This window comes from Geotrypetes seraphini, chromosome 10 (genome assembly GCF_902459505.1).
Source record: "Geotrypetes seraphini chromosome 10, aGeoSer1.1, whole genome shotgun sequence".
NCBI classification, from domain to species: domain Eukaryota; kingdom Metazoa; phylum Chordata; class Amphibia; order Gymnophiona; family Dermophiidae; genus Geotrypetes; species Geotrypetes seraphini.
The window spans coordinates 19533073-19808271 of record NC_047093.1 but is presented as its reverse complement, the minus strand read 5'-3'; the positions used below and the strand labels follow the sequence as shown (position 1 = coordinate 19808271).

Genomic DNA, 275199 nt, shown 5'->3' with positions numbered 1-275199 from the left:
ACGAAATATCAATAAAAGACATTGAACACCAGAGTCTTCCTTCGTTGTTTGTTCCTTTGCTTAAAAAATTAGGGCACCCCATGAAATATTCAGTTCTTTCTTAAGAAATGTTCACATATCGATGTCAAATCTTTTTTTTTTTTTTTTTTTTTTTAAATCTCTGGACAAATCTTTTTTTATTTATCTCTGGAAAAGAAAGAGATGTAATTGCAGGTAAACAACAAAAATTTTCCTTGATTTACTCATGAAACAAAAGATATCCACAAAAATGTGTATTCTAAGTGAGGAATAAATTAGGACACCCTACACCCTAATAGCTAGTGTTACCCTCTTTGGCTGAAATAACTGCAGTGAGACGCTTCTTGTAGCCATCTACCAGTCTCTGAGGAAAGTTTGGCCCACTCCTCAATGCAGAATTCTTTCAGCTGTGAGATGTTTGAGGGGTTTCTTGCATGTACAGCCCGTTTCAAATCACCCCACAGCATCTCAATGGGATTAATAATAATAACTTTATTTTTCTATACCGCCATAGTCAAATGACTTCTAGGCGGTTCACATTGAAAGAAGGCTGGACAATCAGCGAATTATAGAATGCATGAAGAGAAATGTTACATAAGAAATTGGAGTTACATGGGGAAGAAATACATGATATATTGGAGTTACCGGAGAGATTACATCATTAAGATCAGGGCTTTGACTCGGCCACTCCAGGACTCTCCATTTCTTAGTATATTTTGGTTTATTGTTGTTTTACAGGGTCCAGTTCTGCTTCAGCTTTAATTTTCTTACAGATGGTCGCACGTGTTCCTTAAGCATCCTCTGATATACGGTAGAATTCATGGTGGATTCTATGATGGTGAGCTGGCCAGGTCCTGCTATAGCAAGTAGTCCCCAAACCATGATACTTCCACCTCCATGCTTCACAGTTGGTATGAAGTTCTTTTCCTGGAATGCTGTATTTGGTATACGCTGAACGTGTCTTCTGGTGTCCAAATAATTCAATTTTAGACTCATCTGTCCATAGAACAGTATTCTAGAAGTCTTGGTATTTATCTACGTTCTCTCTGGCAAACTTCATTCTGGCCTTGATATTTCTCTTAGCAAAGGTTTCCTTCTTGTACACCTCCCATGCAAGTTAAATTTGTGCAGTCTCTTTTCTGATTGTAGAGGCATGCACTTTCACATCAACAGTAGCAAGAGCCTGCTTTAGGTCCCGTGACGACATTTTAGGGTTTATGGACTTCTTTTAGCATCTTGCAGTCTGCTCTGGAGGTCAGCTTGCTTGGACAGCTAGACCCGGGCATGTTGGCAGTTGTTTGGAAAGTCCTCCACTTGTACATTATTTTCCAGACCGTGGAATTTGGATTAAAGATAGTGGGAATTTGCATTTTAAGAATGAAATGTTGGCGAATGTAACTAAAAGATGTAATCTTAGGATTATAAATTTCCCAAAAGTTTTTTTTCTATTTCAGCACAGGATATGTTTAAGCGATATTTGAATGAGATTTTGAAAGTACCAGAGGCTTCATACCCACCCCTCTCTAAAATATATTATTTGCCTGGGAGAATAAAATCTCAAGTTGCTAATCAGCGGGATTTGTCTGCTGATAGTCTTGATTTAACTAATTTCCTAGAGAGATCTGATAATGAAGCCCAAGTTCCAGCTACTCTCTTGGTACAGTTTGCCATTGATTCCGATTGGGAACGGTTACTTAAACTGTTCTTTAAATATAGAGATGTTTCTTTTATGTCATATAAAGTAAGAATGTATCCTGATGTATCTAAACCCACCCAGAAAAGAAGGCGGCCATTTTTTCTTTTGAGACCCCAGCTATTACGGTTAGGAGCAACCTTCGTTTTACGATATCCATGTAAATGTGTAATGGTATATAAAGGTAATAGATATGTATTCTATGAGCCACAGCAATTATCTAAATTTATTTCCACACAGTCTATACCTGCTTCATGAGAGTTGTACTCCAGTTAATCTGCTCAATTGGAATTGCTCGGGGACTATCAAAGTGCCATCTTTATTTTCCTAATGTTGTTTTTTGATGGTAAAAGTTTATTCGGTCATGTTATAGCTCCGTCCCTCTTATGGTGGACTAATTAACTTTGGAATGTATCAATTTACTTGTAATTATTATGCAGGAATGTTTTGATTTTTGCTATCTAGCTTTATTTCTGTTTCCATGGTATTTTTCCTTTTGACATGTTTTATTGTTAATGAAAATACAATAAAGAATTAAAGTGCAAAAAAAAAAAAAGAAAAGCTGGCATTTATAATGGTCTATAGGGGGCTTTATATGGCTTTATATCTCCTGATGAAGCTCTGTTTAGAGCGAAACACAGACACACTGTAGAGCCTGTGACCAATAGCTTATTCGAGATAATATCTTTGCAACCACTCCAATTGGACTAAGGAACATCTAAAGTTAATATAAGCTAAGTATTTTAAATATACATATAGAAAGTTCAATAATAGTACTGATAGCTTACAGGGAGATTTTTGAAACCAGTGATAGCTTGCATTAGGCGGTTCTGACTAAGACTTGTTCTAAAGGTCTAACTACTGCAGGCACTGGAGGTTTCTTTATCCCCTAGGGAATTTCAACATTCATGTATATCATCATGTGTGTTTCTGGTTAACTTTGCATGAGTAGTGCATATAAGGCTATTGTCAAATAATTGAACAACTATGAGAAGAAGAAGAATTTGAGGAGGGAATCATCTGCTTTGAAAATTGATAAAAGAAACAATTAATAGAAAAAATATATCATTTCTCATCCCCATCATTTTTGTGATTAGGGTTATTTATCTCTAGAGATGAGCGACTAAGATGGTTAAGGGGCTGGAGGAGTTGCCGTACAGTGAAAGATTAGAGAAATTGGGTCTTTTCTCCCTCAAACAGAGGAGATTGAGAGGGGACATGATTGAAATATTCAAGATTGTGGGTTTGCAAGAGGTGCATCTAAATATTTTACACAAGGCCTACATCACGCATTGTAAGGGGCAGAAGATGGGGCTCTGGCCGGATGCCTGCTGCCCGGCCCTTCGGGATACATTGGTTCACCATTTTTTGGAATGTTCCCTTGTGGGTCTCTGTGCTTCAGGTACTGGAGAGTATCATTGGGCAGGCCCTAGAATGATTTTATAAGACATTGCTGTTGGGTGTCACGAGTCCCCTGGTGGAGGATGGTATCTCCAAGCCTCAGCGGCATTTTGTAGTAGTGGCTTTGGGAATCACTAAAAAACTCATCCTACAACATCGGGTAGGAGATGCGCGTCCCACAGTCCAACAGCGGCGAGCTCACATGTCTCAGATGGCGAGTTGGGAGCGGCAGCATAGGAAGGAGGCAACCAGTTGGAAATCTGTAGCTTACCTGGATTGCTGGAGTTCTTTTTAGGCTGGGTTGGAGTCCTGGGATGCAGGGGGGGGGGGGAGGTCATTTTCTTTATTCAAAATTGGACTTTGCCTGGGAGATGCTTTTATAGATGTTATGCCTGTTTTTGTTGTCTCTTGTTTTGAGACAGAGTATTATGTTGCTCTCTTTTCTGGTTGACTTTTGTATTTTCTTCTGTGCATTGTTCCTTCAATAAAAAACATAAAAAAAAAGAAACATTCAAGGTACTGAAGGGAATAGACTTAGATAAGAACAGGTTGTTCACCCTCTCCAAGGTAGGGAGAACGAGAGGGCACTCTAAAGTTGAAAGGGGATAGATTCTGTATGAATATAAGGAAGTTCTTCATCACTCAGAGAGTGGTAGAAAACTGGAACACTCTTCCGGAGTCTGTCATGGAGAGAACACCCTCCAGGGATTCAAGACAAAGTTAGACAAGTTCCTGCTGAACCAGAACATACACAGGTAGAGCTAATCTCAGTTAGGGTGCTGGTCTTTAACCAGAAGGCCGCCACGTGAGCGGATTGCTGGGCATGATGGACCACTGGTCTGACCCAGCAGCGGCAATTCTTATGTTCCTGGTAACAGACATATTTGTTTATTGGTTTAAAGAAGAAACAGATAATCCAGGCTAAACTTGTATTTAAAACTGTGGTGGTGAAAGCTATATCCAAATGGAAAGAAGGAAGAGTAGATTGTATGAATTCGCAGACCTGGATACTCCACATGCTCATCGGCTGCCACTTTCTTTGTTGCTGTGGAGTCGTATTTGTTTAGATTGTTCTCAGATTGTCCCAGTAAAAGGTATCTCAACTTGCGACTCAAACTCTTGGTCTCCCTTCCTGAAAGTACTTAGAAGCAGTTCTGTTGTGCTCGTGAAATTGAGGAAGCGGTACCGGAAGTAATGATTCAGTCAGTCATCGTTCAAATAGGACTCTCTCGCGTGGCTCTGGTGACAACGTTTACATTTCCCAGATTTGGCTTAGACTTTTTCCCTCAGTGAAGATGGGCAGTTACGTCAGATTATGGACTAGTTTTGTGACATGAGTAAATGTCTACTGGGCCATACTGGACCCCCCCCCCCCCCCTCCGGGCTTCCTTTCTCTGAAGAGAAAAACTGAGCAGCCGGTTGCAGAAATCTACTACCTTGCACCCTGTCACGTTCACTGGCGACACAAACGTGAGGAGGTTGCGAATATTTTCTTAAGGTAGCCCTGTCCGATATGTTTCTGATTTTATTTGGGGGAAGTGACAGGATTGTGCTTATAATACCAGAGTTTCCCAATGTCCAGAAACACGCAATGAACCCATTATAACAGAACCCAAGGTTTATGACTAGTTTGTCCTGATTTCATTGGGCCTTTTGGCTCCCCTTTATTTTTAGAAAGACCGTTTTCCCACCCTACTGTTTGTGACTATTGCCCTGATAACTCACCTCATAAAGAATTTGATTTTTGCCAAATGTTAAGGAAGTATTGTAGGGTGAATCAGATGGGATTTATTTTAACAATAATGATTCTTCAGTTAGAGCAGGGGTGTCAAAGTCCCTCCTCGAAGGCCGCAATCCAGTCGGGTTTTCAGGATTTCCCCAATGAATATGCATGAGATCTAGTTGCATGCACTGCTTTCATTGTATGCTAATAGAAAAAGTGGCAGTGAAAGACAGAAGGACAGGGAGCCAAACAGACGGGACATTGACAGACTGACAGAAAAGGTGGCAGTGGAAGACACAGAAGGACAGGGAGCCAAACAGACGGGACATTGACAGACTGACAGAAAAGGTGGCAGTGGAAGACACAGAAGGACAGGGAGCCAAACAGACGGGACATTGACAGACTGACAGAAAAGGTGGCAGTGGAAGACACAGAAGGACAGGGAGCCAAACAGACGGGACATTGACAGACTGACAGAAAAGGTGGCAGTGAAAGACACACACAGAAGGACAGGGAGCCAGGGAAAGAGATTGAAAGAAAAAAAAACCCAGACAGCGGACAATGAGAGAGAGACACACAGAAAAAAAGACAGACATACAGCGGCCAAGGAGACAGCAAAAAAAGACATACAGTGGCCAAGGAGACAGATAGCAATAAAAGATAGGCAGACATACAGTGGCCAAGGAGACACAGAAAAAAAGACAGACAGACAGCGGCCAAGGAGACAGATAACACGGTAAGTTTTCAGTAAATTTGTTTAACTGTTAAGTCTGAACATCTATTCTAGCACCCGTTAATCTAATGGGCTTAAACACTAGTTTCTTTAATAAGACATTAACTATTTTTTTCTGAGGCCCTACAAATCCAAAATGTGGCCCTGCAAAGGGTTTGAGTTTGAGACCACTGCCCTATAGGAAGAGGAGATGCAAATATTAAGAGCCTTAGCCAATAGAGAGAGGAGGAGATAGTGGATGCTCTGGATGAGCCATTTGGCCTTTATCTGCCATCATGTTTCTTTAATCAAAGTTCTATGACATCACAATGCAGGTGTAAAGAGCCTTAGCCAATAGGGAGAGGAAATGCAAATGTTAAGAGCCTTAGCCAATAGGGAGAGGAGGAGATAGTGGATGGGCCATTTGGCCTTTATCTGCCATAAAGTTCTATGACCTCACAATGCAGGTGTAAAGGGCCTTAGCCTATAGCAGTGGCCTCATACTCGTAGCCCGCCAGGTCCTATTTTAAAGCCCTCAGTATGTTTATCATAATCACAAAAGTAAAATAAAAGTTTCTTGATCATATGTCTCTTTAACTATAAATTACAATATTATTATTAAGACTTAGCAGGAAAAAAAGATTTATAAAGAGTTTTACCTCTTGCAAAATTGTCATTTCTTTAATAAGACATTCTTTTTTTTTTTTTCTGAGGCCCTCCAAGTACCTACAGATCCAAACTATGGCCCTGCAAAGGGTTTGAGTTTGAGACCACTGGACTAGAAGCTTTAATGAACAAATAAAATCACAATGCCTTGGGCTAGCCCTATTTTGCCTACAAGGAGCAAGAAGAGGGGGATAAAGCAAAGCCTGCTTTCTTCTAGACTAGAGTAACAGAAAAGGGCAAATAGCCAGCAGTTGTGCAGGAAGTTTCTTGCACAGAGCCTAAAATCAACAGGCACTGGAAACAATATAAGAGCATACTAATGATCTGGTGCCAAAGCATTGAGTTCTTGGTTTATGAGTTACTGTTTATCTGAGAAGGGATTTGGGGGTTTTTTTGTCCTGTGGTTTGGAGACAAGAATTACTGGTTTTAATTAAACAGCTTAGAATTTTAGATTATGCTTATATAACTATTTATATCCTGAAAACCTGGGTCGTTGTATGGACCCCAGGACGGGTTTGGGAAGTCCTAATCCAACATCTGGAGCTGGTTGATCCACCCCAAACTTTTCCATAGGAGAAGAAAAGGAAAAAAAAAAAAAAAAGACGACGTGCCTACATTGGAAAAAGATGCAACGATCTCGGGTAAAAAGAAAAAAGCACGGGACAAACACAGAACGAGAGAAAAGTTCTATTTGAAACGAGTTTAGTTTTATGACGCTCAGGTGAGTAGCAGGAGCTCTTGAGAACGAGGAAGTAGATCGGGATGATGACAAGGAGCCAAGTCCCGGGATGTGACCCCCGCCCCCCCCAGCGAAGGAGGAACTTTGCACCGCTGCCACCGTCCGGGGCCCCCGGGCAAGCTGCGATGGCTGGCGCAGAAGATTTAATGTTCGAGGGCTTCTTGAAAAAGAGAAAGGATACAATGGTGAGTTGGAGGCGGGGTTGGTCGATTTCGAACGTTGGCTCAGTCTTGAGCGGAGACTAAACCCTGCGCTCAAACTCTTCTCTTGGAAGCATCTGATTTCTGGCTAATAGCTCCCTTCAGCTTTGAAGCGCTCTGGTCAAAGACTAGGGCGATCTGGCAGTTTTCATATAAGGAGGCTGCAATCCAGAAAGAGTTCCAAAAGCAGCTGAAACGGGATTTTGCGCGGTTCAGGTTCATTGGATGGAACCGATTGAATTGGTGCATCTTTCTAGGCCAGTGGTCTCAAACTCCAACCCTTTGCAGGGCTACATTTTGGATTTGTAGGTACTTGGAGGGCCTCAGGAAAAAAAAAATAGTTAATGTCTTATTAAAGAAATGACAATTTTGCATGAGGTAAAACTATAGTTTATAAAGCTTTCCTTTTGGCTAAGTCGTAATAATAATATTGTCATTTATAGCTAAAGAGACGTATGATCAAGAAACTGTTTTATTTTACTTTTGTGATAATGATAAACAGACCGAGGGCCTCAAAATAGGACCTGGCGGGCTACGAGTTTGAGTCCACTGCTATAGGCTAGGGCTCTTTATACCTGCATTGTGATGTCATAGAAATTTATGGCAGATAAAGGTCAAATGGCCCATCCACTATCTCCTCCTCTCCTTATTGGCTAAGGTTCTTAACATTTGCATCTCCTCTCGCTATTGGCTAAGGCTCTTTACACCTGCATTGTGATGTCATAGAACTTTATGGCAGATAAAGGTCAAATGGCCCATCCACTATCTCCTCCTCTCCCTATTGGCTAAGGCTCTTAACATTTGCATCTCCTCTCCCTATTGGCTAAGGCTCTTTACACCTGCTTTGTGATATCATAGAACTTTATGATTATAGAAACATGATGGTAGATAAAGGCCAAATGGCTCATCCAGAGCATCCACTATCTCCTCCTCTCCCTATTGGCTAAGGCTCTTAACATTTGCATCTCCTCTTCCTATAGGGCAGTGGTCTCAAACTCAAACCCTTTGCAGGGCCACATTTTGGATTTGTCGGTACTTGGAGGGCCTCAGAAAAAAATAGTTAATGTCTTATTAAGAAATGACAATTTTGCATGAGATAAAACTCTAGTTTATAAATCTTTCCTTTTGGCTAAGTCTTAATAATAATATTGTCATTTATAGCTAAAGAGACACATGATCAAGAAACTGTTTTATTTTACTTTTGTGGTTATGATAAACATACCCAGGGCCTCAAAAAAAAGTACCTGGGGGGCGCATGTGACCCCTGGGCCATGAGTTTTAGACTACTGATCTACAACATTCCCAGCCCTGAGGACTACAAAAGAAAATGACCTTAGAGCTCCCCCTCCCCCGAGCATAATTAAGCCATGGGACCTATAAACGAATGATTGTAGACAAAACTAATATAGTGGGGTTCAAAAAAGGTCTGGTCAAGTTTTTAGAAGAAATGTCCATTCAAAAATAATGATGCTAGATAGACTTGGAAAGAGCCCTTGCCAGTAGTTGTGGCCTGGACCGGCTCCTGTTGGAATCAGGATGCTGGGCTCAATGGACCTTAGTGGAACTCAGCAGGGCTTTTCTTAAGTTCTTATCCTGATTATGAAGCCCAAACCTCTTACGAGAGAGCACAGAACAGAACCATTAAAACAAGTATAAACTGACAAAAGCAACCCAAACAGCATATATCGTTTGTAGAGTATTTTCTAATTGAAGCAATAAAAGTCACCAGTATTTATTTTAATATTTAAGTTTTGAGATGAGGATATGCTGTTTATGCACAATTTTTGAACTTAGTCAGCTATTGAGACAGACTTGGGGGAAGCCATTGCTTGCCCTGGATTGGTAGTTTGGAATGTTGCTACTCTTTGGAGTTCCAGAATTTTGCATTCTTTGGGATTCTGTTTGGAATGTTGCTACTGTTTGGGGTTCTATTTTGGAATGTTGCTACTCTTTTGGGTTCTGGAATCTTGCATTCTTTGGGGGTTCTGTTTTGGAATGTTGTTACTATTTGGGCAGTGGCATAGTAAAGATGAGCGGCGTCAGGGGTGGTATCTCCCCCCGCCCTCTTTCCTGTCTCCCCCTTACTTATCCCCCGTACCTTTTTAACTTCTCCAGCATGAGCAGCATGCCCATGTCAGTGTTGGCGCGCCCTTTGACGTCACTTCCTAGGTGCAGGACCCAGAAGTGACATTGGAGAGAGTGCCAATGCTGACGCGGGCATCAACCTCGCACCAGGGAAGTAAAAAAAGGTACGGAGGAACACAAGGGGGGTGGGGCAAGGAAGGGGGGGCAGAGAGGATGAAGAGGGGTTGCCCTTAGCAACATGGTGCTGGGGCGGACCACCCCATGCCCCCTTACTACACCACTGTATTTGGGGTTTTGCCAGGTTCTAGTGACCTGGATTGGCCACCGTGAAGACAGGATACTGGGTTAGATGGACCATTGATCCGACTATTCTTATGGTCACATGTTCTTTTCAGTAAACAGAGACTATCTTTAATGAAGAGAGCATATGAGTAAGATCTACAGTGGTGCCTCGCATAACGGACGCCTTGCACAGCGAACGCTGCGCACAACGAACTTTTTGTCGTGCTCCCCACAACGAACTTCGTTTCACACAACGAAGTCGCCCGAGGGGCCCGGGGGGGGGGGGCGGAACTACTCTCGCCGAAGCCGGGAACAGCAGCACCCATGCAGAGAAGGAGAAGACGGCGTGTAGGGGACTCCAGTAAATGCAGAGCAGCAGCTGTGGCAATCAAAAAAAGAGGAGGTCTGCTGTTAAGGTGGACCAGGGTCCTGGAAAATTCGTGAAATCCTGCAATATTACCAGGATCTCAATACAAGTCCATGAGGATCCTGGAGATCCTGCAAATCCTGGTTTTACCCAGACCCGATTCTCTGGTCCTATCTTACGAGACCTGACCCATTTCCAGCAAGTTAAGCCATGTTTAAGCTAACGAAAAAAAATCCAGAAAACATCAAAAGATTATTTCCTTTTTAACAAATAGTAATACTGTACCATGAAATACTGTTCCATCATCTCCCTCCACCTTACCCTGGATGCCGAGTTCTCCGGCCCTCTTTCTCGGCCAGCCGCACGCTTTCAGGGAGCAGCGCACGCGCGCATGCTCTGTTGCTCAATCTTCTCCTCTGACGCAACCGGAAACCGGAAGTTGCAGGAGAGGAGAACATTGACCAACTCCAGCAGCTGCGCGTGCACAGCTTTCTGGAAGCGTGCGGCTGGGTGAGGGAGAGGGCCGGCAGACTCCGCATACAAGGTGAGGTGGAGGGAGGGAAATGTAGGGCTGCAGAATGAATTATTGTGTTTTAAATGTATTCTTATGGGAAAACGCGTTTCACACAACGAACGTTTCACATAACAAACTTGCTCCTGGAACGGATTAAGTTCGTTGTGTGAGGCACCACTGTACTTTGTTTTAAGCAGGCTGTTTAAATCTCCTGCTTTGCACATGGCTGTCGCATCGCCGCCTCTCTCATGAAGTCAGGTGGCAGAGCATTGGCACCCCCACTTTCTCCCTCCTAAATCTCACAGTCAAAATTCCGAGACGGGGACTGTCTTAACCGAAAGGCCCAAAAGTAAATTCAGCAAAAAGCAACTCATGCACTGCCCAGCCGACATCTGTGGTGGGTGGAGAGTGAAAGAACCAGCTGCTGAGGCTCCTTCACTGACCTCTCGTCTACGAGACAATGACCACGCCACGTGCCGTGTGCTTTAGAATATTTTTGCGGTCTAATACTCTCAGCAAGTGAACAGCATAAAATAATAAAGAAGATTTATTGTTATTTTATTTCTTCCATTTGTGTGTCGCACATACTTATACAAGCTCTAGGCGACATTACAGAGGAAGGGGTTAGAAGAGGGCAGGAAGGAGTGGAGAGGAGAGAAGCATGTCGAATATTTTATACACATTCCTAACTTTTTTTTTTTTGTTTTAATCAATTTTTATTAGAATTTTATAATGAAAATAAACAATACAATCTCCATAAGATTACCAATCAGGGATATTACAATCACTCCACAAAGCATAACAGATAAACACAACATAAGTATATCCCAATCCCACCACCCAACATAAAATAAACCAAGATAGTCAAAAATAACCCCCAACAAAATAGACACCATGAGGAAGTCCCTTCGTTGTTCCTTCAAAAAGACTCCCAAATAACCACCCCTCCCCTCCCCCCCGTCCCACCCTCCCACCCCACAGAAAGAAATAATCAAATGCACTGAAATATTTTGTCCCAAGTCCACCTTTGGAAGTCATAATAACCATAATGCTTAGCAGCTATACATTCCATCTGGGCAAGTTTTCGCAATTTCTCTAACCATTCCTCCTCTGGTGGGGCAGCTAGCTTCTTCCAATACAATGCTATTAAACATTTGGCCGCTGCCAATCCCATTCGGACCAGTTTTGTCTGCCAAGGAGCATCCCTGACATTGTGTACAAATTCCTAACTTTATAGATAGGAGCACCATCTATTGTCTCCTTTTACTAAGCTGCGTTAGGGCTATAACTCGCGGAATAGCGCATGCTAGACCTTAACGCCAGCATTGAGCTGGCGTTAGTTCTAGCCGCGTAGCGTGCGGTAGTATCCTTCGTGCGCTAAAAATGCTAGCGCACCTTAGTAAAAGGAGTCCTATGTAAATGATATCGAAATGAATGAAAGGAACAGAAGGAAAGGAACCGTTAATAGAATTCAGGGAAATTCAATTAATAAAGTAAAAACAATGGAATAAAATTTAAATAATTCATAAACTGGGGAAAAAAACAAATGAAATAAGTCTGACAGAAGTCCAGTTTCCAGAAGCAGCTCTGTCTCCTCAGCATATTTTAAATAATCCCAACGGCAAAAGTCCAGACGGGACAGATATCAGCTCGGGCTGATCTCAGCATATAATCGGACAGCACACAGGAGAGATTTACAACAGATAGAGGCTAGCAAATCTTTCTGTGTAAAAATCGTCTCTCTGACCCGAGTCCCAAACTAGGCACATTTTTAATACTTTCACTGACATCAAGCGCAATCGTCACACCCGGTGGCGTACTGTGGGTGAGAGGCGCCCAGGGCAGTGGTGCCCCGCCCTGTCTCCACTCCTTCCCCCGATACCCCCTGCAGCACGCCCACTCCCTTTCCTGCACCGTACTTCTAGTTGTTCGACGCCACGAGCATCAAGAACTTCAACGTGCTCCTCGCGACCCTGTCATTTCTCCCGCCAATGTCACTGGCACTTGGAATTGACATTGGCGGCAGAGACGACGCGGTCGCAAGGAGCACATTAAAGTTGTTGCTTACGGTGGTGAACATCAATTGGAGGTACGGGGGACGGGAAGGAAGGGTGCGTGCGTGGCGAGGGGAGGAGTGAGAAGAGGAGGGGTGCCGGCACCCCCATCAACATGGCGTTTGGGGTGGACTGCCCCCCCCATTCCCCCCTTTATTATGCCACTGGTCACAAAGGGACAAAGGTTATGTTTTCTGAGCAAAATCATGTCAAGTTTTGAATTCATCAACGGTACCTGCACCTGGATAACTGGAAGAGTTTGACTTTTGTTTTTCACCCAAGGTGAACCTGGTGTAATGTTGAGGTTGAGTAATATGATTCTTAATTATAACTTTTTTTTTTTTTCCAAAAAGATAAAATAATCCACACTTCTCCCTACATATTCGCAGTTTCATCAATCGTGGTTTCGATTATTCACGGTTTTTCACTTGCTGTATCCTCCCCCCCCCAATTATGTCACAGAAATCGCTGATTCACACCGTTTATAGATATAATCGCTGATTTCCAATTGCATAGAGAAAATCGCTGATTCCCAGCATGCATATCGCAAATATGACTTTTTTGTTATTCGCGGTTTCACCATATTCGCTAGGGTTTTTAACAGAAAACCGTGAATAGCATACGAAAAGTTATTTGTGGTTTTTCTGTATCTGCGGTCTTGTAATTCCCCTATCACTGCGAATACAGAGGGAGAAGTGTAATTAGTAAAAATCAGATCATTGTTTTCTCTGCATAGTATTAACCTTTTCCTATCGTAATAAGTTTTACGTTACGCTGGTTCCAATCGTAATTATTTTAGCAAAGTTTTGTATTATTCACCGTTATCATTTACGGCTATTGTAAACAAGTCATAAGTCTGTAAATTCAAATATCTTGTGTACTGTATGTCCCATGCCATGGGAAATACGATGGCAACGACAATTTTGGAATGTCCCGTCAGCCAGGACACACGATTGGAAAAGGTTAAACAAGTAGTTCACCTTGCTGGAAAATCCTGTCTTTTGATTATATTCATTCATTGACTTATTTGTTTATAGAAGTTTGCATGGGCAAAGTACTGGTTCAGGCTCCAGAATACGACATTATTTTTCTACAAGGAGAAAAGCACCGATCCAGTAGGTTTATATTTTATTTCTCATCTTTGCAATTGCTCGTCCTGGGAATGATCCACAGTTCGATGCAGGTGGTAACTGATCTCTCTCACTTTCTTTTCAGTCTTATCTTCGGGGGCAGTATTACATTTACATGGTAAGTGAGAGATACTGCTGCAGCTGGGTAGTACACAGCCGGGGAGAAACCCCTCCCAAACCAGTGAGGTGAATCCTGTGGAAATTGTGCACTATTCATATTGTGACATCTCAACCCAGTGCTCGGGTCACACCCAGCCAGTCAGATTTTCAGGATATCCACAGTGACTATGCATGAGAAATTTGCATGCATTCAGTAGTATAGTAAAGGGAAGGGGGCAGACTGCCACAGGTGCCATGTCGGGGGGGGGGGGGGGAGCCAGAACCTCTCCTCCCCGCCACACCAAGTTCGTGCCATCCCTCCTCCCAACCCATACCTCTGTAGATCTTCACTAGTGCAAGCAGCTTCTCCTGCCAGCCTGGTTCCCCTCTGAATCACTTCCAGGTCAAGAGACCAGGAAGTGACATCAGAGGGAAATCCAAAGCTGGCACGAGGAGCATGCTGGAGAATAGTTACTCGCACTGGCGAAGATTTAGAGCTGCAGGGGCGTGGAGAGAAGGGGGGAGGGGGTGCCACTGCCCCAGGCACCTCCTACCCGTGCTACATCACTGCATGCATTGATTCCATTGTATGCAAAGCTGTCTCATGCATATTGTGGATCACTGAGTAGAGGGTGGCCTCTGACCTTCAGTTGTCCATTCTTCTTGGTATCTGGTCTGCACTAATGTAACTGAGATACTATAAAGCCACTTTAGATCTTTACCAGAAAGGTTTTTTACTATTCAAACAAATATTCATATATAGTTCTAGGAAGTTTTAGTGATTTTTAGTGACTGAAACCAGATACAGTCCATCTAAAGCAGTGGTTCCCAAACCTGTCCTGGGGGACCACCAGCCAGTCAGGTTTTCAAGATATCCCTAATGAATATGCATGAGAGAGATTTGCATATAATGGAAGTGACAGGTATGCAAATCTCTCTCATGCATATTCATTAGGGATATCTTGAAAACCTGACTGGCTGGGGGTCCCCCAGGACAGGTTTGGGAACCACTGAAAAGGAAGGAATCCATTGTTAATACTTAGAAGGGATTAGATCCTGCATAGAATTGCATATAATAATGAGAAACGCAGATTTCAGAAATCCTTTCTCAGGCTCTGCCGAAAACTCCTTTTCACAGGTACAGTCAGTGCGTGAGATGAAAGCCGCTGAAAAAGAATACACTTTTGAGATCACCATGAAGAATGGGAAAAAGAAACTGCTGGTAGGAACGTTTCTGACAGGAGTCAAACATCGCTGGGGAACACCAGGCAGATGAGGAAAAATCCCCCATCAAACAGCTCTTTTACTGTCGACAGTGTTTTGAAATGTAGACCCAATGCAGACTGTGTTTCAGCAAATTCACCTTCCTCAGGAGTCCGTATAACATGATACAATGTATAGATATTGAAAACAAAAAGCTATATGCAGAAACTGGAATTTTCTAGAATGCCAGTTATAATGAATCACATGGATACACCTTCAGTGAAAGCTAACATAGTAACATAGTAGATGACGGCAGATAAAGACCCGAATGGTCCATCCAGTCTGCCCAACCTGATTCAATTTAAAATTTTTTTTTTTTTTTTCTTCTTAGCTATTTCTGGGCGAGAATCCAAAGCTTTACCCGGTACTGTGCTTAGGTTCCAACTGCCGAAATCTCTGTTTGATAAATTTCACCAGACACCATTTATACTGGGGGTTTACTGTGTTCAAATAGGCTGAGATAACCTGCTGACATTTCTTAACAGAAAATGGAGTTTTCTCTCTCTTAGTTTTTACCCCCCCCCCTAAGTATTCCTATTCCCAGTGCTCCAGAAAGAAATGGAAAAGTTGCATGGTTTATTGACAGCACCGTCTTTTCTGGGAGACATCATTCGTGGACTGAATCTTTTTTTTTTTTATTTTGCCAGGCTGCAGAATCTTCCGAATTGCGTGCTGTGTGGATTCAGTTTTTATGGAAATCGATGCAGCTCCCAGGGCCAGGGAGAAAAGATTCGGCCTGTACTTGGTAAAACATTCTTTAAAACAGGGTTGATGCTGTAGCATCCCGAGTTCATTAATTGTGGTGACTTGGAATTAGAGAATGACACGGGGACTAATTTGTCCCCGTCCCCACAGGAACTCAATATTCCTGCCCCATCCCCGTGAGTTTTGTCACTGTCCCTGCCTCTGCCTCATTCCTATAAGCTCTGCCTTAACCGCACAAGCCTCAAACACTTATGATTTTAAAGTGTTTGAGGTTTATACAGATGAGGACGGAGCTTGCAGGAATGGGGCAGGGACAAGAAAAGAACTTGCCAGTAGAGAATGACACGGTGACAAAATTTATCACCATTACCGTCCCCGCGGATAACCGCTGTAAACAATCTTCATGTCATTATTTAAGGAGAGAGGTAAGAATCAGAGTATGAATGGCCACAACCACTGACCTGAAGAATGCTGGTGCAGAAGGACTGAGGCTGAATTAGACACTAAAAAATGACATGGGATTATTTCCTGCGGTTATCCGTGGGGACGGGGAACGGTGATTAATTTTGTCACCGTGTCATTCTCTACTTGCCAGGATGGGACAGGAAAATGAGTTCCTGCGGGGACGGGGAAAAATTTGTCCCCGTGTCATTCTCTATCTGGAATCTTTTGTCTTCAAGCATTTTTGATCTTCCTTTTCCCCACTGGGAAAAAGTGCAAGGTGGATCTCCCCTGTTGACCTCTAACCTAGTTTGTTTTTTTTAAAGAAAATTGCCACCATCTCTGGGTGTTTTCCTGATCCTCTACCATGCCTTGTTCTCTCTTACAATAGCTAAGAGTGCTCCCTGGTAAAATTTGATGACTGGCACAGGAACAGATGGACCTCGGGTCCTGAAGACAGTACCAGGCTCATAGTGAGCTTAGATTGGTCAATTTGCTTTTCTGAAGAATTTTGAAGCGTCTTTGACCATTTCCTATGTATTTTTGGTACTTTTATGACCCCCTTCAGGCACGATATCCCCAGCTTACTGCAAACGGCTCAGGATAGTACCAGCTCTACAGAAACACAACTGGACTTCAGAACATCTGAGGAGTCTACAGAATGTGACTTTCTTACATCTACTAATAATCATTCACGGAAGACCAGGCAGACTGCAAACTCAAAATCATTGGGTAAGATATCTAATCTAATCTAATCCTTAGGTTTGTATACCGCATCATCTCCACGTTCGTAAGGCTCGACGCGGTTTACAGTAGGAGAAATAGGAAGGAACTACAACAGAGGGTTAGAGGTAGAAGTGTGAAGAAAATTTAGAGGACTTGGGATGCCAAGATATAAGAGTTTCTTTGATTCCTAAATTGGAGGGAGACTTACATTTTTTGAGAAAAGCCAGGTTTTCAGATGTTTGCGGAAAACTTGGAGAGAGCTCAAGTTCCGAAGAGGGGAGGTAAGGTTGTTCCAGAGCTCAGTGATTTTGAAGTGGAGGGAGGTCCCTAGCTTTCCTGTGTGGGAAATGCCTTTTAGCGAGGGGAAGGATAGTTTTAATTTCTGGGAGGATCTGGTGGTATTAGGGTTTGAGGAATTCCAAGAAAGAGGGATAAAGGGAGGGAGGATACCATATAGGATTTTGAAAGTTAAACAGGCGCATTTATAGATATCCTGATTTTCTTTTCTTTAAAATTGAATTTGGACTTTTCACTTACTAGGATGCATTAAAGCTGCCTGATCACCACCTTGCCTGCTCCACCCTCTCTTGTCTTGGTCGTTCCTTTTTTCCCCAGTCATGTTATATTTCTTATAAACGTTGGCCGTCCTGCTGAACATGTATCATCAGTGTGAGGACTTCAGGAGTTTTGGATAAAGATCAGCAAAATAGCATCCTCTGAGAGATGCTACGTAAAATACTTCCTCTCCACCCCATCCCAAATATTGCAAATATAAATAAATAAATACCTGTTTTGGAATTAGCCCCTCTTTTTACAGACTCGTGCAAGAGGTTTTTAGTGCTGGCCAGCTGAGGGGAGATATGATTGAAGTCTGCAAAATCCTGAGTGGAGTAGAACGGGACAAGTGGATCGATTTTTCACTCCATCAAAAATTACAAAGACTAGGGGACACTCGATGAAGTTACAGGGAAATACTTTTATAAAACCAATAGGAGGAAATTTTTTTTCACTCAGAGAATAGTTAAGCTCTGGAACGCGTTGCCAGAGGTTGTAGTAAGAGCAGATAGTGTAGCTGGTTTTAAGAAAGGTTTGGACAGGTTCCTGGAGGAAAAGTCTATAGTCTGTTATTGAGAAAGCCATGGGGGAAGTCGCTGCTTGTCCTGGTTCGGTAGCTTGGAATGTTGCTACTCTTTGGGGTTCCGGAATCTTTTGTTACTCTTTGGGGTTCTGGAATCGTTTGTTACTCTTTGGGGTTCCGGAATCGTTTGTTACTCTTTGGGGTTCCGGAATCTCTTGTTACTCTTTGGGATTCCAGAATCTTGCTATTCTGAATGGAATGTTGCTACTTCTTGGGTTTTGGCCAGGTACTCGTGACCTGTCCTGGATTGACCACCATGAGAACGGGCTACTGGGCTTCATGGACTCCAGCCTTCCAGTAGCTAGCATGTCATGAGGCATTGCACCACCAGCTCTACCCTTGTCTCTGCTGTCCAGCTCCATCAACCAACGCCCAGCTGAGAGTCCAGCATCTGAGCATTTCAGTTGAACTGATTGGCCGTGACTCCTGAGATACAGAGTGGTAGGAAAAGGTGCTGGAACATTTCAATCGAGCATGCTCTGCTCAGAAGCTGACATTTCTCACCCTCTGTTCTGAGCGGGGAAAGCAGTGAGAGTGTCCCGAAACCTTCCTGTAAATCATGCACCATTTTCAGTTTCGTTTTCTTACTTCTTTTGGCATGCAGACAAGAGAGGAAGCCAGCAGCTGTGATTTAGACTTAGTCACCTCTTTCAAATCCAGGTTCAGCTTCAAGATGACTTACGTTCAGGTACACGAGCTTCTTTTCCCTGCCCAAGCTGGAATCACAAACTGCGTCGTACCTGAGGCAGTGGAGGGTGAATTGTTTGTACTCAAGATCACAAAGTTTGACACTAATTTGAAAGGGCGGGGATGGGTGCTTGGAGTAGGCCGCAAAAGTCACCCTCCATGTCAAGATCCCGCTGCCTAGAGAGGGGCATTGTTAACGGCAGCATGGCGCACTCTGAACAACCAAAACGATCAACTCGTCCAGGTTTGAATATCAAGACAGCTACAGGAAGAAGGATTAGTTAGTTACACCCTCTTTTACGAATGCATAGCACGGGTTTGAGTGGCGGTAACTGCTCCGACGCTCATGGAATTCCTATGAGCGTCGGTGCAGTTACTGCCACTGCCGGCACTTAAACCCGTGCTAGGTGTTCGTAAAAGAGGGGGTTAGTTAGTTTTGAATCCCATCCTCCCCAGAGAGCTCAGAACGGGTTACAGGCGAACATACATAACTAGTGTTTAAGCCCGTTACATTAACGGGCTTCCCTCACATGTCCCCGATTTTCAGCCCCAGCTCCAAACATGTCATCCTTCCCTCACATGTCCTCTATTTTCAGCCCCAGCTCCAAACCCATTTTTACCCCCCCAGCCCCCTTCTCCCATCTTTTCCCTTTCAGCTTCCAGCCCCAGCCCCCTTTTCTCACCAGCAGCATTTCCCTCCCCCCACAACTTCCCTGTGCAGTGGCAGCATTTACTACCCCTCCATTTCCCTGTGCAGCAGCAGCATTTCCCTCCCCCCGCCCCACTTCCCTGTGCAGCAGCATTTCTGTTTGTTTCTGGCCAGCTCCCTTACAGTCCCTTGCCAAAATTATTTTTGAGTTTAAAGCTGCCGCGGCAATTCCTCTCACAATCCGCGCCTGCGTCGGAAGCCTTCTCTTTGATATGACATCAGAGAGGCTTCCAACGCAGGCGGTTTGTGAAAGGAGCCGCAGCAGCAGCTTTGAACTTAAAAATAACTTCGGCAAGGGACTGTAAGGGAGCCGGCCAGACCGCAGGCCTTGCTATTAGACGGAGTGAGGGTGGGAGGGGGGAATGGCCTCCTTACGTTCCTGCTTAAGGTGCCTCCGCATGCGCAGAAGAAACCACCGCTGACTCCTCCTACTGCGTATGCGAAGCCACGGAGCTACAGAGCACGGATCACGCAGGTAGGAGTGCGCATGCGCGCTTAGGGTTTTATTATTAGTGATATACAGTTAACAGGTTGCAATGTACCACATGCAAACTAGGGATCTAATATCAATATCCATAATATACAGTTAACAGGTTAAATTTGTCAGTTATAGTGCAAGGTTTTTCAATACAAGTTTTTATTCTAACGCAACATACATCGAGGATCTGGTATCAATATACTTTTCTTTGTAATCTATCGGTCATGGGCAGGAGAGTTAGGTGAAGGGGTATGTTTTTATTGCTTTCCTAAAGTATTACTTTGTTTATTTTTTTTTGTCTCTGTTTGATCTATTATGTATGTTCTTTCGTGAGCCACCAAGAACTTTGGATTGTGTGGTAGAGAAATAAATAAAGAGGGCCAGTGGGAGAAGTAAGATATGAATCTGGCCTCCCTGGTTTACAATTAATATCTTTAACCACTAAGCCGCTCCTCTTTTTACCCTACGCGGCTCTAGGAGATGTGCTATGTCACCGAGACTAGGGCTGCCAGATTTTGTCCCCTAAAAAGCTCCGCCCCCAAACAAACCCTCTGAATTCAGGGCCACATCTGGAATTCATCCGCGCATGTGCAGATGTCTTGCCAACCCGTCCGGACGCCTGGACAGGCATCTAAAAAGAGCACATGTCGGAGTAAATCTGAACGTCTGGTACCCCTAACCGAGACCATCCTTATCATAATGGTCAAAACTTGAGACTTTTACAGTTCCCATTTCGGCAGCTCTATGTGCTAAACTCACCTGGAATTCTAGATAAATCTATAGTAAAAGTTCCTGGATTGCTGAAGGGATCGGAGCCCACCATGATATGCCGTCCACACCCCCCCCCAGTCTGATAGAGGCGATGGGAGGGGAGGAGCAGGGCTTTTTTTTGAGGGGGCTCTCGGGTACCGAGTACCTGCAACTTTCCCATTGCTGGATAAAAATGACCATGCGCACCCCAAGTACAGTGCTCCCCCGATATTCGCGGGGGTTCCATTCCAGGAACCCCCGTGAATCCTGAAAAACCGCGAATACGGTTTTTCGTGGGGGGAGACTGGAGAGGGCAGCGGGAGAGGCAGGAGAGAGCAGCCGGAGCGCCGGCGAGTGAAGGAAATCACTCGCTTTATGCTCCGACCGCCTCTTTCCTGCACTACAGTCGGGCCTTACCAATCAGGAGCTGTGTGTCAAAGCAGCTCCTGATTGGTAAGGCCCGGCTTTAGTACAGAAAGAGGCGGTCGGAGCATACAGCGAGTGATTTCCTTCACTCGCCGGCACTCTGGCTGCCCTCTCCTGCCTCTCCAGCTGTCCTCTCCTGGTCGGCGGTTCACGGTCGGAAAATACCGCGAATGACCGGGACCCGCCAACCGCGAATTTGCGGGGGAGCACTGTATTAATAAAAGAGCCCAGGTTCTGCCCACTCAGTGTTGCCATTTCATGGATTCTGTGGGTGGTTTCAGTGGGCTTAGCTACTGTGGGGTGGGTCCCTCAACGATCAGCCCACTCCTGAAGAATGGCCTGGTATTTGCGTTCCTGCACCATTTTTGCTAGACAAAATGCACTGGAGGGGAGGCTTTGCTATGAGCTGCAAATCCGGGAGCGATGGGTGACTTAGGGGGGTAATCAGATATTCTTGGGGGGCAGTGGTGCAGTGGGTGGGGGTGGGAGCGGACTGCCCCGGGCACCGTCTCGATGGATGTGCCGGCACCTCTCTGCCTACTACTCTACGCTTACGCCCTCCCTTCCCTGCCCCCCCCCCCGTACCTCTTTAAAATCTTTGCCAGTGTGAGCAACTACACTAGCCTGTTGCTTGTGCAGGCCTGGCTCCCTTTGAAATCACTTCCGAGTCACGGGGCCAGGAAGTGACGTTGGAGGGAAAGTCAGCGCAAGCAGCAGGCAGAGAAGCTGCTCACGCTGGAGAAGATTTAGAGGTATAGGGGGTGGGAAGGGACGGCACGAGTGTGGCATGTGGGGGGCACAACTGCCCCAGGCTCCTCCCACTCTCGCTATGCCACTGCTTGGGGTGGACATAAAAATGAATATTTTCATCACTTCAGAAATCTGAGAGAGTACCGTATTTTCCTGCATCTAGGCCCCTCTGCATAGGCTGCACCCATGTATAGGCTGCAGAAAAGTGCGGCCTATGTTTAAAAACCGGAAGATAAGCCGCCCCATGGTATTAGCTGCGGCTTATCTTCCGGTACCTCCCCCTGCCTTTTTCATTCATCCCCCACCCCGGTACCTTTTTTTGGAAGCCCCCCTCACTGGCGCGTGGCTCGGGTCTCCATCGGTGCAGGGCAGCCCCACATAACTAGGCCACGCCCCATACACGGGTTTGTAAAACCCAAGTATAGGCTGCGGCCTGTATATGGGGAAATACGGTATATGTGCTGGTCTCTGACTGTTCCTCTTTCACATCTATCAACTATATTTTTCTCTTTTGCTTTGGCATCAAGAGAATCGAAATTCTAGTAAAGAAGACGCCTATGAACAATCGAATGAGTATGATGTTGTCAAACCAAGAGGCGTGATCAGAACAGCCAGCCAGAGTAAAGGTGAGGGAAGGGAATGGGGACTTGTATACCGCCTTTTTGTGGCTTTGGCATTTCGAAGCGGTGGGCACTGGAGGGTCACAAGGAGCAGCACCGGGATTTGATCTCACGACCTCTCAGCCAGTGAGCCACAGCCCTGCCCAGCCCAGAGACTGGGGCATTGAAGGGGCTTCTCCGGCAGGTTGGTCTGGTCTCTCGGGGGCATGTGAGCATTCTCTTATGAGTAGCGAGGTTGAAAGGCGCCTGAGGCGCTGGTGCCCCTCCCCCGCCCTTGTCTCTACCTCCTGCTCCTTACCGCTCCTTCCCTGATTTCCTCCCCCCCCCCCTCCGGGTCACGGGCCAGGACGTGATGTCAGACGGGCGCCGAAGCTGGCGCACGCAGCAAGTGGAAGACGCTGCTCACGCCAGTGAACGTTTCGAGAGATATGTGGGGGCGGGGGGGGTGTGTGCTTAAGCAGTGTGGAAGAGTGGGGGGGGGACAGAGTGCGGCAACGCAGTGCCAACCTCCCACACTACGCTACTGCATAAAGTCTTAAGTGAACATTACATTTATGATTATTAAATGAAGCAGCAGGAGATTATTACCATAGTTCCATCCCTAAAGAACAGGAAAATGTTTAAGGGAGGGAGTGGAAGAAATCGAGGAGATGACACGGCAGTTGCATGGGCAGAAAAAGTGGTTCATAGACAGTAACGCGGAAGACAAAGGCGCGCGCCGACAACTGAGCGCAAGACGGAGGCGTGCGCCGAAGAAAAAGACTGTTTTTAGGGGCTGCGACGGGGGGTTTTGTTGGGGAGACCCCCCCCACTTTACTTAATACATATCGCGGCGGCGTTGTGGGGGGTTTGGGGGGTTGTAACCCCCCACATTTTAGTGAAAACGTAACTTTTTCCCTAAAAACAGGGAAAAAGTTAAGTTTTCAATAAAATGTGGGGGGTTACAACCCCCCACAACGCGGCGCAATCTGTATTAAGTAAAGTGGATGGGGTTTCCCCCCCACACCCCCCGTCCTAGCCCCTAAAAACAGTCTTTTTCTTCGGCGTGCACCTCCACACTGCGCTCAGTTGTCTGCTCGCGCCTTTGTCCCAGCGCGCTTTTGACCTGACACCGAAAAAGTTAGCACAGCCCATACCTGGTTCTGGGACAGGTTTCTCTAATAGGCAGGATGCCAGAAGTATTGTGGTGAGCGTTGCTTCCTCCAGTTCATTTAGGGACAGTTTCTAATTTATTTATTTATTCAGTTTTCTATATTGTTCTCCCAGAGGAGCTCAGAACGGTTTACATGAATTTATTCAGGTACTCAAGCATTTTTCCATCTGTCCTAGTGAGCTCACAATCTATCTAATGTACCTAGAGCAATGAGGGGATTAAGTGACTTGCCCAGGGTCACAAGGAGAAGCGTGGGTTTGGACCCACAACCTCAGGGTGCTGAAGCTGTAGCTTTAACCACTGCACCACTCTAGAAATCAAAACGTAGTAAAAGTGATCCAAGTGTAGGACAATCCAGCCATTGTGACATCACTGATGAGGTTGGCTCTTATTGGTGGAATGAGGCATTATGACATCACAACACCTGCTCTGGTTATCAGAGGCTGTAACTTTTCACACTATTTATTTTTTCAATTTTCTATACCGTTCTCCCAGGGGAGCTCAGAATGGTTTACATGAATTTATTCAGGTACTGAAGCATTTTTCCCTCTCCGTCATGGTGGGCTCACAATCTATCTCATATACCTGGAGCAATGGGGGGATTAAGTGACTTGCCCAGGTCACAAGGAGCAGCGTGGGTTTGAACCCACAAGCTCAGGGTTGAGACTGTAGCTTTAATCACTGCGCCACACTCTCCCTTTAATGCTGTCAATAAGAAAAACCACTGCATATCTTTCAGGGAAGCAAATGCATGGAGCTTCACTGAAGTTTGATGCTTTCCTTGAGAGACAAAGAGAAAACTCATATTGACAGCAGGAGGGGCTGCCAATTCAGCGTTAGTACCTGCAAGATCTGAGGGGGGGGGGAAGTGTTGCCCACCCCCAAATTAATTCTATGGCATTGATACATCAATTTCTCTCTGTAATCTAGATTTACCACTTCAGTGTTTCCCATTGTTAACACTGCGGATTAAAAAAATAACGTGAGAAGTAATGTTTCATTATTGCTTTTCTTTTCCTGTTGGTGTCGTAGATGAAAATCAGAATCGTAATGACAAGGAGGATCAAATTTATGCTGTTCCAAGGAAATATACCACAGAAGTTAAAACTAACAGTCTCCCAGGTGAGTGGTTGGCAAATGAACAGACTTCAAGGCGATCAGGTGCACTAGAGAATGACATGGGGACAAATTTTTCCCTGTCCCCGTGGAAACTCATTTTTGCGTCTCGTTCTTTTCCTGTGCCTGCCCTATTCCTGCAAGCTCTGTCATCTGCACAAGCCTCAAACACGTTAAAATCCTAAGTAGCAACATTTTAGAGCTCAGATTGTGATGTCATAATGCCTCACTTCACAATGACTAAGCTCTGTTGTCCTCATCTGCACAAGCCTCAAACACTTTAAAATCTTAAGTAGCAACATTCTAGAGCTCAGATTATGATGTCATAATGCCTCATTCCACCAATGTCCAAGCTCCGTCCTCATCTGCACAAGCCTCAGACACTTTAAAATCATAAGTGTCCGAGGCTTGTGCGGTTAGGGCAGAGCTTACAGGAATGGGACAGGAACAGCAACAGTGACAAAACTTACGGGGACGGAGAAATTGAGTTCCTGTGAGGAAGGGGATCAGATTTTAGAAAACATTTTCAAAAGGCACATGACAACGGCTCACCCTACATAGTAGCTCAAATACTCCAAGTCAGTGTTTCTCAAGCTGAGATCCCTCTCAATTTCAGAATATCTACAATAAATGTGCATGAGACAGGTTTGCAAGCAGTGGCAGGAGTATATAAAAATCTTGGGGTCATCGTTGAGGATACATTGAAACCCTCAGCTCAGTGGGTGGCGGCAGCAAGAAAGCAAATAGAATGTTAGGAATTATCAAGAAAGAAATGAAAAACAAAGATGAAAATGCCATAATGCCTTTGTATCGCGCTATGGTACGGCCGCAGTTCTGGTCGCCGTATCTCAAAAAACATATGGCGGAATTTGAAAAGGTATAGAGAAGGGTGACAAAAATGATAAAAGGGATGGGGCAACTTCCCTATGAGGAGAGGCTAAAGCAGCTTGGAGAAGAGACGGCTCGGGGTGATATGATAGGGGTCTATAAAATAATGAGTGGAGTGGAAAGGGTAGATGTGAATCACTTGTTCACTCTTTCCAAAAATACTAGGACTAAGGGGTCCAGACGACATGATATATTTTCAGTAGTAGCCCCTCAAGCTTGGAATTCTCTCCCTCAAACTAAAATTCTTGGAGTTGTAATAGATGATAAACTAACCTATCATGAACATGTTTCTTCTATTGTTAAAAACTGTTTTTTCAAATTACGGCAGATAAGATCTATCGCCAAATTTCTTAACCCATCATCTTTAAAGATATTGATTCACTCCTTTATTATAGCAAAAATCGATTACTGCAATGCTTTACTCATAAATATTACTCAAAAAGAAAAAAAGGAGACTTCAAATTATCCAGAACACAGCCATCAAACTGATTTACAATGCAAAAAAATTCGATCACGTATCCCCATTGTTGATAGATGCACATTGGCTACCAATTAGTCATAGGATCTTGTATAAACTTATGCTTCTAATCTTCAAGACCTTATCTTCTAGTGAACCGCAATTTAATCTTTGATTCCTTATAAAACCCAACGATCTCTGCGTTCTTCTGAGCAAAGTTTAGTAACAGTTCCCTCACTAAAAATTATAGGGACACGAAGGGCAGATATGTTCACTGTTGCGGGGCCACAATGGTGGAATACTCTCCCCCAGTATATTAGAACAGAACATGATATGGCAACGTTTAAAAACTTTTTAAAACTTACTTATTTAAGGATGCTTTTAATCTCTAACAGATGCTTAATTAATGTTTACGAAGTGTGCTTTGGTAAAATTTTATACCCCTCCTCTTGTTCTTTCCATTTTATTCATCATACCCAAAAATGTAACTATACCCGCCTTCCTTTCTCTCATGTTAGTCTTAACTGGAAAATATTGTTATTGTATTAAGTTTCTTTATTGTATTTTACTATAACTTGTACATCGCTTAGAAATTGAAATAGGCGATTAATCAAAAACAGAAATAAACTTGAAACTTGAAACTCAATATATAAGAGATGAAAAAGACATTAGCCGTTTTAAAATTAATCTAAAAACCTTCCTGTTTAAAGATGCTTTTACCTCCTGTATGGAATAATCACAGTGCAGCAGTCCTTTATCAAAAATAGAAAGAAAAAAAAAAAAGAATACCCCTCCTAATGTTTTTTCCCCTTTTTGTCTCCCTTTTCTTAAAATGATTAATATTGTATCCTTATCCCCTCATCCCTTCACATCCAGTCATGTCCGTTGGTCTGTAGGTCTAACCCCTTTTTTTGATTTGTTATTATCATTCTTTTGTATTTTAACGTATGTCCAAATTTGTATTTTAATGTAACTCGCTTAGTATTTCATGTATAAGCGATTCATCAAATTTCAAATAAACTTGAAACTTAAACTTGACATGCGATGAAGCTACTAAGTAGCAGATTTAAAACAAACCAGAGAAAATATTTCTTTACTCAATGTGTAATTAAACTCTGGAATTTGCTGGCGGAGAATGTGGTGAAATCTGTTAGCTTAGCAGGGTTTAAATAAAGTTTGGATAATTTCCTAAGAGAGAAGTCCATAGGCCATTATTGAGATGGCTTGGGGAAATCCACTGCCTGTTCCTAGGATAAGCAGCATAAAATCTATTGTACTACTTGGGCTCGAGCTAGGTACTTGGGACCCGGGTTGACCACTGTTGGAAACAGGATCCTGGCGTTGATGGGCCTTCGGTCTTTCCCAGTATGGCAGTTCTATCTCATGCAAATTCACTGTGGATATCCTGAAACCAGGTTGATGACTTGAGAAAAGTCTGGCTTGGAACAACTGAGCTATTGGCGAGTAAAACAAATAATAGCTGGCTTGAAGCGTCAGCGTTGCCTTGAGAATGAATGTGGCTATTGTGCAGACTGGATGGACCACACGGGTCTTTTATTTTTTTTTTTAATTCTTTATTAATTTTATCTCTTACAACAAATGTATAAATAATTGATAAATTGGTTTGTATACATCACTTGAATTTTTTATCATTTTGACATTAATACATAAGATTTAATCCCTTCGCTCCCATCCCTCCCACATTATAACAAATCCCTCCCCCCACCCTTCATCTGCATTAATATTTATAATGGAAAAATGTTATTCATTCATTACAAAATTTTGTCAGTGGCCCCCAGATCTCTTTAAATTTATTATAATATCCTTTTTGTAACGCAATTGTTCTTTCCATTTTATAAATTTGACACAACGAGTTCACCAGAAACAGTAATTGAGTCTATTCCAATTCTTCCAATTAGATGTGATATGTTGTATGGCGACCCCTGTCATAATCAATAAAAGCTTGTTATTTTTTTGATGAAATTTGGCTCCGTGTCCTCATTGACATACCAAATAGAATTGCATCATAAGATAGAGCCACAGGATTCTCCAATAAACAATTTATTTGGCCCCAAATTGATTTCCAAAAGGCTAATATAAAAGGACAGTAGAATAATAAGTGATCTAGAGTCCCTACTTCGAGATTACAATGCCAGCATCTATTAGACTTAGAGCTATTCAATTTTTGTAATCTAACTGGGGTCCAGAAAGCTCTATGTAAAAGAAAAAACCAGGTTTGTCTCATAGATGCGGACACTATAGATCTCATCCTCCAAGACCAAATTTGTGGCCATTGAGACGCTGTAATTTGGTGCTTAATCTCAATGCTCCAAATTTCTCTAAGACCATTTTTAGGCTTCTTTTTAACTAATCCATTTATCAATTTATACCACTGTGCGGCCTGGTGTCCCAGGAAGTCTACCTGAAAGCATAAGAACTCCAAACTATACTGATTATTAAGATTTTTCCATTCAGGGAACCCCGCCTGAATGGCCTGCTTCAGTTGCATCCATCTAAAACTTTGCGATTTATTCAGGCCATATTTATATGGCAACTGTTAAAAATCAAGCAGTTTACCATTTGAAATAACATCTTCCAAAATACGTATCCCTGCAATCATCCAATGCTTCCAGATGACCTTAAATCCGCCAATTTGAATCTTGGAGTTTAACCATATAGTCTGATTTGTTGATAGGTGGTAAGTTACTAACGTATCGTAATGTTTTCCAAGTATCCATTAATATTCTTTTTTCTTTATATAATCTAGCCATTTTAATACTAAGAACATGACATAAATGCAGAGGAAACATGAGTCTCCACACAGTTCTTTATCTGCCATCATTTACTATGTTATTATAATAGATTGCTGGATTAATTGTCCCAAATTACCTTGCAACTTTGTTTTGGGGCAGCAGAGGCTCTAAATTCTTTCTGGGTTTTTTTTTCTTCTGGTTTCTATTAGGAAACATCACCAGAAATGCTGCAGGGAAGGACTTGGATGCTGATTCTTTGCCTTTAGGGGAACTTTACAGCAAAATGTGACCTGCAGTTGCTTCTCATATCAAATGATGATAAGCTTGTGCATTGCACACAAGGAAAGAAAATCTCGAGGGATGCTCTCTCATTGAACGGGTGCCACTGTTTTACTATTTTCCTAGAGACTTAATCCAAAGAATGCTGAAGCCTCCATAAAATCATTCAGAAGCACAACATCTTAGTGATCCATTCAGAAGTAACCCCTGACTTCCCAAAGAGTTCAGCGTTCCGGGATGGCAGAGCTGGAGCTCCTATGGTATGAGTGTTGCCCCAGGCTATTTCACTATGTGAGAAATCGTCCTGCCCTAAAGATGAACCCTGGTAAATTTTAACATCTTTTCATACAGACACTCCCAAAATCTCCACATCAATGCCAGGGAAGTTGTGGTGAGGCTGGCGACCGAGTAGGTACAGAAAAGAAACCGACTAGATCATCTTGGGCTCTTCACCTCTGCTCGTATTCTGCTTCTATGTCAGGGATCTCAAAGTCCCTCCTTGAGGGCTGTAATCCAGTCGGGTTTTCAGGATTTCCCCAATGAATATGCATTGAAAGCAGTGCATGCACATAGATCTCATGCATATTCATTGGGAAAATCCTGAAAATCGACTGGATTGCAGCCCTCAAGGAGGGATTTTGAGACCCCTGTTCTGCGTCATGCATCCTTAAGGATATGCTCCTGAGTCTATAATATCTGATACAATTACGATTAGTTTGGTTAGGAGCGTCTTATCAAGTAGTCTTTACCAGGACAGATTTAACTTTTGGTAGATAGGTAGTTAACCTAATGGCAGCCTCTGGAGAGCCAAACACAAAAACAAGAACTGCAGAAGTGATGTACAAAGCACAGGAACTTAATAAAATGTTGATGTCTAAAAGATGGTTCTCATAGATAAAAAGACAGGACCCGACACGGTCCGTGTTTCGAAAAACACTCCTTCGGGGGTCCGGGATGCTTAAAGTCTCACTTATGGAGAGCCATATAACGTAGAACAATAATCGAGGGAAACACGCATGCGCACATCACCATGTCGAATCCATGCATGCATGAATGCCCCCTCCCAACACAATTTATTTTCAAAACCCGGACGGACGTCTGGTAACCCTACAGCGGTGGCTACTCGCACCTGCAGGGAAGATGGATGACGGCTACTGTTTTCAAATGTCCATGTACTCAGGTAAACGGCAGCTTGATTTAATGGGATTTTTCTCACACCTTTTTCAGTAGTAGCTCAAGTGAGGCAAAGGGAGAGTAAATCACTTACCAAGATTGCAAGGAGCAGCCGTGGGCATTGAACTGGGCACCTCTGGATGTCAAGCCCCAGTGCTCTAATCCAGTGTTTCTCAAGTCGGTACTGGAGTACCCCCTTGCCAGTCAGGTTTTCAGGATAACCACAGTGAATATGCATGAAAGAAATTTGCATATCATGGAGGCAGTGCATGCAAATCAAGCTTATGCATATTCATTGTGGATATCCTGAAATGCTGACTGGCAAGGGGGTACTCCAGGACTGACTTGAGAAATCCTGCTCTAATCACTAGGCTACTCCTCCATGTCATATATGAAGTGAAGTTTAATATTTAAAAGTAGGATATCTGATGGTATATTCGGGAAATGGTGCATTTCGTACAGGTGTAATCATGATTCTTCAATTAGCAAAATCTCAGGGGAGGGAGGCACTAGGAACCTGAATGCATTGGTGAGAGATGCGAAGCTAAAGTTCTTTTGGCGTTCTTAAACACTAACGAGGTGACCCTCGTTGTAACAAATGTTTCTGTATATACAGTACATGCCTTATGCAGTTAGGTGCTTAGATACCTGGGTTTGAAAATTGCCCTGGTCAGAGGGTTTCACAGTGCTTTTGTGCTGAGGTCATGGCTTCTCCTGGGCTATAGCAGACCCCATTCTGGGTAAGATAAATGTATTTGTTTTCTCCATGTCTTTGGAGAGTATTGGCTTGCACTGCACAGCATCCTCTGTTCTGAGACGTCCCTGAGCTGTGGAAATGATTGACTGAAGAATTCCTGCATTTATTCAGTCTGGGACCTGACTTTTTTCTCTTGCAGCAAAAATGGCTTCCAGATTTGCTTGATTAAGATCAGATCCTGACTAGAGATTATCTCAGCTACATGACTTGTAGCTCCACCGAATGAAATGCAAAACCACCTCTCTCAGCAAACCCTCCACCCCCTACGGTGGTCTCCGGATTAGTGTCAAAGTCTGTGGATGAAATATAGAAACATGAAGGCAGATAAGGACCATATGGCCTATCTAGTCTGCCCAGCCATATCATCTGCTCTCTCTTTCATGCCTTAGAGCAGTGTATTGCAAACAGTGTGCCTCCTGAGATTTGAGGTTTGTCACGAGATGCTGGGGAGGAGGAGAGACGCCAGCTAACTACCTACAGGATGTGCCTCTCGTGGTGAGAGGCACATCCTGTAGGCAGTCAGCCAGCGCCAATGCCTCCTCACCGCACGTCTTCCGCGCCGGCACCCTCCACTGGCGGCTCAGATCCCATCTAGAGGACCTTCGTGCAGGAGCTGATGTCAACGTGATGGTCACACAAGCGTGTGAGGTCATCATGCCAGTGTCCGCGCACTTCCGGATGCCTCGAGCCGCAGCGCGACAAAGTTTGCGAGATTCTGTGTGCTTTTCCCAAGCTTTCTTGAATTCAGGCCCAGTTGTCATTACCACTGAGAGGCAGTTCCGTTAATTCACTACCCTTTCCGTGAAGAATTTCCTCGGGTCACTTCTGAGCTTCTCCCTGTTCACCTTCATCTTGTGCCCCCTCATTGAAATGCTTATGTAAGTGATAAATAACAGATTTTCATTTGGCCACTAGAACTAAAATCAGAACCGTCCCTTTGAAGCTAAGGGTCTTTTAACTCAAAGTGGTAGCGATGGTGAGGCTCTTGATATAAGCTCTTCCTCACTTCTGATCTGTGCACTTGCCGCCATCCTGATCTCCAAAAAGGCTAAGAAATGGTTGTCTAAGATCACATCTAGAGCCTGCCTCAGGAGCGTGCTAATGTTTTACACAAGAGTGGGGGAAGGGGAGGAGAGAATTAACACCCTCCTATAATTTGATTGACCACTTATATATCCTTGGCAATCTAAGTGATTTACAGTCAAGGATTTTGCTCATTATCAGAAGTGCTCAAGCACTGGAGTCGGTTCAGAGAATGGCCACCCGGATGGTCTCAGGACTCAAGGATCTCCCGTACGAAGAACGGCTAGACAAATTACAGCTATACTCGCTCGAGGAGCGCAGAGAGAGGGGGGACATGATCGAGACGTTCAAGTATCTCACGGGCCGCATCGAGGCAGAGGAAGATATCTTCTTTTTCAAGGGTCCCACAGCAACAAGGGGGCATCCGTGGAAAATCAGGGGCGGGAAACTGCACGGGGACACCAGGAAATTCTTTTTCACTGAAAGGGTGGTTGATCGCTGGAATCGTCTTCCACTACAGGTGATTGAGGTCAGCAGCGTGCCTGATTTTAAGGCCAAATGGGATCGACACGTGGGATCTATTCACAGGGCAAAGGTAGGGAGGGTCATTAGGGTGGGCAGACTGGATGGGCCGTGGCCCTTATCTGCCGTCTGTTTCTATGTTTCTATGCACCCATAGAGCTGATTCCTACTAGAGAATGACATGGGGACAAATTTTTCCCCGTCCCCATGAGTTTTGTCACTGTCCCTGTCCCATTCTTGTAAGCTCTGTCTTAACCGCACAAGCCTCAAACACATGATTTTAAAGTGTTTGAGGCTTGTGAGGATGAGGACAGAGCTTACAGAAAAAGAATGGGGGACGGTGAAAAAATTTGTACCCATGTCATTCTCTACTTGGGAGAACAGTATAGAAAATTGAATAAATAGTGTGAAAAATTTCAGCCTCTGATAACCAGAGCAGGTACTGTGACGTCATAATGCCTCATTCCACCAATAAGAGCCAACCTCATCAGTGATGTCACAATGGCATGATTGTCCTTTACTTGGCTCACTTTTACTACACTATGATTTCTAGAGTGGTGCAGTGTAGAGAATGACATGGGGACAAATTTTTCCCCGTCCCCGCAGGAACTCAATTTCCCCGTCCCATCCCCTTAAGTTTTGTCACTGTTCCTGTCCTTGCCCCATTTCTGTAAGCTCTACCATGGCTACACAAGCCTCGAACACTTATAATTTTAAAGTGTTTGAGGCTTGTGCAGATGAGGACGGAGCTTAGGCATTGGTGGAATGAGGCATTATGACATCACTATCTGAGCTCTATAATGTTGCTACTTAGGATTTTAAAGTGTCTGAGGCTTGTGCAGATGAGGACGGAGCTTGCAGGAACAGGGCAGGGACAGGAAGAGAACTTGCTGGGAAAAATTTGTCCCTGTGTCATTCTCTAATTCTTACATTTATGAATACAATATAGTATAGACATAGAGAAAAGGAAAAAAAGGGATAGAAAGTTTACAGCATAACATACTGTAGAGTAGAACTGGGAAAGGAAAAAAAAATCCCAAAAGTGGGGGGTGGGGGGGGATCAAATAGTTCTCATTATTGCAGAGAAGAACCAGTTGAGTCAATTGCTATTTTTGTCAGGCTGGTATTTTATTTTGGTTTTATGCTGAATATGATGTATATTTCTTTCTTTTTTTTGTAAGATGCCTGAACTGTTTGCAAAGTATTATTATGTGTGTGTTGTTGAACTGCGCCTTGTAAAAAGCGGATTACAAATAAACCAACCATAAACCGTAATCATAATTTGCTTATCTGCGAAACCCTTTGGACTTTGAACATCCCATTAAAAATGTAAATACAATACACACAAGTATCCTCTATCTATTCTGGCGCATTTCTATGCAATCCTGTATATTCAGCCTGGTATAAGATGACCTCTCTGGTGCAGGGCCATAATCTCAGCAATATTTGAACACTATTTCTGGAAAATGTCAAAGTTTTGGGTTAAAAAAACAAATTTGGTATATATCTGTCAATATCAATATCTAGATACCGTCTTAGACCAAACTAAACTTCACAGTTCTGAGTATCTCCATAGCAACTGCTGAAATGACTGTAACCTCATTTTTAAAATAATAAATCTGTTATTTTTGCCTCACAGTTTAGTAAAAGTGCAATGACTGTTCAGCGTGTTTGAATTAAGAAGACTCTACATAGTCTGAGTGTTATTCACAGTTCAAACATTCATTTCTCCCAAGTTTAGGATCACTTGGCTATTTAAAATTTACCAGGGACCCCACAGCCAGCTGCTGGTTTTTCAGGATATCCACAATGAATGTACGTAAGGTAAATTTGCATATACTGAGTTATCAGTGTATGCTCATTTATCTCGTGTGTATTCATTATGAAGATTTCTGAATCTCCAGCTGGTTATGAAGTCGCCAGGATCAAATTGGGAAGCTTTGTTCAAGGCACTAGCCTACTCCAGAGGTTCTCAAAAATCCTGGCAGGCTACCAGCCAGTTGTTTTTTTAGGATATTCTTAATGGATATACCTGAGAGATTTGTATATAATGGAAGTTGATTAGGCATGAGGGAGATTTACATTAAGGATATTCTGAAAACCCCATAGCCTGGGTCGGAGAACCATTGGAAAATCTGTACTGAATGAAATTTTATCTTTTTGTTTAGTTTATGAATATGTATAATACTTACGAATTAGATATGTAACCTGCACTTTCTACTGTTTAAATGATTATATATTTGTGTATAATTATATTGAATAAGAAACTAAAAATCCATTCACATTGATCTGGATTCTGTTGTAACCGGTTCAGTCACCTTTCTGTTTGCCGGCCACTAGTGGGAGCCATAACCTCTTTTTTTGCCATTAATATAGGAAATGGGTAAAACAAGGATCCCACGGACTTCGTGGATCTAAAGCACAGGGCCTTAAAAGAAAGTGGCCATGGTGTGGGTTCCTCAGGGGATCTATGTTTTAACTCCTCTGGACCTCACGGATCCTAATCGGAGACACATAAGAACATAAGAAGTTGCCTCTGCTGAGGCAGACCAGAGGTCCATCTTGCCCAGCGGTCCGCTCCCGCGGCAGCCCATCAGGCCTATTGCCTGAGCAGTGGTCCCTGACTATCCCTATGACCTACCTCTACTCCTATCTGTACCCCTCAATTCCTTTATCCTCTAGGAACCTATCCAAACCTTCTTTGAAGCCTTGTAACGTGCTCCGGCCTATCACAGCCTCCGGAAGCGCGTTCCATGTATCCACCACCCTCTGGGTGAAAAAGAACTTCCTGGCGCTTGTTCTAAACCTGTCCCCTTTTAATTTCTCCGAATGCTCCCTTGTACTTGTGGTTCCCCATAATCTGAAAAATCTGTCCCTGTCTACCTTTTCTATACCCTTCAGGATCTTGAAGGTTTCTATCAGTGGCTCCTATGGGCATCCTGCGGCTGAACCGGAAGCCTTCTCTTTGACGTTGCAACGTCAGAGGGAAGGCTTCCAGATGAGGCACGGGACGTGCAAGGTGCAATGAGTACTATTATGGGGGCGGGGTCTGGGGTGAAGATTGGGTAGAGATGGGCGGGGTCTGGCCCACGACTTAGCCCAGTGTTCTTCAACTGCCGGTCCACAGAATAATTTTTTTATTTCTGCCGGTCCATAGGTGTAAAAAGGTTGCAAAACACTGTTTTAGAGCACCAGTTTTTCCTTTAACCAATGATTAAAAATTTAAAGATTTTGTTATTGTTGCTTCAGTGTTTAATAAAGTCAGCTCCCTAAACCAGCTTACCTTTCTAAGTTTCATTTGACAGTAGACTGTGCTAAGGGTGACCACCCAGAGGCGGGCCTGGGGGTGACATGGTCTGGTCGTGCCCTCATATTACAGCCTTTTGGACTCAAGTTTTCACTTTTGTCAGCATAATTTGGAAAATGACTGTTCGTTGTTCCCCCACGATATTATTTGGAACTATCCCTCAAATGGAACACCCCCCCCCCCATATGCCACTGGCTATCAATAGAGCCTGGAGTTGTTGAAAATGATACAGACACCATTATGGGAAGGAAACAAATTAGTTAGTTACAATTTAGTTAAAAGGATGCATGTCACTTGGGACATGTTTCTGGCTCTGGACAATCCTGGCGGTGTGAAATCTCTAACACTGGCAAATTTAACTCGTAAACTGTATTAGACCCCTAGTATGTGTTGAGTTAGGATAAAAACTTGAATTGAAAAAAAATTTGCACTGTAAACCTTCAAAACAAAAAACTCTAACCAACCGGCATTCATTGACAAACTACTCATCCCCTACCCATCATCCAGGGCCCAAACTTACTTTCCATACCATCAATACGTGAACTGTTCTACACTACCACTCGCAAATCCATTTGTTCAGTCTCTGCCCCCTCTCTGTGGAATGCCCTTCCATTAGATCTTCGATTAGAGAGCTCTTGAAAAATTTAAAGCCAAACTTAAAACTTTTCTCTTTAAAGGCGCCTAGACTCTTTAGTCTCAGCTCTTGCTTCTAAAGTAGAGAATGACACGGTGACAAATTCATCACCGTTCCTGTCCCCGTGGATAACCGCGGGAAACCATCTTCATGTCATTCTTTAAGGAGAGAGGGAAGAATCAGAGTATGAATAGCCACAACCACTGACCCGCAAGCTTTGCTTTGAAGAATGCTGGTGTTGAAGGACCGAGGTTGAAACAGACACTACAGAATGACAGTCTCTGGTATCCAGAGCAGATATTGTGATGTCATAATGCCTCATTCCACCAGTGCCTAAGAGCCAATCACATCAGTGATGTCACAATGGCTTCATTATCCTTGGTTCACATAAGAATCAGAGTATGAATGGCCACAACCACTGACCCGCAAGCTTTGCTTTGAAGAATGCTGGTGTAGAAGGACCGAGGTTGAAACAGACACTACAGAATGACAGTCTCTGGTATCCAGAGCAGATCTTGTGATGTCATAATGCCTCATTCCACCAGTGCCTAAGAGCCAATCACATCAGTGATGTCACAATGGCTTCATTATCCTTAGCTCACCTAAGAATCAGAGTATGAATAGCCACAACCACTGACCCGCAAGCTTTGCTTTGAAGAATGCTGGTGTACAAGGACTGAGGTTGAAACAGACACTACAGAATGACAGTCTCTGGTATCCAGAGCAGATATTGTGATGTCATAATGCCTCATTCCACCAGTGCCTAAGAGCCAATCACATCAGTGATGTCACAATGGCTTCATTATCCTTGGCTCACATAAGAATCAGAGTATGAATGGCCACAACCACTGACCCTCAAGCTTTGCTTTGAAGAATGCTGGTGTAGAAGGACTGAGGTTGAAATAGATACTAGAAAATGACATGGGATTATTTCCCGTGGTTATCCGCAGGGACGGGAACGGTGATGAATTTTGTCACCGTGTCATTCTCTATTCTAAAGCCCTTAATTCTCGTGAAGTCCTTTGGAAAACAACATACTGAACTGCCCTGAAACGCCAAAAACGCTTCTCTTGAAGCGATCCCCACCCTAATGTATCACCATTCTCCATTTTTTCTTTTTTTTAATGAATTTTACTTCGATGTATTTAAAAACTTCCCCTCCCCTGTTTTCCTTTTGTTCCATGTACGGCAATGTTAACTTATCTAGTATTTTTAATATTTGATAAGATATTGTTTTTAATTCACCTCTTTTATTTCTTTTTTTCACCGTTTAGACACTTGTTTTGATAGACGGTATAACAACAGGTTTCTGAAACATAACTCAAGTGTTACATGACTATGGATAATGAGAGGTGAGGCTGGACTTATTTTAGAGCACTGGTCTTTGACCTGGGGGCCGCCGCGTGAGTGGACTGCTGGGCACGGTAGACTACTGGTCTGACCCAGCAGTGGCAGTTATTATGTAGGTCTCGGAACATCTGCGCTTTCAATCTTTTTTTGTTCAATTTTTAAACTTTTTAAATAACATTAGCAATAAATATGAAAATGCATTTATCTTAAAATTTCATTGTAAAGTGCAATACAGTTTAGCCCGACGGGTCCCGTTTCGCCAGAAAATAATGGCTTCCTCGGGGGGGGTCTTTGAAAATGTTTACAGCTTCTACGCTGACTTCCCAAAAAAATGGCGCCGTAAGAGCTGTAAACATTTTAAAAATGTAAAAATTGAACAAAAAAAAGATATAAAGTTAAGTGAGAGGTTTTTTGGTCGATGAGTGAAAAATCTTACCTGCAGGAGCTATTCAAATGATCGTTCGTTGACGGGCGCAGGAGTTCTGAGACCTTTTCCTCTCATTATCCATAGTCATGTAACACTTGAGTTGTGTTACAGAAACTTGTTGTTTGACTATATGTTCACCTTAATAGGTTTCTTCCATTTGTGTTATAAGTATTGATAGACGGTATGTCAACATAAAGGAACTTGAAACTTGTATGTCAATATTAGAGCCTTAGTCTGTGTCGTCAGGATAAAAACTTGTTCTATAAGTATGACAAATTGTAATCTGATAACTGTATATTATGTATGTTAACCTGTAACCCGTTTCTGAGCTCTTTGGGAAGGATGGAATAGAAAGCGGCATAAATAAATAATCCTGAGCTGATCACACAGCTGCATCAGGGCTAATGACAAAAGCCTTTTCTTCCATTTGTTCTGATATATAAACAATTAGGCCTTAAATATGGAACAGCTTGTTCCTGTAGGTGGAAAGTGGTGGATTGAGGTGTAGTCTACTGGTGATTTAAAATAAGACTTTTGAGAAAGTAAACAGCGAGAATATATACAGTATAATGGTGGCCAGTATGAAAGACGCACCAGAAGCTAGTTTGGATACAGCCGAGGTGAAGCATCTGAAAGATCCTGTCCAACACTCCACCCTGCGTTGTAATGATTCCAAAACACTTAGGCCTGGATTCACTAAAACAGGGGTGTCCAATGTCGGTCCTCGAGGGCCGCAGTCCAGTTGGATTTTCAGGATTTCCCCAATGAATATACATGAGGTCTATTTGCATGCACTGCTTTCATTGTATGCTAATAGATCTCATGCATATTCATTGGGGAAATCCTGAAAACCCGACTGGATTGCGGCCCTCGAGGACTGACATTGGACACCCCTGCACTAAAAGGACCATCCAATTCGGGTCCGGGGGACTGATTCACAACACGTCCTCTGCAAATGGGGACGCTCGGAATCATGCCCCCAACCGACTGCAGGGATCACTAAATAGCGATCCCCACGCATGCGCGAGCCTGTGGTTTTAACCCGCTTTAAACCCGTGGGTTAAAACCACGGGCTCGAAGTGCAGGGAAAGGCAGGAGAGCTGGGGCAGCAGGAGGGTTTCGGGCCGAGAGCAGGGTGGCAGGAGGGATTCGGGGCAGAGAGCAGGACGGCGAGAGCAGAGTCGGGGCAGGAAAACCCAGGCAGAGAGCAGGAGATGCAGTCGGAAAGCAGTGAGCGACTGGTCCCCAGCAGTCGCTTCTTATATTGCTTGGCCAGCCCAGTCGGTGTTCCAGATTTGTGTACTGAATCGCTGCCTGCCTACATTTGAATGCCACTCCCCCCTCATTTGCATGCGCGGATCGGAGGACGATTGGGACACAGGTTAGTGAATCGGGTCGCTAAGTGGTCGGGACTTGATCAGTGGGCTTAGAGATTATAAGGGGCAGATGAACCATCCAGTCCACCCAGTAAGGCAGCTCACAAGAATCCAGCGGAGCGGGGGGAGGGGGAGGGGGTGTACATACGTAATGAAGCTACTAAGTAGTAGCAATATAATAAATGACAGCAGATAAAGACCTGTGTGGTCCATCCAGTCGGCCCAAGAGTCGCATTCATTCTCAAGGCAACAAATCAATAATTACTCATTTTACTTGCTAAGTTTCAGTATAAGATGTCCTCCCTCCCCCCCCCCCCCCCCCCCCGAGATAGGTGCAACCTGTATTCAGATAATTTGAAAAAAATACTTATAATTGCTCTTCATCCTTTTTGCCACATATGGGATGGAGATTTTAGAAATCTGTCCGGCATTGGCTACACTTGTACCATGGCTGGAGTTGCCATAACAGCTCCCTCCAGCCCAATTTGTCTTGCCATATATGGGGGACAGACCGTAGAAGTCTGTCCGGCATCATCTTCTTTCCCACTGCTGGGCTTCCAGTTAAGCACCACTCTTGCCCATCATAAATAAAGATATAGTTTTTGATCTGCTGAGTTTTGGGTCGAAACTCTCCTCTTTCTGTTTAGGGATCCTTTGTGTTTATCCCCTGTATTTTTTAACTCCATCACTGTTTTTGCCTCCACCACCTCCAGAGGGAGGGTATTCAGGGCGTCTACCACCCTCTCCATGAAGAAGTATTTCCTGACATTACTCCTAAGTCTACCACCCCGCAACCTCATATTATGTCCTCTGGTTTTACTGCTTCTCCGTCTCTTAACTAGGTTTGTTTGTAGATTAATATTCTCCAAGTATTTAAACGTCTACATCATATCTCCTCTTATCGCTTTCCTCCCGGAAATACATATTCAGGTAGTCGAGGCCTCTTCTCATATGTCTCTTGGCGCAATCCCAATATCACTTTTGTTGACTTCCTCTGGACCGCTTCAAGTCGTCTTATATCCATAGCAAGGTATGGCCTCCAAAACGGAACGCAGTATTCCAAGTGGGGCCTTGCCAATGACTTGTTCAGGGGCATCATTGCTTCTCTTTTGCTTCTGGCGATTCCTCTCTCTGTGCATCCCAGCATCCTTCTAGCTCTGGAGAAAATATTTCTTCACTCAGTATGTAATTAAATTCTGGAATTCGTTGCTAGAGAATGTGGTGAAAGCAGTTAGCTTGGCAAGGTTTGTAAAAGGTTTGGATAATTCCCTAAAAGAAAGTCCGTAAGCCATTGGGGAAAATCCTAGGATAAGCAGTATAAAATCAGTTTTATTCTTTGGGATCTTGCCAGGTACTTGAGACCTAAGTAGGCCACTATTGGAAACAGAATACTGGACTTGATGGGCCTCGAGTCTGTTCCAGTATGGGCAACTCTTATGTTCTCACCGGTGACAGGGACACTATCCCTTCTTTACAGATGGTCATTCCTTTCCCTATTCTCCCAAACAACCTTCTGGCTTTATCTACCTGTTTGGTTACCAGGCACAATCACCCCTCGATCCCACTCTTTTGCACAAAAGAACTTCACCTCCAATACTGTAACCACTCCCTTGGGGTTTTTGCAATCCAAATGTCAAATCCTGCATGGCTTAGCATTCGATTTTAGCCTCCAAATTTCTTAACGCTCTCCTGGACCAATCCCTTTCCTCGGTGTTCATCTTCCAAGTGCTGTATATTTATTTTGGGATGGTAGCACGGTCGGAGAATTTTGAAACCCTCAGTTATGCAAAGCAAGAACTCTCGCACAATTACAGGGCAAGAGCGAACTTTCTGTTCTTTGTGGATAGCATGTTAGTCCACTTCCTGTAATGCTGGGCACGGGATTGAGGTGTTTGTTTAAAAGAAAGCAGGTAGTTGTGTAGGACAAAAAGTGTAGTTACTTACCTGTAACGTAGGTTCTCCGTGGACAGCAGGATAGTCAGCCACCACCTCCCAATTTGCGGATAAGCTCTCCAATAGCTCAGAGAGATTTTTTTTTTTTCTCTGAGCACGTGCAGTGCCCGGGCCCCACTGGGCATGCCCGAGCCCTACCCATTTCCCCCTGCTTCCCCCTAATCCCCAGGATGTTCCTAGCTGTGGCCGGGTCGGCCGTTTGGGGAGGCGGGTGGGTTGTGTGGCTGACTATCCTGCTGTCCACGGAGAACCTACGTTACAGGTAAGTAACTACACTTTCTCCTAGGACAAGCAGGATGAGTCAGCCACATATGGGTGACTCCCTAGCCGAGGGATGTACCGACTGGACCTGCGCCTTAGCGCTTTGTGCATCCCTCGCCTGGCTGTGGAGGCCGAGCCGGGCAGGGTAATCAGGCAAAGCAGGTAAAGTTGTGGAAACAAGGTTTTAGATAAAGTGCTGTGTTAACTGAGCAATAATACTCACAGAACAATGAACTGGTCAATGACAATCAATGAACAGTGAGAAACCAACTGGTCAACATGACCATTCGTACTTGCATGTGAGAATTCATACTTGCCTATTCCACATTCAGTCTAGACAGGAGTGCTGGAAGACCTACTTAACTCACAGAACAGCGAAAACTGGTCAATGACAATCAATGAACAGTGAGAAAACCAACTGGTCAACGGTGACAATTCATAACTGGTCAATAGTGACAATTCGTACTTGCATATGAGAATTCATACTTGCCTATTCCACCTTCAGACTAGACAGGATTGCTGGAAGACCTACTTAACTCACAGAACAGTGAAATTGGTCAATGACAATCAATGAACAGTGAGAAACCAACTGGTCAACAGTGACAAATCGTACTTGCATGTGAGAATTCATACTTGCCTATTCCACATTCAGTCTAGGAAGGAGTGCTGGAAGACCTACTTAATCAATATCTATAACACCCTACTTGAACAGTGTTTGTCGATATTTATAACACCCTACTTGATCAGTGTTTGTCAAGGCTGTGCTAGTGGTTACTGTCCCTCCCGGGAGGGAAGAGCCACTTCCAAGACTGCTCGGCCGAATGCATTTGGAGCGTGGAATGCTATGTCGAGGCAGTAGTGCTTGGTGAAGGTGTGCATGGAGGACCAAGTGGCTGCATCGCAGATGTCCCCTATTGGTGTGTGGTGCAGATGTGCCGTTGTGTTGGCTATGGTTCTGCGCTGGTGGGCGTTGGCTCCCACCTGCGGTTGATGCTGCACTTTTCTATAGGTGAAGGGGATGCACTCTTATATCCAGCGCGAGCGCCTGCGTTTGGTGGCCGGAAGTTTGGTCGTAGGAGACGAATAATTGAGGCTTGTCTAATCTGCTGCATAGTCAGGGCCCGCACACAGTCCAGGAGGTGTTGCTGAGGTGGCAGTGTGCCTCCCTGTGGGGAGATGTAGAGTGCCGGGAGGCACGCTGAAGCCACCTTCGGCAAGAATCGGGGGTGGGTTCTGGGTACCACCCTGTTCTCATGAGGGAGTGTGTCGGTAGACACGATGGTCAGGGTTTTCCCAGCCAGGAATACGGGATCTGCCTCCCCCAAAGGTTTGAAGGGGTCGAGGTGAGATGATGCGGCACCAAGTTGAGGTCCCATCCAGGCGGTGGTGGTCTGACCGGTGGGTTCAGATTGGACAGTCCCTTCATGAAATTTTGTGATTACTGGATGCGTCGACACTGGTTTGCTGTCTAGGCCAGCGTGGTATGCCGTGATTGCACTTAGGTGGACCTTGATGGAAGTGGGTTTTAGGTCCCCCTGAGATAAGCTCAGTATGTACTGCAGGATGTCCGGTATGGGGCAGTTGTAGGGGTCTCGCTGCGTGTCTGTGCACTGGTAGCGGATTGTCCCAGGTTCAAGATGACAGTGCCAACACCTTTTTGTTCAGGACTTTGCACGGGAAAATGCAAACAGACATAGACAATTTTTAGCAATGAGAACAAAATTACAGGAGCTGGGAGCAAGATCTGGCCTTTATTACCCTGGGTTCATGCGAGATACATACAAAGGTTAAAGTTTTCAATTTGAGGAGCTGGAAAAGCTGAAGGAGTTTTTAGAACAGCAAGAAACATCAGTGAATTGAACTAGCTGTCTTATGAGTTGTGGAATAGAATAAGAGAATATGTCTCATACACAGAATTGGATTTTATGTTTTATTTAGATGAATATATATAAACATGGTTGGATTGGATTTAGTGGACATGAATTTTATTTGAATTAAATAATACTAATAACAGTTACTTTAAACTTCCAACTGCAACGGACAGAATTCCCCGAGGACATCATAATTATCTCAGAAAGCTTTGTGATTGGACAGAATTGACTTCTGACAGAAGATGGAAAGCTGCATAGACCGAGACGTTCATTAGGCAAACATTTGCAACCGATCTAGAGATTATCATGTACTTAGCCCAGCCGAGGGGGCCACTTGGCACCCATAGTTCATGGGATTATTTTACACTCACTTGAAACCTAACGAGGTTATTTCAAGATGATTATTGTTTTTATGTCTTATTTTACTGTTAGGTTCAAACAAATTTTTTTTATTGATGCGTACAACAACAAGACAAGAGCTGGGCACCCCAAAGGGTCGCAGTACAAACAAAGAGGCATCAGATCTAATAATGTAACATTCAAAGACAAAACAAAAGGAACTGCAACCAAACTTCCCCCCCCCCCTCACCCTACGGAAAGCGTGCAGGGGAAGGTGAGCAGTAAGACACTCCGAGGCCCTGGACTCTGATGAGCCCCGAAGAGACCGCATCACTCCCCCCACCCTAAATCCCCCGTGCCCTGTCCTTATCGAGTCCTAGAACCTTTATTTTACTGTTATTAATATTGGATTGTAAACCAACTCGTGCCCAGGATCGTGCAGTCTGGAAAATTGTGGCAATAAATAATTGTACACCACTCAGATCTTTGAAGGGCGATATCAAGTCTGAAATAAATTAAATTAGAAAAGAGACTCAAGTTATTATTAATATCATGTTACCTATAACAAAAGTTCTCAACATGTATCCCAAGGGCTACATGAACTGCTGGTGGGGGGTATGTGGCACTGTGTGGGTCTCCTGCCCCCCCCATTCCTCCTCCAGGTGGAGCCACTGTCATCACCACTAACTCCGCTGGGGATCCCATGTGTTAACTCAGTAGGACTCCTCCTTCCTGCCCTTCAGCCTCACGTCCCCCTTCACGAAGCCACGTGGCTGTTGCTGAAGCTGACCTGGAAGCCTTCCCTCAGATGTCAGAGGGTCAGCCACATGCAGCGTGCAGGAGCCGCTGCCCTGTGAAGAAGTGCGACTGAAGGCAGGAAGAAGGAGGCCTAACTGTACTGCCCTGAAGGGAGCGAGCGTGCGTGTTGGAACAAGTAAGGGAGAGAGGGGATATGAATGTGGTACAAAGGAAGAAAGAAGGGAGGGGAACTTGGGACAAAAGCTGGAGGGAGGGAGCACGAATTTGGGATAGAAGGAAGGAATGGAGCATGAACTTGGGACACAGGAGGGAGGAAATAGAAAGGGAGAATTGAGCATAAGTGTAAGAGAGATGGTGCACATGGGGAAAGAGGAAAATTGTTGGGCATAGGGAGAGGAGTGAGATAGAGATGCATACAGAAGAGAAAGATGATGAGTGGGAGAAATGTTGGACATAGTGGTGGAGGGAATGGAGGGAGAGATGTGGCATGGTGCTAGAGAGGGGTGATAGAAGAAGAAAGGTTGGGCATGGGGCTGGTGGGCAGGGGCATAAGATGCTGCACATGATCTGGGGGGGGGTGAGAGAGAGAGGGAGAAATGTTGGATGTGGCAGTAGAAGGGGGGGAGATGCATCCTGGATCCCTCCCTCTCTCGTTCTCTTCCTCATTCCCTTTGCAGCAAGGGAGGGAATGACAGGAAGAGAGATGGTGGACAGTGAGAGAGAAGAAGACATGATGCATTTGGGGGTGGAGGAGAGAGGAAGACATGTGAAGGAGTGGGGAGGAGAAAAAGAAGGAAAATGTCCAGGATAGCAGGGAGTGAGGATGCTGTACAATGGGATGGAGGGAAGAGAGAAATGCTGGACCATGGTAGGAGGAACCAATGGACAACAATGAAGAAGAATTTGCAGAAGACAGGAGGACGGGAAGGAGGGACGTCACACCAGGGAAGGGGTGAGAAGAGAGAGAGAGGAAAAAAAGTGTGCAAGAGGCGGAACATGTTGGATTCAAAGAGAGAGAGAGGAAGACGTTGAATGGGGAGGGCAGAAAGGAGGGAAGGAGAAATGTCACACTCAGGGGAAGGGGGAGAGAGCAGAAAATTTGGACTCATGGAGGGACAGAGAGAGATGTTGGTTTGGGGGAGGGAATGAGATCTGGAAGAGAGGAAGTGTGCAGGAGAAAGAAATGTTGGACTAGTGGAGGAAAGGATTGAGAAATGTTACACTTTGGTGGGGGGGGGGGGGAGTAGCGATGACTCAAGGAAGGGAGAGATGTTAGATTTGGAGAAGAGGTCATTGCACGCCCAAAGGAAACCCCGCCTCCAGCCTGCTGTTATTCCCCCACCCCCTTCAGCCGAGGCTACGCCCCTACGGGAGGTTTCTGCTAGGTTCGGCTTGCCCACCCCGGACCGGCCCCCAGCAGATCTCCCGACCCGGTTGAGAAACGGTCCGTTCTCGGTTCCGCCAACTCCGGACTGGAAAATGGATCCCCAGCCCTCCGGATCCCCCCGCTGCGCTGCTCCGGCCGGATCTCCGGATGCCGTCTGGAGGTGACGGGATTGCGTCGCAGTCGCTGCAGGCAGAACAGCTGCTCCGGTTCTAGCCCTGAGTCGGACTTCCTGGCGTTCCGGGTTTTGTTTTAAACCCAGATCTTTCATTTTCCGAGCATCGGACGCCGGTGATGCTTTAAGGGTCCCGGTGCCGGATCTGAAGAGCTCGGGAGGGGCTTTTCGGAGGAGGAAGTTTATGTCGTGCACATGTGTGATGCGAAGAAACTCACTAGTGCGCTCACATGGGATTGTGATGTTAGTTGCGACGTGTTTGCGGGTCTGTTTGAGACCCGAGGGCAGACGCGCAGGCAAAAGTTGCACGCGTAAATCTGCCCGCGTAATGCTCGCAAGAACAGCTGATCCGCGGCCTTGGTGTGGACAGCAGGAAACTCTCCTTAGCCCTAGAGAGGCGCCTGAAATTGCTCTCCCAAATCTTCAGCCTGCGAGTCCCTAGACTGCTGGGGCTGGATTTGAACTCCGATCCCCGCTGCTCAGGACCAAACCGAAGTTGGGCTTGGAGCCGAATTTCGGGAGCGCCAGGTGCCCGCTTTGCTGACCTAGAGGGGGGTCCTCGCCTCGGACCCTCCAGACTTGAGATCCGACCCGAGGGGTGGGCCGGCCCGGTGCTCCGATCGCGCTCCCCTCCCCTCCCCCCCACACCCGGGCGGCGAGAGAGCAGAATGTGCGCGCAGTTTCGGCGCCTACTAGACAGCATGCGGCTCGGGGGAGGCTGCGCCGGGGGAAGTTTGCCAAGCGCCGGTTAAGTTTGGGGATTTCTTTCCAAGATCCGGGGTGGCTTCCAAGAATGGGAGACGGGAGGACGGAGCGGCGTGCCAGTTCCTCCCCTGCAGTGGCTGCTAGCGCCCAAGCAGAAGAGATCGAGGTTCTGGAGTCGGTGGATGTGCTGCCCATGGCCCCCGAGGACGTAAGTCTTTACTTGTTGATCTCTTGATTCGTCGACAGATTTATCCCATTATGAGCGAGTCTGATCAGAGGGGAATAATTGAGATAGAGGAGAAGTCAGATCTGAATTACAGGAACTTATTATTGGATCCCAGATAAGCACAAATTTTGTGGAATCTATGCATCCGTTTGGCACTTATGCCCTCATAATGTAAAATAGTGCATACAAGATCCCACCATTGTATAACTTTTCTTATTGTATAATACTATAATATAATAAAAATATTGAACAAAAAAAAGAAAGAAGTTTGTTCAATTACAATTTGTGGAATCTATGCATCCTTTTGGCAGTTATGCCTTCATAGTGTAAAATAGTGCATACAAGATTCCACCGTTGTATAACTTTTCTTATTGTATAATACTATAATATAATAAAAATATTGAACAAAAAAAGAGAGAAGTTTGTTCAATTACAGGAACTTATTATTGGATCCCAGATAAGCACAAAATCTATGCATCCGTTTGGCACTTATGTCCTCATAATGTAAAATAGTGCATACAAAATTCCACCATTGTATAACTTTTCTTATTGTATAATATAATAAAAATATTGAACAAAAAAAAGAAAGAAGTTTGTTCAATTACAATTTGTGGAATCTATGCATCCTTTTGGCAGTTATGCCCTCATAGTGTAAAATAGTGCATACAAGATTCCACCATTGTATAACTTTTCTTATTGTATAATATAATAAAAATATTGAACAAAAAAAAAAGAAAGAAGTTTGTTCAAATACAATTTGTGGAATCTATGAATCCTTTTGGCAGTTATGCCCTCATATTGTAAATACAGTACTCATAATGGTATAGCTTGGAATATTGAAGATAGATTGATGTCGTCCTTGTTGGTTAATATGCCCCTGTGCTATTACTGTTTATTTTTGTCTATGCCAGTCTATAATGTTTAAGATGTTAATCATATTACCAAACGCTCATATATCGGTAACTTGTCATATCTATGTTAAAGTTGTTGTATAACTTTTCTTATTGTTTAATACTATAAAAATATTGAACAACAACAACAAAAAAATTGATAGATTTATAAGTGCAGTTTGTTTGCCATGCAGGGAAAATGTTGATGATTTGCCCGTCTAATTTGCCCAGCTTGTTTTTGGAATGGGCTGATTTGGCCATCAAACACTTTGTCGGGTCCTCTGATCTGGGATTCCTTAGGATCACCCGTAAAATGATTCAGACCAATTCAATATATCGGGATGAAAAGACCTCATCCCCTGATATATTGAAGTGGACTGAATCGTTTTATGGGTGTGTTTGCATGTGAATATACACCTTGAAGTTGCATTTTCTTCATTTATTCCTTAGGATCAAACATGATATTATATGGTAGATGTCTTGCTTCTTGCATTGTATACGGTATTGTCGCTGGAAATGCATCGAGAATTTGTATTAATATTTTGGGGGAAAATTTTGTATGTTTCCCTTTAAATGTGTCATCCCCGTAAGCTTCTATGTAGTGTGTAAGATTGAAAGTGTCTTTTGGGGGACTCAGGGTGACTTTGAATAACTAACTCCCGCGATTGGCTTGCGAGCTCTGCTTACCAGCAAAATCCCGGCTCTTTTCGCCTGGTCTTTTGCAGAAAGATGCAAAGAACCAAAGCCCCCTCGATCCTATCGGGGGGGGGGGGGGGTCTGCTGATTGTCAGAGAGGATACGGAGAGCTATTCAGTGGAGAAAGACTGATCTCTTTCGGGCTAAGTGCGGTTCTTGCAGAAATTCTGCAGTTGAATTGTGCTGGGGCTTTCGATTTTCCTCTCTCTCCGGTGCGGTTCTTTTTTTTTTATACCATCGAGACCCAAGATCCTTTATTTATGGGTGTTTAAAACATCTTCAAAATGAATTGAAAGGGCTTTGAGTAGTGTGAAAAAACTGGGAGAGGAGTCCTTCTGTTTCATTAAGAGTAAATGTGCCTGGGCATTCCGGTTCCTCTTTTCCAGGCTTAGATGCTGGGCGCCTGGTCCTAGTGGTGAAGCCCTAACTTAACCTTTGCTCTTTCCCTAAGTGACACACCTATAGGAATAGTTAGAAATCCTAGTCTGCCAGCAAAGCCCTTAAATTCAGGAGGCAGAAACCACAGGTGTCATCTCTGTGGGTGCTGAGCAGCCCTAATATTGGACAAACTCCTTGATTTGTGATTGAGGAGTGGGGATTTAATTGCATAAGAACATAAGAATTGCCGCTGTCGGGTCAGACCAGTGTTCCATCGTGTCTAGTAGTCCGCTTCCGCTGAGGCCCCTAGGTCCAGGACCTGAGCCCTAACTGAGTCTAGCCTTACCTGCGTACGTTCTGGTCTAGCAGGAACTTGTCTTACTTTGTCTTGAATCCCTGGAGGGTGTTTTCCCCTATGACAGCCTCCAGAAGAGCCTTCCAGTTTTCCACCACTCTCTGGGTGAAGAAGAACTTCCTTACGTTTGTACAGAATCTATCCCCTTTCAACTTTAGAGAGTGCCCTCTCGTCTCCCTACCTTGGAGAGGGTGAACAACCTGTCTTTAGCTACTAAGTCTGTTCCCTTCAGTATCTTAAATGTTTCGATCACGTCCCCTCGCAGTCTCCTCTTTTCAAGGGAGATAAGGCCCAGTTTTTCTAATCTCTCGCTGTACGACAACTCCTCCAGCCCCTTAACCATTTTAGTCGCTCTTCTCTGGACCCTTTCGAGTAGCACCGTATCCTTCTTCAATTAGGCGACCAGTGCTGGATGCAGTATTCCAGGTGGGGTCGCAACATGGCCCGGTACATTGGCATGATAACCTCAATAATTATGAAATGTTGGGACCTATTGCAGAAATGGATACAGAGCAATTTTATAAGCTGGCACTTAGGTGCGTTGAAAGTAGAGAATGACACAAGGACAAATTTGTCCCTATCCCTGCAGGAACTCAATTTCTCTGTCCCTGCCACATTCCTGTAAGCTCTGCCTTAACCGCACAAACCTCGGACACTTATGATTTTAAAGTGTTTGAGGCTTGTGCAGATGAGGACGGAGCTTAGGCATTGGTGGAATGAGGCATTATGACATCACAATCTGAGCTCTAGAATGTTGCCACTTAGGATTTTAAAGTGTCTGAGGCTTGTGCAGATGAGGACGGAGCTTAGGTATTGGTGGAATGAGGCATTATGACATCACAATCTGAGCTCTAGAATGTTGCCACTTAGGATTTTAAAGTGTTTGAGGCTGGTGCAGATGAGGACGGAGCTTGCAGGAATGGTGCAGGCACAGGAAAAGAACTTGCTGGGACTGGAAAATGAGTTCCCGCAGGGATGGGGAAAAATTGGTCCCCATGTTATTCTCTAGTTGAAAGCACCTTTGACAGATGCCCTTTGTACACTCGGCATTATTCTATAAGGTAGCACAGTGGTTCCCAAATCTGTCCCGGGGGGCTTCCCTGCCAGTCAGGTTTTCAGGCTATCCACAAGGCCTCCACTGCATTCAAATCTCTCTCATGAATATTCATTGTGCATAGCCTGAAAACCTGAGTGGCAGGGGAGCCCCCCAGGACAGGTTTGGGAACCTCTGATTGGCAGCACCTAAGTGCCATGACGCTGAACCGTGGGCGGGTCAAGGGTAAGGCTGCCAACTGGATCTAGATTCGCAGGACGGGGTTGATCCAGTCCTGGGATTACCCCAGTGCATGCTGGGACTCGTAGTCTTGGTTTTCTTAGGACATGCAATGGGGGGGGGGGGGGGAGGGAAGTCAGAACTACAAGTCCATGCATGCAACAGAGTATACCCAGGACTAGATCAACTCCCCCCTGTCCTGCAAATCTGGATCTAATTGGCAGCCTTAGCCATGGGGCGGGTTTTCTGATGTCCGGCTTAGTTTATAGAATACCGCAGATTATTGAGCAAAAGTTAGCACTGATGTGCCAACTTGTGCATGCCTTGGACATAGCATAAGAGGATGTCCCTAAACATGGTCACACCAGTGCCGTCATGGAATTTAGCACTAAGCCCCCAAAACTGAACCACTGAGGCACCCATCTATAGAACTGCCCAATAGAATGCTGATCTCTGCCAATAGAAACAGATTTATGTAAACGAACACTCGGTATTCTGTTCAAGCTACTTTACTATATTATTTAATCATTTCTTTTATTATTTATATAGCACTTGTATCCTTAGTGGTTTACATTCAGGTAATTTATCATATTTCCCTATCAGTCCCGGTGGGCTCAAACTCTATCTAGTGTACCTGGGGCAATGAGGGGATTAAGTGACTTGCCCAGGATCACAAGAAGCAGCGAGGGATTCGAACTAGAGAATGACACGGTGGTTGTTACCCGCGGCTAGCCGCGGGTAACCCGCCAAAACAGTGACCAAAAAAAAAAAAGGTCACCGCGAGATCGGGGACAAGGCCATTCACCGCCCTGTGGAGCGGTGAATGGTTAGCACACGCGGTGAGCGAGCGCTCGATCCGGCAGCTCCCTCTCTCCCGCCAGCCATGCATCTCCATTCCTCCCTCCTTTTCCCTTACCTTTTCTTGTTGAAACTGGCGATTTCTATAAGGCTATGAGCTGTATTACAGCCGGAGCCTTGAAGTTGCGTCGCGTTGCCTGCTGGAAAAATCTCCTCTGATGCAACTTCCTGTTTCCGGTTGCATCGGAGGAGACTTTTCTAGCAGGCAACCCGACGCGACTTCAAGGCTTCGGCTGTAATACAGCGCATTGCCTTATATAAATTTCCAGTTTCGCCACAAGAGAAGGTAAGAGGGAGGAAGGGAGAGAAATGTACGGCTGGCCGGCGGGAGGGAGCTGCTGGACCACGTGAAGGGTGCTGGGGGTGGGGGGATGGAGAGGAGAAGACGCTGAAGTCGGGGACGGGGCGGTGAAAGGGAGAGCGGGGACGGCGACGGGGCGGTGAAGGGGACGGCAGAGACTGGGACAGGGCGGTGAAGGGGACGGCAGGGATGGGGCGGTGAAGAAGATGGTGGTCCAGGGACGGGGCAGTGACGGGGACAGAATTTTTCCCCGTGTCATTCTCTTAATTCGAACCCACAGCCTCAGGTTTTCAGGATTTCCCCAATGAATATGCATCAGATCTATTTTCATGCACTGCTTTCAATGCATATTCATTGGGGAAATCCTGAAAACCCGACTGGATTCCGGCCCTCGAGGACTGGAGTTGTCCACCCCTGCTCTAACCCTTGTGCCACACACTCCCCACACTATATTCCGGTGATTCCCAACTCTGGACCTGGAGGCATCCCAGCCGATCAGATTTTCCGGATATCCGCAATGAATATTCCCGAGAGAGATTTGCGCGCGCTAGCTCTCTACTGCAGGGCTGCCCAAGTCCGGTCTTCGAGATCTGGCAGGCCAGGTTTTCAGGATATCCACAATGAACATGCATGAGAGAGATTTGCTTGCACTGCCTTCTTGGTATGCAAATCTCTCTCATGCACGTTCATTGTGAGTATCCTGAAAACCTGGCCTGCCAGTAGATCTTGAGGACCGGACTTGGGCACCCCTGCTCTACTGCATGCCAATCTCTGGACATCCTGAAAACTGGCTGGGGTGCCTTCAGGACCAGATCTGGGAACACCTGCCATAATCTAAATGTGTGCAGACTGTGGTATATATTTCCTAGGAGGTCCTGATTATAATCAGGGCAGGATTAACCAATAGGTCAAGTAGGCACGTGCCTAGGGCCCGAAATGGTCAGGGGAGCCCGATGAAGGAGGGCATCAACATTGTTTTTTCCAAACGGCGAAGGGCCCCTCCAGCATCGATCGGCAACGTGCCCCCCTACCCCCCCCTATCGAAGGAAAGTAAGACAAGCAAGCAACGCGGGTAAGAAAGGCAACGGGAACTGTAATTATGCAAGCGGTGCTGCTTGCCCAAAGCTTCCCTCTGACGCAGCTTCCTGTTTCCGCCTGGGCGCATGATGAGGTGGGGCGGGGCAGGGGACCGACGAATTAATCCTGCCCTAATTATAATGGGGGTGAATCTGATGGTGCTTTAAAAGTTGAAGATTTTCCCTTTCCACTGCAATGGGACACTAGGATCTTCTCCCATTTTCTGTGCTAAAAAAAGAAACCCTTTCTGAATTAGTATGGATGAAAGCAGAGAGCAGTCTGCATCCATTGCTTGGCAATTTCATGCCTTTGATATATTACACGCCAAGGTACAGCTAAAGGGTGTTTTTTTTTTTTTTTTTTCAAGGGAACTTAAGCTCTTAGTAAAACATGGCATGTCTCAAACTGCTACACAATGGGAGTCTTAAAATATTCATCAAACACACCCGTACAATAATTCAAACCACTAGTATAAGAGGATGAAAAGACCTCGGAGGCCTTTAAAAAGCCACAATACTGCTTAAGGTTTAGCAAATGGAGCAGGTCAGGCCTCAGTCACCGGTCAAAACCCCATGTGATTGTCTTAATATATAAAGTGGAAATTGCAGAGTGAATTTTCATTTCAAACTAACTTATTTTGCGCAAAAAGATAGCGCTAAAACTTTAAGAACGCCACTTATCTTGCACAGTAAACGCTACGATGAAACGCCAGCACTGCTCTTCAAGCCCTACGTGGCCTCCGTGTCACCAGGATAACCCAGGCTTCTTCAGCAAAAGTTCTGTAATGCTTTGTATTATTTTTCATTGAGAAAAATGGTGTTTACTGTGCAAGATAAGTGCTGCTATTTAAAGTTTTAGCGCTATCTTTTTTTTGCATAAAAATAACGTATATACTCGAATATAAGTCGATCCAAATATAAGTTGAGACCCCCATTTCCCCCCCAAAGGGAGGAAAAATGGTTGACTTGAATATGTTGGGTGGCTTAATATTCAAGTGCCCTGCCCTGCTAGGCACTGCATTCAGCACCCTTCCCTCCCCTGCCAGGCATTGCACCAAGCCCCCTTCCCTCCCTACCCTGTCAGGCACTGTACCCAGTCCCCTTTCCTCCCTCCCCTGTCAGGCTCTGCACCCAGCCCCCTTCCCTCCCTCCCCTGTCAGGTACTGTACCCTGTCACCTTTCCTCCATTCCTTCCCTCCCTCCCCTATCAGGCTCTGCACCCAGCCCTCCTCCCTCCCCTGCCAGGCATTGCACCAAGCCCCCTTCCCTCCCTCCCCTGTCAGGCACTGTACCCAGTCCCCTTTCCTCCCTCTCCTGTCAGGCTCTGCACCCAGCCCTCTTCCCTCCCTCCCCTGTCAGGCTCTGCACCTAGCCCCCCTCCCTCCCAAGCATTGCTCCCTGTCCCTCCTCCCTGCCCTGTCTGTCGTACCTCCTCTGCTAATCCCTGGTGGTCCAGAGGTGCGGAAAGCAGGACCGAGCTTTCCACGCTCCTGGTCCGCTGCTAACCCGATCGGTTGGTGGCTGCCGCACGTTCCAGTTTCTTCAGCCGATGAGCGGCACCGAGCAGTAGCTCACTTTGGCGCTGCTGCTCGGCGCTGAGCGGCTTCCTGACTGGCTCAGTGCCTCTCTTCAAAGTACATAATCTTTTGTGGTTGTATTTTTTTGCATTTTGATACTTGTCCACTGGCCCAAGTCTGAATGTTGGGCTAAAGGCGAGAGCTCTAAAGATCATAAATGGAAAATTAAACCCAAAGATTTAAACATTTAAGTACATCACGGGCCGTATCGAGTCGGAAGAAGATATCTTCTACCTCATGGGACCCTCGACCACCAGGGGGCATCCGCTAAAAATCAGGGGAGGGAAGTTCCATAGCGACTCCAGAAAATACTTCTTCACTGAAAGAGTGGTGGATCATTGGAACAAACTCCCACTGCAGGTGATTGAGGCCAACAGCGTGTCGGACTTTAAGAGAAGATGGGATATTCACAGGGGATCCCTAGGGGAGTGAAACCAGAGGGCGGGTATTTGGAATGGGCAGACTTGGTGGGCTATAGCCCTTTTCTGCCGTCTTTTTCTATGTTTCCCCCCTCCCCCTAATTTTCATAATATTATGTTCCAGCCACTACTGTAAGCAGGAGCATTCTCACAGGTTTTAAATAACGAGCTGACTTCTTCCAGATGGAATTCATGGAAACGTGATCTGAGCAAATCGCTGAATGGCAGGATGCCAGTTTCCGATGGCGTGACGGTGCCTTCTGATCCTCCTCTTAATTTTGCTCAAAACCGAGTGATAAGCACATTGATTTTCTACTGTCCTGGCAAGGTAGTGCAGTAGATCTCTCACTCTGATAGTCAGAAACATAGATACATGACGGCAGATAAAGGCCAAATGGCCCATCCAGTCTGCCCACCCACAGTAACCATTATCTCTTTCTCTCTCTGAGAGATCCCACGTGCCTATCCCAGGCCCTCTTGAATTCAGACACGGTCTCTGTTTCCACCACCTCTTCCGGGAGACTGTTCCGTGCATCTACCACCCTTTCCGTACAAAAGTATTTCCTCAGATTACTCCGGAGCCTATCACCTCTTAACTTCATCCTATGCCCTCTCATTGCAGAGTTTCCTTTCAAATTAAAGAGACTCGACTCATGCGCATTTACATTATGTAGGTATTTGAACATCTCTTATCATATCTCCCCTCTCCCGCCTTTCCTCCAATGCAGTGGTCTCAAACTCAAACCCTTTGAAGGGCCACATTTTGGGATTTGTAGGTACTTGGAGGGCCTCAGAAAAAAATAGTTAATATGTTATTAAAGAAATGACAGTTTTGCATGAGGTAAAACTCTTTATAGTTTTGGCTAAGTTTTAATAATAATATTGTAATTTATGTAAAGATACATATGATCAAGAAACTGTTTTATTGTACTTTTGTGATTTTGATAAACATATTGAGGGCCTCAAAATAGGACCTGGTGGGCCGTGAGTTTGAGACCACTGAGTTAAGGGGAACGGTTAATCAGCTGGCTGGGTGGGAGGGCAGAGGGGAGAACAGGACAATCAAGCCATTGTCACATCACTGATGAAGCTGGCTCTTATTGGTGGAATGAGGCATTATGACATCACAATCTCAACTCTGCTTCCCAAAGACAAACAGGATGTCATGGTTACAGTTAAGCCAGTGGTCTCAAACTCAAACCCTTTGCAGGGCCACATTTTGGATTTGTCGGTACTTGGAGGGCCTCAGAAAAAAATAGTTAAAGTCTTATTAAAGAAATGACAGTTTTGCATGAGGTAAAACTCTTTATAGTTTATAAATCTTTCCTTTTGGCTAAGTCTTAATAATAATATTGTAATTTATGTAAAGATACATATGATCAAGAAACTGTGATTTTGATAAACATACCGAGGGCCTCAAAATAGTACCTGGCGGGCCGCATGTGGCCCCCAGGCTGCGAGTTTGAGAGCACTGCTCCAAATTATATAGATTGAGATCTTTAAATCTGTCCCCATATGCCTTATGATGAAGACCACAAACCATTTTAATAGCCTTCCTCTGGACTGACTCCATCCTTTTTATATCTTTTTGAAGGTGCGGCCTCCAGAAATGTACACAGTATTCTAAATGAGGTCTCACCAGAGTTTTATACAGGGCATCAATACCTCCTCTTTCCTACTGGCCATACCTCTCCCTATGCACCCTAGCTTCCTTCTAGCTTTCACCATCACCTTTTCAACCTGTTTGGCCACCTTAAGATCATCAAATACAATCAAACCCAAGTCTGAATAGAGAAATACTTTTAAAGCCCCCTTGGAGGCTCCATCTTAAATATGACTGCTTCGGCTGTTGCATTTCTCCTTTTTTTTTTTTTTCACCTTCTCTTTGCATTATGTTGGATAAAGGGGATATTATATGTATACCGGGCAGATATTTGACCTTACTGACACAGTAGAAACAGCAAATGCTGTACACCAGGAGTTCCCAAATAAGAGGCCAATTGAGTTTTAGCTTTGGCCCCAAAACCAGCCTGAAATTGGTGTTCAACCTTGTTTCAGTTTTGGCTGAAAATGCCAGTGTGTTCCCCTCAGAACAGGAGAAGGCTGTGTTCCACTGGACCCCCCCCCCCTTTCCCTTCCTCCCCCTCCCCCAAACAGAGCTATCGCTCTCTTCCCTCTTCACTGGGCCTACCATACAAGCCCTGGAAGTCTAAGGCATGGTTGGGTCAAATTCTCAATATGTTTGGAAGAAAGGCATGAGATACATGAAATACTTGGCGTAATCACTCATGAGTCAAGTCATTTGAATTGAAAGGAAGCTCTGGAATGAAAGGGCATAGGATGAAGGTGAAAGGAATACTCCTTTACAGAAAAGGTAGTAGATGCATGAATCAGGTGGAGATAAAGACCATCTCTGAATGCTTGGGGCAAGCACAAAGATTTCTAAGGGAGAAGAAGAGAAAGCAGAGTTGTATGAATGGGCAGGTTTGTGGCCTTTATCTGCCTTCATCTTCTATTATCAGACAGAAGAACCTGCAAACATTTAAATAGAGGAGAACTGCACAGTTATTGCTCTCAGTTTTGCGGGAAATGTGCGGGTGGGGGGTGGATTGTTTTTGTGGAGGGGCCATAAGAGTACAGGCCTAGCTCCAGCTTCTTTTTTTGTGTGTGTGTTTATTGAGAATCTTTCTTTCCCTGTGCCCATCCGTAATCCTCTAGATCAGTGGTTACCAACCCTGGCCGGTAGGACCACCAGCCAGTCGGGTTTTTGGGATAGCTCTAATGAATATGCATGAGAGAGATTTGCATATAATAGAGGTGACAGGCCCGCAACCCCGACTGGCTGGTGGTCCCTCCAGGACAGGGTTGGGAACCATTGCTCTAGATCAGGGGTCTCAAAGTCCCTCCTCGAGGGCCGGAATCCAGTCAGGTTTTCAGGATTTCCCCAATGAATATTCATGAGATCTATGTGCATGCACTGTTTTCAATGCATATTCATTGGGGAAATCCTGAAAACCCGACTGGATTGCGGCCCTCAAGGAGGGACTTTGAGATCCCTGCTCTAGATTGCTTTTTTGGGGAGTGGGGAGGGGGGGAGCTCTACTTTGTTCTTCAGCAAAATGATTGATGACATCACTGGTTGGTTCTTCACTTACTTTTTTGTCTAGGCTTCATTGTTGGTTCTGACCCATTGTTGCTGAAGTGCAGCTTTCATCAATAAAAAAATTAATTTCAACATAAATGTAGGAGCAGTGCAGATCTGTTCCACTAAATAGAACCAAAGCTTTTCCTGGTCATCTTCCTTAGACCCAACAAATCTCTTTTTCTCTGGGTTTCCAACTCAGTTGAACCTGGTCTTAGCTGTTTACACTGCCCTGGTCTTTCACAGTTAGCTGGGGACTTTTGTCCACTATCTTTATCATCTCCCCTTGTGATCCACTCAGACCTAGATTCTTAAAAAAAAAAAGTGTTAAAAAAATGACGGGCTCCTATCGCAGCCGTTCTCTGGTAGCGAATTAAAAAAAGCGAGTCATTCTTCAAAAAAAATGCTCGTGTAAATGAGGTTGGCGGAGAGTAGTGAGGACTCACTAAATTTGCACGTGCCCATCGCTTCTCAAAATGGCTTTTCTAGCCGTCTCCGACACGGCTATGCCAGTGCTGTCGCTGTACTGGCACCCCTGGACCAGTCGCTGATTTTTGTTGCCAAAAGCCGACGCCCCTCTTGAGGAACGGCTGGGCGATTTTAAAGAATCCACCAGAGTGCTCATTTTAATGTTGAAGGGCCCATTTGCACGTGTCGGATACTGCTAGAAAGACAGAGGTGAGTCGTTTTGATAATCCGCCGCCAAAATGCGTGCAGGTTAAACCGTTGGAAAACAGTTTAGCGACGTCGTTAAACTTTTCAGAATCTGGGCCTTAGTCCAGTCATAGACAGTGACAGACCTTGGCAAACAAGAGTCCTTTATCCAGCCTTTAGACGTCCACCCTGGGGGAACCAAAGATCTCCCCCGAGTGAGCGTTAAATTGAAGGACCGATAGTGAGGAGTCCCGTGCCCTGACGCAGACCATTGGCGAAACGCCCAGTTAGCTATCGTCGGCAGTGGGGGACACAGTACTAAGAATGGGTTCATAGACAACCCCGCGAAAGACAAAGGTGCGCGCCGACAACTGAGCGCAAGACGGAGGCGCGCGCCAAAGAAAATTACAGTTTTTAGGGGATCCAACGGGGGGTTATGTTGGGGAGCCCCCCCAGTTTACTTAATAGAGATCACGCCGGCGTTTTGGGGGGTTGTAACCGTCCACATTTTACTGTAAACTTAACTTTTTCCCTAAAAACAGGGAAAAAGTGAAGTTTTCAGTAAAATGTGGGGGGTTACAACCCCCCAAACCCCCCACAACGCCCCCACAACGCGGCGCGATCTCTATTAAGTAAAGTGGGGGGGTTCCCCCCCATGCCCCCCCCGTCGGAGCCCTAAAAACAGTAATTTTCTGCGGCACGTGCCCCCGCGCTGCGCTCAATTGTCTGGGCGCGCCTTTGTCCCGGCGCGCTTTTGACCTGACACCCTAAGAATGTACAGTACAGTGACTCGAGCAAAGATAAGTGACTGATTCTTTTTTGACCTCTCATAGAGTTTGAAAGTACAGTACACTGAAGCATTGTTTGCATGACGGTGAGGTTTAAAAGTTTTGCTCGAGCAGGAGGCTTTTCAGCCTATGAAGTTATCTCCCTACCTAGTCGGCTTTTTTTCAGCTTTGAGCTTGTGAGCACATAGGGGATCTGAGGCATTTCCTCCTTTGCTAAGGTCAATATAACAAGACAGCAGTAAACGACACACACCGGGAGTACAAATAAGGTATATTTTGTGAATGTTTTACGACACAAGAAAGGTATTTTGGGGGGAACCAAAGATCTACCCTGGGAGTCAAACCCAGACCTTCTCGAGCCACAGATAGCCCAAGCTGGGTCTGTGCTACTTTACAATGAAGAGAAATGTATTCACCAATCTTGTACTGCTGCCAGATGGCTAGAACGTTATGTTCACTTGTTCTTGCGTAGACGCGGGGTGGTTTTTTTTTCCCCTTCTTGTAGGAAAGATATTTGTCACTTAGCAGCAACTCAGCACAGATAAAGATGGTGTTTTTTTCATTAAATTGGTCTGCACGCATGGTCACTGTATGGTACACACACCCACACCTCCCGTACATTCCGTACACACACCCGCACACACCCATACCTCCCATACAGTTCGTACACACACCTACACCTGCCGTACATTCCCTACACGCACCCGCACACACCTACACCTGCCGTACATTCCCTACACACACCTACACCTCCCGTACACACACCTACACCTCCTATACATTCCGTACACACACCTACACCTCCCGTACACACACCTACACACACCTACACCTCCTACACCTCCCGTACACACACCTCCACCTCCCGTACACATATCTACACCTCCCGTACACACACCTACACCTCCCGTACACACACCTACACCTCCTATACATTCCGTACACACACCTACACCTGCCGTACACACACCTACACACACCTACACCTCCTACACCTCCCGTACACACACCTCCACCTCCCGTACACATATCTACACCTCCCGTACACACACCTACACCTCCTATACATTCCGTACACACACCTACACCTGCCGTACACATACCTAAACCTCCCGTACATTCCGTACAAACACCCGCACACCCACACCTCCCATACAGTTCGTACACACACCTACACCTGCCGTACATTCCCTACACGCACCCGCACACACCTACACCTGCCGTACATTCCCTACACACGCCTACACCTCCCGTACACACACCTACACCTCCCGTACACACACCTACACCTCCTATACATTCCGTACACACACCTACACCTGCCGTACACACACCTACACACACCTACACCTCCTACACCTCCCGTACACACACCTCCACCTCCCGTACACATATCTACACCTCCTATACATTCCGTACACACACCTACACCTGCCGTACACATACCTAAACCTCCCGTACATTCCGTACAAACACCCGCACACCCACACCTCCCATACAGTTCGTACACACACCTACACCTGCCGTACATTCCCTACACACGCCTACACCTCCCGTACACACACCTACACCTCCCGTACACACACCTACACCTCCTATACATTCCGTACACACACACACACCTCCCGTACACACACCTACACACACCTACACCTTCTACACCTCCCGTACACACACCTACACCTCCCGTACACATACCTACACCTCCCGTACATTCCGTACAAACACCCGCACACACCTACACCTGCCGTAGATTCCGTACACCTCCCCATCTCCCGTACATTCCGTACACACACCCACACCTCCCGTTCATTCCATGCACACACCTACACCTGCCGTACATTCCGTACACCCCCCCACCTCCCGTACATTCCGTACACACACCCGCACACACCCGCACCTCCTTTACATTCCGTACACACATCCGCACATACCCACACCTCCCGTACATTCCGTGCACATACCTGCACACATGGCACACCGACAAATCTGCGCATGACAATTGCGGCCCGACAATTGCACATACGGAGAAGTGCTCGCCCCGTCAATTACGCCCCGTGACTGAATCTGCCATAAGTGGATATCTGGAAGGCGCCTCGAGGCCCTCCCAAGGGATGGGGCCTGAGGAGTCTGAGCAAATCGGGGCCTTCCAGATATCCAGTTATCTAAAGGGTTCCCATAATCGTATGCAAACCTTATCCTAACACTACACTTCCCCCCTCCGAATCCGCGGTTTCAGCATCCGCAGATTTGGTTATTCGCGATTTTAAGACAAAAATACCATTTTAATTTTTGGGGCTATTTTAAGCCCTGTAAGCCCCCCCTTAAGCCTTACCTGGTGGTCTAGCGGGTTTTCGGGGCAGGAGCGATCTTCCCACGCTCCTGCCCCGTGCAGATCGCTCATAGGAAATGGCTGCCTTGAGCTCCCATCGTATTACCATATACTAATCTTTATACATGAGGTGACAATCTGATTCACTGATGCTCTGAAGCGTCAGCTGTCGTCTTTTACAGATGGTAGGTTATAGAATTGATTGCTTCAGAATGAATGCTGTTCGAACATTCCTTGCGCGTGAGGTGCTTTTGGAAGAGAGCGAGGACCTTCCACACGGGGAGACTGCACACCGGTTGGCAGAGGGACTTATTGGGATCGGCACGGGCTAAAAAGAAATAGAAACTTAGGGGGTTTTGTACGTCCAGACGTGCAAAGGAAAAGTCATTTAATTCCGTTGTTTTAAATCCATGAATGTAAATGAAACATTTTTTTTTTAAACAGGATTAGAATAACATTTGTCTTGTGGTGCATTAACGTGAGCCTAATACCGTCAGTTTTTTGGGGGGTTTCTTCATCTCGGATGATGTGTAAACAGCTCAGGCTCATTTTTCAGACCGTGATATCTGCTGATGTTTTTACTTGCTTTGTGCGTTTGTTTTGTGAGCACTTTTAGACCTAGCCAAGGTGTAGCGTGACGTTTCTGTTCGATGAAGTCACTGCTGCCGCTTAAGCAAATTCTCGAGGGCTTTTGAGAAGCAACCAAACTGTTCCTAATCTCAGGTGAGGTTAATCGAGAAATCCAGCTCACCAGGGACATGTTGAACCTTTTAAACAGCTCAAGCCACAAGTCTGGACTCGCCCCGCTGGTGACCTGGAAGTTGTCTGCTACTAATTCTGTTCAAGTGCAGCTGTATCTGCCTGTATTTAAGTAGACTCGAAAGAGTGGAAGCAAGAGTCCAGTCCAGTTCAAGTTCGCCTGTCTCTGTTTCAAATCCATTTTAGGCTCAGCCCCCTTATACTTGGTTCCCCATTTTATCTTAGATTGTCCATCTAGACCAGGGGGGTCTCAAAGTCCCTCCTTGAGGGCTGCAATCCAGTCGGGTTTTCAGGATTTCCTCAATGAATATGCATGAGATCTATGCATATTCATTGGGGAAATCCTGAAAATCCAACTGGATTGCGGCCCTCAAGGAGGGACTTTGAAATCCCTGATCTAGACCCACATGCAGAACTCACCTGTTTAGCCATCCAACTCTAAAGGCCTGCCGTTACAAAAGATACCTGAATAGAACACTTGCCATCCAAGCAGGGCAACTAAATGACTGACTGGACATTATTATCTTGCGCTCCTCATCCTACCTAAACTTCAGAAAATTATTAAAAACTAACCTATTTAACCGATTTGTAACCTAAGTCCTCTATGCCCGACCCTGTTTCCCAAGTCCTCTAAACTAGAGGTCTGCACGGGAACGGGGATCGCGGGAATCCCGCGGGTCCCGCGGGAATCCCCCTTAACCCACGGGACTCTCACGGGGACCCCCCTCTGGCCCACGGGACTCCCACGGGGATGTATGGCTTTGGAAGCAGGGTTCGTCCATATAATATAATGGACACGCCAGCCTTAGTAAAAGAGGGGGTTTATAAGTTAATTACCTGAACAGAAAACAAAATAAGGGTTCCACCAAAGAGATTCCACAAGGAAAACAGCAGCGCAAACACAAAAGAAACTGTGGAATTGATGATCCTGCCAGAAGTAATTGCTGCTTTTTATGGAGACGGGCGGGGATGGAGGTAATTCTTTGCGGGGATGGGTGGGGACGTAGAGGATCCTGACGGAGATGGGTGGGGATGGAGAGGATCCTGACGGGGACGGGCGGGGATGGGTGGGATTTCTGTCCCCGCGCAACTCTCTACTCTAAACCCTCCCCCTATTTCCCTGTCACCTTTACATATGGCCCCTGTACACTGTACCTGTATCCTGCTTACCTATATAAATTGTATCTTTATTCGCTGTTTGTACCTAGATTCGCTGATTGTCCAGCCCTTCTTTGTTGTAAACCGCCTCGAACTATTACAGCTTTGGCGGTATATAAGAAATAAATAATAATTATTATTATTCATTGATTTGTAACGCCTTACATTTTTTTTTCCTTTTTTTCCTCCTCCCTTTTATGCTGCGTTGTCTCTCAGCACTGGAAAGTTCTGTTTGATCAGGTATGTAAAAAGCAAATTTGTATACAATAATTAACATTTATTTAAAGCTATATTTCTGCAAAGATTAATTATTGAAATACTTGTGCTGCTTTTAATATACTACTGCTTATCACTTTTATATAGCGTTGAAAGGCGCTGTACATTTTGTCATTTATAGATGGTCCCTGCTCGGAAGAGCTTACAATCTAATTTGGACAGACAGACATGACATACAGGGTTGGGGATGCTATACATTTTGACATTTAATAGACGGTCTCTGCTCGGAAGAGCTTACAATCTACTATCAGACAGACATGACATATAGGGTCGGGGATGCAGAACCCAAGGTGAGAGGCATTAAGGAGTCAAAAGCACTCTCGAAGAGGCCCATGGCTAACCAATAAACCAGATCAGAAGAGATCCATGTTCCAAAAATGCTGGGATATCCAAAAACAAAAAGATGGAACAAAGTCTCTGGATGCCTCATGAATTGTTTAATGATGAATATTTATTAACTGGAAGTCTCCATTTAATCTTGTTCACGTTGTACCGGATCTTGATTTATACCTTGGAAGTTTGTTGGCTTTCGGATTTTAACTATGCGTCATAATCTGGCAGTCGCCTGCTCAAAATGTCATACTTGCAATCCCTCTTCCCAGTTCCCCTGCCTTGAATAAACTTCCAGTAAATGTGGCCCGGGCCTTTTCACCTTCTGTGCTGATCCATTCCTCTTTGCCAAATGACATTTGTCAGCTCAGTCTTCCGAGAGAACAGTTGTAATTTGGAGATTTGTTCGTTTTCAACTGGCCTCTCTGTAAATTTTGTTAACAAATAGTAAATTGACAAAGGAAAACAGGACCATGTCACACCCCGAGAGAGTAAGATCATTTACCATATTTTTCAGACCCTAAGATGCACCCATCTGTAGAGGAGGAAAAACCAAGAAGAAAAAAATTTGGTTCAGAATTTTTTTCTTCTTGGATTTTCCTCCTCCACACATAGGTGCTTCTGGCGGTCTGGTGCTGGGAAGCCTGCAGCCGCCCACAGCCCCCCTCCCCCCGGGTACCTTTTTTTAGTGGCGGTGGTCCAGCGCGGTCTCCTGTAACTGACTGCAGCCAATCACAGAGTGGCACGACCAGGCAGGAAGTGTGCGTCACTCTCTTCTAAGACAAAGGCAGCCGTCCAGGAGACCGCGCTGGACCACCACCACTAAAAAAGGTACCGGGGGGAGGGGGCACGCAGTGTATTTGGTCCATAAGACGCACCCCCCTTTTGGGTGGAAAAAGTGCGTCTTATGGTCCAAAAAAATACGGTATTCTAAACAAGGTGAGATCTCATGAGCCTGATGTAAATTTATACTGATGCAACACCCCTGACGTAGCAACAGTGAAGAAAGAACACAGATACCATATGGGAGGGGGAGGGGTAGAGGGCAGACAGTGGATGGAAGAGGCAGACGCTGGATGGAAGAGAGTGAAAAGACGATGAAAGCAGAAACCAGAGACGACAAAAGGTAGAAAAAAATAATTTTATTTCTATCTTGTGATTAGAATATATCAGATTTAAAATATGTATCCTGCTAGAGCTGATGTTAGACATAACTGGGGAGTGCAAAGCCCAGGCAGTGCGTCTTTAGCTTCCAGCTGGCTTAAGTGACTTGCCCGAGGTCACAAGGAGCAATGCAGGATTCGAACCCACAACCTCAGGGTGCTGAGGCTGTAGCTCTAACCACTGCGCCGCATACTCCCTTTGCTGGTTATTGGTCAAAAATCACCATATGTCCTATAAGCAGTGAGCGGCTGCTCTTGGACTGTTGGGCATTCAGATTGATTTTAGAGATCTGGATATAGCAGAGATTGAGGCTTTTTATGCACTAGATCAGTGTTCTTCAACCTTTTTACACCTATGGACTGGCGGAAATAAAATAATTATTTTGTGGACCGGCAAACTAATAAGACTGAAATTTTTAAAAACCCCATTGCCACTCCGACCCCGCGAGCTCAGTCCCATTAACCATCAGATCCCATCCGCACAAGCCTCAAATAGTTATGATTTTATATTGAACATATTTTATTAAAGTATAAAAAGAAACAATATTCTGTACAATTGTCATTTTATAAATATAAATAATACAGGGCAAGGATCAACAAAACCCCTGTCTCCCCTCCCCTTCACATATATCCCCTCTACGATCAAGAAAACTGAATAAGCCAAATTATTACAGAATGCTACACAAATATCATGCTAACAGAATACCGCAGTCACACATGGCAGGAATGGTGTTAGGGGGAGTGCAACTAGGGCAACTGCCTCCTGGTCAGAGAGAGCCCTAAGCCAGCTGGAAGCTAAAGACGCACTGCCTGGGCTTTGCACTCCCCAGTTATGTCTAACATCAGCTCTAGCAGGATACATATTTTAAATCTGATATATTCTAATCACAAGATAGAAATAAAATTATTTTTTTCTACCTTTTGTCGTCTCTGGTTTCTGCTTTCATCGTCTTTTCACTCTCTTCCATCCAGCGTCTGCCTCTTCCATCCACTGTCTGCTCTCTACCCCTCCCCCTCCCATATGGTATCTGCGTTCTTTCTATGCCCCTCTCTCCTACACCAGATCTAGCATCTTTGTCCCTCTTTCCTTATTTTTCATCTGACCCCCCTTCCCAGCATCAATCTCTCTGTACCTTGTCATTCCTCTGTCTCTCCCCTTTCCCTCATCTGATCTCTCCATTCCATCCTGACTCCTTCCCCTCCTCTAATCTCTCTGCCAGCTGTTTCCTTCCAATGTTCCTCCTCCCCTGTCCAGCAGTACCTTCTCCCTTTCTTTCTCCCCTTATCCAACAGTAATTCTCGTCCCTTCCCTTCTCCCCTGTCAGCAGTAGCCCCTTCCCCTCCCTTGTCCAGGAGTACCCCTTCTCCCTTTCCTCCTCCCCTTATCCAACAGTAATTCTCATCCCTTCCCTTCCCCTTTTCCCCTGTCAGCAGTAGCCCTTTCTCCTCCCTTGTCCAGGAGTACCCCTTCTCCCTTCCCTCCTTCCCTTTCCAGCAAATGTTTCCTCTATGTAGGCTAGCGGCAGCTCTGTGTGCTTTTAACTTCGGCACACAGCTGTCCCTAAGCAGTATTTTAGCCGCGGTTTCATGAGGCAGCCTCGGGGCCTTTGGTAGGCTGGCCCGCTTCGATGATGCGATGTGGGCCGGCCTAGCAAAGGTCCCGAGGCTGCCTCATGAAACCGTGCTAAAATACTGCTTAGGGGCAGCTGTGTGCCGAAGTTAAAAGCACACAGAGCTGCCGCTGCTTTTCTGGGGGTATGGAGACATACGCGGCAGGAGTCAGTGGTGGCAGGCAGGAGTGCCGGCATAGCGACGGGGTCCCGAATCCTTCGCAGACTGGCAAGATTTTTTTGCGGACCGCCACCGGTCCGCGGACCGGCGGTTGAAGAACTGTGCACTAGATTGATCAGAAAATAGCTACAGTAGATTGGCCCATAACCTGTGCAAAGACAGCAAAACACTTCATAAAACTTGATCACAGTTGTTCTCTCAGGGTTTCCGCAGCTGGCATTGTGCTTGTTGCAGGTTTCCGGATCTCACTGAGTCTTTGTCAGAGAGAAACCAATCTGAAGTCTGCAGTGTGGCTTTGGAATTAGTGGGTTCACTGACCTGATTGGGAACAGGACAGTCCACCAAATTTCTGACCAACTGACTTTCCCGCCAAAATTCAAATTGGTGGACTGCCCTGTTCTCAATCAAGTCAGTGAACCCACTGTTTCCAAAGCCACAATTGCATGGTGGCTGACATGTCGTTTTTTACCTGACGAGATGCAGTGAGACCCGGAAACCTGCAACAAGCACGAAGCCAGCTGCGGAAACCCTGAGAGAGCATCTAACCCAGCTCCACGGGGAAAACATCTTTAAACCTACCAGAGCCTTTTTCCATTCTATGGACTTTTACAACAAAATTCAAATTTCTGACCTACTGACTTTCCCGCCAAAATTCAAATTGGTGGACAGCCCTGTTCCCAATCAGGTCAGTGAACCCACTATGTCTAGAGTCAAAGGGCAAGATTCACTAAGCAAACCGACCGGTTTGCGAGCCCTTAGCGATCAAATTTCCCTCCTGCAGTATTCACTAACCTGTGTAGCGATCCGCTTCCAGTGCGCGCATGCAAATGAGGGGAACTGCATGCAAAGTAGGCAGAGACGCGATTCACTAAAGTTTGTTTTTTTTTTTCAATCCCACTGGCCTCGCAAAAAGCAACTGCTCAGGACCAGTTGCTGAAGCCCTTTGCGTCTGCCCTGCCTTCTGCCGCCCTGCTTTCTAACCTGTCAGCCCCATCTCCTGCAGCCCAGAACAAGCCTGCCTGCCTGCCCCGACTCTCCAGCTCTCTGCCGCCTTTCCCTGCAGTGCAAGCCCGTAGTTTTAAAGCGGGGCTGCACGCTGCAGTGCAGTGCCAGCTTTAAACCCGTAGGCTCGCACTGAAGGGAAGGAGGGAAGAGGCTGCCGCCACCGCAAAAGTTAAATTTTTTTTTTTTTAAAGTCGCAGCTAGGACGGGTCTGCACATGCACGATTTGTGCAGGCAGATAAGGGCGTTCCTCCAATCACCCCCCATCTGCATATTTTAGGTTAGTGAATTTGTTGCACCTGCCTGAATCGGAAACGGATTGTTCCGATTCGGGCAGGTTAGTGAATCTAGCCCAAACTGCAGACTTCAGAGCATACCCTGAAGAAAGTCACAGCATGGTGGCTGACACGTCGGTTTTTACTTGATCGCATACATGGTAAAGTTGTCTGTTGACCCCCATGTGGGCCAGGGGTCTAGTGCTATAGTCAGATTCACAAGAAAGTCAACCTCAGAGTACACTTACATGTTTGTTGTTAGCTCAGACACTGGTATACCATGCCAGTAAGGCGGCATTTTTCACTCTGCGGTCATACATGTGGACAGTGACATAGTAAGGGGGGTGTGCGGACTGCTCCGGGTACCATCTTGGTAGGGGTATCAACAACTCTCCTCCTCTCTGCCCCCCACTATTTTCCACCCTTCCCCTGCCACGCATGTGGCATTCCGTCTCCCCATACCTCTACCTTGTCACTGTTGCAAGCAGTGGCTCCAACCTGCTGCTTGCGCCAGCCTTGGCTGTTCCTCTGACATCACTTCCTGGTTGCAGGACCAGGAAGTGATGTCGGAGGGAGAGCTGAGGCCGGTGCCGGTGCTATTTAACTTATTTATAAATGATCTGGAAATTGGAATGACGAATGAGGTGATTAAATTTGCAGATGACACTAAACTGTTCAAAGTTGTTAAAACGCATGTGGATTGTGAAAAATTGCAGGCGGACCTTAGGAAATTGGAAGACTGGGCGTCCATATGGCAGATGAAATTTAATGTGGACAAATGCAAAGTGATGCACATTGGGAAGAATAAACTGAATCACAGTTACTGGATGCTAGGGTCCACCCTGGGGGTTAGCGCCCAAGAAAAGGATATGGGTATCATCGTAGACAATACGATGAAACATTCCGGCCAATGTGCGGTGGCAGCCAAAAAAGCAAATAGGATGCTGGGAATTATTGAAAAAGGGATGGTTAACAAGACTAAGAATGTTATAATGCCTCTGTATCGCTCCATGGTGCGACCTCACCTGGAGTGTTGCATTCAATTCTGGTCTCCTTATCTCAAGAAAGATATAGTGGTGCTAGAAAAGGTTCAGAAAAGAGCGACCAAGATGGTAAAGGGGATGGAACTCCTCTCGTATGAGGGAAGACTAAAACGGTTAGGGCTGTTCAGCTTGGAAAAGAGACGGCTGAGGGGAGATAGGATTGAAGACTACAAAAACCTGAGTGGAGTAGAACGGGTACAAGTGGATTGATTTTTCACTCCGTCAAAAATTGCAAAGACAATGGGACACTCGATGAAGTTTCAGGGAAATACTTTTAAAACCAATAGGAGGAAATATTTTTTTCATTCAGAGAATAGTTAAGCTCTAGAACGCATTGCCAGAGGTTGTGATCAGAGTGGATAGCGTAGCTGGTTATAAGAAAAGTTTGGACAATTTCTTGGAGGAAAAGTCCCTAGTCTGTTATTGAGAAAGACATGGGGTACGTCACTGCTTTCCCTGGGATCAGTAGCATGGAATGTTGCTACTCTCTGGGTTCTAGAATCTTGTTACTCGCTGGGATTCTAGAATCTTGTTACTCTCTGGGATTCCGGAATCTTGCTATTCTTTGAGATTCTGTATGGAATGTTGCTACTCTTTGGGATTCTAGAATCTTGTTACTCTGTGGGATTCCGGAATCTTCCTATTCTTTGAGATTCTGTATGGAATGTTGCTACTCTTTGGGATTCTAGAATCTTGTTACTCGCTGGGATTCTAGAATCTTGTTACTCTCTGGGATTCCGGAATCTTCCTATTCTTTGAGATTCTGTATGGAATGTTGCTACTCCTTGGGTTTTGGCCAGGTACTAGTGACCTGGATTGGCCACCGTGAGAACGGGCTACTGGGCTTGATGGACCATTGGTCTGACCCAGTAAGGCTATTCTTATGCTCTTATGTTAAAGAGGTATGGGGGAAGGGAAGGGGGTGTGTGGTGGTGGTGGTGGTGGGGCGAGGAAGGAGGGGGGTGCCTCAACCCTTTGCGCCTCCCAACCCCGCTATGCCACTGCTTGTAGGTAAATTTATAGGGCAGGGGAGAGCAACCTTTGTACACAGAGGGCCATACGAATATCAGTATTATCTCTGGCAGGCTGCAATTCAATATAATGTCCAAACCATATGGATAAAACTCCATAGACCTGTGATCAATTTTTACTTATTTATGTAACAAAAATGGTTGAAACACACTGCTAGAGTGCTAGAATTTATGAAATTCAGTATTTAAAATTGCCAAAACGCTGGCTAATGATATTTTCTGTGCATATTTCCCAAGGTCTTTTGGGCTGTATAAAATTCAATGGCAGGTCACGAGCCACAGGTTGTCCAACCTCGGTATTGAGAAAAAAAAATGAGTTTGAACAGGATTGTCATTTAATGATATTTAAAACAAACGCTAAATTGGTTTTGACATTAAATTGATAATGATAAATCCCATATATATATATATTTTTTTCAAATTACAAGCCTTTTAACATGTGGCAGCATCTGTCTGTGATTTATTTTTTTAATGTACACTAAATATACCCTATCCTGACATCCCAGCCTGAACCTCCACAGAGGGCTATGCGATGGGGATGGCAGTAAGGCCACAGAGCTGGGTTTATTGCAGAGGTCACTTTGAGAGCACCTGGCCCCACCGCAGCCTTTAAGATAGATGACGTTGACAGCTGGGACACCGTGTGACCATGTGTCATCTGCAGAGCTGTGGGGGCCCCTCCGTCCATGGAACACACGATTAATGAGTCGAGCGAGAGTTCGTTGTGAATGACAAAGGCGCAGGGACTCGAGTAGGGCTCGCAGACCTTTCTTCTCTGGCAAACGCCGTCACTTTACATTTTTCAAGTGGTCTTGGAACACACCGAGGGTCTGTCTGCTAGTACAATGCCCTTTTTTAATCCCTTGCACCCCACCTCTGACCTTTGCCACAGAATGTTAACCCTTTCAAGTTGTTCATTTAGGTTTTAAGTTGAAAAATTTGCACTAATTGTCTTGTGTGTGTATGTATTGGCAATAAAACCTATTTTTTTGTCACTTTTTGGGAGGATACACACCTCCTTTTATGTAAGGGTGCATTTTTCTGCCTTGCGGGTCTACATTGCAAGATTGGTGCTAGTTTTGTGTATTTAATTAATTTTTTAGCCCGTTCTCCCCACTAAGGTCAGAATGGGTTACAAGTTAACATACATGATAGTGTAGTTACTTACCTGTAACTTAGGTTCTCCATGGACAGCAGGATATGTTAACGGGTTACAATTTGCCTTAATTACAGTACAAGTCTTGTCAAAACAAGTTTTTATCCTAACGTGACCACATGCCGATGATGCAGTCCAATATACTGTACTGCGCGGGCAACAAGTGACGTTGGACGGCATTCGTGCGTGCGCTGGTGTGACGTGATGATGTTGTTCGCATGCACGCGACGTCACCGCGTTGCGTCCAAGCGAATGCCGTCCCAATGTCGCCCGTTACCAGAAGCTTTTCAAAACCTGCACAAAGTGTCGGGTTTTGAAAAGCTGTCCGGATCCCCGGACATTGTCCTCAAAAGGGGGACATGTCCGTGGAAATCTGGGGGGTCTGGTAACCCTAGGTGAAGAGAGATGTTTTTACACTTCTCCCTCCGTGTTCATAGTAACATAGTAACATAGTAGATGACGGCAGATAAAGACCCGAATGGTCCATCCAGTCTGCCCAACCTGATTCAATTTACATTTTTTTTTTTTTCTTCTTAGCTATTTCTGGGCGAGAATCCAAAGCTTTACCCGGTACTGTGCTTGGGTTCCAACTGCCGAAATCTCTGTTAAGACTTACTCCAGCCCATCTACACCCTCCCAGCCATTGAAGCCCTCCCCTGCCCATCCTCCACCAAACGGCCATACACAGACACAGACCGTGCAAGTCTGCCCAGTAACTGGCCTAGTTCAATATTTAATATTATTTTCTGATTCTAAATCTTCTGTGTTCATCCCACGCTTCTTTGAACTCAGTCACAGTTTTACTCTCCACCACCTCTCTCGGGAGCGCATTCCAGGCATCCACAACCCTCTCCGTAAAGTAGAATTTCCTAACATTGCCCCTGAATCTACCACCCCTCAACCTCAAATTATGTCCTCTGGTTTTACCATTTTCCTTTCTCTGGAAAAGATTTTGTTCTACGTTAATACCCTTTAAGTATTTGAACGTCTGAATCATATCTCCCCTGTCTCTCCTTTCCTCTAGGGTATACATATTCAGGGCTTCCAGTCTCTCCTCATACGTCTTCTGGCGCAAGCCTCCTATCATTTTCGTCGCCCTCCTCTGGACCGCCTCAAGTCTTCTTACGTCTTTCGCCAGATACGGTCTCCAAAACTGAACACAATACTCCAAGTGGGGCCTCACCAATGACCTGTACAGGGGCATCAACACCTTCTTCCTTCTACTGACTACGCCTCTCTTTATACAGCCCAGAATCCTTCTGGCAGTTCACGGTGTTAGGGGATTAACAGACCCGTGAATACAGAAAAACCGTGAATAGCTTTTTCATATGTTTGCTGTTTTCTATTAAAAACCATCGTGAATATGGTGAAACTTCGAATAACATGGTGGAAGACCTGGCCTGTTCCTGAAGGAGAGGCAAAACACGGTGAAGAAAGTGCTGGGAATCGGCGATTTTCTTTGTAAACGCTTGGAATCAGCGATTTTTCTATGCAAGCTGATGTCATTTGAGGAGAGGAGCCAGCAAACTAAAAGCCGTGAATAATCAAAACCGTGAATGCTGAAACCGCGAATACGGAGGGAGAAGTGTATATGTTTGTTCTGGTGCTCTTCAATTGTTCCTGCTAATAACGATGAAGTGAATACACTTCTCCCTCCATATTCGCTGTGATAGGGGATTAACAGAACCGCAAATACAGAAAAACCGCGAATAACTTTTTCATATGTTATTCGCTGTTTTCTATTAAAAACCACTGTGAATATGGTGAAACCGCGAATAACCTGGTGGGAGACCTGGCCTGTTCCTGAAGGAGAGGCAAAACACGGTGAAGAAAGTGCCGGGAATCGGCGATTTTCTCTGTAATCAGTGATTTTTCTATGCAAGCTGATGTAATTTGAAGGGAGGAACCAGCAAGCTGAAAACCGCAAATAATCTAAACCGCGAATACGGAGGGAGATGTGTATTGCTTTCCTAAAGTTCAGGAGTCTTTCAAGGGATCAGATCTGGGGGAGGGGGGGGGCAATTGATTTGTAGTGGTTTGGTATGAAATGGAAGGGGGGGGGCGTCATTTGGAGGTTTGCAGTTGAAGGGCACGACCATCAGGCTTTTTGAGGCGTATTTCATCCTGGGAGCGGAGAGATCTGTTCGGCACATATGGAGGAAGCTTGGCCGTCGTGTGGCCAGGCACCATGTTGTACAATGTTTTGAACGCTAGCATCAGGCTCTTGAAGAGACAATGTTTGGCCGTGGGTAGCCAGTAAGCTGATGCTAGAGCCTGGGAGACAGGGCCGCAGGCATGGAGATTTTTAGAAGACCAATTGCTGCGTTTTGTACACGCTGGCGACGTATGTTCTTCGCTGTGAGTCCGATGAATAGCGTGTTGCAGTAGACAGGAAAATTTTAACAGGCTTAGTTCACAAAGAAGCAATTACACCTTAATGGAGTGGATGTGAGTCAAAATAATATATTTTTCTAAAACTTGTTAGGCCTACATAAAGCCTGTATTTTAAGATAGTTTAGGGTAGGAGTGCCCAAAAGGTCGATCACGATCAACTAGTAGATCGCGAAGGCAATGTGAGTCGATCGCGGAGCCTATCCTGGGTTCCGTGATAGACTCATTTTGCCTTCCGTTCTACCTGCTTCCTAACCCTGTAAAGAGGATGCTGAAGTGCCGGGCCGACCAACGTTCCTCACTTGACGTCAAATCTGACGTCGGAGAGGAAGTTCCGGGCCAGCCAATCGCTGCCTGGCTGGCCTGGAACTTCCTCTCCGACGTTAGAATTGACGTCGGGTGGGGAAGTTTGGTCGGCCCGGTGCTTCAGTGTCCTCTTTACAGTGGCGGCCTGTTCCCCAATGGTGGTGGCAGCCTGCTCCCTGATGGCGGTGGCTTTTGGGAGGGCAGGGAGACAGAAAGAAAGACAGACAGAAAGGGCATGGAAAGAGAAAGACAGACATACAGAAATACAGGGGGGGGGGGGCAGGGAGACAGAAAGAAAGACAGAGAGAAAGAAAGAAAGGGGAGGAGGGCAGGGAGAGAGGAAGAAAAAGTTGGGGAGGGAAAGAGGTCTGGAGGAGATGAAGCATACAGGAGGCTGAAAGAAGGGAAGAAATATTGGATGCACAGTCAGAAGAAGAAAGTGCAACCAGAGACTCATGAAATCACCAGACAACAAAGGTAGGAAAAATGATTTTGTTTTCAATTTAGTGATCAAAATGTGTCCGTTTTGAGAATTTTTATCTGCTGTCTATATTTTGCACTATGGCCCCCTTTTACTAAATCGCAATAGCGTTTTTTAGCGAAGGGACCCTATGAGCATTGAGAGCAGCGCAGCTCCTTGCACTAAAAACTGCTATTGCGGTTTAGTAAAAAGGGAGGGGGTATATTTGTCTATTTTTGTATAGTTGTTACTGAGGTGATATTGCATAAAGTCATCTGCCTTGACCTCTTTGAAAACCTGCGGAATATAAATGATAATTAACATTTTCTCAGTATACAGTGTGCTTTGTGGGTTTTTTTTTTAATTTTATTGTTGGTAGATCATTTTGACTTGGTCATTTTAAAAGTAGCTCACAAGCCCAAAAAGTGTGGGCACCCCTGGTTTAGGGGCATATTTACTAGAGTTACTATGTGGTTCCAGGAAAAAGAGGACAGATTGAGATATCTGGGGTTTATTTCCATTGCTTTCAATAGAAGTAAAACCTGGCTGTCTCAATCCATCCTCCTTCTGCTGGAGCTGGTAACCCTAACATTTACTAAACATTAATGCATTCCAGTGTCCATAAATGTAACATGTACAGAGTGGCGGCCTGTCCTAACATTTAGTAAACCTTAGCCTTAGGCTTTATGACTAACAAAAAGGTCTTGGTTACTTCCTTTCTTTAGTTACCTGCTCACATTGCCCCCTAATGGTGGAACCCATAAGAACTCCCTTAGGTGGATGACTTCTGAAGGGGGTTGGCTGATGAAGCCATGGTGTTGGTGGCCCAGCAGGAGGCACTCTTCCCTCTGAAACCATATTGGACCAATGCTCCAGTACTTTGTTAGATTTTTCATTATCTGCACTGTGCTGGGAATGAAAATCTTTCAGCAAAGACATTAGGACCCTGATTCATTTACTCTATGAATGTGGAAAGAGTCATGGGGGCCCCCCCCCACCCCTCCCTTTTTATGTAGAAGCAGGAATGTTGTTCCTGGTACCATTTTTGTGATCAGACATTCTAAAATTCATTCTACTTGGGAAGTCATCGCCTTCTGCATTCTTGTTTTTGTGAAAGTTTAATTTTTCTTCCAAGTAAAAATACAACTGAGATTTTAGCTTGAAGCTGGCTTTTGCAATGCATTTATAAGTGAAACTGCCACGGTGGGCGGATGTCGGGGAGCCATCTGAAAGTAGAGTTTGTATTGTTTGTGGACTCTTAAGGGCCTCGACCATCTCCATGGCAACAGTACCAGCTGGCTTGCTGGCCAAAAGCCATTCTGAGGTTCCCCATCTAACACTGTCACTTATGCCTGTCATCACCCAGAGGCCTTTGGAGAGATTTGGACAGGGTACATGTTTCCCACTGGTATGATGTCCCCATGTCTCATTAGCTTCCCCTCATCCTCTACAAACCATATGTAACACTTCAGTTGCTTGGCTGGATCATTTCTCCTCTCTCTGGACTTTTCAAAGAGTATTTTATGCTTCTCAGTCACGTTCCCTCCTGAGGCCTCAATGGAGGAGATGATCCAGGCTCCATGCCGGTGTTACTAATGGCTGATGCTGTGTTCTTCCATAAAATTTAGAATGTGGTTCATATATTTTACTGATCACTAATTCTGAGGATAAGTACTGGCAATAACCATAAGAAAATAAGAGCTGCTATACTGGGACAGACCACAAGTCCATCAAGTCCAGTATCCTGTTTCCAACAGTCACCATCCTAGGTCACAAATACCTGGCAATATCCCAAAGAGTAAAGCACATTTTGTACTGCATATCCATCTTAATAATGACTTATGGACTTCTCTTTTGGGAAGTTAGCCAAACCTTTTTTTAAAACCCCGCTAAGCTAATTGCTTTCACCATATTTTCCAGCAATGAATTCCAGAGTTTAATTACATGCTGAGTGAAGAAATATTTTCTCCTGTTTATTTTAAATCTACTTAATTAGCTTCAATAAATGCCCCCTAGTCTTGGTATTTTTGGAATGAGTAAACAAACTATTCGCAACTGCCTGCTCCATTCTACTCAGTATTTTATATATTTCAATTATATCTCCCCTGAGCCGTAGTTTAGTTTGGCCAAACAGCTGGCTAAAGCAAAGCGCATCAGTCTCTCTAATGCTCTTTGATAAATCCAGTGCTCCTCTCTCAGGGTTTCTGTGCCACACGTCTTGGTAAGTGGGTTTTTTTTCTCTTAATGCTCTTAATTTCTCTCTCATGCTCTTAATGTTTCAATTTAACTTTTAAATTATTTCCCAATTTTTGCTATATGAAACATACCTAGGTTGTAGTGCAGTGCAATGTATTCTTCATTTATGCTAAACTAGTATTTTAGCCCGTTATATTAACGGGTGCTAGAATTTATCCCAGGACAAGCAGGCATGATATTCTCACATGTGGGTGACGTCATCTACGGAGCCCCGGCGCGGACAGCTTTTCAAGCAAACTTGCTAGAAGTTTCAAGTTTGCACACTGCACCACGCATGTGCGTGCCTTCTGCCCACTAGAGGGCGCATCCCACCTCGTGGTCCTCAGTTCAAATTTTTCCGCGGAGCAAGAAAGCCCTGTGGATCTGAGCTCCAGTGTTTTTGCCTTCTAGCTGCCGCGTTTAGTTTGTTTATTGATCGGATTAATCGCGGTGCTGCTTTATTTTTCGTCCGTCTTACAAAAAAAAAAAAAAAAAAAAATAATAATTGTTTTTCGTTGGGCTCCGGGGGCTCCCGGAAGCCTGAGCCGGGGAACGTCGGTCGTTCCCGGCCTTCTTCTTTTTCTCGTCGATGTCCCGTCCTGTTACGGGATTCAAGAAATGCAGCCGGTGTGAGAGACTACTCTCCATCACCGACCCTCACCGGTGGTGCATTGTCTGTCTTGGGCCCGAACATCCAACAGCCTCGTGTGATCGCTGTGCTACCTTCCAGAACAGGGCCCTCCGTCGCCGTAAGGCCAGAATGGCGGAATTGTTCGCCGTCGACGCGCCGCCCAAGGCCTCGACGTCGGCCCCGGCTTCGGCCCCGGCCTTGACCTCGGCCTCGGCGTCCTCGGGGGCCTCGGCGTCGCCTCGGCCCTCATCTTCGAAGCCGTCGTCATCGAAGCCAGCTTCGGGTAAGTCCTCTGTTCCATCCCCTTCAGCAAAGAAGCCATCCTCGAGTCAGGCCAAAGCGGGTGGGTCGACCCCGGCCCCGCATCGGACCTCGACTCCGCACACCCCGAGGGAATACTCGAGACCGAGGTCGCCCTCCAGGGAGTGTGCCCCGGACTCGGAACTCCCCACCTTCGTGGGGATTCCGGCCTTCCAGGATCTCCTTCGAGCCTTGATCTCATCGGAGCTGTCGGGAGCCCTGGAAGTGCTGCAGCGTGCTGCGGGCCCGGCGACGTCGACCTCGGCCGGGGCGCCCTCGGCCTCGGAGGCCCCGGTCTCGGCTCCCTCGACCTCGGGAGCCCCGGCCTCGGCGACCTCGGTCTCGGGTATTGCGGCCCCGTCCACCTCGGTCTCGGCCCCGCCCCGGACCTCGACCTCGGGGGAGCCTCCTGAGCGCAGTGTCCGCCCAAAAGAAAAGTTCCGCAGAGTGCGCCGACTTTCCTCCTCGGCTTCGGGATCTTCCCCGGACGCCTCGCCCTCGAGGCGACCTCGGACGAGGCGCCGATCGAGGAAGCCTAAGCGACCCCGGGGCTCGCCTCGGCGCGATCGTTCCTCGTCGTTCGGGGGCGAGGCGCTGCAGGTGTCGGAGTTGCGCCTCGATAACCCGAGGCTCCTCCGCTCACCTCGGGGAAAGTCTTCCCGCGCCGCCTCGCCGAGGAAACGGGAGAGGACCCCACGGACCCCGGGATCCTCCCCCAGGGACTCCCCTAGGAGGATGATTTCACCCTCCCCCTCGAGGGCCGTGGAGAGAGGATCCTGGGATTCAGGATCGGTTAGGAATCCTCAGTATTCCCATGAGGCCTCCCCCCGCTCCTCGGTGGGACGGTCGAGAACCCCGTCCCCCCAGGCTAGGCCGTCCTCCTTCTCATCTTTTGTCCAGGACATGGCCCAAGCCCTGGGGATTGACCTGATGGTAGGTTCCAAATATTCCAAGGAATTTCTAGAGGAACAGGACCTTCCCACTCCCCCTAGAGAGGTACCTAGACTCCCTCTCAACAGTGTCCTCCTGCAGACCTGGCTGAAGAACTTGTCGAGCCCTCTTACAGGCACGTCTGTCCCGTCAAAAATGGAATCAAAGTATAGGACGATTCCCCCGAAAGGGTTTGATAAGGCGCAGCTCTCCCACCAGTCCCTCCTGGTGGAATCTGCCCTTAAAAAATCACAGCCCTCACGGGTTTCTGCGGCGGTTCCACCCGGCAGGGAGGGGCGGACCCTGGACAAGTTTGGCCGTCGCCTCTATTCAAACACTCTGATGGCCACCAGAGTTCTAAATTACTCCTTCACCTTTTCCTCCTACTTGCGTGGGATGGTGAAGGACCTTCCTCAATATCGGAACTCGTTACCGGACTCCAAAAGAGCAGGATTCGATAAGTTTATGTCCAACCTGTCTCAATTGCGGTTGTACCTTTTCCATTCAGTGTACGACACCTTTGAGCTGGTTTCGAGGGTGTCGGCCCTCGCAGTGGCCATGCGCCGCTTGGCCTGGCTTCGCACCCTCGACATGGACCCAAACCTGCAGGAACGTCTTGCAGACCTGCCCTGTGTGGGGTCCGAGTTATTTGACGAGTCTTTGGAGGCGGCGACCAAACGGTTGTCGGAACAGGAACGCTCTTTAGCATCCCTGGTCCGCCCCAAACCTAGGCCCCCGCCACAGAAACCTTTCCGGCCTCCGCCGCGCCGGTACCCCCAGAAGTCGACCCCGTCCTTCTCAAGACCGCCTCCGAGACGTTCGTCTCAACGAGGCAGAGGGGGACAAACCCAAGCCCCGGCGCAGGGCCCTTCTAAGCCCGCGCCTTCCTTTTGACGGGCTGAGCGGACGGGGCGGGTTCCCCTCCGCACCTTCACCAGAACCCCTTCCTATCGGGGGGCGTCTTCGGTCCTTCCGGAAGGCATGGACCGCGATTACCTCAGACGCTTGGGTGCTCCGGATCGTCTCCGAAGGCTACTCGCTCAATTTTGTGTCCTCACCACCGGACAGTCCCCCAAGTTTAGCCTGGTGCAACCGGTCGCAACTACCGACCCTTCTGACCGAAGCCAAAGCTCTCCTGAAGCTTCGGGCGGTCGAGCCGGTCCCCAAGGACCAGTGGGGGACGGGATTTTACTCCCGTTACTTTTTGGTCCCAAAAAAGACCGGGGACATGCGCCCCATACTCGACCTCAGGAAGCTCAACAAATGCCTGGCCAGGGAGAAATTTCGAATGCTATCTCTCCCGGTCTTGTATCCTCTCTTGGAGGAAGGGGACTGGATGTGCTCCCTCGACTTGAAGGAAGCATATACCCATGTCCCGGTGCACCCCACCTGCCGAAAATTCTTACGATTCCAGGTGGGAGACCTACACCTCCAGTACAGAGTCCTGCCCTTCGGCCTGGCCGCGTCCCCACGAGTATTCACGAAGTGCATGGTAGTAGTGGCGGCAGCCCTGAGGTCTCGCGGGCTCCACGTGTTCCCTTACCTGGACGACTGGCTCATCAAAGCCCCGACCAGGGAGGATTCCAAAGTCTCAGTTGAGGCCGGCTCAGTCTCTTCAATTCATAGGTGCGGTGCTGGACACGGTGCGCCTGCGCTCCTACCTTCCGACCCAACGGTTGGAAGTCTTGGTACGGATGAGCCGCCAGGTCTCTCAACTACCAAGGGTGTCGGCCAAGCGCATGATGATGCTGCTCGGCCATATGGCCTCGACGGTACACGTCACGCCATTTGCGAGGCTGCATCTGAGGATCCCTCAGTATACACTCGCATCACAATGGCGCCAGGAGTGCGATCCGGAGTCGCGCCTCATTTCGGTGACTCCGCTTTTGCGGAAATCGCTAAGTTGGTGGACAGACTCTTCAAATCTGTCCACGGGACTAATGTTTCGCACTCCCCCATTTCGCAAGGTTCTGACCACGGACTCCTCGGACTACGCGTGGGGAGCCCACCTCGACGGTCTTCGCACACAGGGCCTGTGGTCGGCGGAGGACCGTCGCTGTCACATCAACGTGCTAGAGCTTCGGGCCATCTTCCTAGCACTTCGAGCCTTCGTTCACGTAGTACAGGACCAGGTGGTCCTCGTCCGCACGGACAACCAAGTAGCAATGTACTATGTGAACAAACAGGGGGGAACGGGGTCGTGGCCCCTCTGCTCCGAGGCCCTTCGCCTCTGGGAGTGGGCGGCCTCCCGGAACATCTTCCTCCGGGCGGTCTACATCCAGGGGGAACTGAATTGTCTGGCGGACAAACTCAGTCGACTCCTGCAACCCCACGAGTGGACTCTACACTCAGCAGTTCTGCACGAGGTCTTCGCTCGCTGGGGAACGCCACAGGTAGATCTGTTCGCCTCTCCGGAGGCACACAAACTACCACTATATTGTTCTCGGATGTACTCGCGGGATCGTCTGGAGGCGGATGCCTTCCTTCTCGATTGGGACGGGAAGTTCCTCTATGCATTCCCTCCTTTCCCTCTGATCATGCGAACGTTGGTACACCTAAGATCGTCCACGGCCACGATGATTCTCATAGCTCCTCGGTGGCCGCGTCAGAACTGGTTCTCCCTACTGCTCCAACTCAGCGCCAGGGAACCCCTTCTTCTGCCTGTCGGTCCTTCTCTGCTATCTCAGAATCAAGGATCCATGTTACATCCCAATCTGCAGTCATTGCACCTGACAGCTTGGTTTCTTGTTCCCTGACCCCTCCGGACCTGTCTCAATCAGTGAGGGAAGTGCTGGAAGCCTCCCGCAAGATCTCGACGAGGCTTTGCTATTCGCAGAAATGGACCAGGTTTTCCACCTGGTGCTCTTCTTTCCTCCTGGACCCGGTATCGGCCCCGGTACCCTCGGTTCTGGACTACTTATTCCATTTGTCGCGCTCTGGCCTGAAAACCACTTCGGTGCGTGTCCATCTTAGTGCGATTTCCGCCTTCCACCAACACCTGGATGGACGCCCTCTGTCTCTCCATCCCTTGGTGACACGCTTCATGAAAGGATTACTCAGGGTTTGTCCCCCGCTCAAACCTCCCCCAGTCGTATGGAATTTGAACGTGGTTTTAGCTCAACTGATGAAACCACCCTTTGAGCCACTCAACAAGTCCCTCTTGAAATTTCTGACTTGGAAGGTGGTGTTTCTGATTGCCCTCACCTCCGCTAGGCGGATTGGGGAACTACAAGCCTTGGTTGCGGACCCACCCTTCACCGTATTCCATCATGACAAGGTGGTCCTCCGCACCCATCCTAAGTTTGTCCCGAAGGTTGTTTCTGATTTCCACCTCAATCAGTCCATTGTCCTTCCTGTGTTCTTCCCTAAGCCCCACTCCCATCCTGGCGAGACGGCGCTTCACACGCTTGACTGTAAGAGGGCGTTGGCATTTTACCTTCAACGCACCAAGTCCCATCGGAAGGTCCCGCAATTATTCTTGTCCTTCGATCCCAATCGATTAGGGCACCCAGTTTCCAAGCGCACTCTGTCTAACTGGTTGGCGGCGTGCATCTCCCTTTGCTATACTCAGGCTGGCCTCCCTCCCCCGGGTCGAGTCACGGGGCACAAGGTCCGAGCAATGGCAGCTTCGATAGCCTTCCTCCGTTCCACCCCGATGGAAGACATATGTAAGGCTGCCACTTGGTCTTCGGTTCATACATTCACCTCTCACTACTGTCTGGACACTCTGTCCAGGAGTGACGGCCGGTTTGGCCAGTCAGTTTTACAAAATCTGTTTTCTTAAAATTGCCATCCTCCCACCTGCCCTTTTTGGTTTGGCTTGGAGGTCACCCACATGTGAGAATATCATGCCTGCTTGTCCTGGGATAAAGCACAGTTACTTACCGTAACAGGTGTTATCCAGGGACAGCAGGCATATATTCTCACAACCCGCCCACCTCCCCGGGGATGGCTTCTAAGCTAGTTATGGAACTGAGGACCACGAGGTGGGATGCGCCCTCTAGTGGGCAGAAGGCACGCACATGCGTGGTGCAGTGTGCAAACTTGAAACTTCTAGCAAGTTTGCTTGAAAAGCTGTCCGCGCCGGGGCTCCGTAGATGACGTCACCCACATGTGAGAATATATGCCTGCTGTCCCTGGATAACACCTGTTACGGTAAGTAACTGTGCTATATGTCTGTCTGGCTTTATTTCCGTCTCTCTCTCTGTCCTGCTGTCTTTCTTTCTGTATTCTTCATTTATGCTAAACTAGTATTTTAGCCCGTTATATTAACGGGTGCTAGAATATATGTCTGTCTGTCTTTATTTCCGTCTCTCTCTCTCTGTCCTGCTGTCTTTCTTTCTGTCTATCTCTCTCCCTGGCCCCCTTCGTCTGTCTGTCTTTCTGTGTCTCTCCCTGTCCCTGTGTCTTTCTTCTTTTCTTTCTGTCTCCCTTCCTCCCGCTGGTGGTAGAATATATGTCTTTCTTTCTTTCTGTCTTTCTTCCTCCCGCTGTCTTTCTTTCTGTCTCTCCCTCCCTGGCCCCCTTTGTCTGTCTGTCTTTCTGTCTCTCTCCCTGCCCCTGTGTCTTTCTTCCTATCTCCTTCCCTACTTCCCTGTCCAGCAGCCGCAGCATTCCCTCTCCCTCCATTTACCGCGAGAGGAGCCTGCACGGACCTAACAGCCTGAGCCCCCAGGAGCGTAACTTCCCGGCGGCTCCTCTCACGATCACCGCCTTCTCCGACGCAGGAACAGCTTGTGAGAGGAGCCGCTGCAGCGTCTTTGAAGTTAAAAAAGAAACTTTGTCCCGGCTCCGTGCTCGGCCGCCGAGGCCTGCAGCCACCGAAAGCCACTGCGGCCTACAGCTGCCGCGGCCTGCAGCGGCCGACAGCCGCAGCGGCCGACATCCGCCTTGAAGAGAGAGAGATTCGCACGCATGCGCACTCCTACCTGCGGTGCCCTACAGCGCACGGAAAATGGAACACGCGGTGGGAGTGCACGTGTGCGGCTTAGGCTTTTATTATATTAGATACCAGGAAGACTCTCCATCCATATTCCAAGTGAATCCATTCAGAAGCTAGTTTCAGGTATGGATGGGGTTACCAGACATCCGGATCTTCCTGGACATGTCCTCCTTTTGAGGACATGTCTGGGGGGTCCGGATGGCTTTTCAAAACCCAGCACTTTTGTCCGGGTTTTGAAAAGCTGTGTCGGGCAGGGAGGAAGTCCGCGCATGTGCACTCGTGTGTGCCGTCATCACATAGCGTTCATGCATGCGTGGACTTCCTCCCTGCCTGATAAGAGCAGGTGCGGGGGGGGCGGGGGTGCTGGCTTGGGGGCGGGACTAGGGCAGGGATGGGCGGAACTAGGTGGCCCTGGAGGCGGGGCTAGAGGGGTCTGGATTTTCCTAAAAAAGAGGGAAAAGTTAAGTTTCCAGTAAATGAAGGGGATTACAACCCCCCAAGCCCCCCACAATGCCGGCGCAATCTCTATTAAGTAAAGTGTGTGGGGGGGTCCCCCACCAACACCCCCTGTCGGTGCCCCTTAAAATACTGTTTTTCTTCAGCGCGCTTCCGCCTTGCGCTCAGTTGTCTGCGCTGGATTGTCGGCGCGCCTTTGTCGTCATGCGCTTTTGTCTATGAACCGTAAAATGGTGCGGTAGCTGTGTTGGTCCACTTTTAAAGGTACCATATTAAAAATTGTAATGGCAACCGCCTCTGTGGGATAACACTGCATCGGTGATTTTATGGTAAGAATAGTAAAAGGAATTTTTAAAGAGAATCCAGGAACGTAAGACCTTTGAAATCAAAATGATAAAACATTTTTGACACCCACCGGAAAGCACTTAACAAAGACCTTGCTTCTCTTTCGCATTACAACCCGTGAATTTATACTGTTTTGTCGTCTTCTTATCACCCATCCGTATCTCTCTGTCTCTCACCCACCCAGTCATTCTAGTCTCTCACCTGGCTCACCCCTTCCTGTGACACTGCCATTGAGAATGCTTATATTTATATCTATCAATACTTGCTTATTTCTTTTTTTTTTAGTTCAATAATTTTATTGAATATTATAAGAATTATAAACAGAAAGCAGCTCAAACACATAGAATCATAATAAAAATCATGTATCAAATATTCGTATCTACAATCGTTTGAATAAAACTAGATTAATGAAAAGGATCCAGAGTATCTGGAACTGCTTAGAAAAGGAACAGAAAAAGACAGAGAAACAGGAGGGATAAGAGAAAGAGAGAGAAAGAAAAAGGAAGAGAGAGAGAAAGAGAAATAGAGAGAGATAGAGAGAGAGAGAGAGAGGCAGAAGTGTCTATAGAGCAGAACGAACATATAAATCTAAGAATGACCAAGGTGATTTGTTTCGTGTCAAGTTTGTAGAGGATCGAGAAAACAATTTCTTTTCATATGCATAAGATTCAAATTTGTGGTACATACTTAAAGAGTTCCACCAGAAGGTGTAATCTAGTAATGAGGATGATTTCCAGTTTTTCAGAATATGCATTAGAGCTGTCACAAACATGGTGTCAATGAGTTTAGGCGGGCAGTTTGATTGTGCAAAACATGGGTGTTGAGAACGAAGAATTATAATGTCTATGGAGATCACTTCTGAACATTTAGTAATAGATTTTATGGTATCCCAAATACGGAGCCAAAAGGAATGAACCATATTGCAGTGGAAAAGCATGTGATCGAGAGTTCCGGGTGCTTTCAGACAGTTCCAACAGGTAGAGTCTTGTTGTAGATTCGCTTTCCACATACGATATGGAGTCCATACTGCATTCCACATAACAAAGTACATTGATTGCGAAACTCTGGATGATAAAAGAGGACGATTTGTGGAAGACCAGAAGAGTTCCCAATCTATTTCAGAAAGCGTGGTTTTCAAAATAGAGTCCCAATGGCTCATAGATTGAGATGAAAAAGTGAAGAAGTGTATACCATAAAAAAGAGATATTGCCTTACCCTTCAGTAAAGCCAGAGTAGACCAATGACGAACAGTATGAATAGAGATCATAAAGTCATGGCGTGTATGTATATTATCATGGCGTGTATGTATATTATACTTGCTTATTTCTGATCTGAAGAAGGGTTACCTTCAAAAGCTAAACAAAAAATGTATTGTTGATCCAATAAAAAAGGTATCGCCTTATTTGCTTTATGTTTTTATTTTACTTATATATATATTACCCTTAAAAACATAACATTTTATCAAGGCATGAACTTTTCAGTGTGTCGGATGTATCGATGAAACACCTAAAATCACATAGGATCAGTAATACTTAAGGTTTGAGGAATTGATGCCACCAGGAAAAGTGGCTGTACCCCATTATTATACCCTCAGTTGTGACTGGTTCCCAATCCATCAGTAATGGCCTCTCCCCCCCCCCCCCTGTTAAGATTTTCCCTTTTTATGGCTGAGGGCAGCAAAACTGATATATGTTTCTAGCAACGGTTGACATCTGCATCCATACTAGCTTGATCTCTTAGGATTGTATGACATTCTAGTTGACGTTAACCTGTTTCACTACAATTGTGTCACAGCTTCGGAGTGTATGGTTAGGGTAAGCCAGAAGTGTGAGAGAGTCAATGGATGTGACTTTATGGGAGTGGTCTTAGGCGCCTGGGCCCATCGAAGCCTTAGGCTCCTCCCTGGTGCAATGACTTGGATCCCGTAATAGCTTTGGTCCTGTGTAGTTGGGACAGGATGGACTCGATGCTTACTTTTAGCATATGGAATTTCATTCAGGCGTCTGGAAATAAATAGGCCTTTGGGTGTTCTGAGATGGCAAGGAATTTGTCAACAACTACCCTTCTGCAGTAGGACCAGCGCTTACAATGGGGCTTCTGAGGCCTCTCTGTGGTGTCCGATTTAGCGCACACTAAATACTAAGATGCCCTTAGGAATATAATGGATGCCTTAGCATTTAGCATGTGCTAAACCGGCTAACACGCCTTAATAAAAGGACCCCTCTAAATTAACTGACATCTGCTTAGTGACTAGCTCTGTCAAGCTGCCTATCGAGGACAAGGTTTGAGATGCGAGAGAACGCTTTTTTCAGTCCTCTGGTTAGTTTAGCATGGGACTCTTTTAAGGACAGAGGGACTGGGCAATAAAAATACCAGACATTGTCACCATGACATCCAAGGCGACTGCATGAAGCCTGCAGTCCCATGGAAACCTCCGAGGAGGCTGCCTGCTCCGGGGGGGCCTGTAATAGGAAAGCCTGAAGTGCTAGGCGAGCAAGAGATCAACTGAAACAGATTCAGTATTGCAGTACTCCCCTATAATTCGCGGGGGTTCTGTTCCAGGAACATCCGCAAATTTTAAAAAACTGCGAATGCGGTTTTCCGACGGGTGCAGTAAATCATTCCAGGTATGCTCCAGGGTGGGGGGGGGGGGGGGAGCGGAGGAGGAATTGGCAGTGCATAAGGCTGATTGGCTGACTGGGGAGGAGAGGAGGAGGAGGAATTGGCTGTGCAGAAGGCTGATTGGCTGACCAGGGGGGGGAGAGGAGTAGGAATCGGCTATGCAGAAGGCTGATTGGCTGACCCGGGGGGGGGGGGGGGAGGGGAGAGGAGAAGGAATCGGTTGTGCAGAAGGCTGATTGGCTGACTGGGGGGGGGGAGAGGAGGAGGAATCAGCTGTGCAGAAGGCTGATTGGCTGACCAGGGAGGGAGAGGAGTAGGAATCGGCTATGCAGAAGGCTGATTGGCTGACCCGGGGGGGGGGGGGGAGAGGAGAGGAGTAGGAATCGGTTGTGCAGAAGGCTGATTGGCTGACTGGGGGGGGGGAGAGGAGGAGGAATCAGCTGTGCAGAAGGCTGATTGGCTGACCAGGGAGGGAGAGGAGTAGGAATCGGCTATGCAGAAGGCTGATTGGCTGACCTGGGGGGGGGGCGAGGAGTTGGAATCGGCTGTGCAGAAGGCTGATTGGCTGACTGGGGGGGGGAGAGGAGGAGGAATCGGCTGTGCAGAAGGCTGATTGGCTGACTAGGGGGAGGGGAGGGGAGAGGAGGAGGAATCGGCTGTGCAGAAGGCTGATTCACGGACTCATTCCCTGTATTTTCTGAAGAGGCAGGCAGAAAATACCGCGAATAACTGAGTCCACAAATCACAAATTTGCGGGGGAACGCTGTATATAACTAATAAACAAGGAAATCATTGATGGGCTCCGGTCCTTCTTTGCTTGGATATACAGTAAGAATAGGGGTTGGAAAAGTTGTTTATGTCAATGCCAAAGGAGATGGAGACTGAAGCACTTCTGATCATTTGAAATTTCTGATCAATTCCTTTTATTCCATGTTTTTGGGGTTGTTTGTTTATTTTTTGTTGTTTTTTTTTCGGAGGGGGGTGTTTAAGGGACATTAGTTGGTTAGTTAAACCAGACTGCTGTTAGAATTCCTTTTCATCCAGGGGACTTCTTCAGTATAGTGGAGCAAAAAGCATGCGGGGGCTGCTGTTTGCCATCAAGTCGCAGAACGTCAAAGACGCTCTCTTGAAATCTTAAGCTGGAATACTTTTCACCTGACTCAGCGGGCAGGGAACAATGGCTGACTTGTGACCTGGGGACAGTGGCCGTGTCACATTAGCAAGTTTGAAGCCAGTTATTATGTGGGAAGGACGGGAGGCAGCTGCGGTGAGGGGAGTGGCGAATCCAGCTGGGCCTCGTATCGCTTGCTGTTGGGCTAATCTACAGAAGGAATCTGCTCTGGTGGAAAGCACTCGGGATAATGGCACTTGCCCGTGTCATATGATGTGGCATAAAGCTGACCCGCAAGGACAACAGATGTTTTGAGGTCTAGAGAGATTTCGGCATCTGTGGTTTTTTTTTTTTTTCTAAACTTGTTTCACAGTTATTGAATAATACCAAGTTTCCAAGTTTTATTTAAAAATTTTCTATCCCGCTCTAGGGAGGATCTTTAGGGTATCTTACAATCTATTCTAACGCATAATAAAAATAACAATTCAATGTACAAAAATAACCCATGCATAATACATAAAATTAGGGCAAAAATACATTAAGAGGTCCTTTTACTAAGGTAATAATAATAATAACTTTATTTTTCTATACCGCCATAGTCAATCGACTTCTAGGCGGTTTACAGTGTAAGAAGGCTGGACAATCAGCGAATAACAAGAGGTCTCAATACAATACAATAAATCAACATACAATACAATACAATACAATACAAAGATTCTGTATACAATACAGTACCATATAGTACGAGTCCTAGTGCACGCTAAATATTAATGCGCTCTAAATGCTCATGCGTCCATTATATCCTATGGATGCGTTGCCATGTGTTAGCATTTAGCAGGTGCTAAGACGCACTAGTGTTCCTTAGTAAAAAGACCCCTTAATTTAGCAAAGCAAGAAAAAAATTAACATTAGGGATATTCTTCTGTTTTCCAAGATGCCAACAGTGCCCCCCGTTAAACCTGAGAATATGCATCGGAGAAAAGGGTGTCGGGTCAAAAGCGCGCCGGGACAAAGGTGCGAGCAGACAATTGAGCGCAGTGCGGAGGCGCACGCCGCAGAAAATTACTGTTTTTAGGGCTCCGACGGGGGTGTGTGTGTGGGGGGGGGAACCCCTCCACTTTACTTAATAGAGATCGCGCCGCGTTGTGGGGGCGTTGTGGGGGGTTTGGGGGGGGTTGTAACCCCCCACATTTTACTGAAAACTTCACTTTTTCCCTGTTTTTAGGGAAAAAGTTAAGTTTACAGTAAAATGTGGAGGGTTACAACCCCCCAAACCCCCCACAACGCCGGCGCGATCTCTATTAAGTAAACTGGGGGGGGGCTCCCCAACAAAACCCCCCGTCGGAGCCCCTAAAAACTGTAATTTTCTTCGGCGCGCGCCTCCGTCTTGCGCTCAGTTGTTGGCGCGCGCTTTTGTCTTTCACGGGGTTGTCTATGAACCGGAGAAAAGAGAGGGTTTTTAAAGTTTTCCTTAAACTTATCAATGGAAGTTATTGATTTTAAGGGCCAATGGTATCGAATTCCAATACTTTGGACCGTTAACGGAGAAAATTGCGTCTCTTCCATGTTCATGTACAATTTCTTGGTACGATGGATAATTATAAGCAATTGCTTATTTGTAGATCTCAAATTTCTGCCCGCTCCATACCCACAGTGTCATAAAATGCTTAATTTCAGAATGCATGATTTGAGTGTTAACCCCTGAAAAACTTAAGGGGGGGGGGCCGCGATGGGTGAGTTGTCAAGTACAGGAAGCACAACTGGTGCTGCATCGCTTTGGTGTAATGCAAGATGCTCCATTTATAAAGGATTTAAAACAATTCGACACTAATTTTAATGACTTGATGATTAAACAATATATGTATACAGAGAGAGAGAGAAGAAGCCATATGATTGCTAAACGCAATCACCGGTGGCAGGTGGTAGCTTTTATATGAAGACAACATCAGTTGCACATTCGTAGAAAATATTTCTTTCCAATCTGCTTGCTAGAATGTTGGCCAAAGATTTCGTTCTCTCGTACTTGATTGACGCAGAGTTTTGGGTACCTTTGTTGGCTCCCGTGTCAGCCTGGTAAAAGGTTTCTGCCTGTTGTAATATCAGCTTTTTCTGGGTTTAGAGACTTTTTTTAAAAAATTAAGTTTAAATCCCACTCATACAATATGGAAAAACATAAAAATGTGAAGCCTGGTTCAACACGTCAAGGGGAAAGCGGATGGGATTTGATATAACCACCTTTCTTTGGTTACAATCAAATGGGATTCCAATGGCTCATTTCCCCTTAGAAGGTCACCTGTGCTGACCTTCTGTCAGCCACCTAATCTGAAACAGAAACTGATAAGAAGCAAACTCCCTACACAGACCCACAAACAAGAGAATGGCACGCGTCCTTGTGGTGTGGCAAACTGTGCGAACACATCTCAAAGGATCCCATGGTCACTCGTATGGGAAAAACATTCAACATAAGGGGATCCTTCACATGCTCATCTTCCAGTGTGGTATATATCACTCGGTTCAAAAAGTGCAAAGAAGGGCAAAACAGGTCAGATGCTAAAGACTAGGATCAACCATATCACAGAGGCATACCATGACTCACACTGGCTTCCAATACAGGCAAGAGTACACTTCAAATTCTACTGCCTACTTTTCAAGGCTGTTAACGGAGAAAGTCCAACCTACTGGAATAACCAACTAACTCAATCCTCTTCAACCAGGCACAGGAGAACCCACTCACTATTCACACACCCATCATCCAAAAATGTCAAACGAAATAAAACTATATGACAACCTAATAGCCTCTAAAGCAGCTAAACTGGACAGACAAATCACCACTCTGTTATCATCGACCACAAACTACAAAACCTTCAAGAAAGATATTAAAACCATACTCTTCAAAAAATACATAAAACCCATCTAGCACGACCAGCCCCCACCCAACCTCCCCCAACCCTCTCTATACCTTTAATACTCTCTAATGTGCTTCTAACTACCCAAAAAAGTCTAAAATGCTTCTAATTTACCCAATACTTATCACCTCAAGATCTCGACTTCTCTTTGGTAATTCTTAAGTAAATATTATGACATCGCTTATGCTGTTCCTGCAAACTTTTAATGATAACTTTGATGTAATCCGCCTTGAACCGCAAGGCATTGGTGGAATAGAAATCACTAATGTAATGTAATGAACTTATACAGATATCATATTAAAAATTATGGTGCCAACCAGGATGTCACCTTTGACGGACAGCACTTTGGAAAAACTGACCATTGCCCCAATGATTTTATGGTGAGAAAACTAAAAGGAAATTTTAAGACAATCCAGGAGCATAAATCTTTTGAAATCAAAATTAAATATTTTGATAACCACCGGACAGGATTCAACAAGGACCTTGGCTTTCTTTCCCACTACAAAGAAATTCAAACTGCTTTGTCACCTCTCCGTCTCCAACTACCACTGAAATGCTTTCATGTTCCCCTTATATATATTGATTTTGCCAACATTTGCTTATTTCTGATCTGAGGAAGAAGGGGTTATCTTTGAAAGCTAATGTTTTGGTTTTATTTCTACATATTACCTTGAAGAGTCAGTGGACTAACACAGCCACCACACCATTTCACCCTTAGAAGAGCTGTACCATCCCTTCACAATAACAGCTGCCCCTGAAGCAGCCTGCCATAGGTGAGACGTGGCCACATTGGGCTGTTTTAATAAACGTTTGTGCCTCATCTGGTCTGATCCGTTGTCATCCGCTTTGTCGAAGGATCAAGCGGGAATTGAGAGGTAGCAAACGTACTGTGTTTGACATCCCAGGGGAATATACAGCTAACACTCAGGAAACCATCTGTCCAAAAATGGAGTCAATGCTTGCAGAGTGTTCCAGGCCTCAAAGGGCGTAAGTGATGACATGGTGGTCCGTCCTTCTGTGTTATGCAAACCGATTCTCCTGGCAATTAAGCACGCTATTACCTTTTTAATTAGTCTAATTCTGTCACACCACTGTTTAATCATTCACTGTGCCCTTGTGCTAAACTGTGTGATATAAAAGTATAATAATTGTATATGTTTTATATCCTTGATTCCCAAATACAGCTCATTTGAGATCTCAAACCTCTGCTCAGGGTTATGATAGCTTCACATTACCTGTTTCACCTCCTGGTTTTCTTTTCTTTTTTTTTTTTTTTTAGGGGTGGGGGGTGGGGGTTGTCTTAGCTTAAGTGAGATATGTTGAATGATATGGGTATATAATAATATCCTTCTGGTGAGCTCTTTGGGGTGCTGTTGTCTGCCTCTGTGAGTTTACTTGTAGAACTGAGAGTGGTTATTGCTCCCAAGCTGCTCTTAAGTCGTAGTAACATCGGCTAATCTAATCTAAGGCTTGGCTTTATATACCGAGACAATCCAAGAAAGCTCGACTCGGTTTACAATAGTTAACTTAACAAATAAAAACCATAAAGAATAAGACTAAGTTTCGGACAGGTAAAACCCAATGTGGTGTAAATTTCACGCTCTTTTGACATGGGAGCCTAAAAGTCTCGAATGTAGCTCAGCACCTGCTCCCCTCTTGGCCACATCTTCCCCTTCTCAAAACTGTCTCAGCCATTTGCCCACAATCCATTAAGCGTTGGCCTCCCAATGTTTCCATGAAGCCCTTATAAATAAAAATTAAAAAAAAAAAAAATGATACCATCTTATCTTTTATTTGTTTCATTTTATTTCTATTTATTATCTTTAGAACTGGACTAACGTAGCTGTCGCGCCAGTTTATCCAAGACTGCAGCCCTGCTGTTATTTTGGCCTGCAGTGACTTCCACGGTTTTTGGAGTCCGAATGTGCTTGAACCAGTGTCGTTTAAATCTATCTCATTATCCCCAAATGGCTCAGAACGGGTTACAAGTTAAACATACACAATATACAGTTAACAGGTTACGATTTGCCATAATTTAAGTACAAACTTACGATACAAGTTTTATCCTAACTTGACACATAGTAGGGGCCTGATATCAATATACACTTCTCCCTCGTTATTCGCGGGGCATACGGGCAGAGCTGGACCGTGAATGGCGAAAAACCGCGAATATAAACCTCTGACCCACCCCCACCTCCCTGACGCCTTCCCGGCCTTACCTGGTGGTCTAGAGGGTTTTCGGGGCAGGAGCGATCTTCCTACGCTCCTGCCCCGTGCAGATCGCCATCAGGAAATGGCTGCTGGGAGTTCCCGTAGTCTCTCGAGACTACGACGGGAACTCCCTACAGCCATTTCCTCATGGCAATCTGCACGGGGCAGGAGCGTAGGAAGATCGCTCCTGCCCTGAAAGCCCCCCCAGACCATCAGGTAAGGCCAGGAAGGCGGCAGGGAGGTAAAAAATATGGGTTTTTTAAATTTTCCCCCTCCCCAGAAAAAAATCGCGATTTTGTGAAATTGCGAGTGCATAAACTGCGAATGGGGAGGGGGAAGTGTACATAATACAGTTTACAGGTTACAATTTGCCATAGTTATCTTTACAACGCAAGATTTTTCAATACAAGTTTTCCTAATGTGACACATGCCGGGATCCAATACCAATATACATTTCATTGTCATTCATTGGTCATGGGCAGGGGAGTTAGGTGAAGAGGTATGTTTTTATCACCTTCCTAAAATTTAAACTAACTAAGCTAAACTAAAACTTGAATTTATAGACCGTGTCATCTTTATTAAAAAAACAAAGCTCGACTTGGTTTACAGTAAGTAACATAAAGGGGGAAATAAGAGGAAAATTTACATTTTGGTGACTAGCCGAGTTTGTAGATGTTTATGGAAGATTTGAAGAGAACCTAGGGCCTCTTCTAGCAAACTGCACTAGCAGTTTGTAGCACGGTGAGCCGCGCTACTCCCGATGCTCATAGAGTTCCTATGAGCGTCGGGAGCAGCGCGGGCCATTCAGCGTGGCTCTCTGCGCTAAACTGCTAGCACAGTTTGATAGGCCACTAGTTCTCTCAGCCATAAAGGGACTTGGGAGTTCTGATCAACAAGTCGATGAAGCCGCCCACGCAATGTGCAGCGGTGGCGAAAAGGGCAAACAGAATGCGTGCACGGTAATTTAGCGCGTTAAGGTCCTAGCCCGCCTTTGTAAAAGGAGCCCTTTGCGTAGCGTATTATGTGGCTATTATGTTGATTTCATTGGTTCTAGTTGACTTTCCAACTGTAACCAAGGAAAGATCTGAGGCATCCGAGAGCCTTGCAGCCTTCCTAGCTGAACTGTCACTGCCCGCATTGATGCGTGCTATAATTTAGGGCTTCTGTTAGAGTCGGAGCAGAAAACTATTACCCAAGTGAGGATTTATAGGCGCTGTAAATGCTTATGAGAGCTGAGCTGCAACTCTTGGGCCTCGCTTGCTTCCAGATGACTTGCTGCCCCGTGGATTCGAGCTGCATTTTGACAGCCTGGGGGTAATAAAACCAGGGAAAAGCTAATTAACTTCTGGGACCATTAAAAAACCAACTATTTCATGCAGATGATGCCTGCAGTTCCAGAACCAAGAATGCACTTATGGGCTAATAAAGTCACATTAACGAGGAAAGGCTGTAGCCACACAAGCATGTTTGTCACTGAATAACGGGAAAGCGTCTCGAAATGAAAGCAGTGGGAAACTAGAAAGGATCTTTAATATCTTACCATTAGGCCTTAATTTACCAATTGGTCTAGTGCATTTTTATATTTTACTGGTTTTTAAAGAGAAAGTACTTTCTGGGGGAAATTCTCTATATATGACATGGAATCGTAGGTGCTACTTTTGTGCCAGACATTTGGTGCATAGAAAGTATTCTAACACAGTGTTCTTCAACCACTGGTTCATGGACTGGATCCGGTCCACAGAAATTTCCTGCCGGTCCACAGGGCCAGCATTTGCATCAGGCCCAAAACAGTGTTGTTCTTCAACCGTCGGTCCACGGTGCAATCAATGCGGCGTTATCTTCAAGCCAGCTCCCTCTTCCTCACTGATTCAGTGCACAAAGCCACGGGCAGTGGCTGCTACGCGTGTCCTGCGCCTGAACAGGAAGCCTTCTCTCTGACGTTGTAACGTCAGAGGGAAGGCTTCCAGATGACGCATGGGACGCACAAGGAGCCGCTGCCCACAGCTTTGTGCACTGCATCAGTGAGGAAGAGGGAGCCGGCCTGAAGATAACATCGGGGGCAGCATAAAATGGCCAAGCGGGAACAGGCCATAAGGTAAGGCATAGCATGGAGGGAGGGAGACAACAAAGGTAGGAGGGAATGATTTTATTTTTTAATTTAGTGATTGAATTATGTCAATTTTGAGAATTTACATCTGCTGTCAGTGTGCTTTGTGTAGTTTAATGTTGTGGTTAACCATTATGTGTTGTTAATAAGATTATATTGTGTATCTGTGAAAAATGAATGGAAAAAATAGTGTTACAATTAGTACTATTATGGGGGCGGGGTCTGGGGTGGAGATTGGGTAGAAATGGGCGGGGTCTGGCCCACGACTTAGCCCAGTGTTCTTCAACTGCCGGTCCATGGACTGATGCCGGTCCACAGAATAATTCTTTTATTTCCTCCGGTCCATAGGTGTAAAAAGGTTGAAAAACACTGTTCTAACAGACGTATGGTGCCACAACAAGAAATGGCAGTTCCCTGTGAAAACACAAGTACCCCTTTATAGAATATCCTATAAGTGTTTTGTACATGTCCGCAAAGGGGCTTGGCCTTGAGAGGGACATGAATGGGCCAGAGGCATTCCCTTAAAATGCACGCAGTGTTATAGAATTCAGGGGATATGCATCCAACTTGTGTGCTGGTCAAATGCACTCTGACAAATGCGCCCCGACAATTTTGTGCACAGACAAGGGCGCGCATGAGAATTGTGGCCCGTCGGGTTTGTCGGTGTAGACCCCATTACATTGTAGCATCATACCTTCAAGTACAAGATAGACAGTTTATTTGCAATTTAGGGGAAAGGGATTGGGCCTTGTATACCGCCTTTTTCTATTTACACAACCACACTCAAAGTGGTTTACATACAGGTGCTTCAAGCATTTTCCTTACCTATCCCGGTGGGCTCACACTCTATCTAATGTACCTGGGGCTGTGGAGGATTAAGTGACTTGCCCAGGGTCACAAGGAGCAGTTTGGGGTTCGAACCCACAACCTCAGGCTGTAGTGGCTGTAGCTCTAATCACTGTGCACACTCTCCTCCAATGCAATATCAGAAGTGAAACAAGTATAGAACAATGAAGCCATTGTGACATCACTGATGAGGTTGGCTCTTATTGGTGGAATGAAGCATTATGACATCAGGTAAAGGGATTGGGCCTTGTATACCGCCTTTTTCTATTTATACAACCACACTCAAAGTGGTTTACATACAGGTGCTTCAAGCATTTTCCTTACCTATCCTGATGGGCTCACACTCTATCTAATGTACCTAGGGCAGTGGAGGATTAAGTGACTTGCCCAGGGTCACAAGGAGCAGCGCAGAGTTTGAACCCAGAGCCTCAGGGTGCTGAGAGGTTGTAGCTCGAACCACTGCGCCACACTCTCCTTTGTGATGGGCATAAAATGACACTTCCTATATACTTGAGTTTGGCAGTGCATAGGGCCAGATTTTTTTTTTCTTTTTTACCTGAAATGTTAGAGTGAAAAGATCAAATGATTTGGGAAGAGTAACTTTATCACTCGGTGCATGCTTAAATGGGCCCTGCATCTTTTTCCCTATGCCGGTCTCGGTGAAATTTCAAAATTAAAATATACGCATGCATCTGCTTTGAAAATTCCCCAAGGAATTTGTGCAGTCGCATTTACCCGCTGCTCTTTGGTGCGGACATATTTCTCTGGCTTAATGTATATTGTAAAGTCTGCAGATAAGTGCCAATTTCCAAACCTGCATGTGAGAATACCGCCACTTGATCTGCGTACATGTCATGTGCACAGAGGCTATGCCTGTGTAAGTTTATCTGCATTTGCTGAGGGCAATTTAATAAAAGCCAGTTTCAGCACTTACCACCCTGTTCATGAAGCCACGTTGCCGGCTGTGGCAGTATTAGTTTCGACGCTCATACCGCCGCGGCCGGCAATAAAAAAGCCTAATGCAGCTTTGTAAAGGGGGGGGGGGGGGGCCTTAAAGCATCACTCTGCTTAAAGAAATGCTTTTTGGAGGTTTTCTTATGACTGAAACGTATAATAAAATTTCTGTACCTTTTTGGAACGAGGAAAAGTTCCATGGAAAAAAAATATTTTAATAAAACTCTTGTAGTGTGAGCACTGCATCCAAATATTGTATTTCCTTTCCAGTTTTAAACTTGTAGATTGTATACTGCCTTGCTCTCTTTACACATAGTAACATAGTAGATGACGACAGATGAAGACCCGAATGGTCCATCCAGTCTGCCCAACCTGATTCAATTTAAATTTTTTTTAATTTTTTCTTCTTAGCTATTTCTGGGCAGTTAACCCTTTCAGGACCAAGGGACATATTTGTCCCATAACTTTAAAATCCTATAAATTTTGATTGGGATAGTCTACAGTTCTAAATTTGATATGTACGGATTCCATATGATACTGCCTTTATGTAAACAAACTGGTTCCGACATTCATTCATTAGCGTCGTTGCCAGTTTGACGAGAAGATTCACTTGCCACACTGTCCATAAGCCAGAAGTGTGATTTTTTAAAAAAAAAATAATGATATTTCACAAAAAAAATCAATTTTTTGGCATCTGCAAGCCCTTTTTACCATAAAAATGTCGTCAAAACCACAAAAATTGGCCTACGATCCTTATGGTCCTGAAAGGGTTAAAGGCAGTATGAAATAAATAAGTAAATAAATTGAGACGTGAGTGAAGTTCCAGAGGGCGTTCTGCGTATGATTTTTGGTCTGAATTAGTTTCTTCTGGTGAAAAGATCTGTTCCAGAGTAGAGCGAACAGACTGACCTGTAGCTTTAAGCCCCTCCCCCTCCCACACACATCGGGCTTAAATCTGGTCTGTATGGTGATAATGTCAAAGCATTTTGTGGGCAAAACAACGGTTTACATGCAAAATGGACTTATATCTAATCTGTCGGTGGTATAGGCACTTAAAAGCATTTACGTACATAAGTTTATTTATTATTTTTTTTTCTTACATTTCACTTATATACCGCCACAACCTCTCAGTTCAGGGCGGTTAACAAAAGAACGGAATACAGAGCCATCACAGGGGTCATTTCACTAAGGTGCGCTAACTGTTTTAGCGTATGCTAAGGTGCCCATAGAATATAATGGATGCCTTAGCATTTAGCGCATGCTAAATCAGCACGCCTTATTAAAAGGACCTTACAGTGAATTACAGACAACTTTTTTTTTTTTTTTTGAAATTGGGATTAAATGGATAAGATTTTGACAGTTTTCTAAAAGATTGATAGGAAGTAGAACTTAACTTAACAGGCTGAAAAAACTTTTTGTCCCATGAACCTGCCTGGGTTTATACAGGCGACCCCTTTTACAGAAGGAAATGCTAAAAGTCTAGAATCACGAGAGAAGCATTTTAAATTTAAAGTGATCTATGAGATAATCGGGTGCGAGACCAGACAAAATCTTATAACAAATACAGCCAAATTTAATTCTCGCCTCTGCCGGCAACCGTTGTAATTTCCGATAGTATTTCATTACCTTAAGAAGGATATGGTGACACTCGAGAGGGTCCAGAGAAGAGCAACAAAAATGATAAAGGGCATTGTTTTATCCACCAAAACCCCCAAGTCTTTTTCTAGGTTGCCTTCCCCCAATATCGTCCCCCACCCGATGTACAACTACACGATTGGGGGGGGGGGGATGATATTGGGGGAAGGCAACCTAGAAAAAGACTTGGGGGTTTTGGTGGATAAAACAATAAAACCAGCGGCACAATGCGCAGCGGCCTCAAAAAAAGGCGAACAGAATGTTGGGCATTATCAAAAAAGGTATGACGACCAGAACCAAGGAGATTATCCTCCCGTTGTATAGGGCAATGGTGCGACCGCATCTGGAGTACTGCGTTCAGTACTGGTCGCCGTACCTTAAGAAGGATATGGTGATACTCGAGAGGGTCCAGAGAAGAGCAACAAAAATGATACAGGGCATGGAGAACCTTCCATATGCTGAGAGGCTGGAGCAGCTGGGGTTCTTTTCCCTGGTAAAGCGGAGACTTAGAGCGGACATGATAGAAACTTACAAGATTAGGAAGGGTATAGAGAAGGTAGAGAGGGACAGATTCTTCAGACTGGCGGGGGCAACAAAAACAAAGAGGGCACTCAAGAAAATAGAAAGGAGACAGATTCAGAACCAATGCTAGGAAGTTCTTCTTCACTCAGAGGGTGGTGGATACCTGGAACTCGCTTCCAGAAGAGATGTTAGAGCAGAGTACGATTTAGGGTTTCAAAATGGGATTGGACGAGTTCTTGAAGGAAAAGGGGATTGAAGGGTATAATTAGAGGGATACGATACAGGCAAAATGTCTTAAATAATAGATAACTTACAGGTCATTGACCTGGGGGGCCGCCGCGGGAGCGGACTGCTGGGCATGATGGACCTGTGGTCTGACTCGGCAGAGGCGATGCTTATGTTCTTATGTACCATTTCAGATTGAAAATTAGCCGGACCGCTGTATTCTGAATGATTTGCATCCTTTTAATATGCTTTTTGAATGATGCTAGATAAATTATATTGTAGTAATCCAGGGAGCTTAAATACAATGATTGTACCAGAAGCCTAAACGATGGAAAGTCAAAATTTAATCTAAATATTCAAAGTTTCCATAACAAAAAATAACTTTTTTTTTTTTTTTAGCTAAGATTTGCATTTGTTTATCTAATGATAGATTTTGATCTAAGTGAATCCCTAGGATTTTAATAGCTGGCAAAATGGGATAGGTAGTCCTGTTCAAATTTAAAATATTCTCTTTGATCTTATTGGATGGTGATGGTGGAAAAAATATTTGTTTTGTCCGGATTGAGTTTTAATTTGAAGTCTGCTGTATGAATTATGGATGATATATGGTTATATCGTCAGCATAGCTGCAAAGTTTAATTGCAAAAGAAGATAAGTCTAAAGAGACTAAATAAAGATTGAAAAGTGTGGGTGACCTGTTGTAGAGTGATTTCTCCCTGGTCATACTGTTGCTTGTTTGGGGGTTAATTCTAAAAAGTATGTGCTAATGTGTACACATGCATTACATGCATATAGGATTCAAATAATGACAAATACATGCACATGCATATTCATTAGGAATATCTTGTAAACCCGACTGACTGGGAGGGGGGTCCCCCAGGACAAGTGTAAGAGCCACCGCTCTGCAATATAGCATATTAACGTGAAATAAGGCACATTTGCGGTGATCATATATTGACCGTAGACGTCTGCAAATATGCTATTTACAAATAAATTATTTTTACATTCCTATTGAAATATTGACGTTTGACTTTACAGGTTGTTAGTAGCGCTTCTGAGAGTTTTGTGGACAGCGATGTTACCGTGGCTCCATGGGATGGCTAAATCCATGTACGCTGAATGCTTTTGCTTAACGTGAAGCCCTGAAAAAGGGCAGAACAGCTGCGTTTGATGGTTCCCCTTCTAACCAGACCCTGATTGCAGGCTATTCTCTCTTAAGATTCCTAATAACAATGCCGGTCTCTCTCCTGTTGATTTCTGTAAGGTGACGGTTCCTGGGCTTCCATTCTGGCTTTTTATGTGAAGAAGCAGCTGGGCTGTGGCCCTTCACTTCTTTCTTTTACAAGTGACAGAGGCAGACAATGCAGACTCTAAAAGCAGTTTTCAAGACATGATTTGTATCGTACATTAGGCCTTTGAACCCAAGAGACTGCTGCTGGCGGGCCTCAAGCTATGCCTTTAAAGCCATTAAGATCAATGGCTTGAAAGGGATGTGGAGCACATGCTGTCTGTTCTGGTGAAGCGTTGTAGTTGTGTTTTTAAGGCATGTTTTGCAAGTTTGACTATTGGTGTGTTCACCTGTTACCTGTGTGTGTGGCTAGAAAGGAACTTGGGAGCAGCAGTTTCGGTTCATAGACAACCCCGCGAAAGACAAAGGCGCGCGCTGACAACTGAGCACAAGACGGAGGCATGCGCCGAAGAAAATTACAGTTTTTAGGGGCTCCGAAGGGGGGTTTTGTTGGGGAGCCCCCCCCCAGTTTACTTAATAGAGATCGTGCCGGTGTTGTGGGGAGTTTGGGGGGTTGTAACCCTCCACATTTTACTGTAAACTTAACTTTTTCCCCTAAAAACAGGGAAAAAGTGAAGTTTTCAGTAAAATGTGCGGGGTTACAACCCCCTAAACCCCCCCCCCACAACGCGGCGCGATCTCTATTAAGTAAAGTGTGGGGGGTTCCCCCCACGCCCCCCCCCCCGTCGGAGCCCTAAAAACAGTAATTTTCTGCGGCGCGCACCTCCGCGCTGCGCTCAATTGTCTGCACGCGCCTTTGTCCCGGCGCGCTTTTGACCTGACACCGCAGTTTCACACACTAGCCTGCTAGGGAAGGAAAAAAAACCTGCTTTGGTTGTACCGCAGAAAGATGGTATATCGAGAATATAGCTACAGTGTGTAGTGGCATGGCCAACTGAAATGCTAGTATTGTTTTTAGCCCTCATTGGCAGACCAGGTGATCCCCTAGCAGCTCAGGCCACTCCTATCCCAGAGTGGCGCAGGAGGGCAGTCCAGGCCCCTTCTATAAGGGTAGCTAGAGCAGAGGCTGGGCCCCATTTGCCATAGCAGAGAACAGGATACGAATGTAGGAGAGGGGTTTGTGAAGGACAGAGAACAGATGGGGAAGGGTAGAAGGGGGAGGGGCGAGGGAAGGGAAAATGTCGCAGAAGAGACTGGATAGAAGTACGAGAAACTGGAAAAGTGGATAGTGAGCGCCTTCGTCTGTCCATTCATTCCCCAACTGTGCATTTATTTACTAAGTTATAAGATGTTCGGATCCTTCCTGTTAATTAGTCAGTTGAGAGCTGAAGATAGCTTGTGTTTTTGGTTCTTATCATGTGTAATTAATGACACGATAAGAACCATTATTCTATTTCCTGACCTCTTGAGAAAGCAGAGGAAGGAATTTCCAGCTATAAAGCCAGTAGGTGTTAACCCTCGACTCTCAATTTTTTATTTTATTTCGATTTCCCTGTAAGTATATTTTGACATTTCAAAATGGTTCAGTAAATGTCTGTTTTGACCCAGCACAGTTATAAGCATTTGTTGATGCCCGAAGGTCTGTAATAGGATAAGTTAATCGTGGTCCGACCATGCAGGATGCTGATCCTGGGTTAGTGATGGTTGTTCCCTTTGTCTATGCTGTGTGGAATTCATTATTACGTATTTACCTCTCCCCTCCTTTTACGACGCCATGTTAGACTTTTTTTCATCACCGGTTGTGGCGGGTACTAGCTACGACACTCATATGAATTCCTATGAGCGATGGAGTTAATACCGCTGTGGCCGTTTTTTTTTTTTTTTTTAAGCCTAATGCGGCTTTATGGAGGGGGTTATCTTTGTAACATTTAAAGTTAGAAAACCCTCTGCTAGCTGCTTGTAAGTTAGACCAGTGTTCTTAAACCACCAGTCCATAGACCAGTGCCGGTCCGCAGAAATTTCCTGCCGGTCCACAGGGCCAGCATGTGCATCAGGCCCAAAACAGTGTTCTTCAACCGCCGGTCCACAGTGCGATCGATGCGGCGTTATCTTCGAGCCAGCTCCCTCTTCCTAACTGATTCAGTGCACAAAGCCACGGGCCGTGGCTCCTGCGGGCATCCTGTGCCTGAACCGGAAGCCTTCTCTCTGACGTTGCAACGTCAGAGGGAAGGCTTCTAGATGAGGCCCGGGACGTGCAAGGTGCAATTAGTACTATTATGGGTGCGGGGTCTGGGGTGGAGATTGGGTAGAGATGGGTGGGGTCTGGCCCATGACTTAGGCCCATGTTCTTCAACCGCCGGTCCACGGACCGATGCCGGTCCACAGAATAATTCTTTTATTTCTACCGGTCCATAGGTGTAAAAAGGTTGAAAAACACTGAGTTAGACCACTTCCTTTTTACGGAATGATTTTTATTTCTCCTTAGTGATCCTTGTAAATCCCAGAAATGGCTGGCTTATATCTTTTTCTAAATCCGGGCTGAATTAAAATATTTGGTTGCTGCCGTGTAGACCTGCTTATAAGGTATTGTATTGTAGTGGTCCCCAACCTGGACCTGGAGGACCACCAGCCAGTCGGGTTTTCACGATAGCCCTAATGAATATGCATGGGGCAGATTTGCATGCCTGACACCTCCATTATATGCAAATCTGTCTCATGCATATTCATTAGGGCCATCCCGAAAATCCGACTGGCTGGTGGTCCTCCAGGACCAGGTTGGAGACCTTTGTTGTATTGTGTTTAACTCCCCGCCGGCTCTTTCTTGGTCCTCGATGTCGTGTCTTCTTGCAGTTATATTTGGTTTTCCTTTTATTCCTCAGCTGAGGGGATTTTTTTTTCCGTGTCTGAATAATATTTCTGGAGTTTTATATCACATTTGAATGCGTGAAATTTAAATGTGAAATTGTATTTAAAAAAAAAAAATCCCTGCAATACTCATGTATCAAGCCTAGTATCATTTTTCCAACAGAGGCCCCTATACACCTCACAGTTACCTGGTAGGATCCCAAAGAGTAGCGAGACTCCATGCTATTTTCCCCTAAGGTTAAGCAGCGGCTTTCCCCAGTCTATAGATTTTTCTTCCAGGAACTTGTCCAACTCTTTTTTTTTTACATAAGAACATAATAATAGCCTTTACTGGGTCAGACCAACGGTCCATCAAACTCAGTAGCCCGTTCTCATGGTGGCAAATCCAGGTCCCTAATACCTGGCCAAAACCCAAAGAGTAGCAACATTCCATACAGAATCTCAAAGAATAACAAGATTCCGGAATCCCAAAGAGTAGCAACATTCCATGCTACTGATCCAGGGCAAGCAGAGGCTTCCCCCATGTCTTAATAACAGACTGTGGACTTTTCCTCCAGGAAATTGTCCAAACCTTTCTTAAAACCAGCTACGCTATCCGCTCTTACCACAACCTCTGGCAATGCGTTCCAGAGCTTAACTATTCTCTGGTTGAAAAAATATTTCCTCCTGTAACTTCGAGTGTCCCCTAGTCTTTGTAATTTTTGACGGAGTGAAAAATCCCGTTCTACTCCACTCAGGATTTTGCAGACTTCAATCATATCTGCCCTCGGCTATGCTAACTGCTTGTACCACATTCTCGTGCAACAAGTTCCAAAGCTTAGTTATGAGTAGGACTTCTACAGGGTGAGGCAAAAAAAAAAGAAGTAGTGCCCTAGAGAAGTTTTTTTGTGGTTTTCTCAGCAACTGCTTGAAATTTCAACATGAAATGTTGTTATCATCTACGTTTTATGTACAGAGTGGGTTGAGATTCTTTAAACATGATGAAGTTACAGACTTTTTAAAAGCATGACCACCCAGCACTGTTTGTGCGTTCAAAAATATTTACGCTGCATCCTATATAATAAAACGCTAGCCGCGCATGCGCACTCAGACCTGCGTGATCTGTAATCCCTGATCGGTAGGTCCGTGGCCAGAGTGCTTATGCGGCGGCTACACAAAGCGGGAGAAACAGACTCAGGATGGGAGGATGCGCCGCAGCAAAGGGCTGCAAAGGTACTGCAGGGGAAGAGACACATAGAAGACACATAGACACATATCGCTTCTACACAAACCTCCCTCCAGCGTTGGCAGTTGCAGCACGTTAAACAAGCTGCTTCGCGACTTTCTCCTGCAGTTGAGTCCCTCTGCCGCATCACTAATGATGTCATCAATGATGCGACAGATAGACTCAACGGCAGAAGAAAGCCGCAAACCAGCCTGTTTAGTGTGCTGCGGCTGCCAACGCTGGAGGGAGGTTTGCTATTAAAGTCATCTCGCTGGGAGGGTCGCAAAGTCAGCGGGGGTTGTGCTGGGAGGGGAGAGAACTGTCTGCCTCGGGTGCTTCAGGCAGCAGCAGCGTTTACAATTCGCTGCTGTTGCGGCTTCAGGCCTTCCTCTCTGGCGGGTCCTGCCTACTTCATGAACACAGGACCCGCCAGAGAGGAATACCTGAAGCCAGCAACAGCAATGAATTGTGAATGCTGATGTTGCCCGATGAAGTAGTTGAAGGAGGAAAGTGAGCACAGGGGAGAGTGGCTTGGAGGGAAGAACAGATGGCAGGGCATGGAGGGAAGGAGGAAGGTATGCCAGACCAAGGGAAAAGGAAAGAGGAGATGGAGAGAGGCCATATGGGACAGAGAGAGAGGGGACGGATACTGGATGGAAAGAGAAGAGAGGGCAGTGAATGGAAGGGGCAACATAGAGGATGAACAGTATTCTAGCACCCATTAATGTAACGGGCTTAATGACTAGTTATTAATAATATAATTAATTGAAAAAATAAAAAAAGGAAGTTCCTTCTTATTGTTAATGGCGTCACAGTGATATAGACTTTTGTCTGTGGAGCAATGTTGGAGGCCTATCACAAGCTTCATCCAAAGCCACAAGCCATCGCCAGACTCAAGGAAGCACTGCTGATGATCTGGGACAGCCTGCCACAGGGACCAGTCGACGAGGCGTTGTGACTGAAGGCCTGTGTTTAAAGTTGGGGGGCAAACGCAAAACAAAAAAATCCCAACAAAACTGCCATAATATGTCAAACGGCCAACAAAGAAGAAAACGGCAGAGATGATCTACAAGATGCCAAGCCTTTAATCAACAAGCAGTTTGTATCCAAAATATATGATCCAATAAGGGTTATAAACTGGGACCTGACATGGTCCGTGTTTCGAAAAACACTCCTTCCTCAGGGGTCCTAAAGATATTAAAACCATATTCTAGAGAACCATATGGTAAACAACTGGATGAAAAGATGTGATTTGGTGGACAGAAAAACGAGTCTGGTAAGGTCCTTCGCATCTTTTTATCCAGTTGTATACCATAGGGCTCTCTACAATGTGGCTTTAATGCCTTTAAGGACAAAATCATGAGAGAAACGTAACAACAAAATGGACGGAGGAATCTAAAACAACCTCAGACACATTTAGAGATCATCTCTCCGAACCATCTGATACTAATGCAAACAAGAAAAAGGGAAGATAAAGAAAGAGGGGAGAAAATAAGGAAGGTTAGAGAGAAAAAGAGAACGAAAGACAGATACAAAGATGAGAGAAGGAGAAACTGAAGAAGGAGATTATCCCCCAGAGGCCAAAGAAAAAATTATATAACGAAATAAAGCTACAGTATAATCTTGTTATAATGGACTTCCAGGGACTTGGAAAAATGGTCCGTTATATCTAGAGTTGTATATTTTAAAAACTTTATTTAGGTCAACTTGAAACAACGTACAATCAATGCACAAACATAACAGCAACATCAAGAACAAAACTCAGCAAAACATTGGTATGGCACGAAATGATTGCAAAACCAGAACCCTAAAAGGTGTTCTGAAGCATTATGTCATAGGGTCCTGGAAAGAAAAATAGTCTTGTCATTTTCTTCTGGGTGGCATTTTGATACTGTATCACCGGCACGCCACGCGCCTTGTAGGCGGAGCCTGCAAATCCATTGTAGCCGAACAAAACTACAACTAAAAGCGACTCTGGGGACCAAATTGGTTGTCCGTTATATGCGAAAGTCCGTTTTATGTGAAAGTCCGCTCTATGTGGTGATTTTATGCATGTTCATAAAGGCACATGGCGTGTCAAAGCAGCTCCTGATTGGTGAGGCCCGACTTTAGTACAGGAAGAGGTGGTCAGAGCATACAGCGAGTGATTTCCTTCACTCGCCGGCGCTCCGGCTGCCCTCTCCTGCCTCTCCAGCTGTCCTCTCCTGGTCGGCGGTTCACGGTTGGAAAATACCGCGAATGACTGGGACCGCGAACCACCCACCGCAAATTCGCGGGGGAGCACTGTATACTTATGAAGGCAATTTTAAAATTCTGGAATCTGTCATGGCACACCTGGAATCTCTTCAGGGCATACGACTGTGTCGTGGCACACAGTTTCCAAGTAATCATTGGGAAAAAATACCCCTTCACCTTATCTCCTGAGATAGAAAACTGCACGTGGTAGAGCAGATTACTTCTACATTTCTTCTTTACGTATGTAGGTGCTTTAGAGATGCACATTTTGTTCCCTGCTCACTCTCGCATGCTTCAGGCCTGCTGAACTCGTGGCAGCTCAGCAGGGATTAGCCATGCCACTGTGGGTCATCCTTTCTGTAGCTTTCATTGCTCATTGGGTTAGATCAGGCTGTTGGGATTTTCCCCTAGTGCAGGGGTAGGCAATTCCAGTCCTCGAGAGCCGGAGCCAGGTCAGGTTTTCAGAATATCCACAATGAATATGTATGAGATGGATTTGCATGCACTGCCTCCTTGAGATGCAAATCTATAAGAACATAAGAATTGCCGCTGCTGGGTCAGACCAGTGGTCCATCGTGCCCAGCAGTCCGCTCACGAGGCAGCCCCCAGGTCAAAGACCAGTGCTCTACATGAGTCCAGCCTCACCTGCGTACGTTCCAGTTTAGCAGGAACTTGTCCAACTTTGTCTTGAATCCCTGGAGGGTGTTTCCCTCTATTTGAATCCCTGGAGGGTGTTTCCCCCTATTTGAAACCCTGGAGGGTGTTTTCCCCTATAACAGACTCCGGAAGAGCGATCCAGTTTTCCACCACTCTCTGGATATCCTGAAAACCTGACCTGGCTCTGGCTCTCGAGGACCGGAATTGCCTACCCCTGCCCTAGTGCATTGTGATAGCGCTGGAACTGTAAGTGCCGAACATTGTTAGATGTTGGCCGTGTGCAGGACACTGTCTGTCACTGCGTCACTTGCTTCTTCCCCATTTTGTGCTCATTGCTGCTCGACTCCGAGCCAGAGATCGTCTCTGTCCTTTCTCCTTGGTGCTGAAACGGTAATTAATTACCGAGCTCACAAAAGAGCCTGCCGGCAGCTGTGGCCGAGCTGTATCTGTATCAATGCAATCGTCACCCTGCCACTCTCCCTGCAGGGTGCACTTTTTTTTGTAGCTGTGCAGTCGTATTCAAGCTGCCCTGTCTGTCCCTGAAAAGGACCGAGCCACACAGATTTGGAGATGAACTGTTCCTGAATCGTCCTTAGGAGAGGGCTTTTGTCAGTCCGCCCTGCCGTTTAGATGCAGCTCATCCAAAACACTGCTGTAAGCCTAATCTTCAACCTGAGAAAATACGACTTGGTCACAGCCTTTGTCAAACAACTGCACTGGCTACCCATCTCCTCACAAATAACATTCAAAATATCGTACACCGCATACTTCATGGAAACTCAGCGGCTCCTCTTTTCTCAATGGCATGGTCCACTTCTCGCAGAATCCTCAACAGAATACACTTCTCCCTCCGAATCCGCGGTTTCAGCATCCGCGGATTCGGTTATTCATGATTTTTAAACAAAAAAAAAAACACTTTAATTTTTGGGGCCATTTTAAGCCTTACCTGGTGGTCTAGCGGGTTTTCGGGGCAGGAACGATCTTCCCATGCTCCTGCCCCATGCAGATCGCTCGTAGGAAACGGCTGCCTTGAGCTCCCGTAGTCTCTCGAGCCATTTCCTGTGAGCGATCTGCACGGGGCAGGAGTGTGGGAAGATCGCTCCTGCCCCGAAAACCCGCTAGACCACCAGGTAAGGCTTAAGGGGGGGGGGCTTTCAGGGCTTAAAATAGCCGGGGGGAAGCGGGGGATAGGGGCAGAACTGGCCCAAATATTATTCGCGGTTTTTAAATATTTGCGGGCCAGCTCTGCCCCGAACCCCCGTGGATACAGAGGGAGAAGTGTACTATCAAATCTCCCATCCACAAAAAATCTTCAGTACAAACGTGCTTTCCACTCCATGCTCGCCTTTCAAGGGGTAAAAACTTGGAATGACATCACAGAAACGACCAGAACGGAACCTAGCTCCAGCATATTCCGGAAGAAACTGAAAACCCATCTTTTCGACACTTAATCTCCTATGATCCCCTCTTTCTCTCCTAATCTCCACTTTCTCCCCTCTTGTCTGTCCTTTTCCCTCTCCTCCCGACCTTCTCCCTCCTTTCCCCCCTCCCTTCTCGCTGTAAGTCACTTTGAGCCTGAACAGGTATGCGCGACGCACAAATAGTATCATGCCTACGGAGACACGTAGGGATTCTTAAACACGCCCAAGGCCATTTCCGGACGGAACCACACCCCCGCCTTGGGCGTGCTTAAGCGTTTGCATCTCCGTAAACGCGCGATACAATGCAGGCGTCCTTCCCCCCCCTTTTTTTTTTTAATGTGTGTCCCGATTGGCTGAGAGTCGGCAATAGGACGCCTACCGCCGTCGATCATCAGGACGTACGTGTGCAGAATCAGACCCAAAAAGTGCCTCTGAATTGAAGAAACCTTGGGATAAGTGTGTTGGATCTCTAAGGGAGAGGAGGAGGATAGTGGATGGCATGGTTAAGCAGACCAGATAGGCCATATGGTCTTTAACTGCCTTCATTTTTCTGTTTAAAAAATAAATGATTTCTAGTAATGACTCATCTTCTGCTGTAATCAACCTGGTCTGTAACTTGCATGCTATTTTTGCTCTCTTTTTAGCTGTTTTTTTGCCTGCTTCACACAGTGTAGGCATCCAGAACTGGTAACGTGCCTCATGTCGTGACTGCCAGTCTGTGCCGGGGTTTTAAGAATATAAGAGCATAAAAATTGCCGTTGCTGGGTCAGACCAGGGGTCCATCGTGCCCAGCGGTCTGCTCACGCGGTGGCCCCAGGTCAAAGACCAGTGCTCTAAATGAGTTCATCCTCACCTCCAACTTTGTCTTGAATCCCTGGAGGGTGTTTTCCCCTATAACAGACTCCGGAAGAGCGTTCCAGTTTTCTACCACTCTCTGGGTGAAGAAGAATTTTCTTACGTTTGTACGGAATCTATCCCCTTTCAACTTTAGAGAGTGCCCTCTCGTTCTCCCTACCTTGGAGAGGGTGAACAATCTGTCTTTATCTGCTAAGTCTATTCCCTTCAGTATTTTGAATGGTTCGATCATGTCCCCTCTCAGTCTCCTCTTTTCAAGGGAGAAGAGGCCCAGTTTCTCCAATCTCACTGTACGGCAACTCCTCCAGCCCCTTAAGCATTTTAATCGCTCTTCTCTGGACCCTTTCGAGTAGTACCGTGTCCTTCTTCATGTATGGCGACCAGTGCTGGACGCAGTACTCCAGGTGAGGGCGCACCATGGCCCGGTACAGCGGCATGATAACCTTCTCCAATCTGTTCGTGATCCCCTTCTTAATCATTCCTAGCATTCTGTTCGCCCTTTTCGCCGCCGCCGCACATTACACAGACGGCTTCATCGACTTGTCGGTCTGAACTCCCAAGTTTCTTTCCTGGGGGGGGGTCTCTCCAAGTACCGCCCCGGACATCCTGTATTCGTGTATTTTGCCACAGGTTACAGTGGTACGTCTGCTCTCTTATTACGTTTTCACCAAAAGAAATATATATACAATATGTAGGATCGTCGACCGAAATCTTGTATACGAACAACAGTGGCCAACCCAGGTCTGAAGTCCCTAGCTAGATCCCAAGTAGTAAACAGATTTTATGCTGCTTATCCTAGGAATAGGCAGTAGACTTTCCCAAGCCATCTCAATAATGGCCTATGGACTTCTCTTTTAGGAAATTAGCCAAACCTTTGTTAAAGCCCGCTAAACTAACTGATTTCACCACATTCTCCGGCAACGAATTCCAGTGTTTAATTACACGTCGCGTAAGGACCCAGTGCTTAGCACATTTCACTCCCATTGTCTTGGGTTCTGCAAGGTCTTCAGCCAACCAGAGTCAAGGTAAGGCTGTTGGTGGACCATTCCTTCCCAAATTTACCCAGCTCTACCGCAGCCAGTTTGATTGGTTGGTTTGATATTTCCAGTCTTGTTTTTTATGCTTTTGCATAGAGATATGGGATCTGCAGGTGAATGTTTATTATCTTAACATGATCCTAAGACATGTGGGATTAAACCCTCACTGGGAAAGACCTGCATAAATTTGTTTCTGGATTGTCTTTCTGTCAGATGACTATACTTCTCCCTCCGTATTCACTGGGATAGGGGATTAACAGAGCCGCAAATAACTTTTTCATATCTTATTCGCTGTTTTCTATTAAAAACCATCGTGAATATGGTGAAACCGCGAATAACATGGTGAGAGACCTGGCCTGTTCCTGAAAGAGAGGCAAAACACGGTGAAGAAAGTGCTAGGAATTGGCGATTTTTCTCTGTAAATGCTTGGAATCGGCGATTTCTCTATGCAAGCTGATGTAATTTTTTTTTGGGGGGGGGGAGGAGCCAGCAAGCTAAAAACCGTGAATAATCGAAACCGTGATCGCTGAAACCGCGAATACGGAGGGAGAAGTGTATACTGTGTTCAAAGTGAGGTCTCAGTTTATGTTAAGCTACTTCTCAGCAGATTCAAGTCCCCCAAGCAGGACTGTAGGTGTGATAATACTCACATATAACACACCTGTCTGTTACTTTTATAATCCCTGCTCTAACCCTCCAGGTTTTGAGAACGAGGCCTTCTTTTCCTGAGAGCTTTTCCAGCCTGATTGCTGCCCTAGCCGAGATCCTGAGGTGGTGCTTCTAGCTCACTTGCTTTGAATGCAGGTCTGTGCGTGGGGATTTCTCTAACAAGATTAGTCAAAATAGAAAACTAATACGTCCAAAGCTGTAGCAGTCCCCGTGGTTAAAAAGGTTCCCGGCTGGCGCAGATCCAGACTTAGTGTGTGAATGGATTTTGTGGTGTGAATTTGCTTAGGAAAACAGAAGCTGCATCTCTGTACATGTAGGTCTGGATGGGCCCGAAGATAGATATGAATAGGGCCAGACTTATCTTTTTGCTTATTTAATTTTTTTTTTTTAAACTGTTTATGAAGTGGATTGTGGCACATAACATGCAAATTTGGGCATATGTCCAATTTGTGTGCTCTTTTTTGAGTGATGCGCTAATTAGCCATTATGGATGTTTAACTGTCAACAATTTGGATTTGCAGACGCATCTTGCTAGGCGGTATTCTAGAAAGATGCGCACACAAGTTTCATAATGTGTAACGGCGAAGGGGGCGTGGCCACGGAAGGGGCGTGGGTAGGCTGGGGGTGTTCAATAAAGATGTAATCTAATCTATTTTTGCGTCGCTCATACCTATAACAGGCAAGGCGACTGTAAAGAGAAGCAAGAGGGGAGAGGAAGAGGAGGGAGAGAGGGAAGGTAGGTAGGGATAGGTAGGGAGAGGAAGGGGAGAGAAAAAGAGGGGAGAGAGGAGGTGGGAAGGAAGGGGAGAGAAGAGAGGGTAAAGGAGATTAAGTATCAAACAGATGGGTGTAGCATTCTAGAATCCAGGGAATTTGCACCTAATATATGGTGACGGATTTCAGGGGATTCAGTGAATCCCCAGCTCTACAATTGCCTTTTTTTGTTTGTTTGTTTACGGTTTGTTTGATGCAGTTTGATTTGTTGAGTGGGCAGCCTGCTCAACCAGTCAAATTGTATGAAACAAAAAGTAACCCCCGCCCCTCCCCAAACAAAAGCAGGGTTCTTGGGCTGGGGCTTCTCCAAACCCTCTGAAGTGCCCTGACAGGACTGATCTGAACTTTGATTGGCTGTGCAGCCATCTGCCTGTTGCCTACTCGACCAATCAAATTCAGAGCGGTGCCCTCTGGGCCTTTAGGGGGGGGTGGGACGAATCTCCTGAAGGTCCTGAATGCAATCCACCGTGCGCAGGGATTTATACCAGATTTCATTTGGTGTAAATCCTTGTGCCCAAAGTTGGGCGTGGATCCTGACGCAACACGCTGGTCTATAGATAGCACCCGATTTGGTCGGCCGTTTATACGAGAATAGTGCTCAGCGTTCATTTTTTCCGGTACCTAAATTTGAGCGACATTTTCTGAATCTGGTCTCGTATGTGTGTCTTCCATAGGTGTTGATTATTTCAATAAATATTCTAGTACTAGAAAAGTGTCTTAATCTAAAAAAAATATCTATCAAAAACAAGATAAGCAAAGGGTAGACAGTAAAGTCTGACACTCTTCACCGCTACCCTGTCGCACCTCCATTTTTACATAAACCCTTTCAGATGAATTTCATTCTTGCTCACAATTTGTTCAACTTTCTATACTGTACTCCCAAGGGAGCTCAGGTACTCAAGCATTTTTCCCTGTCTGTCCCAGTGGGCTCACAGTCTATCCAGTGGCGCACTAAGGGGGGAGAGCGGTCCGCCCCCCAGGCACCATCTTGATAGGGGCACAGCACCATCCTCCTCTCTGCCCCTCCCCCCACTCTCTTCCCTGTATCTCTGTAACCTGCTGTCACACCTACATCAGCTTCTGACATCACTTCCTGGACCCACGCCTAGAAGGTGACATCAGAGGGTGAGCTCACGCAGGCACAACAGCAGGTTGGGAGTTGCTGCTCATGCCAGGGACATTACAAAGGTAAGAGAGAAAGGAGCGCCACTGCCCCCCCCCCTCACTACACCACTAATGTACCTGGGGCAATGTGGGGATTAAGTGACTTGCCCATGGTCACAAGGAGCAGCGTGGGTTTGAACCCACAAGCTCAGGGTGCTGAGGCTGTAGCTTTAACCACTGCACCATTCTAGAAAATAAGACGTAGTAAAAGTGATCCAAGTGTAGTTCAATCCAGCCATTGTGACATCACTGATGAGGTTGGCTCTTATTGGTGGAATGAGGCATTATGATGTCACAATACCAGTTCTGGTTATCATAGGCTGAAACATTTCACACTATTTATTAAATTTTCTATACCGTTCTCCCTGGAGAGCTCAGAACAGTTTACATGAATTTATTCAGGTCCTCAAGCATTTCTCCCTGTCTGTCCTGGTGAGCTCACAATCTATCTAATGTACCTGGGGCAATGGGGGGATTAAGTGACTTGCCCAGGGTCACAAGGAGCAGCCTGGGTTTGAACCCACTAGCTCAGGGTGCTGAGGCTGTAGCTTTAACCACTGCACCACTCTAGAAAATAAGACGTCGTAAAAGTGATCCAAGTGTAGTTCAATCCAGCCATTGTGACATCACTGATGAGGTTGGCTCTTATTGGTGGAATGAGGCAATATGATGTCACAATACTAGTTCTGGTTATCATAGGCTGAAACATTTCACTCTATTTATTAAATTTTCTATACCGTTCTTCCTGGAGAGCTCAGAACAGTTTACATGAATTTATTCAGGTCCTCAAGCATTTCTCCCTGTCTGTACTGGTGGGCTCATAATCTATCCAATGTACCTTGGGAAATGGGGGGATTAAGTGACTTGCCCAGGGTCACAAGGAGCAGCGTGGATTTGAACCCACAACCCCAGGGTGCTGAGGCTGTAGCTTTAACCACTGTGCCACGCATTCACAATTTGCTTTGCATGATAAGCAGATTAAAGAAACCCTTGAATCTCACAGGGGGGGGGGGGGGTGCAAGATTAAAAAAAAAAAAAAAAAAAAATGAGAAAACCATAAATGAACAAAGGCTACAGTTCCCTTCCATCTTCTCCGTTCTCCAGGTCTCTGAGCGTTCAGTCACCCCCTAGATGCAGGGGAAGGTCCGCAAGATCTTCTCGTGCAGGGAGGTTCCTTCTCTGAGCATGTGCCAGACTGAACAGGGCACTGCCTCTCTGTCTTGAGAGTAGCAATGGGAGCTTTGCCCTTGGAGCATCTCATTTAAACCCACTCTCTTAAAAGGTCAGGGGCTCACGAGTGAGTGGAAAGCTCTACTTGATGGTTAACTTAACGCTGCCAGTCTGTGAGAGGTGGTGTTGATGGGGTGCAAGGCCAATGTTGGACACGCAGGGACCCGGGGCAAGAACTTAGGATGGGGTCCCAGGTTCTTCCTCCTGATCGAGACGGGCTTTTGGTCCTTCAAGTGCCAACAGTTTCTGTGGCAACTGCTTCCTACCATCAGCCCTAATGATGTGTTGCGGCTCAGGGCACGGGGGTGTTTGTCGGAAAGTGTCCCTGCAACTTCCAGGACAGCAGAAGAGGGGGTGGAGAAAGGCCATTCCAGCCTGGTACCCCTCAGAAGTTGTCTAGTGGGTGTGACATTTGTGAGCAATTCTGTTCTCCTCTCCTGTGTTCGTTCAGAGCTCCACTCTTCATATGTTGTGGCCTTACACTCATAAAGAGGTCGCAGTCGCTTCCAGTAAGCAGATATAATACATTCTGTACAGGCGGTGAAAGCTGGCACTTTCTCTCTGTTTTTAAAATGTGATAATTAATGAAATCATCCTGATTAATTTTCTTTTGAAGTAATGTTACTAGTGTGGTGCAGGGGTTACAGCTACAGCCTCAGCACCCTGAGGTGGTGGGTTCGAAACCCCATGGGCTAGATTCACAAAGCAAATCGATCGTGTACCGATCCGTTTGCGACCCCCCCCCCCTTTACTATCAAATTTCCATCCAGCCTGATTCACTTACCTCTCCTGTGATCCGCTTCGAATCCGTGCATGCAAATAAGGTGAAACGCATGCAAATTGGACAGCGACCCGATTCACTACACCAAATTCCCGATCCGACTGGGCTGGCCGATCACCTGAAGAAGCGATTGCTGGGGACCAGTCGAAAACGTCTTTCCGACTGGAAGCCCTGCTCTCTGCCCTGCAATCTCTCCTGCTTGCTCGCCCCGAAGGCTGCCTTGCTCTGCCCTGCTTCTTATCTCTGCTGCTCACCCTCATGCCGCCCTGCTCTGCCTCGATCTTCCCCGAATCTCTCCTGCTGCATCGCCGTTCTCCTGCCCTTCCCCGAAGCTCTCCTGCCCTTCCCTGCCCAGCGAGCCTGCGGGTTTAAAGCGGGTTAAAACCACGGGCTTGCAGGGCTAAAAACTAAAGTTTTAAGTTTAAAAAAGTTTCAAGTTTAAAAAAAAAAAAGGTTGCGTCTCAGACGGGCATGCGCAGATGATCTACAGATGGTCTGCGCATGCGCGGGGATCGCATTCCACCAATAAGAGCCAACTTCCACCAATAAGATCACATTCCACCAATAAGAGCCAACTTCATCAGTGATGTCACAATGGCTTCATTGTTCTATACTTGGCTCACTTCTGATATCGTATTGGTGGAGAGTATGATGCAGTGGTTAGAGCTAGATCTTCAACACCCTGGGAGTTCAAACCCCACACTGCTCCCTGTGACCCTGAGCAAAGTCACTTAATCCTCCCATTACCCCAGATACATTAGATACGAGTGAGCCCACCGGAACAGACAGGGAAAAAAAATATTTACGAACTCGCTCATTCGCGGTCTGCTCTGACTGCCTCTTCCTGTAGTAAAGTCGGGCTGCACCAGGGGTGTCAAAGTCCCTCCTCGAGGGCCGCGATCCAGTCGGGTTTTCAGGATTTCCCAAATGAATATGCATGAGATCTATTTGCACGCACCGTTTTCATTGTAAGCTAATAGATCTCATGCATATTCATTGAGGAAATCCCGAACACCCGAGTGGATTGTGGCCCTCGAGGAGGGACTTTGACACCCCTGGGCTACACTGATCAGGAGCTGCGGGTCAAAGCAGCTCCTGATGGGTGGAGCCCAACTTTACTACAGGAAGAGGCGGTTGGAGCAGACCGTGAGTGATTTTCTTCACCCATCAACGCTCCAGCTGCCCTCTCCTGCTTCTCCAGCTGCCCTTTCCTGCCTCCCCTGTGAAATTTGCAGGGGTTCCTGGAACGGAACCCCCGCAAATTTTGGGGGAGCACTATATACAAGTGCCAATCCCTTTCCCCATGACGGCTTGCAGGTGGCCCTCACAGCTGCTGGCTCTTTGGGGGTGACTGATTTATTAGTAAGGTCTCCAATACATTTATGTAATTATATAGTTACATATATACATAATGACTTGATCTTTTTCTTGTTTACATTTGATCTTTTTCTTGTTTTATTTAATATCTGTACTTGTGTTTCTTGTTTTATTTAATACTAGTATTTTAGCCTGTTACATTAACGGATGCTAGAATATATGTCTGCCTGTCTTTATTTCTGTATCTCTCTCTCCCGCTGTCTTTCTTTCTGTCTGTCTCTCTCCCTGGCTCCCTTTGTCTGTCTGTCTTTCTGTGTCTCTCCCTGCCCCTGTGTCTTTTTTCTTTTCTTTCTGTCTCCCTTCCTCCCGCTGTCTGCCTTTCTTTCTATCTATCTGTCTCTCCACAGCAGCAGCATTCCCTCCTCCTCCATTTTCCTCCCCCCACACCACTTCCCTGTGCAGCAGCAGCGTTTCCCCTACCCTCCTTTCCCTTCCCGCGGTCTGACCGGCTCCCTTAGTCCCTTACCGCCCCCCTTCCCTTCCCACAGTCCCAACAAACTGCCGATTCCAGCAGCGTCTGCAGCACTCTACACACGCTGCTTCGGGGCCTTCTACTGCCCTGATTTACTCTGGCATGTCCCTGATGACATCATAGAGACGCGGCAGAGCAAATCAGGGCAGTAGAAGGCCCCGAAGCAGCGTGTGTAGAGTGCTGCAGAAGCTGCTGGAGTCGGCAGGTTTGTAATCGGGACCGCGGGAAGAGAAGGGGGGGGCGGCGGCAAAGGACTAAGTGAGCCAGTCAGACGTCGGGAAGGGATGGGAGGATCAGACCACGAAAAGTACTTATGGAGTGAATGGGGAGCTGGCAAAGTAGTCTTTTTGGTCAGCGCTTCTCTTCCCGGGCTGCTATTTGGGTTCTGCTGCCACGAGCGTGGGGTCGTTTTAAGCGTGCATACGCACTCTTGCCGGCCACGGACATACGGATCAGGGAACACGCGGTAAGAGTGCGCATGCGCACTTAGCATTTTATTATATTAGATTTGTGCATTTATCTTATAAAATTAATAAAAACATTGGGGGGGGGAAATAAGGTCTCTAATAACCCAAGATCTTGGTGCAGTCTTACAGTCCATTTTGAATGTCGTGGAGGTGGTGAGTTTGCTTGAATTTTAAAGTGTTCATGTCAACTTTACGTCGAGATTTAATGTTTCATGGCATCTGTTGCTATGGTAACAGCTCATTCAGTCCTGGGCTTTGTGACAATAGCCTGCAAAGAAGTTAGTGCCCGTTCCCCAAATCTCTTATTTTCTTTCAAATGTATTATGTTAGTTACAATTTTAAACCTATGCGAATCTTTTTGTGGTGGTGTTGAAAGCGGAGAGCAAAACGATTTTTCATTTTGAACGCAATCTGAACGAACTTCCAAAGTTGTTTTTTTTTGTATTCTTTATTTATTTGATTATTCATTACAATATCTTTGTAACAAACATGCATGAATGAACACAGAAAATACAAATGTAAATTCCCAATCGGGGATTAACATAATATAAGGAAACTATTTCAACCATGTCCTAGTCCACATTAAAACTGATAGCCAGTACAAATAAAACATCAAAGCAAATCTTTCTATCTACTATCTAGGAACAGGCAAATGGCTATTATATATATTATACATCATCCTCCAAAAATAAACTGAATATTAGGAATTAAACTTTCAACAAAGGTTTCTCTTTAATAAAATCTTCCACCTGGGCTGGATCAAAAAACACATATTTATCGTTTCCATATGATATCAGGCATTTATATGGAAATTTTAAGAAGAAAGTAGCTCCGACTGCCAAAACCTTAGGCTTTAGCTGAAGGAACTGTTTCCTCTTAAACTGGGTTTGTCTAGAGACATCTGGAAAAATTATCACCCGTTGACCACAAAACATCTCTTGCTTTTTCAGGAAATATAATTTCAAAATATCTTGTTTCTCAAGTTCTGTCTTGAAGGTCACGAGAAGAGTTGCTCGTTTCTCAATTATGTCTTTAGATGACTCCAAAAACTGTGATACATTCAAACTCTCTGGTGATACTATTCTATCCATTCCACCTTCCTCTACCTTTTCTTTGGAATCCAAAGTTGTTTAATGTTGAAAAGAGGCCGCTTTTATGGATTGAAAATTAAAGAAACTTTCTGCAAGGTTACCCCTCCCCCCCTTTCGCGAAGCCGCGTAAGAGGTTTTTAGCGCTGAATGCTCTGCATTGCACCGACGCTCATAGGAACTGTTGGAGCGGCGCAGAGCATTCAGCGCTTCGGCCAGTCCTGAAAACCTCTTGTGCAGTTTTGTAAAAAAGGGGCGGTGGGGGGGTAAATTATTTTTTTCTGGAAAATCTTGACACTTTTTTTTTTTAAATCATTTTATGAAAATAGGACCAAGGCAAAAGGTATGAGACCATCAATTCAAAACAACAGTTAAAAATGAGAAACACCAGAAAGGGGATGCTGGAGGAAGAAATTGCTTTTGTTTTTTGTTGTTTTTTTTTGCTGCATTAAAAAAAAAAAAAAGTTTTAGATTTTAGGCCCCCTTTTATCAAGCCGCGTTAGGCTTTTTTATTGCCGGCAAATTTTGTCGTCGATTGTGAAATCCTGCTTCTTTTCTTTTATTTATTTATTCAAATTTTTTCACTATAACAAACTTACAAACTTGAAGAGGATTTGAAAAATAATATCCGAGAAAGTAAGGGCTCCTTTTACTAAGGTGCGTTAAGCGTTTTTAGCGCACGCACGAAATTACCGCGCGCTATGCTTCTAGAATAATGCCGGCTCAATGCTAGCGTTAAGGTCTAGCTCGCGCGGCAATTTAGCGTACGCTTTTCCACGTGTTAAAGCCCTAACGCACCTTAGTAAAAGGAACCCTAAATGTGATTGATTTTAGCATCAAACAACAAATTGATTGATTATTTAGTCCACATTTGTTATTGGATCCAAGAACAAATAAAAATAAAAATAAGAAAGACAAATACTTAACCTATTTAGGCAGAATCAGGGAAATAGTTAACCCCCAGACAGCTGGTTTGCTACGCTGTGGCTGATACAATTGGACCTATAGTGACTCCACCCCCTTCTCTGGCTGTAATAAATTCACTACCAGTATGCTTAACATATATGTTGAAGCTAAGTACTTCATGATTATATTCCATAGTGGGAGAGTATTGCATAAGAAATTAAGATCAATAATGGAGTATATGGTTGGGGGGGATGGGCGAGGGATAGGGATAAGAATATATGTAATATACCAATGATTGTTTATAAGTGATGTATTTATTGTTACTGTGAATGAAAATATTAACACTTAATGTAATTTGTGAAAATGAATAAAGAATTATAAAAAAAAAGAAAGAAATTAAGATCACTAAATAAGATCACTAAACGATTTAAAAATATTTAAAAAGAATTAAAATCACCTAAGAAGAGAGTGTATAGGACCGATGATAGCTCACTTTGTGGTTATTAGCCTTGAAAAGTATGTTGGGCTTATAGCTGTGAGCGCTTGAGACCCCCCAGTACCTCTCTATAGTACCCAGTTTGGGTTAATATAGACTTGTGTTTTAGCCAAGTCTCAAAGATTTTAGTGTAATAAATTCACTTCATTGTTTCGAGTTAAAAAATAAAAAATTATTTCCCTCTAAAGAAATAACAACATTTCGCATTTGTGTTTTTCCTGATCTCTCTAAAGATACACAAAAAGGGAGAAAGGAATTTCTCAGTTATAGACCCAGAGACTTGGCTCAGTTTCTTTTAAAATGTCCCGCGTCTTTTCTTTACGCAGGATTCGTTCTATCCGTGCTTACGTTGATAAACTGTGTTGCGAGTCTCTCATTTATGCTTTAGTTACTTCAAAGCTTGACTATTGCAATATGGTTTACACTGGATTAGCGTCGCAGTCTATTAAGAAATTGCAAACTATATAGAATATTGCTATTAGGGTTCTTGTAAATGCTGAGAAATATGACCATATCTCACCTTTTTTAAAGGAGTACCATTGGCTACCTGTTAAATTTCATCTTATCCACAAGGCTTTAACACTTGCCTTTAAAACACTACAGTCCGGTCGGTGGCAAGTCAAATGCCGCGTTTTACCATGCTGCCTCGGAGAACCGGCATCAACACGAACTTAATTCTGCCCCCCACCATGTCTGTTTTTACTTCAACCGCTCTTGCTTAGACATTTCTCTGAAGCAGCATGGCGAAACGCGTCAGAACCCGTTGAACCCCTGCATTAAAAGCTAAGTCTGTTTTGAAGTTGAGCAGACAAAAAGTATTTTAAAAAGATCAAAAAAAGTGAGAGAGGATCATACTTATGCATACTACAGGGACCAATGCAATGACTGAGCAGTATCAGTAGTGGGCTAAAAGATTTTGCTTACCCAGCGGTCTCATAAGCTAAAAACAGTTCTCTGAGCACTGAGAAGTGTTAGAAAGTGTGTGTTAGAATCACCCGTGTGCACATTAGTTTATATCTGTTTGCAGTTTAGTGCACTTGGGGTAATTAATTATTCCTGAATGTATATTTGGGTGCCTAAGTGAGTTGAGTCATAGGTAGGGTTACCAGATTTTCCGTTTGGAAAATCTGGCCCCCCCAGGCCCGCCTAGTTCCACCCATCCCCGCCCATCCCGCCCTCCTCCCCCCCCCCCCACTGCCTGCTCTCGTCGGACAGGACATCCATGCATGCACGCATGCTTGGATGTCCACCTGCCCGACGCGATGTGGCGGAAAGCTTTTCAAAGCCCGGACAAAGTGTCCGGAGGACGACATGTCCGGGGAAATCCAGACAACTGGTCTCCCTAGTCATAGGTTAATGCATGTCAAATTTATTTTGCGCTTTCTAAAATTATGAGGTGGGCTAGCTATCAAATAATCCTTAGTCTTTCCCAAGCATGTGATAAGCTCTTCGCTAGTACCTAGAGCTGTCCCTGGCTTCACCTGCCTTTTGGATGGCCTGTTTGTTTTATTTTTGGGGGGACTGGTAGCCTCTTATCAAGCCCTGATCAATCCTGGCTCTGACTCGTAAGAACATGAGCATCGCCTCTGCCGAGTCAGACCACAGGTCCATCATGCCCAGCAGTCCGCTCCCACGGCGGCCCCCCAGATCAATGACCTGTAAGTTATCTATTATTTAAGACATTTTGCCTGTATCGTATTCCTCTAATTATACCCTTCAGTCCCCTTTTCCTTCAAGAACTCGTCCAATCCCATTTTGAAACCCAAAATCGTACTCTGCTCTACCACCTCTTCTGGAAGCACGTTCCAGGTGCCCACCACCCTCTGAGTGAAGAAGAACTTCCTAGCATTTGTTCTGAATCTGTCTCCCTTCAGTTTTTTTGACTACCCTCTCGTTTTTGTTGCCCCCGCCAGTCATTCAAGTAGGAAGAGTTCCAGTGGATTAAACGGAACGGGACCTGTTTTAACAGTGGGGTTTTGTTGTAAGCATACAGTTGCTTTATCTGATCTTTTCAAGAGAATGGTCATTTTCCAGATTTCCTGCGGTGATAATATGTTATGCCACAGCGTTTAGTAATTATAGCTAGGACGCTCATTCCAGTTGGCCCAGTCTGCTTCAGATTATAGGGGTGTTGGTGCACACATCTGTTATGTGCAAAGATAATTGTAAGTCTGCCAGTCACTTGCGATTTATTTTTTCTTGTTCTATTGACACTGCCTCGTAGCTATTCTTTCTAATGGGTGATTTTTCTCAGTTACAGGAATCCTTATAAAGTTTTTTTTTTTCTGTGAAGCAACTCTGCCTCCCTTGGAGGTCTTCCTATACCTCCCCCCTCCCCTCCTATTCTTATATAAACGGGCAAATTCACAAATGAAGTAACCAAGGGTTCCTTTTACTAACCCGGCAAAAAGCCCTAAGGCGGGATGTGCCATTGAGGCGGGATGTGCTAGCTATGTGCTTGACTATTTTTGTGTATTTGTAATTAAAACTTCCCTATCCCCTCAAACCTCTCGTTTCCATTCTTAACTCGTTACAGTACTACCAAATTATCTTGCTTCTCAGCTTCCTTTGAACAACTCCAGTAAGAGTACACGTAGAATAAATTTATTTAGTGATCCTGTCTTAAAATCATGTCAATTTAAGAAGTTTTTCAATAGAATTCTATCATTCCAGGCTGCTGGGCTGAATACATGGCTTGGAAAACCTATTTTGAGGCTACTTCTTACTTTGATTTTAGAAAATCACTAAAGACACGTCTGTTTGACATGTTTACACACCAGCACTTTACGAGAGCGATGGAGGACCCAGGATCCCAGAGGTACTTTCCGGTATACTGCACAGAGTGCAATATGTACGACTACCTCCCCTTGGGAAGGCGGGAGTACATATGCAGTCGGTGTCAGGAACTGGAAAGCCTGAGGATGGAGGTCGGCAGATTGAGGGTCAGGGTCCAGGAACTGGAGGGACTGGAGGGACTGCGCACCACAGAGGAGGCGAGGTGGTCAACCCAGAACACAGACGGAGCAGGCCCCATTGTGGACCAGGTGAGAGACCTCGAGAGATTCATCGAGGAGGCCTATAGGAAGGTGGAGGAACGGGACCAGCAGCTGCACAGACGGATGTCGGCAGATGAGACCCAGGATCCACAAGGCGACACCGGGGAAGGACCTAACGGAGGAACCATGCAAGAGGAGGAGACCGCGACTCACCGGGACCCCGAGGGAGAGACACCGCACTACACCAAGGACACGGACCTGAGGCAGAGGAGGTTGCTGAGGAAAGGGAAGTCTGCTATTGTGGTGGGAGACTCGATCTTGAGAGAGGTAGACAGTCACGTAGCTGGAGGAAGGAAGGACCGGCTAGTGACTTGTCTCCCAGGGGCCAAGACACAAGACATCACTGATAGGATCGAGAGGATCCTGGACGGAGCAGAGACAGAGGAGACTGCGGTAATAATCCACGTCGGAACGAATGATGTGAGCCGGAGGAACTTCAGCATGGCCACACTGACTGACCAGTTCAGGGTTCTGGGACGAAAGCTGAAGCGGAGCACACGGAGGATAGCATTCTTGGAGATCCTGCCTGTACCGAGAGCAGATGCAAAGAGGCAGGCAGACCTCCAGGCTGTGAATGCATGGTTGAGGAGATGGTGCCAGGAGGAGGGCTTCCACTTTGTGAGGAACTGGACGTCCTTCTGGGGAAAGAGCAAGTTCTACCGGCGGGACTGCCTGCACCTGAGCACAGCGGGAACTAGACTACTGGCAGCCAATGTGAGGAAGAAGATCGAGAGGGCTTTAAACTGAGGAGAGGGGGAAAGCCGACAGCTGATCTGATGTTGACGCTTCGTACAACAGTATCCAGAACAGATGCTGAACGGGCTGACTGCAGGGAGGAAGCAGAGGGACCGGAGGATCTTATGATCAGACAGCGAGGGAAACATCAGGTAAAGGGAGCTTGCTGGGAGAAGACTAAGGGGCATGGAGACACAGGGGGACTGGGTGGCACGAGGGCGAAAGCTGAGGGCAATATAGAGGTACCACAAGGCGAGGGGGATCAAACAGAGGCTCAAGGGATGATAGCCTAGGAGGGGGCCGGTAGGGCTAGAAAACCCAGAGGAAAAGCGGGTAAGTGGGGTGGCGGGAATGTGGGGAAGCTGAGGGCAAAGCAGAAGCACAGGGAACTGAAGAACTGCCCGAAATCCAAGGGCAGGCGGCCCAGGTAAATGCAGAGGTGGAGGAAAAACGACGGGACCTACGGGACCTGCGGTGCTTATACGCAAATGCAAGAAGCCTCATGGCCAAGATGGGTGAACTAGAAGTCGTGGCCAAGGGGGAGGACCTAGATATAATTGGAATTGCAGAAACCTGGTGGACAGAGGAAAATCAATGGGATGTGGCGCTGCCGGGGTACAAGCTCTACAGGAGGGACAGGACCCACAAGAAGGGGTGAGGCATAGCACTATATATAAAGGACTCTATCCACTCGGTCGGGATGGATATGGCAACGAAGGCAGAGGGGCTGGAATCGCTATGGGTCAAATTGCCGGGAAACAAGGGTGCAGGCATAAAACTGGGGCTGTACTATCGCCCACCTGGTACGCCAGAAGGAGTCGGACACGACTTGGAAGCGGAATTGAGACAGGAATGCAGGACTGGAAGTGTAACAGTGATGGGGGACTTCAACTACCCGGGGATTGACTGGAGTACGGGTCACTCCAACTGCACTAGGGAAACAGGATTTGTAGAAGCTGTGAGGGACTGCTTCATGGAGCAACTAGTCAAAGAACCGACACGAGGGGGTGCTACTCTTGACCTCATCCTAAACGGATTAGGGGGGCCTGCAAGAGGGGTAGAAGTGGGAGGACCACTAGGCAACAGTGATCACAACGCGATCAGATTCACATTAGAAAGGGGGACACCCATAGTAAGGAGGACCGCAACAACTGCGCTCAACTTCAAGAAAGGGAACTATGTTGCTATGAGGGAAATGGTGGGGAGGAAGCTCAGAAACATCTTTAGGATGGAGACTGTGGGAAGCGCCTGGACCCTATTCAGGGACACCCTGCAGGAAGCACAAAGAATGTACGTCCCCAGTTTCAGGAAAGGCTGCAAGAACAAGCGATCAAAGGACCCGGTTTGGATGTCAACTGAAGTAAAGAGGGCAATAAATGACAAAAAAGTATCCTTCCGGAGATGGAAAAAGGACCCAACGGAGGAAAATCACCAGGCGCACAGGAAATGCCAAAAGGAATGCCACCAAGAGGTTAGAAAAGCGAAAGGGGAATACGAAGAGGGGCTGGCCAGGGAGGCGAAAAACTTCAAGGCATTCTTCAGTTACGTAAAGGGGAAGCGACCAGCGAGAGAGGAGGTGGGGCCGTTGGACGATGGGGATAGGAAGGGAGTGATTAAGGAGGATAAAGAGGTAGCTGAGAGGTTGAACATGTTCTTCTCGTCGGTTTTCACGAGTGAAGATACATCTAATATACCGGACTCAGAGGAGCTCATGAGTGGGGAACAGGCCGAAAAATTGGAGCACATAGAGGTAAGTAAGGAGGATGTCCTCAAACAGATAGACAGGTTAAAATGCGGCAAATCACCGGGCTCGGACGGGATCCACCCAAGGGTCCTGAAGGAACTAAGACAAGAAATAGCGGGCACAATCCAGCATGTTTGCAACCTATCCTTGAAAACTGGTGAGGTACCAGAGGACTGGAAATTGGCGAATGTCACACCTATCTTCAAGAAGGGGTTGAGGGGTGACCCCGGGAACTACAGGCCGGTGAGCCTGACTTCAATTATAGGGAAGATGGTGGAAGCTATGATCAAAGACGGCATTTGCGAGCACATCGAGAGGCATGGCCTACTGAGAACAAGCCAGCACGGATTCTGTAAGGGAAGGTCGTGCTTAACGAACCTTCTGTACTTCTTTGAGGGAATAAGCAGTCGGGTGGACAATGGGGAACCCATAGACATCATTTACCTCGATTTTCAAAAGGCTTTCGACAAGGTGCCACATGAAAGGCTGCTTAGGAAGCTGTGGAACCATGGGGTGGGAGGGGATGTGCACAGATAGATCAAGCACTGGTTGTCGGGTAGACTGCAGAGGGTCGGAGTGAAGGGCCAATATTCTGACTGGCGTGGAGTCACGAGCGGTGTGCCACAGGGATCAGTGCTGGGGCCGTTACTCTTCAACATATTTATCAATGACCTGGAAAAGGAGGCAAAGTGCGAGGTTATAAAATTTGCAGACGATACCAAACTGTGCGGTAGAGTTAGGTCCAGGGAGGAGTGTGAAGACCTGCAAAGGGACCTGGACAAGCTGGAAGACTGGGCAAACAAATGGCAAATGCGTTTTAACGTTAAAAAATGCAAGGTCATGCATATAGGGAAAAAGAACCCGTTGTTCAACTACAAATTGGAGGGGGCATTGTTGGGAGACAGCAGACTTGAGAGAGACTTGGGTGTGCTGGTGGATGCATCACTGAAGCCATCTGCACAGTGCGCAGCAGCCTCGAAAAAAGCCAACAGGATGCTGGGCATCATAAAGAGGGGCATAACAACCAGGACGCGGGAAGTCATCATGCCATTGTATCGAGTGATGGTGCGTCCACATCTGGAATACTGCATTCAGTATTGGTCGCCACACCTCAAGAAGGACATGGCGGTACTTGAGAGAGTCCAAAGGAGAGCAACGAAACTGGTAAAAGGGCTGGAACACTGCCCATACGCCGAGAGGTTGGATAGGCTGGGGCTCTTCTCTCTGGAAAAAAGGAGGCTCAGGGGAGATATGATAGAGACCTTCAAGATCATGAGGGGCATAGAGAGGGTGGATAGGGACAGATTCTTCAGACTGAAGGGGACAACAAGTATGAGGGGGCATTCGGAGAAACTGAAGGGAGATAGGTTCAAAACAAATGCAAGGAAGTTTTTTTTCACCCAAAGGGTCATGGACACTTGGAATGCGCTACCGGAGGAAGTGATCAGGCAGAGTACGGTACAGGGATTCAAACAGGGATTGGACGGATTCCTGAGGGATAAAGGGATCGTGGGATACTGAGAGAGGTGCTGGGATGTAACACAGGTATAGAAAGCTAACCAGGTAATAAGTATAGAAACCCAACAGGTCAGCTGTCCACCACCACCCCTTGCCTGCTCCCCCTGTACAGCAGTAGCCCTTCTCCCTTCCTTTTACCTCTCCCTTGCCCCTGTCCAGCAGTAGGCCTACCTTCCTGTTACCTTCCACCCCCCTGTCTAACAGCACCTCTTCCCTGCTCCCCCTGTCCAGCAGTAGGACTCCCTGCCTGTTACCTACCTCCTGTCCAGCAGCACCTCTTTCCTGCTCCACTTACCTGCTCCCCCTGTCCAGCATCTGGCTGTTTAAAAGAGGAGGGCAGACAGAAGAGCAGCAGAGGGCCTTACAGTGCTCCCTGGCTTTGGATAGGTCTGCCGCTGCCTGGAGGAGCTGAAGAGCAGGGAGGCCTGCGCTTAGAGGGTGCTTGGGTGTGTGGGAAGCTGTTTTGCGGGCTGGTGTATGTGAGGAGCAGCCGGGATCGCAAGAAATGCCCGACATTCTATTGCCGACCATTTAGTTCTATGCCGGAGGTATTTTTACGTTTAAAGCTGCCGCCGCGCGGTTCCTCTCCCGATCACCGTCTGCGTCGGAAGCCTTCTCCGACGTAGGTGCGGCTCGTGAGAGGAGCCGCGGCGGCGGCTTTGAACTTAAAAATAACTTTGGCCATAACTTACTGCTGAATTTAAAAATTACTTCGGTGAGAACATCCTTGGGGTCCGCGAGTGTGGTGCCATTTTTCCTCCCAAGCTCACAGAACCATAAGCGCGCTTGCGCACTCCTGCTTGCCACGGACATACGGATCACGGAACACACAGGTAGGATTGCGCTTGTGCGCTTAGCGTTTTATTATAGTAGATTAAATCAACAATTATATTAGACCTTTCTAATTTTTAATATTGTAAACCGTCCAGATACATGTGATTGTCGGTATATCAAGCCATGAATAAACTTGAAATTAACCAGTTTGCACGGAAGACTGGGCGTTCAAATGGCAGATGAAATTTAATGTGTACAAATGCAAAGTGATGCACATTGGGAAAAATATCCTGAATCACAGTTACCGGATGCTAGGGCCCACCTTGTGGGTTAGCACCCAAGAAAAATATCTGGGTGTCATTGTTGACAATACGATGAAACCTTCTATCCAATGTGCGACGGTGTCCTAAAAAGTAAACAAGACGCTAGGAATTATTAGAAAAAGGGATGGTTAACAAAATTACGAATGTTATAATGCCTCTGAATCGCTCCTTGATGCAACCACACCTTGAGTATTGCATTCAGTTCTAGTTGATATAGTGGAACCAGAAAAAAAGGTATCGTGGAACTAGAAAAGGTTCAAAGAAGAGCGACCAAGATAATGAAGTGGATGGAACTTTTCTGGTATGAGGAAAGACTAAAAAAGGTTAGGGCTCTTCAGCTTGGAAAAGAGACGGCTGGGAGGGGGTATATAATTGAGGTCTACAAAATCCTGAGTGGTGTAGAACGGGTACAAGTGGATCGTTTTTTTTTTGGGGGGGGGGTTAATTCCATTAAAAATTAGAAAGTCTAGGGAACACTCGGTGAAGTTATAGGGAAATACTTTTAAAACCAATAGGAGGAAATATTTTTTCACTCAAAGAAAAGTTAAGCTCTGGAACACGTTGCCAGAGATTGTGGTAAGAGTACAAATGGTCAACGTAGTTGGTTTTAAGAAAGATTTGGACAATATCATTAAGGAAAAGTACATAGTCTTTATTGAGACAGACATGGGGGATGCCACTGCTTGCCCTGTATCAGTAGCATGGAATGTTGCTACTCTTTGGGATTCTAGAATCTTGTTACTCTCTGGGATTCTGGAATCTTGCTATTCTTTGAGATTCTGTATGGAATGTTGCTACTCTTTGGGAATCTGGAATCTTGTTACTCTCTGGGATTCTGGAATCTTGCTATTCTTTGAGATTCTGTATGGAATGTTGCTACTCTTTGGGAATCTGGAATCTTGTTACTCTCTGGGATTCCGGAATCTTGCTATTCTTTAGGATTCTGTATGGAATGTTGCTACTCTTTGGGATTCTGGAATCTTGTTACTCTCTGGGATTCCGGAATCTTGCTATTCTTTAGGATTCTGTATGGAATATTGCTACTCTTTGGGATTCTGGAATCTTGTTACTCTCTGGGATTCCGTAATCTTGCTATTCTTTGAGATTTTGTATGGAATGTTGCTACTATTTGGGTTTTGCCAGGTACTAATGACCTGGATTGGCCACCGTGAAGACTGACTACTGGGCTAGATGGACCATTGGTCATATCCAGTAAGGCTATTCTTATGTTCTTATGATGGGGGCCAGATTCTATAAATGGCGCCTAAGTCATAGACGCCTAGACATAATGGCATCTACCACATGTCAATTAAATCTAGGCCTTTTGTCACACAGCAATTCTAATTTAAGAAATAATATACACGTATGAGCACCAGAGCACTAACATTACGAATTCCCGCTGAGCCGCTTCAAAAAAGAGAAGTAATTTATTATTACTGGGTATACAATTAGTATACTTAAGGAATTCATGCAAAAGTAATTAACTGAGGGGACTGAAAGAGTGATATGATGGTCCCGAACTTATTTTCTAAGCGGCTCTAGTGCGGGAGATAAGAACACGGAACACTTTTTTTTCACATACCATAGCACATGTGTGAAGTGAAGGGTTATTATTTATTTACATAATTTATATTCTTTATTAAATTAATATTGCTGTGTGAGAAAAGGCCATGCTTTATAGGAGTGGAGTTTGAAATAACCGCATGACTAACTGAAAAATACTGTACTCCTATAATATATTGAGTTGAATCAAATCTAGGCACCGTTTGTAGAAATGTGCTTAGCGCCTAAATTGGAGTTAGGATTTGAACCCACAACCTCAGGGTGCTGAGGGTGCGGCTCTAACCACTGCGTCACACACTCCCCCCTACTTTAGCCTTAGGCATTTACCTAGTCTGCCTGATGGTGGCACCAGCCCTGGCCCAGAGGTTTAATAATAATACCGCAGGACCGTGAAGTTCTATGCGGTTTTACAATGATTAAGAAATATTACAGATTGAGTAGTACTAACAGAGTTAAAGTTTAGCGGTCAGTTATTGTGGGGAGAGATTGTGCAGTGCAGCTGCCTACGTACTTTGGGAACAGATGTTTTTAGGTGTTTCCTATATTCCCCGTAAGTGTTCGCAAGCATGAGTAATTGTTTCAGATCTTTACCCCATAATGCTGCCTGATATGAGAAGAGATGTTGAAGATGTCTTTTAAATTTACATCCTCTGACCGGTGGGGAGACAAAATTCAAATTTGAGCTTCTCGTGTGTTGATTGGTTGAGAAAGAGAAAAGGTCAGTTATATATCTTGGGGACTAGGCCGAAAAGTACTTTAAAGCAGAAACATCCAAACTTAAACTTCACACGTGCTTTGTACATTTCCCCCAAGAGGGCTTTATTTATCCCGCCTGCGGGAAACTGCTGCCTGTCTCCGTTGTCAGGCTCCCGAGGCGGGCTTGGGACACATGTTTTGGACCTGCCTTAATGTTCAAGCTTTTTGGAATGCTGTTTTTGTCTTTGTGGAGCGCATTTGGCAAATTACCATCCGCCGTTCCCCTTTGCTATTGTTTGGAACTGTTCCTCATTAGTTTCCTCGTGTGAGGGGAGCTGCCACCTTTCTTAAATGGACTGTTCTAGTGGCCCTGAAATGTCTTTTGTTGAGGATGCAGCTCCGGATTACTCTCTTTGGAGATTCCGGATGATTTCCCTCTTGATGTGGGAACGAAGAGATGTGACTTACCTTTCTTCTCCTCCAGGCCGTATCTTTCAGCGTACCTGGGAACCATTTTGGACAACTCTGACCCCGCTGGCTCGCAGCCGCTTGTTGAATTTTTATATTTTGTTTCCATTTGTTAACCCTGGTTAACCTTGACAATTGTTTGCTTTCTCTGATTGAGTCTTGCTTGGAAGGAGGACCCTTGGGGGTGGGGGTGGGGGTTATTTATTTTGGGTAGGGTTGTGTTGGGATGGGAGGGTTTTCTTGGGAGGTTGTGTTCTGTGGTGTTGGGAACTGTTATTTTAAACGCTGAGCTTGCTTGTTCTTGGTTTATCTCCTGTTTGTTGCTTTAGTTGAGCTCAATAAAATATATTTGACAATAAACTTCACACGTGCCTCCACCGGCGGCCAATGCAGGAGTCGGTATGAAGGAGCTACATGATCGAACTTCTTCAGCCCAAAAATCAGCCTGACCGCCGCATTTTGCACCAGTTGTAATCGCTGCAAGTTCTTCTGGGTAATTGACAGATAGGGAACCTGTCACCAGGAGTGGGATCCCTAGGATAGTAGACTTGGGGATGGGTCAGTAGAGTGGGCAGACCTGATGGGCTATGGCCCTTATCTGCCGTCATCTTCTATGTTTCTAAAGGCGATATTACAGTAGTCAAGTTGGCTTAGTTTAGTTCAGTGGTTCTTAACCTGGGTTCGACCGAACCCCAGGGGTTCGGTGAGTCAGTCTCGCGGGTTCGGCAGAGGTCAAAACACACCTCCGACTCATATAGCGCTTCGGTCACGTTCAATCATCTATCAGTTATTCAGTGATTTTGATCAAGACTGATCGTGTACTCGGTTTCTTGATCTATCAATCTGTAACTAACGCCTTATATACATCAATCAATTCCTGATCAAAATTTGTGATTTAACTGATAGACGATTGAACATGACCGAAGCGCTTATGATTCATGATGATACGCCCCGTAACAGCAGAAGTCACACTGATTTGCAGTAAATTTCATTATTATGTTATTATTATTCGAAATATAGAACTTTTTTGTTTTCAAAATTGATATTATTTTTTTCCCTCACTGTATACCTATGTTTTGAATTTGTAAAAATCATATTTTATTTTTCCAATAAAGAAGGGTTCGGTGAACACGCATATGAAACTGGTGGGGTTCAGTACCTCCAACAAGGTTAAGAACCACTGGTTTAGTTTAAAGGAGCAGAATGTACAGGATTCTAAGAAGACTGACCGCAAGAGTAGTGCCGGATGCATTGGCCTTGTCTTTACAACCTCAGAAGCCAAACTTATCATCCCTCTTGAAGTCTGTGCCTATTTCCCCAGATCTGGCAAGTGCCTGGAGCCACAAAAAGAGGAACCCCCTCCCCCCCCCCCCAGTTCAGATGGCCACAGCGCAAGATGCGACTTGTTTCTCTGGTGAAATGGCCCCAGGAAACGTCTAAGATCGGTGGTTTATCACATCTCGGTGCAGAAAATGAAAGGCATCGAAATCCATTCATGGAATAGGACTGCTAGAAATGAATTTGTGGTTTTATTAAATATATGACACCCCCCCCCCCCCACCACCAGCACCGCCGCTCCCCCTCCTAGCAGCTTTTCTCAGCCTGTACCAAAATCAGGGACGTATGGATTATGGCTTTTTCCTGGCCTGAAGTTCTGCCCTGTCGTGATGGTGCTTCATGCAAAATGTGATTACATTTGGGGTGACACAAGGACGTTCTTGCGTTGCCCAGTGCAACCATGTTCCTACCATCTGTCATGCTGGTGCTGTAGCAGGTGCTTTCTCCAGACACAGTCTGTTAGCTGACAGTCTGATCAGCGTATTCATTGGGCATTTTCAACAGACCATTTCTGCTAGTTACTGAGGACTTTTTTTTCACATGTATCCTTTATTTTTTGTTGGCATTGAGTGAAACTCCCCCCCCAACTTAGAATGAAAAGCTTGTTTTCCTTTATTTAAATGAGCAAAAGCACAGCTTTGTTTTCTTCAGGCAGGCTGTCTCTGCGGTAGAGGTGTTTGATAATGGTAAGGCTACCAAAAGTCCTGGAAAACGTGAACATGTTTTCTTTTTTTCAGAATAGTCCGGGTGCCGGAATGGTTTTTGAAAAATGGGGGAGTCTGTCTGGGTTTAGCTGGCTCTCCCGCCTCCTCCGCCTAACTCCTCCCCAGGCCCGGCCGCTGTAATTTAACCTTTGGGCAGTCGGCAGCACTGCAGCAATGAGGTGAGCCTGCTGCCAACAGTCTGTCCCGGAAGCTACCTCTCTGCAGGTCCCGTCTTTGCGGGAACAGGAAATTGCTGCAGAGAAATAGCTTCCGGGGCAGGCTGGCAGGAGCAAGCTCATTTAGTTATTGCTGCTCCTGCCAGTTGCCCTTAAAATTAAATTATGGAGGGGAGGTAGGAGAGGGAATCAGGAGATAGAGAGATCATCCAAGGAGGAGGGAGGGTAGAGGACTGAAGAAAGACCATGGATGGATGGAGGGTGGGGGGCTGGAGAAACACCATGGATGGAAGGGGGAGGCTGGGGGAAACAGCATGGAGGAAGGGACGGCTGGAGAAGCATTATGGAAAGAAGTGTAGGAGAAAGGGCATAGAGTTGGAGTAGTGCTGGTTGGGAAGGGAGAGATAGAAACAGCAGAAGAGGAAGTTGGAAGGAGAGAGAGGGGCACCCATGGGGGGTGAAGTTTTGGGGTTGAAAGAGAGAAAGAAAGAGAGAAGCATACACAGAAAAGGGGGTTGGAAGAAGAGAGAGAAGCACCCTAAGGGGGAGGAGGGTTGGAGGAAGGGAGAGAGAAAGAGAGGGTACAGAGGATTGGAAGGGGGACCAAGGAAATGGGTGGAGTATGGGCAGGATCAAGTGTCCTCTTTTTTTTCTTGTCTTCACAAATATGGTAACCCTAGGTGATGGGGACAATGGAACGTCTACAGGTATTCATCATGTTGGTGACAAAACACTCATTAATACCATTGGGAATAGGAAAGGATGGATTCAAAGTTGGATGGGGGTGGGGAATCCTAGATTAGAAGTGTATGCGGATGGGAAGAAATAGGGACCAGATTATCTCCCTGTCCACTTGGAGCATTGTATTCAGTTTTGGAGACAGTATCTGGTGAAGGACACAAAAAGACTTGAAGCGGTCCAGAGGAGGGCGACGAAAATGATAGGAGGTTTGCACTAGAGAATGACACGGGGAAAAAATCTGTCCCCGTCACCGCCCCGTCACCGGCCCACCATCCTCTGCACCGCCCCGTCACCGCCGATCCCTTCACCGCCCCGTCACCGTCACCCCTTTCACCGCCCCGTCACCGCCACTGCCATCCCATTCACCGCCCCATCACCGTCCCCGCTGCATCCATATAAGCCTTTTTCCTTTCACTCCCTCCTTCCAATTTGAGCCGGGAACACTAGCGATCGCACGGTCCCCGCGGCCACTACCTGCCTGCCCGGTCGATCCTGGTGTTTGGCCGGCTCTCTCCCTTCTCCTCACCTTGGTTTGTGGGTTTTCTTTTTCGGCAACCTGCGCGCTTTCCCAGGGAGCCGCACACGCGCGGCTGCTCAGTGTTCGATCTTCTGCTCTGCTGCAACTTCCTGTTTCCGGTTGCGTCAGAGCAGAAGATCGAGGCTGAGCAGCGGCGGGTGTGCGCGGCTCTCTGGTAGCGTGCGGGTCGCCGAGGAGGAGGATCTGCGGACTGGGGTGAGAGAGCTGGCTGGACACTGGAATCGATTGGGCGGGCGGGTGTGAGCTGCGGGGACCGCGCGATCCTTCATGCCTCACTGCGGGGGACAAGACCATTCACCGCCCCGCGGGCGGTGAATGGCCTTGTCCCCGTCGCCGCAGCGACTGCTAGTTTTCTTCCCCGTTTTCGGCGGGTGACCCGCGGCTAAAATGCGGTGGCCACGGGTAAACCGCCACCGTGTCATTCTCTAGTTTGCACCAAAAGACATATGAGGAAAGACTGGAAGCCCTGAATATGTATACCTTAAAGCAGGGCTGCCCAAGTCCGGTCCTTGAGATCTACTGGCAGGCCAGGTTTTCAGGATATCCACAATGAACATGCATGAGAGAGATTTGCATACCAAGAAGGCAGTGAAGGCAAATCTCTCTCATGCATATTCATTGTGGATATCCTGAAAACATGGCCTGTCAGGTCTCGAGGACCGGACTTGGGCAGCCCTGCCTTAGAGGAAAGGACGGACAAGGGAGATAGGATTCAGACGTTCAAATACTTGAAAGGTATTAAAGTAGAACAAAATATTTTCCAGAGAAAGAAAAATGGTAAAACCAGATGACATAATTTGAGGTTGAGGGGTGGGAGACTCAAGAGCAATGTAAGGAAATTTTTCTTTACGGAGAGGGTGGTGGATGCCTGGAATGCGCTCCCGAGAGAGGTGGTGGAGATAAAAACGGTGACGGAGTTCAAAAAAGCGTGGTAAATGGGATAATTATCGTGAAGTCATCAGCGTAGCTAAATAGTTTTATCCCCAGTTGGGACAATTGCGCACCCAATGAGGCCATGTAAACATTGAAGAGCAGTGGGGATAATGGTGATCCCTGTGGCACGCCAGATGGATTGCTCCAAGTATCAGAGAGATCGTAATTAAAACAGACTTGGTAGGTGCGTGATATAAGGAAACCTAGAAACCAGTTTTAATACCTCTCCTCTGATTCCAATTGCGTCTAAGCATTGTAATAGTTTCCCATGGTCCACCAAGTCGAAGGCAGAGCTCATGTCAAATTGCTTGATTAGGGCGTTGAGGCCCTTACTAAACAAGTAGCACACATTGTCCAGGAAGAGGCAGTCGGAGCAGACCGCAAGTGAGTTTTTTCACCCGCCGGCGCTCCAGCTACCCCCCTCCTGCCTCCCCTGCCTTTTGACAGGCGAAAAACTGCATTTGCAGTCTTTTTAAATTCGAGGGGGTTCCTTGAATGGAACCCCCCCTGAAATTCGTGGATGTACTGTATCCCCCAGTTCTATAAGAGGTGCCAAGGTTGGGCACACAGTGATAGTATAGGGCTAGTTACACCCTGAGGGCCATATTCTATATAAGATGCCTAAAAAAATTGGCAACAAAAAGGATAGGGTTACCAGATTTTCCTTCGGGAAAATTCGGACCCATGGCCACGCCCCCAGGACTGTCCAGTTCTGCCTCTTTCTGCCCCCCCCAGCCCCGCCCCCAGACAGCATCTGGGTTTGAAAAGCCTTCTGGACCCCCGGATGTCTGGTAACCCTAAAAATGGCCGACATAACACGATTCTGTAAAGGCTTGGATTTTCAAAACGGCACCGTTGCTGGCGTCCCCCCTTAAAAGCATAATTTATAATATCACACATAGTGCCCATACGTGCGACTAAAATTTAGGTTCACCCATTTAGTCTAGTGTAAACCAGGACTAAATACTTGCACCAAAGTTGTGCATAGATCAGTTGTATTCTTTAATTCCAAATTTCCAAGTTTATTCAACATTTGAAATACCACATTGGCAAAAATCTATGTGGTTTACGTATAGTAAAAATATTTTAAAATAAATTAAAATTGAATAAAATCAGAAAATTGAACTAAATAATCAACAGTAAAGTAAGTAAAGGAAAAGGTTTAAAACTGATTATCTGCTCCAGGTTTCAGATTAATCCTCGCAGGTCTGCACTGATCAAAGGATTATTAGTCTGTCTGCCAAATGCGTCCATAAACAAAAATGGGAAAGCCCATAGCCTGTTATTGAGGCAGACATGGGGGAAGCCACTGCATACTCTGGATCAGTATCATGGAATGTTGATGCTATTTGAGGTTCTGGAATGTTGCTACCATTTGGGATTCCAGAATCTTGCTATTCTTTGGTATTCTGTTCGGAATGTTGCTACTATTTGGGGTTCTTGAATGTTGCCACTACTTGGGATTCCGGAATCTTGCTATACTTTGGTATTTTGTTTGGAATGTTGCTACTATTTGGGGTTCTGGATTGTTGCTACTATTTGGGATTCTGGAATCTTGTTATTTGGGATTTTGTTCAGAATGTTGCTACTATTTGGGGTTCTGAAATGTTGCTTCTATTTGGGGTTCCGGAATCTTGCTGTTGTCTGAGATTTTGTTTGGAATGTTGCTACTCTTTAGGTTTTTGCCAGGTTCTAGTGACCTGTGAGGATGGGCTACTGGGTTTGAAGGACCATTGGTCTGACCCAGTAAGGCTATTCTTATGTGCTTATGACTTAAATCATTCAAGATTGGATTCCATTCGAATATGATTTGGAAGAGCATTCCAGAGTTGTGGATCATGAACTGAAAAAAATTTGGTATCTGATAGATGCATATGTAATATGTCTATTAGATGTAATTATAAGAACATTCTCCTGAAGAGAGTGACACATATGAGATTGTGAATACGGGATTAGATAGTTTTCGATATAAGAGAATCAATTGACTAGTGTTTGGAAAACTAAAAGCAGGATCTAATAATTTCAATGATATTTGATGGGCAACTAGTGAGCTGATTTCAATAATGCCCATGCCCCGCCCTTGCTCCTTCCTGGCCAGGCCCCCTTTTGAGATTCATGCACCAGAATTTACGTGCACCGCTTTATAGAATACACATAGAAAGTTGTGCGTGTAGCTTCTAATTATTACTTGTTAATTGCCAGTTATTGGTGCTGATTAGCTTGTTCGACAATTAAGTTCTCTTAATGAGGAGGGCTGGGGGTGAGATTCTCTTATTGCCCATCCGCTCTATATCCTTTTCATCTTTGATCGTTTGTGAGTTAAGAATTCAGTTCTCCCATCCTACTCTTGCATAACACAAACTCCCACACAAGACTGTCATTCTTTTCCCTGGCTCGCTGGTAGAATTGCTGCCTCTGCACCCAGAGGTTATGAGGTCAAATCCCAGTGCTGCTTCTTGTGACCCTGGTGCCCACTGCTTTGAAATGCCAAAGCAACAAAAAGTCAGTATATAAGTCCCCATTCCCTTTCCCTTTCATTAAACTCAGTATCCTGTTTCCAACAGTCGCCAACCCAGGTCCCAAGTACCTGGCAGAAGCCCAAAGAGTAGCAACATTCCAGAGCTGAGATTGTGATGTCATCATGCCTCATTCCACCAATGCCTAAGAGCCAACCTCAGCAGTGATGTCACAATGGCTTGATTAGATGGAAACTTCAGCATTTGGAACCTAAGACAATATACCAGGTGGACTTTACAGTCTATGACCCAGAAATAGCAAAGAAGCGACAAGTTAATTTACTCATGTATTTTTAATGGGTATAACTAATGGGCAGACTGGATGGACCGTTCAGGTCTTTATCTGCCGTCATTTACTATGTTACCTGGCAGAAACCCAAAGAGTAGCAACATTCCAGAGCTGAGATTGTGATGTCATAATGCCACATTCCACCAGTGCCTAAGAACCAACCTCAGCAGTGATGTCACAATGGCTTGATTGTCCTATACTTGGCTCACATAAGAATTTCCATACTAGGACAGACTGACGATGTGGCTCACTGGTAGAGCTGCTGCCTCTGCACCCAGAGGTTGTGAGGTCAAATCCCAGTGCTGCTCCTTGTGACCCTGGGCAAGTCGCTCAATCCTTCAGTGCCCACAGCTTTGAATGCCAAAGCCACATAAAGGTGGTATACAAGACGCCTTTCTGTTTGTTTTTGACTTCTCTGAACTGCACAGAGTGGTATTGTGTAAATGTTTAGTGACGTGTCTTTATAAATTCCTGGTGTGCTGTTTGCGCAGTCGCTTCATAGGGTCTTCCCACGTTGTGTGTTGGGAGGTGGAGAACAATTGGGGGGAAGGGGGGATTCTCTCTCCCATCTGTGGAGGGTGATGGAAAATGAATTCAGTCCTACACCAAGATATTCATACTTCGCCCGAGAAGTCTTGACAGTACTCTAATGCAGTGGTTCCCAATCCTGTGTTGGGGGACCACCAGGCTATTTGGGTTTTCAGGATAGCCCTAATGAATATGCATGGAGCAGATTTGCATGCCTGGCACCTCCATTATATGCTGATCGCTCTCATGCATATTCATTAGGGCTCTCCTGAAAACCTGACTGGCCTGGTAGTCCCCCAGGACAGGGTTGGGAACCACTGCTCTAATGCACACATGGGTTCATAGACAACGGCACGAAAGACAAAAGCGCGCGCCGACAATTGAGCGCAGCGCGCGCCGCCGCGCCACTCTAAATTACAGTTTTTAGGGGCTCCGACGGGGGTTTTTGTTGGGGAACCCCCCCAGTTTACTTAATAGACATCGCGCCGGCGTTATGGGGGGTTTGGGGAGGTTGTAACCCTCCACATTTTACTGTAAACTGAACTTTTTCCCTAAAAACAAGGAAAAAGTGAAGTTTTCAGTAAAATGTGGGGGGTTACAACCCCCCACACCCCCACAACACCCCCACAACGCGGCGCGATGTCTATTAAGTAAAGTGGGGGGGTTCCCCCCCACGCCTCCCCCATCGGAGCACTAAAAACAGTAATTTAGAGTGGTGCGGCGGCGCGCGCTGCGCTCAATTGTCTGGGCTCGCCTTTGTCCCGGCGCGCTTTTGTCCTGACACCTGAATACTGCTCTCTAGAATTAAACTTTGGTGTCCCCAAAGGGCATGGTAACTGGATATTTTATATAGGTATGTAAAGGTAGGTATGTATAAGGTACATTGATTATATTATAGGCAGAAATAAGAAAGAGGATTGATTATGGTTTAAGAGGGCTATTTTGAGAACCAAATTGGAAAACACTAACTTTTTATTGTATCACCTTTACAAAAGCTTAAGATTGATTAAGGTTTAATAATGTCTGTATTGAAACCCTCCCAGGAAACACAAATTCTGTATTGTAACACCTTGACAGAAGCTCATATAAACCGCTCTGAATTGACTCCCCAAGTCATTAGCAGCGGTATAGAAGCTTTCAATAAACAATGAGCGTCTTTTTGAATACTGGCCCTTTGGTATTTAAAAGCGAGCTTGAGTTTATCGTCAAGGTTAAGCGTAAATCCTCTTTGATTTTCGTTCTTTTACGGCTTTCCACCTTCTTCTGGCTCTACTCTGGCAGACCGTGTATAGCCGGCCATCAAGGTTAACATTGTTCTCGTTAGTGTTGCCGTATCAGAAGTCCTTCGGTTGCATGTAACAATGACGATAATGTGCTCCCCCAGCAGCTTTCTCTTGGGCCACAGGCTCCATGCTGAGAGCTGAAGCTGGCATGTTTCTAGGGACGGAAGATTAATTCCCTTTCCGCCTCTGTTGAATTGTACTCTGGAAATGAAGTTTGACAGCCCTAGGGTCAATCACCCAAACAATATCTGCTCCTGAGAGCACACTGGATAGATGGAGGACAGGCCCGAGGCAGGGAGGAATTTTGAGTACTGAGAACAACGTGCTGTTCCCGAGGCTGACTGGAGCCTTTGATTGTAAGGTCTGTCACTTGTCGGGTCATCTGGAAAGACATGTCTTGGTGCCAAGATAATGATTTGGAACGATCAGGAAGTGAAGAGGCCTAACAGGGGTGCATAAAACAAATGAAATGTTTCTATTCTTCACTAGTTTTGTTATTTTTTTTTTGGGGGGGAGGTCACATTTTGGATTAGTGGAAGCAGTCCCTACAGGCCCCCTACCAGGTTTCTGCTTCTCCTGCCTCCTTATTCTTTAATTTGATAGAACTTGACATACAGTCTTTCCGTCAAAAAATCAAAGCAGTTCACATAGTTTAAAGAAAAAAAAAACCCATAGAGAAAAAGATTAAAGCAGTGGCAGAGGTCCAGAGCAATGCTCTTTCTTCATGATCCAATTTTAGGCATATTTTCTACTGGACCTGATCTAATCTTAAGGCTGGTTTCTTTATGGTTCCCTGAGGACGGGGGTGGGGAGGCTGTCCACATCAACTCCATTTATCTTACTTGACCGCTTTGTAGTGGATTTTTCATGTTCGGCAAACAGGACATGAAGGGTGTCAGACACGGATCCAAAGCTTCGCTTTTGTGGCGAGCCCCATCTTCATCTGTTACGTCATGGACAAGGACTGCAATCTTTTGGGACTGATATTCAGTTAAACCAGCCACTGAAAACGACCAGTTAGTGCCAAACTGAAAACCAGCTATTTTGGAGGGGGGGGGGGGGCATTCCAGGAGCAGAGTTGGCGCTTGGCCTTAGGTGTTGATAACCAACACATATTTATTTATTGGGATAAATTAACCGCCTTTTTCAGGAAAAGATTTCACCCAAAGTGGTTTACAATAGAGAATAATAAATAAATCCAAGCTGAATATCCAAAAATCACATTACCACACAAAATATATTCAGAAAAACCCACTGTGCCAGAGATTATCAAGATAATTTTCTATCATAAACGGAGAAAAGACCTCAGTTCTTTCCAGGGATAGTTATCACCTGGAAAAACTCTGTTCGCTATACAGCCGTATAGGAAAAAACATCCTTGGTCTACAAAAACTCCGTGTAGTACTTAATTGTTCATAACTTTTATCTGTGTTTTTATATAACAGATTTCTTTAGCAAATGATAGGAAAACAAACGCTTATCTTTAAGTATGTTCTGCCCTCTGGACGTGGTACAAATCTTAGCAGTTCACAATTTTCTTCTCCCGGTGTTGCTGTAACAATATCGCACCAAGGAGAAAGCTATAGAATTTCCGACAGGCCCTGTTTTGCATTTACTGCTGCATCGGGGGAAATTATTGGAAAAAAAGCTACCGCTTCAGTGATTCTTCTTACAGTTTGCGGGAACGGTTAAGTTGGGGAGCAGAGGTGAGTAGGGTTATGAGTTGAAGGCTCTCTCAAAAAGATGGATTTTCAGCCTACTTTTTAACACGGGAAGGGGGTATGATGCATGGGTGCTGGTGGTGTATTCCAGGCAGAAGGGGCTGCAAGATGAAAGGAACACCATCTGGAATTGGCAGTGGAGGAGAAGGGTACAGATAAAAGCAACTTATTTGAGGAATGGAGCTCTGAGGGAGGTGTGGTTCCTGGGGCGATGGAGGATTAAGTATTTTGCCCAGTCACAAGGAGCGGGCTGGGATTGAACCCAGAAGCTCAAGGAGCTGAGGCAGCAATTCTAACCACTAGGCCACCTCTCCGCTCTGACCAGGTTGATTGCATTAAAATCAGTGGTGTCAGGTCAAAAGCGCGCCGGGACAAAGGCGCGCCCAGACAATTGAGCGCAGTGTGGGGACGCGCGCTGCAGAAAATTACTGTTTTTAGGGTTCCCGATGGGGGGGCGTGGGGGGAACCCCCCCACTTTACTTAATAGAGATCGCACCGCGTTGTGGGGGTGTTGTGGGGGGTTTGGGGGGTTGTAACCCCCCACATTTTACTGAAAACTTCACTTTTTCCCTGTTTTTAGGGAAAAAGTTAAGTTTACAGTAAAATGTGGACGGTTACAACCCCCCAAACGCCGGCGCGATCTCTATTAAGTAAACTGGGGGGGCTCCCCAACAAAACCCCCCGTCGGATCCCCTAAAAACTGTAATTTTCTTCGGCGCACGCCTCCGTCTTGCGCTCAGTTGTCGGCGCGCACCTTTGTCTTTCGCGGGGTTGTCTATGAACAAAATCAGTTCTATCTTTATACGGTAACTCTTAACCAGTTAAGTGCTGAATAACTCATTTCAACCTAGAAACCCTGGACATGACCTGGCATTGAATTTCCAGGTTTGACTAGGGTTATTGTTTGGAAAATCCGGACCCCCCTAGACCCGCCCCCAGGCTCGCCCAGTTCCACCCAGCCCCGCCCCATCAAGCCTCAGCCCTGCCCCCCAATCATGCCCCCACCCCCGCTGCCTGCCTTCCTGCCCGACGCAATTTGGAGGAAAGTTTTTCGGAACCCGGACAAAGTGCCGGGTTTTGAAAAGCCGTTCGGAAATCCGGACGTCTGATAACCCTCGATTTAACCCCAGCAAAATTTCTCATTTGCCAGTTGCTGAATGATGTGAAAGTTTTGTGCTGTGCACTACAGTTCAGAGTCAAATTCCAGGCAGGTGACGTTGAGCCTGGATTCAGTTTTCTGGATATTTCCAACTTCTCCTTTGTGTCACATCTCCAACAATTGCTGAGCGATGTTCATAGTGGCTTTGGTAGGGGTGGGGGATGGGGGTGACGGAAGCAAAACGATTAAAAAAAAAAAAAAAGCTTCAGATTTTCTGAAAGAAATTTGCTGCTATCTGTAAATCTGCTTTATTTTTTTTTGTTTTGAAGATGCATATTCATTGGGAAGTGCTGAAGTTCCATCTGGCTGTGTGGGGTTCCCAGCAAAGTTTGGGAAGACCTGGTCTATAGAAATTGTAACCTGGAGAAGACAGTTGGCTCAAGAGCATTTGTCACTTTTTCAAAAGCACAAAAGGGAGAGACCCTGAGGTGCCAGTGTCCGTAGTATTCATTCATTTGTAGCTCTGGACTAAATCATTTAGTTAATTCTCATCCTGGTTAAGTAAAGAAAAAAGAAAAAAAAAGGCTTCATTGGCAGGGCCAGTGTTTAAATATGCTGGAGAGAACAAGCAACGATCCACCGAAGAGTTCCACTAGGAAAGCAGGAGAGCAAAAACAAGGAAAGCAACTGTGGAGCTGATGATCTAAGATCTTTTAGTCAACTAGTGTTTAAGCCTGTTACATTAACGGGTGCTAGAATAGATATGTAGAATTTCTTTCTTTCTGTCTCTCTCCCTGCTCCTGTCTTTCTTTCTTTCTTTCTCCCTGCCCCCTGTCTTTCTTTCTTTCTGTCTGTCTCTCTCCCTGCCCCCGTCTGTCTGTCTTTCTTTCTATCTTTCTTTCTTTGTCTCTCTCCCTGCCCTGAGTCTCTTTCTTTCTGTCTGTCTCCCTGCCCCCTGTCTTTCCTTCTGTCTGTCTTTTTTTTAATGCTTTTTATTAAATTTTTAAGTGTTACAAAAAGCAACCCTAAAAACAAATACAACAGATTCACAAAACAGCAAATATTGCAGCTAATTACCAAAGATCTTAACATAAGCATACAGAGTGAATCTCCCTCACCTGCCCCCCCTGACCAATCAGGACCCACCCCCACCCCACCCTCCCATTTCCCCCCACAACAATAAGTAGTAATCCAACCTAGGTTCTCAGGCCAAACTAATCTAAAATGGAACCCAGTAAAATACCCAAAGGAAAAAAAGGGGGGGGGGAAGAAAAGGGAAGTGGGGGGGAAACAGCCCGCAGGGCTCTGTAGCAAGTGACACTTAAGGAGACTCTTTCCACGTCAAGTAGGAATCCCATACTTTATGATATAATGGCATAACGTGACGGCGAATTGCCGTCAATTTAGACATAAGCTGTAGGGAGTCTAAATGAGCCCGTATCCCGCATAGACCCGGCACACTCCTATGTTTCCAATGAGCCGCAATTTCAAGTTGCGCTGCTGTGAACAAGTGCAGAGCAAAAAATATGCTCTGCTTTGGAGTATTCTGGAATCGTGACATTTAAAAGGCAGCAGGCCATCAATAAGAGGCAATGTTTCCTTACAATAGCAACCAAGAGCTGGCCCACGACCTGCCAATAGCCCTTTATGCCAGACAACTCCACCACACATGACCTCAAAGTCCGCATCCGTGCCAACAAGCTCAGATCCCACATGATAAATCTGACGAAGCCTAACTGGGGTATAATACCAACGGTAGTAAAGTTTATAACTATTTTCAATAAAAGCATACGAGACCGAAGTAGCGAACAAAAATTTATACACCGCGCCCCAGGAAGAGTGAGAAGGTGCAGCCCCCAAATCAACCTCCCATTGCTTCCGATAAGGGTCCGAGGTCGGATCACGAGCCAACAGGGCCTGGTATAAACGGGAAATCTCACCTCGACCAGTTCCAGTCCATAAAGCTCTCTCTAACTTCGTGTCACTCAAGCAGAGGTCCCAAAATGCACGCTTATATCAGAAAGGACGCAATTGAGTGTAATAAAAGGAATCCATCGCCAACAACCCAAACTCATCTTGTAGATCCTCAAATGAGTGCACCTGGTCCCCTGACCACACCTGTCCCAGCGTACGCAAACCCGCATAAACCCACTGCCAGAACCGTGGCGTACACTGAAAATAAGGATTGGAGGTATGGGTATAATGTTGCACAATACTGATAGGTGCCCAAGACAACTTCCACAAAGAAATCGTGGGCAAGCACTTCTGCGCTATCTGTATCCAGGGCCTATCTAAATAGGAACACCAAGCAGCAATGTCCTGCAAACGGGCGGCCTGGTAATAACCCAAAAAGTTGGGCACCCCCATCCCGCCCAAAAGCTTGGGCCGATATATGATAGCCCTACACACCCTCGGGGGTTTCCTATTCCAAATGAATGCAAACGCCTTTCTGTTGAGGCGTCGCAAAAAGGAATCCAGCCACGAAATCGGAAGAGCCATGAACAGATAGAGCAAGCGTGGGAGAAGCATCATTTTCACTGCCGCAATGCGACCCGTCCAGCTCAAAGTAAGTCCCTCCCAGCCCTCGAGCTCCTGGTATAAATTGCCTAATAGCTCCGGGAAATTAACCGCATAAAGCTGGGAGGGAGTCGCCGTAAGCCGGACCCCCAAATAGTTAAGAGAAGAGGAGACCCAACGATAAGGGAATTCCCGCCGTCGTATCGGCACGGTCTCCAGGGGAACATTGATGTTCAAAATCTCAGATTTAACTAGATTCACCGTAAAGCCAGCCACGCAACCGAACGCTTGCAAACAAACCGAGACCTCCGGCAAGGAGGACTCGGGACGCTGCAAAAACAAAAGAAGATCATCTGCATAAAGCAAAATTTTAGATTCGCGAGAGCCCATAGTAACCCCATGAATACCCCCCGTGGGCCCAGATCGCATAAGCCAATGGTTCTATAGAGAGAGCGAATAACAACGGGGAGAGAGTGCACCCTTGCCGAGTACCTCGATGCAATTCCAAAGGCACCAAATAATTCCCATTCACTTTCTAGCGCACCAGGAGTGAAAGATATAAAGCCTTAACCCTGTAAAGCCTATATGGGCCATGACCTGAATTAACCCTATCGAATGCTTTGTCTGCATTGAGGGACAAAAGCGCCGGGCGGAATCCCCCACGCTTGGCATACCATAATACGTGCAAAGCCGCCTTGATATCAAACGTTTGCCTATTATGAATAAACCCAGCCTGATCAGCGTGAACTAACTTAGGGATAACTAATTGCAATTTAGTAGCAAGCATCTTTGTGAAAATTTTATAATCTGTATTAAGTAGCGAGATAGGGCGTCTTGCCCAGCTTTGGAATTACCGTGACCGCCGCCGTTCGCCAGGTACTCGGCAGGGGTGCCCCTGAATCCAAGGTCGCAAAGACCCGCTCCAACAAGGGCGCTAGTAAATGTCGATAGGCTTTATAAACTTATTAGTATACCCATCTAATCCAGGAGCAGTATGTAAAGGTAAAGTCTGAAATAACATCCAGTATCTCCTGTTGGGCGATGGGGCCAGAGAGCAGGCCCTGTTCACCTTCTGACAAAGTGGGTAAAGACAGCGAGGAGAGATAAGTCTCCATCTCCATAAGATCTTCAACCGCTGGAGATTGGTATAAGTCAGCATAAAAAGCCTGAAAGGCAGCCCCAATATCTGCAGCGGAACGACACTCCCGCCCCTCCGAAGTAACAATATGGGAGATAAAATTCTGGGTTCTCTGATTTTCAGTTTATTAGCCAATAAATGGCTAGCCATATTATTGAACTCAAAGTGCTCCTGATGCACTTTCTGAAGGTCAATACTAAGGGCCGCCAGCTCTAAATCTTTAAGAGCAGTACGAATCTCACGAATTCGGGTCTGAGTAGAGTCCGAGCCCGGGGATGCCCGGGAAGCTTGTTCCAGCTCAGAAAGCTGTTGTCAAAGCGACCGTTCCTGATTTTGTCGGGATTTATGAATGTGGGCCTGTAAGGCAATGATTTTATCATGGAAGACCACCTACATACCTTCCCAAAGTACACAAGGATCTATATTGTCAGTATCATTAAATTCTAAATATTCCTTGATCGCAGCCGCAGTCACCTCGCCGTGCTCTGGGTCAGACAGCAAAGAATCCGAAAAACGCCACGGGCACCATGCGGGGCGAGGCGAAAAGCTGTGGAGGGCAACCCGCACCAGCATATGATCAGAAAGCATAGTAGTGAAAATCGAGCATGAGCCCAACCGGGGTAACCACTGGCAATCTCCCAACCAAAGGTCAATCCGGGAACCCAAGTCCCGGAGCGAGGAACGAAAAGTAAAGTCACATTCCTGTGGATGTACATGTCGCCAGAAATCCACTAGCCCCCACTTAGCAACCAAAGAAAGAAGATGAGCACAGTCCATATGAGCCAAGGGACCCTGTGTGGTGGAGTTGTGCAAAGCTGCATGGGGAGTCAAATTAAAATCACCTCCCAGCACTTTCTGTCTTTCTTTCTGTCTCTCTCCCTGCCCCTGTCTGTCTTTCTTTCTTTCTGTCTCTCTCCCTGCCCCCTGTCTGTCTTTCATTCTTTCTTCTATTGGCTCCCGACACTATCCATCACCATTTCCTTAGTACTCTGTACCCTTTTGACCCTCATCGATCCTCCACTGCATTTATCACACTTTCAGTCCCAACTCCATTCCTATCTGTCCTTCTTCCCATTGCCTCCAAGGCTAGTCTTCCTATCCCTATAATCCAACCCCACCCCAGAACCAATTTCTCTCTCGTCTCTCCCCTGCCCTTCCCCATGATACTGCAACTCTCCCCCTCCCCATTACTTTAACCCTCTTCACCCAACCGCACCCCAACACCAGAGCCTGCACCAATTCAAACCCCACTCCCTTCCCTCACCTACTTCCTCCCTGGCCACCGCACAGAATCTTTGGGCAGGCTGCCCTTCCCCAGCTCTTCACCCTGATGGACCCTACACACACACACACACCTGGTCCACCGCCCCCACAGGTCTGCCCTCCCAACCTCTGCGTTAGTCTGGCCTCCTTGACCCCCATTACTTACACGAGGCAGCAGCAGCACCGGTCCTGACCTACCAATCCCTCCTCCCTCCCTCCCTCTGTGCCCCAAAGCAGTAGCAGCGGCAGCAGTCCTGACCCACCAACCCCCATTCCTTACTCAAAGCAGCAGTGGCAGTGTTGTAAACAGGCTGTTCGTGGCTAGCCCCAACAGGGCCTTTCCTGTACCTCATCCGAAATGATGCGGCAGAGGAAAGGCCCTGCCAGGGCTTGCCGCGAACAGCCTGTTTACAGCGTTGTCACTGCTGCTTTGGGTAAGGCGGAACAAGGACTGCTGCCACTTCGCTGAAATGCTTCCCTGCTCGGCAGTTCCTCCCTGCGTTGCGGTTCTACTGCGCATGCAGAGGCATGGAGGCACGGCGTTTCAAATGCGCATGTGCGGCTAGGGTTTTATTATTATAGATTGTAGTATGCATGAGACAGATCATAGGTGACACGGTAAAAGAATTGTGGTATGAATCCAACACGGTCCGTGTTTCGGTCAAACAAGACCACCTTCCGGTAGTTGCTATAAACCACAGTGAATGGATTACTGATAAGCAAAACAATAAACCATGTGCTGGAGTAGATAGCAAGAAAAAGCTGGAACCTGGAGCAGAAATTGTGGAAGTGGCTCCCAAAGCCCACCAAGAAGCTGTGACCCCCCCCCCTTCAATTTTAGGTAGGCATATCGTGTCCTGGGCACCTGCCCTATTTATATTGTACTAACACAATCCCAGAAATGCCCAAAGTGTGGTGGAAATTGAGATAAACTGGACTACAGAGCATCTAATAGACTCACTCAAAGCATTGGGGGCCTCTTGTCCGTCCCCCCCCCCCCCCAATTTTCCCTTGTTCTTTTTTTTTGTGGAGAAGGCAGGGGGGGGGGCTTTCCAGGAGTCATATGTGTCCATCAGAGGGATAGTGAACTCTCTTTTAAGGATCCGATAGAGCTGGCCACGAATTTGGTCTTGGAGGATGAGATGTACAGTGTCGGCATCTATGAGACAAACTTGTTTTTTTCTGTTACATAGAGCTTTATGGACCCCTGTTCGTTTACAAAAATTGGATAGCTCTAAGTCTAATGAATGTTGGCACTGTCATCTCGAAGCAGGGACTTTAGATCATTTATTATTCTATTGTCCATTTATTATGAATTTCTGGAAATCAATTTGGGACCAAATTAATTGTCTATTAGATAATCCAGTGGCATTATCATATGATACTGTGCTGTTTGGTATGGCAAGGAGAGCAAAAAGTCAGATTATTACAAATGATAACAAATTATTACTTATAATGACTGGGGTTGCCATTCAACAAATTACATATAATTGGAAAAATGGAGTAGATTAAATTACAATTTCTGGTGGAATTCATTGTCAGGTATATAAAATGGAGAGATTTATTGCAATACAGCGTGGTTCTTTCAGGAAATTTCAGGATGTGTGGGAACCATTTACAAAGTATTGTACTGATTAGATGGCATATTATTTTAATATTTTTTCCCTTAAATTTACAAGTTGGATTGGGAGGGGGGGAGGGAAGGGTAAATTTATTTTATATATGGTATTAGGTATTGTTTCTAGGATAAGAAAGGGTGGGAGGGGTGGGAGATAAGAGCATATCATTTGTACCATTGAAGATTGTTAAGTGACATAATTATCGTTAATTTGTTTGAATATATTGTTGCACTTATTGTAATTTGAAAATGAATAAAGAATTTGAAAAAAAAAAAAGGATCCGATAGGGGTATTTTTTTAAACAGTGCTGGCCTCTTTAATTTTCTACCTGGGATCACTGTCCCGCGTGTTAACTTTCCCGTAGGACAGCGTTTCTCAACTCGGTCCTGGAGTACCTCCATGCCAGTCAGATTTTCGGGATATCCACAATAAATATGCATGAAAGAGATTTGCATATAATGGAAGCAGCTTATGCAAATCAAGTTTATGCCTATTCATTATGGATATCCTGAAAACCCTGACTGGCAAGGGGGGTACTCCAGGACCGAGTTCAGAAACGCTGCCTTAGGAGGCCAACACCTCTTTAGATTTGACATAAGCTGCATGATTTATTTTTGTACAATAACGAGTTGCTTTGCATCTCATTACTATTTAACGTGTATTGTAGCTAACTCCAGCTTTATTTATTTTAAGGTGCGTTATATTGCCAATTAATTCACATTAACTGGCAAATAAAATCCATATTGCTGTATTGCAGCTTAGTAAAGGGAACCCTTAGTTGTAAACCCTCTAGGGCAGGGGTGTCAAAGCCCCTCCTTGGGGGCCGCAATCCAGTCAGGTTTTCAGGATTTCCCCCAATGAATATGCATGAGATCTATTTGCCTGCTTCTTTCATTGTATGCTAATAGATCTCTTGCATATTCATGGGGGAAATCCTGAAAGCCCGACTGGATTGCGGCCCTCGAGGAGGGACTTTGACACCCCTGCTTTGGGGGCAGGGAAAATGCTTCTTGCACCTGACTGTAATTCAGCTTGGTTTTGGAAAGCTGTGATTTAAATCCTAATCTGGTGGAAGTTCTGTGTTCAATCAATTTGCTAAAATGCCAGAAGCAGAGCAGAGCGGCTCTGCAGAGACACTGAGAGTGTGGTGTGTATGTGTTTGATTCCATAGGGACGCTGTCTGCATCCTATTATCTCCGCAGAGGTTATCTCATCTATATATAGCACACACTTGTTATCTTCCTAATAAGAACTTTCAGATGTAAATTGGTGGTATATCCATAGGAACGAGTGTTATATCAAATAAATATGCACCTTTAACTTGAATTTCTTCTGCTTTAACCACTGTTCAATAAATTCCTAGTAGAGCACTAAACCCTGTGCCCTCTTTGTACATCTCTCATTCTCCTCAAGACAAAGGAAAGCTCTAGGTATGGTCTTATTCCTCCCTTACCGTATCTTTATTTGTACCGAGATCCAATCTGTTTATTTCCTGAGTTCTTCATTTATTGCCTCATTTATTGTATTTGACTCTGCCACGATCCTTTGTTATTTACACTCCTGTTACTTGTTGTTGTGCCCTTCCCTTTTATGTATGACCCTCTGTCTAAGCCCGGTGTATTGCGGTATATAAATAAAATTTGATGTTATGTTAAAATTCTTGATACCCCGCCAATGCTTACAACAGATCATAGCATCTTACAATAAAATCATATCATTGAAAGAAAATAATTTATTATAGGAAAGAAAAAATCTAATCATGCAGGAAGAGTATAGGCATTCATAATCAAGATTAATGACGTCACTTACCCCTCATGCGAGTATCCCCATAGCCTCTATGGATAAAGAAGAAAAGGGTTTCAATTCAAAGAGACCCCAAATGCTAGCTCGAAAAACTTAAGCCTTTAGCAGTCTCTTAAATTTTGGGAATGCTAATTCCGATCTTAAGTAGGGTAGAAGACTATTCCAAAGTGAAGGAGACAGAAAGAAATAGGCTGAGGAATGAGTAGATTCATAATGAGCGTGCTTAGGCGATGAAAGAATCAATCTTTTAAGAGTCCAGTGTTTGCAATGTTTGTAGATATGAACGATGACTTTGACGTCTTATTGGAAGGAGTAGCCTGGTGGTTAGACCAATGGTCTATGAACCAAGGAAATTTAGGGTTCATCATCCCCTTCCTCCACTCTTATTTTATTGTAAACTCTTTAAGGAAGGGACTCGCTATACCTGAAAAATATTGTAAATTCCCGTAAACTAAAATGGAAAAAGTGCTCTAAGATTATACGATTATTATTTTGTTATCTTCTGCTGTAGGTCCCTAGATCTGGGATACATCATTAGGTATAAATGAGGTTTGGGATTGAGAACAAACGTAGAAAATGATAGTTGATAGAGATCTTATCCAGTCTGCATGTCCATACTCGTTGCTCAGTTCCACAATCCCTTCCTCTACTTCAGAGATCCTCTGTGCTTCTTCTCTGCTTTTTTAGATTCACATACTGGCTTCATCTCTATGACCTCCTTTGGGAGGTCATCTATGCATCCACTACCCTTTCTGTAAAGAGGTATTTCCTTAAATTACTACTGAGTCTTTCCCCTTCACGTAGGCCTACCCCCTCCAGCTTAAACTTCCTTTTCTTATAATACTGATTGTGTCCATCACTCTGGATCTGTCCTGTCTCAGTTCTGACAGAGCTCATTTATACAACCTTTAGGAAACTTAGGACAATAAAATTTTTTTTGATAGTGTATCATTTAGATTACTGGTACAATCATCCGTTCTGTCCATACTGCATTGGCTACCAATGGAAGCCCGAGTAAGGTTTAAATTTGCCTGCCTCTGCTACAAAGTGCTATAAGGCCTTACCCCCAAGTACATAACGGACCTTTTCTCATTTCTAATAACAAACTCAAGAGAAACACACCCAAAACTCATTTCCCCTCCAGTCAGAGGCTGCAAAATGAAAAAACACCATGAACACCTTCTCTCTCACCAAGCAGCCCTATGGGGCAAAGACCTAGACCAACTACTCTCGCCCACTACTTACGGAAAATTTAGAAAACGCCTAAAAACATACCTGTTCCAGAAATACCTAAACAATTGACCCGATCTCCCCCTCCCCCCCTCCATAATCCACCTAAATTTACTGCACTGTTATAAATATAATATGTTATCTTATTCTTGTCGTAATTCTACGTTGCCATTTATTCCAAACAGGTCCTGTCGGAAGTTACCTACCAAAATGTATATCTTATATTTTGCTCAGCAAATTGCATTTTTGTACTATTGCCTCTTAAGGTCTCTGCTCTCTGTATTTCCTCTGTATATCTGCATATTGTATTTCGCTGTATATCCAGCTCTCCTGTATGTCGCTGTGTATCCAGCTCTCCTTACTGTAAACCGCCTAGAAGTCGCAAGATTGTGGCGGTATAGAAGAATAAAGTTATTATTATTATTATTATTGTAATATAATATATCTGGGATTTCATAAAAAGTTTCAAAAGAGATTGAGACTAATACAGAACACGGCGGTCCGACTGATTTTTGTGTTAAAAAAGTATGACCACATCACTCCATCTTATAGACAGCTACATTGGTTGCCTTTTGAGGCTATAATATTGTTTAAGTTTGGTTGTACCTGTTTTGAAGTGCTGTTTGGTATGGCTCCTATTTACTTGTCTCTATACTTTGAACGATACAAACCTAATAGAATTACTCGAGGGCAATATTTATTTGTTTTTCTGACCATCAAAACTTGTAGTTACGAGAGATTTTTCAATAAATTGCTCGATTTTCAGGCAGGTAAAATAGACCAGTGGCTAAGTACTATTATTTCCCAGGCCCATTCATATATGTCCTTTAGGAAATTACTAAAAACTGATTTATTTGATAAATTTTTAAACTGATGTTCCAGAATATTGACAGGCAAATTAATCTTACAGCTAGAGCATTCTTGAGGATTTTTATTGTATTTTAGTAAATCGTATTATTTTAATCTTTTACTGTATAATTTTAGTACTATTTAGAGCATTGTATTTAGAGCAGAGTATTGTAAAGTAAAACCCAACTGCAATTTTCCAAACCCCCCGAGCTAGTTTTAATATGTATCTGTAGACCACTTAGATATTAAATTGATAAGCGATATAGTTATTCTTTATTTGACATAAACTATGAACTTTGACCTCATCCCATACCCCTGTGTTTCAGAGCTTCCTTTCAGTTCAAAGAGGCTTGGTTGCAGGGCTAGTACAAGGGTATCACCCTAGGTCAGGGATCTCAAAGTCCCTCCTTGAGGGCCACAATCCAGTCGGGTTTTCAGGATTTCCCCAATGAATATGCATGAGATCTATGTGCATGTACTGCTTTCAATGCATATTCATTGGGGAAATCCTGAAAATCCGACTGGATTGCGGCCCTCAAGGAGGGACTTTGAGATCCCTGCCCTAGGTGGACCTTCATCTATGTGCTCCTTCCCATAGAGTTCAACATCTTGCTTTCCCTACCACCCCCATCAAGGTACCCAGCATCATCCCTTCCTTTCTCCTTCTCCTTCCCCTTCCCATCCTTCCCCTACCCCAACGTAGACCTTATGGATAGAATTTTGGCATTCCCCAGGGTTCCATACTGTCTCTCATGTTGTTCAATCAGTTTCCGGCTCCTCTTTTGACAATTGATCAATCAATTGGCTGTACAGTTTTTGCACACACGGATGATATTCATCTTCTCCCGATTCAAACTCAGAACAAGAATGAATGCCAGGAAATTAACCAGAAGCTTGATATAATTAATCGATGGCTTACTGAAAACCTGCTGTCTGTAAACATTAGTAAAACCAAAGCCCTTCTATTTCCAACAAGAAATAAAGAATCCCTGAAAGTTCCGATCTGCATTAGATCAATTCCAATCCAAACACAACTATCAGACTCTAGGTGTAATCCTTGATGATAAACGTTCTTTCCATAATCAAATCAGTTCAGTGGCTCGTAAATGCTCACTGTCAGATAAGACTCTTAAATGTAGGATTCCAGTACCAAAGAGACTACTGGGGGTGGGTGGGTGGGGGGGTTGGTAAACTTATTTGGTGCAGTTTTGTGAAGTTGACTGCTATGTGGTCTTTGCGGTTCATGGAGAGGGGGGGGGAGGGAAAGTATTCAACGTGTCCTGATCAAAACGCCCCTTCCTCTGAAGTGGAGGGTGTTTGATCAAATCCGTTCATGCAGACGGAGGGAGCTGTGTGCCACCGAGGTTTAGAAGAGGACCTGAAAAGCAGCCACAGGAGAGGGCTGGAAAGTGGGTGGTCTCTGAACAATGTTCCTGTAGCCCTTGTGCCCCTAACCTTCAACAAGTGCTGTACATTCAGATGGAAAACGACAGAATTTGTTCCAGCCAACAAAGGGAGAAGAAGTGACCAGCTTGGGCAGGATCAAATATTTTTTTGTCTCTTTTGTAACAGTAGAAAGGACCTGGTTGGCAAAATAAGAACTTGTTCATGGAAAAAAAAAACAAAAAAAAAAAACGTATCGTTTTAAAGTGTCTAGAAATTTGAGCAGCTGTCTTTGTTACCCGTCAGGATAGGGAGCTTTCCATTCTTTATTTCTTAGTGCCGATTTTGCAAAGCGGTTTCAGCCCTTTGATGTAATGTTTCTTATGCAGAATATTATTGTAAAGAGTTACTGGTTCTTTTTTTTAAATTCTTTATTTTTCATTTTATAGTATTGACATAGTATTAGTCAAAACAAAGAAAAAATACAACACCAGTTCAAACTTTCAGATGAGGCAATAATCAATAGAAAGAATATACATTAGAAATACAAAAACAAGACAAAAAATTCTTTTCTCATCAAAGGCAAAACATTAGACCCAAATATAAACTTTTTTACTGGATTGTATCATTAGAACTCGATTAAAGGGGGAGAAAGAAATACAATAGCTGAAACCTTTATCAAATAATACAAAGAAAATAAAAGATGGTAGCAAGGGAGAACAAGAACCCTATTAATGAGCTGAATTGAAACAAAGTTCTCTCAAGAATTCTAAGTTTGCTCTTTAGCAGAAATAAATTTTGTCAACTGCTGAGGTTCAAAGAAAATCTGGTTCTTTTTCAAAACAAAAAGAGCTTTAGATTCTAGTAATATTGGCTCTAATTTGATTTCTTGCTGTGAAGGGGAGAGGATTTTTGGTGTTCTAAACCTACACTTTATTTAAATTATTTATATTTACATCAATGGAGGTTGTCTAAGTGGTTTACATTTTTCCCTATCTGTCCCAGCGGTCTCATTATCTAACATACGTGGGACAGTGAAAGATTAAGTGACATAGAAACATAGAAGATGACGGCAGAAAAGGGCCATAGCCCATCAAGTCTGCCCACTCCATTAACCCTCCCCTAAATAGAAACATGCCCATAACCTCAGGGTGCTGAGGCTGCAGCTCTAACCACTAGGCGATTCCTTCCCTTTAAAGCAGTGTCTCGCAAACTTTCCGGCTGGTGGCGCACTAAATCCAGTGCCCTGGCCAGAAGGCACCCGGAAGTGCGCGGACGTCGCTGTGATGACATCGGGTACGTGTGCGGGGGAAGTGCGGGGAGAGGAGGAGAGAGCCTGCCAGGACAAGAGTCATCTGCGCCGGCTGGCCTCCTACGGGACGTGCCTCTCGCCGCGAGAGGCACGTCCTGTAGGCAGGCAGCCGGCGTGGACGACTCTGCTCTTCGCCAGTGTGTTGCGGCACACCAGAAATCTCGGGAGACACACAGTTTGCGATACACTGCTTTAAAGGAATATACACCCAGTATTTTTAATTTTTTTTTTTTTTGCGGCGGTTAGCGTGTCTTTGTTTTATACTGCCAATCATCATAGTAAAAAAAAAATAAAAAGTCCAGATAGTGGTTGAATATTGCTGTTGAGGAGGAGTGTGTGGCACAGTGGTTGAAGCTACAGCCTCAGCACCCTGGGGTTGTGGGTTCAAATCCCGCGCTGCTCCTTGTGACCCTGGGCCAGTCACTTAATCCTCCATAGCCCCAGGTACGTTAGATAGATTGTGAGCCCACCGGGACAGAGAGGGAAAATGCTTGAGTACCTGATTGTAAAAACCACTTAGATAACCTTGATAGGCGGTATATAAAATCTGGTTCATAGACAACGGCGCGAAAGACAAAGGCGCGCCCAGACAATTGAGTGCAGCGCGGAGGCACGCACCGCTCAAAATTACTGTTTTTAGGGGCTCTGACGGGGGGTTTTGTTGGGGAACCCCCCCACTTTACTTAATAGAGATCGCGCCGGCGTTAGGGGGGATTTGGGGGGTTGTAACCCTCCACATTTTACTGTAAACTTAACTTTTTCCCTAAAAACAGGGAAAAAGTGAAGTTTTCAGTAAAATGTAGGGGGTTACAACCCCCCAAACCCCCCACAACGCCCCCACAACGCGGCGCGATGTCTATTAAGTAAAGTGGGGGGGTTTGCCCCCTTGTCGGAGCCCTAAAAACAGTAATTTTGAGTGGCGCACGCCTCCACGCTGCGCTCAATTGTCTGGGCGCGCCTTTGTCTCGGCGCGCTTTTCACCTGACACCTAAAATCCTAATAAAACTTGAAACTTGAAACTTCCCTGGATAATGCTGGCACCTCATCACACTAGTTAATTATTATCCGGATAGTTTATCGTGTACCGATCAGTTTGCGAGCCCTTTGTGACCCGATTTCCCTCCGACCCGATTCACTAACCTCTCCTCCGATCCGATCCCGATCCGTGCATGCAAATAATAATAATATAATAATAATAATAACAGTTTATATACCGCAATACCGTTAAGTTTTATGCGGTTTACAAAAGATTAGTGGAGTACAAGTTGAGTTGACGTACAAGTTGAGTTAACTTAAGGGATGTGGGAACAATGGGGAGAAAGGGCAAGAGAGGGGAAAGAGGGAAGTGGGTCAGCTGTCTAGGTATTTCAGAAATAGGTGAGTTTTGAGGCGTTTCCTGAATACCTCATAAGTGGTGGGCAAAAGGAGTTGTTCTAGGTCTTTACCCCATAGAGCAGCCTGATGTGAGAGAAGATGCTCATGGTGTTTTTTTAGTTTGCATCCTCTAACCGGGGGAGAAACGAAGTGCAAATGAGGGGAACCGACATGCAAAGCAGGAAGGATGTGATTCACTAAACTTACCGACTGGCTGGCCGATCAGAAAACTAGCGACGGGTGAGGACCAGTCGCTTGTGCTAAAACCCTGCTCTCTGCCCCGACTCGCCTGCCCTTCCCCACAGTGCGAGTCCTTGGTTTTAGTGAATTCGTCGGCATGCATGCAATCGGGCACGGATCTGACACGGAAAGGAGGTTAGTGACTCTAGCTCTTAGTACACATGTTCTGTTGTCCTAAGTTATCTGGATAGTTAATATGTCTAGCAGTGATTTATAAATTGCTGCTACATGTGAACACACTTTGCACTTTATCAATGTAGTCATTGCAACAATAGTGGGTATACAATTATTTAATTATTTTAGAAATAAATTTCTAGAATTGATGAAATGAAATACATTCTGAATATAAAATTCTCTAGTTGGGACCAAAAAGCTCCCATTTATAGAGCTGCTTGTTCTTGTATTAATACAGAGAGAGAAATTTGTGGTGAATATGGTCCAAGTGCCCAGAAGCACCGATACAGAGATCATAAAATGCTGGCCATCATTGGAGATCTTAGGAGTAATTTTCAATCAAAAGTTATCTTTTCATGATCATATTTAGAGCAGCGTTGTTAAATCTATCTTTTTCAGAGAACGTCAAATATGCTCTGTTTCAAAACTCTTAGAACCTACATCTTTGAATATATTAATACATTCCTTGGTGATCTCAAAAGTTGATTACTGCAACGCCCTATTCATGGGAATTGCCCAAAAAGAAATAAGACGTCTTCAAATTATTCAAAACGTCTCAATAAAACTTACCATGAAAGCAAAAAAATTTGATCACGTCTCACCGCGTCTCAAAAAAGCACACTGGCTTCCAGTTTCTCACAGAATATCGTATAAAATATGTCTATTAACCCTTAAATGCCTTCTTCATAAAACCCCGGCCTTCATCGATAGGCAAAAATTCAATGCCCGACAACATGATGCACGACCTACTACTACTGGAGCGCTGGTCTAGGTCCTGGCAACTCAGCTTCAATGCCAAAAAATGCAAAGTCATGCACCTGGGCAGCCAAAATCCATGCAAGACTTACACCCTAAATGGCGAGATCCTAACAAGAACTGAAGCAGAATGTGACCTAGGGGTGATCGTCAGTGAGGACATGAAGGCTGCCAATCAAGTGGAGCAAGCTTCCTCCAAAGCAAGGCAAATCATAGGTTGCATATGCAGGAGTTTCGTCAGCCGTAAGCCTGAAGTCATTATGCCATTGTATAGATCCATGGTGAGACCACACCTGGAGTACTGTGTGCAATTCTGGAGGCCGCATTACCGAAAGGATGTGCTGAGACTAGAGTCGGTCCAGAAAATGGCCACCCGGATGATCGCGGGTCTCAAGGATCTCCCGTACGAGGAAAGGCTGGATAAATTACAGCTCTACTCACTCGAGGAACGCAGAGAGAGGGGAGACATGATCGAGACGTTCAAGTATCTCACGGGCCGCATCGAAGTGGAAGAAGATATCTTCCTTCTCAAGGGTCCCACGGCAACCAGGGGGCACCCGTGGAAAATCAGGGGAGGGAAACTGCACAGTGACACCAGGAAATTCTTTTTCACTGAAAGAGTGGTTGACCGCTGGAATAGTCTTCCACTTCAGGTCACTGAGGCCAGCAGCGTGCCTGATTTTAAGGCCAAATGGGATAGACACGTGGGATCTATTCACTGAGTTAGGTGGGGGAGGATCATTGCGGTGGGCAGACTAGATGGGCCGTGGCCCTTATCTGCTGTCTATTTCTATGTTTCTATGTTTAATTCCTTATGCCTCTACAAGAATTCTTAGGTCTAACGATCAGCATTTACTTTCAGTTTCCTCTCTCAAAGTTATCAGTACACGCCGACAATGCATCTTCTCTGTAACGGCTCCACAACTGTGGAATTCTCTTTCCATTCACCTAAGGGAAGAACACGTTAGACCGATTCAAGAGTAAGTTGAAACGCTTTCTTTTTAAAGATGCCTTCAACTGCTAGTACTTGTCTTGATTCATTCCGTAGGGTCTGCTGTGCGACTTTATGTATTCTCACCCTCCCTTTTTTGTCCATTCCCTTTTTGTCTTATTTTCTTTAAAATATTGTATTTCTTTCCCTCTTTCCTCACTATGCGTAAGTCTTGTTTGTGGTTATATGTGGTGTGTTTTGTCACCCCGAAAGTTGTATGGATTTTAGTTATGTACATCGCTTTGAAGTTTTGTTTTTTTTTTAATTTTTTTAATTTATTCAATTTTCTATACCATTCTCACAGGGGAGCTCAGAACGGTTTACATGCATTTATTCAGGTACTCAAGCAGTTTTCCCTCTCTGTCCCGGTGGGCTCACAATCTAGCTAACGTTCCCAGGGCAATGGGGGGATTGAGTGACTTGCCCAGGGTCACAAGGAGCAGCGTGGGTTTGAACCCACAACCTCAGGGTGCTGAGGTCGAAGCTTTAACCAATGCGCCACACTCATCAAATCTTAAATAAACTTGGAGGACTAAAGACTTATACGATAAGTTATTTCTGCTGATGTATTTGTAATTAAGTAGCGATAAAAGTTTTTTTTTTTTGTTTTTCAAGGAGTCTTTTTATGCTGATCACTGGAATACAGTAGACTCTCTGTTAACCGGAACTCACGCAACCAGAACTCTCAAGCAGCCAGAAAAAACCCCCTAAAAAATCAAAGAAATACTTTAAATGAAAATAAAATCAATTGCTGGCAGAAATTTAAGTGTAAACTTAGCACATCACACCTGAGGTATGCCCATGCTTTGTCTGCCACATGTCTGGTAGTTTAGAACAGTTTATGGTATGGCATAGTATATGGAGTATAGTATTAGTTAGGCTTATTTTTAATAGTAACTCTCAAGCAACCAGAACCTACATTTATCCGGCATCTACCACTCCCCATGGGTGCCGGTTACCTACTATATTTCAGCTTTAACTCCTCTTGAGGCTTTTTCCTCCTTGTAATGAAGTCACATGTTTTCTTCTCATATTAAAAGTGTGAGCAGTTCTAAGGACAGCAGAATATATGAATTTTAAGAAGCGCGTTGTAAGAGCAGAGTCAAATAAAATACGATTGCTCCAGTGAGCGTGAACAATGAACACCTGGGCCAGATTTTTGTTGAGAAAAGGCTTTATATGCTTTTTCTGTCATAAAGAGAGGTGTTAAACCTTCATTTGGAGGAGGGATGTGGGTAAGGGTTAGTTGAAGGGTGCGGGCAGCTTTTTATCACGTTAAACTGCAAATAATTAGTTAGCTTGATTGGTGAAGCAGGTTATGAAGATTTTTTTTTTTTTTTTCTCAGAGGGCATGTCAAATTAGCAGGCCGTGGGGTGGACGGGTGCGAAGTGTGTCTCCCAGAGAGACAGACATGCTTCCTTTCCAGTACTTGTGAAAAACACAAGGCAGTTTTCACACTTACCACGCATGGAATTGATTTCTCATGTCAGTGGTGCAAGCTGGTGTTAGGCCTGAACTTCCTCGTTATTTCACTAGAAAACAGTAATGAGTTCCTCAAATTCTTTCTTTCAGTTTGGGGATATGTGTAGGGCTGAAAGCAAAAACAGAATGTGGATGAAGATGTTCTCAATAATGATTTATTGGTCACTCTTCACAATAAAAACATATATGAATGTGATGGTCCACGTGTGATGTTCCTACCAGATCCAACACAGTTTGTGTTTCGGCGAACACGCCTTCCTCAGGGATCCTAAAAGTATATTGTATAATTATTTTATTGTATGGTGAATGTGAAAATTGTGAAATACTGTGAAATAATGGCCACCTTGCCAAAGCAGATAGGTTGCTAAGGTGCAAAACTTGTAAGTAACATAAGAACTGCCATCTCTGGATCAGACCTTCAGTCCATCGAGTCCGGCGATTCGCACATGCGGTGGCCCAGCAAGGTGTACATCTGGCGTATTTTTAGTCACCCATATCCCTCTATGCCTCTCGTAAGGAGATGTGCATCTAGTTTACTTTTAAATCCTAGAACGGTCGATTCCGCAATAACCTCCTCAGGGAGGGCATTCCAGGTGTCCACCACTCGCTGCGTGAAGCAGAACTTCCTGATATTTGTCCTGGACTTGTCCCCCTTAGCTTCAGTCCATGTCCTCTTGTCCATGTCACATTGGATATTGTAAATAATTTTATTTTTCCTGCTCTATTTTGTCGATTCCTTTCAGTATTTTGAAAGTCTCGATCATATCCCCTCGCAGTCTCCTCTTCTCAAGGGAGAACAATCCCAGTCTCTTAAGTCGTTCCTTGTATTCCAAGTTCTCCATACCTTCTATTAGCTTCGTTGCTCGTCTCTCCCTCTCCAGCAGTTTTATATCCTCCTTTAGGTTCAGGAGTAATCTAAGGAAATTATTTTTTACAGAAAAGATGGTAATTGCATGGAACAGTCTCTCGGTAGAGGTGGTGGAGATGGAGACTGTGTCTGATTTCAAGAAAGCCTGGGATAGGCACATGGGATCTCTTATAGAGAGGTTACCTTGGATGGGCAGACTGGATGGGCCATTTGGCCTTTATCTGCCATCATGTTTCTATGTTTCTATAACAATAATGCTCTGTGATCTCACGATGCAGGTGTAAAGAGCCTTAGCCTATAGGAAGAGGACATGCAAATGTTAAGAGCTTTAGCCAATAGGGAGAGGAGGAGAGAGTGGATGCTGACTGGATGGACCATTTGGCCTTTATCTGCCATCATGTTTCTATGTTTCTATAACAATAATGCTCTGTGACCTCACAATGCAGGTGTAAAGAGCCTTAACCAATAGGGAGAGGAGGAGATAATGGTTACTGTGGGTGGGCAGACTGGGTGGGCAGACTAGATGGGCCATTTGGCCTTTATCTGCCATCATGATTTTATGTTCTATAAACCGCATCTAAGAGAATATGCGTAGTGGCCAGCCTTGCAACTAAAATTTAGATGTGACCATTTATGCCACCTAAAAGCCTGTGTGAATGCTCACACTTAAATTCTTTATGGATGGGGCGTATTCTGTAACACTGCAAGTAATTTATAGGAATGCCCACAGCCCACCCATGCACCCTCCCACGGCCACACCCCTGGTATTAGAATTTACGCGCATCACCTTATAGAACGCACTTAGAAAGTTGTGTGTTGTTGGCAAATTATTGGCACCGATTGGCTTTTTATTCCCCCTTTTTCCTATTGTTTTTACCGTTTATGTCTTCTTCTATACCTAATAATAATAATTGTAGTTCAGCCCTTTTTCTCTATATGTATCTGTAAGTTTGTATGTCAGTCTGTTTAACCTATGTTATTTACTGATTAAATTGATATAAATTTATATTTTACTTGTTTTAATTTGTACATCGCTTAGTAAAATTTAATAAGCGATTCATTAAGTTAAAAATAAACTTGAAACTTGCTTCTTACACAAGGTCCGTGTGCATCTTTAGTCACCATGTATGGATTCCCGGGGAATGTGTGTACGGATGAGCATCGAGACGGTAGAATAAAAGACATCTTTATCGATGTCTCTTGAATCTGAGCAGTGGTTGTGATTTTGTTTCCAGCGTTTTCCCGACACACCGACGAAGCAGAGCTGACTTTAAATGTCTGGTTCGACAGTAGTATAAATGGTGAAAAATGCTAGTTCTTTAAGGTTTTTACATTTGGGCTCATTGGCACGGAGTATGGTTGAGTCCCATGGGGGGGAGGGGAGGAGAGGGTTGAAGAAATGAGCGGAGACGAATTGCAGTTGAAATAGAGGGGAAGCCTAGCATGAAATTAGTCTCGATGACCTATTGTAACAGATGTACAGAACCCCTCGGTCCCTGTCCCTGGGCCGGATTTGCTTAGTGAAGTATGAAGGCAGAGCAGAGGTAGACTCGGCTCATGATCTAATCCATTGAAAGCAGTGCCTGCAAATAGATCTCATGCATATTCATTGGGGAAATCCTGAAAACCTGACTGGAATACGGCTCTCGAGGACCGGAGTTCCCTACCCCTGATCTAATCTAATCTTTGGTTTATATACCGGGTCACCTCCCAGTGGAGCTCGACTTGGTTCACATATAATTAAGGCTCGAGTACATAGCAGAAAACATAGGAGAAGGAAGAACTACCGTATTTGCCGGCGTATAAGACGACTGGGCGTATAAGACGACCCCCCAACTTTTACAGTTAAAATATAGAGTTTGTTATATACTCGCCATATAAGACTACCCCTTCTTCCGCACACCTTCTGCACAACAAATAAAACTTAAAAGAACATCAGAATTTATTTCAACAATTTTAATTAATTCACTAAAGCTGAATAGAACAATAAACCCATGGGAGCTGCCATGCTATTTGTTTTCTAAACTGTTAACCAAACTGAAACTGTCAATGATAGAAGGAAGATAACACATAGAGGGAGAGAGCAAGTGCCGGGCAAGTCCCTAGCAAGTTTGCTGGCATGACAGTTTCCCTTTAAAAGCCTTCAAAAGCCTCCTGTTCACCCCCGCAACTTCCTTAAGGGCTAGACTCCACACACGGCCGCATGTGCGAGAGACGTAGTAAAGAGAAAAAGGGGTGGGGCCAGAGCGCCGCTGCTTCCCGCTGCGCAGGATGAAGGAGCTGGCACCCTTGTCACACTGATGTCCCGCCATGGCCCCGCTGATGTCCCGGCAGGTTTACTAGTACCGTAAGCACCGTAAGGAGGTAAGGAAGGAGATGTTAGGGCATGTAAAGTAAAGGCATGTAAACCAGTGTTCTTCAACCTTTTTACACCCGTGGACCGGCAGAAATAAAAGAATTATTTTGTGGACCGGCAAACTACTAAGACCGAAATTTTAAAAAACACATTTTCGCCCCATCTCCGCAAGCTCGGTCCCCACAAACCATCTGATCCCATCTGCACAAGCCTCAGTTATGATTTTATATTGAACGTATTTTATTAAAGTATAAAAAGAAACAATATTCTGTACAATTGTCATTTTATAAATATAAATATTCAGAACAAGGACCAACAAAACCCCTGTCTCCCCTCCCCTTCACATATATCCCCTCTACTATCAAGAAAACTGAACAAGCCAAATTATTACAGAATGCTACACAGAAATATCATGCTAACAGAATACTGCAGTCACACATGACAGGAATAGTGTTAGGCTTTGCAGTCCACAGTTATGTCTCTAGCAGGATATATATTTCAAATCTGATATATTGTAATGACAAAATAGAAATAAAATGATTTTTTTCTACCTTTTGTGGTCTCTGCTTTCATCTTCTTTCCACTCTTCCTTCCAGCATCTGCCCATTCCATCCACTGTCTGGCCTCTCCCCCTTCCATATGTATCTGACTTCTTTCTATGCCCCTCTCCCCTTTCCATCCAGCCTGTGCCTCCTCTCTCCTTTTTACATCATTCATTCCAGCTTCACTGCTTTCTTCATTTTTATCTCTCCTACACCAGATCTAGCATCTTTATCCCTCTCTCATTTCTCTGCTGACCCCATTTCCAGCATCAATCTCTCTCTACTTTCTCATTCCTCTCTCTCCCCTTTCCCTCCTCTAATCTCCCTGCCAGCTGTTTCCTTCCTTTTTACCTTCTCCCTTCCCTCCTCCCCCCTATCCAACAGTAGCTCTCTTCCCAACTCTTTCCCTCTTCCCCTCCCAGCAGCATCTCTCTTTCTACCTCTCTCCAGGTGCAGTAGTAGCTCTCCCTTTATCCATCAGCTTCCCAGCCTCCAACAGTGGCTTCCTCTCCTTCCAGCAGCTCTCAGTACTTGCCTGCAGCAGTGATTTCCTTAGGCAGCCTTGGGTCCATTGCCGCCTCTGAGGAAAGGGGAAGTTGCCAAAGTGAATCACTGCCCTGGTAAGTACAGAGCTGCTAGGAGAGGAGACAGCCTACTGTTGAAGGCTCCCCATGATCTTACTCCTGCTGTGCCCTGCACATTCGCGACCCCCCCCCCCCCAAGCCGGCAAAAACAGCTTTGCACCGCAGGCCCAGCCGCCCAAGACGAGTCGGAGGCCCCTACCCGCCGCATCCCTGCACGTGGGCAGACTCAGCACAAACGCTGCTGATGGCCCCAATCGACACGCTGACCTCCCCGCGCACGCTGACCATCTTCTCTCTGCCTGCACTTTCCCCCGCGGCCCTCTTCGGCGACTCAGCAGGGGCAGCGATCAAGACAGGCTGCAAACGTCGGGACCTTCCCTCTCTGAGTCCCGCCTATTTTGTTTCAACTTCCTGTTTCCGCATAGGCGAGACTCACAGAGGGAATGACCGCCTGTCTTGATTGCCCGAGGCTGGGAGGAACAGAAGATTTCTGCAAACACCATCGGGGCAGAAAATTTAACGGGTCCATCTCGCCGGTCCTGTGTGGACCGGCAGGAATTTTCTGCGGACCTGCACCGGTCCGCGGACCGGCGGTTGAAGAAACTGTGATGTAAACAGTACCCCGGCGTATAAGACGACCCCCGACTTTGGGGAGGATTTTAAGGTACTGAAAAGTCGTCTTATACGCCGGCAAATACGGTAATTAAAAATTAAAGTACATAAGAAAAATAACTATAATCTTATCATTTCGTTGAGGATGTAGTTAAACCATTTAAAAATTGCGAGAAAAACAAAGTTATCAGGAATTTACAAAATAATTGCAGCTGGCCTAAAAGCCTAATGATGACGTGACAAACCCTGTAGTTCAGGGATCTCAAAGTCCATCCTCGAGGGCCGCAATCCAGTCGGGTTTTCAGGATTTCCCAATGAATATCATTGAAAGCAGTGCATGCACATAGATCTCCTGCATATTCATTGGGGAAATCCTGAAAACCCGACTGGATTGCGGCCCTCAAGGAGACCCCTGCTGTAGTTGGACTTTCCCTGGTCTGGATGCTTTTCAGCTGTGGATTGGGGCAGCACTGGTAGCTTGTTGTCCTCATATCTTCAGTGCGAGCCAAATCTGCAGTGTAGCCCGGTCACAGTGAGCTATGACGGCTTATTCCAAAAGGAATCCTGGTGAAGGCTAGTATTAGAGAATGACACGGTGACAAAATTCATCACCATGCCCGTCCCCGCGGATAACCGCGGGAAACCATCTTCATGTCATTGTTTAAAGAGAGAGGGAAGAATCAGAGTATGAATGGCCACAACCACTGACCCGCAAGCTTTGCTTTGAAGAATGCTGGTGTAGAAGGACCGAGGTTGAAACAGACACTACAGAATGACAGTCTCTGGTATCCAGAGCAGATATTGTGATGTCATAATGCCTCATTCCACCAGTGCCTAAGAGCCAATCACATCAGTGATGTCACAATGGCTTCATTATCCTTGGCTCCCATAAGAATCAGAGTATGAATGGCCACAACCACTGACCCGCAAGCTTTGCTTTTGAAGAATGCTGGTGTAGAAGGACCGAGTTTGAAACAGACACTACAGAATGACAGTCTCTGGTATCCAGAGCAGATATTGTGATGTCATAATGCCTCATTCCACCAGTGCCTAAGAACCAATCACATTAGTGAATGGCTTCATTATCCTTGGCTCACATAAGAATCAGAGTATGAATGGCCACAACCACTGACCCGCAAGCTTTGCTTTGAAGAATGCTGGTGTAGAAGGACAGAGGATGAAATAGACACTAGAAAATGACATGGGATTATTTCCCGCGGTTATCCTTGGGGTCGGGAACGGTGATGAATTTTGTCACTGTGTCATTCTCTAGCTAGTATCTCTGCTTTTTGGCTTTAAATGCAATGGCCTGGGATGGGGGTTACCAGATTTCATTAACAAAATAATAGTGTAGCCCCGTCCGGCACTGCCCCACTCTGCTCCGTTCCTCCCCAGCCCTGACCTCACACGAACTTTCTCTCCCCCCCTCCCAAGCTTGGGGCCGCATCTCGAGGACCTCCGAGCATGAGTGGATGCGATGTGATGATGTCACATGGCATCTGTGTGGGCTCAGGGGCTCTCCAAACGTGGCTCCGAGCTCGGGTCCTTCCAAAACCTGGACAAACTGATGGGTTTTGGAAATCCCATGGGCACCCAGACAGTCCTCTAAAAAGAAGGCTTGTCTGGGTTTCCCCAGATATCTGGGAGCCCTATGGGGTCTAGAGAAAACTAGGGATCTGTTCATAGATTTTTCAGATCAGCACAGAAATATATGAAGGGGATCTAATTTTCCAAAGCGATTTTAACTGGTCAGAAACAGCTCCGAGCTCCCCATAAATGATTTTAACTGGCCAGCTACTCTTATTCAGCGGTTCTTAACCGGTTATTGCCACAGAATGTTAAATGTGACTGCTAAAGTCGAAGCTGGCTGTTTTATGGGCGTTTTTGGGTGGAGCCGGACCTTATGCAGTTAAGCACGGAATATTGCGCTTAACTGCATACTTTAATTCACTTTAATTTCGACATTTCTATCCCGCTTAACCTCCAAGTTCAAAGCAGGATACAGTATAAAATAATGTCAAAATAAGAGAAGGACGGCCGCAGTGCTGGTGCCCGGACATCGCCCGGCATTGAATATCTGGGAATAAAGCCAGTAGCGGCTAAAAAAAAAAAAAAAAAAAAATATGCTCGCTGCTGCTGACTGAATATCAACCCTGAAATTTAAATAGGAGCTTTCAAAACACACAGCTTGTGAGTGAGTGTGTTGGGAGTGTGGGCTCTGAGCAAAAGACTTTTTCTGCAATTTGAGATCAAAATGATTTCTGAGAAGTGCTCTTGTTAAGTTGCAATATTGATGGACCATCCAGCGACTTTGAGGGCTGCTGTGTGAACAATTCAGGTTTGATTTGGGAGCTCTACAGATTGACTTGGACAGGCAACATTCATAGTAGAGAATGACACAGGGACAAATTTTTCCCTGCCCCCATGGGAACTCATTTTCTCGTCTGGTCCCTGTGAGTTCTTTTTCTGTCCCTGTCCCATCCCTGCAAGCTCCATCCTCATCTGCACAAGTCTCAAACGCTTTAAAATCCTAAGTAGCAACATTCGAGAGCTGAGATTGTGATGTCCTAATGCCTCATTCCACCAATGCCTAAGCTCCGTCCTCATCTGCACAAGTCTCAAACGCTTTAAAATCCTAAGTAGCAACATTCGAGAGCTGAGATTGTGATGTCATAATGCCTCATTCCACCAATGCCTAAGCTCCGTCCTCATCTGCACAAGTCTCAAACGCTTTAAAATCCTAAGTAGCAACATTCGAGAGCTGAGATTGTGATGTCATAATGCCTCATTCCACCAATGCCTAAGCTCCGTCCTCATCTGCACAAGCCTCAAACGCTTTAAAATCCTAAGTAGCAACATTCGAGAGCTGAGATTGTGATGTCATAATGCCTCATTCCACCAATGCCTAAGCTCCGTCCTCATCTGCACAAGTCTCAAACGCTTTAAAATCCTAAGTAGCAACATTCGAGAGCTGAGATTGTGATGTCATAATGCCTCATTCCACCAATGCCTAAGCTCCGTCCTCATCTGCACAAGTCTCAAACGCTTTAAAATCCTAAGTAGCAACATTCGAGAGCTGAGATTGTGATGTCATAATGCCTCATTCCACCAATGCCTAAGCTCCGTCCTCATCTGCACAAGCCTCAAACGCTTTAAAATCCTAAGTAGCAACATTCGAGAGCTGAGATTGTGATGTCATAATGCCTCATTCCACCAATGCCTAAGCTCCGTCCTCATCTGCACAAGCCTCAAACGCTTTAAAATCCTAAGTAGCAACATTCGAGAGCTGAGATTGTGATGTCATAATGCCTCATTCCACCAATGCCTAAGCTCCGTCCTCATCTGCACAAGCCTCAAACGCTTTAAAATCCTAAGTAGCAACATTCGAGAGCTGAGATTGTGATGTCATAATGCCTCATTCCACCAATGCCTAAGCTCCGTCCTCATCTGCACAAGCCTCAAACGCTTTAAAATCCTAAGTAGCAACATTCGAGAGCTGAGATTGTGATGTCATAATGCCTCATTCCACCAATGCCTAAGCTCCGTCCTCATCTGCACAAGTCTCAAACGCTTTAAAATCCTAAGTAGCAACATTTTAGAGCTCAGATTGTGATGTCATAATGCCTCATTCCACCAATGCCTAAGCTCCGTCCTCATCTGCACCAGCCTCAAACGCTTTAAAATCCTAAGTAGCAACATTCGAGAGCTGAGATTGTGATGTCATAATGCCTCATTCCACCAATGCCTAAGCTCCGTCCTCATCTGCACAAGCCTCAAACGCTTTAAAATCCTAAGTAGCAACATTCGAGAGCTGAGATTGTGATGTCATAATGCCTCATTCCACCAATGCCGAAGCTCCGTCCTCATCTGCACAAGTCTCAAACGCTTTAAAATCCTAAGTAGCAACATTCGAGAGCTGAGATTGTGATGTCATAATGCCTCATTCCACCAATGCCTAAGCTCCGTCCTCATCTGCACAAGCCTCAAACGCTTTAAAATCCTAAGTAGCAACATTCGAGAGCTGAGATTGTGATGTCATAATGCCTCATTCCACCAATGCCTAAGCTCCGCCCTCATCTGCACAAGCCTCAAACGCTTTAAAATCCTAAGTAGCAACATTCGAGAGCTGAGATTGTGATGTCATAATGCCTCATTCCACCAATGCCTAAGCTCCGTCCTCATCTGCACAAGTCTCAAACGCTTTAAAATCCTAAGTAGCAACATTCGAGAGCTGAGATTGTGATGTCATAATGCCTCATTCCACCAATGCCTAAGCTCCGTCCTCATCTGCACAAGTCTCAAACGCTTTAAAATCCTAAGTAGCAACATTCGAGAGCTGAGATTGTGATGTCATAATGCCTCATTCCACCAATGCCTAAGCTCCGTCCTCATCTGCACAAGTCTCAAACGCTTTAAAATCCTAAGTAGCAACATTCGAGAGCTGAGATTGTGATGTCCTAATGCCTCATTCCACCAATGCCTAAGCTCCGTCCTCATCTGCACAAATCTCAAACGCTTTAAAATCCTAAGTAGCAACATTCGAGAGCTGAGATTGTGATGTCCTAATGCCTCATTCCACCAATGCCTAAGCTCCGTCCTCATCTGCACAAGTCTCAAACGCTTTAAAATCCTAAGTAGCAACATTCGAGAGCTGAGATTGTGATGTCATAATGCCTCATTCCACCAATGCCTAAGCTCCGTCCTCATCTGCACAAGTCTCAAACGCTTTAAAATCCTAAGTAGCAACATTCGAGAGCTGAGATTGTGATGTTATAATGCCTCATTCCACCAATGCCTAAGCTCCGTCCTCATCTGCACAAGCCTCAAACGCTTTAAAATCCTAAGTAGCAACATTCGAGAGCTGAGATTGTGATGTCATAATGCCTCATTCCACCAATGCCTAAGCTCCGTCCTCATCTGCACAAGTCTCAAACGCTTTAAAATCCTAAGTAGCAACATTTTAGAGCTCAGATTGTGATGTCATAATGCCTCATTCCACCAATGCCTAAGCTCCGTCCTCATCTGCACAAGTCTCAAACGCTTTAAAATCCTAAGTAGCAACATTCGAGAGCTGAGATTGTGATGTCATAATGCCTCATTCCACCAATGCCTAAGCTCCGTCCTCATCTGCACAAGCCTCAAACGCTTTAAAATCCTAAGTAGCAACATTCGAGAGCTGAGATTGTGATGTCATAATGCCTCATTCCACCAATGCCTAAGCTCCGTCCTCATCTGCACAAGCCTCAAACGCTTTAAAATCCTAAGTAGCAACATTTTAGAGCTCAGATTGTGACGTTATAATGCCCCATTCCACCAATGCCTAAGCTCGGACCTCATCTGCACAAGCCTCAAACGCTTTAAAATCCTAAGTAGCAACATTCGAGAGCTGAGATTGTGATGTCATAATGCCTCATTCCACCAATGCCTAAGCTCCGTCCTCATCTGCACAAGCCTCAAACGCTTTAAAATCCTAAGTAGCAACATTTTAGAGCTCAGATTGTGACGTTATAATGCCCCATTCCACCAATGCCTAAGCTCGGACCTCATCTGCACAAGCCTCAAACGCTTTAAAATCCTAAGTAGCAACATTCGAGAGCTGAGATTGTGATGTCATAATGCCTCATTCCACCAATGCCTAAGCTCTGTCCTCATCTGCACAAGCCTCAAACGCTTTAAAATCCTAAGTAGCAACATTCGAGAGCTGAGATTGTGATGTGATAATGCCTCATTCCACCAATGCCTAAGCTCCGTCCTCATCTGCACAAGTCTCAAACGCTTTAAAATCCTAAGTAGCAACATTTGAGAGCTCAGATTGTGATGTCATAATGCCTCATTCCACCAATGCCTAAGCTCCGTCCTCATCTGCACAAGTCTCAAACGCTTTAAAATCCTAAGTAGCAACATTCGAGAGCTGAGATTGTGATGTCATAATGCCTCATTCCACCAATGCCTAAGCTCCGTCCTCATCTGCACAAGTCTCAAAACGCTTTAAAATCCTAAGTAGCAACATTCGAGAGCTGAGATTGTGATGTCATAATGCCTCATTCCACCAATGCCTAAGCTCCGTCCTCATCTGCACAAGTCTCAAAACGCTTTAAAATCCTAAGTAGCAACATTCGAGAGCTGAGATTGTGATGTCATAATGCCTCATTCCACCAATGCCTAAGCTCCGTCCTCATCTGCACAAGCCTCAAATGCTTTAAAATCCTAAGTAGCAACATTCGAGAGCTCAGATTGTGATGTCATAATGCCTGATTCCACCAATGCCCAAGCTCGGGCCTCATCTGCACAAGCCTCAAACGCTTTAAAATCATAAGTGTTCGTGGCTTGTGTGGTTAAGGCAGAGTTTACAGGAATGGGGCAGGGACAGCGTCAAAACTTGCGTGGACGGGGACCAATTTGTCCTCGTGTCATTCTCTAATTCATAGTCCTGCCAAAAGGAGAGTGTTCCTTGACCAATGTTCAGTGGTGCCACCTAGTGACCAGACTTAGAGCAAAATGCCCAAAGCTCCGGGTTGGGAGCAATTTTGTTTTGCTGGGCTATACTCAGTGCAAATAGCATGCAAATTATATGCATGCTAATTGTGCTGAGTAGCCCAATAAAAAGGGGAGCAACTGTGCCTAGCGTCTGCGCAGAAGAGCTCCCGGTCACTGGAGCTCGAGGGAGGTTTATAATTGTGCGGGTTTATTTTTTGTTGAAACACCTGATATGGACACAGCTGTTGTGCGTCTGTTTATGTGAGTGTGTGACCCGGGCCTAACAGCTGTGTTCTAACCATAGACGCAGGACTAACATCGGGATCTGGATAGTCCCATCATGTTGTCATTCTCCCCCCTTTCTCTACCCCATAATAACAAAACAACACCTTATTGTGGTAAATAGCCGCAGCTCTTTATTATATCACATTAACCCATAAATACATTTGCATAAATTAACATCATTAACACATTGAACCTTAATTAACAATGAACCTCAGCAAGCTCCTCCCGAGCTACCCTGTGTAACAGTACCTTTGCCCCCGACCCCGCCACCAACAGCAAGTGTCTGAGGGGTGGCATGACCTCATGCCCCTTTAACCCGGGTCACCTGACCCCAAGGCACGGCTCCCAGCCGGCCCACCGCTCATCGCCGGATGAGCCCCAGCACCCAGTAGCTCGGGAGACCCGCCTCACACACCACGAAGTTCACCAAAGGGAGGGAGGGCGGGACAAAAATATGCCTTGGAGGACCTGCAATGAACTCAGTCCTCCAAGGCTCGTGCTAAAACTTTAAGTAAAACGCCCCCCTTTTCCTGCACTATCCAATCCCTGCCTCTCCTTTTGGCGCGAACCCCTCCCCTTCTTCCATATACTTCCTTCTAACGGTTCTTCTCTACCAACCCCCCCCCCCCCCCTGCTTCCCTACCTTGCCTGCAAGCAACACACGGGCCTCCCAGCCCCGTGTTACTCTCCGCCCTTTGAGACCAGCTCTCGGGCTCCTTCTTACACTCACATGACAGAGCTCAGACCTGCCGGAAAAATTGACCCAGAAAGCGGTGCGTCACAAGGAGAGCTCATTTGAATACTAACGAGCTCCTTGTAATGCATCTGCAAACGGTTCTTGGTGGTGGCTACCGCGATCAGTAGAAGCCTCCCCAAAAACCCTTTTGAAGCTAAGCTGCCTTGTAAGTTTAACTGGCTACAACCAGTCTTACTTGCGTGGCAGACTCTTTTGAGTGCCAGGGCCTTATGGTCTTTGCTAGCTGGGCTTTCAAGGTTGCTGTAGCTCGTCATCTCTGTTAGCAAGGGTCTGTCGCTGTGATGGCCGAGTGGAGTAACAAAAGAAAATCACCTTCAAAAGGGATGAACGAAGATCATAACCTTCTTCCAGTACAGACTAGTGCTGCCCGATGCAGGGAAAAATGTTTCGATTTGATTCGGCCTATTGAATCGATTTTTCGATTCAATTTGCTTTTCCTGCCCAATCGGGCATTTTTTTTTTTTTTTTTTTTTTCAAACGTTCTGGTGAGTTTATTTTGTAACAATATAATCCCCTAATGGGAAACTATGTCACAATATTAATATATAATATATTCCCATATATCTGAAAAAGTGTATCCTATTTTACTTAAAAGTATAACAAGGAGGAGGCCTCAGTAACAGAGCCCACGCTCAGTCGTATTCACAGACTGGAAATTTCGGCGTGGTTATACTGCTCTTTAGCTCTAATCATTGGCCAGCTCCTATATTTAACTTTAATATCTTCTATCAAAATTTAAATAAGAATTCAATATTCTAATTAATATCCTATTCTATAAATATTTTTTATCACATTTTTTCTTTAAATTTTTTTTTTTTTTTTGATGAAGAAATGTAGACATTAATAAGTTATTTTGGGAAAAAAATTTAAAGAAAAAATGTGATAAAAAATATTTATAGAATAGGATATTAATTAGAATATTGAATTCTTATTTAAATTTTGATAGAAGATATTAAAGTTAAATATAGGAGCTGGCCAATGATTAGAGCTAAAGAGCAGTATAACCACGCCGAAATTTCCAGTCTGTGAATACGACTGAGCGTGGGCTCTGTTACTGAGGCCTCCTCCTTGTTATACTTTTAAGTAAAATAGGATACACTTTTTCAGATATATGAGTTTATTTTGTAGTCTTTCCACCCAATGCCACACCAGCGCTGTGGTGTAAACAAAAAAGACTTTTCCTCTCTCAGATCCTAGTTCACGCTTTCTGTCTTAACATCAGCTATAGCAGGATACACATTTCAAATCTGACATATTGCATTCCCAAAATAGAAAATAAAGTTATTTTTTCTACCTTCCACTGTCCTATCCAACATGTGTTTCTTTCCCACTGTCTACCATCTCTCGTTCTCTCCCCCCCCCCCTACCTTGTGCCCTGGGTCAAACCTCTCTATTCCCTTCCATGCAGCATCTTTTCCTTCCTGCCTCCTTTATCAGGTGCGACATTTCTTTCTCTCTTTCCAAAAGCCCAAAAAAGCACTGCAGACAGGTGTACAAGATGCAGGCAATGTTTATTACAAACAAATAAACCCCTTTATCAGGATACGGGACCCGACACGACCCGTGTTTCGATCAATATGTCTTCTTCAGGGGTCCCGTAAGTAGGCGGTAACCAAACACACGCAACCAATATGCCTCAGCGATTCTTTGCTGTAATACTAAGCACACAGATCAGGCATATTGGTTGCGTGTGTTTGGTTACCGCCTACGTATGGGACCCCTGAAGAAGACGTGTTGATCGGAACATGGGCCGTGTCGTGTCCTGTATCCTGATAAAGGGGTTTATTTGTTTGTGTTTAAATGTCTTTATTGAATTTCATAAAATGCAGTAATTCAATACAACAATTAATCTAACGACATTTATGCCTTCCCACCCCACCCCCAACAAAATTGTAGATTTATTTGTTTGTAATAAACATTGCCTGCATCTTGTACACCTGTCTGCAGTACTTTTTTTTCTTTTTCTTTTGGTTCACTACATTTCTACTGCACATTCATTGGATTTCCTTTTCTTGGCCTTGTTTCTCTCTTCCCATGCACCATCTCTCCCTACCCTCAACCCTTTGTTAAACATTTCTCCCTCTCTCTTCTCCATGCATGTCTCCCTCCCCTCCGCCATATGAAGGATTTCCCCCACTCGCCCCTTTCTACCTCTTTGCGTCATCTCTTTCTTCCTCTCCTCCACCCCAATTCTTCCTCTCTCCCCCATGTGCAGCATCTTTCCTTCCCTCCCATCCCCTTGTGGAGCAGTTTTCCATCCCTCCACCCCATCCCCCTGTGCAACTTCACCCCACCGATCCTTCCACGGTGCGACCTGACATATCTCTGAGGCCTCCTAAAGCAGCAGCAGCAGCGCTCTGAACGGGCTGCTTAGCTGCGTGCCCTGCTAGGGCTTCCCTCTGCCACGTCACTGATGACATCATCGGTGATGCAGCAGAGGGAAAGCCCCGGTGGGGCAGGCTGCAAAGCAGTCTGTTCAGAGCGTTGCCACCACTGCTGCTTTTGGAGGCCTCGGAGGTATGTTAGGTCTCACCAGGGTAGTCTGGGTCGCTGTATCGGTGAATCCAATTTTTTTCATACATTGAATTCATTTGAATCGATTTGCCAAAATGGATCGGTGAATCGATTCAAATCGGCAAATCGGGCAGCACTAGTATGGTCAGATTCTGATTTGTTGAAAGCCCATATGAACTGCAAGAGCAATACAGCATGGCAGGGGCACATGGACAGTGCTCTGGGCCCTCAGGCAGTAAGGCCCAAATTCTTAATAGTGCGCCATAAATTAGGCATCAGTAGGCGCTCTAACGCCGCCTAACTTAATTGGTTTTAATTAGCTTAATCGGCACACTAATTGGTCGTGTTGATTAAAAAACAATTAAACTGCAATTTATTTATTTTTTTAAATGAAGGCACCTAAGGGCATCTCCTAAAAGGCTGCTGATATCCCGTCCACAGAGGCGCGCTCTATGATGCCTAGAGCCATTTTAGGCGTGGTTAACACCAGAAGTGGCGTTAGGCATCGTAGAGTTACTCCAGAGATGCGTTTCTTGTAGAAGATAGGTGCCAGAAATATAGGCCTTTAGAACCCTGGCCTATGTTTCTGGCGCCTAACTTCCACATAGCCGAGATTCTGTAAATGGCCCAATTGCGCGATTGGCAGGCGTTTGGCGGCCATTTTTAAGGTGGCCGCTGATAATGGCACCATTTACGGAATCCAGGCCTAAAGGCCTATCAAAAGTGATTAGATTAAATGTAAACTAGAGGAGAGTGGGCCCCCCTACTGCCGTGGGCTCTTGGGGTCTGCCCTGGCGGACCTATAATATGGATACATAGGCAGTCTGCAGCTCTTGGTGTTCAATTCTTTCTTTTCTTTTTTTCAGTTTGATCCTGAAAACACTGGTTACATCAGCACTGACAATTTTTGGAAACTGCTCCACAGTCATGGTGCGGAGCTGGACCCCCACAAGCTGGAAGTTCTCTTTGCTTTGGCAGACAGCAACTCGGACGGGAAAATCTGCTATCAGGATTTTGTTAACCTGGTGAGTAGTCCCTAAGAACCAATGGTCCATCAAGCCCAATAACCCATTCTCACGGTGGCCAATCCAGGTCCCTAGTACCTGGCCAAAACCAAAGGAGTAGCAACATTCCATACAGAATCCCAAAGAATATCAAGATTCCGGAATCCCAGAGAGTAACAAGATTCTAGAACCCCAAAGAGTAGCAACATTCCATGCTACCGATCCAGGGCAAGCAGTGGCTTCCCCCATGTCTTGCTCAATAACAGACTGTGGACTTTTCCTCCAGGAACTTATCCAAACCTTTCTTAAAACCAGCCATGCTATCCGCTCTTACCACAATCTCTGGCAATTCCAGAGCATAACTATTCTCTGAGTGAAAAAAAAATGTCCTCCTATTGGTTTTAAAAGTATTTCCCTGTAACTTCATCGAGTGTCCCAGATTTTGTTAAGTGCAACTAAATTATCTCACTCGCAAATGCAAAAGGGGCGTTAATGTGGGAGTGGCCTGGGTGCGTCAGTGGCATTCTATTTCTGTGCACATGTTATAGAATAGTTATATGTACACGCCCAGCTGTTGCATTTAGACGCCACCATTAATGCCAGACGCAGCATAAGTGGTCACGCCTAAAGTTTGGTGCACAAGTTCGGATGTGCGCGGGCATTCTGTAACCGATTTGGCACGCAACTCTGCTGCCATGGAATACTAGCTAAGCATCCAGTTTGACATTTAGGGCAGGATGCACGGGGATCCGGCAGCCCAGTGGAAAGCACCAGGTTGGAAGTGCTTTTCATTTGCCAGGCTATGCATGGGAAAAATAGGATACAAATTGTAGCATGCATCTCTTCCTACCCTGCCCCGCGAGCAATCGGATCTCATGACTCCACTATCTCAACCCCCTGGTACCTTTCAAAGCCTTCAGTTCTTCTCCGGTAGTGAGCAGCGACAAATACCTGCTGCTTGAACCTGCCCCAAGCCTTTCCTCTGATGCAACTTCCTGTTTCCACGGTGACCTGTCAAAAACGTGCCGGACATTGGCAAGCTGACACTCATGTCCTGACATTTGCACGCAGGACAAATGGGTGCTGTTATCCTCTGAGGGGTGGGGGGTTTGGGGGGAACCCCCAACACACTCCCGCTTCCATTGAGGGTGTATGTGTGTGTGGAAACCCCCCCCACTACACTTAAAACTTGCACTCTCCTTCCCAAGTCTTCCTGTTTCCGCTCTTCCACTCTCAGGGTGTGTGGGGGGGGAGGGAAAACCCCCCAATACAATTCCACTCTCCTTCAGGGGAATGCCGACGTACTTGATTGCCGCCAAACCACCCCCCTCCCCCACTACACTTACCATTGTGCCCCGATAATCCTGCTCCCTTCATGCGAGCACTTGTCCCTGCGTGCATTTGACGGAGCATAATTGTCGGCGCGCCAATGTTCTCCGTGCTACTGACGGTGTACCGTTTCCGCATAAGCGGAATTAGGGTTACCAGACTTTACGCATGTAAAATCTGGACCCTTAGACCCTCCCCTCAGGCCTGCCCAGTTTCACCCATCCCCGCCCCATTACGCCAACGCCCCGCCCTAGCCTCACCCCCTAGCCCCATCCCTCAACCAGCTCGTCTCGGTCTGCTCAATGCGATCTGTTTTTCAAAACCCGGACAAAGTGTCAAGTTCTGAAAAGCTGTTCGGACATGTCTGGGTAAATCTGGACGTCTTGCAACCCTAGGCCGAATCAGGAAGCATGAGTTGCTGCTTGCTCACTATCAGCGAAGCGGGCAATAAGGGAGTGGAGCTGAGATGCCCGATCGCCTGAGGGGGCAGGGAGGGAGAGATACCAGGGCAGGGTTGTTGTGCCCACCCACTTTGGGCTCAAGCCCATCCAAAATTGGTTATCTGACCACACCCCTTATTTGACACTGCTGCATGGTACCTCACAGCACTGACCTTTTTTGCTTACCTTTTTTTCTTACAGGAAATAGTTGCCTGCTTCAGTGATAAATTCAGTTGTGGATGGGGGTGGGGTGGGCTTCGATGGCTGGGATGGTTTAGATGGGCTGGAGTGAGCTTTGACGGAGACTTTAGTAGATGGAACCTAAGCACAGTGCCGGGCAGAGCTCTGGGTTTCTGGCCTAGAAATATCTAGGTAAAGGGGAAAGGGAATGGGGTCTTGTATACTGTCTTTTTGTTGCTTTGGCATTTCAAAGCTTACATTCAAAGTGGTGGGCACTGGAGGATTAAGTGACTTGCCCAGGGTCACAAGAAGCAGCACTGGGATTTGATCTCACAACCTCTGGATGCAGAGGCAGCAGCTCTACCAGTGAGCCACACCTTCAGTCTGTCCCAGAGCGGCAATTGTTATGTGAGCCAAGTATAAGACAATGAAGCCATTGTGACATCACTGCTGAGGTTGGTTCTTAGGCATTGGTGGAATGAGGCATTGTGACATCACAATCTCAGCTCTGGAATGTTGCTATTCTTTAGGATTCTTTCAGGTACTTGTGACTAGAGAGTTGCGTGGGGACAGAAATCCCACCCATCCCCGCCAGGATCCTCTCCGTCCCCACCAGGATCCTCTCCGTCCCCACCCGTCTCCGTCAGGATCCTCTCCATCCCCGCCAAGATCCTCTCCGTCCCCACCCATCCCCGCAAGGAATTACCTCCATCCCCGTCCGTCCCCATAAAAAGCAGCAATTACTTCTGACAGGATCATCAATTCCACAGTTTCTTTTGTGTTTGCGCTGCTGTTTTCCTTGTGGAATCTCTTTGGTGGAACCCTTTTTTTGTTTTCTGTTCAGGTAATTAACTTATAAACCCCCCTCTTTTACTAAGGCTAACATATCTATTATATTATATGAATGAACCCTGCTTCCAAAGCCTTCCATTCCTGTGGGAGTCCCGTTGGCTAGAGGGGGGTCCCCGTGGGAGTCCCGTGGGATAGGGGAGGATTCCTGCGGGACCCGCGGGATTCCCGCGATCCCCGTTCCCGTGCAGACCTCTACTTGTGACCTGGGTTGACCACTATTGGAAACAAGATACTGGGGTTGATGAAAGGGAATGGGGATTTGTATACTGCCTTTTTTTTTTGTTGCTTTGGCATTTCACAGCAGTGGGCACTGGAGGGTTAAGTGACTTGCCCAGGGTCACAAGGAGCAGCACCGGGATTTGATCTCATAAGCTCTAGGTACAGAGGCAGAAGCTCTACCAGTGAGCCACAGCCCTTCCCCACAAATAAAGGACAATTTAAATTAAATTAGTAATTTAAAGAGAGGGTATAGTTGTGCAGACTGGATGGACCATTCAGGTCTTTATCTGCCATCATTTATTATGTTACTGGGTTAATTTCAATGTCTCCTGCCGCCTCTAGTCCCAGTGTTAGGGACGTAGACACGATTCATGTCTGTGGCTTGACAGCAGATGGAGAAGAGTAACATTTTATCCAGGCAGTGTCAATTGAACGTCACGTCATCCAGTTACAATGTTGCCAGATTTAGACTCGCCTTTTTCAGGCAAACCCCTTAAGGCAGAATTATTTGAAAGAGCATAATTGGGCAATTATAAAATGGAGAGAAAATCAGACTTAAATCTTTGGCTTTTATTTATTGTGTGTTCGATTTAATGCTTTAAGAACTCTGGTAAGGAAGACATTCTTGCATTAAGGAGTCCAATCAGGATGGGAATTGGATGTAAGAGCCCTGTTATCATATGCTCTCAGCCCACTTCTGACAAATCAGCTGAAGAGAATGGCATACAGTGTGAATCAAAGGGGTAAAAAGAAATGTATCTTTTATTCAAAAGCCAAAGTGATGCCCCTGTACAGATCATTGGTAAGGTCCCACTTGGAGTATTGTGTTCAGTTTTGGAGACCGTATCTGGCGAAGGGCGTAAGAAGACTTGAGGCAGTCCAGAGGAGGGCGACGAAAATAATAGGAGGCTTGCGCCAGAAGACGTATGAGGAGAGACTGGAAGCCCTGAATATGTATACCCTAGAGGAAAGGAGAGACAGGGGAGATATGATTCAGACGTTCAAATACTTGAAGGGTATTAATGTAGAACAAAATCTTTTCCAGAGAAAGGAAAATGGTAAAACCAGAGGACATAATTTGAGGTTGAGGGGTGGTAGATTCAGGGGCAATGTTAGGAAATTCTACTTTATGGAGAGGGTAGTGGATGCCTGGAATGTGCTCCCGAGAGAGGTGGTGGAGAGTAAAACTGTGACTGAGTTCAAAGAAGCGTGGGATGAACACAGAAGATTTAGAATCAGAAAATAATATTAAATATTGAACTAGGCCAGTACTGGGCAGACTTGCACGGTCTGTGTCTGTGTATGGCCGTTTGGTGGAGGATGGGCCGGGGAGTGCTTCAATGGCTGGGAGGGTGTAGATGGGCTAGAGTAAGTCTTAACAGAGATTTTGGCAGTTGGAACCCAAGCACAGTACTGGGTAAAGCTAAGAAGAAAAAATTTAAAAATTTAAATTGAATCAGGTTGGGCAGACTGGATGGACCATTCGGGTCTTTATCTGCCATCATCTACTATGTTACTAAGTAACTACATGATTTTTTTTTACTTAATGTTTTGAGTTTAGTCCCAGTCCTCCTTCATTCTCACTACTTAAAAAAAAAATTATGAAATGAAAGGTGTATACCTTCTTTTTTTTATTATGACTGTATCATCTTGTTTTAATAATCTCTTTCCACAAATGTCTTGTTCATGGATTCCTAAAGGTGGAAGGAATAAGCAGGGAAACTTTCAAACGCTAAACATTTCTCTTCGGAAATAAAATATAAATCCAAGTGAAACTGTGATATCTAATTTTTAAAAAACCCCAAAAACTTCTAGATAAGTTAATATTTAATTTTTGTTGTACGAGGAATTCTGCTGTAACCAGCACCATCCCACTCATTCTGTAATCTTGTGTGCTCATGGACTATAGACTACTGACTGACCCACGCAGCTAGAGAGACATTTTCGATAGGACGTCTTGAGAAAGACGTCCAAAAATCATGTGGACAAAGGGGTCATTTTCAAAACTGCAAAATGTCTTATCTTTTCTCCCCAAAACTAATCTGCTAGACGTCTATCTGTTGTTGTTTTTGGACATATTCAAAGACTAGGACGTCCAGATGAAACACATCCAAAACAAGCCATTTGCATATTGGAGGGGGCCGGCATTTTTAATGGATGGCCACACAGACATGCCAGCAGAGCAGTGGGGCACCTTAGAGAGCACTGCTGTGAACTTCACATAAAGGGTGCCAGGTATACATCTCACCATAACCTCCTTATAATGTATGGTGAGCTCTCCAAAAAAACACTCTAAAACCTACTTACCCACCTGTCTACAACCTCAATAGCCTTATGGCTGAAAGTATCACCTTTATGGCAGTACAGTAGGATTTTGGTGTAAATGTAGTGGTTAGAGTAGGATATGGGCCTGGGTCCCCCTCTCTATGGATAACACCAGCACCCAAAAAGAGAGCCAGGTATGGATCTCGACGACGGTGAAGGTGAATCCAGAAAAGAGGAAGTTGTGAGGCAAAGGATTTTGAACACTCAGAGATGGGTTATTCCAAAGTGTACTTTATTGGAGAACAGCACGGTATCAAACAAGTGGACTCGACACTGGCAGTGTTTTGGCGATCCTGCCTTTGTCAAGAGTCTATAGCTGTTCTGTCTTATAAATGCTTGTGTGGACATAAATAGAAAATGGCATTTATAAGAAGACAAGAAAACTATTATAGACTCTTGACGAAGTAAATATTATTTAGTATCGTTGCTCTTGGTTTAAAAATATTTTTATATACTATAGCAAGAAGATATTTGACAGTCTGCTGGCGACGCAGGCAGCGAAACTGGACCACACTATCTCCAACCTGCTGATAATAACAAACGACTACAAATATTTTCGCAAAGAAATCAAAACCCACCTATTCAAAAAATTTATACAGGTGGCTTAACCCCAAACAGACCCCCCCTCAAGGCAATTCCCCCCTTCACCAGTTCCCTTCTCTTTAGTCTCAAGCATGTCAACTGCTTCCCTAATGGTATATATACTGGATCTGCACTATTTCCTATTTGTACGGCATCTTGTAGCTCCATTATTGCAACTTCTCCTGGAAATGTCCAGTTGTCTCTTTTGTAATCCGCCCAGAACTGCAAGGTTGAGGCGGAATAGAAATCAGGAATGTAATTATTTTGTGTTTTTAATAGTGAGTTTCGTCCCCTGATGAAGGCTATGTCACTCTGCCGAAACGAGGATCCTTGCTGGGCCTCTCATTGGATCTTTTTTTCGTAGACTGAAACTAATCAGTTTCCTTGACGTCTTATCTGTCTCTTCTTTGTACACCTGAAAAATCGGCACCAGTCAAAAATCAGAGCTCGGCGCTTTTCCATAAAGGTGTCCCGGGCTGAGCATCCTTCATACGGTAGCACCTGAGGGGGATTTCTGCGGCCAACGATGGGCGCAAGGACTTATGCCAGCTGAGACCTGGTGTGCAAGTTGGGTGCAGATCCACAGAATTCGATAACGCAGTGCACGTCTTTTGAGAATGCTCCTCCCACAGCCATGCTCACTTATGGTTCATGCCCTGTGGGATGTGGGCGCCAAGGCTTATAGAAGAGCACGCAGCCAGAAGCAGGTGCAACCCCTAATTGGTGCCAATCAGTCAGTAATTGTTAGCGTCCAATTGGTGCAAATTTGCTTGTTAATCCAACAAGACGGTGCCCGGGGTGGTCTGTCCTCCCTGCTCCCCCTTACTATGCCACTGGGTTGCAGATTGTTTTATTTTTTGGCGGTGGAGTTGTGGCAGCTTGATTTAATTACTTGCCTTTGGAAACCTAAGCTCAAGGAGGGTTTTATTTACAGGTGCAGCCCAGAGCCCAGGAAGGCTTACGACCTAAATTGTACCTGAAGCAATGGGGGGAGGTAGGGTTAAGTTTATGAGGACCATCAAGGAGAGACACAGGATTTGAGCTCTGCCATCCTGATTCTTAGCCCACCGCTCTACATTCTGGGCTACTTCTTCTCTTGCTAAGGGGAAGGAGGGGGGGGGCAGACAGCCAAACACCAGTTTGTGCACTTTTTTCTACCTCGCCCCCTTCCTTTCCTCCGTAGCTCTTTGACTTCCCCAGCATGAGCAACATCACTCACTTGCTGCCCATTTGGCGCTGGCTCTCCCTCTTGACCACTTCCTAGTCGCGGGGCCTGGAAGTGGTGTCGGAGGGAGAGCTGATGCTGGCAAGGTTAGAGGTACAGGGGGGGAGGGGAATGAAAGGTGCATGTGGTGGGGGAGGAGTGGGGAGGAGCGGGCTGGGGTGCAGAAAGGAGGAGAGGCACTGGCACTGCCATCAAGATGATACACAGAGCAGACCGCCCCCCCCCTTACTATGCCACTGTGTGTCTGTGTGACTTTTTTTTTTTTTCAAGAGCACACATTCTATTGTGCCGATCTCCTGAATTGGTGGAGATAACGGTGTATGAGAAGCAGATGGGCGCAGGCCTTAACTGAGGGAGGATGAGGCCGTGGCTAGAGTTCCCAGAAGTCTGGATTTCCCCAGACGGCTTTTCAAAACCCGGCACTTTGTCCGGGTTTTGGAAAAGTTTTCCTCCACATCGCGTCAGGTAGGAGGGCATCTGCGCCTGCGCGGATGTCCTCCTACCCGACAATAGCAGGCAGCGGAGGGCGGGACTGGGGCGGGAATGAGTGGAACTGGGCGGGCCTGGGGGCAGGTCTAGGGGGGGTCCAGATTTTCCGAATAGGAAATCTGGTAACACTAGCCGTGGCTCCATAATACGAGTCTTTCGTTAAACTGGTGATGTTTCAAAAGGTACTCGCCATTTTTAATACTCTGGAGAGAAAAGGGGGCTTGAATGGAGGTATCATCTGAAAAGCTTGTAATCAGCCCTGCACACCTGCCCCTGATAAACTGGCTAATGGATGTGCAGGTCTGTAATAATTGCAGGGTCTCTCCGCCTCCTTGCGCAGTATGTGCCCATGCGCCGAGAACAGTTTGTTTCTTTTGAAGCTTGGAAGAGGCAGTGAATGACTTACGGCCCAGACTTGTTTTTCTTTTATTTATCTGCTTTGGTTATAAAACTGGTTTTTTAAAAAATGTTTATCTGCATTTGGCTCCAAGAGTAAGTTTTGCAATGAGGTTCTGTTTCCTGCAGCTTTTTGCCAAAGACAACGTAGGACAGCGTGTCCTCTGGAATCGCCTTAAAAGGGATTTGGAGCAGCTGTTCAGAGAAGCAAAGTTTTTAAATGAGAAGTTAGTTAGAAGTCTCAGCAATAGAAACCATACATTCTTAGGGCAGAGCAGTAAAAATGACGACATGACACCCAACTGCACAATCGCAAAATCAAGTAAGGCGCACGTGTCCCTTTTTAAGGAGCTGCAGAACGAGTGGATTTATTGATCAGTGGAGAAAGTCTGTGACTTCTGGAGTAGGGTTGCCAGATTTTTGAGAACGAAAATCCGGACCCACGGGCCCGCCCTGTTCTGCCGCCCGGCCACACCCCATTCTGCCCGAGTCATGCCAGTTGCTGCCCCCCCCAGCCCCACCCCTCGACCTGTTTGCTTGTTGGAACGTCATTTGAGCATGTGCTGGTGTGACACGATGACATCACAAGCCTGCGCGTGATGTCGCCGTGTTCCATCCACGCATGCGCAGCTACTGTCCTGACATTGTTCTGCATCAGTTAAGCTAGCGCCATTGCCGGGCCTCGTACAGACTCCAGACTCCCTGTCAGGCAGCGGGAGGCTGGCAGAAGACAGAGGGCTCTTCATCACTGTAGTTAGCTTGGCGTTGCCCGGACTGTGGGGCCACCCCGGCTGACCTGGAAGGCTTCCCTCCGACGTCAGCTCTGATAACGGAGGAAAGCCTTCCGGGTCAGCTTTGGCAGAGGAGGGTATGCTGCTTGAGGAAGGGGGCGGGAGACCCTCACCGCATACCCCCCCAAGGTGGCTCTCGTTCTCCTAGGGCAGGGATCTCAAAGTCCCTCCTTTTGGGTTTTCAGGATTTGGGTTTTCAGGATTTCCCCAATGAATATGCATTGAAAGCAGTGCATGCACATAGATCTCATGCATATTCATTGGGGAAATCCTGAAAACCCGACTGGATTGCGGCCCTCAAGGAGGGACTTTGAGACCCCTGCCCTAGGGGTACGCATACTTTGTGTTGAGAAACACTGATAATAGAGCATGACTGTACATTTTAGGTCATGTCGTGAAAGGACAATACGCAGAGGTGCATGATAGTCCAAAAGTTAGGTAAGGGAAGGAAAAAACCCTTGAAAAGTTCAAAGCAAAATGAAAAAGCTCCCTATACAGGGCCACCTTTCATTAATCTGATTTTGGAATCCATCTGACATCTCCACTCGAAGCAGGCAAGCATTGATCAAACAAATTGCTCTTTGTTCTCTTTCCTATACTACGTAATTTCTAATTCCTCCCTCCAATTCCCTCTCGTCGAAAGTATGTCTGTGATTCCCCCCCCAAAAAAATTGTTTGTCTCCCCCATTTTTTTTTATTGTTCATCACTTTGTAATCCTATGAAAAAAGCAATTTTATCAAATCCTAAATACACTTGAAGCTGTGATAACTTTATACGCTAAAGTTAGCAGGGTACCAGTCTGAATATCATCCAGTGCCTGGTTAACTTCCGGTTGAATGCTGAGGCTCTGATATTCAGTGCTGGGAGCCACGCATTTCCCAGCATTGAATATCTGGGGGTCAGTTCGGCCCGCAGCTGAGAACGGCTCTTAATGATGCAAACAGCCACGGGTTGAACATTTAGCCCATACATAATACGTGCAGCTATACCAGGGATGGGCAACTCCGGTCCTCGAGGGCCGGAATCCAGTCGGGCTTTCAGGATTTCCCCAATGAATATGCATGAAATCTATTTGCATCCACTGCTTTCAATGCATATTCATTGGGGAAATCCTTAAAGGCCGACTGGATTCTGGCCCTCGAGGACCGGAGTTGCCCACCCCTGAGCTATACCATTATGTGCCTTGTCTGGCTCTTGTACCCGAAATCCCAGGTCTAAACAGGACCTTGTCCTTGAGATTAAAACAGTGCACACAGACCTCTGCCCCCCAAGACCCTGGCATCGGTCTGCAGCGACTGCACCCTGGTGGTGAAGCAGAGGTTAAACGCTTTATTTGGAGAATTCCGACAAAAGTCTTCGTCCATGTTGATGTTGGAGAAGGGAACAGAGTGATTTTTGCCATATGGTAAAGACTCCTAATGCAAGAAATAACGAGAGTCTGGAAATCCCAACCTGCTGGATTGCTCAGCACTGATTATGCAGGGTGCCTGGAGAAGTCATTTTATGATACTGGATAAAAATCCATCTGTCTCCTATTCTGATGGCATGCATTTTAATCCCTTCATGTATTACACTCGGTAACCAATCACCAACGTTCCATCTCTGTAAAACAGGGAACAGTGAGACAATGAAATGGAGCAAAGCGATTTCAACAAAAAGGCAAACAAACCACAGCTTTAGAAATCCACTTACAGCTCTTGCTTTAGAAGCAATGGGGTTTGTTTTTTTCTTCCTTTGTGGCAAATGGCCATTCAGCCCTTATACCTTCTAATCCTGCACAGCTGCTGTCCGAGCCGGGCCCCTCCCCCTCGCCCCCCACCATTGACCCGACAAGCTACTCGTAAATATTTTGAAGCAGGGTATGACGAGAGAACGTCTGAAGGCTTTCTGTGTGTCCGTGCAGGCATGGCAGCTTCAGTTGGGCTGACGACCTCAAGATAATCTTCAGCTGAGGGGGAGGCTGTGAGAGAGGGGACATAACTTTTATAACTTCTCTAGACTTAGGCCACACCCATCTGCCCTCGGTCCAAGACAAAGGTTTCTGGTAGTCTGAGGAGTGGGCGAGAACGATGAAGGCCTCTTTTTGACTGCCTAGCCAATGGGAGGGAGTATTACAGGTGGGGTATTTGTTTCTGCACTTGGCGTTAGACGGTTGGTTTGTTCTGGCTTTAGAGGGGTTGGGATGAGAGAGAGGAGCAATTGTTTTTTGAGTACTGGGCGATGGGAAGGGGCAAAGTTTTTTGAAGCACGTATTTGAGGGGTTGGGGTGACGAGGGGGTAAAGAACCCTGCCACCTTGCCTGGCTGGTTTAAGTATTCTTTAAAGAACAGATAAGCGACAGAGATGTTTGTATACTCTCAGCATGACTGAGTGTAAGTCTTTAAAATGGTTCATAGACAACGGCGCGAAAGACAAAAGCGCGCGCCGACAATTGAGCGTAGCGCGCGCCGCCGTGCCGCTCTAAATTACAGTTTTTAGGGGCTCCGACGGGGGTTTTTGTTGGGGAACCCCCCCAGTTTACTTAATAGACATCGCGCCGGCGTTATGGGGGGTTTGGGGGGTTGTAACCCTCCACATTTTACTGTAAACTGAACTTTTTCCCTAAAATCAGGGAAAAGTGAAGTTTTCAGTAAAATGTGGGGGGTTACAACCCCCCACACCCCCACAACACGGCGCGATGTCTATTAAGTAAAGTGGGGGGTTCCCACCCCACGCCCCCCCGTCGGAGCGCTTAAAAAACAGTAATTTAGAGCGGCCGTGGCGGCGTGCGCTGCGCTCAATTGTCTGGTGCGCGCCTTTGTCCCGGCGCGCTTTTGACCTGACACCCTTTAAAATACCATGAAATCAAATAATTTCATGTTGTATAACAGCATCACATTGAAAAGTAGTCATTCATCTGAAGGCATAATTCAACACCACATGTGCACAAAAGAACATTCTTCCCAATATTCAGAACAATTTAACTAACAGGAGAAGCTCAGTTAACTTCCAGGTTAAGTGGTGCTATTCAACGGCATGTAACCAGGCAATGCCATAAGAACAAAAGAATAGCCTTACTGGGTCAGACCAATGGTCCATCAAGCCCAGTAGCCTGTTCTCATGGTGGCCAATCCAGGTCACTAGTACCTGGCCATAACCCAAGGTGTAGCAACATTCCATTCAGAACCCTAAAGAAGAGCAAGATTCTGCAATCCCAGAGAGTAACAAAAGATTCCGGAATCCTAGAGAGTAACAAGATTCTAGAATCCCAAAGACTAGCAACATTCCATACAGAATCTCAAAGAATAGCAAGGTGGCCAATCTAGGTCACTAGTACCTGGCAAAAACCCAAAGAGTAGCAACATCAAGATTCTGGAATCCCAGAGAGTAACAAGATTCTAGAATCCCAAAGAGTAGCAACATTCCATACAGAATCTCAAAGAATAGCAAGATTCCGGAATCCCAGAGAATAACAAGATTCTAGAATCCCAAAGAGTAGCAACATTCCATACAGAATCTCAAAGAATAGCAAGATTCTGCAATCCCAGAGAGTAACAAAAGATTCCGGAATCCTAGAGAGTAACAAACATAGAAACATAGAAATAGACGGCAGATAAGGGCCCACGGCCCATCTAGTCTGCCCACCTTAATGTCCCTCCCCTACCTTTGCCCTAGTGAATAGATCCCATGTGCCGATCCCATTTGGCCTTAAAATCAGGCACGCTGCTGGCCTCAATCACCTGTAGTGGAAGACTATTCCAGCGATCAACCACTCTTTCAGTGAAAAAGAATTTCCTGGTGTCACCTCGTAGTTTCCCGCCCCTGATTTTCAACGGATGCCCTCTTGTTGTCGTGGGACCCTTGAAAAAGAAGATATCTTCCTCCGCCTCGATGCAGCCCGTAAGATACTTGAACGTCTCGATCATGTCCCCCCTCTCTCTGCGCTCCTCGAGCGAGTATAGCTGTAATTTGTCAAGCCGTTTTTCGTATGGTAGATCCTTGAGTCCCGAGACCATCCGGGTGGCCATTCTTTGCACCGACTCCAGTCTCAGCACATCCTTGCGATAATGCGGCCTCCAGAATTGCACACAGTATTCCAGGTGGGGCCTCACCATGGATCTATACAATGGCATAATGACTTCTGCCTTACGACTGACGAAACCCCTTCGTATGCAGCCCATGATTTGTCTTGCCTTGGACGAAGCCTGCTCCACTTGATTGGCAGACTTCATGTCCTCACTGACGATTCTAGAATCCCAAAGAGTAGCAACATTCCATACAGAATCTCAAAGAATAGCAAGATTCCGGAATCTCAGAGAGTAACAAGATTCTAGAATCCCAAAAAATAGCAATATTCCATGCTACTGATCCAGGACAAGCAGAGGCTTCCCCCATGTCTTTCTCAATAACAGACTATGGACTTTTCCTCCAGAAAATTGTCCAAACCTTCCTTAAAACCAGCTGACTATCTGCTCTTACCACAACCTCTGGCAATGTGTTCCAGCGCTTAACTATTCTCTGAGTGAAGAATATCACCACAGACTACCCATGTTTAGTGCCAGGGCAGTCTGGGACTTAACTGACTAGTGGCCCTTAGTTGGCCCTTTTGCATTTTGGGAGTGGGAGGGAAGGGATAATTGGATGAGCACAGGGTTCTGTCCCGCATCCTTTATGCAGGTCCTGGCTGAATTTGGAGTAGGACCTGCGTAAGACCCATAAGCCAGCACATCATAATTTATTTATTTAAAAAAATTATATTCTGCTCTATCAACATTTCTAGGTGGATTCCAGCTAACAAACATCATTTATAGCAAACAAATACAGTGGTACCTTGGTTTACGAGCATAATTCGTTTAAGAAGCATGCTCGTAAACCAAAATACTCGTATATCAAAGCGATTTTCCCCATAGGAAATAATGTAAACTCGCTTTGATACATTACCCCCCCCCCCCCCCCCGAGGCCAGCATTGCTCCTCCCATTCATGAAGGCCCACCACCCGCGTGATCCGCCATCCCCCCGCTCATTTTGTTCCCTCCCCCCCCCTCCGCGATCCAGCAACCCCCCCCCCCACACTGTTGTGCAAGCTCAAGTAGCAAAAAAACAACAACCCCAGACTTGGATCAATCCCAGATCTGCCAGATCTGTCAGGGAGAGTGGTTAAAGCTACAGCCTCAGCACCCAGAGGTTGTGGGTTCTAGCCCATGCTGCTCCTTCTGATCCTGGGCAAGTCACTCAATCCTCCCATTGCCCCGCATATATTAGATAGAGTGTGAGCCCACCAGGATAGGCAGAGAAAAAATGCTTGAGTACCTGAATAAATTCATGGAAACCGTTCTGAGCTCCCCTGGGCAAACGGTATAGAAAATTAAATAAATAAAAGTTTATTAAGGTCCAGTAGTGGTTGTAACATTCATGCTCCCTTTATCTCTCTAATAATTAATTCCCAACTGCAATCTGACAATGATGGAGCATAAACTCTATACTCACTTTTATTAGGCAATTCTGACAGTGAAGAAGTGGTCTAATTATCTTTTAACTTGCAGTTTCTCAGCCATTGCCCAGCGTTTCAGTACTCTCCCTTGAAGAAGTTCTGTGCTGTACCCAGATAAGGTCCTGTCTTAATCATAAAGCTAGTGAGGCATCAATTTGTGAAAAGGAATGGGCTCCATTCAGCTGGAAGAACATGGTTTGCCTTTTAGGCCCTTTGGCAGGCTGATTTCTTTGTGAAATGACCTGTTTTCAGAGAATTATCAGTGTATTCTGGGTTGTATAAAATCTAACTAGTCTTTCGACGACTTAGCAAAATGTAATTTGAACCTGTAGGAGGTTTGATGCATACCACAAATGCATTAAAACAATTTACAATCACGTAATATAAAACAATAAAATAAAAAAAGATTTTTTTTTAAAACCCATTATCTTAATCCTCTATAATAAAACCCTAAGCATGCATGCACACTTAGGGTTTTGTGATCCCTGCCACTGTGCTGTGTCGTCTGTGCCAAATTCTATTTCCGGCACGTGGGGCAGCTTGCGACGGCGATTTCAGCGGCGGTTTGACTCCTGCGCTGCCGGGTTGCCTCTTCTCACCCCTTGACCAGCAAATGCAGCAGCCACATGGCATTTGCTAGGCTGGCTGGATAATGCAAGGTGGGCCGGCCTAGCAAAAAGTCTGAAGCTGCCCAGGCTAGCGGATGCTGGACAGGGGGAGCAGGGAAAGGAGAAGGCCTACTGCTGGACAGGTGATCAAGTAAGAGGTGCTGCTGGATGGGGGGGGGAAAAGGAAGGGAGAAGGCCTACTGCTAGACAGGGGGAGCAGGGAAGAGGTGCTGCTCGATAGGGGGGGGTAAAAGGAAGGGAGAAAGGCTCCTGCTGGACAGGGGGAGCAGGCAAGGGTGGTGGTGGACAGCCAAGTAAAGAGAGAGAGAGAAAGAAAGACAGAAGGCGTCAAGGAGAGAGAGAAAAAGAAAGAAAGACGAGACACACATCTATTCTAGCATCCGTTAATGTAACGGGCTTAAAGACTAGTAATAGAATAAAACTATTGAAATAACCCCCCCCCCCCATTATCTTAATAGAATAAAACTATTACAATTACAAACTAATCATAAACAGCACTGTCCAAAACTATAACCCATATACACTGAGTAATAACTGAAATCGAAATCATCAGCTCAGTCATCCAAGAAAAGGTGAGATTGAAACTTTGTATTTGCGAGCTTGGACTTCAACTGCTAAAAGTTCCTAGAGGAGATTCACTAACCTTCCGGCTCCGTGGGTGATCCGAACCGCTCCTTGGCCGGCCGACTGATCCACAACGCGTCCTCATGCAAATGGAGGCGATCAGAGACATGCGCCACACCGATGACATGACTCTTGCTCGTGAGCCTGTGGTTTTAACCCACGGGTTTAAAGCGGGTTAAAACCATGGGCTCACGCTGCAGGGAAGGGCGGCAAAGGCAGGAGAGTCTGGGCGGCAGAGCAGGAGAAGCAGAAAGCCAGGTAGGGCGGCAGAGAGCAGGGTTTATTTCAGGGCTGCAGGGCTGGGATTTCAGGGTGGGAGAGAGCAGGAAAGGACGTGAGCGACTGGCCCGCAGCAGTCACTTCTTCTTGATCGGCCAGCCCAGTCAGTGTTCCTAAATTTTGTTTAGTGAATCAAGGTTCTTCCTACTTTGCATGTGCGTATCGGATCGGGTGCGGGAGGAAGGTTAGTGAATCGGGTCGGGGTCGTAAAGAGGCCGGGACACGATCGGTGGGCTTAGTGAATCTAGCCCAGACATGGGCAACTCCGGTCCTCGAGGGCCGGAATCTATTTGCATGCACTGCTTTCAATGCATATTCATTGAGGAAATCCTGAAAACACAATTGGATTCCGGCCCTCGAGGACCAGAGTTGCCCATGTCTGATCTAGCCCATAAAACAGTGTGGCTATTGACAGAGCAGGTTGGTTAATCCTATTCACATCCACACACATAACCTTCTGATTTTAATCCCATGTATCTATAGTCTGCTGCAATTTAGTACTCTTTCTATATATATATATACTGTATAAATCTATTTCTTTTCTTCAGATGAGTAATAAAAGATCGAACAGCTTCCGACGAGCCATCCTTCAGGGGAACCGGAGGCTGAGCAGTAAGGCCCTGCTTCAGGAGACGGGTCTTAGTCTGTCTCAGCGGCTGATCCGACACATTGCCTACGAGACGCTGCCACGGGAGACAGACCGGAAATGGTACTTTGACAGTTACACCGGCTGCCCTCCGCCTTGGTTCATGATTGTGGTTACTGTTCTCGAGGTACTTCTGCTGCTGTGTGTGTGCTACCAGGTTCCTTGAAAAATTGCTTATGATTGGAGAATGACACTGGGACAGTCTTGTCCCCGTCCCCGCAGGAACTCAATTTTCCTGTCCCATTCCTGTAAGCTCTGCTTTAACCGCACAAGCCGTGAACACTTATGATTTTAAAGGGTTTGAAGTAGAGAATGACACGGTGAAAAAATTGGTCCCCGTCACCGCCCCGTCCCCGTCTCACCATCCTCTGCACCGCCCCGTCACCGTCATTCCCTTCACCGCCCCGTCACCGCCACTGCCACCCCATTCACCGCCCTGTCACCGTCACCGCTGCATACATAAAAGCCTCAAACGGGTACGATTTTATATACTTTTCTAATATCTCCCCTATGTATCTGCCATTGCCCCCCCCTGTGTCCATATACCATCCCCATGGCATGTCCCCTTTTTGTCTCTAACCCTATGCCCCATGCACATAATTTCCCCTCTTTCTGTTACCTTCCTGTGTCCAGATTTCCCCTATCTTCCTCTTCCATACCAGTGTGTCTCTTCTTTTCAACCCCATCTAGCTTTTTTCCCTCTTTCTTCCCCCCCCCCCCCCCCTGCTTCTAGCATCTGGCTCACCTGCCTGTCCTTCCCTTTCTTTCCTGCTGTGGGTTTTTCTTTCCGTTTTCATCCCCTTGGCCCAGAATCCTTTTCCCTTTCACTCCCTCCTTACAGTCTGAGCCGGGAACACGGGTGATCGCACGGTCCTCGCAGCCCCCACCCGCCTGCCCAATCGATCCTAGTGTTTAGCCAGTTCTCTCCCTTCTCCTCACCTTAATTTGCAGGCTTTCTTTTTCAGCGACCTGCACGCTTTCCCAAAGAGCCGCACACGCGCGGCTGCTCAGTGTTCAATCTTCTGCTCTGCTGCAACTTCCTGTTTCCGGTTGCGTCAGAGCAGAAGATCGAAACTGAGCAGCAGCGGCTCTTTGATAGCGTGCGGGTCGCCGAAAAAGAAAATCTACAAACTAAGGTGAGGAGAAGGGAGAGAGCTGGCTAAACACTAGAATCGATTGGGCAGGCGGGTGTGAGCTGCGGGGACCGCGCGATCCTTCATGCCTCACTGCGGGGACAAGACCCATTCACCGCCCCGCGGGCGGTGAATGGCCTTGTCCCCGTCGCCGCAGCGACTGCTAGTTTTCTTCCCCGTTTTCGGCGGTGACCCGCGGCTAAAATGCGGTGGCCGCGGGTAAACCGCCACCGTGTCATTCTCTAGTTTGAAGCTTGTGCGGATGAGGTTGCAGCTTAGACATTGGTGGAATGAGGCATTATGACATCACTATCTGAGCACTAGAATGTTGCTACTTGTGATTTTAAAGAGTTTGAGGCTTGTGCAGATGAGGACGGAGCTTAGGCATTGGTGGAATGAGGCATTATGACATCACAATCTGAGATCTAGAATGTTGCTACTTATGATTTTAAAGTGTCTGAGGCTTGTGCAGATGAGGACGGAGCTTAGGCATTGGTGGAATGAGGCATTATGACATCACAATCTGAGATCTAGAATGTTGCTACTTATGATTTTAAAGTGTCTGAGGCTTGTGCAGATGAGGACGGAGCTTAGGCATTGGTGGAATGAGGCATTATGACATCACAATCTGAGCTCTAGAATGTTGCTGCTTATGATTTTAAAGTGTCTGAGGCTTGTGCAGATGAGGACAGAGCTTGCAGGAATGGGGCAGGGACAGGAAAAGAACTCGCTGGGACGGGAAAATGAATTCTTGTGGGGACAGGGAAAAATTTGTCCCCGTGTCATTCTCTACTTATAATATCTGTCAGGATAGTAGATCCCTTTTATGTGTCCCCCAGCCCACCCCTTTCCCCTTCACACTACAGCACCATTGTAACATAATCCTTTGGTTCACCAGTGTTCAGATATGACCCCCCCCTGCATTCACCTGTTTGTTCTGTGTGGTCCTCGAGAAGAGAGCATCAGCAAGTGTATTATGTTAGCCCAGTGTAAAGAAGGGGGTGGTGTGTATTTGACCTTTTTCCATGAAAATGGGCATAGAACAGGAAGAGAACATTGAGTGTAATTCTTTGTCGTCGCTACCTGTGATCCAGTGAAATGGCATTTTTTTCAGCCCTGGTGTCTGAGGCTCAACCATTCCTCTCTTCTCAGGTTGCCTTCTTTGTCTATTATGGATTGGTACTGGACCGGTTTGTACTTCAGGTCACCCATCCTTTGTATCTGAAGAATCCTCTGATATATCACCCACAGCTGCGTGCGCAAGCATGGAGGTTTTTGAGCTACATATTCGTGCATGCCGGGTAAGTAGCCAGTGGTTGAGCATCAACCCAGTCAGATTTCTACAGGCTGTAGGTTGCAATTAAGCCAGAGGCATAGGGGGAGGGGCGAGGGGGCGGTCCGCCCCGGGCGCCGTGTTTGTGGGGGGTGCCGGCACTCTGCCTCCTCTCCACCCTCTCCCATTCTTCCCACGCTACCCCTTCCCCAGTACCTCTGGCGGTTCACTGCCGCAAGCGGCAGCTGCAATGTGTTCCTCTTGACCACGCCAACTCTCTCACTGATGTCACTTCTGCGTGTCACGCATAGGAAGTGATGTCAGAGGGATAGCCGCTGAGGGGTCGCAAGGGGCACGTTGAAGTTGTTGCTCGTGGCGGTGAGAGGTACGGGGGAAAGAAGAAGGGGGCGCGTTCATGGTAGGGGGAGCGGGGGGTGGGGGAGGGGCGCTCTCACGCTCGGTACCCCACTTGCCAAAGGTGAGCCACCACCCAATCGGATTTTAAAGATTTCCAAGTGAATATGCATGAGATTTATTTGCGTACAGTGGAAGCAATGCATGCAGATTAATTGTGTAAATCTGGAAAACCCAACTGGGGTGTGGCTTGTCCACCCCTGGCTTAAGCCATAGATTAAAAAAAAAGAGAACCTTTTCTGATGTTTCTACATTTCTAAACTTGTTTCTCTATTTAATGAGAGGCTTTATACTCTCAGTTTGACTTTCATTGCTTACGCTTACATCTGTTAAAACTCTGCTCCGCAAAACAAAGAGATTTAACCCCAAGACTCCCGAGGAAGGCCGACGAGGCCAAAGTACGTGCGTGTCGAGCCATCGCACTTCTAAGGCAGAGTTCTTGAATTAATAAAATTGGCACACTGTTGACCATCTCCACTGTGCTTGAGTTGTGGAGACGTCTCCCCTGTCTTGCCGGAAGGCGTTGCACTCGAACCACCCTAACCCACCCTCTCCGAAGGAAATCATTTGATGCTGTTCAGTGTATTTATGAACGATCTAGAGACAGGGACGAAGTACGAAGTAATAAATTTCGCAGACGACACCAAACTGTTTAGTGGAGTTGGGACCAAAGAGGACTGTGAGGATTTACAAAGGGACTAGAAGAGTGGGCGACGAAATGGCAGATGAAGTTTAATGTAGAGAAATGTAAAGCCTTGCATGTAGGAAACAGGAACCCGATGTACAGCTATACGATGGGAGGGTTGGTAATGGGTGAAAGTAGCCTAGGAAAGGACTTGGGGGTGATGGTGGACAGGACAATGAAGCCGTCGGCACAGTGCGCAGCGGCCTCTAAGAAGGCGAATAGAATGCTTGGTATTATCAAGAAGGGTATTACAACCAGAACGAAAGAAGTTATCCTGCTGTTGTATCGGGCAATGGTGCGCCCGCATCTGGAATACTGCGTCCAATGTTGGTCGCCGTACCTTAAGAAGGATATGGCGATACTCGAGAGGGTTCAGAAAAGAGCGACAACGATTGATAAAAGGTATGGAAAACCTTTCATAGAAACATAGAAAGATGACGGCAGAAAAGGGCTACAGCCCACCAAGTCTGCCCACTCTACTGACCCACCCCATTAAGTCTGAGTGCTAATGACCCAGCTCCTTAACTCGACCCTCACAGGGATCCCACATGGATGTCCCATTTATTCTTAAAGTCGAGCACGCTGGTGGCCCTGATCACCTGCTCCGGAAGTTTGTTCCACTGATCCACCACCCTTTCTGTGAAAAAATACTTCCTGGTGTCACCACTAAATTTCCCTCCTCTGAGTTTGAGCGGATGCCCCCTTATGACCGAGGGTCCCTTGGGAAAGAATATGTCATTTTCCACCTCGACACAACCTGTGACGTACTTAAATGTCTCTATCATGTCACCCCTTTCCCTGCGCTCTTCTAGAGTATAGAGCTGCAATTTGCCCAGTCTTTCTTCGTATGAGAGACCCTTGAGTCCGGTGACCATCCTAGTGGCCATCCGCTGGACTGACTCAGCTTGAAGCACATCTTTATGGTAATGTGGCCTCCAGAATTGCACACAGTATTCCAGATGAGGTCTCACCATGGTTCTGTAAAGTGGCATTATGACTTCAGGTTTGCGGCTAACGAAGCTTCTATTGATACATCCCATCATTTGCCTTGCCTTGGATGAGGCCTTCTCTACTTGTTTGGCAGCCTTCATGTCTGCACTGATGATTACTCCCAAGTCCCGTTCTTCTGAAGTCCTAGCTAGTGTTTCTCCATTCAAGGTGTATGTTCTTCATGGATTTCTGCTGCCGAGATGCATGACTTTACACTTCTTAGCATTGAAGCCCAGCTGCCATGTCGAGGACCAGTTTTCCAACGTGATCAGATCCTGCATCATACTATCCTTGAGATTGCTTTCGCTTACTGTACTACACAGTTTGGCATCGTCGGCAAACAGTGCTACTTTACTCTGAAGCCCTCGGGTCAAGCCCCTTATGAATATGTTGAAAAGGGATGGTCCCAGGACTGAGCCCTGCGGCACTCCGCTGGTCACCTCCGAAGTCTCAGAGAGGGTGCCGTTGACCATCACCCTCTGAAGTCAAGGGACTCTTTTCCCTGGAAAAGAGGAGGCTTAAAGGGGACACGATAGAGACTTACAAGATCATGAAGGGCATAGAGAAAGTGGAGAGGGACAGATTCTTCAAACTTTTGAAGACTACAAGAACGAGAGGGCATTTGGAAAAATTAAGAGGGTACAGATTCAGAACCAATTCTAGGAAGTTCTTCTTCACCCAAAGGGTGGTGGATGCCTAGAATGCGCTTCCAGAGGGTATGATAGGACAGAGTACGGTTTTGGGGTTCAAGAAGGGATTAGATAATTTCCTGAAGGAAAAGGGGATAGAAGGGGAAAGATAGAGGATTACTATACAGGTCCTGGACTTGATGGGGTGCCGCGTGAGCGGACTGTTGGGCACGATGGACCTCTGGTCTGACCCAGCCGAGGCACTGCTTATGTTCTTATGACGCGCCAACTCCCCAGCGAGCTTTTTCCAGAGTGCTCCCCGCACGCTGGAGTGAACTTGCTGAAAGGCTTCACTCATAGCTAGGCTCTCTCTCCACTTCAGGGAACAGATGCGAGCTTGGCTCTTCTCCAAAGCCTTTGATGGAAGAAGCAACTCACCAGCTCATTCACACGCGAGGACTATCGGCAGCGGCACACGCTATAGCAGGTCTTTCTTATCCACTCCTACTCTAGCTGAGATCATTTACAAGGAGCTTTTCTGATTTCACGCGCAAGTTTCCTAAAGAAAATCATCCTTATTTTAATCTAACTTTTCTTATTCTAGCTTATCTGTCCTTGGAGGCCCTTTTAATAAAATGCACTAGAATCTGGGTTTAACACAGTCTAATGTGGATTTAAGGCAGCACTTTCTAGAGCTTTTTATTTCCTGGGGATGCACTAATATCGTGAGTGTGCGATAGAGAGCTGCACGGGAATGGGGATGACGGGAATCCCGCGGGTTCCCCCTTTGGGTCAAGGGGATCCCGTGGGGATGCCCCCTAGGGTCGTGAGGATCCCATGGGGACACCCCCTAGGGTCACGGGGATCCCGTGGGGACGCCTCTGAGGGTCGCGGGGTTCCTGCGGGGTTGGATCGCAGTGCACTCGAGCCGCGAGGGTAGTCTCCTCCTCCTCCTTACCTGCCCTGTCGCAGCACACAGCCGAATGGAAGTCTTCCCGATGTCAGCGCTAACGTCGGAGGGAGGGCTTAAGCAAAGCCCTCCCTTCCTCCGACGTCGGCGCCAATATCAGGAAGACTTCCGGTCGGCTGTGTGCGGCAGGGGAGGTAGGGAGAAGGCAATGGCGTACGAAAGAGGGGGGGGCGGTCCGCCCCGCCCTGGGGAATGTGCACAGCCGGTCAGGTCCCCCGATCGACCGACAACAGGTCCGGCCGACAAACCTCCCTGCCCTGTAGCCGCGAATCTAAATTACCTCTTACAGCAGCTTTACTACTCCAGCTGCTGTAAGAAGGTAATTTAAATTCGCGTCTACAGGACAGGGAGATTTGTCCGACTGGGCCTGTTCTGTTGTCGGTTGGGTGGGGAAGCGCCACAAAGGTAAGGGGCAGGGAGGGAGAAAGGGAGGAAAGGTGGAGTGGAGAAGAAAAGACACTTAAGGGAAATGGGTAAAACTGAGGGGGGAGAAGGCCGCTGAAAGCACATGGGGAAGACAGAGGGGGGAGAAGGACGCTGAAAGCACATGGGGAAGACGGGGGGAAGGACACTGAAAGGACATGGGGAAGACAGGGGGGGAGAAGGACGCTGAAAGGACATGGGGAAGACAGAGGGGGGAGAAGGACGCTGAAAGCACATGGGGAAGACAAAGGGGTGGAGAAGGACGCTGAAAGGACATGGGGAAGGCAGAGGGCGGAGAGGATGCTGCCTGACAGGACATGGGGAAGATGGGGGGAGAAGGACGCTGAAAGGAAATGGGGAAGAGAGAGTGTGGAGAAGACACTGGCAGGGAAGAAGACAGAGATGCCAGACTATGGGGGGAGCGGAGGGAAGAAGATGGGTGCCAGACCAATTTGGGAGGGGGAAGAAAGGGAGAGGCACAGTAACAGAGCAAATGGAAGACACAGAGAGAAGAGAGACAGTGGATGGAAGGAATTGAATGAGAACATGAAGAAAGCAAAAACCAGGCAACAAAGGTAGGAAAAAAATTCTATTTCCTTTTTTTTTTTTTTTTTTTTTTTTTGCTTCAGCATAAAGTAGTATATTAGTTGTGTTGATAAAAATTTATAAACATTAGAGGCTCTGGTAGAAACCCGTTTACAAAGTATGTATTCTTCCCAATTAATATTTCCAAATTAATAAAGTCTTTTTGCTTATTTTTAAATGGGTTTCTACCAGAGCCTTTAATTCAGTAGCATAATTAAATGAAATAACTATTTCTGTAGTTTATAGGGACAGGTGGGAACGGAGGGATTCCTCACGGGGATGGGTGGGGACAGGTGAGAGTCCTCACGGGGACGGGTGGGAGTCCTCATGGGGACGGGTGAGGACGGGTGGGACTTTGGCGGGGACGGGTGGGATTTCTGTCCCTGCGCAACTCTCTAGTGTGCGAGACCTGCAAAAAATGAACACAGGAGCCCTTATGAGGAAATTCTTTATGTTCAAATCTTTTTTTTTTTATTGTGAATGCTAATCAATAAACATCAAGGAACAGAATCAAATCCAAAGAACCAGCATCCAACAATACAACATTTGAGGATAGACAGGAAAACAAAAACAACAATCTCCCCCCACCCAGTTCCCCAACCCCACCTAACCAACAAAACCCCCAAATACCAATCCGTCTCCCCCCCACCCAGAGAAACACACTGAAGATGACCAAGAGGTCACTAAGATCCCAAAGGCCCACACTCTTGTGGCCCCTGGGATCTATTAGAAGAGATCTCCTCCCCAAAAGGAAGAAAAAAAGCCTGCAGCGACCGATCCCAGTAGCTAGCATGGGGTATAGTGACAGAGCTAAGCGAGACGGTTCAATAGGAGACTATGTCCACTAGGAGGAAGAGAAGCCAAATAGACTCCCCAGATTAGCAAAAAGCTACGTCTGCGGCGAGGGCGAGCCTCCCAGGTGGCCAAATTATGCACCAAAGATCTCCAGGTCCAAATGAGGGCGGCACAGAAGTGGTCCAGCTTTGCAAAATGCATTTGTGAGCACCTTACGACTCCAGAGGGGTCCCCCCCTTAGGAAGGCCACGGAAGGCCCCCGGCAGGTCTAAAACCAGTTGCGTGACAGTCCCCGCAATGGGACTCCGAAATAAGCCCCATAAGTACCGGACTATAGACTGCCAATAAACTCAGACAGTCCAACAGTCCCAGAAGGAATGAGCAAAGGTATTGGGGTCCCGGCCACATTTCAAACAAAGAGGTGAGTCAATACCCCCAATGGCACCTGAGTATAGTAGGCCCTAAATATCACTCGCACATAACATTATTGAGGAAATTCTTTAAATGATGCCTAAAAGTTAGGCACGTTTTATAGAATCACACTTGGTGACGCCTAAAGTGGGCTTAGGCATCGGTGCACCCTGCGTATGCCAGAGGTTTTTTGGGGCCTATACACATGCGTCCAAGTTAGTTGCCTACATGACAAACACATCCACGATCTGCTCCCTAACCACGCTTACTTTCTGGTAGGCGCCTTGGACTAGGCGCCTACCTCAAAGGGGCACTACAGAATGACACAGGGACAAATTTGTCCCCCATCTCCACAGGAACTCAATTTCCCCGTCCCGTCGAGTTTTGTCGCTGCCCCTGTCCCTGTCCCAGTCCTGTAAGCTCTGCCTTAACCGCACAAGCCTCGAACACTTATGATTTTAAAGTGTTTGAGGCTTGTGCAGATGAGGACGGAGCTTAGGCATTGGTGGAATGAGGCATTATGACATCACAATCTGAGCTCTAGAATGTTGCTACTTAGGATTTTAAAGTGTTTGAGGCTTGTGCAGATGAGGACGGAGCTTAGGCATTGGTGGAATGGGGTATTATGACATCACAATCTGAGCTCTAGAATGTTGCTACTTATGATTTTAAAGTGTTTGAGGCTTGTGCAGATGAGGACGGAGCTTAGGCATTGGTGGAATGAGGCATTATGACATCACAATCTGAGCTCTCGAATGTTGCTACTTATGATTTTAAAGTGTTTGAGGCTTGTGCAGATGAGGACGGAGCTTAGGCATTGGTGGAATGAGGCATTATGACATCACAATCTGAGCTCTAGAATGTTGCTACTTAGGATTTTAAAGTGTTTGAGGCTTGTGCAGATGAGGACGGAGCTTAGGCATTGGTGGAATGGGGTATTATGACATCACAATCTGAGCTCTAGAATGTTGCTACTTATGATTTTAAAGTGTTTGAGGCTTGTGCAGATGAGGACGGAGCTTAGGCATTGGTGGAATGGGGTATTATGACATCACAATCTGAGCTCTCGAATGTTGCTACTTATGATTTTAAAGTGTTTGAGGCTTGTGCAGATGAGGACGGAGCTTAGGCATTGGTGGAATGAGGCATTATGACATCACAATCTGAGCTCTAGAATGTTGCTACTTAGGATTTTAAAGTGTTTGAGGCTTGTGCAGATGAGGACGGAGCTTAGGCATTGGTGGAATGGGGTATTATGACATCACAATCTGAGCTCTAGAATGTTGCTACTTAGGATTTTAAAGTGTTTGAGGCTTGTGCAGATGAGGACGGAGCTTAGGCATTGGTGGAATGGGGTATTATGACATCACAATCTGAGCTCTAGAATGTTGCTACTTATGATTTTAAAGTGTTTGAGGCTTGTGCAGATGAGGACGGAGCTTAGGCATTGGTGGAATGAGGCATTATGACATCACAATCTGAGCTCTCAAATGTTGCTACTTATGATTTTAAAGTGTTTGAGGCTTGTGCAGATGAGGACGGAGCTTAGGCATTGGTGGAATGAGGCATTATGACATCACAGTCTGAGCTCTAGAATGTTGCTACTTAGGATTCTAAAGTGTCTGAGGCTTGTTTAGATGAGGACAGAGCTTGCAGGAACGGGGCAGGGACAGGATAAGAACTCGCAGGGACGGGATGGGAAAATGAGTTCCTGCGAGGATGGGCAAAAATTTGTCCCCATGTCATTCTCTAATAGGCACCTACCAGGTTAGGCATCTACCATCCACTTAATTGCAATTAACCTCAATTATGAGTTAAGTTTTTTAAACAATTAACCCCCTCCCTTTTATGAAGCCAATTTAGCTTTTTTTTTTTTTAAATTGGATTTAATACATTTACAATATCATAAGATATCAAGGAAAAAAAGGGTTACATACAAAATTATCAGTACAACAAATAATACAAAAAAACAATCCTTTACAAGCCCACTAAAAGGGGAGACATATTGCTTATTTACCAACTAAGTATGGAAAAACAAAAAAATGGGTTGAGTTCCATTGAACCCAAATCATTCCTAACTAAATTAGGACATTTTAGATATCCACCCTAATTCCTCATCAATAAATGAAAAAAAAGAAAAAGAAAGAAAGAAATCTCACTTCTGTTCTCGAGCTACCAAAAATTGTTGCAATTGAATGGGATCCCAAAAAACGAATTCAGTATCTTGTATCTTGACCAGACATTTACAAGGAAACAATTTAGCATTTTTTATCACCAGCTGTGGTAGTAAAAGTTCAACTCTCATAGAATTCCTATGAGAATCGGAATTTTTACCGTAGCAGCCGATGATTAAAAAAAAACCCGCTAACGCAGCTTCATAAAAGGGGGGGAGGGGAGAGTTAGGAACCTAGATGGACTATTGTGATAAGTTCCGATGCTGACCATATTATCTTAATATCCAATGCCGGCGCTGAATATTCAGAAATTTGTACCACTGTGGATAGTGTTTGAAAAGAAAAAAAAAAAAAAAGAGCCAACTGCAGCATCTGATTATTGACCTAATCAATCCTACCTTTATTCATTCAGTTTCCTATACCATTCTGCCAGGGGAGCTCAGAAGAGTTTCCATGAATTTATTTAGGTACTCAAGCATTTTTCCCTTGAGGCTGGTACCAATCTTTGTGGATGATACCAAAATCTGCAAAAGGGTAGACACCTCTGATGCCATGGATAGCATAAGGAGGGACCTAGTGAAGCAGGAAGAATGGTCTGGAATTTGACAGCTAAAGATTTAATGTTAAAAATGCAGAGTCATGCATTTTGGCTGCTGCAACAACCTGATTCACTGGTGGAGGACGAATTTGAAAAACCCTGCAGGAAGAAGACGGAGAGTGTAAAATTGCTTTCACCTCTAGCAGAACTGAGATTCTAATGAAGATAAGTGATTGGTTGTATGAAATACTGAGTGGAGTGGAAAGGGTAGATGTGAATCGCTTGTTCACTCTTTCCACCAGGACTAGAGGGCATAACGATAAAGCTACTAAGTAGTAGATTTAAAACAAACCGGAGAAAATATTTCTTCCACAGCGTGTAATTATACTCTGGAATTCGTTGCCGGAGAATGTAGTGCAATCAGTTAGCTTAGCAAGGTTTAAAAAAGGCTTGGCTAATTTCCTAAAACAGAAATCCATAGGCCATTATTGAGATTGCGTGGAGAAATCCACTGTTTTATTACTTGGGATCTAGCTAGGTACTTGGGACCTGGGTTGGCCCCTGTTGGAAACAGGATACAGTGCTTGATGGACCTTTAGTCTGTCCCAGGATGGCAATTCTTATGTTCTTATGTGAGCCAAGTATGGGACAATCAAACCATTGTGACATCACAGATTAGGTTGGCTCTTAGGCATTGGTGGAATGAGGCATTATGACATCACAATCTCAGCTCTGGAATGTTGCTGCTATTTATGTTTCTGCCAGGTATTTGGGACCTGGGTTGGCCCCTGTTGGAAACAGGATACAGTGCTTGATGGACCTTTAGTCTGTCCCAGTACGGCAATTCTTATGTTCTTATGATTTTGGCAATGAAGCCAGACTTTTGGGGCATCTGCCCCCTCTGCTAGTAGACACAAAGACTCAGATTCAATCCTACATCTGCACCTTAACAGCTGATAACTATTGAATTCTGGAAAGACTGCTTGAGGGACCTTATGACCACGTCCTCTGTAGACTGCAGGCACCGTTAAGACCACAGATACTAATACTGCAAACCAGGAACAGTTCAGCGTGACCGGTTTTGAAGAGGAGAACGGCTCCTTTCTGATGTTTAAATCCTAAAGCTGTTTCCTCATTGGCTGTTTTGCAGTTTTCAAGGCATCAAGGACATTAAGCGGGGAAGAAAATTTTAAAATCAATACAAATAAATATTTTTGTATTTTTTTAGGATATGAAGGAATGGCAGGAGTCAGAGGTAGAATCCCCGAGTCCCTGCTCCCAGTCAGTAGTGTAGCGAGGGTGAGAGGCACATGGGGCCGTGGCGCCCTTCCCCCACCCTCACCTCTGTCCCCCGCTCCTTCTTCGACCTCCTGTCCTCGTAGCTCTCTTCCCCGCCATGACCAACAACTTCAATGTGCTCATTGCGACCGTGTCCTCTCCCTTTGACATCACTTCTTATGCGAGGCACCCGGAATTGACGTCAGCAGGAGCCGACACGGTCGCAAGGAGCACATTGAAATTGTTACTTGCGGCGGTGAACAACTAGAGGTGTGGGGGAAGGTTAGGTTGGCATGTGTGCAGTGGGGGAGGAGTGTGAAGAGGCACAGGGGTGGACAGGTGGGTTGCTGGTGCCCCCCTCCATGATGCCACCTGGGGCAGACCGCCCTCCCACTCCCCTTACTATGCGCTTCACCAGTTAAAAAAAAAAAAAATGGATGCAATAACTATTGTACTTCCAGCTTCAAATGTGGGTGTATCATACAAGGAATAGGAGGAAATTTATTTTCACACAGCGAATAGTTAAGCTGTGGAACGTGTTGCCAGAGGCTGTGATAAGAGCGGATAGCATAGCTGGTTTTAAGAAAGGTTTGGACAAGTTCCTGGAGGAAAAATCCACAGTCTGTTATTGAGAAAGACATGGGGGAAAGCCACTGCTTGCCTTAGAACGGTAGCATGGAATGTTGCTACTCTTTGGGTTCTAGAAACTTGTTACTCTCTGGGATTCCGGAATCTTGCTATTCTTTGAGATTCTGAATGGACTGTTGCTACTCTCTGAGATTCCAGAATCTTGCTATTCTTTGAGATTCTGTATGGAATGTTGCTACTCTTTGGGTTCTAGAAACTTGTTACTCTCTGGGATTCTGGAATCTTGCTATTCTTTGAGATTCTGTATGGAATGTTGCTACTCTTTGGGGTTCTAGAATCTTGTTATTCTCTGGGATTCCGGAATCATACTATTCTTTGAGATTCTGTATGGAATGTTGCTAGTCTTTGGGATTACGGAATCTTGCTATTCTTTGAGATTCTGTATGGAATGTTGCTACTCTTTGAGATTCTAGAATCTTGCTATTCTTTGAGATTCTGTATGGAATGTTGCTACTCTTTGGGTTCTAGAATCTTGTTACTCTCTGGGATTCCGGAATCTTGCTATTCTTTAGGATTCTGAATGGAATGTTGCTATTCCTTGGGTTTTGGCCAGGTACTAGTGACCTGGATTGGCCACCATGAAAACGGACTACTGGGCTTGATGGACCATTGGTTTGACCCAGTAAGGCTATTCTTATGAAGCCTTCTCTGCCTGTATCTGTGCCTGAGGTTCCGTTTTTTTAAATAACAGCATTGAGCTCTGTTTAATTTTAATAAATATGGAATAAATAGACACTGAGAGAAACAAAGTATTCTCTTCAAATCTTGCGCTTAGCAGCAATTTAGAATTACAGCTCTGGCCCATTGTCTGTAATGGGAAAAAAAGAGTGTACTCGTTAACTTCCAGTAATTGCAATAATTAATGTGGATTCTAATTAGCGTCGTGCCATGATTCCCTTAATTCCACTTAACACTGTTCCCTATTCTGCGTTATTTACTTGAGCACAAAAGCTATTTATAACCGTGCGCAGCTTTGCTTGTGTGAAGTCTCTTCGTGATCATTTCAGTCCTATTCAGAAGTCATCCTGCAGCTGTTGCCCAATTTGAGGACATGTCAGGTGGCAAAGCAGTTGTTTGAGCATAGTTTGTGTTTATAAAAGCTATCCTGCCTTTCTGTCCAAAGGTTTATCGTTATCTTTATTTTCCGTTGTATTGTACCAACACATCCGTGGGTGGGGGGGTGGGGGTGGGAGGGGTATGTCTTTTGGTTTGGTATTATTCCTGATGTTAATGATGGACTGTGTAACATAGTAGGTAATAGCACTTTGCCCGACGGTATGGCACAAAAATTACTCTTGTTGGAACGCTGGTCCTCGACTTGGCAACTTAACTTTAACGTAAGAAATGTAAGGTCATGCACCTTGGCAGCAGAAATCCGTGCAGAAATTACACCCTAAATGGTGAGACCTTAGCAAGGACGCGATTTAGGAGTAATTATTAGTGAAGACCTGAAAGCTGCCAATCAAGTGGAGAAGGCTTCATCCAAGGCTAGACAAATGTTGGGCTGTATCCGTAGAAGTTTCGTCAGCCGGAAGCCCGAGGTCATTATGCCATTGTACAGAACCATGGTGAGACCTCATCTGGAATACTGTGTGCAGTTCTGGAGGCCACACTACCGTAAAGATGTACTGAGAGCCGAGTCGATTCAGCGTATGGCCACCAGGATGGCCTCGGGGCTCAAGGATCTCTCATACGATGAGAGGCTGAATAAATTGTGGCGGTACTCTCTCGAGGAACGCAGGGAGAGGGGAGACAAGATTGAGATGTTTAAGTATATCACCGGTCGTATCGAGGAGGAAGATGATATTTTCTTTCTTAAAGGACCCTCGGCCACAAGGGGGCATCCGCTAAAAATCAGGGGCGGGAAATTTCATGGCGACTTCAGGAAGTATTTCTTCACCGAAAGAGTGGTTGTTCATTGGAATAGACTTCCTGTGCAGGTGGTCAAGGCCAGCAGCATGCCAGATTTCAAGAATAAATGGGATGCGCATGTGGGATCTCTAAGAGGGTAATAGTGGGGGGGGGAGTCATCGGAATAGGCAGACTCGATGACATACAGGATATCTGGGAAAATAAATTTGGGGAAAGGGATCTTTAGTGTGGGCAGACTAGATGGGCTATGGCCCTTTTCTGCCGTCATTTTTCTATGTTTCTAAGAGAGGGAATTTTTATTTTTTGTATAGATTCCGATTGTTTATAAGTGCTTATTTGATTATTATTATTTGTATGTAAATTGTATTACACTTTTTGTTGGCATTAAAAACTAAATAAAATTTTTTAAAAAAGAGAACTGTCCAGGTGACCGGAGGGATTTCCAAAACTCGGCAGTTTTCTTGGGTTATGGCTGTACCCGAGCTCAGGGCCGCATCTGGAGGCTCTCAGCGCATACGTGAACGTCGACGCGATGATGTTATTTGCATGCGCATGTGCGTGATTTCATTGCGCCAATAACCCGCGTATGTGCAGATGACCTCCAGACCTCGGGGAAGGAGATGGGAGGTTGGGCTGGGGGCGGGGCTGGAAGCAGAAGGGGGTGGGGCCATGGCAGAACAGGGCGGGGCCATGCGTTTTTGGGGTTTTTTTCCAAAGAGGAAATCTGGCAACCCTAGTCTGGAGGGAACCTGTTATACTGTTAGCTACAATTGAAAAAGGCCTGAAACAAAGAAACTGCAGAGTTCATGAAGGAGAATGTGGCATGGGAAAGGTCAGAACCGGGCACTGCTGCAGGGAAGAGCCTGACTTCCAGTGGGAGATGCTGAGAGAGACCTGTGAAAAGTGAAAGTAAAATTCAAAGGAAGACATATCTGGCAAGGGTATGGAGTAGAGAGTTGCACGGGGACAGAAATTCCACCCATCCCCACCCGTCCCCGCTAGGATCCTCTCTGTCCCCCCCGTCCCCGCCAGGATCCTCTCCGTCCCCACCCATCCCAGCCAGGATACTCTCCATCACCACCCGTCCCAGCCAGGATCCTCTCCGTCCCCATCCGTCCCCGCCAGGATCCTCTCCGTCCCCACCCGTCCCCATCAGGATCCTCTCCGTCCCCGCCAGGATCCTCTCCGTCCCCATCAGGATCCTCTCCGTCCCCACCCGTCCCCCGCCAGGATCCTCTCCGTCCCCACCCGTCCCCGCCAGGATCTTCTCCGTCCCCTCCAGGATCCTCTCCGTCCCCACCCGTCCCCGCCAGGATCCTCTCCGTCCCCACCCGTCCCCATCAGGATCCTCTCCATCCCCATCCGTCCCCGCCAGGATCCTCTCTGTCCCCACCCGTCCCCATCAGGATCCTCTCCTTCCCCACCCGTCCCCGCCAGGATCCTCTCCGTCCCCACCCGTCCCCGCCAGGATCCTCTCCGTCCCCACTCGTCCCCGCCAAGATCCTCTCTGTCCCCACCCCCACCCATCCCCGTCAGGATCCTCTCCGTCCCCACCCGTCCCCATCAGGATCCTCTCCGTCCCCACCCGTCCCCATCAGGATCCTCTCCATCCCCACCCGTCCCCGTCAGGATCCTCTCCATCCCCACCCGTCCACGTCAGGATCCTCTCCGTCCCCACCCGTCCCTGCCAGGATCCTCTCCTTCCCCACCCATCCCCGCAAGGAATTACCGCCATCCCCGCCCGTCCCCATAAAAAGCAGCAATTACTTCTGATAGGATCATCAATTCCACAGTTTCTTTTGTGTTTGCGCTGCTGTTTTCCTTGTGGAATCTCTTTGGTGGAACCCTTTTTTTTTTGTTTTCTGTTCAGGTAATTAACTTATAAACCCCCTCTATTACTAAGGCTGACGTGTCCATTATATTATATGGACGAACCCTGCTTCCAAAGCCTTTCATCCCCGTGGGAGTCCCGTTGGCTAGAGGGGAGTCCCCGTGGGCCAGAGGGGGGTCCCCGTGGGAGTCCCGTGGGTTAGGGGGGATTCCCGCGATCCCCGTTCCCGTGCAGACCTCTAGTCTGGAGTTAGTAGACAATATCTAGGGTTGATAGATTGTGGGCCGCAAAACCCCATATCTTTAGCCCCACCCCACAAAACCTCCTCTCTTCTTCCCTGATAAGCTCCGGCCACAAACTGCCGGGTTTTGGAAAGTCTGTCTGGGCACCTGGACAGTCCTCTAAAAAGAGGTTTTGGTGTCAGGTCAAAAGCGTGCCGGGACAAAGGCGCGAGCAGACAACTGAGCGCAGTGCGGAGGCACGCGCCAAAGAAAAAGACTATTTTTAGGGGCTACGATGGGGGGTGTGGGGGGGAACCCCCCCACTTTACTTTATACAGATCGCGCCGCGTTGTGGGGGCGTTGTGGGGAGTTTGGGGGGTTACAACCCCCCCAAACCCCCCACAATGCCGCCGCAATCTGTATTAAGTAAAGTGGGGGGAGGGCTCCCCAAGAAAACCCCCGTCGCAGCCCCTAAAAACAGTCTTTTTCTTCGGCGCGCACACCTCCATCTTGCGCTCAGTTGTCGGCGCGCGCCTTTGTCTTCTGCGTTACTGTCTATGAACCAGAGGTTTTCCCAGACTTCTGGTAACCTTAACAATACCTCCTGGCTGAAAGGGATTGTCCAAAGAGAATGCCTCAACAGTTCAGGAGGGCGCCAGGAAATTTTCCATGATTCCAGCATTGTGGACTACAGCATTAGGAGTGGTTTTGCTGCTATGACTGATTTCTTTGGTTCTTTGGTCCCGGCGCGCTTTTGACCTGACACCATTTCTTTAATATGCAGTGCTGTATTCAAACACATAAGAGACAGCCCCTGCACGAGAGAGGTTATAATCTGTTCAAGACAGGAGAATGGGACAAATAAAGGATTAAGGAGTGTGTATTATTAGGGATTAATGTATTATTCATGCTGCATGTGTTTCAATAAAAATAAAAACCCAACGAAACAAACATGGTAGCAGGTGAACAATGAGTTAAAAGTTAAAAGCAGCCTCCAAAAGGTGGGCTTTTGGGCTGGATTTGACTAAGGGCAGAGATGGAGCCCCCTACTGAATTTTTGGAAGGAGGAAACCTATCTGGAAACACTGGAGGAAGACGTCCTTGCAACTTCAGTAAAACAGCTACGGCTAGAAAAAGCCGCCATGCTGGGAACGCCGCTGCCAGCCTGAATCCCTGAGGGAAATGCACCGAAGTGATGGGGTTCACTCCACCATCTGTTTGACCTCACATCCCAAGGCCCTACTAAGAAACAGTTGCCATAAGCTCTCATTTTTCCTGCCGGTGTCTATAAGTTTTTTTTTTTTTAAATCCAGGCATAGAAATAGCCCTGCAGAATTTTTTAAAAATCCATGATCCATGATCAGGATTTGATCCTGTTAGTGTTGAAATGAAAGGCTGGAATGGGTTTGACATGGTGATGCTGTGTAGAGAATGACACGGGGAAAAAATCTGTCCCCGTCACCGCCCCGTCCCCGGCCCACCATCCTCTGCACCGCCCCGTCACCGCCATTCCATTCACCACCCCGTCACCGTCACTGCCATCCCTTTCACCGCCCCGTCACCGCCACTGCCATCCCATTCACCGCCCCGTCACCGTCCCCGCAGCAGCCCCCACCCACCCTCCACCTCACCTTTTATTCGTTCCGAGTTTGCCGGCTTCCTTTTTCCCTAGCCGCACGCGTTCAAAAAGCCGTGCATTTAGCCAGCTCCCTCCCTCCACCTCACCTTAAATTTCGAATTTTCCGCCTTCCTTTTTTCCGAGCCGCACGTGTTCAAAAATCCGTGCACGCGCGGCTGCGCGAGTCAATCAAACTTCTCCTCTCCTGCAACTTCCTGTTTCCGGTTGCGTCAGAGGAGAAGATTGATTGACTCGCGCAGCCGCGCGTGCACGGATTTTTTGAACACGTGCGGCTCGGAAAAAAGGAAGCCGGAAAACTCGAAATTTAAGGTGAGGTGGAGGGAGGGAGCTGGCTAAATGCTACGGGCGGGCAGGCGGTGGCTGCGGGGACCGCGCGATCCTTGATACCTCACTGCGGAGACAAGACCATTCACCGCCCCGCGGGCGGTGAATGGCCTTGTCCCCGTCGCCGCAGCGACTGCTAGTTTTCTTCCCTGTTTTCGGCGGGTGACCCGCGGCTAAAATGCGGTGGCCGTGGGTAAACCGCCACCGTGTCATTCTCTAATGCTGTGCACCCTTGGAGAATTCTTGACTCTGGGCAAGTCATTTAACCCTTCATTGCCCCAGGTACAAAATAAATACCTGTCTAAAATATATAAACCGTTTTGATTATAACCACACAGAAAAAGCAGTATTTCAAGCTATTGTGACATCATTGACGAGGTTGACTCTTATTGGTAGAATCATCAGGCATTGTGACATCACAATCTCAGCTCTGGTTACCAGAGACTGAAACTCTTCACACTAAGAGGGGGACGTTAGCAGCGTAACCCACTGGGAATGACCTAATGCAGGGGTCTCCAAAGTCCCTCCTCGAGGGCCGAATCCAGTCAGGTTTTCGGGACTTCCCCAAAGAATATGCATGATATCTGTGTGCATGTACTGCTTTCAGTGCATATTCATTGGGGAAATCCCAGAAACCTGACTGGATTCGGCCCTTGAGGAGGGACTTTGGAGACCCCCCTGACCTAATGGTTAGAGCAGCTGACTCAGCATCCTGAGGTTGTGAGTTCAATTCCTACTGCAGCTCCTTGTGACCCTGGGCAAGTCACTTAACACTTAATTGCCCCAGGTATACAATAAGCACCCTGTCTAAAATATGTAAACCACTTTGATTGTAACCACACAGAAAAAGCAGTATATCAAGACCTTTGCAATCAAGCTATTGTGACATCATTGATGAGGTTGAGTCTTATTGGTGGAATGAGGCATTGTGACATCACAATCTCAGCTCTGGTTACCAGAGACTGGAACTGTTCACACTAAGAGGGAAAGTTAGCAGCATTATCCACTGGGAGTGGCCTAGTAGTTAGAACAGTTGACTCTGCATCCTGAGGTTCTGAGTTCAGTTCCTACTGCAGCTCCTTGTGACCCTGGGCAAGTCAGTTAACACTTAATTGCCCCAGGTATACAATAAGCACCTGTCTAAAATATGTCAACCATTTTGATTGTAACCACACAGAAAAAGTCTTTCTCTATGGTTTCCTCTCCTCTTTTGGGGGTGGGAGGGTGGGCAGCTATGTTCTTCTACAATGCCAGCCCTGAAGAGCTCCAAAAGTGATTATAGAGTAACAGATTTTAAGTATGTTTTTCTTTTAAATTCATGCTTTCTCTCACCGGTTACAATGCATAGTGTTTGTATTCTAGCACTGTGCACCCTGGAATCAGATTTATTTATTTATCACACTTATCCCCCCGCCCCCCTTTTCCAAAACCGCAAAAGCAGTTTTTAGCGCGAGCCAGCACACTGAACGCTCTGCGCTGCTCCTGATGCTCATAGGCACTCTATGAGTGTCGAGAGCAGCGCAGAGCATTCAAGGAGCCAGCCGGTGCTAAAAAAACATTGGGTGTCAGGACAAAGGCGCGCCCAGACAATTGAGCGCAGCGCAGGGGTGTGCGCCGCAGAAAATTACTGTTTTTAGGGCTCCGACGGGGGGGGCGTGGGGGGGAACCCCCCACTTAATAGAGATCGCGCCGCATTGTGGGGGCATTGTGGGGGGGTTTGGGGGGTTGTAACCCCCCACATTTTACTGAAAACTTCACTTTTTCCCTGTTTTTAGGGGAAAAAGTTAAGTTTACAGTAAAATGTGGATGGTTACAACCCCCCAAACCCCCCATAAAGCCGGCGCGATCTCTATTAAGTAAACTGGGGGGGCTCCCCAACAAAACCCCCCGTCGGATCCCCTAAAAACTGTAATTTTCTTTGGCGCGCGCCTTTGTCTTTCGCGGAGTTGTCTATGAACCAAACATTGGAAGTGGGAATGGACAATGAACACTCCACTGAAGATCACTGATGTAAAACCAACTTGTTTATTTCAGAAAAGGACACAAGCAGAAGCTGTGGACCTGACACAGCACTGTGTTTCGGGGTCTGAGGAACGCCTGCATCAGGGGTCACTATAGTGTTTAAGTTCACAGATGGCAGGTGTGGGATAAAACAAAGCTCTGTGCAACTAACATGCCAGAGTAACCAAAATCACTGAAAAGCTATGTGAACTTATACGCTACAGTGACCCCTGATGCAGGCATTCCTCAGACGCCGAAACGCAGTGCTGTGTCGGGTCCACAGCTTCAGCTTGTGTCCTTTTCTGAAATAAACAAGTTGGTTTTACATCAGTGATCTTCAGTGGAGTGTTCATTGTCTGTTCCCACTTCCTTTTGTACTGTTTTACGCCCGTGGTTCTCTGTCCTGTTGGACTTTTTGGTGTTTACTATATCCTACATTGCCCAGAAACTCTCAACGGGTTACAGTGTAAAATAGATAAATTGTTATGTCATCATAATAGACTTAAACGATTGGTTTGTTTACTTTTTATGTCTGCAAGGAAAAATGGCGGAAGCACTGATAAAAGAAAACATCGATGAACATTTTGAAAGAAACGAACTTCTGATAACCAACCAACATGGTTTCTGCAAAGGGAGATCGTGCTTAACAAACTTATTGCACTTCTTCGAAGGAATTAACAAACGGATGGACAAAGGAGACCCCATAGACATCATATATCTAGATTTCCAAAAAGCCTTTGACAAGGTGCCCCATGAACGCTTAGTCCGGAAACTGAAGAACCATGGGGTGGAAGGAGAAGTACATAGATGGATCAGAAACTGGTTGGCGGGTAGGAAACAGAGGGTAGGAGTGAAGGGCCACTACTCGGACTGGTGGAGGGTCCCGCAGGGCTCGGTTCTCGGGCCGCTGCTATTTAATATATTCATAAATGATCTAGAAACAGGGACGAAGTGTGAGATAATAAAATTTGCGGACGACACCAAACTATTTAGTGGAGCACGGACTAAAGAGGACTGCGAAGAATTGCAAAGGGGCTTGAACAAACTAGGGGAATGGGCGACGAGATGGCAGATGAAGTTCAACGTTGAGAAATGTAAAGTATTACATGTGGGAAATAGAAACCCAAGGTACAATTATACGATGGGAGGGATGTTATTAAATGAGAGTACCCAAGAAAGGGACTTGGGGGTAATGGTGGACATGACAATGAAGCCGACGGCACAGTGCGCAGCGGCCGCTAAGAAGGCAAACAGAATGCTAGGCATAATCAAGAAGGGTATTACAACCAGAACGAAAGAAGTTATCCTGCCATTGTATCGGGCGATGGTGCGTCCGCATCTGGAGTACTGCGTCCAATATTGGTCGCCGTACCTTAAGAAGGACATGGCGTTACTTGAGAGGGTTCAGAGGAGAGCGATGCGTCTGATAAAGGGGAATGGAAAACCTTTCATACTCTGAGAGATTGGAGAAACTGGGTCTCTTTTCCCTGGAGGAGAGGAGACTTAGAGGGGATATGATAGAAACTTACAAGATCATGAAAGGCATAGAGAGAGTAGAGAGGGACAGATTCTTCAAACTTTCAAAAAATAAAAGAACAAGAGGGCACTCGGAAAAGTTGAAAGGGGTCAGATTCAAAACGAATGCTAGGAAGTTTTTCTTTACCCAACGAGTGGTGGACACCTGGAATGCGCTTCCAGAGAGTTTAATAGGGCAGAGTACAGTACTGGGGTTCAAGAAAGGATTGGACAATTTCCTGCTGGAAAAGGGGATAGAGGGGTATAGATAGAGGATTACTGCACAGGTCCTGGACCTGTTGGGCCGCCGCGTGAGCGGACAGCTGGGCACGATAGACCTCAGGTCTGACCCAGCGGAGGCATTGCTTATGTTCTTATGGGAGAGGAGGAGATAGTGGATGCTGCGGATGGACCATTTGGCCTTTATCTGCCATCATGTTTCTAGGTTTCTATAACCATAAAGCTCTATGACCTCACAATGCAGGTGCAAAGAGCCTTAGCCTATAGGAAGAGGAGATGCAAATGTTAAGAGCCTTAGCCAATGCGCTTCCAGAGAGCGCAATAGGGCAGAGTACGGTACTGGGGTTCAAGAAAGGATTGGACAATTTCCTGCTGGAAAAGGGGATAGAGGGGTATAGATAGAGGATTATTGCACAGGTCCTGGACTTGTTGGGCCGCTGCGTGAGCGGACTGCTGGGCACGATGGACCTCAGGTCTGACCCAGCAGAGGCATTGCTTATGTGCTTATATTCTAGGAAAAGGCTCAAGGGAAGAGTAATGAGATATATTCAAACAAATGATAAAATGTATAAAAATACCAACCTGTTTATTCATTAAATTTTCTATACTGTTCTCCCAGGTGAGCTCAGAATGGTTTACATGAATTTATTCAGATACTTAAGCATTTTCCCTGTCTGTCCCGATGGGCTCACAATCTATCTCGGTGAGTGCCTCGTCATCGGCCTCCTCATCGCCGGGGCGTGGAGCGGCATCCAAGGAACCGAAGAAAAAGAAAGCGGTTCCGATGCCACCCCTAGATGACCGTATCTCGGCCATCTTAAAGGCTCAACTCCAGGAGCAGTTGAAGAAACAACTTGAACAACTGTTGCCCACTATCCTGGCACCGCTCCTTCCGGTACCAGACCGGCCCGAGCCCCGTACCGAGCCCCCGGTGTCCACCCCTTCGGTACCGGTGAACACCTCCATGCCGATCCTTTCGGCCCAACAACTTCATGGCGATCCGGTGGTTCATTCTCAGGCCACATTGGATCCTCCTCGGCACCAGGCGGTACGGCATTCTTCTCGGGACCGAGATCGATGCCGGTCGTCCTCCCCTGGTACCGTTTCGGTGCGCTCTGGAAAGTCTTTGTCCAAGACTCGCCATACCGCGCCCTCCACCCCGGTGTCTCGACATGCACCAGAGGTCAGGGACCCTGACTTATGGGAGGAAACTCCTCTCGGTACCGAGGAGGATCCCTCCTCATCTGATGAGGAACCATTGGCACCCGATGCCACCTCTAAACCAGAGCAGTCCTCATTTTCTAAATTTCTGAGAGAAATGTCTGCTGCCCTGTCCCTTCCCCTAGAATCTGACTCAAAAAAGTCTCAAGCCTTTCTAGAGGCTTTAGACTTTGAGCAACCTCCTAAGGAGTTCCTCAAGCTTCCCGTACATGACATCCTACGGGAAACGTTCTACAAAAACTTGGAAAATCCCCTCACGGTACCGGGAGCCCCCCGTAAACTGGACAACCTTTACCGTGTCATCCCTATTCCTGGATTCGACAAATCTCAATTGCCCCATGAGTCCCTTCTGGTGGAATCCACCTTAAAAAAGACTCAGGGCTCCAGTGTCTATGCCTCTACCCCTCCTGGCAGAGAAGGGAAGACCATGGACAAGTTTGGCAAGAGGCTTTACCAGAATGCCATGCTTGCCAACAGGGCAAACAACTATTCCTTCCATTTTTCTTTCTATCTGAAACACTTGGTCCAACAACTGTCTGCCCTCCAGAAGTACCTTCCTGAGCGCAAGGTCCCGCTATTCCAACAACACATCTCTGGCCTTCTCCAAATGCGCAAATATATGGTCCGCTCAATATACGATTCCTTCGAGCTCACCTCTCGGGCCTCTGCCATGGCCGTAGCCATGCGTCGCTTAGCCTGGCTCAGAGTCTCCGACCTGGACATCAACCACCAGGATCGTTTGGCCAACGCCCCCTGTCTCGGGGATGAACTCTTTGGAGAGTCACTGGATTCCACCACCCAGAAACTCTCGGCCCATGAGACCAGGTGGGACACCCTGATCAAGCCGAAAAAGAAGGCTCCGCCTGCCCGACCCTATCGGCCTCAATCATCTTACCAGCGGAGGTTCTCAGCCAGGCCACTCAATCCGCCTCCCCAACAATCTCGGCGACCCCGTCAACAGCAGCACCATGCCCAGGCTCGATCTCAGGCCACTCAACCCTCTAAGCCTCCTCAGCCTGCTAAACAATCTCAGCCCTTTTGACTCTTCTCTCCAGGGCATAGCCAGTCATCCACCCTCGCTGCCTCTTCCACAGCCTATCGGGGGTCGTCTCACCATTTTCTCCAGCCGTTGGGAAGTCATCACATCGGACCAGTGGGTCCTCAACATCATCCGCCACGGCTACTCTCTCAACTTCCAGACTCTTCCACCGGACAACCTTCCCGTAGAGTCTGCTTCACACTCATCTCAAACCCCCCTCCTCCTGAGGGAGGTTCAATCCCTCCTCCTTCTCAATGCCATCGAAGAAGTACCTCCAGATCAAAGGGGTCAGGGATTCTACTCCCGCTACTTCCTGGTTCCCAAAAAGACGGGAGACCTCCGTCCCATTCTCGATCTCAGGGACCTCAACAAGTGTCTGGTCAAGGAAAAGTTCAGAATGCTCTCCCTTGCCACACTTTACCCTCTTCTTTCTCAACACAACTGGCTATGTTCCCTGGACCTCAAAGAGGCCTACACTCACATCTCCATCAATCAGAACTCTCGCCGCTACCTGCGGTTCCAGGTGCTACACCACCACTATCAGTACAAAGTGCTACCGTTTGGCCTCGCTTCCTCCCCCAGAGTCTTCACCAAGTGCCTTATAGTGGTGGCGGCCTTCCTCAGGTCTCACAACCTCCAGGTGTTCCCCTACTTGGACGATTGGTTGGTGAAAGCACCTTCATCTCAACTCGTGCTACAAGCTACTCATCACACCATCTCTCTCCTCCACCTCCTGGGGTTCGAGATCAACTACCCCAAGTCGCATCTGCTTCCCACCCAGCGACTTCAATTCATTGGAGCAGTTCTGGACACCACGCTGATGAGGGCCTTTCTCCCCTCCGATCGCCAGCGGACCCTGCTCCATCTCTGCCGTCAGGTACTCATGCATCCCTCCATTCCTGCCCGACAGATGATGGTCCTCCTGGGTCACATGGCCTCGACGGTGCATGTCCTTCCTCTGGCACGTCTCCACCTTCGTACACCTCAGTGGACTCTCGCCAACCAATGGTCACAGACGACAGATCTTCTTTCTCATCCCATCTCTGTGACATCATCTCTTCAGCAATCTCTCCAATGGTGGTTGAACTCCTCAAATCTTTCCAGGGGTCTACTTTTTCATCTGCCCCCCCACTCTATGATCATCACCACCGATGCGTCCCCCTACGCGTGGGGAGCTCACCTAGGAGATCTACGCACCCAGGGTCTTTGGACCCCACAGGAGCGTCGTCATCACATAAATTTCCTGGAACTCAGAGCCATGTTCTACGCCCTCAAGGCTTTGCAACATCTTCTCTGCCCTCAAGTCCTCCTCCTGTGCACAGACAATCAAGTCGCCATGTACTACATAAACAAGCAAGGCGGCACCGGATCTCGCCCCCTTTGTTTGGAGGCTCTGCGCATCTGGACCTGGGCCACGGACCGCAATCTCTTTCTCAGGGCGGTCTATATCCAGGGCGAACAGAACTCTCTGGCCGACAATCTCAGCCGCATCCTTCAACCTCACGAGTGGACGTTGGACCCTCCGACTCTGCTCTCCATCTTTGCTCGATGGGGCACTCCGCAGGTGGACCTCTTTGCAGCACCTCACAACCATCAGCTGCCCCAATTCTGTTCCAGACTCTTCTCTCCTCACCGTCTGGCTCCGGATGCATTCCTGCTCGACTGGAGGGATCGGTTCCTGTATGCCTTCCCTCCACTTCCTCTGATGTTGCGGACCTTGTCCAAACTCCGCAAGGACAACGCCACCATGATTCTTATCGCACCTCGGTGGCCTCGCCAACACTGGTTCTCACTCCTGCTCCAACTCAGCTCCAGGGAACCCATTCTCCTTCCTGTGTTTCCTACTCTACTTACGCAGCAACATCAGTCTCTACTGCATCCCAATCTGTCTTCGCTCCACCTGACAGCTTGGTTTCTCTCGGGCTGACCTCTCCAGAGAACCTATCTCAGCCGGTCCGCCTCATCTTGGATGCCTCCAGGAAGCCGGCCACCCTTCAATGTTACCATCAGAAATGGACCAGATTCTCCTCGTGGTGTCTCCGGCATCGTCAGGAACCCACCTCCTTAGCGGTGGAAACTGTATTGGAATATTTGCTCTCGCTGTCCAATGCTGGCCTCAAAACTACCTCCATCAGAGTCCACCTCAGTGCCATCACTGCGTTTCATGAGCCTATTCTCGGAAAACCCCTCACGGCTCATCCTCTGGTTTCCAGATTTATGAGAGGCCTCTTCAATATCAAACCGCCTCTCAAGCCTCCTCCTGTCGTCTGGGACCTCAATGTGGTTCTCTCAGCACTCATGAAACCTCCGTTTGAGCCTCTTGCCACTACTTCGCTCAGGCTTCTTACCTGGAAGGTGCTTTTCCTAATTGCCATCACCTCTGCCAGGAGGGTTAGCGAACTGCATGCACTGGTTGCTGACCCACCATTCACTGTTTTTCACCATGACAAGGTTGTTCTGCGTACCCACCCTAAATTCCTTCCCAAGGTGGTCTCGGCTTTTCACCTCAACCAGTCCATTGTGTTGCCCGTCTTCTTCCCTAAGCCTCACTCGCATCCTGGGGAACAGGCGTTGCACACGCTGGATTGTAAGCGTGCCCTTGCTTACTACCTTGATCGTACCAGAGCTCACCGAACATCCCCTCAGCTATTTTTATCTTTCGATCCCAACCGTTTGGGTCGTCCTGTCTCCAAACGGACACTTTCAAATTGGCTTGCTGCCTGTATTGCATTCTGCTATGCTCGGGCCGGTCTCTCACTGGAAGGAACTGTCACGGCCCACAGAGTCCGAGCTATGGCTGCTTCTGTAGCTTTCCTCCGTTCCACGCCCATCGAGGAAATCTGCAAGGCGGCCACTTGGTCCTCAGTTCACACGTTCACTACTCACTACTGTCTGGATGCGTTCTCCAGACGGGATGGACACTTCGGCCAATCTGTGTTACAAAATTTATTTTCCTAATGGCCAACCATCCCACCTCCCTCTTTGTTAGCTTGGAGGTCACCCATGTGTTAAGAATATGCTGCCTGCTTGTCCTGGGATAAAGCACAGTTACTTACCGTAACAGGTGTTATCCAGGGACAGCAGGCAGATATTCTTACGTCCCACCCACCTCCCCGGGTTGGCTTCTTAGCTGGCTTATCCTAACTGGGGACCACGCACTCCTCCGTCGGGCGGGAAGGCACTCGCGCACGCGCGGTGCGGCCAACTAGAAACTTCTAGTTAAAAAGGTCCGTACCGAGGGCTCCGTCGGTGACGTCACCCATGTGTTAAGAATATCTGCCTGCTGTCCCTGGATAACACCTGTTACGGTAAGTAACTGTGCTGTGTTGGCCTGTGCCATCTCCTTCCATGGGTTAAAAAGTGCTGAAAAAATCTCATTCTAGCTGGACGTGATGGGGCACAGTGGAGGAGTGGCAGGAGTGGCCTGCTCTGATAGCTGAAGAGGATATGGTAGGTACAGCTGAGCCATCAGTGGTCCACTACTGCTGTGATTAATCCTCCCAATGTTCCTCCAACCCAAATCAAATCGCCTCGCCCCTTAGAGCCCCTGGGACCAGGGGGTCCTCTCTGGTGGTCTAGCGGGACAGGGTAGATATGGTCTGGCTCTGGTTGCAAAATGGTGCCTGCCAACCCTTAGTGGTAGCCTCGCAAATGCTACTACAATTTTACCCTGATAGAGAACACTGACTCCTAGCATAATATTATGAGACTACCACTAGGGGTCAGGAGTCATCATATTTGCACCAGGAGTCAGACAGGGTGGGAGTGAAGGATAGACATGCATTTCTCCATTATATACCAATCTTCATTGTGGCTTTCTATCCCGAAAGCCAGACTGGCTAGAAGTTACTACCTTTTTTCTCCCGTTCCCTATAATTTTCTGTTAATGGCACTTTTCTATGCCTCCATGTGACTTGGAAACAAAACCTTAGATTTGGTAACTGATAACATAGCTCTGTCTTTTAATAAAGGAAGTTTTACTTTGGTTTTGGGGTCCAAAGATGTCTACAGATTCCTGACCTGTCACGTTGCCTACCCTGTCCCTTCTCTGTGTTACCTCTTACCGTCAGATGTCTGTGACCTAAAGCCAACCCTCTGAGTTCAGTAAAAGCGGCATAAACATAATGAAATACTTACTTCCATTTCTGTGTCTCAGGATAGAACACCTTGGACTTAATGTGGCTCTCCAGTTGTTGGTTGGTGTCCCTCTGGAAATGGTGCACGGAGCTCTGAGAATTGGATTTATCTATGTTGCTGGAGTCCTAGCAGGTATGTTGGAGTCTTAACCAGTAGAATAGCCAGAAGTTCATTTTTGAGGGGGTGGGGAGACACATTTCCTATCTCTTCTTCCCCCCCCCCACCATTGCCACATTAGAAATCATACGTTTGTCAATGGGACTGCCCAAGCTCTCACCAGCCGAAGGGCCTACTGCCTGAGCCTTCCCCACCTCATGTTGCTTGAGCAGGGAGGAAGTTGGCAGCATGTTTTCAGCTGCTGACACCAGCACTTCTCACAAATGCTCAGTTCATGCACTGGGAGTGCCACCATGGTAGCACATTACCAACTCTCACACTGCTGAAGCAGAATGGGGGGAAGGGTTTGGGCAGTGGACCTCTTTGGCTGGTGGGACATGAGCACAATGGGTGCCACAGTTTTCTTTTTTTTTTTTTGGGGGGGGGGCAGCCCACCCTTCACTATGCCACTGATCTTAACCAAACCCTTCTAGGAATATTGTATACAGGTAGAGTTGGCTCAGCTTTCTTGCAAGACTGGAGGAAAAGTCTGTTGAGACAGACATGGGAGAAGCCACAGCTTGCCTTGGATCGGTGGCATGGAATGTTGCTGTTATTTGGGGGTTTTGCCATGTACTTTTGATTTGGATTGGCCTCCATGATGCTGGGCTAGATGGACCATTGGTCTGATCCAGTAAGGCTATACTTATTTTCTTGTGTGAGCCAAGTATAGGACAATCAAGCCATTGCGACATCACTGATGAAGTTGGCTCTTAGGCATTGGTGGAATGAAGCTGAACCGGAACGAACGCAGGTAGGGGTGGTCTCGGTTAGGGCACAGGTCTTTGACCTGGGGGCCGCCGCGTGAGCGTACTGCTGGGCGCGATGGACCACTGGTCTGACCCAGCAGCGGCAATTCTTATGTTCTTAGTTCTGGAATGTTGCTATTCTTTGGGTTTCTGCCAGGTACTTGCCAGTGGGTTGACCACTGTTGGAAACAGGATACTGAGATTTATGGACCTATGGCAGGGGTGCCCAACACGTCGATCGCGATCGACCAGTAGCTCAGGAAGGCAACGCGAGTCGATCGCGGAGCCCATCCCGGGCTCCGTGATAGACTCGTGTTGCCGTCCTGATCTACCGGGTCGATCAGCCTTCCTCTCCAGTGTTCTCTCTAGGGCCTTTTAGCTGGGCGGTCCGCCCAGCTGTCATCTGCTGCTGCCGCCGCTGCTGAACATTAAAAAACCTCCCAAAAAACAGGTTTGGAGATTTCAGCCCGTAGCGAACTTATGCTCCGTGGCTCTAACGTGTGCGTGCCGGCTTCCCTTCTCTTCCCTCCGAAACCGGAAGTTATGTCCGGGGGGGGGGGAGAAGGGAAGCCGGCACGCACATGTTGAGAGTCCTGAAGCAAGCGTTCGCTATGGGCTAAGGCGGGAGACAGGTTAGTGAAGCATTTGCTCTTCTTGCTGCCGGGTCCTGCCTACTTTCTGTTTCCGCAAAGGCAGGAGCCGGCAGCATTTCACCCAGTAGGTCAATCGCGATCTTGGCCTGATCAGCCTTCCTCTCCCTGACGGCAGAATTGACGTCGGGGAGAGGAATGCTAGTCGGCCGAAGCAGGGAGAGCTTGGGGCGGCGTCAGCTTTCGGGCCTGTTATTGGTGGCGGTTTGGGTCCTGGTCCCCAATGGCAGTGGCTTGGGGGAGGGCAGGGAGAAAGAAAGAAAAAGGGCAGGCAGGGAGACAGAAGGAAAGAAGAGAAACAGAAAAAAAAGAAAGGGAGGCAGAGAGAAAGAAAGGGCAGGGAGAGAGGAAGGACAAGTTGGGGGAGGGAACGAGGTCTGGAGGAGAGGAAGCATACAGGCTAAAAGAAGGGAAGAAAGATTGGATGCAGTCAGAAGAAGAAAGTGCAACCAGAGACTCATGAAATCACCAGACAAGGTAGGAAAAATGATTTTATTTTAAATTTAGTGATCAAAATGTGTCTGAATTTATATCTGCTGTCTATATTTTACACTAAGGTCCCCTTTGACTAAACCGCAATAGAGTTTTGTAGCGCAGGGAGCCTATGAGCGTCGAGAGCAGCGCTGGGCATTCAGAGAGGGAAAATGCTTGAGTACCTGATTGTAAAAAAAAAACCGCTTAGATAACCTTGATAGGCGGTGTATAAAATCCTAATAAACTTTCCAAACTTTCCAAGATCCTCCCTGCGCTCTAAAAACTGCTATCGTGGTTTAGTAAAAAGGGAGGGGGGTATATTTGTCTATTTTTGTATGGTTGTTACTGAGGTGATAGTGCATAGAGTCATCTGCTTTGACCTCTTTGAAAAACCCTGGAATAGGAATGATAATTAACATTTTCTATGCGTACAGTGTGCGTTGTGTTTTTTTTAAATTTTATTGTTGGTAGATCATTTTGACTTGGTCATTTTAAAAGTAGCTCGCAAGCCCAAAAAGTGTGGGCACCCCTGACCTATGGTTTGTTCCAGCTCTTATGTGAGCAGCTCTTATGTGAGCCAAGTATAGGACAATCAAGCCATTGTGACATCACTGATGAGGTTGGCTCTTAGGCATTGGTGAAATGAGGCATTATGACATCACAATCTGAGCTTTGGAATGCTGCTACTATTTGGGTTTTTGCTAGGTACTTGTGACTTGGATTGGCCTCCGTGAAGACAGGATGCCGGGCCAGATGGACCATTGGTCTGACCCAGTAAAGCTATTCTTATGTTCTTATGACTCTGCTCTCTCTCTCTGTGGTGTGAAGAAGGGAACAGAAAAGGCAGGAAATCTTTGCAGGTTGTACAACTCACAGGAAGAGAAGAAATTAGTATATGCCACAGTAAAATAAGCTCTGATTGGTGAGGCCCGAGTTTAGTGCAGGAAGAGGCGGTCAGAGCATACCGCGAGTGATTTCCTTCACTCGCCAGCACTCTGGCTGATCTCTCCTGCCTCTCCAGTTGCCCTTTCCTGTCTCCCCCGCTAAAAACTGTATTCGTGGTTTTTCAACATTCGCGGGGGTTCCTGGAACGGAATCCCCGTGAATATCAGGGGAGTACTTTATAGTGAAACATGTTGGATCCAGCCTTCCGAGATCATGTAACTAAACAGTTAAAAAGATAAGTAAAAGCTATTGACTTTTCTAACTTATGGGAAAATAGGAGTGTGACAAGTTAAAGGAACCCCCCCCCCCCGATATATAAAAATAAAAGGGTGAAATTTTATGCCCATTTGTAGAAGGACCAGTGACAATGTGACACGTGAAGCTTGACCGCTATGAGAGTAATGGAGCGGTGAATGGTGTCGCTGAGGTCCGGGAAAAGTTTTGAGAGATTTGTCGCCAAATACACATGAAATTAAAATTCTGTTGGTGACTTGGGAGTGAGAATATATACAGTATACATTAAAATAAGCTGCATTTTTGAGACAAGGAAAAAGGTAACGCGATATCTAAGAGTGGGCTCACAAAGTGTTCCACTAAAGGGGTTATAAAGATTATACAGAATGAAAGTAAAATGTTGTTAGTTATGAACATAAAAGCACTGTTGGCACCCAGTTGACCCTGTAATTATCTCTCTGTGGAGGCCAAGATGACATCTAGTAGCCAAGGATATGGTGGAATCCTTGCATTGAGTTTGACACATCAAGACGTTTTACATCTGTTTGCGTGAATGCATACAGTGTAACGAGCTTCTGAGCTGCAATGCGGGTTTCTTCATACTGCTACCTCGGTGACTTCAGCACTGACACATGGCCCTAAGGGTGAGAGTAGTTTAACATCTCTATACTGGGAGAGGGAAGGTTAAAAGGTCTTCCCTGTTAGATCGTGATCATAGTGCCCTCTACTGGCCATTGAGGAAAGGGGATACCGTCAGACTTGTTTCACCCAGTACCACAGCCTAAAACTGCGCCAACCCTCATTCCAGCTGAAAACTAATCTGCACAGCTTAGTATCAGCCAAAGGTCGTTGACACATTTTCCAGTAATTAATGTGTGCACTATGGTAGAATGTGTGAATGAACAGAAATTGCACTGTTAAGGTTATGGCCTTTTTTCCATTTGTAGCTTTCCAGTAAATTCTGCACTAAAGTCAGTGATTGACACTAAACCTGTTTTCCTCAGCTTTAGCGAGGATCGCTTTTACCAACGTGATGCGTGTTTTTCCCCTCGATCACTCGATCACCTCAGCTTTTAGAATTCTAGTTCAATCCCTAATACTAAGCCACCTGGACTATTGCAACATCACCCATCTGACAATCCCCCAGAAGCAAATGCAAAGACTACAACTGATACAAAATGCAGCAGTCAGGATGATTTTCGGGCTGAAGAAGTCCGACCACATAACCCCCTCCTACCGACTCCTACACTGGCTGCCAATGGGAGCACGCACGAAGTTCAAGCTAGGATGTCTCTGCTTCAAGGTACTAAATGGCTTAGCCCCTAAATACATTACAGACCTCTTCTCATTCCCAACCAACAGACACGAAAGAAAAACTCACCTGAAATTTGTCTCCCCACCGGCTAGAGGGTGCAAATATAAGAGATACCATCAACAACTGCTATCGTATCAAGCAGCCATATGGGGTAAAGACTTAGAAAAACTAATTGCACACACAAACAACTACGGAGAATTTAGGAAACACCTAAATGGGGGGATCAATGCTAGGGGTCAGTAATCTGGAAAGAGACTTGGGAGTGATGGTAGACACGACATTGAAGGCGTCGGCACAATGCGCCACAGCCTCGAGGAAAGCAAACCAAATGTTAGGTATTAGAGAATGACACGGTGAAAAAATTGGTCCCCGTCACCGCCCCGTCCCCGTCTCACCATCCCCGTCACCGCCCCGTCCCCGTCTCACCATCCCCGTCACCGCCCCCGTCCCCGTCTCACCATCCCCGTCACCGCCCCGTCCCCGTCTCACCATCCTCTTCACCGCCCCGTCACCGCCACTGCCACCCCATTCACCGCCCCGTCACCGCCACTGCAATCCCATTCACTTTTCTTTATTTACGTATAAAGGAAACATTCTTTAAAACTTTAAAACTTAGTTAAATATTAGTTAATAACTATACAAAAACAAAACACGCAGAGAAAAAATTAATTAATATAAATTCTCAAAACTGACACATTTTGATCACTAAATTTAAAATAGTTATTTTTCATACAGTTTTTCAATCACTAATCTTCCACCACCCCTGGGGCTAGCAATGCAAAAACAAACACGACATGTACTTTAAATGCTGCCGTGATTAGCATAGTGACCGCGGCTACGGCTGCAAGTCTCCCCTCCCCCCAGCGATCACGGCAGGAGGGCACCCAACCCCTCCTGTAGACCCCCCCAACGGCCCTCCCGACAATCGCAGCAGAAGGGTACCCAACCCCTCCTGCCGGTCCTCCCAATGGCCTCCCCTAAGATCACCGGCAGGAGGGTACCCAACCCCTCCTGCTGGACCCCCCCCCCCAACGAACCCTCCCACCCCGGAACCCCCTTAGTCTTACTTTCCAAGTTGGACCGGACGGCTCCTCACACGTATGGCCAGCAGGCTTGCCTCCGTCCAAATGAGGCGGGCCCGCCCCTACCCTGCCCAACCCACAGGATCCTAGGGCCTGATTGGTCTAGGCACCTAAAGCCACTCCCGCTATAGGAGGGGCCTTAGGTGCTTGGGCCAATCAGGCCCTAGGATCCTGTGGGTTAGGCAGGGGAGGGGAGGGGCGGGCCCGCCTCATTTGGACGGAGGCAGGCCTGCTGGCCAGACGAGCGAGGAGCTGTCCGGTCCAACTTGAAAAGTAAGACTAAGGGGGTTCCGGGGTGGGAGGGTTCGTTGGGGGGGGGTCCAGCAGGAGGGGTTGGGTACCCTCCTGCCGGCGATCTTAGGGGAGGCCATTGGGAGGACCGGCAGGAGGGGTTGGGTACCCTTCTGCTGCGATTGTCGGGAGGGCCGTTGGGGGGGTCTACAGGAGGGGTTGGGTGCCCTCCTGCCGTGATCGCTGGGGGGAGGGGAGACTTGCAGCCGTAGCCGCGGTCACTATGCTAATCACGGCAGGGAGATCTTTGCCGCGATTAGGTACAGCGGCCGCGTCTAATTACCATATAGGCTAACATTGTAAGCATTTAAAGTACATGTCGTGTTTGTTTTTGCATCTGACAAATGAGGAGCACGGTGAAACACAGGTAAATAGCGGTTCCTAGAAGGGGGTACATTGGCCCGCGGGGACAAACCTGTTCATCGTTTCCGCGGTCGGTGAATGGCCTTGTCCCCGTCACCGCAGTGACTGCTAGTTTTCTTCCCCGTTTTCGGCGGTGACCCGCGGCTTAAATGCGGTGGCCGCGGGTAAACCGTCACCGTGTCATTCTCTATTAGGTATCATTAAGAAGGGTATCTCGACCAGAACGAAGGAAGTCATCCTGCCACTGTACCGGGCTATGGTGCGCCCGCATCTGGAATACTGTGTACAGTACTGGTCACCGTACCTCAAAAAGGACATGGCAATGCTTGAGGGAGTCCAGAGAAGAGCAACTAAACTGATTAAGGGTATGGAAAACCTTACATACACTGACAGACTGAAGAAGCTGGGGCTGTTCTCCCTGGAAAAGCGGAGACTCAGAGGAGATATGATAGAGACCTTCAAGATCGTGAGGGGCATCGAAAAGGTTGACAAAGACAGATTTTTCAATTTGAAAGAAACCACAAGAACAAGGGGTCACTCGATGAAATTGAAGGGGGACAGGTTTAAAACAAACGCAAGGAAGTACTTTTTCACACAGAGGGTGGTGGACACATGGAACACCCTTCCGGAGGCCGTGATAAGAAATAGCACAGTACAGGGTTTCAAGGATGACCTGGATAGGTTCCTGGAAGACAAAGGGATTGAGGGGTACAGATAAGAGCAGTGGAAGGTTTAGAGATAAGTGTAGAGGTAGGCAATAAAATTAGTCAGGGACCGCTGACCAGGCAATATGCCTGATGGGCCGCCGCGTGAGCGGACCGCTGGGCTGGATGGACCTCTGGTCTGCCCCGGCGGAGGCGTCTACTTATGTACTTATGTACTTACCTGTTCTTGAAATACCTAGGCAACGAACCAGGACATCAGCCCCCCCTTGTAACACCATCACATACCTGAACTTGTAAACTATTAGCCCTAACCCCCAATCACTAACTATGAACCACTCCACTCAATCCATGGACTATTTCCAATTCTTTGTAAGCAGCACGGCACTTCTTGGTCCTGCAGCACACAAACTATTGTTATCATCATTAATGTTGGTATTTTCAGATATATACTACTAGACTCTTTAATTCGTTGTATGTACAGTTTCTCTTTAATGCATTTATTTACAGTTTCTCTCTATTGTAAACCGCCTAGAAGTCGCAAGATTGTTGGCGGTATATAAGAATAAAGTTATTATTATTATTATTATTATTTTCGGATCCGGCCATGCAAATTAGCTAAAAACCCATGCAAAGTAGCCATTCGATTCATGCACTAACATCGCTTGGCTAGTCCCCCCCCCAAAATGGGGTTTTAGCGGCTAGACCTGTCAATAATTGTTACCGACAGGTCTGCCTGTTTTGGGGTTTTTTTCCCTTGTTTTTTTCAGTGACACATATTTTGCGTGTATCTGTCCCATAAAAAGAAAAAAGTCCCTCACCACCAATGACGGCCCTCCCTGATGAATGCGGCACCGGAATCCCCCCCCCCCAACAGAAAAAATCGGCAGGAGGGATGCCCACTCCCTCCTGCCACCAGATACTTCCCCGCGCTTTAGTAAAAAAAGGGGTTATTTATTTATTTATTTGGATTTGGAGTGTGTGGCGCAGTGGTTGGAGCTACAGCCTCAGCACCCTGGAGTTGTGGGTTCAAACCCCTTGTGACCCTGCGCAAGTCACACAGTCCTCCATAGCCTCAGGTACGTTAGATAGATTGTGAGCCCGCCGGGACAGATAGAGAAAATACCTGATTGTAAACCGCTTAAATAATCTTGATAGGCGGTATATAAAAAAACCTAATAAACTTGAAACCACCTTTTCATGAAGAGATTCTCCCAAAGTGGTTTACAATACATTGAATAGTAATCAGGAACTCTTAAGTATTTTTGAACATTTGTTGCCCTTTCCTGATCTCCACAATAGCAGATAGTATTAACGGTGGTGACGTGCCTGCCCTAGAGAGCTTATGCTGTAAATAAAAGCCAACAAAGCAGAATGTCCTTGCTCAAGGGTTCTGAGTATTTCAGATTTGAATCTATCTCTTGTAACCCAGTGGCATGGTGAGGGTAGGAGGTGCCCAGGGCAGTGGTGCTCCTGCGCCGTCCTCTCTACTTTCTGCGCCTTCCCTGCCCCCACCCTACCTTCCCCCCATACCTCTTTAAATATTCACCAGCATGAGCAGCTTCTCTTGCCTGACGCTCGTGCCAGTATTGACTTTTCCTTTGACATCACTTCCTAGCCCCGCAACCAGGAAGTGATTTCAGATGGGAGCCAGGCTGGCACAAGCAGCAGGCCAGAGAAGTTACTCATGCTGGCGAAGATTTAAATTGGTATGGAAGAGGGCACAAATGTGGCGGGGGGGGGGGGGCGGAGAGGTGCCAACAGCCCTACCAAGACAGCACCAAGTCTACCCCCCTGCCCCCTTACTACGCCACTGGGTATATTTATCCTTTTTATTTATTTTTTGGGGGCGGAGGTTGCTTTTGGGTTTGTGGGGTTGTTGTTTTTTTTTAATTTATGTGTGAATGCTGTTTCTAAAAATAAAACGCCCAAAATTTTCCAATTTGTTTTGTTTGATTTCAGAAGCAAAAACAATGTAATAAATATCATGGTTTTATTTCAAACAATTTTTATTGATGATAAACCAAAACGATCAAAAACATGCAGCAAGATCATACCATAAGCACCAAACAGGAGGTCACGGAACAGGAAAAAAACATAGTTGTGTCATCATATTTTAAAATAGCAAAGGGAACATCAATCCCCCACCCCATGTCATCCTGGACCCCCCCTCCAAACACAAAGATTTGACTTTGAAAACATCCAACTCCCCCCCCCCCCAAACCTCTGAACCCCCCCCTCTTACCCCTCCCTCCCGTCCCCCTACCCTCACAGCTATCATAGTTTTATATATAGATAGATGGCAAATGACTTCAGGTGGCTGCTGATTGTCACTTTACAACTGTCTTTTTATTCTGCTTGGTAATTAATTGAAGGAAACTGTCATTTAAGAACAAATTCCAAGAGCTTTCTCTGTTTCCCAAGATAAGAGCAGGCAGGTATCAAAGGTTTCCCTGCGCTAGGGCTTCTGTGCTCTGCCTGGCTGTTTGATTTTCCTTTTGTCTTTGTATTTTTAATTAGCGTGGGGTGTTTTGTTTTGGTTTTTTTTTAATGTTGCCAATGAATTACAGCAAATGAACACAAATTAAACTAAGGGTAGGGAATTTTCCCAGATTAGCAGACTATAAAGGGCTGTGAATGAATAAACGCTGCAGTGTTGCTCCTGCCCCAAATATTACTGGCTTTGCTTTAGATCTCGGCTTCCAGCAGTTCAACAGTGATAGAAGTTAGTTGACAATTGATCAATATCTAATTAAAACAGGAGGTCAGAAGAACGGCAGAAGGATCACTGATTTAATAGGCACCACAGACGGGGAGAGTTTAAGATTTATAGCTGTTTATCCCCTAATGTCATTTAAAATTTCTATAATGAGCAAACCATGAGGCTGTGTAATGGACATCCTTCTCCTGCACTGTGATAAATCAGACTCGCAGTCCGAACTCCCCCCCCCCCTTGCATCTGTTGTCTCACTTGGTTGCCCAGACATATCATACACTGGTGTCTTAGCTGCATATCTTTCTCTGCTAGAGGAGGTGGAAGAACCCCCGGACATTTTGCAGCTGTTTAAAAGCATGAAAACAGAAATAGGCGCCCCTTACAGCTTGTCATTTCCAAAGGACACCCTCTCCCGTTCATGCTCTGTTACCGCGTTATGAGTTTCAGAAGGTTAGTTGCCTCTGTTTTTTTTTTCAGTAACGGGAGCGGATTTGGAGACTTCTCTGTAAGAGTGTGCAAGCCTCGTTCTTATCTACAGAGTTCCACAGCCAGGTGAAATGCCAGGGATGCCAATTGCATGCCACGCAGAGTGCATCTCTTCAATTAGAGTGCTAGACCCGGGTGGAGCAGGATTTCAGTGTCCGTTTTACTGTCTCCTACGTTTAAATCTGGCCCACAGAGGACGTCCCTACTGGTGCTTTACATAGGGCTAGATTCACTAACTTGCCCGATCGGGCCCGATCCGGGCAGGTCTGACGAATTCACCAAACTGCAACATGCAGATGGGGGGCGATCGGAGGAACGCCCCCATCTGCCGGCACGGATCGCTCTATAGCGATCCCCGCGCATGCGCAGACCACTGGGTAGGAGGAGAGGCGCCGGATGTGCCTCTTGCGGTGAGAGGCAATCAGTGGGCATCAGCACCTGTCCTTCTCTCTGGCCCTCTTCCCTTCTGCCACCCCCCACTGGCGTCTCAGGGACCGTCTGGAGGGCCTTCACACACGCATGGTCATCGACATGATGATGTCACGCCTGCCCGTGATGTCATCACGGCGATATCTGCGCACTTCCAGGCGCCTCGAGCCATGACCACTGGCTTTAGGATTATGTTGCCCTTTCTCTCCAGCATTAGAGAGGAGGAGACTTGAGATAGAGGAGGAGCTACTGGATTATGGAGGCAGGGCGGGCACGGATGCTAAAGTGGGCTCCGGGTACCACAGTCCTATGAGCCAGCGCTGAGTACATGGTTGGTAGAAGTAGGGTTACCAGATGTCCGGATTTGAGGACATATCTGGGGGTCTGGATGGCTTTTTAAAACCCTCCTCAAATTGCATCAGGCAGGGAGGAAGTCCGCGCATACGTGGATACCATGCTATGACATCATGTGTGTGCACTTCCTGCCCGACAAGAGCAGGCAGCGGGGGGTGGGACTATGGCGGGACTGGGAGGGCGGGATTAGGGCATTACAGGGCGGGCCTGGGGGAGGGTCCAAATTTTCCGATTGGAAAATCTGGCGACCCTAGGTAGAACAAAATCACACTATGTAATGTGAAATTTCTGGCAGACGCCATTACACAGAAATTTCAACAGGCTGATATGGGTTGAGTGAGCCTTTGAGACACAGTTTTCATTGTTGTATTTTGATGTCTGTTCTGATTCTCTGAAGAAGATATTGCGAAACGAGCTCGTCAGAATCAGAAAGAATCAGAATTAATTTTTAGGATGATTCGTCTGACGCCACTGAGATAAGTGGTTTTTCATATTTTGTAATATTTATATAATATAAGCGTGATTTTGCATATTACATAGTGTGATTTTGCACAGGAAGGTGGTAGGAGGAAGGCCAGTGATTGAAACTTTTGTCTGCATTGGCTGAATGGCCCTGAGGCTAGTTTGTGACATGGACCTATAGTCTGAGGCCTTTCCTCCCCGCCACAGATTATCTAACCTTGTATGGATTAGTATGCTAGATAAAATGATGATTTATTAAGTTTTATATTAAAAGTTCCATTTTGTTTTGGTTTTTGCAATTGTTGGTTGTGAAATTTTTGTTTTTGGTCTTGTTATTGACAACCCTAGGCAGAAGCTGTTACAAATTTGCAGAACATGGCTTCAAAGTCTCGGCCTCCAATCTACAAACCTGAGCAGTTCTCTGCTTCAGCTTCTCTTCCTTCTGTACTTGCCGGGCTCGGGGGGTGACTCTGAAGTTAATGTCCTTTCTGATTTTTTCTCTTCGTTTTTTTTCTGGTCTGGTATAGGTTACTTTTGGGGGTTTTTCTGACTTTTTCTAATCGGGGGTAATCTTCATGATCTGTATTCTGTGATCTCACAATTTGGTCTCTTCCCCAGTGCCCATTCTATCAGTTGCTTTTTGCTTTTGTTGACGCTTTTATTACAGTCCTGCCTCCAATCTCTAATTAAGACAAGTGGCAGAAAACAGGTGCGCTCAGTGGCCTGTAATTGCATTGTTATTCATTTCAGAAAATTACAAACTGTAGCAGAACTTTCAATGAGAAATATGAGTGGTGACTGAAATATAATTATTATTTTCTACACAGTTATATTACATGTCCTGCGATGAAAGGAAGAGCTGAAATCTTACCCAGTGCTATGCCTTGATTCCCTCCCCAGCATCATTTGCTGGGGGGAGCAGTGGCGTAGTAAGGAGGGCCGGTCCACCATGGGCGCCGTTTTTTGGGGGGGTGGCACCCGTCCTCCCCCCCACCCCCCACTACCGCATGCGTGCACCCCTTCCTTTGCAACTCTTTTTGGCGCGAGCAGTAACCTCAACCTGCTGCTCGCGCCCGCGTCGGCTCTTTCTCTGACATCACTTCCTGGACGCCTAGGAAATTATGTCAGAGGAAGAGCCAACGCTGGTATGAGCCAGCAGATTGGGGTTGCTGCTTGCACTGCGAACGTTAGAGAGGTACGGGCTGGGGAAGGGAAGGGGCGTGCGCAGCATGAGGGGGTGGGGAAGGAGTAGATAGGGGGGGCGGAGGCTGGATTTTTCCATGTTAGCCGGTGTCGCTCTTTCACTTGCAGCAATGTTTCTTTTCAAGGTCTTCTGAGTTTGCTCAAACTCAAGCCACAGTGATCCAAACGTTGCTCTTTCATTTTAATATGATTGCAAATGATAACGTACACAGTAGTGTAACTCCTGCCGCACAAAATCATATGTACTTCCAGTACCCTGGGATCGGACCACTACATTGAACAAAATCGCAAGAGTATGTGTGATTGATTAAAGACAGAATTTTGCCCCATTGGTTTAAATATCTAAGGCCGAGAGTCCAACAATCCTATATCCTAAATCAGGATAAAACTACATTTCTGTGGCTAGGTCAGTGGTTCCCAAACCCTGTCCTGGGGGACCCCCCAGCCAGTCGGGTTTTCAAGATATCCCTAATGAATATGCATGAGAGAGATTTGCATACCTGTCGCTTCCATTACATGCAAACCTCTCTCATGCATATTCATTAGGGCACAGATGTCAAAGTCGGTCCTCAAGGGCCGGAATCCAGTCGGGTTTTCAGGATTTCCCCAATGAATATGCATGAGAGAGATTTGCATACCTGTCGCTTCCATTACATGCAAACCTCTCTCATGCATATTCATTAGGGCACAGATGTCAAAGTCGGTCCTCGAGGGCCGGAATCCAGTCGGGTTTTCAGGATTTCCCCAATGAATATGCATGAGATCTATGTGCATGCACTGCTTTCAATGCATATTCATTGGGGAAATCCTGAAAACCCGACTGGATTACGGCCCTCGAGGAGGGACTTTGACACCCCTGCATTAGGGATATCTTGAAAACCCGACTGGCTGGGGGTCCCCCAGGACAGGGTTTGGGAACCACTGGGCTAGGTGCACTGAAAAGAGATGGGTTTCCTCAGCGCTTTACTGTCAAAACCGATACTTTGACCTTAGAGTTTCGATCAAAAAAGATAATTCTCTTTCACATTGCATGTAAACTCTTTGGTACAAAAATCTTTTTATAAGTTGAATAAGCAGAGAGCAATTTATTCCATCAAACTTAGGGCCCCTTATACCAAGCCAAGGTAGCATGGTGCTGCGGTGAACACACCAAAGCCCATTCAGTTCCTATGGGCTTCAGAGCATTTACAAAAAGCAAAACCAAACTGCAGAAAATGTACAAGGTGCAGGAATTTTACTCAATAAAAGGTTTAAAAGTCATAAAAACAATAGTAGTAGCAACAATAAAAATGATTAATCCAAAGATTGGCTCTTGATGTAAAGCATACTGGACCCAACACGGTCCATGTTTCAAAAAACACTTCTTCCTCAGGGGTCCAGGATATTCGTTACATAGATATTCAAGAACCATAGGAATGAAAACAAATGATCAAAGAGTCTAGGGCAGACATGGGCAACTCCGGTCCTCAAGGGCCGGAATCCAATCGGGTTTTCAGGATTTCCCCAATGAATCTGCATTGAAAGCAGTGCATGCAAATAAATCTCATGCATATTCATTGGGGACCCAGGTCACAGGCGAAATAGCTCCCCTGTAAATTCTCTGAAGTCAATTCTAGGGCAGTTAAAAACTAGAATTGACTTCAGAGAATTCATTATAACTATGACAACGTTATTTTAATCAATCACTGGATAGGCACTTTATCACGCATGGGCACCTTATTACGATTGGATATTGATGCAGTCAAGGAGACACGATAGTAAAAAGTTGAACTCCCATGGGCAGGATTTTAACAACAAGATAAGGGACGCTTTGAATGTTTTTACTTTTGCATTAAGAACGTTTTCATCGTTATATGATCAATGGAAGGAAAGGAACAGTAAAGCGCAATGATGGCTTCTAAACTATCATGGTCATAACCGTATTAGCAATGACCTGGTGGGGGCACTGAGTACTTCTGAGTTATTAGGACTATTATTTATGTATTTATTTCTATGTTAGTGAATTTATCACAAAGGTATAGTGTAAATGTGATAAATTATGACAAGTGAAAATAAAAATTAATAAAAAGAAAGTGGCATTAGCATTGGGTGTAGTATTAGCTTTGAATGCCTAACATTAGAAATCATAGTTCCCAGTATATAGATATTCAAGAATCATATGGAAAACTGGAACGCTCTTCTGGAGTCTGTCATAGGGGAAAACACCCTCCAGGGATTCAAGACAAAGTTGGACAAGTTCCTGCTGAACCAGAACGTACGCAGGTGAGGTTAGACTCATTTAGAGCTGGGGTGTCAAAGTCCCGCCTCGAGGGCCACAATCCAGTCGGGTTTTCAGGATTTCCCCAATGAATATGCATGAGATCTAGCATACAATGAAAGCAGTGCATGCAAATAGATCTCATGCATATTCATTGGGGAAATCCTGAAAACCCAACTGGATTGTGGCCCTCGAGGAGGAACTTTGAGACCCCTGAATTTAGAGCACTGGTCTTTGACCTGGGGGCCGCCACGTGAGCGGACTGCTGGGCACGATGGACTACTGGTCTGACCCAGCAGTGGCAATTCTTATGTGCTTATAAAAACAAACGATCAAAGAGTCTAGGGTCACAGGCAAAATAGCTCTCCTGTACAAAATGCTGCGATCAGCGTCTCTCTGAGCAGGAGAGCTATTTCACCTGGGTCCTCGAGGGCCGGAATCCAATTGGGTTTTCAGGATATCCCCAATGAATATGCATGAGATCTGTTTGCATGCACTGCTTTCAATGCATATTCATTGGGGAAATCCTGAAAACCCGATTGGATTCCGGCCCTCAAGGACCGAAGTTGCCCATGTCTGCCCTAGACTCTTTGATCATTTGTTTTCATTCCTATGGTTCTTGAATATCTATGTAACGAATATCCTGGACCCCTGAGGAAGAAGTGTTTTTCGAAACACGGACCGTGTCAGGTCTGGTGTGCTTTACATCAGTGGTTCCCAAACCCTGTCCTGGGGGACCCCCGGCCAGTCGGGTTTTCAAGATATCCCTAATGAATATGCATGAGAGAGGTTTGCATACCTGTCGCTTCCATTATATGCAAATCTCTCTCATGCATATTCATTAGGGATATCTTGAAAACCCGACTGGCTGGGGGTCCCCCAGGACAGGGTTTGGGAACCACTGCTTTACATCAAGAGCCAATCTTTGGATTAATCATTATGACATCACAAGCTCAACTTTGCTTCCCAAAAACTGAAACTCTTCACACTAGTATTATGAATTATTTCTATAGTGCTACCAGATGCACATAGCGCTGTACAGAGTCACAAAGAAGACAGTCCCTGCTCGAAAGAGCTTACAATCTAAACAGGCAAGACAGACAAACAGAATGTCATGGATACAGTTAAGGGGAACGGTTAATCTGCTGGTTGGGTTGGAGGGCAGAGGGGAGTACAGGACAATCAAGCCATTGTGACATCACTGATGAGGTTGACTTATTGGTGGAATGAGGCTTTATGACATCACAATGTCAGCTCTGATTCCCAAAGACAAAGTCTTCACACTACTACTACTACTATTAATTATTTCTATACCACTACCAGATGCAGCGCTGTACAAAGTCACAAAGAAGACAGTCCCTGCTACGAAGAGCTTACAGTCTAAACCAGTGGTTCCCAAACCCTGTCCTGGGGGACCCCCAGCCAGTCGGGTTTTCAAGATATCCCTAATGAATATGCATGAGAGAGGTTTGCATACCTGTCGCTTCCATTATATGCAAATCTCTCTCATGCATATTCATTAGGGATATCTTGAAAACCCGACTGGCTGGGGGTCCCCCAGGACAGAGTTTGGGAACCACTGATCTAAACAGACAAGATAGACAAACAGGATGTCATGGATACAGTTAAGGGGTATGGTTAATCTGCTGGTTGGGTTGGTGGGCAGCGGGGAGTAGGGTTATCCTGTTTAAGTAACAAGTACCTGGCAAGATCCCAAAAGAGTAGAGCAGATTTTATGAAAGTGAAGGAGCTTACTCAAGATTGAAGCACACATAGTTGGCGCCTGTGGTTCAGTGCAAGTTCTGTGGGGGAGAAGATATTTAGACTTCTGCACACTTGCCTATGGGATCTGCACATGTGATGGCGGAGAGCTGTTCTAGTGGATTTTATAACCTGTATCTTAAAAATATATGTCCTCAACACAGTCATGTTAGCAAATTCAATTTGTTTTGGAGGCTGAGGGCTGCCTCTGAGCCCTGGAATATATGAAAGCCCCTGCTGCCCACACCCCTTCATCCTAGTCTAAGTTTATCACCTCCGTGCATGGATGTTGCTAGTTCCAATGGACAGAGGGACCCCTGAATACGTACTTCTGCCAAATCACAGAGGCCAGTTTCCAACTCCTCTCTAGACACAAAATGTGAGGTTTCAAAGCAGCCACGATTAGCTAAAGAAAACATCTACTGTCTGGATCCCTTATCCGTGTCTAGACAGAATTCCCACAGTGTGCTCGGTGATGTAATTATATCAATAGACATTGGAATATGAAAGGTTTCTTGATTAGAAGCTCTTGTTTGTGTACTGCAGAGCGAATGATACAAGAGTTTTACTTAAACTGGGATGAGTCCCAGGTGGGCTAGAAGCAAGGGACACTTTGTAGCCCATTATCTGTTTCAGTTCTGTGTTTTTTCTAGCAGATTTTTTTATTCTGTTATTTCACAACTTGAACTGAATTGGGTTGGTTGTGCAGTCATATGTTAAAATAATAATTTCCATCTAGAAAGCCCCTTTTGCCTTTTTTTTAAAAAATATATATTTATTTATTTATTCAATTTTCTATACCGTTCTCCCAGGGGATTTATTCAGGTTAAGAACATAAGAATTACCACTGTTGGGTCAGACCAGTGGTCCATCGCACCCAGCAGTCCGCTCACGCGGCGGCCCTCTGGTCAAAGCCAGCACCCTAACTGAAACTAGCCCTACCTGTGTATGTTCTGGTTCAGCAGGAACTTGTCTAACTTTATCTTGAATCCCTGGAGGGTGTTTTCCCCTATAATAGACTCCGGAAGAGCGTTCCAGTTTTCTACCACTCTCTGGGTGAAGAAGAACTTCCTTACGTTCGTACGGAATCTATCCCCTTTCAACTTTAGCGAGTGCTCTCTCGTTCTCCCTACCTTGGAGAGGGTGAACAACCTGTCTTTATCTACCAACTCTATTCCCTTCAGTATCTTGAATGTTTCGGTACAGCGACATGATAACCCTCTCGGTTATTTGTGATGGATATTATTGGACTGTATGTAGCTTACTAGCCACGTTCTGATATGTAAATTAGGGTGCAGGCAGGGCTTGTGTTCGGGATTCAAATGAGGCACTTGCCCTGAGCATCCATGTTAGGAGAGAACCCCCCCTCCCAAGCCTGCTGAGAACTAAAGGCAGCACAGTTTGCTGACATGCTTTGGGGCCCTTTTGAAAATTTCTGTCCTGGGACCCAGAATGTCTTAACACTGGCCCTGGGTGCAGGGAGGAACAGGACCTATATCCTAAGCTTTTTTTCAAGATCACAGTAGGGAAAAACCTTTTAGTACATTATGGACTAGATTCTGTAAATGGTGCCCCCCCCCCCCAAAAAAAAAAAAAATACCGCTAAGCACTCAAAGGCCCTTTTTTATCAAGCCGTATTAGGGTTTTTTAAAATTGCAGTCTGCTGTGGCAAGAGCTCCAATGCTCAAAGAAATTGACCGTCGGAGTTTCTACCACAGCGGTCCGCAATAATAAAAAAAAAAATACCCTAATGCAGCTTCATAAAAGGGGGCCAAGTTAGGGGCTATTTATAGAATAGCATTTGGCGCTTGGAATCACACTTCACTTTAGGTGCGACTATTTACACCAACTGAAAAGTGGTGTAAATCCTTGCACCTAAATTAGATCGGATCCCCCTTGTTCTGTAACTGCATGTATAAATTGCAGGAATGACCTTGATCCACCTATGGCCGTGCCCATTTTTGGAACCACACCTAAAAGTTACATGTGAATCCCGTGTCTAACTATACATACATAAATTTTAATTCCAATTAATAATAATTGCTTGTTAAAGATCCCAATTATTGGCATTCATTGGCTCATTATTCAATTAAATTGCCCCCAAATTTGTGTGTGTGATTTTTAGCATCTTTTGAAGAAATGACCTATTTTCATAGCACTTGGACTTACAGAGTAACCTAGTCACCTATGGAACTCTGTACGTCTGAGTGCTTTGAAAATGAGCCCCTTAGGCTGCAAGCCCGTAGGGAGTTGGTACTGAAGCCAAAGCTAAATTCTGAAGTTCTGTAAAAATCCCAGTCCAGTTCTCCATGAAAATCCAATCTTTTCTGTGCCATCCATGTATTTTGTGTGCCTAAATTAAAAGACCTGTTTCCTTACGAATAAATCAGGGTTGAAAATATTAAAAAAAAAACCCCAAAAGAAACCAGACAAAGGCTATGGTTATAACAAAAAGACTGGCTTCAATAGAGACTAGTCTATAAAGTGTGACCCAAATGACTATATGAAAAAAAAAACTTTTCAGAACTGATTGTCTAAAAGCAATACCCAGAGTTAGCAGTGAAGTGACTGAACATCACAAAACCTGCAAATGTTCAAGCAGCAATTTGATTAAGAAGGGTACAATATTTATTAGAGTTCTAAGACTCCAGAACATCCAGCATTGGGTCTCCTGAAGCAGACAATGAAACGGGGACACGTTGGGACCCCCTAACCCACATTTAAAAGATAAGTGAATACAGTGGTGGCAGTGTGTTTGCTAAATTAGAGAAGACATTTTTTTTTTACAAGTGGATAAGGACTTTAATCCCTTCTCTACATTAGTCTTGAAGTGTGACCTGGACTTGTGAAGTTGCAATGACTGGAAGGTGAACTCTTTTTAGGGAGGTTTAACAGCCTTACCTTCAGAGTTTCATATCTCTGAGCTTTTTTTCCATATAGTCATTTGGGTCACACTATATAGACTAGTCTCTATTGAAGCCAGTCTTTTTATTATAAATTAAAAGACCGGCTGGAGAATTCTACAAAAGGCACTTAAAATTAAGTGCTAATTCCACAGCCCACTTTTGGCACATAAATGTGTTCTAAATGGATGCAAGTCACCGAAATGGGGCAGGAATGGCAGATCATAGAAACATAGAAGATGACGGCAGATAAAGGCCAAATGACCCATCATAGAAACATAGAAGATGACGGCAGAAAAGGGCTACAGCCCATCAAGTCTGCCCACTCTGCTTACCCACCCCCTGTCTATGCCCTAATGACCCAATTTCCTTATCTTGACCCTCGTAGGGATCCCACATGGGTATCCCATTTATTCTTAAAGTCTGGCATGCTGTCTGCCTCGATCACCTGTACTGGAAGCTTGTTCCAATGATCAACCACTCTCTCTGTGAAGAAATACTTTCTGGTGTCGCCATGAAATTTTCCACCCCTGAGTTTGAGCGGGTGCCCTCTTGTGGCCGAGGGTCCCTTGAGAAAGAAAATATCATCTTCCACTTCGACACGTCCCATGAGGTACTTAAATGTTTCGATCGGCACAGAAACACACGTTCCCAGTTATAGAATAGCACCATGCACAATTACAAAGGGGCGTTCCCATGGGAGAGGCATGGGCAGGTCAGAGGCATTCCAGAAAATTGCACGCAGTATTATAGAAAACCGCAGATGCACACCCAGCTTGCATGCCAGGATTTGTACCTGGTTTCAGCTGTTGTAAGTTCTTGTGCCCACAGCTGGACATGGAATTCGGTGCTTAATGCTTTCCTATAAGTAGTACTCGTTCCAGAGCACCCTTTGTATCAGTGTTTCTCAAACTGTGTGCCATGGCACAGTGGTGTGCCTAAAGAGATTCTGGGGGTGCCATGAGAGATTCCAGAATTTTACTTTATTTTTAAAAATGCCCTTCATAAGTATACACTAGAATAGATGGCATGTACATCAGGTACGCAAGAGCCTGCCAGTGTTGTGGGCGTCTGTGTGCGTAAGGATACAACCGCCCAGACAAGCATCATTCTTTAACGTGATTGGTTCTTGAAAACTAACAGCAGGTCATTTTATTTTTTATGCAATAGTTATCTTAACTTGAGCAACAAAGCAATCAAGGCTTTGTTCCCGTTTGGATCTTCTTATCTTTGCAAACTTGGATTTTCAGTTCTCACAGAAATTACCGTATTTTTGCGGATATAACGCGCGCGTTATACGCGTTTTTACCTACCGCGCATACCCCTCGCGCGTTATGTGCCTGAGCGCGGTATACAAAAGTTTTTAAACATAGTTCCCACCCCGCCCGACGCCCGATTCACCCCCCCAGCAGGACCGCTCGCACCCCCACCCCGAACGACCGCTCGCACGCGCTCCCACCCGCACCCGCATCCACGATCGGAGCAAGAGGGAGCCCAAGCCCTCTTGCCCGGCCGACTCCCCGACGTCCGATACATCCCCCCCGGCAGGACCACTCGCACCCCCACCCCGAAGGACCGCCGACTTCCCGACAATATCGGGCCAGAAGGGAGCCCAAACCCTCCTGGCCACGGCGACCCCCTAACCCCACCCCGCACTACATTACGGGCAGGAGGGATCCCAGGCCCTCCTGCCCTCGACGCAAACCCCCCTCCCCCCCCAACGACCGCCCCCCCCAAGAACCTCCGACCGCCCCCCCAGCCGACCCGCGACCCCCCTGGCCGACCCCCACGACCCCCCCACCCCCCTTCCCCGTACCTTTAGTAGTTGGCCGGACAGACGGGAGCCAAACCCGCCTGTCCGGCAGGCAGCCAACGAAGGAATGAGGCCGGATTGGCCCATCCGTCCTAAAGCTCCGCCTACTGGTGGGGCCTAAGGCGCGTGGGCCAATCAGAATAGGCCCTGGAGCCTTAGGTCCCACCTGGGGGCGTGGCCTGAGACACATGGTCGGGTTGGGCCCATGTGCCTCAGGCCGCGCCCCCAGGTGGGACCTAAGGCTCCAGGGCCTATTCTGATTGGCCCACGCGCCTTAGGCCCCACCAGTAGGCGGAGCTTTAGGACGGATGGGCCAATCCGGCCTCATTCCTTTGTTGGCTGCCTGCCGGACAGGCGGGTTTGGCTCCCGTCTGTCCGGCCAACTACCAAAGGTACGGGGAAGGGGGGTGGGGGGGGTCGTGAGGGTCGGCCAGGGGGGGCGCGGGTCGGCTGGGGGGGCGGTCGGAGGTTCTTGGGGGGGGCGGTCGTTGGGGGGGGAGGGGGGTTTGCGTCGAGGGCAGGAGGGCCTGGGATCCCTCCTGCCCGTAATGTAGTGCGGGGTGGGGTTAGGGGGTCGCCGTGGCCAGGAGGGTTTGGGCTCCCTTCTGGCCCAACTACACAAAGGTACGGGGAAGGCGGGTGGGGGTGTCGTGGGGGTCGGCCAGGGGGGTCGCGGGTCGGCTGGGGGACGGGCGGAGGTTCTTGGGGGGGGCGGTCGTTGGGGGGAGGGGGTTTGCGTCGAGGGCAGGAGGGCCTGGGATCCCTCCTGCCCGTAATGTAGTGCGGGGTGGGGTTAGGGGGTCGCCTTGGCCAGGAGGGTTTGGGCTCCCTCCTGGCCCGATATTGTTGGGGAGTCGGCGGTCCTTCGGGGTGAGGGTGCGAGTGGTCCTGCCGGGGGGGGGGATGTATCGGACGTCGGGGGGGGGGGGCATCAGGCTTTCAGGATGGGGACAGACCTTCAAGGGGGGACAGGACTTCAAGGGGGGACAGTGCACGGAAAGTCAGGGGGGGTGAACGGAGAGTCGGGACAGCGCACGGAAAGTCAGGGCAGTGCACGGAAGTCAGGGGGGGTGAACGGAGAGTCGGGACAGCGCACGGAAAGTCAGGGCAGTGCACGGAAGTCAGGGGGGGGGAACGGAGAGTCGGGACAGCGCACGGAAAGTCAGGGCGGGCGAAAGGAGCGTCGGGCATCATGCGCGGTATACCCGTGAGCGCGGTATACAAAAGTTTTTGTACATATCATCGTGATTTCTGCGCGCTATACCCGTGTGCGCGTTTTACACGGGTGCGCGTTATATCCGCGAAAATACGGTAAATTGGAAAAAAAAAAAAGAGAACAACTGCAGATGGTGGATGTCAACTATCGAGCCATGTTTTGAGTTCATTTGCTCTCAAAAACAAGCACATCCATCACATTGATTAGCAATTCTACTCTTATCTACTTTAGTTTCACCGTTGTTACAATTCCTTATACATAGCTTAAAGAACTTTACATAAATAGGTCTCAAATTTAATTATTTGTTGGTTTTGCAATTATATAATTTCAATTATAATGCGCCATGAAACCATTTGCTCCATTTAGTGTGCCAGAGCTAAAAAAAAGTTTTGAGACCCTGCTTTATAGAAAAGCAATGGGTGCTGATTTTTTTTTTGGCTCCCCTGTTTGGATACCGTTTACTGAATCCGGCCCCAAATGTCTAGTTTCTTTAATTACCTGATTCCTCATTATCTGTGCAAAAGTTGGAGCCAGCCCAAAGTTTCTTTTTATTTTATTTTTTGAAAATAATGCAATTAAAAAACATTAACTTATACCATTGTGTACAAAACAATACATTGACTCATTTTATATCTTATTTCATGATAAGTGCTAAGAATTTTTTAAATAGTATTTGATGCCTAATATATCTCCTCCCTCCCATCCCTACTCCCCCTCCCCCCCAACCCCGGTGAGAAGATGTGTGCAGGGGATTCATAAGATGTGGGCAAAAGATTATATATATCAGAGATCAATTGGGACTATCATTTTGGGAGTTAATCCAGATTTCATAAGCACTCCAAATGGTGTTATAATTCTGTAACTGATTTCTCCGAAGAGCAGTTAATTTAGACATCGGTTGTATGTATTCAACGTTAGCCAATAATACTCGTAACTCTGGTAAATCTAATTGTTTCCAGGCAGATGTCAGGACAAGTCGAGCTGCTGTCATTATCAAATGTGTCCATTTCTGATGTTTTAAGGTCAGGGCGTCCGACCCCTTCTAATCTAATCTAATACTTTTTTATATACCGAGACTTCAATCCAGGAAAGCTCGACTCGGTTTACAAAGATTAAATTAGGCAAGTATAGGCATATAGAGAGTTATCAGAAAGATTACTGGTAGTGTCCAAAATGTTTAGTGAACAGAATGGTTTTCAAAGACTTACGAAAAAAAGGAAGGGAACAGGAACTTCTCAACTGAAGAGGAAGGTCGTTCCAGAATTGGGTAAGCTTAAGACAGAAATTAATCATGTTACCCCCCTGTTGATTAAATCCCATTGGCTTCCGGTAAGCCATCGTATTACTTTTAAATTACTGCTTTTAGTTTTTAAAGCCTTAAGTTTTAACGAACCCCAATTCATCAACCAGTGGCTAATCCCCTACAGCACGACACGATCTCTCCGCTCGACCTCTTACAATCTTCTCTCCGTTCCCTCAATGAAAGTTATTGGAATCAGACGGCACGATATGTTTTCAGTTATGGCCCCCAATTCATGGAATCTCCTACCCCAATATATTAGAGAATTAAAAGATTTAACCTTATTTAAAAAAACCCTAAAAACATTTCTTTTTAAAGATGCTTATGACTCTTAGTATATTAATTATCAATTTTTTTTTAAGCAGCTAAAATTACCCTCCTTTTTTGTTCTTCCCTTTTATGTTTTTTTCTTCTCTCCTATCCAAACATTGTAACTTTTTCCCCACTTACCCTCACAATTCTTGTAAGTTTTAACCCATAAAAAATTATTTTATACGTACGTATTTTGTATGTTAAGTTTTAACTCATAACAAAAGTATTTTTTATATGTTAACACTAATATTTTATTTCTATATTTTATTATGTTGTACATCGCCTAGCAATTTAAATAGGTGATTCATTAAGAACAAATAAACTTGAACTTGAACTTGATTCTTTTAATACAGGAAAACTTGAATTGTTGGTCACCCCTTGCAAAAGAGAATCTATAAGAGTTCCAAGATAAAGGGGACTAGGGGAGTAAAAATACCACAGAGGATTTTAAAAGCGACACAAGCACATTTGAACTGGACTCTAAAATATTCAAGAGACAGCATTCCATGGTCTTAGGGATCGAAATGCCTAGTACTTCCTCAATGAAGAAAATTACTTTATCCCAATACATCTGTGCTTTAGTACAATACCACCAAATATGTTCGAAAGTGCCTACTTCTATACATCCTCTCCAACATTTATCCGATCCATTCCTATACATAGCTCGCAATCGTGCTGGTGTATAGTATCCATTCTCTACCATATTGTTGGCTATAGTACCATATAAAAGAGAATGCAATATTTTAAACCATTCCTTATCAGAATAAGTTTTACCTATAATCTTTTCCCAGCGACGTCTATATTTCAAAGGGGGATGAAGATGCTCCAATTGTGCATTATATAATCTAGTGATACTTCCTCTCCCGCTCTCTTTCATCATAGCCTTCCCTAAATCCGACTGTTGTACAACTAATTCTTTTAGGACCACTTTTCTAATAAAACTTTCAATTTGTCTATCCTCTATAATAAAACCCTAAGTGCGCATACACACTTACAACGCCATGATCCTTGACAGCATGATTTGTGACTCTGTGACCGTGTTTGATTTGTGGCACGCGGTGGCTTGCGGCATGCGTGGCGTTTTGAGCGGCGGTGAGAGCAAAGGCAGGAGGGTGTCTGAGGTGCTGCGAGGCGTCCGGCTGCTACTGCTGCACAGGGAAGTGGAAGGGGAGAGGGAAAAGGGGCTGCTTTGGGGGGAGGGGTGTGCTGGGGGATAGGCAGCAATCTTGGTTTGCTCGGGGGGGGGGCTAGAGCGAGATAGGCAGGGGGACAGGGAGAGAGACAGACAGGAAGAAGTAGAGGGGGAGAGGTGAAAGGGGCTGGTTTGGGGGGGAGGGGTGTGCTGGGGGGGCAGACAGCAATCTTGGTTTGCTCGGGGGGCCAGAGAGAGATAGGCAGGGGGCCAGGGAGAGAGACAGACAGAAAGAAGTAGAGGGGGAGAGGTGAAAGGGGCTGCTTTGGGGGGAGGGGTGTGCTGGGGGGGCAGACAGCAATCTTGGTTTGCTCGGTGGGCCAGAGAGAGATAGGCAGGGGGCCAGGGAGAGAGACAGACAGAAAGAAAGACAGACAGACAAGGGGCCAGGAAGAGCCACAGACAGACAGGGGGCCAGAGAAACAGAAAGACAGACACACAGCGAGTGGCCAAAGAGAGAGAGAAAGAAAAAAAGATAGCGGCCAAGGAGAGAGACAGAAAGAAAGACAGACAGAAAGCGTCCAAGGAGAGAGATAGATAGAAAGAAAGACAGAGAGACAGATCTATTCTAACACCCATTAATGTAACGGGCTTAAAGACTAGCAATAGAATATCACTTAGTGCGAGGCCATATTCTTCTCTCAATGATTCAAAAGGGGACAATTTCCCCATCTTTCACCAATTGGCCTAATGTTTTAAGACCTTTCTTTCCCCAAAGATGAAAGGCCTTATCCTGGAGTAAAATTAAGCATATATATAATAGCAGCCCCCATACCAAAGTTTATTTTTATTAGTGTCTCCACCTGTGTGTTCCCTAAGGAAGACAAACGCTGTGTGGACTATCCCTAGTCATGCACTTAACCTCAAATTCTGTATATGGCGCCCTAAGTTACACACGCAAATCGGTGTGCACAGCCTATTTACACGTGCAACTTAATTGTCTAACAAGCCAATTGGGTGGATAATTGGCAAATCACCTAATAATTGATGCTAATTGGCAGTACTTAGAAGTTACGAGCACAACTTGGTAGGCACCGTCTAGAAAGTGGTCACGTCACTTCTAGTGCATGAATCCCAGAAGTGGGTGTGGCCAAGGGAGGAGCTTGGGTGAATCGTGGGCGTTCCTAAAAGTTAGGCACACTGGGCCAGATTCTGCAACCGGCGCCAGTATTGGCCGGCGCCTCCAAAACCGGCGCCAGTTGCATGTCAATCAGGCACCGGCGCTGGTTGCAGAATCGCGGCCGGGTCAAACATCGGCACCAGAAATGTAGGCCAGGGTTTTGAAAGCCTATATTTCCGGCGCCTGTGTTTTGACGTGAATCGCGTCTACAGAGGTGCCTACCTGAGTCTAAGGTCATTTCTAGCATTAACCACACCTCCATTGACCTTAGGTGCCTCGTAGATAAGATTCTGGTGCAGGAAAAGTAGGCGCCGGCGGGCGCGTATCTTTTTTTTCCGAATGTGACAATTAAGTTAGGTAGCGGAAGGGTAACTGGTGCTATCTGGCGCAACTTCTAATAATAATAATAATAATTTATTTCTTATATACCGCCAAAGCCGTAGTAGTTCGAGGCGGTTTACAACAAAGAAGGGCTGGACAATCAGCGAATATAGGTACAATCAGCGAATAATGGTACAACAAAGAAGGGCTGGACAGTCAGCGAATATAAGTACAATCAGCAAATGAAGATACAATTTATATGGGTAAGCAGGATACAGGATAAGGGGGCCATAAGTAAAGGTGGGCAGGAAACAGGGGGGAGGCTAAGAGATCTTGGGGAACAAGAGGTCGGGCATAGAGGTCTTAGCTTATAAATCGATTAAATAGGTTAGCTTTTAGTAATTTGCTGAAGTTTAGGTAGGATGGCTCAGGGCCACTGTTATAGAATACGCCTGAGCCACGCATAACTTAGGACGCAGGCATTTACGCCTGGTCTTCCTTGTCCTAAATGGGTCACCTAAATTTTAGGCATATATAGGTTACCAGATTTTACGTCAGCAAAATCCGACTCCTAGACCCACCCCCAGGCCTGTCCAATTCCACCCATCCCCGCCCTGTTACACCCCAGTCCTGTCCTAGCCCTGCCTGCTCTCGTTGGGCATCCGCGCCTGCCCAAGGAAGCTTTTCAAAACCTGGGCAAAGTGCTGGGTTTTGAAAAGCTGTCCAGACCCCCAGATGTGTCCTCGAAAAGGAAGACATGCTAGAGGAAATCTGGACTTCTGGCAACCCTATGCATATACAGCCGCCAAGCATGATGCTATATATCAGTGGTCTCAAACTTGCGGCCCGCCAGGTACTATTTTGAGGCCCTCAGTATGTTTATCATTATCACAAAAGTAAAATAAAACAGTTTCTTGATCATATGTCTCTTTAGCTATAAATTACAATATTATTATTAAGACTCAGCCAAAAGGAAAAATTTATAAACTATAGAGTTTTACCTCATGCAAAATTGTAATTTCTTTAATAAGACATTAACTATTTTTTTCTGTGGCCCTCCAAGTACCTACAAATCCAAAATGTGGCCCTGCAAAGGGTTTGAGTTTGAGACCACTGCTATATATGGTGGGAGCCTTTAATAGACTTGCGTTAAAGCACCGTGCTGATCAGTGCCGACTTTTTATGGTGCCATATGTAGAATTTGGCCCTTAGGGAGCACATATGGTTTATCTAATTATACCTACTGTAATCTAAAAAAAAATTCAACTCTTTTGTTAGATTGTAAACAATTTTTATTGACAGTTGCATACAAAAGACAGCAAACAGGCGGGATATCCGCTGGAACAACTCGGAACAATACAAAATCATGTGTCATTTATACCCACCCATAAACCCCAGAAATCTCTTCCAAATCACCCCCCCCCAATTAACCCTACAAGCAGGGAGAGTGATGCAGTCCTAAAAAGGGAACAAAAGATCACACATGATTCCCCCAGGGTCTGGACTCTGATGGACCCAGGGAAGTCAGCGGGGCTAACATCCTCTCCCCCCCCAAAAAAAAACAAAAAACCCACAACCCAGATCCCCCTCCCCTCACCCGCTCCCCACCCTCAGAGCAGAGGGACGCGAAGAACCAGACCCGACGTGGGTACACCCAACAATTAAAGCAGGGAATTAAGTATGAGGCTGCGTCCCCTAGGGCAGTGTTCTTCAACCACCGGTCCATAGACCAGTGCTGGTCCACAGAAATTTCCTGCCAGTGCATAGGGCCAGCACATGCATCAGGCCCAAAACAGTGTTCTTCAACTGCCGGTACATGGTGCAATCGATGCGGCGTTATCTTCGAGCCAGCTCCCTCTGCCTAACTGATTCAGTGCACAAAGCCACGGGCAGTGGCTCCTACGGCCATCCTGCGCCTGAACCGGAAGCCTTCTCTCTGACGTTGCAACGTCAGAGGGAAGGCTTCCAGATGAGGCACGGGACGTGCAAGGTGCAATTAGTACTATTATGGGAGCGGGGTCTGGGGTGGAGTTTGGGTAGAGATGGGCGGGATCTGGCCCACGACTTAGCCCTGTGTTCTTCAACTGCTGGTCCACGGACCGATGCCGGTCCACAGAATAATTCTTTTATTTCTGCCGGTCCATAGGTGTAAAAAGGTTGAAAAACACTGCCCTAGGGGACATAGAGCGCAAATATGGGTCCCAAATAAGCAGAAAACAACGCCAACGTTTAAGAGAGATCCCCACCTCCCGCGCCTCCCAAAGAACTGACATATGGAGGTGGGTTCTCCACTGCCAAAATGTCAGGGGGTTCGGAAAAGTCCAATGTTGCAGAATACCCCAGCGAGCCAGGAGACCTTACGACAGAGCCAACGAGCCTCTCTGGACAAGGTTCCAAAAGCACCCGGAATGTCCAGCACCACCTGATCAACAGTATCAGCCACAGCACGACCCAAGATGGAGCTCAAATGCCGCACCACCTCAACCCAAAAGGCCCGAAAGCACCAGCACTCCCACAGGGCATGCGAAAAAGAATTGGGGGGCGTTACCACACCTGAGACACAAAGGCGAGGCAATACCTTCAACTCTTTTGTCAAATACAGAGTTCATGCATTTTGTTCCCACCTGGTCCTATCCCCAAAGGATGTTTCCTCATTTTTCAACTGAAAGCTGCTCCTTTTTTATTTCAGACTTTAAGATTCATGAGTGATTCACTGGGGTGGTAAAAATATCCGGTGCCACTTCTTTAAACCAGCTGCAGACAGCGGATGTCACATTTATTCCAGTATCATTGAGTCAATTCAGTGTTAATTATTTTTTTTTCCAAGGCAGCAGAAGCTGGAAAGAAATATACAGAAGGGGGGTCAAGAATGCCTGTCGGGTGTGCAAAATAAAGCAACATTCTGAAAATTTAACAGAATAAAATGAAAGTTGGCATGTGGGGTAACAATGCATAAAAAGATGGATGAAATTCAAAACTGAGCCAGAGAAATAAGTCCAACCCCTCCAAAAGTAATGGTCTAATGCAGTGTTCTTCAACCGCCGGTCCACGGTGCGATCGATGCAGCGTTATGTTCGAGCCAGCTCCCTCTTCCTAACTGATTCAGTGCACGGGCAGTGGCTCCTATGGGCATCCTGCGCCTGAACTGGAAACCTTCTCTCTGACATTGAAAGGTCAGAGGGAAGGCTTCCAGATGAGGCATGGGACACGCAAGGTGCAATTAATACTATTATGGGGGCGGGGTCTGGGGTGGAGATGGGTGGGGTTTGGCCCACGACTTAGCCCAGTGTTCTTCAACCGCCGGTCCACGGACCGATGCCGGTCCACAGAATAATTCTTTTATTTCTGCCGGTCCATAGGTGCAAAAAGGTTGAAAAACACTGGTCTAACGCATTTCCAAGAGAGATTTTCCAGCTTATATAAGCGGCGGACCAGTGGGGGGCCAAAGGAGCCATGGCCTCCCCAAAAATTGATGGTCAGAAGAGTCAGTTATGGCTCTATTCTCCCCCCCTCCCCACCTCTACCTGGCCGCTGTAATTTTAAATCTTCGGGCAGTCACCACGCAGTGTTCCTGCAGAACGAAGACTTCCAGGGCAGGCCTGATGGTTGATGCTGCGCTGGTGGCCACCGGAAGATTTAAAATTATAGCGACCGAGGAAGGTAGGTGGATGAGTCGGGAGCTGGAGAGAGAGGTCGTGCCACAGGATTCTGCTGGAGCTAGGGAGGAGCCTTTGGGACTCCCCCAAATGAAAAAGCATTCCGCTGCCTATGCCAGCTTATATAATACAGAAGCTTACATATAGAGTGAAATATGAGTTTGGAAATTTCTCTCTTCAAAATGCCTCTCTCTGTTCTAACCCCCAAGCTGTCTCCCTTGCAAAACTGCTTCCTCTCACAATTGCCCCACTACCATTGGTGTAGTAAGGGGAGAGGGCGGGGGGGGGGGAGAGGTCCACCCCAGATGCAGTCTTGGTGGGGGTACCAACACCCATCCTTTCTGCCCCCCCCCCCTGCCATATGCGTGCGGCCCTTCCCTCGTACCTCTTTAAGTTTCCCGGCATGAGCCCGCATCAGTGTTGACTCTCTCTGATGTCACTTCCGGGTCCTGCACCTAGGAAAAGACAGAGGGAGAGCTGATATGACGCGGGCGGCAAGTTTGTGATGCTGCTCGCGCCTGGAAAAATGAAGAGGTATGGGGTAAGAGTCGGGAGCATCAGGGGGTTGGGGGGATCAGGAAGGAGCGGGGGAGGAGAAGAGGGTGGAGGAGGGGCGCCACTGCCCCAAGCACCATTCCATGGGCCATTCCCTGCATACTTTTCCCACTAGTTTTCCCAGGGCTTCTGACTTAAACTGCTTGAAATGATATCCTGCTTTATCCAACCTATCACATGTTCTGATATTTCTGGATCGTCTCTTGATACCATTCAGGACACTTAGATCAACACAACAACACTTACTGACTATCCCTTCTTTAAAAGTAGTAGGGACCAGGAGATCTACCATTTTTTCGGTTATAGCACCCCAACTTTGGAACAGTTTACCAATATACTTACGCAATGAACCTTCTCTAGAAAAATTCAAGCGGTCCTTAAAAAGTTTCCTGCACAAGGACGCATTTGAAACATAGACAGCATAACCTACCAATCACTAAATCTCTAGATATTAATTAGGCCTACGAGTACGTCATAAATTTATCTTCTTTTTTTTATGATTATATCTGCCGTTATATCCCTTTTTGTGTTCTTCCCTAAATGTTTCTTCTCTTTCTTTAAAAATTGTAGTTCATCCCCCTTGCCTTCTGTACCAGTTATGTATTAGAATGTATATAATTTGTATTCAATTGTATAAAAAATGTTTTGTTTTGTCCCCTATTTTTTAAAATGTTATACGCATTGAAGTATACGACATTGCGTATATAACAAACCTTAATAAAACTTGATATGTTTTCCTCTACAAGGTTCGTTGGCAGTATCTGTGGCAGACATGCCAGCCCCTGTGGTGGGCTCTTCTGGAGGCGTTTACGCAATTATTTCTGCGCATCTGGCCAATATTGTGATGGTAAGATTCCAAGTTGTTCTATTACATTCTTTAAAGCATATTTCCTCTTGTTGATAAGGGGCTGAAGGACTTTTCCCTCCGCTGAAATAAGTGTTTGTTTTGTTTTCCATAAAGCCTCTGGAAAAGAATTCACTATCCTCCCTGCCCTAACCCCTCCCCTGCCTCCCTCTCACCTCCTCAAAACTTCAGGCACTGTTCACCCATAATTGTACTGAATCTTTTAGATCAGTAATTCTCAGCTCAGGTCTCAGCTGTCTGTCTTGTCTATAAAAAGTGCTCTGCAAAAAAAAAAAAAAAAAAGCATAAATTACATACCCGGAAACCAAACCATAATAAATAACAGATTCAATAACTGGAAACAAGCTCTACTTCTTATATTCCCCCTTTTACAAAACCACGCAAGAGGTTTTTAGCGCCAGCAAGTGCGCTGTTCTGACGGTCATAGAGTTCTTATGAGCGTCGGAGCAGAGCATTCAGTGTGCCGGCCAGTGCTAAAAACCTCTTGCGCAGTTTTGTAAAGGGGGGGGGGGAGGGTTAACCATAATGTTAAAGCATTTAAAACAATGCTGTAAACATTTTATTTTCGTGAAGCATTTGGGGAAAATTCACTGTTGCCAGACTTAGTGCATATATGTTAGTGGATATAGTGTCAGGGGGGTACAGTCAGACCTCCCCTAAATAACTTCTATATAAAGTTTAGATCACATTTTGGGTGGCCGCGTCGTGAAATTATGGTGTAACTGAGGGATCACTGCCCTGAGGAAACCCCCCCAAGGGTGAAACATGTTGGCGATATCATCCCTCTTGGTCCACCGCCCAAGCTAAGTACTATCTTTATAGCAAATTTACTAATAAGCATTGGTGTAGAAACGACCCGGTGACGATTGGGTGCATAAAGCCAAGTGTTATGAAAGTTATTGAACACATGGTGGCGCCTCTGAGGGCCGGAAAGGTTCATACAGAACTTATCTTTATATAGAAGTTATTTAGGGGAGGTCTGACTGTACCCCCCTGACACTATATATTATTGGTGCTTCTATCTAGATTAACTATTTCAAGTCAAGTGCTAATTTATATATTAGTGGAAACAGGTCTTCTAATAGGGTTACTCTGACAGAATTGATACAAGAATTTTACTGCATGTGGAGGAATAGACTAATGGTTAGAGCAGCTGTTTGTTTGTAATTTCCTTTTTCTTTCTTTTTAAATTGTAAGCACCCCCTACCCCCCCCCCCCCCCCGGTACAGAAAAATACCAAGCGTGACTTCCACTACTCCCTCCAAAGGAGAACTGCTTAATTACAGCACCTTTCTGTAACTTGAACATGCCAGCTTCCAGGTCTATACACTCCTCCCTCCGTATTTGCGGTGGTTGGGGCGAAACATATCCGCGTATAACTTTTTATATCTTATTCGCGGGTTTTTTGTAACAGCCACGTTAATATGTTGAAATTGCGAATAACAGCGATTGTGAAAGCTGGGAAGCAGCGATTTTCAGGGCGAAGGCTAGGAAGTGCCAAACTTTTTATTGGTAAAGTACTTTACTCATGATGTAATTTGCGGGGGGAGAGGGGGGAGGAGTCAGCATGCGAAAAATCGCAAATAAGCGAAACTGTGAGTGCTTTAACCGCGAATAAGGAGGGAGAAGTGTATACAGGTGTTCGTCATTTTTTGAGCGTGGATATTCCTTTCCCAAATGGACATACAGCAGTTTTAGATGTTCATATCCTGTTTATAAAGTTGGGATTCGGATGTCCGTGTAATATGGATGTATAAATACCAGTTAACAGAACTTCTAAAATAACCATCAATATGAGAGAGAGCGAGCCTTTTAGGTCCTGATTCTATAAAAGTCCACCTAAAGTTGGCACCAGTATCAACACCCAACTTAATCAATCAATAGAGCTTAATCGGTGGCAATATTGGCATTCAGCACTCCGAACCGGCTTTAATTGGACTTAATTGAAACTCAAAAAACCTCGATTTTATAAAAAGTAGGCACCCAGCCCAAAGCGCCTACACTGTAAGTAGGTGTGGCTAGGGGGTGGATCATGGGTGTGATTTTGAGTTAAGCTCCAATTTTGGTGAAGAAAACTGGCATAAATTGGGGACACCTAAAAGTTCGGACCCCGAGCACCACCTAAGCATGCTTAGATGACGATAAGTGTGATTCTGTAATGGGTGCCTAAGTTTTAAAGTATAGGTGCTGATATCGGAGCCTAACTTTAGTCGAACTTTATAGAATCAGGGCCTTAGTGCATAGGTCCTTCCAATGTAAATCTCTGAAGTGTAATCCTGGTTTTGCTTAAGATTCTTCTATGTGTGACCTCAGGTCAATGCACCCTTTATCTCAATTGAGTTGCAGCCTGGGAATAATATGCTCGGTCAGGCAAACAGTATTTATTTATTTTTATTTATTTAAGTATTTTATTTTTTATTTAAGTATTTATATACCTAAGTGGTTTACATTCAGGCACTCAAGCATTTATCCCTATCTGTCCCGGTGGGTTCACACTCTATCTAATGTACCTGGAGCAATGGGGGATTAAGTGACTTGCCGCGGGTCACAAGAAGCAGCATGGGATTTGAACCCACAACCTCAGGGTGCCGAGACTGTAGCTCCAACCACTGCACCACACCCTCCCCATGGCACATTCCATACAGGAAGCATTGGTCATCCCTTGTGCAGTGTGATATATTCTGGTCACAGGATTAATGAATATTCAGGAACATATTAGGCAAATGCATAGAATCTTGTGACATTCTTTGTTGCTAATAATAGTTTCTGGTTAGTTTTGGGTGACACAGAAGGTTGCATTTCATCTTGTTTTTCTGAAACGAGAGTAGAGAAAAACTCCCCACTTGAAGCTGCCTACATGAATCTGAGCTGCTGTAACAGGAATCTGCAATTAATATTGTTTTAACGAAGTTACTCATTTCTGCTTTCCTGTTCCTCTCCAAGTCCTTGGCTATTTCTGTTCTGAAATTTTAAAGTTGACATTTAATTCTGTGGTATGAAAAAGGACCGACTCCCCTTTCACAGACGCTGGGTTCATAGACAACCCCGTGAAAGACAAAGGCGTGCGCCGACAACTGAGCGCAAGACGGAGGCGCGCGCCGAAGAAAATTACAGTTTGTAGGGGCTCCGACGGGGGTTTTTGTTGGGGAGCCCCCCCAGTTTACTTAATAGAGATCACGCCGGCGTTGTGGGGGGTTTGGGGGGTTGTAACCCTCCACATTTTACTGTAAACTTAACTTTTTCCCTAAAAACAGGGAAAAAGTGAAGTTTTCAGTAAAATGTGGGGGGTTACAACCCCCCAAACCCCCCACAACGCGGCGCGATCTCTATTAAGTAAAGTGGGGGGGGGGTTCCTCCCCACACCCTCCGTCGGAGCCCTAAAAACAGTAATTTTCTGCGGCGCGCACCTCCGTACTGCACTCAATTGTCTGCGCGCGCCTTTGTCCCGGCGCGCTTTTGACCTGACACCCAGACGCTGGGTTATGTTACGCGTAGGGTTTCCAGACGTCCGGAGTTCCCTGGCTATGTCCTCCTTTTCGAGGACATGTCCGGGGGTCCGGATGACTTTTCAAAACCTGGAACTTTGTCCGGGTTTTGAAAAGCTTCCTCGAAATTGTGTCGGGCAGGAGGGCATCCGCGCATGCCTGCACCCTCACCAAGATGGCGCCCGGGGCGGACTGCCCCCCCTCCCTTAGTATGCCACTGCTCACTGGTAAACTTACATGTAATGAATTAGAAATCATAAAGGTATATGGTTCTGTTCCAGAAGAATCAGGCTGTGATAGAACCTCGATGGTGCAAGGGTGTATCAAATGAGGAGGATTAATGTTTTTAACATTCTGGAATGCAAGAACCGGTGTCTAACTTTTTTCTTTTGTACTCTTTTCAGAACTGGGCAGGAATGAAGTGCCACTTCAAGCTGATGCGAGTGGCGGTTGCCTTGCTCTGTAGTAAGTGTGCCCAAAGACACCCTCTGTTCTCTGTACTGTTTGTCTTTGCTATTTTAATGGTAATATCGCCGTATTAATTCCTGGAAGTTATGCTAATTTGTCTAATCACACGTCTGGCTGTATATAGTGCCATCTGTGAGAAGTAGGAGCCAAAACTAAGAGGGAAAGCAGAAGCGATGAGTAGGTCATTGTAATACTGTAAAGTTCATGATGTTGATGACATCATGGCTGGAGTTAACCCTGGGTTGCCTCTACTTTTTTTAAACTTCTTTTAATTGAAAATATAAATATTCAACCAAAAGTCATTGTACAATAGCAATCATTAATAGTATCAAGTTATGAGCTGTGTTTCTTCCGTGCACAGATAGAGTTGATAAGCTACATATCGGTGAAAATGTTCCAATGCCATAACCTTAAATATTTTAAAATCAAACCCATCCTAGATAAACCTCAAGCCCCTCTTGAGTTTTATGTTATGCCTTTCTTCATCAATAAGAAAAACATTATCCTCTTTAAATATATATTTGCTTTTCTGCCACTATGAAACAAACAGAAGCCAGAATTACCATATATATGTTTATGTTTATTTAAGATTTGATCTACCGCTCCTGCACTTTACTGACCTAAGCGGTTTACAATGTATCAAACTAAAATGAAATTAGGTACTTGAGAAAAACAACCCTCTCTGTCCCGAAGGCTCACAATCTAGCTAAAGTACCTGATAAACTAAAAATAAGTAATAATAACATATAATACATTTCCAAGATCAAAAATCATATATATATATGTGTGTGTGTGTGTATCTATCTATCTATCTATATATATATAGATAGATAGATAGATAGATAGATACACACACTATATAAGTTGATCCGAATACAAGTCGAGACCCCCATTTTCTCCCCAAAAAGGAGGAAAAATGGTTGACGCAAATATAAGTCATATGGCTTAATATTCAACTCAACTGCCCTGCCCCCTTCCCTGCCTCCCCTGTCAGGCACTGCACCCAACCCTGTCCCTCCCTCCTGTCAGGCCCTGCACCCAGCCCCCTCTTTGCCAGGCACTGCACACAGCCCCCTTCCCTCCCTGCCCTGTCGATCATACCTCCTCTGTTGCTGGAATTCCTGGTGGTCTAGAGGTGTAGCGGGCAGGAGCGAGCTTTCTGTACTTGTGCTCCTGCCCCGTTGCTCACCCCGTTGCTCAATGGCTGAAACCAGAACTCGTAGCAGCAGCGGCCGACCGGGTAAGCAGCGGGGCAGGAGCAGGGAAAGCTCACTTCTGCCCGTTATACCTCTGAATCACCAGGGATTCTAGCAGCAGAGGAGGTACGATGGGCAGGGAGGGGGGACGTGGTGCAGAGCCTGGTGGCCTGGCGGAGGCCTGCAATAAGTCTCAGAGGGGGCGGACAGGCACTGGCCTGAATATAAACAGGGACCCCCATTTATGGGCCAATTTTTTGGCCCCAAAAGTCCCAGTTTATATTTGAGTATATACGGTATACCACTAAAGAGACAGCTCAGAGCACTCGTCACAAAATTTAAGCAAGTTTAAGGTCCAGGAATATAGACAAACATTTTCCACATTTCATGCCACCACAACAATGCATTGGAACAGGGAGTTACTACACAAGCAAAAAATGCAAGTGTTATACTGATTAGAGTCCCAAGAAAAAAGATAGATATCTATAGTTGACACAATGTTTTATTAGTGTCTAGTAAAAGTACTTGAATATAAATGGTTTTGAGCTCAGGTTTGGACAGGTGAGTAATTAAATCTAAACCTAAAATCCAAATCTGAAAAGAAGTGTTTAGAAGGGAGTTTGTGATAAAAACAAAAAATATACCAAATAGAAATGAACTTATGAAGGCAGAATGTGCTTCTGCTGGGCACTGATCATTCCCATCACGCCATCTCTTGGTGTTCAGTGGAAGTGAAGTTAACATAGTGGTGGTATCTCCTGAAGCAGGGTAAACATTGAATCAGACTTAAAATAAAAATGGGTTTCCTTTTAGTTTTTCTAAGGGCAGTAAATATTTATGTGTAAGCCATTCTAAGACCCTACTCGCCTAAAAACAAATTCAGACAGAAATTTTCAGACTTTTGTGATGCTTTTTCTGTTGATGCTGAGTTTATCAGCAGAAAAAATACATAAGAACATAAGAATAGCCTTATTGGGTCAAACCAATGGTCCATCTAGCCCAGCATCCCGTCTTCACGGAGGCCAATCCAAATCACAAGTACCTGGCAAAAACCCAAATAGTAGCAAAATTCCAAAGCTCAGATTGTGATGGCATAATGCCTCTTTCCACCAATGCCTAAGAGCCAAACGTCAGTGATGTCACAGTGGCTTGATTGTCCTATACTTGGTTCACATAAGTACATAAGAATAGCCTTACTAGTCAGACCAGTGGTCCATCTAGCCCAGTATCCCATCTAGACGGAGGCCAATCCAAGTCTCAAGTACCTGGCAAAAACCCAAATAGTAGCAGCATTCCATGCCACCAATCCAGGGTAAGCAGTGGCTTCTCCCATGTCTGTTTCAACAGCAGTATATGGACTTTTCTGCCAGAAACTTGTCCAAACCTTTTTTTTTTAAACCAGCTACATTAACCACTTATGGCATAGCTTCTGTGTGGATCTGACTCATAAAGATTTCTTCCAGCTTCCTTCCAATAGGTCTCTCAGAACGAAAACATAGCCAAGAAAGTTAGCTGAAACTGTGGGTCTAGCTCTGTGCAAATAGAGAAATAGAACCACATTTTTTTAGTTTGCTTTTTAACTCCAAACCCCTACTCGCTTGTAAATCACCCATGCCTGAAAAACTTGCTCACCCCATACTTGTTCTGTTTGTCTGTTTGAATAGATTGTAAGCTCTACTGAGCAGGGAACCATCTCTTGAATGTTTTAATGTACAGCACTGTGTACATCTAGCAGCACTATAGAAATGATAAGTAGTAGTAGTAATGACTAAGTCCATAATCATCACGGTGTCAGGTCAAAAGCGCGCCGGGACAAAGGCACGCGCAGACAATTGATTGCAGCGTAGAGGCGCGCGCCGCAGAAAATTACAGTTTTTACAGCTCCGATGGGGGGGTGATGTGGGGGGGAACCCCCCAGTTTACTTAATAGAGATCGCGCCGCGTTGTGGGGGGTGTGGGGGTTACACATTTTACTGAAAACTTCACTTTTTCCCTGTTTTTAGGTAAAAAGTTAAGTTTACAGTAAAATGTGGAGGGTTACAACCCCCCAAACCCCCCACAACGCTGGCGCGATCTCTATTAAGTAAACTGGGGGGGCTCCCCAACAAAACCCCCCATCGGAGCACCTAAAAACTGTCATTTTCTTCGGCGCGCGCCTCCATCTTGCGCTCAGTTGTCGGTGCGCGCCTTTGTCTTTCGCCGAGTTGTCTATGAACCATCATCACAAGTCCTCATTTTCATAAGTGCTTGTCTTTAGTTATGTAACACTCCAGTCCAAAAAATAGGATGTATAAGGTCTGACGATTTTCACAAACTCATCCTAGAAAAAGTGCTATATACCTCATTGTTGATTATAACTATGATCACCTTCAAAGTACTCCCCTTGGGTAGCTATGCACCAAAGCCAGCACCTAGTCCACCCTTCAAAGCAATTTTGGAACTCTTTTTCTGGAATGCCTATCGGAGCTCTCTTCGTATTACCTTTGATGTCCTCAATGTCATCAAAATGTCTTCCTCTCAATATTTCCTTTATCTTTGGATAAAGAAAAAAGTCAGTGGGGGCCAGATCAGGTGCGTATGGAGGGTGTACCAACACAGTTATTTGTTTACTGGGTAAAAACTCCCTCACAGACAGTGTCATGTGAGCTGGTGCATTGTCGTGATACAAGAGCCATGAGTTGTTGGCGAAAAGTACAGGTCGGTTTCGTCTAACTTTTTCACGCAGCCTTTTCAGCACTTCCAAATAGTAAACTTGGCTAACTGTTTGTCCAGTTGGTACAGATTCATAGTGAACAATCACTGTGATATCGAAAAAAGGTTAGCAACATCGTTGTGACTCTGATTTGGACTGGCTCTTGTGGATTTCTCATTGTCCGTTCCCACTGCTTTCTCTCTTGTTCGTCACCAGTGATAACATGACCCAAAACATTGTCTTGCCTCTCCAAAAGGTCTTGGCAAACTTCAACTTTCCTTTGCTTTTGTTCATCGGTGAGCTCCTTTGGGACCATTTTTGCAGACAGCTTTCTGCTGCCAAGATTTTCAGTTAAGATTTTCCTGTTTCTCTATCGATGTTTACTTAGTCTGCTATGCTTCTCACAGTCAGCCGACGATTTTGACGTACAATTCAACAAAGTTTTGCAATGTTTTCATCAGTTTTGCTCGTTACTGGCCACTCTAGCTTTTCTTCATCAGTGATGCTTTCTCTCCCCTCAGAAAAACGTTTAATCCAAGGATCTCAAAGTCCCTCCTTGAGGGCCGTAATCCAGTCGGGTTTTCAGGATTTCCCCAATGAATATGCACTGAAAGCAGTGCAGGCACATAGATCTCATGCATATTCATTGGGGAAATCCTGAAAACCCGACTGGATTGCGGCCCTCAAGGAGGGACTTTGAGACCCCTGGTTTAATCCATTTGTACTCTGCCATTTTCTTCATGGCATTAGCCCCATAAATTTGGACTAACATGCCCCTGATTTCACGTCCACTCTTGCCAAGTTTAACAAGAAATTTAATGTTTTGTTTGTTGCTCTAATTCAAGCTCCGACATTCTCACGATGGAACACAAAAACATGCAACAACAATAATAAACGCCACTCAGCAAGACACCTCCACACATTGACACGAACACAGCTGTGAGACTCTGATATACCAAGATTGAAACCTTACCGAGTTGTTTGTATGGTGCAGCCAATATAAGCGCGCGGAGGCAAGTTCATAAACTTAATTGTCAGATCTTGAAAATTAAACAAAAATTAATATTGATTGTTGCAGGTGTCTGGGTCTTGCTGCAACTAAATGGAACAAATTTTTCAACCATTGCGCCAATTACTCGGACGAGGCAAGATCCGGACACCTACAACAGTCATGACACCAGCCTCGGAAGCCTAACACAACCAAGAATTAGTGTTCTTTGATTTGTTTTTATTTGAGTTTTCCTTCCCCCTTCCCTTTTGCTTTCGAATATTTTTATTGAAAATTTTTTGAACAGAACAGGAAATACAGATACGGCATACGCCAGTGCATGAATAAATACATTGATATATAGGTAATGTTTACAGAAAAGTATAAGCATATTATGCAGTCATACACGGCTACTCCATGAAAGTTAACCTGGAGAGGGTACCATAATCAATCATTTAGAGATATTGATAAGAGTGTGTAAGAGGGATAATCATCAAGGAATTGTAGATATCGGAGAGTCTACAAATCATAACATATCATAGTATGTAATATAATTGCAGAAAGCTATAGTGGAAATGTCTTTGGCTAATAAGAAAATTTTACTTGTTTACTATAATTTGTCTGTTGAAAAATTCCACTGCTTTGGATTCATATAAATCAGGGATCTCAAAATCCCTCTTTGAGGGCCGCAATCCAGTCGGGTTTTGAGGATTTCCCCAATGAATATGCATTAAAAGCAGTGCATGCACATAGATCTCATGCATAGTCATTGGGGAAATCCTGAAAACCCGACTGGATTCAGCCCTCAAGGAGGGACTTTGGGGACCCCTGATGTACCCCAACGTCTCTTACATGTTCTATATCAGGGATCTCAAAGTCCCTCCTTGAGGGCCGCAATCCAGTCGGGTTTCCAGGATTTCCCCAACGAATATGCATTGAAAGCAGTGCATGTACATAGATCTCATGCATATTCATTGAGGAAATCCTGAAAACCCAACTGGATTGCGGCCCTCAAGGAGGGACTTTGAAACCCCTGATATAAATGTATCATGAGGACTGTATTCCACCAGAATGTGATATTCAGTAGATCTGCAGATTTCCAATTGTGTAAAATCATTTGGATGGTGGTTGCCAGCAAGGGGTTAAGTAAGGATTTCTGCCAGGTGTTTAGAGAATCTCCAATAGCGAGAGCTCTAAAAATGAGTATATCAATGGTGAGTTCAGATTGTTTTGGTAAAATCTGTTTGATGATGGGCCAAACTTGTGACCAAGTTTCAAGTTTTATTCAAATTTGATGAATCACTTAAGCTAAATGGTAGAAATGTTGGGACATGAGATCAGTTGGCAAATGTATAATGGACACCTGTCACAGTGTAATCTCCTTTTTCTCTTTTGTGTTGCAGTGAGCGTTGAATTTGGAAGAGCCGTGTGGTTGAGGTTCCACCCGTCTACTTATCCTCCTTGCCCACACCCCAGCTTTGTAGCCCATCTGAGTGGGGTGTTGGTTGGAATCACACTGGGTGTGGTGATCCTTAGGAACTATGAGCAGAGGCTACAGGATCAGTCCTTGTGGTGGATTTTTCTCTCCGTCTACATCCTCTTTCTGCTGTTTGCTGTTTGCTGGAACATTTTCGCCTACAACCTGTTGGATCTGAAGCTACCTCCAGTTCCCTAGGACATCAGGACAAAGCCGTCTGAATGTCAAAACGTGTGCCTGCCGCTTACAAAAGAAAAGGAGGGTATATTTTTGTATAAGAGTATGTTCTTGATCTTAAATGGGCACAATTTAATAAAACATGCACTAGGAATTTTATCTTAATACACACAGAAGAAAATATTTGAGGTCTAGCCTTTTTCTCAAGCAGCTGACATGAAACATGCATGGTCAGATGTCAGGAAAATCATGGTAAAACAGCAATTGATGATAGACTGTTGACCCATCCAGTTTGCCCCATTGAGTTGCTTCTGTGGTGAAAGCAGCAGGGTTTAAAAAAGGTTTGGATAACTCCCTAAAATCTATAAACTCATAAGATGTACTTTGGGAAATCCGCTGCTTATTCCTAGGATAAGCAGCATAAAATCTAATTTACTCCCTGGGATCTTGTCAAGTACTTGTGACCTCGGTTCACCACTGTTGAAAACGGGATACTGGGCTTGATAAAGACTTTTGGTCTGTCCCAGTATGGCAACTCTTATGTTCTGGTGGGTTATTTTTTGCTTGTTTTTTATTTTTATTTTTTTTTGGGGGGGGGGGGTTTTGTTCTGCACAAGTCTGGTCTATACATCCTCGTGCAAATCCAACATGAGATCCTTGCCTCACCCCACAATCTGGCCCAAGTATGTATTTCCAAAGTCTGCAACATTCAGGTCATTTTTCATGTTTTATTGACTTTTGGGTGGCACAGGGGTAGGGCGAGTGAGGCTGTTGTCCAAAATATCTGGCCTCTCTGTTCTTATTTATGTTTCAGCCTTTAACCACGGTGTGTCCATGTGGGTTACGTCACTCTCCGTTAAAGCAGGTACGGCCCAAACTAACAATGGTGTGGTTGCTGTGGGCTCAGTGAGCAAGGGGGCACTTATCTTATTTGCAGTGTGAGCATTTGGGACCTAAGCCCCATGTGGATTGATTTGAGATGGCAGGGGAGGAATTTGTCTGTCTAAACTTGAAAACATGAAGAGGGGTATGACTTATGCTGAGGGAGTATTCAGGAGTTGTCCTAGATACTTAATCACAGCCATTTTAGGTGGGATAATCTCCCTAGGCAGAAATATTCTCACCTATGGGTGACGGCCCCAGCGGAGCCTTGGTGCGGACGTTCCAAGTGCGCTGTCACTTTAAAAGTTCAGGCGCATCCATGCCATGTGTGTGTCAGCTATCCCGTATCTTCCCGTGCATGAGAGAACCTCGGTTTCTTTTGCTCCACGGAGCAAGGAAGCTCAGTAAAGACATATATGAATCTTCTCCATATTTACTATTTTTACGAAAAATTTGTTGGCCCGCTGCTGCACCTGACACTTGGGGTGGTGCTTTCCCCACCCTTACAGAAAGGAAATGGAGGGAGGAAATTTGGTGGCCCATACTGCCAGCAGGGTCTTTTAGCCAACACTGTTGAGTGCCTCAAAGCTACCTCCCTACTATATCTCCCCTTGTCCCTACAGAGACAGAAGAAGGGGACAGAGCTTTCAGGGCACCCCTGGGTGGCAGTGCTGCCTGCAAACTGGAAGCATTTGCATCTGCCATAGTTGTGCATGACCAACACCCAGCATCATCATCTCACTCTAGATGCTCTTCTAAACACTCCTCCCATCAACAGTTGCCTCAGTGCTCCTCAAGACGGATATCTTGACGCTCTCCTCGATGTATCTCTCAGCAACCTATTTTGGCATGGCCTATCTGTGAGACATATGACTCCAACTTATCCTTACATTCTTCCAGTATTTATTCTGGTCTGTCAGTGGATGAGTCTTCTGGCTTTCCTTCAAGCCGAAGGTTATCCCCCAGTGAATCTGGGTGGATGCCTGGAATGCGCTCCCGAGAGAGGTGGTGGAGATGAAAATAGTGACAGAGTTAAAAAAAAATGTGGGATGAACACAGGGGATTTAGAATCAGAAAATAATAGTAAATATGGCCGCTTGGTGGTGAATGGGCTGGGGAGGGCTTCGAAGGCAGAGAGGGTGTAGATGGACTGGAGTTAGCTTTGATGGAGACATCAGTAGTTGGAACCTAAGAACAGTACCGGGCAGAGCTTTGGATTCTTGCCCAGAAATAGATAAGAAGAAGAAGAAAAAATACCAACAAATTTTTAGATAGAATCAGGTTGGGTAGACTAGATGGACCATTCGGGTTTTTATCTGCCATCATCTACTATGTTACTTTATGAAGTTCATCAGACAGATGGGGCAGGCATTGCCGATCACTATGAAGTCCATAGCCCAGTCTCAAGCAGAACTCATGGCTGTACTTGACTATACAGAGTGGCCTAAGGACTGCCTAAAAGTTCCTCTTCACCACCTAATGAAGGAGACCTTGCTCCAAAACTTGGGTTTCCCACTTGACATCCCAGTTGCACCTCACACATGAGATACTCTCTATTGCATCCAGTCCAGCCCCAGGTACAACAGACCACAATTACCGCATCGGTATGCAGCAAAGGTAGCAGAGAGCCCCTCTGCCTCCTTTACCAAAGTACCAGCAGACATTTTGACTATCTCTTAGAGAGCATGGTCCACATTCCTCACCCTCCACCTCAAGATTCTGCCTATCGGAGGCCATCTCGCCTATTTCCATCATCACTAGGCCCAGATTACTTCAGACCAGTGGGTCTTTCAGATGGTAAAGCAGAGCTACGCCCTTCCCTTCCAGATGAAACCTTCAAATCTCCCTCCAAGCAAGTCTCTTTTCACCTCCCAACAATTGATTCTCCTTTGCCAGGCGATATCGGCCTTCCTCCAGCTCAGTGCCATAAAGGAACATAGAGGAAGTCCCTCCACAGGAGAGTGGCAGAGGGTTCTGCAAGTTTTCCTCATTCCCAAAAAAGACCAGGGGCATCCGTCTCATCCTGTAACTCTGAGCCTTCAACACATACTTGGTGAAGGAGTGTTTTTACATGGTATCTTTGGGGATCCTGCTACCACTGTTGGAACAGAACAACTGGCTATGCTTTTTAGACCTCAAAAGATGCTTACCCTCATATTCCTATTCTTCCCACCCACAAGAAATATCTCTGCTTCCGTCTGGGCTTTCATCATTTCCAGTACAAGGTGCTCCCATTTGACCTTGCCTCAGCCCTGAGGGTGTTCACCAAATGCCTGGTGGCTGCAATTCTTTGCACCCAAGGATTTCAGGTCTTCCCCTTCCTGGATGACCGGCTGCTCAAGGCTGTCATGCCTCACCAAGTAATTCAAGCAACAATTTATCTGTTGGAACTCCTGGGATTTGAGATCAACTACCTGAAATCTCATTTGGTACCCACTCAAGTCCTGGAATTCATTGGTGCCCACTTAAACATGACAAACACAGGTGTTTCTGCATCAATAGAGACTTGATACCCTGATCCTACTCTGCCAGGAGACCTCTTCCCTCCACCGCATCACAGTACAGCAGATGCTGTGGATTTTTGTCCACATGGCCTCTACAGTCTATGTGATATCATTTGCCCGCCTGCACCTCAGGGAGCCTCAATGGACACTTTCCACCCAATGATCTCCAGCAACCGGATGGCTCTCACAACAACTCAGATTGACCTCAGTCCTCTGAATGTCGCTTCAATGGTGGTTGTCCCCTACCAACCTCTCTGGGGGCCCTCTGTTTCTACCACTGACACATCAGAAGGTCCTGACATCCAACGCCTCCACACTCGGCTGGGGAACCCACCTCAACAATCTCCACATCCAGAGTTTATGGTGCCTTTCTGAGAGAGTCCTCCACATCAACCTCTGTGAGCTGCAAGTGATTCACAAGACTCTTTGTTCCTTCCAGGACCACCTTCTCAATCACATTGTACTCATCTGTATAGACAACCAAGTAGCCATCTGCTATGTGAACAAACAGGGTGGCACCAGATCTCACAGGATCTGCCAGGAAGAGATCCAAATCTGGTCCTGGGCAATCCCCTGCCACATTTCTCTGAAGGCACTCTACCTAGCAGAAACACAGAATTTTCTTGTCAACCGATTGTGCAGAACCCTGGAAGCGAATCCCTTACTTCCACCTCCAATCACAAACTCATGCTCTTCTACTCCATACTCTATACATCCAATTGTCTTGAGTCTGATGCCTTTCTCCTTGATTGGAGCTGATGTTTTCTGTTTCCCTCTGATAGGGAAAAATCTGCTCCAGCTTCACCAGGAACAGGACACCATGACCCTCACAGCGTTCCAGTGGCCATGCCAAACATGGTTCCCTCTTCTACAACTCTTAATGAGGGAACCCATCACCCTTCCCATCTTTCCAACGCTGCTGACACAGAATGAGGGCTCTATCCCAACCTACATTCCTTAACTCTCACAGCATTGTATCTCTCTTTCAGCTGCTAAGTGCTGAGGCACTCTTGGCTCCAGTGTCATCCATCCTTGAAGCCTCTAGAAAGCCTTCTACACAATGCTCCTATTGCTTCAAATGGACTCATTTGACAGTGTGGTGCGCTACTCACTTGCTGGATCCCGTCACCTGTCCTCTGTCAGCAGTGCTCAACTATCTTCACCTGTCTGACTCAAGTCTAGAGCCACCTCCATCAGGGTCCACCTCAGAGCTATCAGCACTTTTCAGCCCGCTGGAGGGAAAACTTTTCTCCTGGTATCCTTTGCTGTCCAAATTCATGAAAGGCTTGCTCACAACCAGGCCACCACTTAAGCCTCCTGGGGTGCCTTGGGACCTTAATCTGGTTCTCAATGCTCTGATGAAGCCTCCTTTTGAACCACTCTTGTCTTCATCTCTCAAGCATCTTACCTGGAAAGTGACCTTCCTCATAGCCCTCACATCTGCACGCTGAGTCAGATCCTCCCTATATGATGTTCTGTCACAAGGTCTCAGACATTCATCTCAACCAGTCCATTGTGCTCCCCATCTTCTACTCCATGCCGCATTCCCATCCCGATGAAGCATCTCTCCATACCTTGGACTGCAAGCAAACTCTTGCTTACTACTTGGATTGCACTAAGCCTCACAGGACTTCCACTCTGCTGTTCCTGTCCTTTGATCCCAATAGACTGGGAGCTCCTGTCACCAAAAGACCTCTACATGGCTTGCAGACTGTATCGCCCTCTGCTATGCTGGGGATGGACTGCCACTTGGACGCCGTATCATGGCAAAGAAGAGTTTGAGCCATGGTAATTAGAGTGGCTCATCTCCACTGTACTCCCATTAAGGACATTTGGAAGGCAGCCACCTGGTTCTCCATTCAAACTTTTACCTCCTACTTTCTGGACACTCATTACAGGCAGAATAGCCAATTCAGGCAGGATGTTTTACAAAATTTATTATCCTCCTAGAAGCCAATGTCCCTCTAACCCACTTGGTTTCACTAAGCTCATGCTAATTGGCACTACCACTCTTCTCAGAGAGATGAGCCTGGCAGCTAGGGAGTCTCATATGTGAGAATATTTCTGCCTGCTTGTCCTGGGATAAAGCACAGTTACTTTCCTATAACCAGTGTTATCAGAGGACAGCAGGCAGATAGTCTCACAACCCTCCCCTTATTGGCTTCTTAGCTTGTCACTGAACTGAGGCTCTCTCAGGGTGCAGGGAGATATGGGACAACTGGCACACACACACACGGCACAGGTGCACCTGAACTTTTAAAGTGATAACACACTTGGAACTATTGCAGCGTTGGGCCTAGTGGCCTGATGTAAGGCTTATGCTCAGTCATTTACTGGGCAATCACTTCCTTCTGCCTGTTTCGTAACATACAGTATCACCCAGGATAAGTAACATTTATTTATACTCTTTTGGAAACTGAACTCTCATTGGGGAACTAATTAGTTGAATATTAAACATATGGAGTACTGAAATTAGTCAAAGCTGTAGTAATATTGGCTATACCAACATCAATGAACTTCTCTAGGGATGCTGGAGATAATCCTGAAGGAAAAGGGGATAGATAGAGGATTACTATACCGGTCCTGGACCTGATGGACCACCACGTGAGCAGACTACTGGGCATGATGGACCTCTGGTCTGACCCAGCAGAGGCACTGCTTATGTTCTTATCAAACAATCTTGTCATTCTTGAATCACCATCTTGTCATTCTTGAACCACCATCTTTCAACGTTTGGCTTGGGCATAAATTGCAATGACAGTTTAATGTCCTGAGTGGAGTCTATGCCAGGGCTCCGCTCAGGACATTACCCATAGGTGAGAAAATCCGCCTGCTGTCCTTAGATAATACCTGTTACAGGAAAGTAAACGGTGCTTTTTGGTTAGAAGTATTATGGGTTTACTATGAAGAAAATGATTCATCCATGCTCCCTTTCATTTGAGACAGGGCTTCCCCTAGTGCTAAATGTTGTTGCTGGTCCTCAAAGTGCCACTACAGTCACCTCTCTCTCTACAGCCTTGTATGTAGTATTCTAGTTTAGCACAGCACAGCAGGCCTTACTGATGAAATTCAGACTTTTCAACACCAAGAATATCTCTCCATTTGTAACAAGGGCTTATAATTTCACCATTGGTTGTAGACATGAAACTAGGCTCACACGCAAGACAATATCTTTTTAAAGTGTAAACAATATTTATGCTGAGTCAAGAGGCCAAATTTTATACCTTAATCAGCAGTACAGGATGGTCTGGTTTTATTTGATATGTCTTACTAGAGAGAGGGAAACGGTGTTGAGCAATATTAGCAATATGGACTATTAAAGTCTAATTGAAAACAGTATTATGCACACGGCAGGTCCAGGTAGGGTTTTGTCTTATTTTTTTAAAGCCTATTTTAATACACAGATTACTTCAAAGTACTTCAGTGACATTAGTAGGGGAAAAAAAACAAAACATGCCAGTTTTAAAATATTATATTGCTGTACTCTACCTGTTTTGATATATCTTTTTGTAATAGGGAGTGCTGATCACCATGGAAAGAGATGCCAGCAATTGAGAGATGTATGTTTTCTCGTGTTTTTATGTTAATGAGTTTTCATTGTTTTATTTAATTCCTCACTCGAAAAATAAAAAGACGTATTTTTCTTTTTCCATTTAGAACTAAGCTGGCAGGCGTATGGTCTGTAAAGTTTGTTTGAAAAATAAAATTTAAATAAAAAAAAAAAACCAACCAATCAAAAACTGCTTAACCTTCTTTTCTGCATCCTGCTTTCCCACTCAGTAATGCACAAGACCTGACCAAGCAGCCACAGAGATGACAAATACTTTTTCCATACTGGTATATATTTCAGAATAATGTTGTTTAGATGAACAAAGACAGCTAATTAAAAACATGAACAATACAGGGGTGTTGGCTCTACCTTCTTACTGCTGTAACCCCACGATAAACACTTTCTCACTCCACAAACCAGGCCAATTGACTACGCTTGTTGGGGGGGGAGGGGAGCGTTAATTCTGTACAGGTCACCTAGTTACATGCCTAAAGTATGTGCATTACCCACCCTCCATTTTATAAAACTAGCACGGTTTTAGCATTGGCCACAGCGGTAACAGCTCCGATGCTCACAGGACATTCTGTGAGCGTCTGAGCTGTTACCGCTATGACTGTCGCTAAAAATGCTAGCGTGATATTGTAAAGGGGGGGGGAGGGAATAAGTGTAATTGCCATTGTAGAATACTACAGTACATGTCATAGGCTGGTGTAAATGCTCTATAACCTTGGCATATAAGTGCTGGATATGCCCTTGACTTGCTCATGCCTCTCCTAGCAGTTACACACTAAGGTTATAGAATTACAACTAAGTGCAGTGAGCACTCCAATTATAGTCCGTTATTCTTAGTTAGTGCCACAACTAAAACCAAAGTTCTATACTTCCACACACCCCAACAGATGGCACCAACAAGTATCACTCTTCGATCAGGCAAGACCCTCCCTGTAGAAGAATCCTCCAAAATCCTAGGTTGTATACTGGACTCCACACTTACCGTGGAACCACAAATCTCCAGAGTCTGAAATAAATCCCTCTACACTTTGAGACAACTAAAATTAATCAGACCATGCTTTCACCAACACCACTTTGCCTTAATTGTACAACTGATGATACTACCACAACTGGACTATTGCAACTCCATCTACGTGGGAATCAACACTGCTTTAATCCACAAAATGCAACTCATCCAAAACACCACTGTTAGATTAATCTTCAACCTGAGAAAATATGACTCGATTACAGCCTTCACCAGGCAACTGCACTGGCTACCCATCCCATCACGAATAACCTTCAAAACTTCATGCATCATTCACCGTATATTTTATGGAAACTTCACAGCTCCTCTCATTCAGCTCTTCTCTAAAGCATGGTCTACTCAGAGAACCCTCAACAGAATACTTCTAAATCTCCCTTCCACAAAAAATCTTCAATACAAATGTGTTTTCCACTCCATGCTCACCTTTCTAGGTATAAAAACTTGAAATGACCTTACTGAAATGACCAGAACAGAACCTAATCGCACCATATTCTGGAAGAAACTGAAAATTCATTTATTTGACACTTAATCACCTGTATCTCCTCCTTCACCCCTCTCCCTACCCCTCTCTTCTCTTCTCTCTCCATCCTCTCCCTTCTCTATAAGTTGCCTTGAGCCTACCTAGGTATGAGCGAAACAGAAATAGAAAATTAGATTAGATTAATTTATCAATTAAGTTACATACATAACTAGCACTAATTTATAACCACTGCACACAAGTTTGCATACAAAGTGCAGACATGTGCATAGATTGGTGTATTTGCATATGATCACCAACCTGCTAAATAGTTCCCTGAACCAAGGGCACCTACCCAAAGAAATGGGTAAAATAGCCTTAACCCCTATACCGAAAGCAGGTCAAGCAGACCTCTCCATAGCATCTTAAATACAGACCGAATGCTGGCATTCCGATCCTCAATAAAATCCTTGAGTCCCATGTCAGCAAGCAGCTAGCCTCATACATAGAGCAACACTCCTGCCTTCATACAAACCAATACGGCTTCCAAAAAAAGCACAGCACCGAGCTCCTCATCACTCTAAACACTAAAATCAAACAGTTGCAAAGATTGGGTCATCAGGTAATATTACTCCAATTTGATATCTCCACAGTCTTCAAATCAATGGACCAACTACTCCTAACCAAACTCTCAGAAATCAGAACAACAGGGACTGTACTAAAATGGTTCGCTGACTTCTTACAAAATCGCAAATACATGGTCAAAAAGCAAGACATATACTCCAACCCTTGGAAGGCATTCTGTGGCGTCCCACAAGGCTCCCCATTATCCCCAATCCTATTCAATTTATTCATGAGCTTGCTATCCTATGCCGACGACATCCTCCTCCTCATCCCCATAACCAATAACCATCCTAATATTGCTGAAAAAATCTCAAACAATATAGATAAAATCCAAACCTGGGCAACAAACAAGTTGAAACTGAACGTTACCAAGACCAAAGCCATTGGTTTCTGCACCGCACAACAGAACGTCATATCTAACCTCACTTTTCATCAGGCATCACTCTCACAATGGAAAAATCCACCAAAGTACT

General features: G+C 45.9%; 2 protein-coding genes across 5 annotated transcripts; both read left to right on the top strand.

The window, feature by feature from the left end:
* Window positions 1-6595: 6595 nt before the first annotated feature.
* LOC117368198 lies at window positions 6596-30468 on the top strand. 3 transcript variants are annotated; one of them, XM_033961604.1, is made up of 9 exons: window positions 6596-7138; window positions 13496-13570; window positions 13671-13703; window positions 14823-14906; window positions 15595-15692; window positions 16662-16825; window positions 22285-22383; window positions 24563-24652; window positions 28954-30468. In XM_033961604.1, the coding sequence occupies exons 1-9, from the start codon at window positions 6977-6979 to the stop codon at window positions 29031-29033; spliced, it is 885 nt and encodes a 294-aa protein (XP_033817495.1). In that variant the 5' UTR covers window positions 6596-6976; the 3' UTR covers window positions 29034-30468. The 3 variants fall into 3 exon arrangements, with proteins under 3 accessions (XP_033817495.1, XP_033817494.1, XP_033817496.1); XM_033961603.1 differs by having other exon boundaries at window positions 13493-13570; XM_033961605.1 differs by lacking the exon at window positions 24563-24652 and having other exon boundaries at window positions 13493-13570.
* Window positions 30469-46193: 15725 nt separating this feature from the next.
* Window positions 46194-265840, top strand: RHBDL3 (rhomboid like 3). Of its 2 annotated transcripts, XM_033961284.1 has the most exons (9): window positions 46194-47247; window positions 64138-64161; window positions 177747-177905; window positions 194265-194489; window positions 196648-196796; window positions 223368-223480; window positions 255072-255172; window positions 259080-259140; window positions 265423-265840. In XM_033961284.1, the coding sequence occupies exons 1-9, from the start codon at window positions 47128-47130 to the stop codon at window positions 265692-265694; spliced, it is 1224 nt and encodes a 407-aa protein (XP_033817175.1). In that variant the 5' UTR covers window positions 46194-47127; the 3' UTR covers window positions 265695-265840. The 2 variants fall into 2 exon arrangements, with proteins under 2 accessions (XP_033817175.1, XP_033817176.1); XM_033961285.1 differs by lacking the exon at window positions 64138-64161 and having other exon boundaries at window positions 46200-47247.
* The last annotated feature ends 9359 nt before the right edge of the window (window positions 265841-275199 follow it).

Bases quoted from the DNA above. Each gene is read 5' to 3' on its own strand.
- LOC117368198 (XM_033961603.1), top strand. From the start codon at position 6,977: ATGATGACAAGGAGCCAAGTCCCGGGATGTGACCCCCGCCCCCCCCAG. The intron at 13,571-13,670 runs GTAGGTTTATAT...CTTTCTTTTCAG, and splicing joins AGGAGAAAAGCACCGATCCA to TCTTATCTTCGGGGGCAGTA. The intron at 14,907-15,594 runs GTAGGAACGTTT...TTATTTTGCCAG, and splicing joins ATGGGAAAAAGAAACTGCTG to GCTGCAGAATCTTCCGAATT.
- RHBDL3 (XM_033961284.1), top strand. From the start codon at position 47,128: ATGGGAGACGGGAGGACGGAGCGGCGTGCCAGTTCCTCCCCTGCAGTG. The intron at 64,162-177,746 runs GTATGTAAAAAG...TCTTTTTTTCAG, and splicing joins GGAAAGTTCTGTTTGATCAG to TTTGATCCTGAAAACACTGG. The intron at 223,481-255,071 runs GTATGTTGGAGT...TTCCTCTACAAG, and splicing joins TGTTGCTGGAGTCCTAGCAG to GTTCGTTGGCAGTATCTGTG.